The sequence below is a fragment of the Phocoena phocoena genome, chromosome 9 (genome assembly GCF_963924675.1).
Source record: "Phocoena phocoena chromosome 9, mPhoPho1.1, whole genome shotgun sequence".
Lineage (NCBI taxonomy): Eukaryota > Metazoa > Chordata > Mammalia > Artiodactyla > Phocoenidae > Phocoena > Phocoena phocoena.
In genome coordinates, this window is record NC_089227.1 from 1,952,458 (window position 1) to 2,240,815 (window position 288,358).

A 288,358-nucleotide genomic window follows, 5' to 3' on the forward strand; every position below is an offset into this window, starting at 1 on the left:
AATGTATTTCTATAATCCCTCTATTAGAGAGCTTCTATAAATGTTTTCTATAGATACAGATTAAAAATGCTGTGTTGTCAACTGTCCTCGCTGCGTACCTGCATTTCTTCTGCATTTCTGATTCCATCACGTGAGATTACTTGTGGTCGCTGATTCTCCTACGAATCTTGGAATAGTGCACCCATTAATGGATCGTAAGATAAGGGAACTGATTTTCCCTGAGATCCTCTCCAAATTCTATCTCATTACAGAGAGCTATATAGTGTCGATCCTTAGAAGATCCGGTCAAATTCACACAAATATAATATTTCCTCCTTGTAACTTACTGCTTTTAGTATCTCCATTCTCAGTCATTTGGGAGATGCAGGTACAAAGATGACTAATACATGCTTTTTCTGTTCATTCGAAGCTCCCACGTCGTGGGCCATTCATTGATGGATGCACGCAGATATTTCATTTTCACTTACTTGACTTTCTCTTCTAAACGTGACTTTACATCATGCCCCAAACTAAGGAACAGGATAGGCTGGATTATTCACATCATTGGTACCTCACGCAGAAGCACACAAATAGGGGAACCCCTGTTTCTCTGGAGGAGAGGTAAGGGAAACTGAACCCCTGAACAAGTCTATACCTGCAATCTACATGTGGCACGGACATCCCACCTCTCTAGCCCATGGACTTGTGGTTCTCCTGGGGCGATCCTGTCTCCTACATGGCAGGCATAGTCCAATCCTGAACGAGAGCCCTGTATTAGTCACTGTGCAAGAGCCCCATGAGAAAGCAGTTCTGTTGAATATATCAAAACAACAGCGCCGAAGGTCACGGGCAACGTTCCTGGAGTTACATGTCACTCCAAACCAACTCCACTTCTCTTCATTTGGATAAAAGAAGCCACTGCTAATCCCGCTGATCTGATCAGTGCAGGTTATAGAATATTTCCGCCTTTATCAATCACTTCAACACCTGACACACTGATGAAAAAGGTGGCCAGAGTTTTAATAGGTTTAGGGAGAAAAAGCAGAACTATGGTCACTATTTAATGCCTTTAAAGCTTTTCCCCCATACATTTATTGATTCCAAAATTTTGAATTAAGCATCTAAGTACAAATTATTGTGACCACAAGAAAAGGAATAAATCATGGTTTCCTGCCTCCATGGACTTTTGGCCTCTGGTGCAACACAAATAAGAAATCAATCACTGTGTATCGTGGTGAGAGCTGAACTAGAGGTCAGCAAAGGGTGGTCAAAGAGGCTTCATTCCATACAGAAGAAATCATTTAGTCATTAACGTTTGAATAATACCCAAGAAAAATGGATACTTTTGTCATCGCTAAAAAGTTGACCCATTGTGGACCTTAGTAACTGCAAAGCCACCACTAACTGAATCCTCAAGAAATTTACATATGCTTAATTTTTATCTTATCAAGAACACTTTGGGCCAAATGGGCTCTGCACACAGCTTTCCATGCAAATCCTCAGGGGAAGTACCACGTGGGGAAGTACCACGTAGATGCTCTCAGGTGTGATCAGCTTTCCAGAACTTACTTTTTGTATTAAAGGCTACTAGAAATCAGCCATCTCTCCATCATCCAAGGGAAGATTTTTATGAGCCAAGGTTATATCAAGGTATGATTTTTGTCAACAAATGGCCCCAGCCTCCTGGGGAGGTGGGTCAGCAGGGATGTCTCAGCACACAAGCAGCCTCTTCTCACCCCAGCGGACATGCTGCAACTAGACAGACCCCATCAAGGGGGCCCGGAGTCTCCCTGCTCCCCTTGGTGATGTCGCTCCTCCCAGCTGGGCAGCGAGCTTGGAAATCATGGTGATGGCTCCTCAAACGTGGTGAGAATTCCAGGAAACCTGGTATTTTGTTGCACAGAGAGCGTGAACCTGACACCATCCTGTGAAATTGTCTAAACTCGCATGACCCACCCTTGTCCCAGGCATGCTCCAGGCTGGAGCCCCAGGGCCATTATTACAGTAAAGTAACCCCTGCCCCTCCTCTTTCCACATAAGGACGATACATAACCAAACACAGGGCAGAACATGGATTAACAACACTGCATAGGCTTAATGTAGAATGATACAATTTGCATTGTTGTCCAAGAGAAACGTGATTCTCAGGTTCTTTATTTCATGCTGTTGATATTAGACTTTCACATCCATAAAGTATATCGGGGGAAATTTTGGTTTCCTCCTCTATTTCCATAGAACATTTTGCTGAGATTCCTAATGATGAAACTGCTCTAACAGAGGAAAGTATGGGTCCAAGTTATTGATTTCAAAATACGGTTTTGACATAGTACTGAAAAGGGAGGCTTAAAATTCTAGTGCAGAAGTGATTGGAGAGCCATCATTCTTAAAATTCAAATAGGCCTACTCCATGAGTACCTCATAAATGTTGCTGAATGGTTTACTCAAGTGAAAAAAAGGAAACCATGCTTACCAATGTATTGCATGAATTTATTTAAAATGTTTCAACCTATATCAATATCTGAAAACCTGAAGCTACTTGTATAAGCAATAGTGACTGGAATTTTCTAATCTGATGTTTTAGATTTTCAAATTAGATTCATTCTTTCAGCCACAGGCTCTTTCCTTGTTGGATGGATCCATCAGTACTTGTACATTTCACAGAAGCTCGTATCTCACTACTGAACACAACAAACGTTAGCCGCACCCTTCGCCACATGCCACAGTCTGCAGTACAGATGGAGACCTGAGTGTATGTTTGACCTCAAGGAATTTATATGCCTTGAAACTCACATTTGATTAGTTTCTTTTCAATCTTTTCATACCTTCAATGTCTTCATCTCCTGTGTGCAATAAAACATAAAGAGATGAATTCTTAAACGATTTAAAATTTGTGGCATCATAAATAACTTTAATAAACTCTTCTCTTCACTCCCCCAATGTAAGTGTTGTATGTGTACAATGTTAAAAAATGCCCCAAAAATTTCAGAGAATTCAGATGTTTTCGATTTTGTTTTTGTTTTGATTTTAAGCATTGAAACGGACTTCTTGATGTGTCCATTAGTTGAAACGTGAAAAATACACAGTTTCTAACAAGCATTATTCTAACATGCATCGATCATTTTAAACATCGATTACTGAAACATAGAGAAAACAAAAGTATAGACACAAGCCAAATTAGCAAATATTAACAACTCACTCTATTTGCTTTAATAGGCAAGAGAGCAAGTCTGCTTTTTATTAATTTTAAAAAGTCAGATGTAATTGTGTTGCATTGGAGGACACATCTGACTTTTTAGAATTAATAAAAAATTAACAAAGGTGACCTAGATGTCATCCCATTGGCACAGGGGACAGTTCCAGGCGTCCCAGTTAGTGGGCACCATTGGTGACAGCATATGGCTTCTCTGGCCAATATAATTTGCAACATAATGTTCTTACTAGACCTGCCCACTTACTATCACTCCGATGGCTGATGCAGTCATTTTTCCTGAATAATCTGGTTTAGAGCAAGCAATTCACTTATTCTAGAATAAATGCATTTTTACGGTTCGTACTTTTCACATTCCAGCTGCCACTCTTTATGGTTCCACAGTAGAACTGGTCCATGCTCCTCACTCCAAAGCAACCTCGCCAGTCTACGATTTTAGTTTCCTAAACACAGATTTCCATTTTGACTGAATGCTCCCAATCGCACACAGAACAGCCAGACTCCTCAGCATGGCAGGCTGGCATCTTTACATGTGGATCCTGGTCCACACCCTGACCTGGCCCTGCTGGCTCTCAGCACCTTAGGATCGGGCTGCCTCAGACTGGGCTCTGAACCTGCCTCTACCTCCCATCCCTGCCTTTTCAGCGCAGGGAGAGATGAGCCACTTTTCAGTATCAAACTCAAAGGCCATTACTTGTGAAAAGCTTCTTTAGTCCTAATTGGACAGTCATTTTATACCGTGCCATACTATTCATTTGGTATCTTATTTTAGCATGATTTATTTTTTCTATTTTTTGAAGTATAGTTGATTTACAATGTTGTGTTAATTTCTGCTGTACAGCAAAGTGACTCATATATATATATATATATATATATATATATGTTATTTTTCTAATATATTCCTTTCCATTATGGTTTATCACAGGATACTGAATACAGTTCCTTTGCTATACAGTAGGACCTTGTTGTTTATCCATCCTATATATAATAGTTTGTATCTGCTAATCCCAAACTCCAATCCATCCCTCCCCCACCCTTCCTCCCCCTTGGCAAGCACAAATCTCTTCTCTAGGTCCGTGAGTCTGATTCTGTTTCATAGATAAGTTCTTTAGTGTCATACTTTAGACTCCACATATAAGCAATATCATATGATATTTGTCTTTCTTTGTCTGACCTACTTCACTTAGTATGATAATCTCCAGGTCCATTCATGTTGCTGCAAATGGCACAATTTCATTCCTTTTTATGGCTGAGTAGTATTCCATTGTATATATGTACCACATCTTCTTCATCCATTCCTCTGTCAATGGACATTTAGATGGCTTCCATGTCTTGGCTGTTGTGAATAGTGTATTTTAGCATGATTTTGAAATATCGTACTTTGCTTTATAGTTCACTTTATTTTTGCTCTATTCTTTACTCTAAAATCTAATTCAGGCTATGGACCATTCCATCCCCAGAATATCATCCAGTACCTTTATGTTAAAGGTTTATTGACTTGTTGTCAATATATAAATTTAGTTATTTGCTGCCCTTGTTTAAGGCCAACACGTTTCTTGAAGAGCAACTCAAAGCTCCCATTACTATTTGCCTGCCCGGTGGTCTCTTGGTGTCTCAGTTGACTTGCAGACCTCAAAGGTCCAGGGCCAGGAACCTGAGGCCTACCCAGTCCCCAGTGTTGCAGAGTTTAGGGTGAGTAGCTATGAGACAGTCATTGGCCATTTATGATGCAAGTCAGGAAACAAATGGCTTTTGGTGTAAAATTTCTGATGCTAAATGTAATTTCTTATACTGAGGAGACACTGGTACTTACTGATGATAAAACAAGTCAAGTTCACAGTTTTGGTATTTCTTTACTGATTATTTCTAACTTTTGGAATATAAATCTCTTATCTTTGACTTTCTATCAGTGTTTTGAGTATTTCTGAATATTTTAATTTTTTTACATAACATAATTAAACACCTCAATAGGTATCTGATGAATTAATAAATCAATGAACTGAGTTATCAGTACAGAAATACAAGTTTCCATAGCTTGCTGGAAAAGTGTTACAAAGTGATGGTTGTCTATATTTCACCATGGTCAAACTGTGAAGAACCTGCTGCTCTAACCTAACACAGAAATGTGGAAATTAAGTACAAATGCCTAATTTTAAAAGTAATAAATTCCACTGAACATTAAGTGACACTGGACAGTCATGCTGGCCAAGAGCACTCAACCGGAGTTTCAATAACATTCAGAAAATGTAAATGAAAATGTGCCCCAACTGCTTGGCACATGGGCGTTTTATGGTCTAAGAACTATATTCTGTTTAACTCCTACCTGTTAAGTTCAGAGAAGCATATAAATCCAGTGGCTGCCACATTATTGAGACACAGAATTATCAAAAATAATCAAAGGAGGGACTTCCCTGGTGGAGCAGTGGTTAAGAATCTGACTGACAATGCAGGGGACACAGGTTTGAGCCCTGGTCCAGGAGTATCCCACATGCCAGGGAGCAACTAAGCCCGTGCACCACAACTACTGAGCCGGTACTCTAGAGCCCGCGAGCAACAACTACTGAGCCGGATGCCACAACTACTGAAGCCCATGTGCCTAGAGCTCATGCTCTACAACAAGAGAAGCCACTGCAATGAGAAGGCTGCACACTGCACCAAAGAGTAGCCCCGTCTCACTGCAACTAGAGAAAGCGCACGTGCAGCAACGAGGACCCAACACAGCCAATAAATAAATAAATAAATATTTAAAAATTCAAAGGATATACCTGCAGTCATTTTAGTACATTACTGACACAGTCTGATGAATAAAAACAATTGTAAATATTGACACCTAAGTTTTAAATTCATTTCAAAAAATACAAACATTTCCCAATTTTATTTAATAGTCAGTAACATTTAATGATTAATTTCCTATTTTTAAAAATTGCTGTAATTAATTTCAGGCCTATTGCCTTTCAGTATACTTTATGGGAATATTGGTTTTCCCATTTTCTTTATTTATTATACTTACATTATCAAATGAATACAATTCTATGTTTATTTCTACTTGATTTCAGGGATTATTTCCTTTGGAAGCATGTATTTCCTACAATTAAAATGAAAACGAGTGAAAAGTATCCAATAAGTAATGTCTTTCTATGAAATTATTAGCACCCTATATATAACAGAGTTACTTATTTTGTAGTTTGAAATAATCCACTATTAGGCAATCAATAAATGCATATTTTAAGCCAAGAGTTATGCAGTTTCCCCAGGCAGTAGTTAACATTATCTCCTTTTTTGCAGAAAGGTAAATGTAAGCTCAGAAAGTTCAGACATGAGTTCAAGTTTCATTCCATTGAATGACGGGCTTGAGTTAAGAACCAGACTGTGATGATAATCTCAATAGATGCAGGAAAAAGCTTTTGACAAAAGTCAACACACATTTATGATAAAAACTCTCCAGAAAGTAGGCATAGAGGGAACTTAACATAATAAAGGCCATATATGACAAACCCACAGCCAACATCATCCTCAATGGTGAAAACCTGAAACCAGTTCCACTAAGATCAGGAACAAGACAAGGTTGCTCACTCTCAACACTATCATTGAACATAGTTTTGGAAGTTTTAGCCACAGCAATCAGAGAAGAAAAAGAAATAAAAGGAATCCAAATCAGAAAAGAAGGAAAACTGTCACTGTTTGTAGATGACATGATACTATACATAGAGAATCCTAAAGAGGCTACCAGAAAACTAGTAGAGCTAATCAATGAATTTGGTAAAGTAGCAGGATACAAAGTTAATGCAGAGGTATTTCTTGCATTTCTATACACTAATGATGAAAAATCTGAAAGAGAAATTAAGATACCACTCCCATTTACCACTGCAAATAAAAGAATAAAACACCTAGGAATAAACCCACCTAAGGAGACAAAAGACCTGTATGCAGAAAACTTTAAGACACTGATGAAAGAAACTAAAGATAATACAAACATATGGAGAGATATACCATGTTCTTTGATTGGAAGAATCAACATTGTGAAAATGACTATACTACCCAAAGCAATCTACAGATTCAATGCAATCCCTATCAAACTACCAATGGCATTTTTCACAGAACTAGAACAAAAACATTCACAATTTGTATGGAAACACAAAAGACCCCGAATAGCAAAAGCAATCTTGAGAAAGAAAAACGGAGCTGGAGGAATCAGGCTCCCTGACTTCAGACTATACTACAAAGCTACAGAAATCAAGACACTATGGTACTGGCACAAAACCAGAAATATAGATTAATGGAACAGGATAGAAAGCCCAGAGATAAACCCATGCACATATGGTCACCTTATCTTTGATAAAGGAGGCAAGAATATAGAAAGGAGAAAAGACAGCCTCTTCAATAAGTGGTGCTGGGAAAAATGGACAGCTACATGTAAAAGAATGAAATTAGAACACTCCCTAACACCATACACAAAAATAAGCTCAAAATGGATTAAAGACCTAAATGTAAGGTCAGACACTATAAAACTCTGAGAGGAAAACATAGGCAGAACAATGTATGACATAAATCACAGCCAGATCCTTTTTGACCCACCTCCTAGAGAAATGGAAATAAAACCAAAAATAAACAAATGGGACCTAATGAAACTTAAAAGCTTTTGCAGAGCAAAAGAAACCATAGACAAGATGAAAAGACAACCCTCAGAATGGGAGAAAGTATTTGCAAATGAAGCAATTGACAAAGTATTAATCTCCAAAATATACAAGCAGCTCATGCAGCTCAATATCAAAAAAACAAACAACCCAATCCAAACATGGGCAGAAGACCTAGATAGACATTTCTTCAAAGAAGATCTACAGATTGCCAACAAACACATGAAAGGATGCTCAACATCACTAATCATTAGAGAAATGCAAATCAAAACTACAATGAGGGGACTTCCCTGGTGACTCAGTGGTTAAGAATCTGCCTTCCAATGCAGGGGACACGGGTTCGAGCCCTGGTCCAGGAAGATCCCACATGCCACGGAGCAACTAAGCCCATGCACCACAACTACTGAGGCTGTGCTCTAGAGCTTGCGAGCCACAACTACTGAGCCCACATGCTGCAACTACTGAAGCCTGCACTCCTAGAGCCCACGCTCCGCAACAGGAGAAGCTACTGCAATGAGAAGCCAGCACACTGCAACAAAGAGTAGCCCCCACTCACCGCAATTAGAGAAAGCCCACACACAGCAATGAGGACCCAACACAGCCAATAAATAAATTAATTTATTAATTAAAAAAAATCTACAATGATGTATCACCTCACACTGGTCAGAATGGCCTTCATCAAAAAATCTACAAACAATAAATGTTGGAGAGGGTGTGGAGAAACAGGAACCCTCTTGTACTGTTGGTGGGAATGTAAATTGATACAGCCACTATGGAGAACAGTATAGAGGTTCCTTAAGAAACTAAAAATAGAACTACCATACAACCCAGCAATCCCACTACTAGACATATACCCTGAAAAAACCATAACTCAATAAGAGTCATGTACCACAATGTTCATTAGAGCACTATTTACAATAGCCAGGACATGGAAGCAACCTAAGTGTCTATCGACAGATGAATGGATAAAGAAGATGTGGCACATACATACAATGGAATATTGCTCAGCCACAGAAAGAAAGGAAACTGAGTTATTTGTAGTGAGGTGGATGGACCTAGAGTCTGTCATGCAGAGTGAAGTAAGTCAGAAAGAGAAAAACAAATACTGTGTGCTAACACATATATATGGAATCCAAAAAAAAAAAAAAAAGGGTTCTGAAGAACCTAGGGGCAGACAGGAATAAAGACGCAGATATAGAAAATGGACTTGAGGACACGGGGAGAGGGAAGGGTAATCCGGGACGAAGTGAGAGAGTGGCATGGACATATATACATTACGAAATGTAAAATAGACAGCTAGTGGGAAGCAACCACATAGCACAGGGAGATCAGCTCAGTGCTTTGTGACCACCTAGATGGGTGTGATAGGGAGGGGGGGAAGGAGATGCAAGAGGGAGGAGATATGGGGATATATGTATAGGTATAGCTGATTCACTTTGTCATACAGCAGAAACTAACAACACAACATTGTAAAGCAATTATACTCCAATAGAGATTTAAAAAAAAAAAACAAAAACAAAAAACAGACTGTGCTTTATATCAGAGCCTAGGACTTTAAAGCAGAGCCTTCAGAAATTCGACAGGAATTTCCAAAATGCTCTTCCTCTCTAATCCACACAAATATAGGGAACGAACAGCCACAGAGTCCCCTAATTCTACTATGGCAATCTCGACAGTTGTGAGACTGAAAGGTAATTCCTCACAAAATATGACTCCCTATTCTAAATGTCTGTTGTATACTTTTGCTCCTAACCAAACTATATCTAGATCTCTTGTTAAAAGAGTATTCAAGCATCAGTAGTGGTTTTTATGTCTTTGTTTAGGTATGGTCCTTACATTGAAATTTATAAAATATGACCAAATATCAGGACCCACTTTCCTGAAACTAAATGAAGTAAGCTGCCATTTACTGTGTTCCGATTATATGACATGTACTATAATAGATATCTCAGATTCTCTCATCTGATTTCTTCCTTTTGTCAACTTTGCTGTCTCAATGTGGAAATTAAGACGTGGTAGATGACGTGTCTGAGTTTCAGTGATAGAACCAAGACCACGTCTGTCTGGTCCCATTTCCCTGCATGGGGCACAGTCAGGGCTGGAATGGGTGGTACCACCTGCATCAAGTGTTCTTCCGGAGGAGTATCAGCTGACCTCCTTTAACCAGTGATATCATGTTACAGATATTTCTTGAGTGTATCCTATAGGTCAAGTATGGTTTAGGCCTGGATGACCAAGAAAGGTATGGCCTTTGGGCCAATGGAACTCTTGGTCTAGGACACCTACAGAGTCCTTAAGTCAGCAAAAACAGGGATGACATTAAATTCCACTTTGAACTTTTGCATAAAGTCATTAACTTGTATCAGTATCATCATTTATAATTTAAAATAAAAAATCTCGCTACCTCCTGATATACAGTAGAGATTGAATTATGAGGTTAAGACTGTATGGAACCAATGACTTTCAAAAGGTATTAAGTGTCTTCTTGGGTTAGTTATACTCTGCACGCATTTTTTCATTTAATTCTCGTAAACTTCAGTTTAATTTAACTCACATAAATTAATTATAATCTTCACACATTATATTGGGTTGGCCAAAAGGTTCGTTCTTTTATTTCCATAAAATGGCTCTACTAGTGCTTAGTTGTCTTTAACTTCATTCGAAACAATTTTGTTAGATTGTATCTGACAACTATCATATCAGCGTGCATTTTAAAAAAGACAGCAAAATTGGCGAATTTTTGTGTAGCCATTTTAATATTGAAGATGGAAGATAAAAGGCAACAGTTTCAGCATATTATGCTTCATTATTTCAAGAAAGGTAAAAATGCAACTGAAATGCAAAGAAAGATTTGTGCAGTGTATGGAGAAGCTTCTGTGACTGATCGAATGTGTGAAAAGTGGTTTGCAAGGTTTCGTGCCAGAGATCTCTTGCTGGATGATGCTCCCCAGTGGGGTAGACTAGTTGAAGTTGATAGCGATCAAATCGAGACATGGAGAACAATCAACATTATACTACGCGGGAGACAGTCGACATACTCAGAATGTCCAAATCAAGCATTGAAAATCATCTGCACCTGCTTGGTTATGTTCATCACTTTGATGTTTGGGTTCCACATAAGTTAAGCGAAAACATCCATCTTGACTGTATTTCGGCTTATAATTCTCTACTTAAATGTAATGAAAATGTTCTGTTTTTAAAACAAATTGTGATGGGTGATGAAAAGTGGATACTGTACCATAATGTGGAACGGAAGAGATCGTGGGGCAAGCAAAATGAACCACCACCAACCACACCAAAGGCTGGCTCTTCATCCAAAGAAGGTGATGTTGTGTATATGGTGGGACTGGAAAGGAATCCTCTATTACGAGCTCCTTCCAGAAAACCAAACAATTAATTCCAACAAGTACTGCTCCCAATTAGACCAACTGAAAGTGGCACTCGACGAAGTGTCCGGAATTAGTCAACAGAAAACGCATACTCCTCCATCAGGATAACGCAAGACCGCATGTTTCTTTGATGAGCAGGCAAAAACTGTTGCAGCTTGGCTGGGAAGTTCTGATTCACCCGCTGTATTCAGACATTGCACCTTTGGATTTCCACTGATTTTGGTCTTTATAAAATTCTCTTAATGGAAAAAATGTCAATTCCTTGGAAGACTGTAAAAGGCACCTGGAACAGTTCTTTGCTCAAAAAGATAAAAAGTTTTGGGAAGATGGAATTATGAAGTTGCCTGAAAAACGGCAGGAGGTAGTGGAACAAAAAGGTAAATATGCTGTTCAATAAAGTTCTTGGTGAAAATGAAAAATGTGTCTTTTATTTTTACCTAGAAACTGAAGACACTTTTTTGCCAACCCAACATGGTACTAAATCTGTGATTTCAAAGCACATGCTATTCTCAAAACAAAACCAAAGACTGTCCCCAGTGCAAACAATTCCAGTGGCAGTGGGAGTGGTTGAGGGGGTGAGAAGGTCCCTCTGGGCAGCAGTCGGCAGACCCTGGCCAGGTCAGTCCAGCAGCTCCCACCCTCCCTGTTTTCTCTAGAAGAAAGCATTCCTACTTAAAAATAGGCATCAGTGCAATAAAGGAGCTTCATATAAAATATGATTTCCAATTGATCTTTTTGTAGGTTTGGATTAATTATGGTAAATCAATACCACAAAAATGTAGATCTTACAAAGAGCGACACTGAAGTAAGAATCAAAATTTGTCCTCTATTTATGTAAAAACTAAATGTCTTTAGAGAACAGACTGGTGGTGGCCAAGGGGGAGGGGGTTAGGGGAGGCATGGAGTGGGAGGCTGGGGTGAGCAGATGTAAGCTTTTAGATACAGGATGGATAAACAACAAGGTCCTACTGTATAGCACAAGGAACTCTATTCAGTATTACCTTATGAACCATAATGGAAAATAATATTAAAAAAGAATGTATATATATATATATATGTATAACTGAATCACTTTGCTGTACAGCGGTAATTAACACAACATTGTAAATCAACTATACTTCAATTAAAAAAAAGTGCCTTTAAAAGAAACATAATGGGCTTTTTTAGTACAATAAACAACATACCTACTCTTGAAAGGACAGATAATGTTATATACTAATAAGGGGGGAACGTAAAGGGAATGACTAATTTGGGTCTGGAACCGAAATGGAAAGGTTGAAATTTAGACTAATATAGATTTTAAAGTGTGTTAGAAACCTTTAAAATATCGAGGAATATGATTTAAAGGCTCAAAAATGACAGTATATAATGAATCCCTTTCTTAAAAAAATAAAGAAAATACATTTTAAAAAGTAGTCTTTGGGAGAGATCATTTCCCTCAATATCTTCCTCAGAACTATCTGTATTTTCCAGCTGGAAGCTTCTTCCCATACATGCGTGCATCTAAACACATGGTTAAACATTTACCCTCTGAATTCACCGAGATCTGAAGTACAAATGTAAATATAAGTAGGATCAGATTGAAACAAAACAAGCAAAAGACAAAAGCAGCAATGCATCACTGGGTAGGCATTTCTTTTGGATCAATACCATAAAAAAGACAGATCTTACAAATAGTGACACTGAAGTAAGAATCAAAGGTTGATGTCCGACATCAAAGAAAGACAGATGGAAGCTGTAAAAGGTGTGTGGAGCAGACTGAGAGAGATGCTACTCAGGACTCTGTCACTCTAATTTGTCTCTGTAAATTCATAAAGTCTGTTACTGTTTGCTCATAGCTTTAAGTATAAGCATGCATATATACACATATGTATTTAATTGTGTTATTTACTACTTATTTGAATTAATTAAAAAAATAAGTTTAGACACTGATTCCACAGACCCAGTATTTGAAAATGAAAAAAAAAAACCCAAATCAAATTATTTTAAATGGCGTCATTTACAAATATGTGTGATGATTTACAAGGTACCAGATGAGTATAAAACCATAGGTTCCTGTTCTCATCTTTAACAGACTGTTGCAGGGACTGTATTTACTACATTTATGAATTACACACAGTGTTCCTATAGACTGAGAGTGATGATGTATTTTTAAAGTCCTTTAGTGACAGCGAGTCTGCCTGTAAGTGTTCATGTCCCGTGCAAGTTTATCCGACAGCACTGACTTTATCTACCAAGTGTAACAATGAAGAATTCTCCGACCACCGTTTTTCCTGCTTATCTGACAGACAGAGAATATCATGCTCAGTGTTGAAGATACTTGGGGAATTCCCGTTGGGGAAAAGGAGACGAGGAAATTGATCTAAAGGGAATGCCCGTGATGCTTTTAGGAACAAGGGCTAGAACATGCTAGTTGGAGGGATGGATCTGGGACCAGCAGAGGATGGTAGGAGTGAAAAGGCATAGGCAAGTGGGTCCCATCCCTGGCCTAGGCCTTATTCCACATCCACAGAATCAAAATCACCAGAAACAAAGGCCAGAGCAGCCTTTGAACATTTATCCTTAATAGATGTTTGCAATCTCTTTGTTTTATGGCCACTGGAGGCTGGTTCTAACCCCAGCCCCACCACTTACTGAATGCTAACCAAGTCCATGCTACCTACCTCCAACTCTCACCCTGCTCATCAGTAAAACAGAGACTGCAGTGCCAACCCTTAAGGTAATTAAATGAGTTAATATTTGTAAAACACAGGCTAGAATAGATCATATTTATATGGCACAAGGTCCATATAAAAGTGTTCACTGCTGGGCTTCCCTGGTGGCGCAGTGGTTGGGAGTCCGCCTGCCGATGCAGGGGACCCGGGTTCGTGCCCCGGTCCGGGAAGAAAAAAAAAAAAAAAAAAAGTGTTCACCGCTTAACACATTGGAAATACGAGACTATTGAGATTAAGACATTTTGGAGAAAATACTTGGAAAGAATATGTCCAGTAAGGGGTTAATATCCAAAATATATAAAGAACTTATACAACTCCATATCAAACAAAGAAACAAAAAATCTGATTAAAAAAATGGGCAGAAGACCTGAATAGACATTTTTCCAAAGAAGACATCCAGAAGTCCAACAGTCACATGAAAAGATGCTCAGCATCACTAACTGTCAGGGACGTGACATTCAAAGGCACGGTGAGATATCACCTTACACCTGTCAGAATGGCTATTATGAAAAAGACAACGATTCAGTGTTGGTGATGATGTGGAAAAAAGGGAACCCTCGTGTGCTGCTGGTAGGAATGCCAATTGGTTCAGCCACCAGGGAAAACAGTATGGTGTTTCCTCAAAAAACTAAAAATAGAACTACTATATGATTCAGCAATCCCGCTCCTGGGTATCGATCCAAAGAAAATGAAAACACTAAATTTAAAAAATATATGCACCCTCATGTTCACTGAATTATTTACAATAGCCAAGATATGGACAGATGAATACATAAAGGAGATGAGAAATATATATATATATATATATATATATATATATTACTCAGACATAAGAAAGAATGAAATTTTGACATTTACAACGGCATGGATGGACCTAGAGGGTATTATGCTCAGTGAAATAAGTCAGAGAAAGACAAATAATAAGTGAGAGAAAGACAAGTACAGTATGTTTTCAATTATATTTGGAATTTAAATACCAAAATAAGTGAACAAACAAAACAGAAACAGACTCACAGAGAGCAACCTTGTGGGTACCAGAGGGGAGAGGGTTGAGGAGAGGGGCAGGATAGGTGAAGGGGATTAAGAGATACAAACTACCAGTTATGAAACTAATCAGTCACAGGGATGTAATTAATGTACAGCACAGGGAATATAGTCAATATTTTATAATAAAACTTTTTTTAAAGATTCTAATTAAGTAAAAGTGAATGTCTTAATTTAGGACTCATTTTTTCCCTATTCTATGCCTCTCAAATGTTTAAATTTAAAACATATAATATCTTAGACTTTATCCTATTTATATATGATATCTGCCAAGAAAATGTTTTATAATACTTTAATTATATGTGATGTTGAATTTATATGATTAGGTCCAATGTGTATGTATTGTTTCATGGGTATGTGGGTCGAGCTGATTCTTAAAGTAAACTATTTTTTAAGCTGGGTTTTGCACTTCCACACAGAGTTGCATTTAAAGGAATACTTTTGAAATAGTTCAGTCTTTTAAAGTAAATTAAACAAGAATAATATGTGTCATTAAAAAATACTCAAAATGCTATAAATATTTTGAATTATTTAAATATAATCCTTGAGGCTTATTTCAATATATACTATGACTTTCGCTTCTTATTAAAATAAAGGATGGACATTACACTGAAGTAGTATCTATAATATAAACTTGCCTCACGGTACAGACTGTGATGACAATACATTTTCATTGTGTTGCTTCTAAAATTAAATGTGGAACTTCCCTGGTGGCGCAGTGGTTAAGAACCCGCCTGCCGATGCAGGGGGCACGGGTTCGAGCCCTGGTCCAGGGAGATCCCACATGCTGCGGAGCAACTAAGCCCGTGTGCCACAACTACTGAGCCTGCACTCTAGGGCCCTTGAGCCACAACTACTGAGCCCGCGTGTCACAACTACTGAAGCCCGCGCGCCTAGAGCCCGTGCTCTACAACAAGAGAAGCCACCGCAATGAGAAGCCCACACTGCAATGGAGAGTAGCCCCCACTCACTGTAACTAGAGAAAGCCCATGCACAGCAACAAAGACCCAGTGCAGCCAGAATATATATATATAATTAAATGCAATGCTCATTAAACTATGTAACTAGAAATAGGGTCTAACAGTAAGTAAATACCTTAAGTGCAAACTTCCACTAGAGGTTCCTCCACCGTAGCATGGAGGAAGACTTCTTTAAAAATAAATAAAAACCAAAAATCTTCTTTTTAAAGCTAAGAACTTCACATTCCTGAATTGGCAGATTGGATAATTTAGAAAAACCTTCCTGCCAAAGGCAACAAAAGAAGATGGACAGAATGTATAATTCTTCTTTTGGTATCAAAAGAAACCATGGAATTCTGAAGACAGCTGAATAGCATAAATGTGCTGAAGGAAAATTAATGCCAACTTAGAATTTCATATAGAGAAACGGTACCCTACAGACTGTAGTATACATAAGTAGTTGCCTTATTAAGACGTAATATTTATTGATGCTTTTATCACTGTACAGGCAAAGCCATAGTACGATTTAACTCCATTTACCTCTTCCTTATGTATATCCATTATTTAAAATATTTTAATTCTACGTGTTTCATATCTGACAAGTCTTGACTATTACTTTTCTGATAGTCATTATTCATTTAGCTATATCCCTGTATCTGCTATTTTATTGGTTTTTTATTCCTTCTTTCATTTTCATTGAAAATCATATTTCTTCTGCCCGAAGAATACTTTTTGGTATCTCTTTTAGTGAATTTCTACTGGTGGTGATTTTTTTCAGTTTTCATTTGATTGAAAATATCTTTATGTTTTATGTCTTAAAACTATAAGGATATAAAATAGTAAAAAAATAAACATTAGATCTTGATAAGAATATATACTATAATTTATAGGGTAGTATTTTTATATGTAACTGGCAAAATGAATAGGAGACAAAATACTCAGAGACATTTTACCAACCTGAATAACTTAATTAACAAAGTTGACCTAGTGGACATGTACATAATTCTTCCTAAAAAAATTACAGAATACATATTTTTTTACAAGCACATGTGGAAAATTTATAAACAATGACTTTATGCTGAGCCATAAAGGAAGTCTCAACACATTGTAAAGAACTGACATCATCCAGATTGTAATTCCTGACAACAGTTCAATTAAACTATAAATCAGTAAGAGGAGCTAAGTAAAAAGCCTCCATATGTTGCAAATTAATAGAATTCCAAATATCCCCGGGGGACAAATGAGATGTCACAGTGAAAATTATAAATCTGATGGACTGACCAAGAACAAAAAGAAAGAAAAGGTACAAATAACAAATGTCAGGAATGGAAGAAGCAAAGTCACCTGAGACTTGGAAAATATTAAGATAATCAAATTATACTCCAGGAGACGTCTGGTTCTGCCAAAATACAGTAGTTCCCTTCCTCGAAGATTCTCCCTCTTTCTACTAAAAACCCTGGACATGACTCAAAAGAAACAAAAGAAGACTCTGGAAGTTGCAAAGAAGCAGGGGGCTGCCTGAGTTCCGTGGGATTTGGGGAAGACCTCTGCAGAGAGTTCCCTGTTTCCTTACTGTCTCCCCTAGAAAGCACACCCGCCAACAGCATAAACAAAAGTGCTCCAAGCAAGGCCAAAGGATGGGAAAAGGATGACCAAACAACAGAAGACTTCTCTGCCCATTCCTACCCTACCCTGGGCACACACCCACCCCTGGTTTCAGCAGACTGAAGGGGAGCTGGCCTCCCACTCGCCCTCCTCCTGCAGAAGCAGGTGGCACTGCTGCTCCCCTGCTGGGTGGTGGGGGTCCACTCCTGCACCGCCTATGCTATGGAGTGGTCCCACCCTTGGCTGGCTACTCTTCTGTGCAGGATTCCATGGCTGGGGCCAGGCTGGGAGTGGCACCCTGGGCAGTGGTGCTGACTACACAGTGGGTGGCTGTACATTCCTGAAAGGATGGACCATTGGAAGATGAATGTCATCAAGTCGCTACCCAGTTGCTGGTGTCCTTGAGGAGGGGGGCCATACCAGGGACTCAGAGGTGGCGTGAACTGGAAGAGTCTGGGAAAGCAGGGGTCCGTGCCATCGGGAGCACACGTAGCTCACCTCATTACCCTGGCCATTCTGTCCATGTGTCCGTGTGATGAAAGCTGGCCAGTGTCACCTGGCTGGGACATTTTACCCACTTGCTTGTTCAGGGCCTCTTCCAGGGTACAAGCTTCCTGCTGGATGTTAACATGAGATTCAACGTCCTCATACTTGTGCCTATGCCCCTCTGTCCGTCCACAGGTCCCTGCTCCAGACATTTTTGTATCCAATCTTCCAGGCTTTTTCCTTCTAGGCCCCTGGCTGCAGCCAGCCTGTGGACCACCGACCAGGAGCAGGTATAGAATGTCCCCTCTCCAGTCTTTCCGCAACCTCTGAAATGGGCAGCCGCTCATAAATTCTGGCTTGCACTCACTGACGGAGCCAGTGCACCCATAAATCAAGCTTGGGATCTTCCTCATCCTTGAGTTGGTTGAACTGATGTGAGCATGGGGAAGGGCCCTGATGCAATGGTTGTGGATAAGATGGGGGTTGGGACGCCAGCTCTTGCAGTGTACTTGGGCTCGCTGGTCCTGTCTGGACTCAGTCATCAATGGACCACTTCCAGGCAACAACGGACTGCTGCCAAGTCAGCCCAGATTCAGTGCCCAGTGGGCGGTTCTGGGTCCGTGATCACTTGTGCCTAGAGCTAGGCATTCCCTCAGGCTTTATTACTGCATTACTCTGTCTCTCTCTCCTCCCTTTAGTCCTGGCCTGCAGAGGAGACCCACCAATGAAGTGCTTAGTGATGCTGGTACCGCTCAGACCCTCACGTCCCTGATGGCCCTGTGAATGGTGTGCCCTCGAGCCCCCTTGTGGAACACAGTGCTCTGTTGGGGTTCTCAGCCTCATGTCAGTTATCGGTTCCTGCATCCCTACGTCTGCATTCCTTGCTCCATCACTTTCCCGGGGCTGCCCCAGCACTTCCACGCTGCTCAGTGTGGCCCATCACTTTCCCCAGGCCTCTAAGAGCACGCCCCCCACCCCCAGCAGTAAGTTTGCGCATAACCTAGGGTCTTTGCCAGGGGAACCCAAAAAAAGTGTCCTGCTCAGTGAACCCTTGCACAGTCCATTTCATATTCCAGTTCCTCTGACCAAACACCCTCACCCTCCAACCTCCTGCTTGCTGCCAGTGCAATGAATGGGGTCCTTCTGTAGCTAAAAAGGGGCCCTCTGGCTCGACCCATAGTCTTCAATCATCTGTTTCTCATTATTCCTTTTCAAAGCATCCATTTGACTTAACAGTATTCTGCCAACACAGTTGACCTTGCTGGCATCATTGTCCCCTCATCTTTCAAACCTTCACACCTGCAAGCACACGGCACACAGGTGAGCACCCTCTCTGCCCACTGTCCCTGAGCCCCACCTTACTGCCTGTGTTCTCCGACTACTCCCGGCTCCTGGCGTTCCTTGGGTTAGTTAGGATCTCCTGAGAAACAGTCACAAAAATAAGATTAGATGTGTAAGAGATTTATTTGGGAAAATGTGTGTGAGAGAAAAAGGGGAGAAAGAGAGAAGAGGCTGAGAGAGCCTGGGGTAAGATGTAGGTTGGACCCCTAGGAGGCAAGGAGGAAGGAGGGGAGGTCTTGGGTGGAGCTGGAGGCTGCAGCGTGGGTCCAAGACAGGGCAGGCCGGGTGATGGGCAGCCCTCAGGCCACAGTCGCCCATCAGGAAGCCCCAAGTATGCAGATAACGGGCCCGAGCTCTGAGCTCCATGGAGCTCAGTCACTGGGGGACACAGCCTGAAGGAAGCGCGGGGCCAGGGCAAACAGCAGGGGATCCAGAGCGCGGCCGTGGGTCCGTACGTCAGTCACCCCTTATGACAGAAGGTGGGGAAGGAGCGTTGTCACAGCTGTTACACCCGCATCCTGTGCCAGCACCAGCCCATCTATCCTGGGCATTGTGGTCTTCGGTTCACTCTGCCACGGGACACCGGGGTGCTCAGACTCGCCACGGAGGACCCCAGCCTTCCTGCCTGTCTCCACAGTGCTGGGGAAACCCAGTCTCCTCTGGAACACTAGAGTCAATCACTCTGACCTTACAGTCAGCTCCCTCTTACGCATTGATTCAAGAGTGTGAGATGCAAGTTCCAGCTCACAGCTTAACAGATGCATTCCTCCCTTGGTAAATACTGCCTCTAAACTAGCAGAGTCCACAACTGCAGAGACCAGAAGCTAATGTTTGCTAGCTGGTCTGTGGCGTAATCGTGAGAAGCCATTCCTGTCACCTACTCCCCAACACACACACGATTCGGAGACCCACGAGGGTCTTAACTACAGAAGTGACACTACCAGATACTACTGTCGTACAGGTAGGGACAGCTCTCCCACCATGCCCTTCTCCAGATAATCACTGTAATTCTATAGGAGTAAAATCAGTGAGGAGAGTGTGGCCATTGCTATTAGCTGGTGATTCAAAGCATAAGTCACACCCAGGAGGACATTACCTGAGCCTCCAGGTGATCCCTTCAGGCGGCACCAGAAGAGTCTTCACCAGACCAACCCACCATCCTGTCACTACAGATGTTTCAAGGTAATGGGGAGCAGGGTGAAACTAGTAAACTGTAAGAGCACAAGTCTACTGCCATGCTTCACTTTTGTAAAGTAAGTTCCCTGTTCAGTAGCAATGCTGTGAGGACCACAATCACAGCAATAACGGCATTTGCTAAATCTGCAGGTGGTGGTTTTGGCAGAAATACTGGAAAGCAAAGCTGCACCCAGTTCCAGTGTGAACAAAGCACGGCCCCTTTCAGGATGGCCTTGGTCCCATGCTGCTGGACCTGCCACCCAGGTGGTTGGCTGTCTCCCTGGTAAATGCTGCCGTAATGGGGGCTCCTTGTTGGACTCTCCTGTTGGAAGATCAGGCACTCAGAAGAGGCTGCAGCCAGGTTGTGTCTTGATATCAGGCAGAGCCTCCATCTTTGTCACCATGGCCACTTGGTTCATGGCAAGGAGAGGCGGACCACTGTCCAAAGAATGGTCATCTCGTGTATTGGATGGTCAAGGCTCTCTCAGCTGAGTTTCCCTTTAGTGTGCATTCCTCCATGCTCTGTGCTTATTCTGAGAGATGTAGTCACAAACATTTCCTTCTTGTCAACAAATTTCCAATCTTGTCCCACTAAACTTCTGCTTATTGCTTAAAAATCCATGCAGCTCCATGCTTCTAGTCAACTCTCATTTCTGACCAAGTGGAAAAACAAGGGCACTGCTCAAAGTTCCATCTCTTGAGAAGATTTCCCTTCACTGCTCTTAGGGGACTACCTGTGAGCGTGGCTATAACTGTCCACTTTTGGATGCTTCCAGTATATCATGTACCGTCAACTTCCCCAGGCCTTCAGGACCCGCCCGAGCCCTTCTCACGCACACCCATCCAGCACTCCCATGGCTGGTGGCGGGCGCAGCTCGTGCAGTGGCCTGCAACAGCTGCAGAGCCATCCCTTGCTCTGAGTCTCATTCAAAACTGGCAGCTTGCCAGGGTACTTAGTAAATTAGCAGGAGAAACAGATCAGTAGAAATTAATACTGACTCCAAAATCAAGAGAATTCCCCCGTTCGGCTTTGCACCTCTTTCTTGCTGGAAGAAGCCAGATGAAATTCTTCTACAGTCATGGAAGGAAATCAACATGGGCCAGATCACAAGACCCCTAGAAATGTCACCAAGGTGGCAGGATCCTGAAATCTTGTGGGGCTTGCATCCAACCTTCTGACACGTCTGCGTCTCACAAAGTTGTGTGAAGAATTTGGTAATTCCTGTTTAGCACTGCAGTGAGCACGGTGCCTTTAACACAGTGGGTCGGCCTGGTGCACTGTGGAATGGAAAGGTCAAGGATCTGCAGACAAGATGATGACAGAGCTGTAATTTGACACAGCCTTGCAGTAGGACAGTAGAAGTGTTATTATTGGCTGGCCAGCTGAAAACAAACTGCTTCTGGTGGACTTTACCTAAAAGTACAAAGATAAGAGCATTCACCAGATCAGCAGCTGTGGACCACGTATCAGGGACTGTTTTAATTTATTCTAGTAAATAAACAACAATTGTAAAGGGAGTTCAACTGCAATCCCACCTGATGGAGTTGGACGGTCATTCTCCAAGGTCCATCGTCTTCTGCCCAGGCCAGAGAGATGCGTGCATGGCGATGGGAGAGGAATCACTATCCTTCATCCTTCTAGTCTTTGAAAATGGCATTAATCTCCTAAATCCCTCCAGAAATGCAATGTTGCTTTTGGTTTATTATTTTCATAGGTGGGGACAGTTCTAGGGGCTCCACTAGGTCTTTCCAGCTCCAATAACTCCATAGTTCACGGAACCAACAAGAGGAATTCATCGAGCTGCTATTCCGACTATGTGTGCTGGAACTCAGAAGAGTCAATCAGTGGACCAGGGAGCCCACCCAGCCCATCGTGAGACAGACCTGATCCCACACTCCTTTACTGGTCCCCACCCTGAGCACGGTGGTATCGTGAGTTCCTGGGAGTAACATCAGTTGAGAGCCAGAGTCGAGTAATCTCCAAAATAGCTGGTATGTTTCATTCACTCTTATGCAGCCGCCCCAGCAAACGGCTGTGGGTCCCTTCTGGGAAGGCTGGAAGCTGTGCAGTACAACTCGTGGGTCACGTGGTGGGTCCTCCCTCAAGAGAGCCCGTGTGGGCTGCCTCTGCCCCAAGGTACACATACCTCTGAGTCTGTGAATTGACTCAGTTCTGGAAATTAGCTAAGAAGTCACAATTCTCAACTGCCATGGCTTAGTCAGGCTTCTTTGAAACAGGCCTGGAGCTCTGATAAACCAACCTGAATTTGAATCTCACAGACAGAACTGCCCTCCGCCTCCTTCCGTCTGGGGACACCGTGAGCAATGTGCCGAGACCCCCGTGGATCCAGTCGTTCTGATCGCTGCCTCAGCCCTGACGCCCACCACCTCTGGCCTCTGCATGGCACTTCTCCTGGATGCCATCAGCCCATGTGATTCACCAGGTCCATCTCAACTCCCGTCACTGGACCACAAAGCACTGCCAGTACAGAGACCTCAAGATGCCAGCACGCTCTTCACCAAGAACTCCTCTGAGCCCTGGAAGGGAGAGGCCTCTAGACCCATCAGGGGCCAGAAACAGGGGAGTCTGCATGGAAATCTCACATAAAACGTCCACTCCGGCATTCCAGCCTCCCTAAGCCTTCAGACGCCTTACTCAGCACAGCAAGTAATTCCAGGCTGTCCACTTTATTCCGTGTAAGCTACCCACCGCTGGGGTCAGAGTCCAGTCAATCAGATGAGCAAACTGTTAGTGCGATTCCCAGCTGCTCCAACTAGTACACTGAATCCAGGCTCTCTGGCAATGACACCCGTCTCAATACGTTCAGCCCCACCCAACACGGCATTCCTTCCACTCTGGCTCAGTACACTGAGGACCTATTCCCTATGCATCGGTTATACGCTTTCTATTGCTGTGTAACATATCACCATACGTTCACGGACGAGGACAACACCCGTTTTCATCCCAGTTTCTGGGGTATGGCTTAACTAGGTCCTCTGCCCGGGACAGAGCTGTAGGCAGGTGCTGGCTGGGCTGGGCTCCTTTCTGGAGGAGGGTGTCCTCATCTCAGCTCACATGGTTGTTGCCAGAATCCAATTCCTTGCAGTCTGAGAACTAAGGCACTGCCTTCCTGCCAGCTGACAGCCAGGGACTGCCCTCAGCTCTCTGAGCCCACTGCAGGTCCTTGCCACTTGGTCGTCTTACAGGTCCTCTCACGACATGGCAGCTGTTTCTGTGCCAGTGGAAGGATCTCTTGCTCCAGATCCAGCAAAAAGGAATTCAGTGACTCTCCCATCTTTGACATCTTCTGTCGTCTAAAATCAAGTCACGGGTTCTACATGCACTCGAGGGAAGAGGATTATACCAGACATAACTCACCAGGGGGTCCCAATCAGGTGTCTCCAACATCGCCTATGCATCTCCCCAGTAAGCGTCTGCTGTAAACTGGCTACTACAATTCTTCTGATACGTGTAGTAGGTAACACTTGCTAACCAAACACCCTGGGACTGCCAGGATTCAAGTTAAGGTCTAGGTTCAGAAGCAATGAAAGATGATAGTTTCGGGGAGGAAACAAGACAACTGTTTTAGGACAACCATTATGGGCTCTTCAGGCAAGGGGAAGTTCAGGCTCCTCAGGGGAGGAAGGGCTGCTCTTACTGAGAAACAAATCCCAGTAGAATGTTGGGATTAATGTGTTTGGCTTCACTGGGACTTTCACACGTCTTCACCTCAATTCCTTCCCAACCGGTGCCTGGCCTCTATCATGGGAAACATATTAGGTAGTGAGCTCCAGTAGATTTCTCATTCAATCCACCATTAGATTCCAATTTAAGTTTGTTTATCAAAAATCTGTGCGGCCACAGGAAAAGAGAGCTACTTCCATGGCAGTCATAGGAACTTTCTGGGTTTTTTTTTAAGCCCTGAACTCATCATTTTCTTTTACCAAATGCAGTTAGAAGCAACCAACTCATCTCGGTCCTTATACTTCACTGTCTTCATTAAAATGTACTCTTTCATCTGTGGCCTTCTCTTCCATAGGCACTTGGCCCTGAGTGATGAAGTGATCATTTAAATGATGTTTCCTCACTGAATGCCAGGAGTTGCCATCATCAGTGGAGGCCATCTTGTCTTTACATCTATAAAAGGACAGATCTGTGGAAACCGAGACCCCTGGGGAAGCTCACCCTCTGGACATCAGGCAGTGGGTGGCGTAACTGAGGTCACTGCTGGTCAATGCTGGCAGCAAGTCAGACACACAGCAGAGGAGAAGTGAGGGCCAGCTGGGGGCTTTGAGGGCACCTGTGCATCTTTTGTCACCAAGCTTAACCATGAGGACACAATACAACCTAACATAAGAGAACTGTCCTGCCCTTGGATACCCAAATCTGGGCAGCGACAGCTTATGAGTGTTCTGGGCCCCCGACTATGCAGAAAGTAGAACAGAATAGAGAAGGAAGATAACCACTGAGGTCAGAACCAGGGACCAATCAAAGAACTCACCCATATTTGACAGCAGGAAGATCTCACTATAACTTGCCCACCGGGATGGTGACTGGGATGTGTTCTCTTTACTCCCTTTTCTGAATGGGCATTTTAACCCAGTCACTCTCTTCCTTCTCACCCATTTTATATTGGTAGTTTGGAGGCACATCAACTCTAGACCATACGGACCCTGGACCTGATGCAGCCTTCCACACATCACCCATGATTTTGAACTTCAACCTGAATGCACTCACTGGGTGAGAGTTTGAACCTGTATTATGGGGGAGGGAGAGAAAATGAGCATGTGACACGCAGAGCTTGTTAATGTGAAGGGTGCGTATCGATGCAGACTCGTTAAAGGGATGCCCTGTGTCAGACAAAGACACCAGCCCACTCAACACCATCCCAAGTCCATGGCCACTTTTAACCCCTCTTCTCTATTAATGAGAATCAAAGATGAATATATCAATTTCCCACTTACGTGTCCTTGGGACAGTGTCCCCTTCAATGTGATGTAAAAGTCTTGTAGAGGGCTTTCATCTTCATCTTTTTTCTGAATAGAAGGTCAATCCGATGCCTAGATCCACAACAGCCACCTACAGCCATGAAGACAAAAGCCACATTAAGGAAGGTGGAGCAAAAAAGGACTGGTGGCCCAAGGTTAGGACAGCTCTATGGAGACATGGCACCAGCTCTAACCCGACCTTTGCTGGACTCAGAGACAGAATGGAAACCACTGCATCAGGGCTCTCTGTAACTGACACACATCTTCACCACTAATCAGCTTGTAAACTTGGGGAAGTCATACAATTATTGTGACTTGGTTTTCTCATATATGAAATGGGTAAAGAATTGGGTAAATAAACCATGAAAATATATGCAATCTTTTCACATAATAAGCACTCAGTAAACAACACTCGTTAGCACCAGCAGCAGAATAATTGTATGAGGAAAGCCCAACCTCACCAGTGCCGCAGAAAAATGAAAGTGTAGTACGGGAAACTATTTCCATCTGTCAAGGTAAATAATTTACAAAATGAATTCAGGGAATTCCATGGTGGTCCATCGGTTAGGCCTCCGCGCTTCCACTGCTAGGCCTGGGTTCAATCCGGGGTAGGGGAACTACGATCCCACAAGCTGTGTGGTGTGCCCACACCCAAAAAAAGAAAAAAGTTCAGAGAGGGTGCAGTGAAATTTATACTCTGATATATCACTGTTGGGACTATAAATTGATACAATTCTTAGGAAATAAATTTGGCAAATGGTCCTAAGGATTAGAAATATCCAAACCCTGTAATTCTACTTCTGGGTAGAGGGAAGACTTAAAAATACCACAGAGTATTAAGAAAGAAGATGTTAACTGTAATGCTACATAAGACAGCAAAAGTCTGGAAGCAGTAGAATGTCCAACAATTAGAAATGATTAACCATACTGCAGTAATTTTGCTGAAATGTATCATGTAATAATCATTCAAATTATGTTAGTGAGGTGTATAAGATGGTGTAGAAAATATATATTAAGGGAAATACTGACTGCATATATATGAATAAAACATATAACGTGAATAAAAAATCACACAAAAGTAGGAAATTTACCAAAATGTTAACAATGCTGATATCTGGGTTATGAAACTGTAAGTGGTATTTCCCCCCTACTTCTAATTTCTTCCATTTTACCTATTTCCTGTAATGAACGCTCTACCAATTAGGATGCTTTTAGCTGTAGGACACCTAACTTGCTTTAATGAAAGGAACCTTCCTATCTCACAGAACTGGGGAGTCCAGGGCAGGCTGGGATTCAGACACGATAAGGGTAGTGATTCAGCATCACCAAGTGCCAGCTCTTTCCATGTCTCCACTCAGGGTCCTCAGCACGGGCTTCATCCTCAGGGTGTTCACCTCACGGTTTCAACAAAGCGGCGGCCAAAAAATGTCATGTGCTGACTGGCGAAGAAGGATAGTTCTCTGGAGTAAACAAACTTGGTGCTCTGTTGGGAAGAAGGCGGGGGCGAATTGATACTGGAGAGTGAGCAACAATGTCTTCCCCAAATGGCTACTCTTGTCATTTGTCAAAGTATGTTTACTGCTTCCAAGATTTTCCAAAGTAATTCATTTCACTGTAGAAGACTTGGAAAACAGAGGGTATCAAAAAAAACCTCCCATAGGACCCTATCACATAGCATGACCACTATTAACATTTTGGTTCATTTGTTTTAAAACTCTAAACAATACTACATAACATTCTACCATATGGAAACAGCATAATTTATTTAACCATTTCATTCTTGCAGATAATTTCTGTTAATTCCATTTTCATTATTAGTACCTTTGGATGGAATATTTCACCTGATCTCTAATTTGCTTCCTTTGGATAGCATCCTTTAAGTGATATTACCGGACCAAACTTGTTAAGACTCTTTTTACATATTGCCAAATGAATACATATTACACACCTAATATGAGAAAAAAACCTAATTGATAAAATACAAAATGGGAACCATATTTCCCATAAGTTCACAGGTCAATGTAAATCCCAGATTGTGTAATTAAGAAAAAAAGGTTTTGTTAAAATTAAGGCATTATATAAATGTAAGATATTATTTTGATATAAACAAAAATAATGAACACCTGTAACTGTCTTATGACAACAATCACTCTTAGGGATTCGTTTATAGTTTTTATCATACATATTGCCAATTGCTTAAAACTACTTTCAACATTCCACAACCTATCTATTAATATAACAGAAGCAGCTTTTATCTTAGTTATTATTTATACTCACAGGACTTTAATAATCTATTAATTAGTTTAAAAATTATTAAGCACATAACTATGTGCTTTGAAGATGACTAGGAAACTAGGAATACACTAGTATAATTGAATGTGGAAGACAGACACACAACCAACTAAAATAAATGTGATATGTGGTAAAACAGAGCCAAGAACATTTCACTTTGAGAACCAAGAAAAAGAAGTAATTAACACTTCTCTTTCTTCTCCTAGCTCATCCTCTGCTTAAATTTCTACCAGCTGTTCTTTTTGCCTGGACTTTTAAATCTGACCTGTTCTGCCCCCTGGAATTTGTGTGGCCTCATTTCTGGTCTGCCTTCATAAGCTGAAAGTCCGTGACTGGCTCCTCTTTCTCCTGTCACTTGTCTCTTCTCATTCCAGATCACCCATCTCTTCTGACCTCCAGTGCCCGTCATCACCATGCCACCCCTGCCACTGCCTTCCCAGCTGACCAGCTAGGGGGCTAGTACTGGTCACGCCTCAGAAGGATGCATCAGAAACTAAATTCCTCTGGGCTTTTAAATAATAGGAAGAAAGTAATCCAAACTTAGGGAGTACAAAGGAAAGAATATGTACTCCAATGCATCTCATTATTAAATTAAGAAATTTGGAAAACTTTAGAAGCTTGCACTACTTTTACAGATGGAGACTTAATAGGTCTTTTACTAGTTACAGAAAGCATGTGCAAGAGGAACAATAACTCACCCAAACAGTAAAACGGCAAAAATACGTGACTTAATAGTGGAAAGACGGCTCTTGAATAACCTCTCAAAAATATATGAAAACAATTATGTCATGATTAGGAAAGTCTAAAGGGATTGTTAAAGAAAGATCAACAGGGCTAACAAAGAAATGTCATTTCCCTTCCCTCTCTTATTTGTGTGAGAATTCCAGAGTAATGTTTGTCCACAGGATGACGGAGAAGCTAATGTATTTACTGGACACTTTCAAAAAGCCATGCAGGGCCTTCCCTGGTGGCACAGTGGTTGAGAGTCCGCCTGCCGATGCAGGGGACACGGGTTCGTGCCCCCGTCCGGGAAGATCCCACATGCCGCGGAGCGGCTGGGCCCGTGAGCCATGGCCGCTGAGCCTGCACATCCGGAGCCTGTGCTCCGCAACGGGAGAGGCCACAACAGTGAGAGGCCCGCGTACCGCAAAAAAAAAAAAAAAAAAAAAAAAAGCCATGCAGAGCCTCGGTTTAAGTACATGCCTCTCCTGTCCAGTGTGCTGTACAGCTGTGCCCAGATCCAATCTGTGTGCATTTGCCATTTACATATGTTCACGTCTCCACAAAGGAAATATGAAGAGAAAAACAGGGAACGTTCCAAGAAAGTGTAAAGTGGATACGAATATAATTAAAACAGTAATTAGAAAACTGAGAAGCTACTAATTTTGTGATTTACTCATGTATTTTCCTGGTAATTAATATTTAAATTTTTGGAGTTTTTCATATTCAAACACAACATCCCAGGGTGGGAGAGTAAGTATTAGGCGGTCGCAGCAGTGGTATCTGTCACAGAACACTGTAATAGTGAAGGAAGTGAAAATGACTGCTTGATTCTCACCCCTAGAGGTGCTGCTGGGGAAGGAAACTGCTTAGTTTCTCTTTCTCTCTCCACATTGTGAAAGGTCAAATGTTAATTTAGGCACATACAACGATTACTCCATTCTAAAATGTCAAAAAGGTAATTTGAGGGACTTTCAACTGAAAAGTTTAAGATCACCATATTGAAGTATATTAAAAACTCATAGTGTGTTTGGGACTAGGTCTTAAACTAAAGTGGCTAAAAATTGCAATAATAAGACTTGCAGTGACTTTGAGCTATGAAAGGTCAAACTGGAAGGAATAGAATCCCATAAAATTAAAATCAAGGAATGAAACAAGCTGAAATTAAAATGATTGTGGAAGAATATGGTAGCCCGAGATTAGTCAACATATAATAACGATAGAATGGGCTATTTTTGAAAAATCATAAAAAAATCTTTTGGGCTAACCCAATATAGTACATTTGAAACTATTTTAAAAACAATGATCCAAGAAATATTTTGGACTCATATGTAGGTCTGGCACTAATGAATAAAGATTACTGGATGTACTGCATAGAAGGCATTTGGACATACCGTGTTTCAATTAAAATGATGACACCATATTTTGGTAATATCTAATATATTTAATTTTGGCATAATAGTGATTTATTATATAGTAACATTTCAAAAATAGACTTTTGTGTTTAACAAACCACCGAAGAGCTCAAAATAACGTCCTATAAGCATGCTTTTGCTCCAAACCCCAAGCTGCTATTGCACTGAAGGCAGTGAATCCCATCACGGGAGTTGTAAGAGCCAGGGCTGCAGATCACTGTGAATAAAGAATAAGTTAATGAGTAAAAGTCTCCTAATGCCACGTAAATTAATTTTCAAAGAAGGTTCTTTTTTTTCTTTTTAATTGTGGTAAAATGCACATAGCATAAAATTTGCCATTTTAACCATTTTTGAGTGTACAGCTCAGTAGTGTTAAATGTATGCAAATCACTGTACAACTAATCTCCAGAACTTCTGCATCTGGGAAAAACTGCAACTCTATACCCATGAACCATCTCCTCATTCCCCCTCTCCCAGCTCCTGGCAGCCACCATTCCACAATTTGTTTCTATGAGTTTGACTCCTCTAAATGCCTCATGTAAGTGAAAAGTTTTAAGTTTTCACTCTAATCCAGCTTAAACCAAGACTGTGACCTAAAATAGTTTTACTGACCACACGATGTTGACATCAGAAGGCTGACTGGGCCATCCTGTAAGTTACAGAAGCAGCCACAAGGGGTCAAGAACCAAATGTGACTACCAGATGGTCCATAGTAACCACGATTTAGATGTATAAAGATAGCCCCAAATATGGGAAGGACTTGCAGATCATTTCTAACAATCCTCTGATTTCAAATCCTATTTCTATCCTGGGCTAATGGTGTAATTCTGGAAAAATTACTTAGCCTAAAACGTAACTCAGTTTGGTCATCCCTAACATAAGGACAATGTATACCATGAATACGTCACCACTGCTCCCTCTGTGTGATAGAAAGTAAAGAAAGGCAGGAAGAAACCAAGGTCAAATACATTCTCTGCCATTGATTAACTTTGGGATCCTGGGCAAAGTAGCCAATTCTCTTAGTTCTAGTTTCCTTATTTGTAAAACAGGTACAGTAACAATCAAGTCATAGCATTGTGAGGACTGAAACCAGATGACTTAGATGAAAAGGCACCCAGCATGTGATGGGCACTCAATAAATGCTTAACCCTGTGCATTGCAGGGTTGCTGCCTCTACTCACCTCTTCCACTGGGGGTGGGGAGGGCATCAAGGTCATGGGATGCCATCAGCCCCTAATTGAGTTGGGGTCTCTGACTAACCTATTGCAGATGTGGTCAGCCAAGGGATCACAAAGATGTTAGTAACAGCACATCTAAGGCATGGGTATCATGGGCCATCAAAAAAGATTCTTTTTCTAGCACCATGATTTAATAATACATGTCACTGACTGAATCTGAGTCATATTATATTATTTACTTTCTTATTCTTTTTAAAATATATTTTTTCAAATTGGGAAATATCTTAACTATCACTCAGAAAAAGTATTTTCCATTCTAGGTTCCACAGAGCTCCTCAAGTTTTAACAGACATTTTATTTGGGAATTAATGTTCCAGATGGAAAAAAAATTGGTAAACAAAGTTAAATAGATTTATTTGCTGCAGTAATAAGAAGAGTGTCTAAAGTGAAAATGTATGTGGTAAAATTCTAATGACATAATATTTCTCAAAGGTGTGTGATCATGGTACACTTTCTCTCAAAACACACATTAATATTTCTTGATGCACAAATATGGAAAGATTTAGCAAATGTATTGAAAGTGTCAAATCATTACATATGGAGAAGAGAAACCTGCATGCAGTCTTTACACACAGACTTTATACATGACTGTTACAAACAGAACTGTTACTGGCATAAAATCATCTAAATTAAAGTTTAAATAAATAATGATATTCTAATAAATATTCTTATAATTTAAAAAACCTTCATAATATAGTACATGTTATACCACAGAGCCCTTATCTGTAGCACTCTCTCCTAGGATATATCCTGAAATATTTTGTTCTCTTTTAAGTGCAATTGAGGAAAAATGCTAAAATGTTATTTAAATTTAAAGTACAAAATTAGTGAACTTTTCTTCCAGGTCTGAGTCTCAGTGAGTAGAACATCTCCCAGCTACAGTTATGAGAGCAGCCTGATTGAAACTTGATTATTTTAATAAGAAGAGAAGGAAGCATTGGTGACTGATCAGTATTGACATATGAAGAAATAAGTAAATACAGGAAAATATCTTAATGAATTTTGGATAGGGAATAATTCCTTAAAAACGGAAGTGACTAGCCATAATAGAAAATAATTGATACATGTGGTATTAAAATTAAGAACTTAAAGTAACAATAGTAACAATAGTCAATCAAGAAAACTAGGAAATAGTTGCAGATTATATAACCAACAGAGGACTACCATTCAGAAAACACACACAATTCATGTAAATCAATGAGAAAAGGACAGAAAATAATAGGAAAAACTTAACCAAGGAGGCAAATTCTTGTGTACTGAAAACTACCAAAAATTGCTGAAAGAAATCAAAGACACAAATGGAAAGACGTCCCATGTTCATTTAATATTTAATATTGTTAAGATGTCAGTACTACTAACTATCCATGAAATCGCTATCTATGAAATCTCTAGATTCTATGAAAGCTCTATCAAAATCCCAGTGGTGGCATTTTCAGAGATAAAAAAATCCATCATAAAACTCATTTGAAATCTCAAGGGACTCAGAATAGCCAAAACAATTTTGTAAAAGAATAACAAAGTTGGACATCTCACACTTGCTGATTTAAGTACTACAAAGCTTCAGTAATTTCAGTGGTCTGGTACTGACATAAAGACAAAATTACAGACAAAAAAAAAATAGAAATAAACTCCCAAATAATTTTTAACAAGGATACCAAGATCATTCAATGAGGAAAGGACAGTCTTTTCAACAAATGTTTGAGCAAACTGGATATCCACTTGAAAATGAATGAGGTTGGACGCACCTTACACCATATATACAAAAATTAACTCAAAATGGATCAAAGACCTAAATATAAGAGCCAAAACCATGAAATTCTTGGAAGAAAACAGGAAAAAGCTTTACGACATTAGACTTTACAATGATTTTTTTATATGACACTGAAAGCATGAGGACAAAAGACAAATAATTAAATTGGACTACATCAAAATCGAAACTTTTTCTGCAAACTTGAACCAAGGAAAGGCCATGTGAGGACAAAATGAGAAGGTGGCCCATTATGCCATCTGCAAGCCAAGAGAGAACTCACCAGAAACGAATCACCAGCACCTTGAACTTGGGCTTCCAGCCTCCAGAATTGTGAAAAAAATTTTTGTTTAAGCCATCCAGTATATGGAATTTTGTTATGGCGGCCCACCCTAAAACAGTATTTATCCAAAAGAACTAAGAGTAGGGTCTTGAAGAGATATCTGCACACGCATGTTCAGTGCAGCACTATCCACAATAGCCAAGAGGTGGAAGCAACCCTATGTCCATTGACAGACGAATGGATAAAGAAAACGCGGCATACACATGTGGACGACGGAAATGCGGTACATTAGTGCTGGGCCACCTAATGTGATGTTAATGTGGGAATGTGAAATTATAAAGAGTACTGTGGAATGGTATGAAAATGTGTGATGGTCACGTACTACACATGTTGGAGGTGGGAATGTGATACATATACACACATATACACAACAGAATAGTATTTAGCCTGCAAAAGGAAGGAAATTCTGACACATATTACAATATAGATGCCAAGTGAAATAAGCCAATCACAAAAGGACAAATGCCACATGATCTCATTTACATGAGGTACCTAGAGTAGTCGTCAAATTTATAGGGACAGAAAGAAGAAGAGTGGTTGTCAGTGACTGAAAGGAGGGCAGAATGGGGAACTAGCGTTTAATAGGTACAGAAGTTCAGTTTGGGAAGATGAAAAAGTTCTGGAGATGGATGGTATTGACGCTTACACAACGTGAATGCGCTTAATGCCACTAATTTGTTCCTTTCAATATGCTTAAAAGGTTAAATCTTATATATATTTTACCATAATAAAAAATGTGATGCATTACATAATCATCAGATTGCAAATATTTAAAGTTTGTTTATGCCAAGAATTGGCATAGATGTAGACAGGATCTGTCCTACGTTGCGTTGTAAGTGTTTTCTAAATTTTTTGTATTAACCCAATCTGACATATTTTAATGAATTGCTCATCTTATGATCCAATATTAGCTAAAGACCTAGGATATACAAACAAAAATATTCACAACACCATTGTTTGTCATAGTAGAAAAACTGAGAAGTAGGAAGCAATTTCAACCAACAATAAAACAGATATATACTCCTTGACATATTCATAAAATAGAATATTATATAGAAAAGAAAAAATTTTTAAATTGTGTTATAACCACAAAAATGTGCATGAATCTCACAGATACAATTTGCAATACTGTGAATCTGTTAAAATAGCCTCTCATTGGACATATTCTCAGACTGGATTTTTACAAATCCAACTTTATGCTGCTAATGTAAAAATGTAAGTTTTAATCAAATTAATCTATACCTGCACTGCACTCATAAATAAAACCTCAACTACAGTTTTATTTTATATAACTTGACAAATCAATTTAAAATGGACAACTCCTAAAGAGAAAAAAGAAGGTGGTTTACCCTCTCTATACAACAAGACATTAATTACCACAAACAGTAAAACAAAAGAGAGGACCCTTTAAAAGACATATATTCGTGTGTATGTACATATATGTGTATATACATACAAATGTAGGTGTGTGTATATATGCACCATATATTATAAGTATATATATGTGTATGTATACACACACACACACACAGTATGTACCCTTATTTTATGGACCTGAGAGTAAAGAAACAAAATTTGAAATTAATAAAATAAATTATTAGAGAATTTTTTTCCTGGTTGTGAGGCAGGTAAAACTTTTATAAGAGAAAACAAATAGAGAAAATAAGCAATAAGACTTATACAATATTAAACAAAAAACAATGCACCAAAGACAATGTCCACAATGCTAAAATTCAAGTGGCCAAGAATTCTAATTCTAGCTTATATTGAATTAATCAATCTGCAGAAAACACTTAAAACATCAGGAAAGAGGAAACATACACTATCTGACAGCCTTGAAGAGGTAGCGAAGACAGGCAAATGGGTAAAAGTATTATTATATATTTCAGCAGTGGGTACTCACCACACTATGTGGTGCATGGGTGGCTAAAACTGAAGCAAAAATTATGTCTACTTGGTTACAAAAACTGAGAGGACAGACTTCTAGGCCACCAGAAGATAGAGAAAGTAATGGGAGAAATTCAAGGAAATAGGTAGAAACAGAAGCAAGAACTCTAAAATCTCATATAGACTCCATGCAGATCACTGGCTGATGTGAGACCTTCACATTAGTCAATGATATTGCAAGAAGTTCAAAACCAGAAAAAGAGGGCTTCCCTGGTGGCACAGTGGTTAAGAGTCCGCCTGCCGATGCAGGGGACACGGGTTCGTGCCCCGGTCCGGGAAGATCCCACATGCCGCGGAGCGGCTGGGCCCGTGAGCCATGGCTGCTGAGCCTGTGCGTCCGTAGCCTGTGCTCCACAACAGGAGAGGCCACAGCAGTGAGAGGTCCGTGTTAACGCAAAAAAAACCCAAAACCGTAAAGAGTTGGAAAGCTGAAAAAACTGAGAAGATGGTGCCTACAATGGGAAAGACAGTTTAGATTTTGAATCTAGCATATTATTAGACTAAATAATAAACACTCTTCAGAGCAAAAATAAGCCAGAAGACTCTACATAGCACTACCAATAAAGTTTAGCATATAATAAAAATTATTAGGTTTTCAAAGACACAGAAAACTAACTCATAGTCAAGAGAAATAAGAGTTTAAAAAAATGAATAGAGTAACATCAGCAAAGATACTGGCAGCTCCAAATGACAGTCCCAACTAAAGAAACATGAAAATAATCAAGCAAAAACTCTCAGAATTAACTTTGAAAGAACTCTAAAAAACAATCAACATATAGGAAATAGTAAAATGGCAGAAGTAAGTCCATTCTTATCAGTAATTATTTTAATGTAAATGGATTAAATTCTAGAATCAGAAGACAGAAACTGGCACAATGAATATTTATGATCCAACTATATGCAATCTGGAAGAGACTCACTTTAGACCAAATGAAACAATTAGGTTGAAAGTGAAAAAGTGGAAAAAGATATTCCATGGAAACTGTAATGAAAAAAGAGCTGGCACTAATTCAGATTAAACAGACTTTAAGTCAAAAACTGTTATAATAGAAAAAGGAAATTACATATTCCTAAAAGGATCAAATCACAAAGAAGATATAACAATTATAAAAATATACATACCAAACAACAGGTACAGAAAATATATAAAGCAAACACTGGCAGAACAGAGGGAGACATAGCTCTACAGCAATACTTGGAGATTTCATTACCTCTCTTCCAATAATGGATAGAGTTTCTAGACAGAGGATCAATAAGGAAATAGAGGACTTGACAACACTATAAACCAACTAAATTAACAGATGTATATAGAACACCTCACTCATAGCAACAGAACACCCATTTTTATCAAGTACACATGGAATATTTTCTAGGATAGACAATATTTTAGGACACAAGACAATTCTTCATAAATTTAAAAAGAATGATATCATACAAATCACAATAGAATGAAGCTACTGAAGAAATCAGTAACATAAGGACAAGTGGAATGTTCACAAATATGTGAAAATTAAACAACACATTCTTAAAAGGCCAAGAAGATAAAGAATATATCAAAAGGGAAATTGGAAAACATATTGAGATGTATTAGAATGAAAGCATAACACACCAAACCATATGAGATTAAGTGAAAGCAGAGGAACATTTATTAGTAGTAAATGCCTATACTGAAAAAAAAAAGAAAGATCTTAAATCAATAACATAACTTTACACCTGAAGGGATGAGAAAACAACAAACTAAATCTACAGATAGCAGAAGAAAGAAAAAATTTTTAAAGATTAAAGTGAATATTAATAACAGAGAGAATTTTAAAAATAGAGAAAAGCAAGGAAAACAGAAGTTGATTTTTATAAAGACTAAAAGGACTGACAAACCTTTAGGTAGATTGAGAATAAGAGAGAAGAGAGAAATTTTCAGAGTCAGAAACAAAGATGGAACATCACTACCAAACTTATAGAAATAAAAAGGATAAGTCCATTTTAAGAAAAATTATATGCCACCAAATTAGGTAAGCTAGAAAAAAAAAATGAAAAATACCTGGAAACCCACGTGTTGCAAAAACTGACTGAAGAAGAAATAGAAAATTGGAAGAAATCTATAACAAGTAAAGATATTGAGCTAGTAACTGAAAACCTCCAATAATGAAAATCTCAGGGTGAGATGGCTTCACTGGTGAATACTACCAAACAGTTAAAGAAGAATTAAACCTATTCTTCTCAAACTCTTTCAAAAACAGAAGAGGAGGAAACACTTACTAATCAATCTGTGATATTAGCATTGCCCTGACATCAAAGCCAGATAGAGTTATTACTAAGACAAGGAAATAAATGTCAATATCTCTAGAATGCAGATGCAAACATCCTTAACAAAATACTAACAAGCAACTTCCAGCACCATATTAAAGTATTATTCACCATAATGAAGTCGGATATATTCCAGGAACTGCAAAGGTGGCTAAATATATAAAAACCAATCAACGTAATATACCATACAAATAGAAGGGGGAAAGAAAACCTACATGATCATCTCAATTGATGCAGAGAAAGAATTTGACAAAATCCAAAATCTTCATCATAAAAACACTCAACAAACGGAACAAAATGAAAAACATTTCAATCTGATAAAGGGCTTTTATGAAAAACCCAAAGCTAACATCATCTTCAATAGTGAAATATTGAAAGTTTTCCCCCTAAGATCAAGAACAAGGCAAGGATGTCCTAAAGAAAGTTCTAGAGAGAGCAATTAGGCAAGAAAAAGAATAAAAGGCATCTGAATTATAAAAGAAAAAGTAAACTAATTGTAGATGACATGATTGTGTGTATGTATACACACACACACACACACACACACACACAGGGAGAGAGAGAGAGAAACCTGTGAATACACGTATACACATGGTACTAGAGCTAATAAAGGAATTCAGCAAAGTTGCAGGATACAAGATCAACACACAAAAAGTGGTTACGTCTATACACTAGCAGTGAAAAGTCCCAAAAGAAAATTAGAGAAGCAATTATATTTACATGATAATCCACAAAAAATCAATTTACAAAGATGTAAATTGAAGCAAGAAGGTTGAAGACTTGTAAAATTAAAATTATAAAACACTGCTGTAAGAAATAAAAGAAGACCTACATAAATGGAAACACATCCTACGTTGGAGAAGTGGAAGACAATATTATGAAGATGACAATACAATCCAAAGGAACCTACAGATCAATGTATCCTGTATCAAAATCCCTCAGGCTCGTGTTTTTTTTTAATAACATCTTTATTGGAGTATAATTGCTTTACAATGGTGTGTTAGTTTCTGCTTTATAACAAAGTGAATCAGTTATACATATACATATGTTCCCATATCTCTTCCCTCTTGAGTCTCCCTCCCTCCCACTCTTCCCTATCCCACCCCTCTAGGTGGTCACAAACCACCAAGCTGATCTCCCTGTGCTATGCGGCTGCTTCCCACTAGCTATCTATTTTACGTTTGGTTTTGAAAAGAGGGAATGATGATCCTCAAATTCACATGGAATTGCAAGGGGCCTAAAATATACAACATAGTTTTGAAAAATACAAACCTAGAGTACTCACACTTTTAAATTTCAAAACTCCCTACAAAGCTACTGTAATCAAAACAGTGTAGTACTAGAAAAAGAGAGAATGTACACTAATGGAATAGAACTGAGAGTCCAGAATAGCCACAGACATCAGTGGCAAACCGATTTTCAACAAGGATGACAAGACCACGCAAGGGGGAAAGAACAGTCTCTTCAGTGAAAAGTCCTGTGACCACCAGATAGCCACATGCCAAGAATATATTTGGACCCCTAACTCACACTGTTTTCTAGAACTTACCTCAAATTATCAATGACCTCTTTGAAAAAAAAGGGGTAAATTTTTCACAATTTTAGATTCCATAATGGTTTTTTAGAAATGACACCAAAAGCATCATCAATAAAAAAGAAAATAAACTGAACTTCATAAAAATATAAAACTGTGCACAAATGGACATTATTAAAAAGTGAAAAAACTCTCTGAGAATAGATAAACCTTTGCAAATCATACACGTGCTAAGGTCTGAGTATAAAGAATATGTAAATAGCCCTTAGAACTCAACAACAAAAAGAAAGAAAACCCAGTTTAAAAAATGAACAGAAGACTTGCCTAGACATTTTTCTGAAGATATACAAGTGGCCACCAAGTACAGGAAAAAATGCTCAACATCATTAGTCATTTGGGAAATGCAAGTCAATACTGAGACCCTACTTCACACACAAGGATAGCAATACTTTTTTAAAAGGAAAAGAACAAGTGTTGTTGAGATAGTTAACTTTGTATATTATTAGTAGCACTGTAAAATTGTGCAGGCTAAATAGTTTGAAAACTGCTCAAGAAAGGTAAACACAGGATTGCCTGTGTATAAAGTATAAACAAACAATGCAATATTATTCAACCATAAAAAGGAATGACATACTGATACATGCTACAATGTGGTTAAATCTTGAAACATTAGGCTAAGTGAAAGAAGCCAGAGAAAAAATCACACATATTGTATCTTTTCATTTGTATGAAGTATCCAGAATAGAGACAGAAAGCAGACTGGTAGTTGTCAGGGGCTGAAGGTAGAGAAAAATAGGGAGTAACCACTTAATAAGCACAGAGCTTCTTTTTGAGGTGATTAAAATGTTTGGGAACTAGGTAGAGGTGGTGGTTGCACAGCACCATATACTAAATGTCACTGAATTATCCACTTTAAAATGGCTTTATGTTATATGAATTTCAACTTAATTAAAAAATGAGTAGAGCTTCATGTGACCCCTGGGCCAATATAAATTGGTGTAACATATGTGTAATTGATAACCAAAAAGGGAGGACAGAGAGAATAGTGCAGAAAACAATAAATGACATATATGACCCAAAAGCCTTGAATTTAACAAAAGACATAAATGAATAATCCAAAAAACTCTGCAAACACCAACATGAAATGTACAAAACCTCCACCCCTACACACAACATAGTCAAACTGCTATAAACCCCCAGTAAAGATAATCTAAATGCTATGGACTAAAAATGATGACACATTAAATGCAGGGTGCGAGAGGGAAGAAGTATGAGTAGCAGCTCACTTCTCACTAGGAGCAATAACTGCTAGAAGGCAGTGGAATATTATTCAGTGCTAAAAAGAAATACTACTAAGTGAAGGAAGTCAATCTGAAAAGGCTACACACTGTATGATTCCAACAATATAAAATTCAGGAAAAGGCAAAACTATGGAGACAGTAAAAAGATCAGTGGCTTGGGGATAAAGAATAATGAGTAGGTGGAAAGCAGATAAATTTTAGGGTAGTGTAGCTACACTGTACGATACTATAATGTAAACATATGTCATTTGTCCAAAAAAACACAGAATGTACAACACCAAGAGTGAATCCTAATGTAAACCATGGACTTTGGGTGATAATGATATTTCATTCATTATAGATTCATCAATTACAACAAATGTATCACTCTGCTGAGGGATGTTGAGCGGTGGAGGTTAAGCATGAGGGGGTCCAGGGGACATATAGGAAAATCTCTGTACCTTACATTCAAATTTGCTTTGAACCCAAAACTGCCTAAAAAATAAAGTTTATTTAAAAAACATGAAAGGTAAAAAAAAAGACATTTGGTAATACAATTTAGAGACATTGTAGACAATAACCCTGCACTACAAGTAAGGCTAAAAGAAGTTCTTTAGCCTGAAGAGAACAGTGAACAGATAGAATAAAGGAAATGATTTACCATTTTGTCTGAAACAACCGAAACATAATAACCATAGAAAGACATGGAAAATGGTTTTCAAGAAACTGGACATCAAACCACAAGGGACAGTGATCCCAAAGGACATACAGGAAACAAAATATTGATATATGAGCTCTACAACTGTTGTAGATTATTGCTTTCAGTGAGTATCTAAATTATGGCAAAGGGAACTGTGGTGGAGCTGAGTTCTTCCCTGAACTGAAGAGACAAAGCTGAAGTCCAAGAAGACATTGAATGCAGCTAGTGTTCTTCCTGTGAACCAGAAAGGAGATACTGTGGAGACAGAGAACTCTGGAGATGAGTAGAACATCTCACTTGATTATATAACAGAAATCAGCATATGTGTCTGAGGAAGCTACCTGAATCTGGGGAAAGGACCATCAATTTTGATAACTTTAGAGGAAAGGGTGCTTGGCAATCACTCAGGCTAAGGAACAGTGTCTGTTCCCAATAACCAGAAAAGAAAATTCATATTCAAAAAGCACTGGGTGGAGCACTTAGGAAAGTAGTAGAAAATGATTAGCTTTAGACTGAATGCTGAAACAGAAACACCGATCAGATTAGAAAAGCAAGACATGAAATGATCAAATCGTTTTCAATAATGTATTAACTGCATGTGAAAAAAAGAAGACAAAATTCACAGGAATACGAAAATATGCAGTACCAAATAAGGTAAAATCACAATGTTTGGAATCTACAAAAAGATTACTAGGCATGAGAAAGAGGCAAGAAAACACATAATAAAGGGAATAATCAAACAATAAAACCAAACTAGAAAAAAGGAGATGAAATACTTGTATACTAAAAACTACAAAACATTGCTGAAAGAAACTACAGGAAACCTAAATAAATAGAAAGTCATTCTGTGGTCATGGTAGGAAGACTTAATATTAAGACGTCAACATTACCCAAAACAATCTAGATATTCAATGCAATCCCTATGAAAATTCCAACAGCTTTTTTTTTTAAAGAAATTGAAAAGCCATTCCTCAATTCATAGTAAATTGCAAATGGCCCTGAACAGCCAAAACACAATCTTGAAAAAGAAGAACAAAGCCAGAGGACTCATACTTCCCAATTTCAAAACATACTACAAAGCTCCAGTAATCAAAACAGACAGACCTACAGACCAATGGAACAGAAATAAACCTATTCATTTATTATCAACTGTTTCTTGATAAGGGTGCCAAGTTCATTCAATGTGAAAACAGTAGACTCTTCAACAAATGGTGCTGGGAAAACTGTATTTCCACAAGCAGAAAAACGAAGTTGGATCTCTACCTCACACTATATACTAATATTAACTATGACTTAAATAAAGAGCTAAAAATTCCTAGAAGAAAACATAGGGCTAAACCTTCATGTCTTTTGGTATGGCAACAAATGATTAGATATGGTAACAAAGTTAAAAAATGGATAAATTGGACTTCATCAAAATTTAAAATTTTGTGCATCAAAAGACATTATCAACAACTCTGTTAAATGGCTAAGCAGAAATGTTAACAGGGTCTATCTCTTTCTGGCACAAGATATAAGCACTAAGCATAAGAAAGCTGGAGTGATTATATTAATATCTAACAAAGTAGACTTCAATGCAAGGAATATTATCAGGAATAAAAAGGTGTATCATTACATAATGATGGAGAGTCAAGTCATCAGGAAAAGTAGCAATCCTAAATGCCTATTTACATAATTACTGAGTTGCAAAATACTTGGAAGACAATAAAGGAGAAATAGTGCAATCCACAATATCAGCTGGGAGCTTCAACATTTCACTCTTACAAACTGATTTAACAAGTGGAAACTAGAACAATAGAAATATAGAAGACAACTTCTACTTAAATGCCAGAATAAACTTATTATTCAAGAAGACATGGAACATTCATCAAGATGCGCCATATCCTGAACCTTAAAACACTTCTAAAAACAACTAAAAGATTCAAAGTAATATAGAGCATGCTTTCTAAACAGAAAAACTTTAGTTGGAAATCAACAATATAAAGATACACTGGAAGTGATTAGTTATATGGGAATTAAACAGAATACTATGAAATGAGCCCTGGGACAAATAAAATTACAAAGAAAATTAGAAAATATTTTGCACTGAGTGAAAACTTAAAAATAAATAATATTAGTAGGATGAAGGTAAAACAATGGTAGGGAAAAATGTATAGCCTTAAATACTTATGTAAGAAAAGAAAAAGATATAAAATCAATGAATTGATAGTATGCTGCTCCCTTAAGAAACTAAAGAAAGAATAGCACATTAAGTTTCAGATGAGGAAGAAAGCATTAAAAAATACATAAATAAAGAGCAGATATTAATGAAATAGAAATCAAATGAAAAATTCAATAAACTAAAATCTGGCTCCTTGAAGAGACTAATAAAACTGATAAACCTCCAGCTAGAGCTTGTAAAACAAAAATAAGATACAAAACAAAAATAATAATAAGAATGTCTGTTTTTATTTCTATTCAACACCGTACAGGAGGACCTAGTCACTGCAATAAAGTAAAAGAAAAAATGGCACAGATATCAGATGAAGAAGTAAAACTGTTATTTGCAGATTATATGTTTATTCTTGTAAAAAAATACAGGGTCTATAAAATAATTATGACATCTAATCACTGAATAAAACAGATATATGGGATCCAGGTTAATATTTAAAAGTCAATATGTTGTAGTAATTCAAAAACACAGAGCAAGCAAAGCAATTTTTTAAGGTAATATGGTAATAAAGCTTCATTAATCAAGACACTTCGGTATTGGTGAAATGATAAACATAAGGATGAATGGAGCAGAATTAAACCCACATGAATATATAGTCAGTTGAACTTTTGACAGAGGTACCAAGGAAAATTTAATGACAAAAGAGAAGTCTTCAACAAATGGTGCTGTACCACCAGGACAGGTTATCTGTATTGTAACAAATGATTATTGACCCTTACCTCATACCAAATAGAAATATTAACTCAATATCTATCATAGACTTAAATGCAAACCCAGAAGTACTAAACAAAAAGCACAGTAGAAAATCTTTGTGACCTTAGGGTAGGAAAATTTTTATTAGAACACAAAAACACATGAACCACAGAATTAAAAAAATTAATAAATTAGACTTCTTCAACGTTTTGCTTTGAAAACAAAAATGTAAGCCACAGTCTGGGAAAATATATTCACAGCATATATATAAGAAAAAAACCTTTTTGTCCATATTAAATTAAGAACTTACAACTCAATGAGACAAACAACCCACTTAAAAAATGGGAAAGATATTTAAACAGATACTGTGCAAAGGAATACCAATATCCAATAGAAAGTTGAAAATATCTTTTAAAAAGGAAAATTAAAATTAAAACCACAATGAGATACCACTACACATACACACATTGGAATGGCTAAAATTAAAAAAGAGTGACCATACTATGCTTTGGAAAGTATTTAGAACAACTGGAACTCCGCAACTTTGCTGGTAGAACATGAAAATTGTACAGCAGCTTTAAAAATAATTTGGCATTTTTTTTATAAAGTTAAACATACACTTACCGTATGACCCAGCAATCGCAATCATAGGTATTTTCCCAGAAGAACTGAAAACACATGTCCACCCAAAGACTTGTACAGGAATGTTCATAGCAGCTTTATTTGTAATGGCCTAAAACTGGAAACAACCCAGATGTCCATCGTCAGGTGAATGGATAAATAAAATGTGGTATATCCATACAATGGACTACTACTCAGCAATAAAGAGGAGCAAACTATTAATACATGAGATAATACTGACAAACCTCAAAATTATGCCGAGTGAAAGAATTCAGACAAAGATTATATACTGCATGATTCCATTTATTAAAAATTATTAAAATGCATGCAAATATATAGTGATGCAGAGCATATCTGCATTTGCTTGGGAATGGATATTGAGGGAGGACTGATTACAAAAACGCATAAGCAAAATTCAGGGTTACAGCAGAGATCTTCTTCTTGATTGTGGTGATAGTTTCATGGATGTATATGTGTCCAGGTCATTAAACTGTATAATTTCAACATGCGTACTTAATTGTATGTCATTGTTGAGCCCAAACAAAGCAAGTTGTAGAGGTTATTTAAGGCAAGACGCCATTTACTGATTATCATGCAAACCAATACTATATGTCATTGTTGATCGCCTCAATAAGAATTAAAAGTATAAAATGTGTGATTGGGGTAAAAAATATCCAATTCTGATAATGAATATATCTGAGCAGAAGAGGAAGACAATGGATTGTTGAGGCCTTCACAGGAAGCTTCAGCTGTGTCCTATTTAAATCACTTTAAATCTTAGGATACAAAGCAAGTGACAGAATATGAAATTTGTTTCGAATGGGTGATATGAACATACTTGTTTATAACATCATTTTCTATATTTCTAGATGTTTGAAATATAACATTATAAAGAAAAATTTTATTTCCAAAGAGCGATACTAAATCAAAGACAGACACACACATACACACACACATGCATCATTCCCTGAAAATCAAAACTAAACAAGCTTCAATGTACAGATAGCTTCAATGAGGTATTGAGGGAAAAATTATATAAATTTTACATAAACCATTCAGAAAAAGCAAGAAGAGGGAACGACTGCAATTCACTTTTAAAACAGCAAGTGCCCTAATAATAAAATTTTATAAATATTTACAAGAAAACTATAGACCAAAGTTCCTTATGGATATAGATATAAGAATCTTTAACTAAATGTTAGCATATAAACCTCAGTGATATGTAGAAATTATGAATGATGATCATATATAGTTTATATTAGAGGTCAGTTTATACAAAGTTGGTTTAACGTCTATGTATCGATCAATGCATCATAAAACATGATAAAAGATACAAAACATATGATCATCTCAATGGTGTATACAAGACATGACAAAATTCAATCTCTTTCATGATGAAAAATCAAAATAAATAGAGAATGGAAGGGAATGTCCTTCATCAACCCGATTAATGGCATCTCTTAAAAGCTGCCAGCTAGCATCACAGCTAACGGGGAAAGCCCGTGGGCCCTGACAGTTGGCACAGGAAAAGAATGCCAACTCTCACCACTTTCGGTGAGCACTTTTCTGAACATTCTAGCCAGACTAACAGGGGCAATAAGAAGAAATAAAGAGCATGGAAATGGGAAACAAAGCAGTGAAATTGTCTTTATTCCTATGTGAGATAATTAGGTATGAAGAAAATCCTAAAAATAAAAAATAAATTCTTAGAACTATAAGTTTTATCAAGGCCACACAATACAAGGTCAATGTTTCTAGAAGAAAATAGGAAGAATTCTTCATGAGTTTGGGATAAGCAGAAATTTCTTGGATGGACACAATATCTTTGGTTCTTAAGAAAAAAATTAAGAAACTTAGTTTTCTCAAAATTAAAACTTCTGTATTTGAAAGACACCATTAAGAAAGTAAAACGAATATATATGGACCTGTTTCCAGAATACATAAATAAACCTTGTAAGTCAATATTTAGAAGAATAATAACCAGAAAAAGGGTAGAGGAAATGATGTGAACAGTTTACAAAAGAACATATGTGAATGCTCACAGAGAACAAGAGAAGATATTTGATATCACTAGCTATAAAGTAAATACAAATTATATCACAAATAAAATAGCACTACACTGATTAAAATTTAAAAGTTGGACAATATCAAGACTGCAAGAATGTGAAACAACCAGATATCTCATACACTGCTTGGTGGACATGCAAAATCATACAACTACTTTGTAAAAGTTGGGAGTTTCTTAACAGTTAAAAATACTCTACCATATTATCCTAAAACTTAACTCTTATGCATTTACCCAAGAGAAATGAAAACATAGGTCCACAAAAAACTTACACAGAAATGTTCATACAAGCTCTATTCACAATATCCCAAAACTAGAAACAACCCAAATGCCTGTCAAAAACTGAAAACTGAATGTATAAATAAACAGTGGTAAATTTAATAAGTAGTTGTGATTGTGAAGTAGGATAAGGGGACAATTTGGGGAATGGAAATTTCTATATCTTCATAGGGTATTGGTTAAATGGATGAATACACTTGTCGAAACTCAGTGAATTGTACAATTAAAATGTGCACATTTAAAAATGAGTGTATTTATGACACCTTAATAAAGTTGATTAAAAAAGTTTTCCCATAAATACTGCATGATCTAAAATAGTCAAATTCACAGAGGCAGGAAGTAGAATGCTGGTTCCCAGGGGCTGGTGAGAGGGAGAAATGCAGAGATATTACAAAGCTTTAGTTATGCAGGTTGAATAAATTCTGGAGAACCAAGTAGAGCAATATGACTCTAATTAACAATATTACATTGCATACTTGAAATGTGGTAAAAGGGTAGATCTTAAATGATCTCACCATACACACACACACCCACACACACACACACACTACATATATATATATATATATATATATATATATATATGTAACTATGTGAGGTATGGAGCATGATGGATATGTGAATTAGCGTAATTGTGGTGATTATTTCACAATGCATACATATATCAAAACATCAAGTTGTATATCTTAGATACATACAACTTTGTCAATTATACCACAATGAAGATGAAAAACAGACAGAGAGATATAACACATTTATGAATATGAAGCAACCTTCTCCCCAAAACAATCCTATCAGGGTTACTGAAAACGAAAACTGACCAGCTGATTCTAAAATAAATAGGGGAATATAAGGACCTTGTGACAGACTGTATTTCCCAGAGATGGCTAACAATACATCTATCCCATTCTACACATTCTTACAATTGTGACCTTGTTGAGCAGTAGAATCCATCCGGGTCACCTCCTCTGTTCCTAAGTGGAACTTTGTATGACAGAAGTGACACCAGCTGACTTCTGAGGCTAGGTCATGGCTTTCTATTGTTGTCTTAGGACATGAGCTTTTAGATTCCACTGCCATACTGTAATGTAACAGTGCCCAGTGCTCACACAGGGCCAGTTAATGTGTATAATCCCATGAGTTAGTATGGAAACACTCAAGAATAATAGGCTTATGGCCAGAGTAAACAGAAAATGCTTGCCTCGATAGCAGAGAATGACTAGCCTAGACTGAACATTGGTTCAGCCAAATAAATTAAAAGTAAGACCAGGGCTTCCCTGGTGGCGCAGTGGTTGAGAGTCTGCCTGCCGATGCAGGGGAAGCGGGTTCGTGCCCCGGTCCAGGAGGATCCCACATGCAGCGGAGCAGCTGGGCCTGTGAGCCATGGTCTCTGAGCCTGCGTGTCCGGAGCCTGTGCTCCACAATGGGAGAGGCCGCAACAGGGAGAGGCCCGCGTACCGCAAAAAAAAAAAAAAAGTAAGACCAGAAATAACCAAACTGTTTCCAAACAATTTTTCTGTTTGGAAACTCAATAATGCAAACATATAAAAATACAAAAATATTCAACACCAAACAACAGAACATTCACAAATATCTGGCATTCAGTGAAAAATTACTTGGCATGAGGGAGACAAGACAATATGACTCACGATAAGAAAAAAAGTTAATTACAATCTACCCTGAATATGTGGAAAAGGACATTAAAACAATTAATGTAACAATATTCCCTATGCTCAAAACTTAGAAAGCCCAGAGATAAACCCATGCACCTATGGTCAACTAATCTATGACAAAGGAAGCAAGGATATACAATGGAGAAAAGACAGTCTCTTCAATAAGTGGTGCTCGGAAAACTGTACAGTTACATGTAAAAGAATGAAACTAGAACACTCCTTACACCATACACAAAAATAAACTCAAAATGGATTAGATACCTAAATGTAAGACCAGACACTATAAAACTCTTAGAGGAAAACATAGGAAGAACACTCTTTGACATAAACCACAGCAAGATCTTTTTTGATCCACCTCCTAGAGTGATGGAAATAAAAACAAAAATAAACAAATGGGACCTAATGAAACTTAAAAGCTTTTGCACAGCAAAGGAAACCATAAATAAGACGTAAAGACAACCCTCAAAATGGGAAAAAATATTTGCAAATGAATCAATGGGCAAAGGATTAATCTCCTAAATATATAAACAGCTCATTCAGCTCAATATTAAAGAAACAAACTACCCGATCCAAAAATGGGCACAAGACCTAAACAGACATTTCTCCAAAGAAGACATAGAGATGGCCAACATGCACATGAAAAGCTGCTCAACATCACTAATTATTAGAGAAATGCAAATCAAAACTACAATGAGGTATCACCTCACACCCGTTAGAATGGGCAGCATCAGAAAATCTACAAGCAACAAATGCTGGAGATGGTGTGGAGGAAAGGGAACCCTCTTGCACTGTTGGTGGGAACGTAAATTGATATAGCCACTATGGAGAACAAGTATGGAGGTTCCTTAAAAAACTAAAAATAGAATTACCATATGAACCAGCAATCCCACTACTGGGCATATACCCAGAGAAAACCGTAATTCAAAAAGACACATGCACACCAATGTTCACTGCAGCACTGTTTACAATAGCCAGATCATGGAAGCAACCTAAATGCCCATCGAAAGACAATGGATAAAGAAGATGTGGTACATATACACAACGGAATATTACTCAGCCATAAAAAGGAATGAAATTGAGTCATTTGTAGAGACATGGATGGATCCAGAGACTGTCATACAGAGGGAAGTAAGTCAGAAAGAGAAGAACAAATATCGTATATTAACGCATATATGTGGAACCCAGAAAAAGGGTACAGATGAACCAGTTTGCAGGGCAGAAATAGAGACACAGATGTAGAGAACAAACGTATGGACACCAAGCGGGGAAAGCGGTGGGGGGTGGGGGTGGGGGTGTGATGAATTGAGAGATTGGGGTTGACACGTATACACTGATGTGTATAAAATGGATGACTAATAAGAACCTGCTGTATAAAAAAGTAAATAAAATTTTTTTAAAAACCCAAAAACTCAGTAATGCAAAAATATAAAAATACAAAAATATTCAATGCCAAACAACAGAACATTCACAAATATCTAGCATTCAGTGAAAAATTACTTGGCATGAGGGAAACAAGACAATATAACTCATGATAAGAAAAAAAGTTAATTGCAAACTACCCTGAATAAGTGGAAAAGGACATTAAAACAATTAATGTAACAATATTCCCTATGTTCAAAACTTAAGATAACATATGGAAGATATAAAAAAAAACATTTCATTCAATCTTCTAGAGGTCAAAACCATGCTGTGTGTGATGAAAAACACTCTGGGTAGGATTACCGGTTGACGTGATATTGTAGAAGGAAAGATGACTAATCTTGAAGATACAGCCATAGAAACTACAGAGAATAAAACACACAGAAAACATTTTTAACGAAGAGATCAACAAAGAGCTGTGGCAAAATGTCAGTCAGGTTAATATGCTTTTAATTGGAATCCCTGGTGGAGAAGATGAGACTAATAGAAAAATTATTTGAATAAATAAGTAAAACTATTTTCCAAATTTGAGGAGCACTGAGTGTCCACAAATCCAAGAAAATGAAATATTCTTCAATAGCAAATTCACACCAGAAGAAATGTTAAATAAAATCCTTCAGTCCACACAAAGAGAACTGCAGGTGGAATTGGGTCTACACCAAGAATGAAGACTAATGGAAAGGATAATTAGATGGGTAAATACATGTGATTTTTTTCTTATCATTTACATCCCCATAAAAGATAAATGTTTAATAAACAGAACAATGTAGTGTGGGATCTGTGACACAGGTAAGCTTAACTGGGTGGATGTCAACAATAGTGCAAAGGTCAGGAGAGAAGAAATGGAAGTATAATATTTTAAGATGCTTATACTTCATATGAAGTGGTATAATATTAATTAAAGGTAGACTGTGATAAATTAATGATATACACCATAAGCCTAAAATTACCACTAGAAAGAAACACACAGAGCTCTACCTAATAGGTCAACAAGGCAGATAAATGGAAGCACAAACACTATTCAATTAATTTAATTGAATGTAGAAAAAATGGAAAAAAGGGAGCAAAAAATAAGTTGGGGAAATAGAAAACAGTGAGATGATACACTTGAACCTGACAATGTGAGTAGTTACATAAAATTGGGTTTAAAGATGCCAATTACAAGGCAGATATTGTCAGACTGGACTTAAAATGCAAGATCAAACTGTATGTTGCCTAAATAAATACATCTTAAATATGAAGATATAAATTTAAAGTAAGGGGCTAGCAAAAGGCATAGCATTTGTACTGGCCAGTTTTATGTGTCAGTTTGGCTAAGCAATACTAGTTATTCAATTAAACACTAATCTAGGCATTGTTGTGCAGGTTATTTTGTAGATAAGATTAACATTTACAATCAGCTGACTTTAAGAGGATAATCTGGTGGGACTGATTTAAACAGTTGAACGGCCTAAGACAAGAACTGAGGGTCCCTTGAATAAGAAATTCTGCCTGTGGACTTCAGCTTCAGACTGTGGCCAAGAGTTTTTTGTCTACCCTTCCTGAAGACCTGCCCTATAAATTTTGGAATTATCTAGTTAGCTATCACAATTACATGAGCCAATTTCTTGCAATTAATCTCTCAGTATACATATATCCTACTGATTCTTTTCTCTGGTGGAACCCTGACTGATAAACCATGATAATACTAATAAAAAGAAATCTGTAATTGGCAGTATTAATATTAGACAAAACAGAAGTCCGAGGAAAGATTATTACAAGGAACAAAAAATATCTCATAATGGTAGGGGCATGAATATAACCAGAAGGATATAGCATAAAAAAGTTTCAGTAAATTAAAAAGTATTCAAATCACACATATTCTCTCTGACAACTGAATTAAATTAGGTTTCAGTAACAGAAAGATCTCAGGGTTTCCCTGGTGGCGCAGTGGTTGAGAGTCCGCCTGTCAATGCAGGGGACATGGGTTCATGCCCCGGTCCGGGAAGATCCCACATGCCGTGGAGCGGCTGGGCCCGTGAGCCATGGCCATTAAGCCTGCGCATCCGGAGCAACAGGAGAGGCCACAACAGTGAGAGGCCCGCGTACCACAAAAAAAAAAAAGAAAGAAAGAAAGATCTCTGAAAATTCCCATAACATCTGGAAATTAAACACCACAATTCTAAATAACCAATTGCTTGAAGAAGAAATCCAAAGAGAAATGAACATTATGAAGTGAATGGAAATGAAAATACAATATGTCAAAATTTGTGAGGTGCCACTAAGGCTAGGGAGAAGTTTGTATCTTGACGGCCACAAATTATCAAAACGTTTCCCACTCCTCCTCAAAATAAAAACCTGAATAGCATATGTATTACAGAAATCGAATTTTTAGCACACACACACACACAAAAAAAACCCAAAAGACAAAAAACACTTCCCAACAAAGAAAACAAAATAAAAGGTGTACTCTGTCTTTGCCTTGCTGCTTATAGTAAAACGCAGGAGGAAAGAGATAAATTGATGATGGCACTGCTAAGCAAAAAGGAACTATCATCTGGTAATTAGAAACCTATCCAGATTTCAAAGAATGCTAAAATCAGGAAGTCCACTGTTAAAAAGCAAGATCTAGAGAGTAATGCTATGGCTGGATAAACTTTTGCTACCAAGACTATGTATGTGATTCATCGGTCCACTCAACCATCCTGGAAGAAACCTGGAATTGAGATATGGAATTGCAGAAAAGTTCTGTGCCTCCACAAGAGGTGTCACTCTTGACTAACGATGTGAATACCCATGACATACACAGGAGAACTGCAAGGTTTTTAAGAATGTTTTACAGCAGAAACACTGCTAACTTGGACTAAAGGGAACAGAGACAGGATCAAATTAAAGACAGTTTTTAGATTTCCAAAATTCTACAAGCAAGAAATGGGCTGGTAGAATTAATCATCTGCAAACATGCACTACCCTTGAATAAAAAAGGAATGACTCGGGGCTTCCCTGGTGGCGCAGTGGTTGGGAGTCCGCCTGCCGATGCAGGGGACGCGGGTTCGTGCCCCGGTCTGGGAGGATCCCGCGTGCCGCGGAGCGGCTGGGCCCGTGGGCCATGGCCGCTGGGCCTGCGCGTCCGGAGCCTGTCCTCCGCAGCGGGAGAGGCCACAGCAGTGAGAGGCCCGCGTAACGCATAAAAAAAAAAAAAAAAAAAAAAAAAAAAAAAAAAAGGAATGACTCCCATGGAAAAGTACTGGGTCCAGTGGTAGACCAAGTCAGACCCACAGGCCTGAAAGAGGGGATAATGGAACTTCCATGGACTAGAATGTAGTGCCTCTGTGGGCCCAGTGGGCAGAGGATTGAGCTATAGAGGACTATTCTCAAGACTAGAAATATACTGGAATTTTCCCTTCTAAATTTCAAACTTGCTTGGGACCAGTGACCCCTTTCTTTCTTCCAATTTCTCCCTTTATAATTATTAAATTATTAACTACCTGGACATGATTGATATTTATAAACTAATACACTCAACAACTACAGAATATACATTGTTTCCAATAAAATAACTATATATATGAATTAAATTAATAAGTAACATATTAAATCAGAACTCAATACAAAATGATACCTGAAAATCTCCAAATATTCACAATTTTTTTTGAGGAGGAAAAAAAGAAAAAAGGGAAAAGTGTCCTTTGGCAGTTGCATGGTGAAGTGAAAAATTAGCAAAGGGGAAAAAATTAAGATCCTGCAAGAAATAAAGAACTAAAATCTGGAGGGCACAGAATCCCTCTCCAATTACTGAAACAAATTAATAAATAAATCTACTAGCAGAAAAGGACTAGAAATTTTGTAAGACATCCCAAATACCTTAAAAATGAATATAAAAAGACAAACATATCTGCACAGAATTATTTCAAAAAATGAGAAAATTAGACCAAATTCACATCAACTGTGGAAAAGTTTCCTTCCAAAAAATAAAGCCCCAGCCCAGATGTTTTCACTGATTAATTCTATGACATTTTAAGTAAATCCTAATTTTTTAAAAAAACTAATTACTGTTTTTTTTTTCCCCCAGAATACATAGGAAGAGAGAACACTTGCCCAACTTGCTTTCTTAAGGCTGGCACACTCATAATACCAAACCTGAGAAAGAAATTATAACAAAATACATAATATAATAACACAGATCTTTAAAATATTAGCAAATTAAATCCAGCAGCATATAATAATGAAGTAGGATTTGTTCAAAGACAGAGATTTTGGTGACTACACACAACCGAGTGTAAAATAGTTTTACACTTTGCAAAAATAGTTTGGAAAAGTCTCAAAACAAAGGGACTACTAAAACCTTCAGTAAAAACCAAACAAAAGCAGCAAACTCTGGGGAAGGGGCAGAATATAATTTCTAGAGTCACCACATTATATTATTCCAATGCTCAACTTAAAAGAATAATAATAATTAAAAAAAGCTCAGAAAAACATGGCCCATTACAGGAACATAGTAAATTGACATATACAATGGAATATTGCTCAGCCATAAAAAGAAACGAAAGTGAGTTATTGGTAGTGAGGTGGATGGACCTAGAGTCTGTCATACAGAGTGAAGTAAGTCAGAAAGAGAAAGACAGAAACCAATCTTGAAGAAGCCCAGACATCAGGCTTATTAAAAAAAAGACTTTAAAATGACTATGTTAAATATGTTCAAAGAGCTAAAGATGTAAAAAGAACAAAGAACATAAGGAAAATGGTGTATGAAGAAAATGAAAATAACAATAAAAGACAGAAATCATAAAAAAGGAAAGAGAAATGTTGGAGCTGAAACAACAGTAAATAAAATTAACTAGAGGGGTTGAACTTCATATTTGAGGCTGCACAAGAAAAAGTGAATTTGAAAATAGGACAGTTGAAATTACAAAATCTAATTTGCAGAAAGAAAACTGGATGAAGAAAAGTAACTAGTGTCAAAGGGACTTGTGAGACACCAGTATGTACATTATGGGAATCCCAGAAGAAGAGAAAGAAAAATAAATAATGACCAAAAACTTGATGAAATACATGAATCGACAAATCCAAAAATACCAGTTCCAAGTAGGAAAAACTGAAAGAGACCCACACCAGCACACAGATTACAAGCAAACTGTTGAAGACAAAGGCATAGAAAAATATTGAAAGCAGCAAGACAGAAGTAATTCATCATTTACATAAGGCCCTACATAAGACGATCAGCTAATTTCTCAACAGAAACCTTGTAGGCCGGAAGTGAGTAGGAAGATACATTTAAAGTGCTGGGAAAAAAAAGTGTCAACGGAGAATTTTATATCCAGCAATAATATCCTTCAAAAAATTTTGGAGAAATTAAGCCATTCCAAGATAAAGAAAAGATGAGGGGGTTCATTACCACTAGATCTGTCCTAAAAGAAATGATAAAGGGAGTCCCTTCAAGGTACAAATGAAAGGATGCTAGACAGTAACTCAAAGTCAGACTTCATCTGACTTTATATCTTCATATAAAGATTTCTAGTAAAGGTAACACATAGTGAGTATAAATATCAGTATTATGGTAGTTTCAGGCTCTAACCACTATTTTTGTTTTCTACAGGATTTAAGAAACAAATGCATAAAAACAATTATAAATTATGTTATTGGGTACACAATATTAAAGATATAATTTAGAACATCAATAATTTAAGAGGGATGCAGAGTTGTAAAGGAGGAGAGTTTTTATATCTGAATGCAATTAAGTTGATAACCATTATAATTAGATTGTTATAATAGAATGTTATATTTCATTGCCACTGTAGCCACAGAGAAAAGAACTTTACTATATATACAAAGGAAATGAGAAGTGAATCAAAAAGTGTCATTATAAGAAATCAACTAAACAGAAAAGAATGCAGGAATGGAGGAAATAAGGAACAAAAAAGCTGTGAGAAATATAGAAAACAGATAGAAAAATGACAGAAGTCCTTCCTTATAAGTAATAACTTTAAATGTTAGTGGATTAACATCTCCAATCAAAAGACAGATATTGGCAGAATGGATTAAAAGAAAAAAAAACATGATGCAACTGTTAACTACAAGAGACCCATTTAGTTCTAAAACACAAATAGGCTGAAAGTGAAAGAACAGAAAAAGATCTTACATGCAAGGATTAATCGAAAGATTAATCAAAAGAAAGCTGGGGTGGCCATACTACTGTCAGACAAAATTAACTTCTGGACAAAAATTGTTATGAGAACATTACATATTAATGATGGACAATTCAGTTCATCAAGAAGAGATAACAATTATAAACATATGTGCACCTCACCTAGAAACAGAGTCTCAAAATATATAAAGCAAACATTGAAAGAACTGAAGGGAAATAGCTATAAAATATTAGTGACTTCAGTAACCCACCTTTAATGATAACCATACAAAAAAATTAATAAGGAAATAGAGAGCTTAAACAACACTATAAACCTATTAGACCTAAGAGACATACAGAGAAGCCTCCACAAGAATAGCTAAATACACTTTTTTATCAAGTGCACAGGGAACATTCTTCAGGACAGATCATATGTTATGTAACAAAAAAAGTCTCAATAAACTTTAAAAAAATTGAAATAATACGAAGTGTCTTTTATGATTACAATATAATAAAGCTAGAAACCAGTACATTAAAGAATACTGGAAAGTACACAAATATTTGGAAATCAAATAATATACTATTAAACAATTAATGAATCAATTGATAAACACAAGGGAAACAGATACTTGAGACAAATGAAAATGATAACACAATATGCTAAAGCTTATGGGATGCAGCAAAAGAAGTGCTAACTCTAAATACTTAGATCAAAAAATGGAGATTTCAAATTATTAAACTGACTTCACTTAAGGAAGTAGGAAAAGTGGGACAATCTGACCGCCAACAGAATGATGGAAATAATAAAGATTAAAACTGAGGTTAAAAAAAAATATATATATATATGTATGTATATAGGAAAGTAATAGAGAATATCAACAAAACCAAAAGCTGGTTTGTTGAAAACATCAAGAAAATTAACCACTTTAGCTACATTGGCAATGAATAAAAGAGAAAAGACTTAAAATACTAAAATAACAATATTAGTGAAAGCGGAGACATGACTACTGATTTTACACTAACAGCAATATAAAACTATACTATGAATAACTGTACACCAGTAAGTTGTATAACCTAAATGAAATGGACACATTTCTTTCTTTTTTGGGGGGTTAGGATTTTTATTTTTTCTTTGATTTTCTTTTTTGGGGGGGAGTATAGCTGCTGGACACATTTCTAGAAACACATAATCTACCAAAATGACACATAAAGAAATAGAAAATCTGAATAAATGTGAAACTAGTAAAACATTAAATCAGTAATCAAAAACCTCCTCATAGAGAAAACCTAGAACCAGATGGCTTCACTTGTGAATTCTACTAAAATTTAAAGAAGTAACACAAATTCTTTTCTCAAACTCATCCAAAAAGTCAGAGGAGTAGACACTTCCTAACTCATCCTATAAAGCCAAACAGATGAGACACTACAAGAAAATTAGGCCAATATCCCTTATGAATACTAATACAAAAATCCTCAACAAAATATAAGAACATCAAATTTAGCAACATATTTAGAGGATTGTAAACTGTGACCGAGTGGGTTTTACTCCCAGAATGCAAGGATGATTCAACATACAAAACCTTGATCAATAAAATATACCATATTAACAGAATGAAATGTGGGGGAAAAAACATATGCTCACCTCAATTTACATAGAAAAAACATTTTTTCAATGTCAATACCCTTTTATAATAACAATAATCAACTACGTATGGAAGAAAACTCTCTAAACATGTTAAAGGCCATATACAAAGAACTCACAGCTAACATCATATTCAACGATGAAAGACTGAAAGTTTCCTCCTTAAGATAAGAACAATACGAATGTCCACATTTGCCACTTACATTCAACATTATCAGAAGTTCTTGACAGCGTAATTTGGTAAGAAAAATAAATGAATACAATTGAAAAAGAATAAAATTATTTCTGTTCAAAGATGTCATGATCTTATATGCATAAAATCCTCAACACTCTAAAAACCCTACTAAATCTAATAAACAAATTCTGCAAAATCACACCATCTGAAACCAATATGCTAAAATAGTTGTATATCTATAAATTAGCAATGAATAATCCAACATGGAAAAGAATAAAACAATTCATTTGCTATAGCATATCAAATAAAATGTTTAGCAATAACTTTAACCAAGGAGGCAGAAGATCTATTCACTGAAAACTACAAAACATTGCTGACAGAAATTAAAGGAAATGTAAATTTGGAAAGACATCCTGTGTTCATGGAAGACTTAATATTAAGATAAAAATACTACCTAAAGCAATCTACAAATTCAATGCAATCCCTATCAAGATCCCAAATGTATTTTTTTCTTTTCAGAAATAGAAAACCTCATCCTAAAATCCACATGGAACTCCAGGATCCACGAATAACCAGAAAAATCTTGAAAAAGTAAGATTTGGAGCAATCACACTTTTTGATTTCAAAACTGATTACAAAGCTACAGTAATCAAAACCGTGTGATATTAGCATAAACACAGACATACAGACCAATGGAACAGAAGAGAGGTCCCAGAAACAAACCCTCGTGTACACGGTCAACTGATGTCCAACATGGAGGCTAAGACCATTCCATGGGTAAAGGATAGTCATCTCAACAAATGGTGCTAGAAAACTGAATATCCACATGCAAGTGAATAAAGTTGGAGCCTTATCATACATTATATACAAAAATCAACTCACAAAGTCCCCACCACCAAATACCACCACACTGGGGATTAGGTTTTGGCATATGAATTTACGGGGGGTACAAATATTCAGCCTATAGCAATAAGTTTGGTGAAAGTTAAAGAGGAATACTTTGTACTATTTTTCTGAAGTCCAACATTATATCAAAATAAGACGTTTAAAACAATCAATTACCTAGATATAAATCTAAGTGAAATATTTGTAAGACCTCTATAAGAACAATTATATTTGGGATGCATTTAAATGAAGACTTAATGGGATATATTTTAATGAAGAAGCACATGTGCGTGCACGTGCACGCACACACACACACACACACACATGTTCATGAATTGAAAGACTCAATACTGGTAGGATGACAATTCTCCCAAATAGCATTGTAGATTCAGTGAAGTGGCGATCATAATCCAACAGCCATTTTTATAGAACTTGACAAGCTGATCCAAAAGTTTGAATGGAGAGGCTATGGATCTCGTAAAATTGGGTTTGCCAAAAAAGTTCGCTTGGGTTTTTCTGTAAGATGTTACAGACAAGCCCGAATGAACTTTCTGGCCAACCCAATACAAAAGGACGTGCCTTATCAGAGACTGAGACTCATTAAAAGTTATAACTGTTTTTTTTTAATTGGAGTATAACCTTTTTACACTGTTGTGTTAGTTTCTACTAACATTGTTAGCACTTGTAGTACTAGCTAATGTAGTAGTACGCTGCTCTACTTCAGTTAGTACAATGCAGTGGATCAGCTGTATGGATGCCTGTATCCCCTCCCTCTTGGACCTCCCCCCACCGCCCTCCATCTCACCCACTAGGTCGTCACAGAGCACCGAGCTGCACTCCCTGCACTACACAGCTGGTTCCCACTAGCCATGTATTTTATACATGGCAGCGTATTTATGTCAAACCTAATCTCCCAATTCATCCCACCCTCTCCTTTCCCTCATGTCCACACGTCTTTTCTCTACACCTGTGTTTCTATTCCTGCCCTGCAAATAGGTTCATCTGTACCATTTTTCTAGATTCCACATATATGCATTAATATATAATATTTGTTTTTCTCTTTCTGACTTACTTCACTCTCTATGACAGAGTCTGGGTCCATCCACATCTCTACAAATGACCCAATTTAATTTCCTGTTATGTCTGAGTAATATTCCATTGTATATATGTACCACATCATCTTTATCCATTCATCTGTTGATGGGCATTCAGGTTGCTTCCATGACCTGGCTATTGTAAATAGTGCTGCAATGAACATTGGGGTGCATGTGACTTTTTGAATTACGATTTTCTCAGGGTATATGCCCAGTAGCGCCATTGCTGGGGATAGACGAACGTATCAGTGGAACAAGAGTATTCAGAAACGTATCTGCCTTTAGAGATACTTAAGTGTAGCACTGGATAAAGGATGAACTTCTCAATAAATCATACTGAGAAACTGGACGTTCTACATGAAATAAAATCAGACTACAACTTCACATAATATAAAACAATTCAACTGGGATTTCAGTATATACCACCTACTCATGTTTAAACATAAGAACCACTCTTTATTCTTCCCTTTCCTCCTGCTTTTACATTCCATAAACACTTTTTCTTGATTGTGTCTTAAATATACTAAATCTACTTTCTATTGCTGTGGCCAGTAATCAGCTCTGAAGCATGTCATCCTTAGTCATGCCTTTGTATGTGTTTTCTCTCTGCTAGGAAAACTCGGTACACAAATCTCTGTATAATCTTCTCCCACTTATCATGCAGGGCTCAACTCAAGAGTCACTTTTTAAAACAAATTTATTTATTTATTTATTCATTTATATTTGGCTGAGCCGGGTCCTAATTGCGGCATGTGGGATCCTTTAGTTGCAGCATGCAGGATCTATAGTTGTGGCATGAGGGATCTTTTAGTTGTGGCATGCAGGATCTGTAGCTGCAGCATGTGAAATCCTAGTCGTGGCATGAGGGATCTAGTTCCCTGGCCAGGGATCGAACCCAGGCCCCCTGCATTGGGAGCATGGGGCCTTAGCCACTGGACCACCAGGGAAGTCCCAGGAGTCACTTTCTGAGTGAAGTCATCCTTGACAATCCAATTGATGGATCCCCTAGTTTCACCCTAGACACTCTCCATGGTAGTCTCCAAATGAACCCCAAACCTGGTCCATCACCCACCCTTCTCTGCCCTGCTCCCTCTCTTGGAGCTAGCCTCTATGGACACCATCACCCAGGTTCCCTTCCTTTGCGTCTGGCCACAGGAAGGCTCCATGAGAGGACAGCAGGACAGGACATTTATCTTCCTCTTGCCTCCTGCCAGTTTTACGGAGTGGCTGCCTCACTGTGCGCCTACAGCTCAGCTGGTATCAGGCAGCCCTGTTTCCCCAGCTCTCACAGGCCACTGTCTCATTCTTCCCTCATCATTCTTCAAGCCTATGGATGGTAGCTGCTTCAAGATGCTGTAGTCCCAGGGCCTCAACATCCCTTATCCCTACCCAGACCTCTGACAGTGGCACTTTCATTCAATCCTACTCAAAATACTAGTGAGCAGACCTCCTGTTTACTGTTTAAATCCTGCCAGGTACACTAGGGTGCATCATATCACCTTGTTTAATGCTCGTTATTGTGCCTGTCATCATATGCAATGACTTTATTCACCTGTTTGTTTATAAGCTGCTTGACCAGACAAAATATAAACACCAGAGAAGCAACTTGTTCATGTCTCTCATCAATGTATCCCCAGTGCCAGACACATAGTAAGCATGCTATGTATTGCTGAATTCTAACACATTTCCTGGAGGAATAAAATATAAAAAATGACATCAGTGTTACAATAAAGGGTTAGTTGCTCAAGATAAGGAAGATTTGGCTTACAAAGGGTATAATAAGTTATCCTATGAAGCCAGGGTTTTATTATTGTAGGTTTTAAAATAATGAGGTGATTACACTTGGAATTTACAAGTATAATCGGAAGCAATGTGAGTTATGGACTGAAAAGGAGAAAAAGTAAAGGGATACCAGTTAGGAAAAGACTAATCATTCCAGGCACAAGAAAATGGAATCCAAATTAAGATGACTACAGTGGGGATGAAGACAAGCAGATGAATTTGGGTGAAAGATCTAAACAAGAATTTAACTGTAGGAAGGCAGTGGGGGAGAGAGAAGGGAATGAGCAGTTATAAAGTGCTATGGATGGTTGTCCAGTTAACAAGCTCTGTGTGGCAGGCAGATCTGTGAAATCTCCCAGATAAAGATGTCAGTCTAAGCAGAACACAGCAGGGTGAGAGATACAGTCTTTACATGGCTATAAAATTTTGCTTTTTAATTTTTGAAAAGTCATGCTCAGAATCAATTAGAGGACATTCAAAAATGTCTGCAGGGCTTCCCTGGTGGCACAGTGGTTGAGAGTCCGCCTGCCAATGCAGGGGACATGGGTTCGTGCCCCGGTCCGGGAGGATCCCATGTGCCGCGGTGCAGCTGGGCCCGTGAGCCATGGCCGCTGAGCCTGCGCCTCTGCAGCCTGTGCTCCGCAACGGGAGAGGCCACAACAGTGAGAGGCCCGCGTACCGCAAAAAAAAAAAAAAAATGTCTGTAGTTACACATACATTGTGAGAGAGGTTAAGATACTGTGAACGTTTTGAACTGTTAAAATAACACACCAAAAATGTGAAAACTCAAAATGCCCATTATTTAAGATTAGTACTCACATTTCTGCAAATTTATACAAGGAAATACTCAAAAAATAAAAGCTGGTTAAGTATTCTTGTAAATAACATTTACTATAATAATAAAAATAGGAAATAATCTAAATTCCAACATAAACAAAATGTTTAAACATAATTCCTACAATTAGTTGGCCATTTTTAACAAACAAAAGTAATAAGAAGACAGTAGAGTAATATGGAATGATATTTACAACTTAATGGTTAACAGAAAAAAAATTATAATTTCATTATTCCCACTGAACCATTTATTGATAGCTCTGTTAAAATTATAAATTTATGAAGACAAAAATCAGGTGATACTATACACAAATTATAAATTTGAAGTATTAGAGAAAGAAAGCACTTCTTATTTTTCCTTAGCATGCCTTTAGTGTTGTTAACAATGGTGTTCAAGCTTTAAGGGAAATTTTTAATTTTTTACCTTTTTATTATGAAATCTAACACATGGAAAAAATAAGACATAAATGTACAATATAATGAATGTTTGCATAGAAAACCTGTCTAGAAACAATTGAGGCCATAATGTAGAAATCTGCCACCCCTTAACACTCTGCCTATGTCCCACCCACTCACACTCCTTCCCCTCCACAAATCAGCACTAGTCTTCTTCTGTGTCATGGTGATAATTTCCTTGGATTGCACTATAGTTTTAGCTTTTAGCATTCACAAATAAATCTCTATAAACCAGAGTTTAGCTATGCCTAAATTACATGGATTCCATTGTCCTTAGCTCTTTTCCACAAGTTATATTTATAAAATATATTCATGTGGTTGTAATTCCCATTCACCAATTATAGCCATTCCATTGTATGAATACATCACTGTTTATTTGTACATTTTACTATGAATAGACATTTGGGTTGTCTCTAGTTTGGGACTATGAGAAAATATGCTGAGAGGAAATTTCCCTGAGAGTCAGATGCTAGATCATAGAGTATGTGCATCGTCATGTTTACAATAATGCCAAACTGCTGCCCAAGGGGCAAGATTTATACTCACTCAGGCAGTGCATGCTGCTCCGGGACTCCACATTTTTTTGAACACCTAGCGTATTGAGACTATTTATTTTTTGCCCACCTGATAGCTGCGTAGTAGGAGCTCATTTTGTTTTCAATTTACATTTCCCTGATTACAAAAAGGTTGAACATATTTTCATGGATCTATTGACCATTTGGAATCACTCTTTTGTGAATTACTTGTTAAAATCTTTTCCCATTTTTCAAAATTGTTTTGTCTTTTTAAAAAATGTTTTCTATGGGTTCTTTATATATCCTAGTCTTTTGTTGGTTATATCCATTATAAATAATTTTCCCATTCTGCAGATTATCTTTTCTCTCTTTGCAGTGTCTTTTGATAAACATAAGCACTCAATTTTTATGTAGACAAAAACGTTTTTTATTAAAGTTAGTGATTTTTGTGTGCTTTTCTGGAAATCTTTTTCTGATACTGAAGACACGATATTTTCTTGTTATATTCTAAAACATTTACAGTTCTTTATGTATATATGTCTGTAATACATCTGGAAGTGAATTTTTAGCTGGGTCCAATCTTAATTTTTTCTATATGGCTTTATATGCCAGTATTACCTGACAATTTTTGTTTTATGTATTTCAAACCTATGTTAAATCCTCACAGATTTAGAAATATTTTATTTTCACCTTTTCTTGTTAGACTTATCCTTTCATCATTACTTAATGCCTCTACTAGTGTAACTAGTAAGACTTCTTGCCTTAAAGTCTGCTTTGTTGACAGCACATTTTTTTGGTCCTTAGATGTAAAACTAAAACAAGAGTTCATGGTTGCATGTCTGAGCAGGATAAATTTTTAGTCTAAAATACCTTATTAAAAACAACTGTATCTACTGAACAATTCATTTTCACTGTAAAATTAAATGACAAAAGTACACTTTATTAATAAAATTATCTCAAGATGTTTAACCTGTAACCTAATTATTTCTAACTACGAACACAGACACTATATCACCATGAAAGAGCTCCTTGCTTAAGTTTCCTGGGACTCCCCAAAGCTTTGGATGTGCAACAGAAAACCTTACTTATAAAGAAAGCAACAGAAAACAACAGTGCTGCATAAACTATTAGTGAGCTATACATTCATCCACAACAGTCAATGAAAAACAGTCTGCTGCCTCATTAGGAGGAAAGGCGTCCTATCTAGGTATCACTTTATCAACACCAATACTCAAGAGACTCAAACTTTCATGCCCATCAAATCACCTAGGATGCTTATAAACGTAAATGTGTGGCTCCCACACTTTGGATATATTTTTGAGAAGGTCTTCAGGTAACTTTGAGACAGTGCCATAGTTTAAAGAGGAAGAAGAAGGAGGAGTGGGATATTATGTCAAAAAAAGAATGTTATTTGATGAGCTTAAATAGGAATAAAATAAAAAGGAAAGCAAAATACATAGTCTTACAGAAATAATAGAAACTACAGAAATTACACAGTAAAACATATTTTAGAATCTGTGTTTTAAAAAATTCTATCAGAAACAATATAAAATTCTAGCTGGTCTTTGGTTGTAGTATCTTTATAATTTATGAAATTATGAGGCATCTATAATTCACAAATTAGAACTTTTTCATTATTCGGTATCAAAATGATTGACAAAATGATGCATATAGTAAGCAATGATAATGTGTAAAGAAGTACTTTCAGTGAAAATCAATTTAAAATGCTAAATTAACTAGAAATGAGAAAAATAATACAGGTAGAAATGTTAAGTCTCTAGGTTTATAAGCAAACGATCTCTGTGATCTAGACATAAAGATTAAATGAGTAAAGATATCCAAAAAACAAGAAAACATCACCGTTTACTTTACCAACTGCTGAGAAAGTAAATAAACTTCCCTCACATAATAGACATGGTTATTCAATCTTTGCTGAACATAAACTTGGTGTGTCTTCATTTTGGAAGTTAAGTCACTTTACAAAGTATCTCATATGTTTTATGTGCTTCTATCTAGTATTCCATTTCACACTTGAATGGATAAGTTCATTTAATATGTTAATTTTGTCTTATAACTATTGCTATATTTTATAGTGCCTACCAATTTGGAGAATGATATAAATATTTTTTGGGTAGTATGTGCTCTTTAAATTTTTTAGAGTAATAGCCTTCTGTAATATAGACTGTATTAATCACTGTAAAAATTCTGTAAAAATGACTGTATATGATGGGGACCTGAAGGTCACATTATATTTAATGAGTTCTGTGCAAAAAAGGAGCTCAGTCTCGCTTAAGTAATCGAATAGAGATGATAACAGCATAAAGGTAATTCTAAATTAAAATATTTATTTACCATAAAACAACACAAAATGAGATACAGCAAATCATTACTTGATAAGTGTACTGAGCAATGATAATGATCCCATAAAATTCAAAAAATAAATGTTATTTCTCTCCTCTATGCAAAGATATGACTCATTGCCACATTAAATTTGAACTCTCCCACTCTGCTTTCAAAGCCTGTCATTCCCCACAGCTCTTCTGATACTAATCCTCTAGTCCCAGTCAAGCAAAATTCCCCCAGAAATCTGACACAGTCATGCCCTTGCTTGGGTGGTACTTGCTAAGCCTGTATCTTCAAAGTCTTACCTCAAGTCTCAAATCACTCAGAAAGCCTTTTTTTCAATTATATTAATCCTATATAGAGATTCATCCTATCTCTAACTTAGTTTGCTTTATATAATCTCCTTTCCGTTCTCTTCCCTGTAGTTTGGTGGTCTCTTGTTCTCTAATTGTTTCCTGGATGCATCTCTTGTATCTCTAAGCTCTGTGGGCCAAGACATATATTTAGGAGAGCAAAGCAGTATTTTAGGGGCAGAAAATATTTTGGAGATTTATACAACAGTTTCATTATATACTTCCCATGGTGTTTCTTGTCAGGAGTAAAAGAGTTGCTTAATGAACTTGATCAAATAGTACAGCATATAATAATGCTGAATGTTATAATTACATGGTAAAATTAGAGTACCTGAAAATTGGGTTTATCTGAACTTTTATACCTGCAAAAAAACTCCAATGATGAAATTATTATTCATAATAATTTCATTATGATGAAACCTATCATTTCAACTGAAAGAGCTATGTTTATTTCAAAATTCTTAGAATTAATGAGATGCAACTATTTAAATTTTTAAGTTTGTCTTAACGCTTTATTGACAGGCAATATAAATGCATTTAATAGACAGCTAAACTACTAAGTTTTGGTTTCACTGTTTGGCATTGCCAGGCTTTTCTTCATCATTTTCTGTGCTCTAGCGTGATATGCGTAATCACAGATTATCAAAACAGTCACAAGGTTGGCATTTGTAAGTGATTTATTTGTTAAATTTGTATTGTATTTCCTGACATAAATTTTCAGTACATTTTGTCAAATTTCATATCCTTAAACAAAACCAATATTATGAAAAAGTAAAGCAAAATCTAACCAAGTTAAATAAAGCAAAGCAAAAATAATATTTACTGTTCTACCATATGAAAAGGTTTTTAATCTAACATAAGATAGTAGAAAAGAGGGAAGAACAGAGAAGACTCAAACAATGGCACTAATGTAGTGATATTTATGTTAGAAAGTCTTTCAAGACTGAAGGTTAACTGGCTCACTCCACAGCTGCAGATGGAAATTCTGAGACTGTAAATCCACGTCCTCATCCTAAACAGCCTCTATAGACGGTCCTATAATGAGCACAAAGGTGGGGAAGCCAGATAGATGCTCAGATCCTTTAGTGCTAGGATCAACGGTCAGAAGGAACAACTGGTAATAAAGCAACTCATATACTTACTTTTAAAAAAAGTGAAAAAGTTACCTAATCCAGACTATACAAATGTAAACTCTTCAAAAATTGATTCTAAAAGAAATATATTTTGGCTGTTAAGTAACTCTAGGTGTCTCATAACTAGTATTTGTGCTTCCTCCCAGACAACTGCCTAACACCCCAACCCCTCTTTACTCTAGTAGTAAAACAAGGCCAGAATTAAGTTGGCCTTTTTCTTTTAAATCTTCAGATTGACATAGTCTTTTCAAACACACTATTTCAAACCTAAATGATTGATAGTAAAAATAAGTGATAGACATTCACTTAGGCATAATGAAGACAAGTGAATTTTCATACATATAAACCATAAAATCATAGTTCATTACATACCACAGCACTCAGGACATTTTGGGTGTTTCAGGATATTCATTCCATACCCTGGGAAGCAGCGATTAATCCAAACCATTTGGAGAGTACCTTCAATGTAGTATATCTCAGGCAACGGCTCTGCACGTCTGCCCAGAACTTCCACTTGTTGATTAAAAAATCTCTCTATGAGAATTTTAGCCTGAAATAGAAATAAAGTATGAAAAAATTATCACATAAATGTAATTTTAGAACAAATAAGGATGCTTATGTATTTAGAAGCAGGGGAAACAAATTCTCAAGGTCCTTATTTTTTCTTGAATTCATAGGATATAAATAACACCTGTAAAACTGAAAAGATATCACCTATAAACCTCAAATATTTCTAAAAGTACTTCCATATACAACACAAAGAAAATATTTCAATATATAACCAAACTTTTTGGTCCCTTTGGTTTTGAATAATATATGGATGGGCATAAGAGCAAAACAAGACAGCTCTTTGAAATTAAATGTACTTTCAGAAGGGTACTCTAACAATTAAATGTTCTTAAAGAAATGTACTTTAAGAATCTTTAAGAAGCATATCCTGAGACATCTGCTCCACCCTTTACATAAAGAAAAATTAGGTTTAAAGATGGCATACAGCACATGTTAGAACTTCTAGCTCTGTTTCAAAAATCAAATTTACAAAATAATTAAGGCATAATTCTGACCTATAATTAATTACCTTTTTACTTGTAGTAATTATTCTGGCTTGACTCCAAAAAGTAACAAGAGGCTTATACTTTTCAGTGGCTGGTAAGCCTTACCTGGTAAAGCATGAGGTATGGTCATGAGTTCACACCCTCTACAAGCTAGTTAGTTCTGCTCAGTTCTCCTGTGCTCACCTGCACCTCTCATGTAGTCAGAAACAGGGGTAAATGAAATCGTGCTCATCTATAACCACTAATGGTGCATCTCAATCTACTGACTTCTCCAGATACCTTACAAATTACATCCCTCTGATGAAAATTTCTATAAATAATTGTAAAAGTGTTTTTCAATATACTGCATTCAACTCATTCTATTACTGAATTACTATATTTTTACAGTCTACATGGTTTACTTGCACTTCTAATAAATTCTGTCAAATTTGCTGCTATTTACAATTTTGGTTAAGGAAGTGCTTATGAATTAATTAGCTACAAATCTGGTATCCAATTAAGTATATTTAAATGCAAGAGTATCAGGAGACATGATCATAATCACTTGGCTTCCTGACACCCTATGCAGGAAAAAGAAAGAAAAAAAAAAAAACAATGAAACTATACCTCACAAAATCTGACAAGAACAAAAATTATCATGTAAATCAGATTCTTCTTTCCTGTTTTCTTTCTAAGAAGGAGAATGAGAATAAATCTCTTATTTGATAAAAATGGAAAGAAGGCAAGAAATTATTTGAATCATTGACTAAATTTTTTTTTTAAATAATGAGTATGTTGATGGTTGACATGGGGTTAATTATTTGTACCAAAGAAAGTGTGAAACTGAAGAATTCTCTGAGTTGGGTAAAGATTAAAGATTGTAAAGTAAAAATTTTTGGACAAATTTGGATGACATAAGAACAAATCATAATTATAGAAATTCTTCATAGATTAATCACCTGAATCACCTTAATCACAAAGAATTAATACAACTGAATAAACATCAGATTGCCTGGCCCAAGCTACTCCTCCCTTCACCCACCCATCCCCAAATTTTATAGACTTATTAAGCATATATGAAAAGAATATGTTCTATAATTATTGGTTATTGATTACAAGACTAGAACAAGAAATCATTACCACTTCAACAATAAGCAGTTTGTAAACTATATAAACTTCTGCGTGGAGAAGCTGAACAGCTTACTTTAAATACCATAACCTGCTCAACAGATCATGCCACATTAGGTACCTTTAAAAAGGCAACTAGAAAGGCTTAATATGTGCTCTACATTAGTCCAGTAAGCAACGGGAGTCCTAGGATAGGCAAAAAATGGCATACATTATACACAACCAGAGTTGAATTGGAGCTCCAGTATCCATGAGGGGAGAATTCATTATGTACTAGGTATTATGGACAATACACTTTTAAGATGGAGTCTGTTGGAAACCTTTGGTTAACACCTATATTTGGGGAATCTCTTCGGAAAATGACTATAGTCATCAAATGGGGCTGGAATTAAAAAGCAAAAAACAAAACCCCAAAAAAACAAAAAAGGAGAGGCTTACAGTATCTTGGATGAAATGGAAAGAATTGTGAATTTGCATAGAAAAGACTAGTGATCTCAGTGCTCAGTGAGCAAATGAGAGGTAGGGTGTCCAGATCTTACAGGAAAATGTCCCAATGAAGAACTGTCAAAAAAGTTTAAAACAAAAACACAAAGTTGTCCCTCTCGTGGTAGGAACATCAGCATGGATGATGTACACTCACTCATATCAGTAAAACAGGCAGAGAACTATGAGATAAAGCTCAGTTTCAAAGCAGCGCCAAAGGGAAGAAGAAGAAAGTAAAGGGTTATATAATAGTTTGAATTCTATGAAAGTTGGAATCCACTGCTAAGAAGAATAATGAATCCCAGAACTTTAGAATAAAGAAAAATTTAACTTTGCAATGTAGTCTACTTCAGTCCTGAAGCAAAAGACAAAAGAATCAACTCTTCACTCAGCAATGTCACTGAAATGGTAGTTGCTCCACAAGAAATGAAACCTGTATTAGAAAACCAGAATTTTTAGAAGAAAGATTAAAGATAAATTATAATTTAGGTTTTGAAATTATTAGAGATTTAAACTGTCATATTAAAGTTCTTTAAAGTAGTATATTTCTAATTGAAAAAAGCAAGCAGATAAGATAGGAGTGAGAGGAGAGAAATGGCATTTAAAAATACAGAAAAAGATTTCACATTTCTAACCATTTGGTGCACTAGATAGTCTGAAAAATCACCCTGCTAAAAATCACCTAACTGAACATAACACAGCAGATATTGTGTACCTATATTTCAACAATAAGAGAGGAAGAAAAAAGTAGAAAGGAAAAAAGGAAGACAGGGAAAGACAGAAAGAAAGAGAGAAAGTTGCTAAAAATGAAAATTACAAACCTAATATTAGCTGAGTCCCTATTTCATTTCATGTCAATCTGAGTATTCCAGAGTGTTATAATTTAACAAACAAAAGAGCTAAGGAAAAAAGGCTTAAAGCTGTTAAAAACAAACAAAATAAACAACCAAGAAAGACTCTAAGTAAAACAGTGAAACAGGAAAAGAAATTCAATTACAAAAGGGAAATAACAAGAAAGACTCTCAATAGGGTAGGGAGGGGCAGCAGGAGGGGGTGATGGAGTGGAGGGATGGGGGAAAGCAAAACTCCTCAGTGAATTCCTACATGATGGTTTGCTTTCAAAGTGGGTGTGGGGTTTTGTTGTACTTTCTGTGTGGTACAAGATCCCCAAGTCAGAAATTAACATAAAAATTTGGCTTTGATTGAGACCAACCATGGAACATTAGGCAAAAGCAAACATAGTAACTTTACAGAAAAACACACACAACCTAAGCCAAAGGGGCTACATCTACTGATAAAGGACTGACAAACATGTCTTATCAGCCAGAATTATGAAGCAGAGGATGAACTAAGAAACAACAGTGGGGTCAACAAACTGCCAAATTAGACCATCAAGAAATTCAGATAATGGAGCTCCAGTGACCTAAAATAGCAAAAAATGATATGAAGTATCCTTAGAACACATGAAGACATAAAACTGGTATGAAAACACAGGAAAGGAAATTTATATCACAATAAAAGAGAAAGTATATTTGAAAAATTACCTACTTAAATTACAATTAATGAAGGCAGTAAAAAATGTAGTGAAATTAAAAACTCAGTGGACAGACTGAACATCAGATTAGGCCCTGCTGGAGCCAGAACAATTAAATGCAATAAATAATTGAAGAAATTACTCAGAATGGGCTTCCCCTGGTGGCACAGTGGTTGAGAGTCCGCCTGCCGATGCAGGGGACGTGGGTTCATGCCCCGGTCTGGGAAGATCCCACATGCCACTGAGCGGCTAGGCCTGTGAGCCATGGCTGCTGAGCTTGTGCGTCCAGAGCCTGTGCTCTGCGGTGGGAGAGGCCACAACAGTGAGAGGCCTGTGTACCGCAAAAAAAAAAAAAAAAAAAAAAAAATTACTCAGAATGAAGAACATATTTAAAAAAAGAAAAAAAAGTAAGAGAGAGGTGGAGAAATAAATGAGATAACCCGAAACATACTAAATGGGAGTTCAAGAGAAGCAAATGCAGCAACAGGTACTTTTCAAAGATGTTCTGGCAGAAAAAAATTTCCAGAACTGATCAAAGTAATGAATCCTCAGATTTCAGTGGAACAATAAATATAGGAAGACGGAAAAATACATAAGGAAAGACTAAGAGGCAAGAAGAAATCGTAAGCAAAGAAATGGATAAAACTGTGGGTAAATCTAAACAGACACTGACATTCTGAAACAATCTTAATAATAAGTGAAAAATTTAAAAAAAATACTAGAATACTAGAAAACAAAACCTTGAAAGATAAAAACAGGTCATAAGAGTTAAGGGTCTTTAAGGCTTTTGTACTTTTTTGGAAGGTACTATAAACTAAGTAAGTTTTGGTTCTGCTATGAAGAATATGTTAAAATTTGAAACAAATCCAGAAGAAGAGTGAAAAAAAATATAACAAGAAAAAAGTCTGTTAAAAAATAGTTTAATCAATCCAAAGAAGATAGGGAAGGAGCAAAACCAGAAGAATAGAAACCCAGGTTAAATGATATATAATAGAATGATAAAAACCCATCCACATAAAGTAGAAGTATGATTTGAAAACAATAAAGCAATGAACAAGACTATAAAACAGTATCATTCTTTAAAAGGCACAATCATCCAAAAGAAAGAATAAAAGGAAAAAGTTACAAGAGATGGGACAAATAGAAAAAAATGGAAAAATGGTGGATTTAAATCCAAATCTTTGATAATTAAATTAAATGTAATTGGTCTAAATTTTCTAATTAAGAGGCAGGGATTATTAACTTGATTTGTTAGCTGGATTGTTAACTATATCCAAAAGGAATGCTGTCAGCCACACGGCAGAATAGGAGATTCCAGTCTTCACTGCACAAAAACATTGATTTGACAACGATTCAGGGATGAAAATACTTTTTAAGAACTCCTGAATATAGTAGAAATGTTCCAGCACCACCATGGGCCACAAAACCCAAGATCAGACACACTGAAAATGCTAGGAGAAACTGTTTCACTTTGACTGCATCACCACTTTCCCAGGTCATCAAAACTCAGCACCCAGAGAGATCCCTCTAGACCACAACTTCCCTCAGGGGAAGGAAAATGCAACATGAAGGTTTGGCTTTCCCAAGCTTGGGGTCACTTCCCATGTGGACTCCTTCTGGAGGTCTACTTTTCTCTTACTGCACCTAGAACTCTGAGGAAATTAGCATGGCCGAATCATTTAGAGAAAGCTGAGAACAAAGAAAAGGGGTGGAAACTCATGGCACCTGGCACGTGTGCCCTGACAGCTGGCACACAGATCTAAGCAGGCGGTACGGAAGCCTGCAGCAAGTTAAACTCTGCAAAATTTGGTGAAGGTGCACAACCCTGAGACTGTTCCTTCAGGAGAGAGGAAGAGAGATGGAGCTTGCCACCCATGGCTCAGAATCAAGGGCACTACCCTGGGGAAAAGGGAAAGGTGACTCTTGGGGCATTTGGCATGACTCTGCAGACTACAGAGAGGGAGCAAACTCCAAGACATCCCCTTTAGGAGGGAGGGAGAGAAATGGAAGATGCATAAAAAGCCTTGGCATTTCAGGCACTGCCCTCAGGAAAAAGGAGTGGTTTGCTCTTAGCACTTGATGTGACTCTCATAACCTGACATGGCTCTGTAGGATTGAGAGAAGAAATAATTCTAAGACATCCACCCCAGGAAAAAGCAAGACTTGAGGAGGTGCAGCCATAAGAAAGGTATGAGAGACTCCTAGAAACTCTAGTCTGGTAAAGGTCACTCTCTCCTGAAGCCAGACCATAAAGATTGGAAGAGGAAACTTTTCTTTAAAAGCACAGGCACCAATTCCAGCATACCAGGATCACAAAGAATCAATAAAACATGACACCATAAAAGAACAACAACAAAAAAAGCTCCAATAACCAGCTACAAAGGCCAAAGTTAGGAAGATCTATGAATCACCTAAAAATAATTCAATATAATCTTAAAGAAACTCAGTAAACTACAAGAAAACACAGACAAAATCAAGAAAACAATGTGCACATGTGTGTGCGTGCGCACACACACACACACACACACATACACACAAAATCCAAGAAGTACAACAAAGAGATACAAACCATAAAAAAGAACCAAACAGAAATCCTATTCTGAAAAATACAGTGATTGGATTTAAAAATTCAATAGAGCTTCAAAGGTTGACTCAATCAAGCATAGAAAAGAATCAATGAATTAAAAGACAGATCATTTGAAATTGTCCAGTCAGAGAAACAAAAAGAAAAAAAGAGTGAAGAAATCCTATGAGGCTTATTTGATATCATTACCTAAATCAATACATGCACTATGGAGTTCCCTTAAGAAGAGAAAGAGAAAGGACTAGAAAGCTTATTTAAAGAAATAATACCAAAGAACTTTCTCAATCTTCAGAGGGAATGGGCATACAGATTCATAAACCTTAAAGAATACCAAATATGTTGTACTAAAGGGAACTACACCAAGAAACATTGTTATTAATTTGACAATATTCACAAAGACAGAACTACGAAAGTGGCTAGAGAAAAGCATCATCAAATAAAGGGTACCCCCCACACACAAATAATACTATCAGTGATTAGAAATCAGTGGATGTCTTGGCACAAACCTTTCAGGCTAGGAGAGTACATAATGACACATCCAAAGTGAAGAAACAAACAAACAAAACTATGAACCAGGAATACTATATCTGTCAAACTGTCCTTTGAAAATGAAGGAAAGATGAAGAGTTTCCCAGAAAAACAAAAACTGAAAGAGTTCAACACCATTAGAAGTCCCAGTATCTCAGTGCTCTGCCCAAGGGAGTGAACTGCCTTAGAAGCATTGCTAAAGAGAGTTCATCAAATGAAATGAAATGAAAGAACACTTAACAGCAACATTAAAAAGTATAAATCTCACAGCAAATACAGACTAATGTAATATTGTAAGGGTGATACATAAATGACATTTTAAACCAGTATAAAAGTTACAGACAAAAGTATCAAAACTATAAGTATAAAAATCTGTAATTAGATGTACAATATGAAAAATGTAACTTGTGACATCAATAACATACTGTGCAGAGGAGAGTATAAGTATAGACTTTCATATGCAATTCATATGCAATACAGACTTGCATATGAACTAAGTTATCAGCTTAAAGTAGACTGTTATAAGATTTATATATAAGCTTCATGATAACCAAAAAGAAAATATCTTTAAAGAAGAGAAAGGAATCAAAGTGTATCAATGCACAAAAAAGTCAAATAACAAAGGATGACAGCAACATTGGAAGAAAGGACTACAAAGATACTACAAACATACAGAAAATAATTAACGAAATAACAATAGTAGGCCCTTACCTATCAATAATAACTTTAAATGTAAATAGATTAAACTCCCCTGTGAAAAACATGGCATGGCTTAATGGACAAAACAAGATCATCCAAGTATATGCTGTCTACAAGAGATTAGCTGTAGATTTAAGGACACTTATAAGCTGAAAGTGAAATATGGAAAAAGATCCCATGCAGATGACAACCAAACGGAGCAAGGATGGATGTACATATACCCAAAAGAATCACCTTGAAATAATCAAAAACTGTAATAAGAAACAAAAAAGGTCATTATATAATGATTAAGGAATCAATTCAACAGGAAGATAGAACATATATATACACCCAACATCAGAGTATATAAGTATATAAAGCAAACACTGACAGAGCTGAAAGGAAGAATAGACATCAATACAATAATAGTAGGAGATTTCAATACTCCAATTTGAATAATGGATAGAATATTCAGACAGCAAATCAATAAGGAACTACCAGACTTGAACAACACAACAGACCAAATGAACTTAACAGATCCACAGAATGTTCCATGCAACAGCAGAAGAAAATGGATTCTTCTCAAGTGTATACAAACATTCTCTAGGGTGGGTCACAAAACATGTCTTTATGAATATAAAAATATTAAGCTCACACCAAGTATATCCTCCAACCACAATGAAGTGGACCAAGAAATCAATAACAGAAGGAAAATAAAACAATTCACAAATATGTGGAATTTAAACAACACATCCTGGGATCACTGAGTCAAAGAAGACAAGAAAATATCATGAGACAAACGTAAACAAAGACACAAAATACTAAAATTTATGAGATGCAAAAAAAGCAGTACTATGAGGTAAATTTATAGCAATAAAAGCCTACGTTAGAAAAAAAGAAAAATATCAAATAAACACCCAACTTTACACCTCAAGAAACTAGAAAAAGAAAGACAAATTAAACCCAAAGTTAGGTGAAGTAAAGAAGGAATAAACACTACAGCAGAAATAAATGAAGTAGAAAACACAAAAATAGAACAATGATGAAACTAAGAGCTGTTTTTTTTTAAAGATAAACTAAGAAGACAAACAATGAGCAAGACTAACAAAGAAAAAAGAGAGAAGACTTAAATAAAATCAGAAAACATAAAATAAGAAATGAAAGAAATTACAAATGATGCCACAGAAAGAGAAAAGATAATTATTTTCTTTCATAAATAATAATAAAGAACTATTATGAAAAACTATATGCCAACAAATTGAATAAGTTAGAACATATGGCAAATTCCTATAAACATACAAAATATAGAGGCTGAATTCAGAAATAAGAAAAAGACAGAAAACATGAACAGACCAATAATAAACAAGAAGACTGAATCAGTTATCAAAAACCTTCTAGCAAGGAAAGCTCCAGGACCAGATGTCAACATAGATGAATTCTACCATATATTTAAAGAAGAATTAATAACAGAACTTCTTAAACTTCATTCAAAAACAACAGTATAGGGAACACTTCCAAACTCATTTTGTGAGGCCAGTACCACTCTGATACCAAAACCAGACAAAGACACCAAAAGAAAAAAAATTTATAAGATAATATACCTGATTAACATACATACAAGAATCCTCAACTAAACACTAGCAAAACAAATTCAACAACGTATTAAAAGAATTATACACCATGACCAAGTGGGATGCATCTCTGGGATGCAAGGATGTTTCAACATACACAAATCAATCATTAACAGAATGAAAAATAAAAATCATATGATTATCACAATAGATGCAGAAAAGTATGATTTCACATCCATTCATAATGAAACTTCTCAATAAAGTCAGAATGTTAGGAACTTGCCAAAATATAATAATTAAGTCCATATAGAAAAATTCCACAGCTAGCAGCACATTCAAAAGTGAAAAACTGAAAACCTTTTCTCTAAGACCTGGGCAAAGAAAGGATGCCCAGTCTTGCTACTTCTATTCAATATAGTACTGAAAGTCCTAAAGAGAGTGATTAGAAAAGAAAAACAAATAAAAATCATCCAAATCTGAAACAAATAAGTAAAATCATCTGTTTTCAGATGAAATGTTCATATATGCAGAAAACCCTAAAGACTCCACAAAAACTCTTAGAATAAGCAAATTCAGTAAAGCTGCATGATACAAAATCAACATTAAAAACACCGTTGTATTTCTACACACTAGCAAGAAACTATCTAAAAAGGATATCAAGAAAATAATCCCATTTACATGAGTACAAGAATAAAAAAATACTTAGAAGTAAAATTAAGTAGGAAGATGAGAGATGTGTACATTAAAAACTAAAAAACATTGATGAGAGAATTTTTTTTTAAATAAATAAATGTAAAGATACCCTACATTAAGATGGAAGACTATTGTGAAAGTGTCCAGAATACCTGGAGGGATTTAGACATTGATTGAAATTTGCTTCCAAATCCCAATGGCATTTTTTCCAGAAACAGAAAATTAAAAAAAAAAAAACCCTAAAATTCATCTGGAACTACAAAATATCCCAGTCAAAGCAATTGTGAGCAAGATGAACAAAGCTGGAGTCATCACATGTCCTGATTTCAAATTACATTACAAAGCTATATTGATCAAAACCATATGGTACTGGCATAAAAACAGATATATTGTCCAGTGAAACAGAATGGAGTATCCAGAAATAAACCCACACATATACTGTCAACTGGTCTTACACAAGAGAGCCAAGAATACACAATGGGGAAAGGACAGTCTCTTCAATAAATGGTGTTGGGCAAACAATTTTTCCAGATGAAAAGAATGAAATCAGACCCTTCTAACTTACACAAAACTCAATTCAAAATATATTAAATATTTAAATGTAAGGCATGAAACTGTAAAATATCTGGAAGAAAATACAGAGAAAAAAGTCTGACACTGGCCTTAGCAATGAAAACTTGGATATAATACCAAAAAACACAGGCAACAAAGGCAAAAACAGACAAATGGGATTACCTCAAACTAAAAAGTTTCTGAACAGAAAAGGAAATGAACAAGAAAATAACAAGGCAACCTATGAAATGGGAGTGTATTTGTAAACTTTGTATCAGATAAAGGGTTAATTTCCAAAATATATAAGGAAAACATAAAACTCAATAGCAAAATAATAATAATAATAATCACATTATCTGAATTTTAAAATAGGCAAAGGAACTGAAGAGACATTTCTCCAAAGAAGACATACAAACAATCAGCAGGTATATGAGAAGATTCTTTTTTTTTTAATTTATTTTTTTAAACATCTTTATTGGGGTATAATTGCTTTACAATGGTGTGTTAGTTTCTGCTTTATAACAAAGTGAATCAGCTATACATATACATATGTTCCCATATGTCTTCCCTCTTGCGTCTCCCTCCCTCCCACTCTCCCCATCCCACCCCTCCAGGCTGTCACAAAGCACCGAGCTAATATCCCTGTGCCTTGCGGCTGCTTCCCCCTAGCTATCTACCTTACTACGTTTGTTAGTGTGGAGAAGATTCTTAACAGAACTAACCATCAGGGAGGTGCAATAAAAACTGCAATGCACTATCACATCACACATGTCAGAATGACAATTATCAGAAAAACAAAAGACATAAAGTGTTGGTAAGGATATATAGAAAAGGGAATCCTTATACTTTATTGGAATAAATGTAAATTGATGCAGCCACTATGGAAAACAGTATGGAAGGTCCACAAAAAATTAAAAATAGAATTACCATATGATTTAGCAATTCCATTTCTAGGTATATATCCAAAGTAACTGAAATCAGGATCTCAAAGAGATATCTACACTCCCATGTTCACTATTCACAGTAGCCAAGACAAAGAAGCAACCTAAAAGTCCATCTGTGGTTGAAAGGATATATAAAAAACTGTGGCCTATACATATAATGGAATTTAACACAGCCACAAAAAAGAAGGAATTCTAAGGACATAGTTGAACTCAACACCACCATGAATCACCTGTTATAACTGTCGTTTATCAAGAGAATACACACTCTCCTCAAGCTCAAATGTAACATTCACTGTGACAGACAATATACTCCACCACAGCACACACTTTAACAAATTAACAAGAACAGAAATTATACAATGTCTGCTCTCAGATCATAATGTAATTAAACAGAAATCAATGGAGATTAAACAACACACTTCTAACACATGGGTCAAAGAAGATATCTCAAGACAAATTAAAAAAAGTATTCTGAAAATTTTTAATTTCAACAAAATATTAACAAAATTTGTGGGGTATACTAAATAATAATTAAAATAGTACTCAGGGATTAAGAAACAGAATTAGAAAATAACATTGCCTTCTGTTCTCAATGCCGTAAAATTTAACTCCTATTTCAAAAGTAAAGGAAAAAAAAAATCCCTGGGATGAGAGGTAACCCCTATGGAAGTTTTTTATATGGAAATACCTGGTTATATATAAATAGATGATTTAAGCTACATTTCAGGAGGCTTAGTGAGTACAAATTAAGAAATCATCCCCCTGTCAATTTCACTAGGCAAAAGTAATGGATACTGACCTATAAATATGCATTACTTATGATTTTAACAGAAAATTTTCATAATCGTCAAATGTAAATTACATTTTATTCCAAACCTTTTAAAATATTATTTTTAACAAAATGTTCAGGGTCATTGAAGAGTAATCTGAAGTAGGGAAATCTGCCATAAATTTACTGAGCCTGAATAATATGTTAAGCATAATGTAAAAGAGAAAACTAAATTTAATTGCTGCTGGAAGTTACAGCCTAATTTTCACCCTAAGCATAGATACAAGATGCTGAGTATAAAGCAATGTGAAAACAGTTAATAAACAGTATAGATCAAATTTATTATTTAGGATTAATAACAGCAACATGGAGAGAATTCTTCAGGATTATTAGTCATAAATTAATTTGCAATAGCAAACAAGGCCCTATAAATGGGAAAATCCTATTTCCTAATACAATCAGTTACAAAATGCTAAATTTCAAAGCATTTCATAAAAATATTAACTCCACTAAATCCTTGTCATTTATTATTTGATGTTATTTGATGAAGTTTTATTTTTATTGTTGAATTCCCTAAGTGTGTATGTTGGGGGTGGTGGTGGTGTGTTCTATAAGTAGCTAAGATGCTTACTCACGCCCTGGGCATGTTCACCGCTTCCTCTTTTTTCTCACCTCACATAACGTACCTTAGATAGTCTTTTGGAAGATTCACAACTATGGTCTGCACATGGTTTGGGTCCTTTTTCAGTGTCTAGAGATGAAACTGAGAAAATATTTTATATTTATCATGGGTCTAAACTACTATATCACAATATTTAAATTGGCTTTTGAAATATAAAATAGATCATGTATCTAATATTTCTATTCCACTAAAAAATTAAGCAATTTTCCAAATGTTAAATCACTCTTTTCAGCCAAAAACCTAACATAAAAATGTATCTTATATAAATCAGGAAAACCTATTGCAGTGAACTTAAGAGTATGTGGCAACTGACATCATACAATTTTAAACAATGGAATTATTTTGCCTTTTATACCATATATATGTGTATGTATGTATAAATGTGTTTACTCATTCAATATTCTACTTAACTCTACCCATATAACATAGTGTCAGTCATTTGACTAACTCAATTCTTAATCTCTACAAAGAGATAAATGATTATAACAATACTGAAAAGAGAATGAGGTTGGACTACAGTAGTGGCCATGGTAACTAAAATGATGAACATAGTCATATATGCATGCATTGATGTACCTATTTATTCAATAAGTAATTATTGAGAGTCTATTACATACTAAGAGTTATCCTAAGAGTCTGAGACACATAAGTGATCAAAATCTACAAACTCCCTGACTCTCTGGAAATTATATTCTAAGGCAGAAAATGAGAATAAACAACAATACATAAAAACAATAAACAGTCATCATTACAGAAACATATTTTGTGATAAGGTGATAAGTACTAGAAAACAAAGAGCAAGGAAAGAATCCTATAACCTGCAAAACTGCCCTTCAAGAGTGAAAGAGAAATGAAGACTTTCCTAACTAAACAAGAGCTGAGGGAGTTTGTGACCACCTGACCTGCCCAGCAAGAACTGCTCAGGGAGGCCTGCAGGTGAAGTGAAAGGATACTAGGAGGTAACGTGAAGCTGCATGAAAAGAAATAAAGACCTTAACAAAGGTAAGCACACGGACGACAGAAGCTGCTGTTACTGTCAGATCGGATTGTAACAGCAATTTTTCTATATATGACTTAAGAGTCTAATATACTTACAAAAAAACAATTGGTCTAAAGGCTAGTATTACTGTAACTTTGGTTTGTAACTCCACACTTTGTTTTCTATATAAATTAAGAGACTAATTCATTTAAAATAATTATTAGTTTATATTTTGGGGCAGACAATTTATAAAGTAGCAAGTTTATGTCATCAGCAACTGAAAGAGGTGGGGATACAGCTGTTAAAGGAGAGTTTTCAAATGGTGTAGAAGTTAGGTTGGTATAAATTCAGATTAGAGTGTTATAAACTTAGGAATGTGAAATGTAATTCCTGTGGTAACAACAAAGAAAATAACTATAGAATATACACAAAAGGAAATGAAAAAGATTTCAACATTTAACTACAAAAAAGTCAACTACACAAAAAAGACTATAATGAAGGAAATGAGGAACAAAACTGCTATAAAGCATAAAGAAAACAAATAGCAAAATGACATAGGTAAATTCTGCATTATCAATAATCATTTTAAAAGTAAATGGATTGGGGACTTCCCTGGTGGCGCAGTAGTTAAGAATCCACCTGCCAAAGTAGGGGACATGGGTTCAAGCCCTGGCCCAGGAATATTCCACAGAGCAACTAAACCCGTGTGCCACAACTACTGAGCCTGCACTCTAGAGCCCATGAGCCACAACTACTGAAGCCCATGCTCCCTAGAGCCCATGCGCCACAACTACTGAGCCCGCATGCTCCAACTACTGAAGCCTGCAAGCCTAGAGCCCATGCTCCACAGCAAGAGAGGTCACCACAGTGAGAAGCCCACACACCCCAATGAGTAGTAGCCCCCACTCACCACAACTAGAGAAAGCCCACATGCAGCAATGAAGTCCCAACACAGCCAAAAATAAACAAATAAATAAGTGGATTAAATTCTCAAGTCAAAAGAGAGAGATTTGAGAATGAATAAAAAAAACATAATCATACTATGTACTGTCTACAGGAGACTCACTTTAGATACAAAAACAAAAATAGATTGCAAATGAAAGGATGGAAAAAGATATTCCATGCAAATAGTAACCAAAACAGAACAAGAGTTGTTATACTCATAAGAGATAAAATAGACTTAAAATCAAGAAAGGGTATAAGAGACAAAAAAGGACAATATATACTAATAAAAGGTTTAACACAGCAAGAATATGTAATGCAAATATAAACATTTACATACCTAATATCAGACCATGAAAATTTTTGAAGTAAAAACTAACAGCATTCAAAAGAGAAATATACATTTCTACAATAACATTTGGAGACTTCAATATCTCACAATAGTGGATAGAAGAGTCAGATAGAAGATAAGTAAGGAAATAGAGGTCTTAAACAAAACAGTCATAACCCAGGACTGGATGACTTCAGTGGTGAGTTCTAACAACAGTTAGAAGAATTAATACCAGTCCTCTCAAACACTTCCAAAAAGGTGAAGAGGAGGTAACACTTCTAAACTCATCCTCTGAGGCCAGCGTTACCCAGACACAAAAGCCAGACAAAGACACCATAAAACACTACAGTCCCATATCCCTAATCAACACTGATGAAAAACTCAACAAAATACTAACCAAACTCAGGGGCTTACTAACAGGACCATACACCATGCGCAAGTGGGGTTTATTGCCAGAATTCAGGGATGGGCCCACATACAACTATGCCATTTCATCTCAGTAACGCAAGTTGTAGCCAGTGCATTGTGGCAGGAAAGCGAGATAAGAGGCGTCCAAATTGGAAAAGAAGCAGGAAAATTACTTCTGTTCAGAGATGCTATGATCTCATATGCAGACAGTAAGATTCCACAAATAAAACTGTTAAGAACTAATAAATTCAGAAAGGTGCACAATACAAAGTCAATGCACAAATCAGCTACATTTCTATACACTACAATGAAAAGCCTGAAAAGAAAATTATGGGAACAATTCCATTTACAAAGGCATCAAAAAGAATAAAATACTGAGGAATTAACCATTAACTTAACCAATACTCAGGAATTAACTTACAATTATAACGTAACCATTGTTGAAAGAAATTAAAGAAGACATATAGAAATGCATGCAATGTTCATAGACTGGAAAAGGTACCATCGTTAAAATGTCAATACTACACAAAACAATCTATAGACTCAAAGCAATCAACATTAAAATCCCAACTACATTTTCTGCAAAACAGAAAAATCCACACTAAAATCTATGTGGAATCACAAGGGACTTTATATAAAGTCTTAAAAAAGAATAAAGCTAAAAATCATAATTCTTGATTTCAAAATTTACTACAAAGCTGCAGTAACCAAAACAGTGTGTTACTGGCATAAAGACAGAAATATTGACCAATGTAACAGACAGCCCAGAAATAAGCCCTCACATATATGGCCAAATGATTTTTGACAATGGTGTCAACACTATTCCATGGGGAAAGCACTGCCTTTTCAATAAATGGTGCTGGGAAAACTGGATATCCACATGCAAAAGGATGAATTTCGATTCTTACCTAACACCATACATGCAAATTAGCTCAAGATGGATCAAAAACCTAAATGTAAAAACTAAAACTACAAAATTCTTAGAGGAAAACTTATGGCAAAAGCTTCATTGGATTTGGCAATGATTTCTTGGATATGTCACCAAAGGTACAAGAAACAAAAGAAAAAAACAGACAAATGGACTTTATCAAAAAAAATTTTTAAAGTGTGCATCAAAACACAATAGCAATAGAGTTAAAAGGCAACCTACAGAATGTGAGAAAATATCTGCAACTCACATATCTGATAAGGGATAAATATACAGAATATGTAGAGAACTCCTAAAACTCAATACCAAAACAAGCAAACAACCAGATTAAAAAATGAACAAAAAAACAAAAGTGGGCAATGAGGGACTTCCCTGGTGGTCCAGTGGTTAAGACTCCATGCTCCCAGTGCAGCGGGCCTGGGTTCGATCCCTGGTCAGGGAACTAGATCGCACATGCTGCAACTAAGACCCGGCACAGCCAAATAAATAAATAAAATTTTTTAAAAAATGGGTAATGAATTTGACAAGGAATTTCTCCAAAGAAGATGTAGAAATGGCCAATAAGCTCAGGAAACGATGTTCAACATAACTAATTTTTAGAGAAATGCAAATCAAAACTATAATGAGACACTACCAAACACCCATTAGGATGGTTACTATGAAAACAAAAGAAAATAACTAGTGTTGGTGAGAATGTGGTGAATTGGAACTCTTGTACACTGTTGGTGGGAATGTAAAATGTTGTAACCACTGTGGAAAAATAGTAGCAGTTCCTCAAAAAAAAATAAATAAATAAAAACAGAATTACTATTATGATCTAGCAAATCCACCTTTGAGTATATACCCAAAAGAACTGAATGCAGGGTCTCAAAGAGACATGTGTACACCTATAAGCAGCATTATTCACAATAGTGTACTGAAAACAACACAAGTGGCCATCAATGCATTCACGGAGAAGCAAAATGTTGTATATACACAGAATGAAATATTATTAGTTCTTAAAAAGGAAGAAAATCCTGCCATATGTTACAACATGGATGAACCTTGAGGACATTTTGCTAAGAGAAATAAGCCAGAAACAAACAGAAAACTACTGTATGATTCCCCTTATATGAGATATTTAGATAAAATCACAGAGATAGAAAGTAGAAGGGTAGATACTAGGAGCTGTAGGGAAAAGAGCAACTTATTGTTTAGTAGAAACAGAATATCAGCTTCCCACGATGAAAGTGTTTTGGAGGTAAATGATGATAACAGTTAGACATGAATGTATTTAATGCCATGTAACTGTATACTTGAAATGGTTAAGATTAATTTTATGTATGTGTATTTTACCACAGTAAGAAAATGGAAAAAAATTAAAAATAAATGAATTAAATCAGACTTCTCCTCAGAAGCCATGCAAGCAAGAGAATAGTGTGAATGATTTTAAACACAGTATTGAAAGAAAAAAAAGTCACCAAACTAAAATACTGAATTCCGTGAAATTATTCTTCAAAACTGAAATAAAAACAAAGACTTTCTCAGAAAAACAAAAATTGAGAGAATCTGTCACCAGAAACCCAGACTTATAAGAAACATTAAAAGAAGTTCTTCATAAAGAAGGAAAACAATACGTGTCCACAACTTGGATCTAAATAAAGGAAGGGCACTAGAGAAGGAATAAAAGAAGGTAATAGTAAATCTGTTTTTCTTATTCTTAACTGATCTGACAATAGCTTGTTCAAAAGCTTATGGATGAGTAAAATAAATTACTGCAGTTTTATAAGGGAAGAGAGGGCAAATTTGGGAATTCTATTGTAAAGTACTTGTACTACCCATGAAATGGTACAGCATTATTTGAAAGTAGACTTGGATTAGTCATAAAAGTGTACTGCAAACTACAGGGCAAACACTTAAAGTAAAAAACAAATTATAACTGATATGTTAATAGAAACAAATTGAGTCATATAAATGCCTGATTAAAACCAGAGAAGGCAAAAAAGTGGAAGAGGAAAAAGAAACAAAGAAAAGGGGCAACAGAACAGTAACAAATATGGTAAATGTTAATCCAACTCCACCAATAATCATTTTTAAAGTCAATGGTTTAAATTCACCAATTAAAAGACAGAGACTGTCTGAATGAATTTTTTAAAGATCTAATTATTTCTCATCTACAAGAGACCCACTTTAAACATAAAGATACTGATAGACTAAAAGTAAAGGGGTGGAGAAAATCACACCATACTAATGTGAATCAAAAGAAAGCTGGAAAAGCAATATTAACTTTAGACAAAAGACAAACATCTAGACAAAGAATAAAAGAGAAATTAGAGGACATTACTATCTATCTTTCATAAATAAAAAGGATTATAAGAATATTATATACAATAGTATGCTAAAAATTAGATAACTTACATGAAATAGATGAAAACATAAATTATCTAAACTGACCCAAGAAGAAACACAAAATAGGAACAGTAATGTAACAAAGAGATCAAATCAGTAATCAATGATCTTCCAATAAAGAAAACCCTGGACCCAATGGCTTCAGTGGTGAACTCTAACAAACATTAACTATTAAAAGAAATCTTTCTCCATCACTTTCAAAAGAATAGAAGAGGAAGGGACACTTCTTAAAACTCATTTCATGAAGCCAGTAGTATGCTGATACCAAGGGCAGACAATAACATCACGAGAAAAGAAAACTCTGGGCTAATATCAATTTGAATGCAAATACTCTCAATAACAGAAGTACAAAATTATTCCAGCAGCATACTAAATATATATATATATACCCTGACCAAGTGGGATATATTGCAGGGGTGCAAGCGTGGTTCACCATGTGGAAATCAAAAATTACAATGCACAAAATTCATAGAAGGGAAAAAAAAAACATGATCATCTCATTTGATACAAAAGAAACATTTGACAAAAGCTAACACCCTTTCATGATTAAAAAAAAACACACTCAATAAACTAGGAATTGAAAGTAACTGCTTCACCCTGATAAAGAGCTTTTATGAAAAATCCACACAGCCAATATCAAATTCAATAGTGAAACACTTAAACTTTTCCCCTAGGATCAAGAACAATTCAAGGATGTCCACTTTTGCCATTTCTACTAAACAATATATTGACATTCTAGCAAGAGCAATTTGGCACAAAATAGATAGAGAAGAGATAAAAGTTATCCAAATTGGAAAGAAATAAGTAAAACTATTGTTATCCTTAGGTGACATAATCTTCCATATAGAAAATACTAAAAATTCCAAGCACCATAAAATAACTCTTCATTAATTAAACCAAGATGTAAGATACACAAAAAAATCAATGAATTTCTACATACTAGCGATGAACAATATGAAAAAGAAAATTATTGTACTTACAATAGCATCAAAAACAATAACATATGTAGTAATTACTTTATCAAGAGGTGTTAAGACTTACACACTGAAAAGTATAAAGCACTGCTGATAGATAAAGAAGTCTGCTGTGTTCTAAATATTTTATGCCCCGCCCCAGTTCTTATGTTGAAATGCTAATGCACAATGTGGTAGTATTAGGAGGTGGGGTCTTTAGGAAGTGCTTAGGTCATGAAAATAGAGCCTTTATGAATGAGATTGGTGCTCTTACAAAAGAGGCTCCAGAGAAACCCCTAGCTGCTTCTGCTATGTGAGGACATAATGAAAAGTCTGTAACCCTTAAGAGGGCCCTCACCAAACATGGTGGCACTGTGACCTCAGAATTACAGCTTCCAGAAATGTGAGAAATAAATTTCCATTGTTTATAAGCTACGCAGTCTATGGTATTAGTTACAGCAGCCCAACAGACTAAGACAAAGTCCTAAATAAAGGGAGAGCTATCCTGTGTTCATGGGTTGGAAGACAATATTGTTCAGGAGGTAACATTAGAGACATTACAGATTCAATGCAAACCCCCATGGCCTTTTTCAACAGGAATGAAAAAGCAGGTGCAAAAAACATATGGGATTGCAACTGACTTCAAATAGCCGAAACAATGTTGAAAAGGGGAGAACAAAATTTAAGGACTCCCACTTCCCAATTTCAAATATTACTACAAACAAAGCTACTATCAAAACCTTATGATCAAAACGTTGTGGACTACCATAAGAATAGGCATACAGAGCAATGAAATAGAATTAACAGCCCAGAAATAAATTCACATATCTGTGGCTAAGTAAGTTTCAACAAGAGTACCATGACAATTCAAAGAGAAAAGAACAGTCTCTTCAAAATTGGTGTTGGGATAATCGTACATCCACATTCAAAAGTATGAGGTTGGATCCATATTTCACAGCATATACAAAAATTAACTCAAAATGAATCTGAGACCTAAATGTAGGTGGTAAACTTAAAAATTCTTAGAAAAAAGCAAAATGAGTACACATCAAGCAAAGAGATCTCAAATAAAAAATGTAACATTATACCTCAAGGAGTAAGAAAAAGAAAATCATGCTAATCCCAACATTAGCAGAAGAAAGGAAATAATACATTAGAGCAGAAATAAATGAAATAGGAAAAAATACAAATGGTTAACAAAACCAAAACTTGGTTTTTTGAAAAGATAAAACTGACAACCTTTAGCTATAATAAGAAAAAAAGAGGATCCAAATACATGAAATTATAAATTAAAGAAGAGACATTGCTCTGATACCCAGAAATACAAAGGAGCCAAAGAGACTACTATGAATAACTATATACCAAAAATTGGACAACTGAGAAGAAACTGATAAATTCCTAGAAACATGCAACCTACCAAGACTGGAATCATAAAGAAGTAGAAAATTTGAACAGATCAATAGTGACTAAGGAGATAGAATCATTAACCAAAAATTTCCCCCCAGCTCCACAAAAAAGCCCAGAACCAGATGGCTTCACTGATTAATTCTACCAAATATTTAAAGAACTAATGTCAATCTTTTTCAAACTTCAAAAAAACTGAAGAGGAGGTAACATGCTCAAACCATTTTACAAGGCCTGATACCAAAGCCAGATAAGGACACTAATCAAAAAGAAAACTATAGGCCAATATTCCTGATGAATATAGATGGAAAAATCCTCAACAAAATACTGGCAAACCAAAATGAACAGCACATTAAAACTATCAAACAACATGAGTAAGTGGGATTCAGCTCTGAGATGCAAGGATGGTTCAACATATGCAAATCAACAAATGTGATTTATCACATTAACAGAATGAAAAATAAAAACCACATGGTCATCTCAATGTATGCAAAAATGTATCTGACAAAATTCAACTTCCATTCAAAATAAAACTCTCAACAAATTAGGTACAGAATGAATCTACCTTAATATAATAATGGACATGTATGACAAGTCCACAGCTAACATCATACTCAATATGAAAGGTTGAAAGATTTTCCTCTAAGATCAGGAACAAGGAAAGGATGCCCACTCTCACCACCCCTATATAACATAGTACCGGAAGTCCTAGCCAGAGCAGTCCGGCAAGACAAAGAAATAAAAGACACCTGAATCAAACAAGGAGAAGTGAAACTATCTCTGTCTGCATATGATGTAATTTTACATAGAGAAAATCCTAAGGATTTCAGCAAAAAACTGTTAGACTTAATAAATGAATTTAGTTAAGTTTCAGGATACAAAGAAACATGCAAAAATTGGTATAATTTCTATATAATAACAAATTATCTGAAAAGAAATAAAGAAACAATCTTATTTACAATACTATCAAAACCAAAAAAATACATAGGAGTAAATTTAAACAAGGAGGTAAAAGGTCTGTACACCGAAAATTACAAGACAGTGATGAAAGAAACTGAAGAAGACACAAATAAATGGAGATGCCTCATGTTCATGAATTGAATGAAATTAATATTGTTAAAATATCCATACAACCCAAAGTAACCTACGGATTCAACGTAATCTTTACTAAGATTCCAATGTATTTTTTTACAGAAATAGAAAAAAAATCCTAAAATTTGTATGGAATCACAAAAGACCCTGAATAAGTTATCAATGCAGTTCTAAGAAAGAACGAAGCTGGAAGTATTACACTTCTAATTTCAAATTATATTACAAAGGTATAGTAGTCAAAACAATATGGTACTGGCATAAAAACAAACACATAGTCCTATGGAATAGAACTGAAAATCCAGGAAATAAACCTATGCATGTAAGGTCAACTATATTTGACAAGAAAGCCAAGAATACTCAGTTGAGAACAGACAGTCTCCCCAATAAATGATACTGGGAAAACTGGACATTCACATGCAAAAGAATGAAACTAGACTCCTATCTCATGCCACACACAAAAATTAACTCAAAATGGATTAAAGACTTAAATGTAAAACTTAAACCATAAAACTCCTAGGAGAAAACACAGGGAAAAGCTGGTGCTGGCAATGACTTTATGACTATGACACCAAAGCACAAGCAATGAAAACGAAAGTAAACAAATGGGACTACATACAACTAAAAAAGCTTCTTCACAGCAAAAGAAACAATCAACAAACTGAAAAGACAACCTAGAGAATGGTATAAAGTATTTGATAACCACATAAATTTGATAAGACAATAATATCCTAAATATATAAGGAACTCATACAATTCAAAAACAAAAAACAAAGAGCCCAATTAAAAATTGAAAAGGACCTGAATAGACTTTTTTTTCTTAGAAAGTATTCAAATGGCCAACAGGTAAATGAAAAGGTGCTCAACATCACAAATCATCACGAAATGAAAATCAAAACCATGAGATATCACCCACATCTGTTAGAATGATGATTATCCAAAAGACAAGAGATGAGTGATAGCAAGGATGTGGAAAAAAGGTAACCTTTATGCACCTTTAGTGGGAATATGAATTGGTACAGCTACTATGGAAAATAGCAGGGAGGTTCCTCAAAAGGTTAAAAAAAAAAAAAAAAAAAAATAGAACTACCATATGATCCAGCAATTCCACTTCTGGATATACATCTGAAGGAAATGAAAATGAAATCACTATCTCTTAGAGATATCTGTACCCACGTGTTCAATGTGGCACCATTTACCATAGGTAAGACATAGAAACAACCTAAGTATCCATCAACAGATGAACAGATAAAGAAAATATGCTACACACACACACACACACACACACACACACACAGGAATATTATTCAGCCATAAAAATGAAGGAGATTCTGCCATGTGTAACAACACAGATAAAACTTGAGGGCATTTTGTTAAGTGAAACAAGTCAGAGAAAGACAAATACTGTATGACCTTACTTATATGTGGAATCTACAAAAACTGAACTCAGAAAAGGAGAACAGATTGATGATTGCCAGGGGCATGGATTGGGGGTGAGGGAAATGAATGAAGGAAGACAAAGGGTACAAATAAATTCAGGATGTAACGCAGAGCTTGGTGAATATAGTTAATAATACTGTATTGTATATATCTGAAAGTTGCTAGAAGAGTAGATTTTAAAAGTTCTTACTGCAGAAATAAATAAATTAAAACTATGTGAGAAGATCTATGTGTTTAACCTTATTATGGTAAACATTTTGCAATATATAGATACATCAAATCCTTATGTTGTACACTTTGAACTAACATAGTGTTATATGTCAATTATATATCAATAAAGCTAGGGAAAAAAATCAAAATTGGGCAAAGGACTTGAATGGACTTTTCTCCAAAAAAATATATGAATGGTCAATAAGCACATGAAAAGATGCTCAACATCATGAGTCATTAGAGAAATGCAAATTAAGCCCACAGTGAACTAATTTCTATTGAAAATCATCTCTTTCCTTTTATGGGTTCAAGTACACTTTCAGCTTTTCTCAAGACTATTAAATGCCTATTAATAGCACCTATTCAATACACCAGGTACAATGACACCATAACTCTCATGAATGCTAACAGTGGGTCTTTGATGAGCTAAAGAAAGACTCAGACTATCCTTCATAATTTGCCTTAGGGGCTGGAGAACAACTCTCAAAATTTTTTCTGGAGAGAAGAAGTAAGGAAGATAAAAGATAGTGAAAATGGGGTTGAACACCTCTTATTCTTTTCTCTGAAAGCTTCGCACCTCTCACTTGTATCTAAACATTCAATCCTAGATGGCCAAGAAAGAGAGGGGGAATATCAGAGAAATGGGTAAGTGTAAACAAACACTGACAGTAAAGGAATCAAGGACAGAGGGTAAAGAAGAAAGAAAGGAAACAGCAACATACCATTTGAGATGAAAAGTGGAGGGGGTCCTCTTGCTACTGGGACCCATTAAGAACACATGCATGGGTATTCCTAAATGCTCATTCATAAACGGGCCCTTTATAAATCTAAAGTCTTCAGATATTCAGTCCAATTCTTGGTTTTCCAGAATATACTGGGCTTTTGCTCTGCATTGTTAGGAAAAGCAACCTAAGCTGTCAGAACAGTCCCTCTGGTCTAAAGTGTTAACCTAGCTTATTATATAATTACATGCTTTTACAAATTAAATCTTTGTAGCTAAATATCATGATAGATATTCCTCATACTAAATTCCATTCTATAGTAAATTATCATAGCAATGTTTAAGTTATTTGGGAACCCAAACTTTTCATTAAGTACATGAATCAGCAGAAATGTATTTGGGGGCTGCTATAAGATCTAAGAAGTGAAAGTAAAGAATATGAAACATTCAGATCTATAGCATTTACATTCTAAAAATGCCACTAGTAACTCAGGTCTCTAAGATTAGTTTTGCAGTCTAACTTTGTTTTCTTTAAAGAATTGCATATACTTACCTGAAAATGTAAAAAACAATTCATTTTGCAAACCAGCTCTTTGCATTTTAACATGATGGCATTCAGACTTCAGTAAGAAAACTTGACATGAAAGGTCAAGAACCAATTTGCTTAAAATCTCAAGAAGTTTCTTCTCAAAAGAAACATTATAGATAGTATTACAGGGAGCTGCATGATATCGAGCTGTGAACTGGTAATAATAATGTGGCTCACGATAAGCTGCAAAAAATTAAACAGAGAACAATACAGCAATGGTTATTTAAGCAATTCAAATATATTTCAGCTATTCAAGAGAAATCATTATTTGGAATACATCTGACCCTTGAACAACGCAGGGTTAGAGTTAGGAACACCAACCACACCCCCAGTTGAAAATACATGTATAATTTATAGTCAGCCCTCCTCACCCACATTCCTCTGAATCCAGGGTTCTGCAATGTGTGGATGTGGATCGTGTGGTACTGCAGTATTTGCTACTGAAAACATCCATGTATAATGGACCCACACAGTTCAAACCCATGTTGTTCAAAGGTGAACTGTATATGTTTCTATATACAGCCATATATAAGTATTTTTTTAATTTAACAAGCACTTATCTAGCAGCTACTAAGTGACAAATGCTGTTATAGGCACTTTAAAAATAGAAACTCATTTAAATCTCCTAAGATTATTAAAGATTGGTATAATCTTCACATCCAGCATGTATTGAGGGAAACTATGTCACATGCCTAATGCCTGTGCAATCAAAACTGAGACTCTAGCTGAGGAGCCTAGCCCAGAGTCTGTGCCCTTAACCACCATGTCATGCTGCCTCAAACTCAGGTATGAGACTTCCCTAAGTTTAAATATTCATCTTAGGGAACGAGGGGAAGATGACAGAAGAGTAAGACGCGGAGATCACCTTCCTCCCCACAGATACACCAGAAATACATCTACACGTGGAACAACTCCTACAGAACACCTACTGAACGCTGGCAGAAGGCCTCAGACCTCCCAAAAGGCAAGAAACTCCCCACGTACCTGGGTAGGGCAAAAGAAAAAAGAAAAAACAGAGACAAAAGAATAGGGATGGAACCCGCACCAGTGGGAGCGAGCTGTGAAGGAGGAAAGGTTTCCACACACTAGGAAGCCCCTTTGTGCGTGGAGACTGCGGGTGGCGGAGGGGGAAAGCTTCGGAGCCACGGGGGAGAGAGCAGCCACAGGGGTGTGGAGGGCAAAGTGGAGAGATTCCAGCACAGAGGATCGGTGCCCACCGGCACTCACCAGCCTGAGAGGCTTGTCTGCTCACCGTCGGGGCGGGTGGGGCTGGGAGCAGAGGCTGGGGCTTCAGTCTGAGCGCAGGGAGAGGACTGGGGTTGGCGGCGTGAACACAGCCTGCAGGGAGTTAGTGTGCCACGGCTGGCCGGGAGGGAATCCGGGGAAAAGTCTGGACCTGCTGAAGAGGCAAAAGACTTTTCTTCCCTCTTTGTTTCTTGGTGCGCGAGGAGAGGGGATTAAGAGCGCTGCTTAAAGGAGCTCTAGAGACGGGCGAGAGCCATGGCTAAAAGCGCGGACCCCAGAGACGGGCGTGAGACAATAAGGCTGCTGCTGCTGCCACCAAGAAGCCTGTGTGTGAGCACAGGTCGCTATCCACACCCCACTTCTGGGGAGCCTGTGCAGCCTGCCACTGCCAGGGTCCCATGATCCAGGGACAACTTCCCGGGGAGAATGTACAGTATGCTTCAGGCTGGTGCAACATCACGCCGGCCTCTGACGCCACAGGCTTGTCCCGCACTCCGTGCCCCTCCCTCCCCCCGGCCTGAGTGAGCCTGAGCCCCCGATTCAGCGGCTCCTTTAACCCCGTCCTGTCTGAGCGAAGAACAGATGCCCTCCAGCGACCTACATGCAGAGGCGGGGCCAAATCCAAAGCTGAACCCCAGGAGCTGTGCAAACAAAGAGAAAGGGAAATCTCTCCCAGAAGCCTCAGAAACAGTGGATTAAAGCTCCACAATCAACTGGATGTACCTGCATCTGTGGAATACCTGAATAGACAACGAATCATCCCAAATTGAGGAGGTGGACTGTGAGAGCAAGATTTATGATATTTTCCTCTTTTTGTAAGTGTGTATGTGTATGCTTCTGTGTGAGATTTTGTCTGTATAGCTTTGCTTCCACCATTTGTCCTAGGGTTCTATCCGTCCGTATTTTTTTTTCTTAATAATTATATTTTATTTTAATAACATTATTTTATTTTACTTTATCATCTTTCTTTCTTTCCTTCCTTCCCTCCTTTAGACAATGAATCATTCCAAATTGAGGAGGTGGACTGTGAGAGCAACATTTATGATTTTTTCCCCTTTTCCTCTTTTTGTGACTGTATGTGTATGCTTCTGTGTGAGATTTTGTCTGTATAGCTTTGCTTCCACCATTTGTTCTAGGGTTCTATCTGCCCATTTTTTTTTTCTTAATAGTTATTTTTTGTTTTAATAACTTTATTGTATTTTATCTTATTTTATTTTATTTTACTCTATCTTCTTTCTTTTTCTTTTCCTTCCTTCCTTCCCTTCTTCCTTCCTTCCTCCCTCCCTCCTTTCTTTCTTTCTTTCTTTCTTACAACTTCTACTAATTCTTTCTTTCTACTTTTTCTTCCTTTTATTCTGAGCCGTGTGGATGAAAGGCATTTGGTGTTGCAGAGTCAGTGCTGTGCCTCTGAGATGGCAGAGCCAACTTCAGGACACTGGTCCACAAGAGACCTCCTAGCTCCACATAATATAAAATGGCAAAAATCTCCCAGAGATCTCCATCTCAACACAGCACCCAGCTTCACTCAATGACCAGCAAGCTACAGTGCTGGACACCCTATGCCAAACAACTGGCAAGACAGGAACACAACCCCATCCGTTAGCAGAGAGGCTGCCTAAAATCATAAGTCCACAGACACCCCAAAACACACCACCAGATGTGGATCTGCCAACCAGAAAGACAAGATCCAGCCTCATCCACCAGAACACAGGCACTAGTCCCCTCCACCAGGAAGCCTATATAACCCACTGAACCAACCTTAGCCACTGGGGAAAGACACCAAAAACAATGGGAACTATGAACCTGCAGCCTGCAAAAAGGAGAACCCAAACACAGTAAGATAAGCAAAATGAGAGACAGAAAAACACACAGCAGACGAAGGAGCAAGATAAAAACCCACCAGACCTAACAAATGAAGAGGAAATAGGCAGTCTACCTGAAAAAGAATTCAGAAAAATATTAGTAAAGATGATCCAAAATCTTGGAAATAGAATAGACAAAATGCAAGAAACATTTAACAAAGACCTAGAAGAACTAAAGATGAAACAAACAACGATGAGTAACACAATAAACGAAATGAAAAATACTCTAGATGGGATCAATAGCAGAATAACTGAGGCAGAAGAACGGGTAAGTGACCTGGAAGATAAAATAGTGGAAATAACTACTGCAGAGCAGAATAAAGAAAAAAGAATGAAAAGAACTGAGGACAGTCTCAGAGACATCTGGGACAACATTAAATGCACCAACATTCGAATTATAGGGGTTCCAGAAGAAGAAAAGAAAAAGAAAGGGACTGAGAAAATATTTGAAGAGACTATAGCTGAAAACTTCCCTAATATGGGAAAGGAAATAGTTAATCAAGTCCAGGAAGCACAGAGAGTCCCATACAGGATAAATCCAAGGAGAAATATGCCAGGACACATATTAATCAAACTGTCAAAAATTAAGCACAAAGAAAACATATCAATAGAAGCAAAGGAAAAACAACAAATAACACACAGGGAATCCCCATAAGTTTAACAGCTGATCTTTCAGCAGAAACTCTGCAAGCCAGAAGGGACTGGCAGGACATATTTAAAGCGAAGAAGAAAAACCTGCAACCAAGATTACTCTACCCAGCAAGGATCTCATTCAGATTTGATGGAGAAATTAAAATCTTTACAGACAAGCAAAAGCTAAGAGAGTGCAGCACCACCAAACCAGCTTTACAACAAATGCTAAAGGAACTTCTCTAGATAAGAAAGGCAAGAGAAGGAAACGACCTATAATAACGAACCCAAATCAATATAGAAAATGGGAATAGGAACATACATATCGATAATTACCTTAAATGTAAATGGACTAAATGCTCCCACCAAAAGACACAGATTGGCTGAATGGATACATAAACAAGACCCATATATATGCTGTCTACAAGAGACCTACTTCAGACCTAGAAACACATACAGACTGAAAGTAAGGGAATGGAAAAAGATATTCCATGCAAATGGAAACCAAAAGAAAGCTGGAGTAGCAATTCTCGTATCAGACAAAATAGACTTTAAAATAAAGACTATTAGAAGAGACAAAGGACACTACATAATGATCAAGGGATCAATCCAAGAAGAAGATATAACAATTGTAAATATTTATGCACCCAACATAGGAGCACCTCAATACATAAGGCAAATACTAACAGCCATAAAAGGGGTAATTGACAGTAACACATTCATAGTAGGGGACTTTAACACCCCACTTTCACCCATGGACAGATCATCCAAAATGAAAATAAATAAGGAAACACAAGCTTTAAATAATACATTAAACAAGATGGACTTAATTGATATTTATAGGACATTCCATCCAAAAACAACAGAATACACATTTTTCTCAAGTGTTCCTGGAACATTCTCCAGGATAGTTCATATCTTGGGTCACAAATCAAGCCTTGGTAAATTTCAGAAAAATGAAATTGTATCAAGTATCTTTTCCGAACACAATGCTATGAAACTATATATATCAATTACAGGAAAAGGTCTGTAAAAAATGCAAACACAGGGAGGCTAAACAATACACTACTTAATAACGAAGTGATCACTGAAGAAATGAAAGAGGAAATCCAAAAATACGTACAAACAACTGACAATGGAGACACGACGAGCCAAAACCTATGGGATGCAGCAAAAGCAGTTCTAAGAGGGAAGTTTATAGCACTACAATCCTACCTTAAGAAACAGGACACATCTCGAATACACAACCTAACCTTGCACCTAAAGCAATTAGAGAAAGAAGAACAAAAAATATCCAATGTTAGCAGAAGGAAAGAAATCATAAAAATCAGATCAGAAATAAATGAAAAGGAAATGAAGGAAACGATAGCAAAGATCAATAAAACTAAAAGCTGGTTCTTTGAGAAGATAAACAGAATTGATAAACCATTAGCCAGACTCATCAAGAAAAAAAGGGAGAAGACTCAAACCAATAGAATTAGAAATGAAAAGGAGAAGTAACAACTGACACTGCAGAAATACAAAAGATCAGGAGAGATTACTACAAGCAACTCTATGCCAATAAAATGGACAACCTGGAAGAAATGGACAAATTCTTAGAAATGCACAACCTGCCAAGACTGAATCAGGAAGAAATAGATAATATGAACAGACCAATCACAAGCACTGAAATTGAGACTGTGATTAAAAATCTTCCAACAAACAGAAGCCCAGGACAAGATGGCTTCACAGGCGAATTCTATCAAACATTTACAGAAGAGCTAACACCTATCCTTCTCAAACTCTTCCCAAATATAGCAGAGGGAGGAACACTCCCAAACTCATTCTACGAGGCCACCATCACCTTGATACCAAAACCAGACAAGGATGTCACAAAGAAAACTACAGGCTAATATCACTGATGAACAGATGCAAAAATCTTCAACAAAATACTAGCAAACAGAATCCAACAGCACAGTAAAAGGATCATACACCATGATCAAGTGGGTTTTATTCCAGGAATGCAAGGATTCTTCAATATACGCAAATCAATCAATGTGATATACCATATTAACAAATGAAGAAGAAAAGCCATATGATCATCTCAATAGATGCAGAGAAAGCTTTAGACAAAATTCAACACCCATTTATGACAAAAACCCTGCAGAAAGTAGGCATAGAGGGAACTTTCCTCAACATAATAAAGCCCATATATGACAAACCCACAGCCAACATCGTCCTCATGGTGAAAAACTGAAAGCATTTCCACTAACATCAGGAACAACACAAGGTTGCCCACTCTCACCACTCTTATTCAACATAGCTTTGGAAGTTTTAGCCACAGCAATCAGAGAAGAAAGGAAATAAAAGGAATCCAAATCAGAAAAGAAGAAGTAAAGTTGTCACTTTTTGCAGATGACATGATACTATACATAGAGAATCCTAAAGATGCTACCAGAAAACTACTAGAGCTAATCAATGTATCTGGTAAAGGAGCAGGATACAAAATTAATGCACAGAAATCTCTGGCATTCCTATACACTGATGATGAAAAATCTGAACGTGAAATGAAGAAAACACTCCCATTTACCACTGCAACAAAAACAATAAAATATCTAGGAATAAACCTACTTAAGGAGACAAAAGACCTGTATGCAGAAAATTGTAAGACATTGATGAAAGAAACTGAAGATGATACAAATAGATAGAGAGATATACCATGTTCTTGGATTGGAAGAATCAACATTGTGAAAATGACTATACTACCCAAAGCCATGTACAGATTCAATGCAATCCCTATCAAACTACCACTGGCATTTTTCACGGAACTAGAACAAAAAATATCACAATTTGTATGGAAACACAAAAGACCCAGAATATCCAAAGCAATCTTGAGAACAAAAAACGGAGCTGGAGGAATCAGGCTCTCTGACTTCAGACTATACTACAAAGCTACAGTAATCAAGACAGTATAGTATTGGCACAAAAACAGAAAGGTAGATCAATGGAACAGGATAGAAAGCCCAGAGATAAACCCACGCACATATGGTCACCTTATCTTTGATAAAGGAGGCAGGAATGTACAGTGGAGAAAGGACAGCCTCTTCAATAAGTGGTGCTGGGAAAACTGGACAGGTACATGTAGAAGTATGAGATTAGATCACTCCCTAACACCATACACAAAAATAAGCTCAAAATGGATTAAAGACCTACATGTAAGGCCAGAAACTATCAAACTCTTAGAGGAAAACATAGGCAGAACACTCTACGACATAAATAACAGCAAGATCCTTTTTGACCCACCTCCTAGAGAAATGGAAATAATAACAAAAATAAACAAATGGGACCTAATGAAACTTCAAAGCTTTTGCACAGCAAAGGAAACCATAAACAAGACCAAAAGATAACCCTCAGAAAGGGAGAAAATATTTGTAAATGAAGCAACTGACAAAGGATTAATCTCCAAAATTTATAAGCAGATCTTGCAGCTCAATAACAAAAAAAACAAACAACCCAATCCAAAAATGGGCGGAAGACCTAAATAGACATTTCTCCAAAGAAGATATACAGATTGCCAACAAACACATGAAAGAATGCTCAACATCATTAATCATTAGAGAAATGCAAATCAAAACCACAATGAGATGTCATCTCACACCAGTCAGAATGGCCATCATCAAAAAATCTAGAAACAATAAATGCTGGAGAGGGTGTGGAGAAAAGGGAACACTCTTGCAGTGCTGGTGGGAATGTGAATTGGTACAGCCACTATGGAGAACAGTATGGAGGTTCCTTAAAAAATTACAAACAGGGCTTCCCTGGTGGCGCAGTGGTTGGGAGTCCTCCTGCCGGTGCGGGGGGCACGGGTTCATGCCCCGGTCTGGGAGGATCCCGCATGCCGCGGAGCGGCTGGGCCCGTGGGCCATGGCCGCTGGGCCTGCGCGTCCGGAGCCTGTGCTCTGCAGTGGGAGAGGCCGCAGGAGTGAGAGGCCTGCGTACCACAAAAAAAAAAAAAAAAAACTACAAACAGAACTACCATAGCACCCTGCAATCCCACTACTGGGCATATACCCTGAGAAAACCATAATTCAAAAAGAGTCATGTACCAAAATGTTCATTGCAGCTCTATTTACAATAGCCCAGAGATGGAAACAACCTAAGTGTCCATCATTGGATGCATGGATAAAGAAGATGTGGCACATATATACAATGGAATATTACTCAGCCATAAAAAGAAACAAAATTGAGCTATTTGTAATGAGGTGGATAGACCCAGAGTATGTCATACAGAGTGAAGTAAGTCAGAAAGAGAAAGACAAATACCGTATGCTAACACATATATATGGAATTAAAAAAAAGTGTCATGAAGAACCTAGGGGTAAAACAGGAATAAAGACACAGACCTACTAGAGAATGGACTTGAGGATATGGGGAGGGGGAAGGGTAAGCTGTGACAAAGCGAGAGAGTGGCATGGACATATATACACTACCAAACATAAGGTAGATAGCTAGTGGGAAGCAGCCGCATGGCACAGGGAGATCAGCTCCGTGCTTTGTGACCACCTGGAGGGGTGGGATAGGGAGGGTGGGAGGGAGGGAGACGCAAGAGGGAAGAGATATGGGAACATATGTATATGTATAACTGATTCACTTTGTTATAAAGCAGAAACTAACACACCACATTGTAAAGCAATTATACTCCAATAAAGATGTAAATAAATAAATATTCATCTTAGAAGAAAAGAGTGTCATATAATTGCCAACAATAGGCAAAAAAAAACTATGTTTCTAACATATCTAAAAGCTTTATTGAGTTCAGTTACAACACCTGAAACTGAGAATAGGGTTTTTTTTTCTATCCGTTTCAAAATCTCACTGAAATGGCACAAGAAATATAAAAATGATAAATCCATGGTACTAGAAATCAGAAAAGTTTACCTTCTGAGACAGGGAGCTCTGTTGCTACTTTTGTTAATCAAGGGGCCTGCTGAGGAGACACTCTCCACTCGCACTAAAGTGATAGCCACCACCGTTCACTTTCCTATCTGCTCATTTAAGCCAAAATTGAGTGCACAGACCAAGCTACTATAAGCCTTTGTATTCAAGGTTGAGACCAGACAGCTTCTAATTCATTTACAAACATGAATGAAAACCACAGATTCTCCTAACCAAATCTGGGGAGTTCCAAAATCACTAAAGGAAAGCATGAAGGGGTTTCCCTGGTGGCACAGTGGTTGAGAATCTGCCTGCCAGTGCAAGGGACACGGGTTCAAGTTCTGGTCTGGGAAGATCCCACATGCTGCAGAGCAACTAGGCCCGTGAGCCACAACTACTGAGCCTGCCCATCTGGATCCTGTGCCCCACAACAAGAGAGCCCGTGACAGTGAAAGGCCCGCACACCGTGATGAAGAGTGGCCCCCGCTTGCCGCAACTAGAGAAAGCCCTCGCACAGAAACGAAGACCCAACACAGCCAAAAAATAAATAAATAATTAAAAAAGAAAAGCATGAAAATGAAAAAGCAAGGGAAAATAACATAAAAGAAAATTAATGTAGGAAGCATTTAGAAATAAGTTTTTAAAATTCTAACTAGTAAGGATAGAAAGTATATCCATAAAACTATTATAAAGCTATTGTAGAAGAGAAGTGATGCTAAATACGAAAAGCATCCTGGAAAAAATTTTTAAATACAAATACAGAAAATTTAAAAATTAATTGAAGTAATAAATGAAAACAAGGTTAAAAATATGTTTGGAGATGAAGTAATGAAATTCTCACATAGCATAGATCAAAATTAGAAACAAAATGACAAGAGCAAAAGAAGAGAAAAGGAAGAGAGATCCCAGATAGCCTATGTTAAAGTGAAGGAGTTCCAGGAGAGAACAGAGCAGACAAAGGAGAAGTTAATCAGGGGACAAACAGGGAAAACACTCTGTAAGCTGAAGAACGATTTGTGTCATCACACCAAAAAGGTCCATGAAACTGTGAATAAGAAAACTGAAAAACAATGTCACATTGAGACATAAATCTTAAAAACCTATCAATATCATGCATTTACTGACACATATATTCCCATATGATAAATGACTGATTTATATTGATTATATCATGATTTATCACATCAAAGCTGTGTGATGTGATACATACAAGAACCATGTTGAAGAGTGAACCTTATCAGATGGACCTGGAAGCTGCAGCAAGGCTCCCAGCAAGGACTGCAGACAGAGCAAGCACTCCTCTGGTTCATGGGCTAACAAAGAACTCCTTTTTCCTTCCAGAAATCCGGCATGTATCATGCTATTACATTTGATAGAAAGAAATCTGAATATAAGCCACAATATCTTCAAAATGCCCTCAAAAACTCTATCAAAAGTGTCCTTTTCTGAAGACAGCTTCTTATCTCTGGGAGAAGTACACATTTACACACACAGCAACTCAGGATCCGCTTGTAAATGAGTTATTAACAAGTTGTATAAAAGAGAACACAGCAGGCTGGAGGCTGCCTACAGGATTGGCCCTTGGCTGGTAAGTATTTCCCTAAACGGACAGGCATTGCTCCCCATGTGATAAAACTGTTTCCCCACCTGAGGAACTGAACCCTGCACCTCTGGGAGTTTGGGACTTCTGTCGTTGTCAGGCAGAGGGAGCCTTCAGGACTAGCTCCCAATCAGCGCCTGGGTGCTAAGTCGGCACAGGGGTTACTGGATTTTTACCACTAAGGAAAGGAGGGGGCTCAATGCAACCTCACACAGGAAGGATAGCACAGCAGTCCTGTACGTGGATTTCACCTGGCTCTGGCCGTGACTTTCCCCCTGCCATTCCTACTGTGTGTCCCTCACCTTAGCCTTGAGTACAACTCTGCTGAGGCCAGCAAGTCCTTGCAGGGAATCCCTGCAACAGTTTAAAAAATAAAATCCTCATAGGAAAATCAGAAGCTTTCAAAGAAAAAAGACATATACGGCTCTAGAAAAATGGGAATGATAAAAAAAAATGACATAAACATCTACAGGAGTTCTCAAAAGTTTTGGTCTCCGGATCTCTTTACATTCTTAAAAATCACTAAGGACCACCAAAGAACTTTTTTGTAGGATATAGCTACCACTATTTATGATACAAAAAATTCAAACTGAAAAGCTTTTAAAATGTTTATTAATTCATTTTAAAATGATAGAAACTCATCAGGCAGTAACATAAAAAAAAACTTTTAGGTACAATAACACTTTTAGGTACAACTTTTAGGTACACTTTTAGGTACAATAACACTTTTCAAAGAGAATCAGTGAGAACAGTAGTATTGTTTTATATTTTGCAAAGCTCTTTAAGGTCTGCTTAATAGAAGTCAGCTGGATTCTTACACTTACTTGTGCATTCAATGACATATGGTGTGTTGGTTTATTGCCTCATAGAGATATGTAGTTGGTTAGAAAGAAACATTTTAACAGCTTTTTTGCGTAATTGTGGATGACTGTTCCACAGTAGCTTACCCACTTCAACTATAAATCTCAACACAGTTAAAACAGTAAATAATATCATTGTATAATTACAAAAACAGTTTTCACCTTACTGACCCCTTGAAAGGGACTCAGGGACTCCAAGGAGTCCATAGATTACTATTTGAAAACTACTGATCTATACTCAGAGTTAGAGTATTTGAACTTACTGGAAGTTGGCAAGAACACAATAACTTAGTAAAACAGGTAAAAAATATGAATAGAAAATCTCAAAAGGAATAATAAACACAGAAAAAGATGCTCAGAGATGCTAGTACTAAGGAAAATGCAATCACCACGGTGGCATAACATTTTATACCCCTATACAAATAAGAGAGCAATAACACCTATTTTTGTGAGGGATATGGGTACGAACAAGTTTTCATACACATTATGAAAATTAAAAAATAAAAGAAAGAAATATATATCTCAAAATATTAAAGAAAGTAATAAATTAAGAATAGGAAATTATAGAACAAAAACCGGTACATATGACTAAAGAACAAGTGGAGATTTTAAAGAAAAAGATCCAATTGGAAATACTGGGGATGGAAAGTATAGTCATTGAAATAGAAAAACGGCACCAAAGTTAAAACAGAAAGTGAACAGACTAGCTAAACTTGCAGACTTCACACTGCTGAAGACAGGTTTGATAAATTGGACAATGGTACCTTAAACACATTTAAAGATGTGTATATATGGAAGACAAGTGAAAAGATATGGATGATAAATTAAGGAGCCCTAACAAATGTTTAATTGGTATTCCAGAAATAAATAGTTAAGAGGAAAGGTTTTTAGAGATCATGAAGGAGTCAACGAAATCCAAGCTAGATGGAAACTCCACTCCAGACTGGGGCAGACAAGGGCACAAGGCTCCCTCTCCCCAAGAAGGGACAGGAGGTCAGCCTTTCTCATGCAGACCAGAGCTACCTGGTGCTAAAGGGAAGTTGTGGGTGAGTACAGCTGAGAGGTGAAGGCTCCCTCCTTCCACCTCCCCACTTTGTGAGATGGAGGCTCTAACCTGGCTGCAGCAATTCTGAAAACAATGGGAGCCCCTCAGCCTTGTCCAGCTCGTCATGTGAAGTGTCCACACAGAAGAAACATGCTGTGGAGACCCGGGGCTGCTGCTGCTACCCCCTCCAACAGATGCTAAGTTCCTAAAGCAGTGTGTCACTCACAGAGAAGCACACCACTGTCCCCAGCCCCAGCTCCAGAGCAGTGGCTCAGAGAATCTGCCGGGGATGAGCAGCAGGCTGAGAAGAGAGAGCTCAGAACCTCTTCTCAAAGGAACTGACGTCCTTGTGATAAACTGTGGGGAAGCGCAAACCTCAGGGCACTTTCAAAAACACTGGCAATATGGGGAAAGACAACTGGGAGAAGGCGAAACTGTAGGCAGCCTAGTTTGTCAGACAGCAACAGAGGAGGTGTCAGCGGGAAGGAGCTATCCTGAGGTCAGAACAAATCTCAAAACAGACCTGGGGAACCCAAACTGAACTGGATCGGTTTTAGAGGAATTTGTGCCTCAGGGCATTGTTGAAAACAACAGATACATGAAACCTCTATGGGTACACCCAAAGTGCACCTTCCTAGGACAGACTTTGGAGGCCTCACACTATGGTGGTAGCGGGAGTGAACCTCACTGAAATAATCTAGCCAGTTGCTAAACAAATAAACAGGATAAAATTATGACAAATCTGGAGGGTGGGGGAAGGAAATGGACCAGTACCCAGAGTTGCTACAATACATTATCTAAAAAGTCCAGTTTCCAAACAAATTTATGAGACATGCAACGAAACAGGAAAGTATGACCTATACACTGGAAAAAACTAGGAAGCAGAAATTGCCTGTTTAAGAGTGACCAGATGTGGTCACTTTTAGAGATAAATATTAAAAACTAAAGACTTCAAAGCATTCATATAAATGTGTTAAAATAACAAAAGAAAATCATGATTAATGAAGGGAGGTATTTTAATAATGTCACATCAAATAGAAACTATCTATAAAAAATTATAAAAAAAAGAATCAAGTGGAAATTCTGTAGGTAAAAAGGAAAAACACTGAAAGGAAAAACACAATAAGAAGCTCAACAGTAGATCTGACCTGACAGAATAAATAAATAAAGATTTTCAGACTGTTAAAAAGAAAACCACAGGCCCAAAATTGTGTCACATGTGCTAAACCCCAAGATACTAAAACTACAGTTAATATCTAATCTAATGGCAGTTTCAACCTCTCCCACAAATGTAATCCTAATCAACCAGTCTGGAATTTTCTAGTCTAACAGTAAAGTAATCTATCACACAGGCCTCCTCCAGTCCCCAGAGGAAGAAGAAGCAACCTGCATGATAAAACCAAAACCTCTGCCACTCCCTTCCCCACACCCTCAAGAAAAGAGGGCCTAGTCTAAAAATAATCCTTTCTTTTCTTTTGCTAATAGCATACAACCCCTCAGAGCCACCTTCTAGTTGCTAGATGGGATGCTCCCCGATTCATGAATTACCTAATAAAGCTAATTAGATCTTCAGATTTTCTTGAATTTTGTTTTTTAACAAGACTGAAAGAACATAACCTCAGTCAATAATCTGAATCCACACAAAAAAACAAAGCACTCCAGTAAATCATGTAATTATATAGACAGAATAAGTGCATATTTCTTCGACTTTCTTTCCTCTTTACTGATTTAAAAAGCAATTGTATAAAAGAATTTGTATATGATGTATCACTGGGACCAAACATAAATATATATTTTCCAATAGGAGCACAATGGATGTGGGTGGGAGCAAAGCTGTACTAGACTAAGGAAATGACTACAGATGGAAACTTGAAAAAAAGCAAACAATTAAAGAAAATAAAAAATGATAAACAAGAAGGCTAATGTAACAAAATCTATAAATATACACTTGCTCTCCTAATTTCAGCTTCTCTAAACTACATAAAGTTACACAAAATAATAATTATAAAATGTATTGTTAGTTTTGTAACATTCACAGGTGTAATATGTATAATATTAATACCACAAAAAGCATGGAAAAGGAATAGATCTACATAAGACTAAGGTTTCTCTATCTCACCAGAATTAAGTTTGTAAAGATGTCAAGCTGATTCTGATAGGTTAAGATATATGCGGTAACTTCTAGAGCAATCAATAAGGAAATGATCCAAAAATATATAGTAAAAAATCATTAAAGTAATTAAAATGCTACATTAGAAAATATTCACTTGGGCTTCCCTGGTGACGCAGTGGTTGAGAGTCCGCCTGCCGATGCAGGGGACTCGGGTTCGTGCCCCGGTCTGGGAGGATCCCACGTGCCGCGGAGCGGCTGGGCCCGTGAGCCATGGCCGCTGAGCCTGCGCGTCCGGAGCCTGTGCTCCGTAAGTGGGAGAGGCCACAACAGTGAGAGGCCTGTGTACCGCAAAAAAAAAAAAAAAAAAGAAAATATTCACTTAATTCACAAGACAATGAGAAATAGAAGAACACATGAGACAGGGAAATATAAAATAAAAAGATAGAGTATATCCACTTATATAAATAATAATATTAAATGTGAATGGATTAAATTATCTAATCAAAAGGCAGAGACTATGAAACTGGATTTAAAAAGCAATGAACTATTTAGTGTCTACATGAGACACATTTTACATGCAAAGATACAAATAGACTGAAAGTGATGGGGTGCAAAATAATACATCCTGTATACAGCAATCACAAGAAAATAGGAATGGCTATTCAATTATCAGGCAAAGTAAACTTTAAAACAAACAAAAAATGCTACTATAGCTAAAGGGTAACATTTTTTTATAATAAAAAAAGACAACCTATCAGGAAGAGAGAACAATTATAAACATACACACACCTAAGAACAAAGCACCAAAATGAAGTAAAAACTGACAGAAATGATAAAGGAAATAATTATTTTGATTATATGATGATTATATCATTAAATAATGATAAAAACAATTCAAAATATTGCTTGGAGACTTCCAATAATGAATGAAACAACTAGGCAGAAGATCAACAAGGAAACAGAATACTTGAATAATGCTGAAACCAAATATACCTAAAAGACATCTACATACCTCTCCACCTGGCAGCAGTAGAATATACATTCTCAAGTGCTCTGGCACATTCGCAAGGATGGAGACTATTTTAAGCCACAAATCACAATAAATTTTAAAGGACTGAAATAATACAAAGTATTTTCTCTGATCACAATGTAATAAAATTAGAGTAACAGAAAAATTTGAAAAACTCACAAATGTGTGGAAATTGAACAACATAATTCTAAGTAACCAATGTGTCAAAGAAGAATCAAAAGAGAAGTTAGAAGAAAAACTTCATATAAATTGAAAAAAAAAACATAACCTATGGAATGCAGCTAAAGCAGTACATTGTGGGAAATTAAATATACAAAATTATATATATATAAAATATAATATGATCTCTAATCAATAATTGAAACTTTTACCTTATGACACTAGGGAAGAAAGAGAAAACTAACCTTAAATCAAGCAGAGGGAAAGAAATAATAAAAATTAAAGCAGAGATAAATGACATAGAAAATAGAAAAACAATAGAATCAATGACACAAAAACATAGTTATTTGAAGATATCAACAAAATTTATAAATCTTTAGCTAGAGTGATCAAGAAAAAAAGAGAGGACTCAAATTAACAAATCATCAATAAAAAAGGAGGCCGTATTATTGACCTTACAGAAATAAAAAGAATTACAAAAGGATACGATAAAAACCTGTATGCCAATAAATTAGATAACTTAGATGAAATAGAAAAATCTCTAAAAGACATACACTACTGAAACTGACTCAAGAAAAAATAGACTATATGAATAGAGCTATACCAAGCAAAGAGATTAAATTAGTAATCAGAAAAAACAACTACCCAGGAAGAAAAACCCAAGCTCAGATGTTTTCACTCATGAATTCTACCAAACATTTAAAGAAACATTAACAATCCTTAATGAACTCTTCCAAAGTCAGAAGAGAAAGAAAAAATTCCCAAGTCATACTCAGTATTATCATGAAAGCAAACCCAGGTAAAAATGATATCACAAGAAAACAGAACTACAGACCAATATCTCATATGAATATAGATACAAAAATTCTCAACAACATTCCAGCAAAATGAATCTATCAGTATATTGAAAGCATTATACATCATGACCAAGTGGGATTTTATCCCAGGAACCAAGCTTGGTTCAACACTTGAAAATCAATGAATGCAATATACCATATCAATAAAACAGAAAATAAAAAATATACAATTATCTCAATTAATGAAGGAGAAACACTTGACAAAATCCAACATCCTTTCACAATAAAAAATTAAAAATCAACAAACTTGGAATGGAAGGAAACTTCCTCAACCTAATAAAAGGCATCTATGTAAAATCCAATCTAACACCACATTTAATAGTAAAAGACTTGATGAGTCCCCCTAATATTACAAAGAAGGCAAGGATATCTGCTCTCACCATTCTTATTCAACAGAGTACCAGAAGCCCTAGTGTCCCCAATAAAAAAAGAAAAATAAGAGGCATACGATTGAAAAGACAGAAACAAAACTGTCCCTATGTGCATATGACATGACAGTCTCACAAAGAATCTACAAACATTTTTTTTAAATTCTAGATCAAGACACAAACAATAAACCACTTTTTGTTTACAGTAAGTCTCGTTTTGTTGTGCTCCACATTATTGTGCTTAGCAGATATTGCATTTTTTACAAATTGAAGGTTTGTGGCAACCCTGCGTTAAGCAAGTCTATCAGTGCCATTTTTTTCTGCAGCATTTGCTCACTTTGTGTCTTTGTATCATATTTCGGTATTTTCACAGAATTATAAGTCGAACTTGAATATGTGACTGAATTGCTGCAATCTCATGATAAAACTTGAATAAATGGGGAGTTGCTTCTTATGGATGAGCAAAGAAAGTGTTTTTTTTCTTATTTTTTATAAATCGGTTTTCTATATATTAGCAATAAACCTGTGGAATCCAAAATTTGAAATCTAACATCATTTACAATTGTGCAAAAAAAGCCCAAAATAACATACTTAGGTATACACTTAAGAAAGCATGTATATAGAGATGAAAGAGGAAATTCCCTGGCGTCCAGTGGTTAGCACTTCCACTGCAGGGGGCACAGGTTCGATCCCTGGTCAGGGAACTAAGATCTCACATGCCTCACGGCATGGCCAAAAAGAAAAAAACAGAGAGATCGCAAACATCCCCCAAATTTATCTATAGATTGAATGCAATTCCCACCAAAATTCCAGCAGATACACTGTAGATACGTATAGGATTATTCTAAAATATATAAGGAAAGGGGTGGGCCCTAAAAAAGAAAAATATTTTGATAAAGAATAGTGGAAGGAATCACACTACCTGGTACTGAGGGTTTCTATAGTTACAGTGATCCACACAGTGACACTGGCAGAGGAACAAACCCCATAGATCAATGGAAGAAATTAGAAAACCCAGAAACAGACCCACACAAATATTCTCAACTTACTGTTGACAAAGGTACAAAAACACTTCAAGAAATCATGCTGGAGCAATTGGATATCCTAATGAAAATTATTAAACCTCACACCTTACACAAAAATTAACTGAAACTGCATCATGTTAAGCAAAACTATCACAAAAAAGGAGAAAATCTTTGCCTATGGCTAGGCAAAGAATTCTTAGACTTGACAACAAAAGCATGACTAATTAGCAAATCTGATAAATCAGACTTCATTGAATTGAAAACTCTGGCTCTGTAAAAATACTGAAAACTATAAGACATCAAGAAAAGAAATCGAAGAAGAAAGAAATAAGTGGAAAGACATTCTGTGCTCATGGATTGGAAGAATTAATATTGTTAAAATATTAAATACTACACAAAGCAATCTACAGCTCCAATGCAATCACTATCAAAATTCCAATGGCATTTTTCACAGAAATAAAACTCTCAGAAATTTGTATGGAACCACAAAAGACCACAAATAGCCAAAGCAATCTTGAGAAAAAAGAACAAAGCTGGAGGCATCATGCTCCCTGATTTCAAGCTATATTACAAAGCTACAGTAATTAACACAATGTGGTATTGGCATACAACCAGACACACAGATCAATGTAACAGACAGAGAGCCCGGAAATAAACCCATACAGAAATGCTCAATTAATTTAAAACAAAGGAGCCAAAAATATACAATGGGGAATAGACAGTCTCTTCAGTAAATGGTGTTGGGAAAACTGGCCAGCCACATTCAAAAGAATGTAACCACTGTCTTACACCATGCGCAAAAATCAACTCAAAATTGATTAAAGACTTGAATGTAAGACCCGAAACCATAAAACTTCTAGCAGAAAATACAGGCAGTAAGCTCTTTGACTTACTGTCTTAGAGATAAATTTTTTAATCCAACACCAAAAGTAAAAGCAACAAAAGCAAAACTTTTGTTCACAGCCCACGCAAATAGCAAAACTCAAAAAACGTCATCAATGACCAAAAAATAAACATTAAAGCCATGAAATACCATTATTAGACTATTACACTGGCAACAATTCAAGATACAGTATACTAAGGGCATTTTAGGTAATGAGATTCTCGTGTACTGTGGCGGGGATACAAACTGTACACTCTTTGCAGGGCAACTAGCAGAATTATCAAAATAACACTGTGAAAACCCTGTAGAAGATACTGCCTTACAGAATCACCTCAGCAAAATACTAACAACATCTATAATACAAGAATACTAGTGTGTGTGTTTACACACAGATCGATGAGCAACGGACTCATACACAGAGACGCACAGAGGGACTCAGGGAAGAAGAGACTGAAGGACTTATTTCAAGGTTCCACGCACTGCTGTTTGAGGCAGGGAAAATCTGAAACACACGAAACGATCATCAACTGAGGAATGTGCAAGCAAAATCTGGAATACCATGTGGCATTGGAAAGACTAAAGTGGATCCTTAGAGTGAAACAGAATGACTTAAATGATTTTTTTAAGCACAAAAATAGTAGGTCTCCAAAATCAGTTTATTAAATGATGTGTCATCCTGCTGCCACTGGTATAGCAGTGGGGCACAGTAGGTATCAAGAGAGATAAAAATACTCTAGAACGAGAACCCCTAGATTGAAATCTGAGTCCCACAGTCTAACGATAATTGCAGTACCTACTGTACGGGTTTGTTGTGAGAATTAAATAAGTTGAATATAAATAAAGCACTTCAAAAAAAAAAGCCTTGCAGGGCTTCCCTGGTGGTGCAGTGGTTGGGAGTCCGCCTGCCGGTGCAGGGGATGCAGGTTCATGTCCCGGTCTGGGAGGATCCCACATGCCACGGAGCGGCTGGGCCCGTAAGCCATGGCCGCTGAGCCTGTGCGTCCGGAGCCTGTGCTCCGCAGCGGGAGGGGCCACAAAGGTGAGAGGCCCGCGTACCGCAAAAAAAAAAAAAAAAAGCCTTGTGAAAATAAGCAATATATGTGTTTTGCTGTTATTATTATAATTACACGTAAAAACACAGCATAAATGCTTGGTAAATATTAGCTATCATTTTCATTACTATAAACCAGCATTCATTTTAGGCACTGTTACACTTGTTAGCTTATGTGAATATACCCTTATGAGAGATTTCAAAGTATATTTGTTATAAACTATATAAACTATACTAAATAACACATATCATATTTTACAGGAAAAACTATGTAACAAAAATGAAGCGTGACTGATTACAAAGTTTAAACAAATTATTTGCCTAACAAAGTTAATATAATTTCTCATGAAAATTATGTCTTTCTTTGGATATATGGAACACCGTTTTTTAGTGTATAAAAATGATCAGGGAACCATTAATAATTCTGCCATTTGTTCTACATCCCAGCTGTGAAAACAATGCTGCATGAGCTTCCTATTGCTTCCAATGGTATATTAACTTCTTAAGCCACAAACCTCATGGCTTAAAATAACACAAATGTATTATCTCACAGTTGTGGAGATCAGACGTCCAAAGTGAGTCTTGCAAGGCTGGAATCAAGGTACATTCGCTCTGGAAGTACCAGGCTCCAGAGATCTGCCACCTCCTTGGCTTGTGGCACCTACCCCACCCTCTCCTTTCACTGCCACGTCTCCTTTTTCTGCCTTTGGGGCTGTCCTGCCTTCCTCTTTAAGGACCCCTGTGACTGCACTGGGCCCACGCTAGTAATTCAGGAGAGTCTACCCTTCTCAAGATCTTAATTACACCTGCAAAACCTGCTACTGTAGGGTAACATATTCAGAAGCTCTGGAGGTGAGACACGGACAGCCTGGAGGACCCTGACTCTGTCTCCATGCGTGGGTCCCAGCCGTGAGACGGAACTTTCACTCAGGCTATTCTCCTGGCCACTCCATGACCAACTCACCTCTCCAGTCTCAGACCTCAACAGATCAAGCTACTTTTGGACAGGGATTTTAATACAGTGGCAATTCATGTTCCCGGTCACGGGGATGGCAGTGCACCATCAAGAGGATACTCGGAATTTAAAAGCAGTACGGAGTACAATATCATGCTCATTCTCTGAAAACACGATTTCCATACCACCCTGTTTTTATGCACTGTCTTAAATTGATCTGTACATGTCAATATTCCCCTGAAGAAAAATGATCTTCCCTTACCACTAACCCCTTACAAAGCACTTCACAAAATATAGGCAGGCAGACATTTTTCTTTAATTAAGAGAGACTAAACACAACAAAATCCCTTTAAAACAAACCTGTTAAAATACGTAAATATGTGTAAACATTAAGAAATGTTAAAATACAATCAAAATCCCTTCTTACCATATACAACATATTTCAGTTGGAGATTTTTAACGACTTCTTCCACAGTAGGTTTATACTCCAGAAAACACGTGTAAACCCCACTCATGCTCTCCTCGAAGTTCTGGAATACAAGGCTTCCTGTGGAGGTCACTTGTGCAGTGCTGTTTCCTAATAGAGGAATAAGATACAGTGATCAGTAGCTTAAATTACATGAGATTGAGATAAAATAACGAAACAGTTTCTTAACAGAGAAAAACCATCCAAATTTACCTACAGAATCACTGAAGGAGTCAGGGACAAAGTCATTGTGTCTGGTGGTTCTTGACAGTGGGTGCCAGGATGAACTTAGTGTTAGAATTTCACTAACCAGAGTTCATCAAGTGTGTGGCTGCCTAAGTGGTAAGAGACTAACACACGTACACAATGTGCCCCTCATCTGCTTGTCGCACTGAGATGGCATGATCAGTACTCATATACATATAATATAGCATATACTTATACGTACTATCAAGTAATTATATTTGTATATATGCATATAAATACTTTATTGATGAGTTATGCTCTCATTAAGCATAAAAAAATGTATATGAAAGGGATAAAAACAGTGCGTCCAGAACAAAGCCTAACTCAATATAATCACGAACACCTAGGGATTTGTTGTCATTACACAAGGTACTTGGCAAAATTTGGATTACAGCCGTGAGGGTTGCAGAAGAAAGAAAACAGGAGACTGGATCACTTGACACCCGAAGTCGCACAATCAGAACTGCAGGGCTGGGAGTCAGAACTTGGACGTAAGGTCCCTTGTCACTTCAGCATCACTTAAGTACCACACTGGGAGAGAGCCATGTTGTGTAATGGGAAAGAAGTCTGATTTAGAGGATTAGGACTTGGCTTTTAGGTGTGCCTTTCTTTCTCATAAACTGTGTAACTGGGGATAATCACTTAATCTTTCTGAAGTCTAGCTCCTTCATTTGCACAACAAAGAATCATAATATATGATAATATATCTCATTGAATCATTTTTGAATAACAATACAAGGAATGTTAAAGTACTTGAAAAAGCTATAAATCATTAAGCAATTAAAAATGGTTACTCTCAAAGTTCATAACCACGGGTTTGCACTAGAAAAAATTATTAGATATTAAAACTCACTCAATAATTTAATAAACTATTCATTAGAATTGAAAATATTATCTTAATAAATACTCATCTTTTTCTATTTTAAGAAAATAATTTATTGCCTATAACTGTCAAGTTGAAATTTATTTTGAAGAAATTTATTGCTTCAAAATAAGATAAAAGATGAATGTTCTTAGTGAAGAAATTTTCATTATTCATTTTTTCACTAAAAATGTGTTGAGTTTCTAGCACATGCAAAGCCCTGTTTCAGATACTGAAGGAGAAATGAATAGATGGATATACCCACCCTCAAGGGATTTACATAGAGCATTATGCCTTGAGAACTCCCATTTCTATACCTTGGATGAAGCTAAAAAATGTGATATAAATTTAGAATACATTTCTATTGTACTGCCTATTTCTTCATGAATATCTTTTGATGAAAGAGTACATATTTATCATAACATGTTGTCTCTTTTTTAGAACAGATTAAGAGGTTTTCAAGCATCTGCTATACATATATTTCAGCAGACACAAACAGATACATCATAGTAATATGATAAAAGGTGCCCACAAACTGTAAAGAAATTTTAGAATATCATGTCAGCAATGAAGCCATGCATTCCCTGGCAAAAATTTGAAATAAAATTTCCCAAACCAGAAGCATTAATAAGTGTATTAATATATATTTGAATGCCTACTACAATGTTAAATATTATGACAGCCAGAAAATCTAGTATCATACAATTTGTAAGAAAACACTCTCTGGCTACCTTCTTATTTAAAAAAATTTAAAAGTAGCACACTTTGAAAAGATACCCAGATGATTGCATAGCCAAGAGAAGAACCCACTTAACAAATACCACTTAACAAACAGACTTTTACAAAACTAAGTTTAAATGGGAATTTCAGGATGCCAAGGCATATCACTATATACTATATAAGAACTCATACAACAGCAGACAGTCAATAAATAATTAAACTGAAGTCAGGACTTCTTTCTCTAGAACTCAGCTTGATTATCTAAAAATTCAGAGTTGGATTAGATTTCTAGAAGCACGTGCCTCAGAGCTCTAAAATTACATGGCAAAATTTAAGCACCATTTCATTACAATTTATTTTTAAAAACAGGTTTATACTTTTGGTTTCTGCTCAGATATGGAGAGTGACTATAAGAGCAACAACATCACACAACAATAAGGAAAAAGACAGACAAACTGTCAACCAACAAATTTTCTTGAACCCATCAAACAAATGAGGCAGGTAGGGCAACCAGTAACCCTGAAAACCAGGAATGAACAGGGCCTGCAGGCAGAACCTAGACCTAAGCATTTGCTTCAATGGTCTAAGAACATCTGGCTAAAAGTTTTCAATAAATTGCTAAAAGCCAAGTGTTGTCCCGTGTGAGCATGTGAAGCCTCTGAGGACCACAGATGGGGGCAGGGGGAGTGCAGAGGCAGTTGCACCCTCTTACAGGCTTTTTACCTTCATGAAAATCTTTGGGTGTTCAAAGGAAGATCAGGGGAACCCTGAGCAAGATTCCCACAGGGCACTGGCTAGAGGAGGGGGCCGGCGCAGGGTACTGGCTAGAGGAGGGGGCCGGCAGCCCTGCCAAAACTCCACCCTTGCCCATTTCCCCTACCTCCTGGTGAGGAGCAATGCTTTAACCGACAAGGGAGAAGAAACAAAAATGGTCACTGAGGGCACTGTGGAAACATGTTACCACTAGAGAAGGAAACAGGAAGAAAAAAACCTCACTCTTGAGGAAGTCAGCAAGAAGTACTAGGCCAACACTAAAGCCGGCAGACAGGCTGAAGCACTTCTAAAGGCCACACCCACAAGATCCAGTGACACCACACCTGCCAAAGACTAATGCTGAATCAGAACACTAGAGACTGCCCCTCTCTCCCAACTGCCCATCACTAATAAGAGTCTAGCAAAAATGCAGTGAAATCAAGCTAGGAAAGCTGCAAGAAAGATTCTCTCTAGAGAAAGCAAAAAAGGAGAAACCAAAGCCAAAGATGAGACAATGGAGAAAAATAAGTTTTCAGTAACCACAGCAATAACCAATATCAAAGCCAGACAATTCCTGACTAGTTTAACACAAACTCCCAATATTAAAGGCTTAATAATATTTTAAAAAGTGTTCATCTCAAAGATAAAAAATAATTATCTCAATATTTACTATCTTATTCAAGATGTTCTTAAAAAATTAAGAAGCATACAGAAGGGTAAGAAATGGCACATTTCCAAAATACCAGGCAATGACACAGATGTCAGAAGTATCAGACAGTTAGTTTAAAATAACTATGAATAATGTATTAAATAATTTAATGGAAAATGTAGAAAGCATGCAAGATCAGATAGGTGATTTCAGCAGAGTCTGAAACCATAAGAAATAATCAAATGGAAATGTTAGAACTAAAACCAAACCAAAAAAATAAAAAAAGAACACAGTAACACAGATGAAGTCTTCCTTCAATGAGCTCATAAAGAGGCTTGACACAGCTAAGAAAAGAACCAATGACTTGAAGACAGATCAAAAGAAATTTACCCGAAAAGAAAGAGCAACGACAACAAAAGCAAAACAACACCAAGAAGAATGAATCCAAGAGCTATGGAACAATTTCAAACAGTTACATAAGGGTGACAGAAATCTGAGAAGGAGCAGAGAGATAGGATGAAGCAGAAGAAATACTGGAAGATATAATGGCCGACAATTTTCAAAAATTACTGGCAAACCAAAACTACAGATCCAAGAAGCTTATAGAACACCAAGCAGAATAATACAAATAACCAAAAAAAAAAATGCATTTAGTATTCAAATTACTGAAAGTGAAACGGAAAGAAAAAATCTTGAAATTAATCAGAAAAATATGGCACACTGCCTACAGAGGGATAAGGACTATTTTATAGCAGCCTTCTCACGAGAAACTACGCAAGCAAAAAGCATACAGAATGCCATCTTTGGAATGTTGAAAGAAAAAAACTGCCAATCCAGAATTCTACAACCAGCAAAAGAAATAGATAAGCAAACTTTACCCAAAGCAAACAGAAAGGAAATAATAAAGTCAGAAATCAATGAAACTGAAAACAGAAAAATACCAGAGAAAAATAACTCAAAAGCTGGTCCCTTGAAATGACTGATAAAATTGTTAACCCTGTAGCCAAGAGAGACCAAAATGAAAGAGAAAAGACACATCCAATACCAGGAGTGAACGAGAGCATATCATAGAGATCCTGCATATATCAAAAAGATAACAAGAAACTATCATAAACTATGCACATAAATTTGACAAGTTGAAAAAAATCTAAGTTGGACAAATTCCTTAAAAGACACAAACTACAAAAAGTCACAAAACGGTGAGAAGGGAAAATCCTAGTCCTACCTCATTTAGGTTATTATCTGTGAACTCTGAAGCCAGACTTCAAAGGCACTTGACTTCAGGAAAGTACCTTGTTCTCTCAATGCCTCTGTCCACATATAAAAGGGAGAAAATGACTGTACTTACTGCAAAGAGCTGTTGTGAAACTTAAATGATTAGTATATGTAAACTGCTTAGAACAGAATCTGCTACATGATAAAAGTATACGTGTTGATTATTTTTATAAAATTCGGAACAAAAACACTAAAGTAAAAATATGCTTGCAGAATATATCCATACATGTATATCTATATTTTTATATATTTAAATATGTGCATTTACTATGTGTATGAATACACACATACATAGATATATGTATGTATTTGTGCATGTGTATTCGTACACATAGTAAATGCATAAAGAAAAGCTAAGGAATAATATTGTAAAAGTTCAGGATAATGTTTACCTAAGAGGGGCTGGGGACAGAAGAATGGGATTTTTCAACATTAGAAGGTTCAACAGTCATGATAATGGTATATCTTGGCTTCTATAGCAAGCTCAAGGATGTCTGTTTTATTACGCTTCATAACTTACATATCTGTTATACAGATTTGTATTTATCAGATGCTTCATAATAAAAATATTAAGGTAGAGTAAGATATAATCTATGATCTCATTTTTTAAAAAACATAAGAAGGATGCAGTTACAGGGTAAAGCTCAACGTGTGTGTGTGTGTGTGTGTGTGTGTGTGTGTGTGTGTGTGTGCGCGCAGTTATACAGGTTTGTGTGAACATTTAAAAAAGTGGGAAAGTCCACACACCAAAAAGAGCTAATTCATCAGAATGGTATTAGGGTTGAAGTAAGAGATACAGGGCTTGCTGCAATAAATGCTTTACCTTCGTAAACCAAAAATGTTGGAAGAGAGACAGAAGAGGGTGGCAGTGGGGGTGAGAGGAAGAGAGCCTAGCAAGTCTAAGACTTGGCCTCCACACTGTACAACCATCTAAACAACCTGGATGCTTCTCTCCAAAGGGAGGCGCAAGTACATAACTACATGTTTCTTTGGTTCAACTGTAGGGGAACTATCTTTGGAATATCCATAAAAAGATAACAAAAGTACAGTGTAGTTTAACCTAGAGTCCAAAAAGCTTCTCTGTTTTTCAAGCTTTAATAGAATTAGACATTTTCCACGTCTCTGCAATTACAGTGATAGTACTGAGCTTTAAAGCTGGCAGACAGCGAACTATGACGTGACACTGCACTGAAAACACAACTGTAATCATGCTGTCAGAATACCAGAACTTTCTGAGAATAGTCTTTATAAATACAAAGCCCTTGCATCTATATGATTTTATCCTTACCTGGAAACAGCTACGTTTTTGAACATCTGTTTTCCATTATGAAAGTGAGTAATATAAAATGTCACTTCTAGTTAAAGGATTCAAAATTCACTTACACAGTATACTTTGCAATACAAGCTGCAAGATCTGGCCTGGCATCTCAGAGAAGAGCATGTTTCACATCTCAATTTTCAAATCAAAGGGGTAACAAATTACAACACAACAAATCAATACTTAAATGCTTCTATTTTGAACTCACAGAGTTTTAATAATGAACGTAAAATATATTTAATATACATGCTTGTGTTATATTATTTGCTATTAGAAAGCAATAAAAATAAAAATTGATTTTATTTTCAATATTGGATACCTTTACTCCTGGCCCCCTTTGCTGATTTATATTAACTGCCTAGCCTCTCAGGACCTCTGTCCCTGACCTCTGCTGACCCCCTCCTACACTCTAGTACTGCAGCCAGGCAGAGGTCACGCTGCTCTGCGTACCTCCTGCAAAGCTGGGCACAATGGCAGCCACCAGGTAGTCACTCATCTAGAGCCGAGTAATTCACTTTGGAGACACACCAGCTAACCTAAAGAGTGAAGTAACTCTTTAAACCTTGAGCTATTTCAGAATCAACATAAATATTACGGCAATGTACAACTTAGATTGTTCAACTATATAAAATATGAATTAAAACATATTAAAAAATAAATATTTCTTATGAATGTTTCTTCAGCGAGTCTTTGTATGAATATACTGCTTTCCTCCATCCAGGTCTACAAAATAAACCTGTAGGTTTTCACCCACAAGCACTGTCTCAAAACACCAATAAGGGAAAAAAAGGAGAAGAAGGAAGGAAGGAACGGAGGGAAGGAGGGAGGAAGGGAGGGAGGGAAGGAAAAGAGAGAGAAAGAAAACATGGTGAATAGAGCAATAAAGAAAAACTTGCACAGAAGGTATGCAAAAGGTACTTCCTTGAACAGATATTTAGGATGAAAATTCATTATCCGAATTTTCAGCAAGGCTGAAAACAAAAACAGCTAAGCTAATTGATATTTTTTAAACTACACTGCAAAAACAAATCAGCTTTTAGCAAATGAGATATCAGAATACAAGTAAGATGGGCATTTCAAAATAACAAAATAAGAAGTTGAATGGAGAAAATGTTGACCAAATCAATCATACCAATAGTAATCTCTATGTGGTAAAATGTACCTTCATGAGAATAAGACCTTGTTTTCTCAAAAATCTGAAAACTGTAAGGTTACTATCCAGATGTAGCTCAAGTCCATCTTCTCCTCTGGATGAGTGCCCAAGTACTAAACTTCCTCTTTTGTGAGCACAGCATCAGTAACATATTATTACACAGCTGCCACCAAACCACGCAGTATATTTAAGAGCATGTTTTTCATACTAAAATACTGAATGCTAAATTTAGTCAGTTTTTCAAAATGGATATTAATATTTAGGTTAAATTCAAATATAATCCATACTGTCTGGTCAGGATTTTAATCAGAGTGAAATATAAGATAAAAAATATAAAATCGTAACTACTAATAAAGTCTCAAGTTGTCCCTATGTGGGGCTGTATAAAACAAACAAATCCAGAATTTTAAACCTAGAGCTCAAAGTGCTCATTTGTATTTTTAACAAAAGCCAGAATCATATTTGCTTCTTCATACATACTTTGCTAATAAAAGTCTAACTGAGGTAACCAAAATGATTTTATGAATTTTACAATAAAAAAGGAAATTTTTTTGAAATATGGACGCTTAGAGAATTCTCCAGTTTAATCATCCAGTGTGTCTCTATCTCAAATTAAGATCTGGAAAAAATGGTCATGCCATCTACATTGTTAGATTCTAACTCCAAAAAGAAATTGCAAGAAAAAGAAGTGAGCTAATACATGAGCGTATATGAGATACAAATATTCTTTTTGCTCTGAGTACATTTCATACATATTTTTAATTATAACAACTGAAACAGAAGCCCACCTGAAATGATTTTTCCTTTCGGCCCATGCCACTGGAATGATGGGTCTATGAGTTCAGAATTCCGCAGTCGTTGGGTTACACATAACATGTGTGGACTCTTTTGATGGAGCATAACATATACTTTCACTGAAAATAAATATTAAAATGTTCCAATAATATTTTATGTTCGTTCACGATCTATAATGGCTTACATTTTTGTAGTCTGGGTTACATGTTTTCAGAAGTTTTCTTTGGATTATTGCTATTGCTTGGTAAGAACTAAATTTCATTGCATTCCATATAACTAACTTTCAAAAACATACACTTAATTTATTTGCGTGTGCGAGTGTATCTTAATCTCAGCATTATGCATTAGTCTTTTTATTCAGAGTTTATATACCAACTTACTTTGTTGTCATAAAATTATTTTAATTACAAAGTATTAAGATAATTCTATATCCATACTTCATCTGTTTTGCAAAGACACCAAACCTGAAAGAAACTGACAAGATAAATTTGTTTAGATTATGGAACAATACATTACTCACAATGATGTAACACAGTGTACTGAATTTTAAAATTGTAATGTGATTAAAAAATTCACAAATATGTGCTTTGATTGATTTTAATTATTAAGCATTTTTCCCACTTTGCTTTAAAATTTAGAGCACTGCTCATTAAACAAGCAAAAATAGTATTCTCTAGGAGATACAAAAGGAACACACTAAAGATTCAATTGTTTTGCACTTACTCATAAGAAAGCTTTTAGAAAAGCTTCTAGAAACTCCTCAGTAATCCCATGGCAACACTTCACTAATCAACCATATACTAAGATTTTTGTGTTCCAGTAAAATAAAAATTGTTTCTATGAGAATCAAAATTCTCCTTAACTTTAAAGAAACTGTCTCTAAACTTTAACCATACAACATCATGTTTATTGAATGTAGCTTTTAGATTGCTACCCTTACTTAGGTTAAGAAACTTCCCCTCAATTCTTGGTAATTTGTTTTCCTGGGACACTTGCACCTATATTCATAAATGTAACTCTATATAATTTTCTTACGTTATCCTTTGTCTTTTTCCAATTTCAGTACAAATTTGTTATTTAGTGTTTCGCACTACTAAGTTAGGCATCTAAGATTATAATAGCCACATAAAATGAATTAGACAGATTTCCTTCCATAAATTTTCTCTAAAGAATGTGTAAAGTGTTTTTGTCCTTGGAAACTATATAGCCTTATAGGTACTTATTTTTTGGCAAGGGAGGAAGTAGCAAAACAAATTTCTGATTAACAATCTGGAGAATTTAATTATTAGTTTACTAAGTAATTTAATCAAGTCTGTTTTAGAAACTTATATTTTAGTAGAGTTATTCACTGTAAGTTTATTATATAAAATTATTCAGAATACTAAATTCTGATTTTTAAATCTCACCATATCTTAATTTATTCATAATATTTTTGTACTTTCATTATTCTCTTGTGAAACAATTACCAAAACTCTGTCTACTAATTGCTCCAAAGACAGCTTTTGGTTCCATTCAATCTATTATTCTTCTCTGGTCTCTTTCATTAATTTCTCCTCTTATTTTATTTCCTACTCACCTCAGTTTAAACGTTTCTTCTTTTTTCTACTTTTAAGGAATGCTTATAGTATTAACGTGCCATTCCTCAGCACGACTTACTGGCTCTTTTATAAGGACACCAGTCGTATTGGATTTGGGTCTACCCTAATGACCTCATTTTTAACTTGATTACTTCTATAAAGATGCTGTCTCCAAATAAGTTCACTTTCTGGGGAACTGAGGATTAGGACTCAAACGTATGATTTTAGCGAGAAGGATGATTCAGTCCATCACACTGAGATTCAGTTGTTTTCCTTAACTGAAATGTTAATTCATTTTAAGGATAAATTTAAGCACATCCAATAAAAAGGGAAGTTAGTTATATATGACTTTTATAATTTAGGTTTAAAAGCTGTAGTTTTAAAACAAAAGCTGTGATAAAAGTTGTGATATCAGTGTAAATGGCAGAGTAAAGAACTCCAAAAATCATCCCCTTGATAAAGGTAATAAGAAAATGGCATATTGTTAGAATCAACATTTTAAGAACTCTGGAAATTAATCAAAGACTTACAGCACCCAGGAAAAATGTACTCAGGAAAAACAACTGAATCTCGGTGTCATGGCCTGAATTATGCTTCTCCCTAAAGTCATATGGTTAAGTTCTAATTCCCAGTTCCCCAGAAAGTGAACTTATTTGGAGATAGAGTTTTTATAGAAGTAACCAAGTTAACATGAGGGCATCAGGGTAGGCCTAAATCCAATATGACTGGTGTCCTTATAAAAAGGGGAAATTTGGACACACAGACAAACACAGAGGAAAACAATGTGAAGAGATACAGGGAGAAGATGGCCATCTCCAAGCCAAGGAAGGAGAACTGGAACAGGTCCTTGCCCTACTGCCCTCAGAAGGACCCACCCAAGCCTCCATGATTGGACTTCTATCCTCCAAAACTGTGAGACAACACATTTCTGTTGTTTAAGCTGCCAGGTCTGTGGTAATTTTTTACCATACCCCTAGCAAATACACCTGGTAAAAACAGTGAGCTTGTAGCACTTTAAGTTGCTGTATTCCCATCAGAACCAGCAGCCTGGTAGCCACTAGAGGGGCAGATGGGGTTAGATGGACTTCAGTGCCTCCTTCCCAGAGAATTGTCATTATTTCACCTTTCTGGCAGTGTTCTGGAAGACACCATGCACAAAGCTATCTTTACACGACCTAGCTTGGAGCACACCCACTGTAAAAAGCCTTTTCCCCAAGAGTCTTTGTCAAAAACAACTAGAGCTTGCCACTTAACTTTGTAAATGCCTGAAGCAGTGGGAGTAAACATCAGCTTAACCAAAAGCTTAAGAGGAAACGCTGGGTAATGACATGTCAATGGGAGCTTTGAAAACTTCAGACACGTTCCTAGGAAAATAGAAGGGCATGTGCATGCACAGAGTAGGCCACGTGGCCAAGACTGGGCATGCTCAGTAAAGAATGAGAGGCCTTAAAGTTCTCACCTCTGGCTGAAATTGAGCCTCTGTACAGCAGAAAGTGAAGGATATGGTGGAGCTGTCAACTGCCTGGCTAAATGTTTAAGGTAAGCCACGACAAGCTCACAAGGATTCTCAGAAAATATTAGGAGACTAACTGGTTCAGGTGTTTAATGAAATCTCTGTTGAACCATTAGCCTAACTAAGCTAACTAAGCAAAGACTTCAGTGGCCACACATGACAAGGAATACAGAATTTAAAGAGAATTAGTTCAGAAAAGTCACTAAACAAATGCTACAGGAATACCTCATTCTACTGTACTTTGCTTTACTGTACCTCACAGATTTTGCATTTTTTACCATCAGTGGTTTGTAGCAATCCTGAGTTTCAGATGATGGTTAGCATTTTTAGCAATAAAGTATTTTTTAATTAAGGTACATATATTGGTTTTTAACCAAATGCTATTGCACACTTAATAGACTGCAGTATAATGTAAACATAACTTTTATAGGCACTGGGAAACCAAAAAATTCATGTGCCTTACTTTATTGTGATACTCACTTTATTGTGATGGCCTGTAACTGAACCTGCAATATCTCTGAGTATGCCTGTACAACAAAAAGCAACTACATAAATACCTAGAAAGGGGGAAGAATCTGATTTCCAGAGTACTACATAATATTCCCTTCAAACTCCAGTTTTCAACCAAAAATATGAGTCATGCAAAAAACCAAGAAAGTATAGTCACAGGCAGCAAAAAAAGCAACCAATAGAAACTGTCCCTGAGGAAAGTCAAATTTTGGAATTACTGGACAAAGACTTCAAATCAGTTATTTTAAATATGATCAAAGAACATCATGCCTAAAGGACTAAAAAAGTATGAAAACGATATCTCTCCATATAGAAACTATCAATAAAGGGATAGAAATTATAAAAAAAGATCCAAAGAGAAATTCCAGATTAAAAAGTACAATAACAAATGAAAATTCACAGTTAAAAATCAATAGCAGATCTCAACAGACAGAAGAAAGAATCAGCAAACTTTACGTTACATCAATGTGGGATTTATCCAATCTGAGAAAAAAAAAAATAGAAAGATACGTGAAGATAAATCAACAGTACTCAGAGACCTTTGGGAAACCATCAGGCATGCCAGTATATGCATAAAACTCCCATGGAAGAGTGGAGAGAAAGAGCCAGAAAGAATATTTGAAGGAATAATAGCAAAAACTTCCCAAAATTGATGAAAAACATAAATCCACACATCAAACAAGCCCAATGAACTCAAACTAGGGTACATTCAAAGAGATCCACACCTTAGGCACATCATAATCAACTGTGAAAACCCAGAAACAAAGAATCTTGAAAGCAGCAAGACAGAAGCAACTCATTACATAATATGGTCTTCAATAAAATTAGCTTACTTCTCATCAGAAACCATAATGAAATAGAAAGTCTGAATAGACCTAAAACAAGTAAAGTGATTGAATAATAAAAAAACTTCCCACAAGGAAAAGCTCAGCACCAGTTGAATTCACTTGTGAATACTACCAAACAAGTAGAATTAACAATACTTCACAAACGTCCAAAAAAATAGAAGAGGAGGGAACACACTCCAACTCATTTTATGAAGCCACTATTGCCCTAAAACCAAAATCAGACAAAGACTACACGAGAAATCTACAGACCACTTTTCCTTATGAATATGTACATGATAATCTTCAAAATACTAGCAACCAAATCCAGCAACATGAAAAAGGATTATACATCATAATCAACTCAGATTCATTCCAGAAATGCAAGGCTAGTTCAAAATACAAAAATCAATCAATGTAATACCTTATCATATCAATAGAATAATGGACAAAACCCACTGATCCTCTCAATATACACAGAAAAATCATTTGACAAAATCCAATACCCTTTCACAATAAAAGCACTCAACAAACTCGGAACAGAAGGAACTCTCTTAATCTGATAAAGGGCATCTACAAAAATTCACAGCTAACTTAATAGCAAAAACTGAAATCTTTCCCAGGCCCCCAAGGTCAGGAACAAAACAAAGATATCTGTTAACATCAGTATTGAACTGGAGGTTCTACCTGGAGCAACTAGCAAGGAAAAATAGGCAGATTGTAAAAGAAGAAATAAAACTACCTCCATTTGCAGATGACATGATATTATATACAGGAAATTTTAAGGAATAATTCCCCCTATCCCCCATTTAAAAAATTAGAGCTATAAATGATTCGGCAAGATGACAGGATACAATACCCATCTGCAAATCTCAACTGTATTTCTATACAGTAGCAATGAGCAATCCAAACATTAAATTGATAAAAACATTCTATTTACAGTAGCATCAAAAAGAATAAAATATTTAGGGATACATTTAACAAAAGTAGTACAAGAAGACTCATACACTGAAAACTGTAAAGCATCACTGAAGGAATAAAGAACACCTAAATAAATGAAAAGACATTCCATGTTTATGAATTGCAAGACTGTAGAGTGTTAAGGTGGTAATACTCCCAAGATTGATCAACAGATTCAATGCAATCCCTATAAAAATCCCAATGGGCTTTTATTCCAAAAATTGCCAAAGCTGATTCTAGAATAACACAAAATTTCAAAGGACCCAGAATAGCCAAAACAATCTTGAAAAAGAGCAAATGTGAAGTACTCACACTTGATAATTTCAAAACTTATTATAAAGCAACAGCAATCAAGACAGTGTGGTACTAGCGTAAGGAAAGACATATATATCAAAGGAATAGAATTTAGAGTCCATAAAAAAAAAAACTCATTCATCTATGGCAAACTGCTCTTCAACAAGAGCACCGAGACATTCAATAGAGAAGGAAAAGTTTCTTAAACAAATGATGCTGGAACAAGTGGATATCCACATGCAAAAGAATGAATTTTGATCCCTACTGTATACCATACGCAAAAATTAATTCAAAATGGATCAAAGATCTAAATATAAGCACTAAAACTATGAAATTCTTTCAAGAAAATGTAGGAGTAACACTTTGTGGCTGCTGATTAAGCAATCACTTCTGATACATGACTCCTAAAGCACCAGTACAAAAGAAAAAATAGAAATCAGACTTTATCAGAGTTTAAAATGTGTGCTTTAAAGAACACTATCAAGAAATGAAAGCACAATCCATAGATTAGAAGAAAATATTTGCAAATCCAACATCTGATAAGGGTCTAGTATCCAGAACATATTTAAAAAAAAAAAAAAACTCTTCCATCTCAGTAATATAAAAGACAGCCAAATTAAAAATTGGGTAAAGGACTTGAACAGGCATTTCTGTAAAGAAGACATCCAAATGGTCAATAAACATATGAAAAGAGGTACCACATCACTAGCCATTAGGGAAATGCAAATAAAAAGCACAATGAGAATCCACTTCACATACACTAGGATGGCTAAAATTTTAAAAGATGGACAATAATAAATGTTAATATGGATGTTGGGAAATTTGAATCCTCAAATTTCTGGTGTCAAAGTACAATAGTTCAGGTTCTTTGAAAAATTGTTTGGCAGTTCCTCAAAATGTTAAACATAGAGTCACCATATATCCCAGCAATTTTACTCCTAGGTATACTGAAAACATATGTTCACACAGAAACTTGTCCAGAAATGTTCATAACAGCACTTTTCAAAATAGCTAAAAAGTGGAAACTTCCTAAATATCCATCAATTGATGGATACACAATTGTAGTATATCCATTCAATGGAATATTATTCAGCCATAAAAATGAATGATACATTCTGTAACATAAATGAACCTTGAAAACATCATACAAAGTGAAAGAAGCCACACACAAAACACCACATAGTATATGATTCCACTTATATGAAATGTCCGGAATGGACAAATTTATGGAGACAGAAAATAGATTAGTGGTTTCCAGGGGCTGGAGTGTGATTGCTTAATGGGTACAATGTTTCCTTTTAGAGTGATGAAAATGTTATGGAATTACACAGTGCTGATGGTTTCAGAACCTGGTCAATATACTAAAAACTACTCGAATGTATACTTTACAGGAGGAATTTTAAAGCATGTGAATTTACCTCAATTAAAAAATATATAAAGAGTTGTAGATGCTATGCCTCACGTTACTACTGCAAAATCTTATTAACCCAAAATCTTTATGATATACAGATCCCATTTAAAAAATGTTTTAGCATAAGAACTGCATATGTGGACTTCCCTGGTGGCGTAGTGCTTGGGAGTCTGCCTGCCAATGCAGGGATCCCTGGTCCAGGAAGATCCCACATGCCACGGAGCAACTAAGCCTGTGTGCCACAACTACTGAGCCTGCGCTCTAGAAGCCACAACTACTGAGCCCGTGTGCCACAACTACTGAAGGCCGTGTGCCTAGAGCCCGTGCTCCACAAGGGAAGCCACCATAATGAAAAGCCCATGCACCACAACAAAGAGTAGCCCCTTCTCACCCCAACTAGAGAAAGCCCACGTGCAGCAACGAAGACCCAATGGAGCCAAAAATTAATTAATTAATGTTTTAAAAAAGTGCTTTAAAAAAAAAGAACTGCATACATTTAATATTATGTTTAATTATTATACAATAACAAGCAAAAACACTGTAGACAACTTTAATTAGATAGCTTTTAGAAATAATTATTTTTTGCATACTTAAGAAGTTACAGCAAACAGAATTAAACTATATGAATCTAACTCTGTGGAAACAACTTTAATCCATATCCATAGAGGAATAGGGCCATAGGAAACTAGGATAAGTGGGGAACACTAGCCTTTTGCAAAAGATTGATAAAATTTAAACAACTGCCAATTACTTTCTTACAATTACTGAAAATCTATTTATTAATACCTGGAAAATTTGGTGATCCCACTATTTTCATTGAATCTTGGGTCAAGTGAATACCTCTTGGTAATTGAGCCAAATATCCCACTATCAAAAACAAAAAGAACAGCATTAATCAACAATCTGGCTCATTACAAATTTCAAGACATTCGAATAGGATAGTATCGCAGTATATTTGATGTTTGTTGAAGGGGAGCCATAAATCAATATCCTCTGATACCTGGTATCTCTGTTCCAGCTCTATTCCCTTCATACGCTCCAATGAAATTAACATACCCACCGCTTTCCCTATTATGTCTCACCTTCAGATTTTTCTACATCCACTTAGAATACTCTCAACAAGTCCAAATCCCCACCCTTCAAGACACAAATCACAAGTCCCTCCTCCCTCAAACCTTCTGTTTGTCCTCATTTCTTACCTCTTTAGTACGTCATCAGCAACACTCACTCTACATTGCATTACAGCTCTTCATGCACAGACATAATTTTCCTTATTTGACTATAAGCTCAATAGTAGGATCAGTGTTTATGTCAACTTATCGAGAATCGATATCTTTTGACTGCCTTCATCCAATTCCCCTCAATCCCGCCTCTGGTAACCACAAATCTGATCTCTTTTGCCATGAGTTTGTTTGTTTTTGAAATATAATTGTCCCACAACACTTTGTTAGTTCCTGTTATACAACATAGTGCTTTGATGTTTCTATACATTTTGAAATGATCACCACGGTTAGTCTAGTTATGATAAGTCATCATATAAAGACATTACATTGCTATTGACTATATTCCCCACACTGTACATTTCAAACTTGTGACTCATTTATTTTGCAACTGGAAGTTTGTACCGCTTAGTCTCCCTCACCTACTTCTGTCCCCTTTGGCAAACACCTGCTTGTTCTCTATCTATAACTCTGTTTATGTTGTGATATGTTCGTTCATTTGTTTTTTTAGATTCTACATACAAGTGAAATCATGTGGCACTTGTCCTTCTCTTATTTCACTTAGCATAGCACCCTCTAGGTCCATCCTTGTTATCACAAATGACAAGATTTCATCATTATTTTATGGCTGAGTAGGAGTCCACTGTATGTACCTATTATCTTCATTATCCATTCATCTATTGATGGGCACTCAGGTTGCTCCCATATCTTGGCTACTGTAAATAGTGCTACAATGAACACAGGGATGCATATATCTTTTCTAATTAGTGTTTTTGTTTTCTTCAGATAAATCCTAGGAGTGATATTGTTGGATCATATGGTAGCTCTATTTTTAATTTTTTGAGGACCCTCCATACTGTTCTCCATGGTGGCTGCGTCAATTTACATTCCCACCACCAGTGCAGGAGGGTTCCCTTTTCTCCACAGCCTATCCAGCACTTGTTATTTGTTGCCTTTTTGATAATAGCTATTCTAACAGGTATGAGAATGGTATCTCATTGTGGTTCAGACTTGCATTTCCCTGATGATTAGTGATGCTGAGCATCTTTTTCACATGCCTATTGGCCATCTGTATGTCTTCCCTTGGAAAAAGGTCTATTCAGATCCTCTGTCCATTTTTTAACTAGACTGTTGTTTTTTGATGTTGAGTTGTTTGTATATTTTGGATATTAACCCTTATAGGATATATTCTTTGCAAATATCTTCTCCCATTCAGTAGGTGGCAGTCAAAACGTACAAATTTCTAGTATTAAGATAAGTACATACTTGGCATGTAATAAACCATATGATAACATAAATTATTATGATAAACAAATGATTAGTATAATTAACACTGCTGTATGTTACATATGCATTGTTAAGAGTTAATCCTAAGAGCTCTCAACACAGGAAAAAAAATTTTTTCTATTTCTTTAATTTTCTACCCATATAAGATGATGGACATCCCCTCAACTTATTGTGATAATCACTTCATGATGTAAGTCAAATCCTTACGTTGTACACCTTATAATTATACAGTGCTGTATGTCACTTATACTTCAATAAAACTGGAAGAAAAAAGTATGTTCCTTAAACCTGGAGGACACAGGGATGGGAAGCAGAAGAGGAAGTTAGGGCCAGACTGGGGAGCTCTTTGTAAGCCATCCTTTGACTCTGCAAAAACCAGCAAGCAAAAAAAAGATTTAATCAAGAAAAAAATAACCTGTCAAGCACTGTACCTTGCACATAGCAAATATTAAATAATAATTGTTAAATATGATATATTCTGATGTTGTTCAGTCCTCGCTGAACAAGTGAATGTTGATGGACACATGAGTGTGCACAGACAAGTGGCAGGAGCAGCACAAAAAATGCAACAAAGCTTAGACCCAAATCTTCTTTGCTGTTAACAGAGAGGAGGTACAGAACCAAGAAGAGTATGCTATTCAAAGTCAGATGACCTGGATTTAAATCCCAACTTCCACTAACGAGTCTTAAGAAAGTCAATTAAAACTCCAGGAGCTTCAGTTTTCTCATCTGCAAAATGAGACTAAATTCCAGATTTAGAGTTTTTGTAGGAACTGAATGGACTATCGTATAAACTATAAAACGCAACATAAATGTTGCTTCACTATTCATACCTTACATATTAAGATACTGCGTCCTTAGTCTACTTCTTATATCCTCAGGCCTGATCTTGTTCTTGGATCAAAAGACAACACACACACACACACACACACACACACACACACACACACACACGAGTCGTACCTAGCATAAGATCATGGGCCGTGGTCAAGAAGCATCCTTCTCCTACGGGGTAATTAACAGCTATCAGCTAGTCTCTACTTAAACTAGAATGACCTTTGGACTTTGGCATATTTTGTAATGTCTCTTCACTCCATTTCTTTCCATTCTCCTCCTATCCCCTGTCTACCTCCGCAGCCCTTCCTCATTCATATTCTTGGAGGGCTTCTTTTTTCATTGCCCCTTTTCTGCACAAATTGTATTTTAAACAAACCTCTTTTGTGCTTTCTATGATTCAGTTCTGGGAGATACTTTATTTCTAAAAAGTCTAAAACTTGAACGCAAAATAACTTTATTTCTAAAAAGTCTAAAACTTGAACGCAAAATAACGCAGCCAAAACCTTTCTAGTTAAATGATGACCGTTGAATTAAGCACTCCCTTCGGTATCTTAACTCTATTTTGAAAACATGAGAAAGTATTTCGGATCTCTGAATCAAAAGGAGGAAAAAAACGGCGGCAGCAGAATATCAAAACTTTAAGTTACCAGTCTTTCCTGTACTTTATAGCTAAAACCAACAGATGGAGCTCCAGGACCACGGGAAATGAGAAAGCGGCGGGATGTCTACTCATTTCAAAATACACTGAAATCCTGAGACCCGTACGTCGTGGAAAGCTGGCAAAGGACCCGGGGGCTGATAAGGGGCTTGTTAACAGCCAATTTAATCTCAAGCCTTGAGCTGTGGGTGTTTGAATTACCTCGCCCGTCTATACGACATCAATGTGCCCAGTCCTGCCATTAAATTCAAGAGCGGGACCAGTGATACAGGCTTTCCCATCAGCGGACGCACGTGACACACAGAAACCTCCGGGAGCTGCGGTCCGGAGCCGCCTTCCGCCGCCTCACCTGACGGGGGCGCCCGCAGCACCAGCGCGGAGAACACCAGGACCACCACGGCCCGGGAGAGCGGGAAGCCCGCGGCCCGGGACCGCCGCCAGCCCCGCCGCGCTCGGCAGGGGGCCGAGGCCTCCATCCACCCGCCGCCGCCGCCGCCGCCGCCGTCGCCAGCCGACACAGCGTAGAAGGTCGTTAGGCAGCTCGCGCCCACCCGCCAGCCAGCGGACCGGAAGCGGGGCCGGAAAAAGGGCCACCACTTCCGGCACGGCGGGGGCGGGGCTGGGCGGGTAGTGGAGGCCTGGGGGGCGCGAAGTCTCCCGCCGTCAGGACCCCGCCGTCAGGACCCCGCCGTCAGGACCCCGCCGTCGCGCAGGCAACCCGGAAAGCATAGGCGACCTGTGGAAAGTTGGGGAGCCGCAGAAGAGTCGCGGGCAGAGGGACGGGCTGGCCGAGTCTGAGTGTTGAGGCCAACTCTGGACCACAGGGCGAGGGTCACGGGAGTGAAGGCTGGTCCAGCCCGAGAGGGCTGCCTCTCTCTCCCGACGTCGGCTGCTGACTACCTACGGATTTATGGGACGCAACTGGGCGATGGATGCAAGGTCCAGCCACCAGGAATGGAAGTGGGCCTTGAGCCCCAGGAAGAGGCTGGGCGGGAAAAACGAGGCAACAGCCTTAGATGGAATGGACCGCTCAGCCCGAAAGATGGTCTTTTATCACCTGAGTTCAGAAAGATGCATAAAACCACCCGTCTGCCTACATGGGCGTTTATAGCCAGAACGTGTTAGAATACTCTGCGTTTCTGCGGTGGGAAGGATTCACTTCATGTGAAGGGAGCTACGTACGATACGAGTAAATCTTACCCAGGTGGTACAAGTACATAGGACAATGAAGTTTAAGCAACAGAAGACAGAATGCCCAATAACCCTGTGTAATCAGAAGAAATGAGTGGTCCAGGTGGTCCAAAAGCCATCACTGGGTGTCCTTCTCTCCAGACGAGGGTTTTCGAACTGACAGCCTGAGCACCCACCTGAGTCCACCTTCCCGCTTGTTCGGTGGCGTATCTCGCACATCAATGCCTTCAGATGTATCTTGTTTGTGCCACAGAGAGCATCACCCCTTGCTGTCTTTCAGCTGGCCTGCTTTACCAACTATGTCTTCACAGCTAGAATCGTGTCTGTTTTGCCACCATGTTAACCTCAACTCCTGGGATAGTTCCTGGTATAAAGTAAGCATTCAAATAACCCGTTTATTTATTTATTTATTTATTTATTTTTTGCGGTACGCGGGCCTCTCACTGTTGTGGCCTCTCCCGTTGCGGAGCACAGGCTCCGGATGCGCAGGCTCAGCGGCCATGGCTCACGGGCCCAGCCGCTCCGCAGCATGTGGGATCTTCCCGGACCGGGGCACGAACCCGCGTCCCCTGCATCGGCAGGCGGACACTCAACCACTGCGCCACCAGGGAAGCCCCCGTTTATTTTTAAAAAAGAAAAGAACAGAAAACATCTAGCAGAAAGGAAGGAGAGTTCATTTTGGACCAGGACCAGGATGAAGACATTTCTTAAGGATTACGTAAATATCCAAAGAAGTCCTTGGTTCTTATTAACAAAGGAAATTGAAATTTCTGCTTATTTCTTGAGTTTTCTGGCTATCTTTATGCATGTGCTAATTGGTAAAATGTATCCAGTACAGTTTATTCTACTGAGTAGATTTACTTCTTTAGGAATCCTTTCTAATCTGTATAAAGTCTTGACTTGAGTACAGCCTGTTCAGGCATGTCTTAGTAAAGAGACCTGCATGATTTAGACCCAGGCAGCATTTTGGTCAAGGTCTTGCACTTCCTTTGAGCACACCTAGTAAACAAATTTTACTGAGTAGTGCCCAATAAATCACTGTACTTGTCTGGATATATATTCTGCTAAAATTCCTTTTAATTTTTATAAACAAGTCAACCTGTACAACATGATTTTTACCAAATGAACTTTGGACTGTGGACTTATAGAGAATAAAGGGCAGAGAGGACTGTTCAGACCATGCTAAATCTTGAAATCTCTGTTTTCTGTAATTCAGTCCCTCCTGCCTTGGTCTGCAGTGTAAATTCCTAATATTCAACCTGAGAATAAGAAGTAATATTGGAGATCTTAGTTAATGTATGGTGTGATTCTAAAGATGGAAAGCTGATTGCTGAAAATCAAAAAGAAAGTGGGTCTGTTATTCGTATTTGCACTTTTAACTCCAGTAGGGATGGTGTTAGCTTTTGTGCCCAAATTCTACTGTCTGGAATTCCTTTGATAGCAGTTTTCGTGCAAGACCAAGTTACCTAGTTGAAATGAGCTTTTAAATGAACAGTATATTGATGATGTCTTTTTTGCATTGAGCTAATAGCTGCTACTTACTGTAGTTTCCTGAAATGAGATTAAGAACTTCATTGCTCTTACTCTGCCATCATGGTAGCAAAAAGGTAGGTAAGCATAATGTAGGGCACGTAAAAGATGAACCTGTACCTTGACTATAAATTGCAAGTTACTTTCCTTAAAAATTAGATACATTGATTTAACTGTAATGTAATACATGTTCATTTTTTGCACTGCATTTAAATTTACAATTTATATAGGCAGTGTGTTTTGTACTTTTTTATATCTATCAGGTAAATACTTAAAGTATATCAGAGATATGTTTTAAAAAATATATTGCCTCTTCATTAACTGCTTTATTTATACCCTTTACTGAATCTCATTTACCCATAAAGTATCAACTTATGGAAAAATTAAAAAATGAGCACAGTTTTCCTGAGCATTGCTGAGGAAACTGTCATGGAGATTTTACTGACAAGTCTGTTTTTGTTTTTCCTAAGAATTAAATTATGATGTATCTAATAAATGGTCCAATGTGTTAGAGTTCTAGCTGTTGCCAAGCAACATGGGCTCTGTTTCGTTTAGTTTTTTCTGTTCTGATCCCTTACTTCCTTTGATGGAGAAAAAATATTTACCTTAAAACTTTTTTAAAAGAAGAAACTCTATTGACATTGAGAAAGCCAAATCAATAACTATGTTAGGTTAACCAATCGTCAGTGGTTAGAAATATAAGAGTTTTATAAAGAGAAAGACTTCAGAAGCAATTAATATACAGTCACCCACAATTTTAAAGAGAAAGGCCGTATATATGGATTCACAGCACACACCTGGAAAGATAAGTATCTCTGAAGGATCCTTCCTTTCAAGAACAAAGGCTGTTGAGAATATAGATTACCCACACTATCATGCTCTCTTACGAAAACTGAACATGCCTTTTGTGAAAGGAGTTGAGGACAGACATGACTGTAACAGAATTGAAAAGAAAGGCAACCCTACTTTTCTTAAATTTCACCCTTATCCCCCTTCAGTCCTGCCAGACTATCATTTACACTATCCTTATCCCACACCGTATGGGCCAGATTATCCATTATTTCCACTTCGGGATGATGTACCCTTAGGTGACACCTGTTCAGGGTTTGTGAGTCCTGGTGGTGATGCTTACTTAAAGCCTGGCATTGGCAGAACCATACCAAGCTTGGTAGATTTCAGTGATGTGAAACCTCAACATCGAGTTCCCAGGCCAGACACAGGATTTCAGACGACATTAAAAAGGAAAAAAATGTTACTAGAAGAACTAAAACAAGACAGGAGATGGAATTCCAGGGCAGTACCAGACATTTCCATCAGAGCAAGACTTGGAGGTAAATGAAGTGACATGGGCTTTGTAATTTTTAAACACACAAATGAGAGAGAAGAGCATGGATCTAAGATTTAGCAGTTCATTTGACATAAAATTGTAAAAGACCAAATAAGGAATTCTTATTTTTAAATTATGGATTGTAAGGAAAAAGTAATAAGAATGATAAGCCTTTTTTAAACCTGTTTGTAAAAAAATAGTTGGTTTTCAAAAAATATTCATCAGTATGTGGCCAACACAAAGTATATGTCATATAATTTATTCTAAACACACAGATAACCTAATTTTGCCACAAAGGAATTTATATTTAACTTTGATAATTGTGTATCATGCCTCCTTATCTGTCTCTGTCCTTTGAAAAAATTAACTTGCTGATGATTATCAAAGAGTTAGGTTACAGGAGCTGAAATGCAATGCGAAAGTAGTTGAAAGTAAATTTTGGGGTCTTGTAAGAACAGGAGCTGAAGAGAGGCAACCCCTGCATAAATAACTCCACCACATTCCTGGAGGCAGAATTTGATGAACACTCACTGACTGCTGCACCTTTTGGTTTCTCTGTAAGAACTCCCAGAGGGTGTCACAAGCCTGGCCCAGAAGTGGTGAGGAACTTCCAGAAGAAATCCACGGGCAGTGTTCCTGTATGGAATGTGCCTCGTAGGCAGGGAGTGAAAAGAGATTAACGTGTTTGAGCATGTGGGAAAAGCAAAGACCAAGTGCTATAGCAAGAGATGCTGAGCTTGCTCTAGCCTTAAGAGGCTGCGCCCTCTTCACCACTCCTCTGCAGTGCCCCGTCACAGACCAGAAGCCTAGGGAGGCTGTGTGGAGGAACAGTGACATCATTGTTTTTGGAGCAGTGGAAGCTCATGGTTCCTGCCACTCCTCCATGAAGAGAGGCCATAGGCACTTGGGACTAGGAAGGGAGTACGAATCAGGGCAAAGGTAGTAGAAATGCAAAGCCCCACAAAATAATGGTCCCAAGCCACACTCTCCAGATACCCACTCTTGAACAAGAAAAGAACAATTTGATGAGAGATAAGCAAGGGATAAGAACTATGCTTTTAATGTGCACTCCAGTTGTGGCCTCAGCGGGTAGGCTTAGGGAAATTCCTTAGTTTGGAATGTTCACGTAAATATATAAATGAGGTCCAATAACATTTTAAGAATAATTATTTTATAATCCATTTGAAATACCATCTAGGGAAATAAGGTATTACTGAGAATCAAATGCAATTCACATTGAAGGAACCATTGATGAGTTCAGGCCAGTCTTACAGCCATAGTACAGTTTTCACTGATTCTGAACTAGTGACCAATTGTCTGATCTGTCCAGAAAGGAGCTTGAGCTCAATCTTTTGTTAATGTTTCAATGTACACTAATAGTCATTTTCAAGAACTCTTCTTTAAAGGAATCGAAGTCATTTTTCACTGTAGTCCTATTTTAGACAAGTATGACACTTAGCTTGTAAGCAGAAAATCCCAACCTAGTGTAATTTTTAAGAACAATATTGATTTGTTTCTGTAAGTTTTCCTAAGAGTGAACTGTCAAAGCATTCCAACAAATTAGAGGTGAAGAAGCTAACTTATGACTGAGATAGGGATAACAGACATTGCACCAACAGTTCAGAACCAAATATAGAGCTCATCTAGCCTCTATTTCACTGCCTAGATCAGTACAGCAGAATGCAGAAGATAGGCTCTAGAGTGAGACTGTCTGTACTCTATTCCTGGCAGGAAACTTACTTGCACCATGACCCAGGACTCGTTGCTAATCTCTATGCCTGTGTATCCTTACTTATAAAATTCAGATACTAGTTATAATTTACAATAGCGAGGGCTATTTACCGTTATTCATGTAAAAATATCTGACAAAGGAATGAACCAATAACATTTGTTAGATGTTGTAAAGTTAAACAAAGTCATGTTAAGTTAAAGTCCAGAATTTTCAGTTCCTTCATACATAAATTGTCTTATAAAATTGTAGGAATTGAATGAATTAAGATGGGTAAAATACTTAGCAAAATTCGTGGAACCTGGTAAAGCATTTAATTAGTAGTAGGTGTTATGAGCTATTAACAGTTTCAAAGAACAATACTTGAAGTTCAGGGATTGATTTCAATATAATTTGGCCTATGCTTTCAGTGATTCTGGAAATAATCATTAATTATAAATAAATATTTGCAGTTTTTAGCAAACCTAAATATACATAATTTCTCATACATTCTGATAAAGAAGGATATCTTCTCAGAATTAATTATATCACACACCATTATGCTTTTCAGTGGACTTTCATAAATATCAAAACAAGATCCTGAAAGATTATATCACTGATTTTTTGTCCTATTTCAACCTTATCTAGACATTTAACGGTGGTCAGTTGTTTTTTGTTCCTAGTTCCATCCTGTCATGGGAGCCACACCCTCATGGCCTCATCTGAACCTAATTACCCAAAGGCCCCACCTCCAAATACCATCATATTGGGGTAGGGGCTACAGCATATGAATTTTGGGGTACACACCCTCAGTAACAACCATCTTAACCATTTTTAAGTGTGTAATTCATTGGTGTTAAACACATTATTTTGCAGCCATCACCACTGTCCGTCTCCATAACTCCTTCCATCTTACCAAACTGAAATGCTATATCCATCAAATACTAACTACCTTTCCCTCCTTCCTCTCAACCCCTAGCAATCATTTTACTTTCTTTCTCTATGAATTTGACCACTTTAGCTACCTCGTATGAGCAAAATCATACAGTATTTGTCTTTTTGTGACTGGCTTGTTTCACTTAGCATAGTGTCCTCATGGACAGCAGTGTTCTTGCTGTAGCATATGTCAGAATTCCTTCCTTTTTAAGGCTGAATAATTTTCCATTTTATGTATATACCACGTTTTGTTTATCCTTTCATCCATCAATGGACACTTGGGTTGCTTCACCTTTTGGCTATTGTGATTAATGCTGCTATGAACGTGGGTGTACAGATATCTCTTCAAGATCCCATTTCTGTTCTTTGGGGTATATACGGAAAGGTGGAATTGCTCAATGGTAATTCTGTGTTTAATGTTTTGAGGAACCAGCTATTGTTTTCCACAGTGGCTAATCCATTTTACATTGCCACACACTGTATTAACGCACAATTACAATTCCTTACATTCAAGGAATAAACCCCACTTGGTCATGGTGTATAATCCTTTCAAATGTGTGTTAAATTCTGTTTTCTAGTATTTGAGGATTTTCGCATCAGTATTCATCAGGATATCGGTCCATTTCTTCTTGTGTCTTTGTCTGGCTTTGGTATCAGTTGGCCTTATGGAATGAATTTGGAAGTGTTCTCTTCAATTTCTTTGGAAGAGCTTGAAGTGGATTAGTGTTAATTCTTTTTTAAATATTTTGTAGAATTTACCAGTGAAGCCATCTGATCTGGAGCTTTTCTTCATTGGGAGTTTTGATTACTGATTCAATCTCCTTATTAGTTATAGGTCTGTTCATATTTTCTGTTTCTTCATGATTCAGTCTTGGTAGGCTATGTGGTTTTAGGAATTTGTCCATTTCATGTAGGTTATATAATCGTTTGGTGTACAACTGTTCATAATACTTTCTTATAATCCTTTTTTATTTCTGTAAAATTGTTGGTTCTAAACCTCAGGAGTTCCCCAGGTGAGATCCAAAACTGGCCTCTGTACTCACAGGGCAAGGAGAAAGAGGCAGACTCTCCAGACGGGTAGGTGGCAGGTTTAATTACCAAGGAAACTTACTTATGCTTGTCTTAGGTGCCTTAAGATGAGTAGATCTCTGCACCCACCCTCCAGAATCTTCAAGTTTATGTAGAGGACTTAACAGGGTTCAGTCACGTATACTGTCCAGATGGTCTCAATGAAGCGTTACTCTCTCAAGGCTGTGTTCCTGAAACAGCTCCTCCTGTGGGAACAGTGGGCAGAACATACATTCATTTCAAGGACAGAGGAGGGGGTAGGAGCCTCTGATTGCCTGAGTTCAGCTCATGGCTCAGTGGGTGGTCACGTCCTCTCAATGACCTCCAGCAAAAATCAGTTGTAATGGCCCTTCTTTCATTTGTGATTTTAGTTATTTGAGCCTTCTTTCTTTTTCTCTGAGTCAGTCTAGCTAAATGTTTGTCAATTTTGTTGATCTTTTCAAGAACCAACTCTTGCTTTCATTGATTTTCCCTATTGTTTTTCTATTCTCTCTTTTGTGTCTTTCTGACCTAATCTTTATTATTTTCTTTTTTCTGCTAGCTTTGGGTTTAGTTTGTTCTTTTTCTAGTTTTTTAAGGTGTAAATTTAGGTGGTTGATTTGAGATATTTCTTCTTTAATACAAGCATTTATACCTATGAGTTTTCCTCTTAGCACTACTTTTGCTGAACCCCATTACTTATGTTTTTGTTTTCATTTGTCTCAAGATAATTTCTAATTTACCATGTTATTTCTTCTTTAACCCAATGGTTATTTAGGGGTGTGGTGTTTAATTTTCATATATCAGTTTTTAATTTTATTCCAGTCTATTGATTTCTAGTTTCATTCCATTGTGTTCAGAAAGTATTAATATATTTTACATGCTTTCAGTCCTTTTAAGTTTACTAAGACTTGCTTTGTCACCTACAATATAGCCTAGAGAATGTTCTAAGTGCACCTGAGAAAAATGTGTATTCCGCTTGGGTATTCTGTTGGTTTGAGTGTTCTGTAAATGTCTGTTAGGTCAAATTGTTGTTTAAGTCCTCTACTTCCTTGCTGATCTTTGTCTGGTTGTTCTATTCATTATTGAAAGTAGGGTACTAAAGTCTTCAACTGCTATTGTAGGGCCGTTTCTCTCTTCAATTCTGTCAATATTTGTATCATGTATTTTGAAGGTTGGATGTTTGGTTCATATAAATAAAATAGAGAATAGAAAAACAGCAGAAAAAATAACCTAAACCTAAAGTTGGTTCTTTGAAAATATCAACATAATTAACCTACCTTTTGCTTTATTGAGAAAGAAAACTCAGGGAAGACCACTCACAAAGGGTATTTCAGATGTTAAAAAAAAAACCTATCTGCAACCATTAGAGGAGAGACAACACATGAATAAAAAAAAATACATAGAATAGTCCTTGAATCTTTCTTCTAAGGTTTTGGCTTCATTAAAAGCACCTTGTTATGGAAATATTTTATAATAAAAATAATAAGGCCTATGGGAAAATAGTGTTCATGGTAGATTCCTCCAAACTCATACAGTTTCATGGGTTACACACAAAACCCATTCACTGTAAAAATACGATCACAGTTTTAAACATGTTAAATCTCTAATAAATGAGGAAATACTTTTGTCAAGGAAATAATACAGTGCTTTCCTTGACAAAACACTTGATATTTGTTTGGTGGCATGAAAGCAATGAAGTGAGACTGTGGGTTATGAAGGAGAGGTGTGTAATAGCTGTTCCCAAAAGTGGCTTTTGGCAGCTCACCCCTTCCTGCATGTGCCTGCCACTTTTCCTACCATAAAATGAGGTCTGTTTCCTTCTCACATTGACTCTGGGCTTGGACATATGAGTGGCTTTAGCCAATAAGATATTAGCAAGCATGATGCAAGTGGAGGCCTGGTAAGTACTTGCACATTGAGATTGGTCATTTAGGGATTGTTCCCCTGGAGTTTCAGTCACTATTTTGTGAGAGACCCAACCTAGATCCAGAGGGGAAGAAAAATAAGGCATTGGTCATCAGGCCCAGCTGAGCTCCCAGCTAGCAGTCAATACCAACTTGCCAGCCACGTGAGTGAGGTCATTTTGAACTAGCTATTGGAGCTATGCCTTATGACAGAACAATTCAGAGGCCCAGTAGATGATGAATGGTTGTTTTAAGCTGCTTGGTGTGAGGTTATTTTGCAGCACTAGTTACTGAAACAAGGTAGAAGAAAGGATGTCATCATACTTAGATGTAAGTGTAGTGCCCCTGAGGTATATAGTTGTAATTCATTGCCCTGTTTACTTCTACTCTGGCTTAAAGTCAAAATTTTAGTTTTCTTGTTTTTCTACTTTCCTTTTTATTTTTTTCTAAGTAACTGCTAGAATGGCTACAAATCAGAGGATACCAAAAAGCACCATATTGCTGCTGATGGCATGAGAATCTACTGGAGGGTTTTCTTTGGCCAGCTGAGTCACAGACAGAATTATCCTTCTTCTCAAAACTGAAAAGATCGTGGAATTCAGCACGGCCTCTCTCACGCTGCCTTGGCCTCTTGCCTTCGCTTCTGTATTAGTTTTCTCTCGCTGCTATTACAAACTGCCACAAACTTAGCACCTTTAAACAAAGGCCATTTATTACTGACAAGTTTGTGGGTCAAAAACCTGAGCGGGCTTAACTCTGTTCTCTATTTGAGATCCAACCGCCAAAGTCAAGGTGTGCTCTTTGTTCATATCTGGAGGGTCTGGGGAGAAATCTACTTTGGGGCTCATTCTAACTGTGCAGAATACAGTCCCTGACATCTGAGGCGCCCGTTTCCTTGCTCTCTGGCAGCAGGGGATGCACTCTGCTCCTGGAGTCTCCTCACATGGCCTGCTCCATCTTTACAGTCAGCAGTGCTGTGTCAAGGCCTTCTCACATGCTACTCTCTCTCACTTACCTTCAGAATCCACAGAGGGTCCCCCATTCTCCAGCCCTTCATTGCCACTTCTGAGTTTGCAGGTTCTGTCCTGCTTGGTCAAATATTGACTGAATCAGCATCATCATTATGAAGATGATGTTACTACGTTACTACTATAGGTACTAATAATGTTACAACTACTAACTGATACTGTTATAAACTGCATGCCAGAAATTTGCCAATTCCATTAAATACATTAATGGTAGTTTTTACAACCCTGACAGCAATCATTAAAGGTAAGAAAAATAAGACTCAGGGGGGTCAAATAATTCACGAGGTCACAGTGGTACCTTAGCCAGGAAGTATATACATTATTAAGCCGCAAGTATTGCTGTAGGCTCTTATGGAGCTTCACCAGATTGCTATCCATGGTGACCAGGGTGCTCCTGTGTTATCCCAAATCCCTGTCACAATTCATCTCACCTATGCTTAGATATCTCTGTACTGTCCAGCTAGCTCCCAGTTTTAACATTTTAGTTCATCTTTTGCTGAGTTAGATTAACTCATGGGGCAAAGCTAAAAAGTGGAGGACCAAGTTAGAAGAACCCATGCGGTAGGAAAAGGATCTCTGTGGTACAACCGTTATCTTCACCTACACTAGTCCCCTGTCCAAACCAGAGTAATTTGCCAAAGTTATCAGTCTCTCTTATTAAGACTTACCGAGGAGGATAGGTCCAAGGCTTTCATGTCCTGACATTGGCCTACCTCTTTTGTTCATCTTCCACCATTCCCTGGCTGCCATTTCAAGACGTAGCTATACCCAACCTTCAGTAAGAGTTGTGATGCTGCTCTCACAGGGTAAGCCTACCATTGTGCATACTGTTCCCGCATCTGGAATGACTCTTCTTCCTCCACTTCCCCCTTGTTATCCAAGTCATACTCAATTGTCAAGATGAGGTCAGGTCTTATCTTCAGGAAGATGTTCCTAACTCCCTACAATCTGGCTGGATTAGATGTCCCTCCTCTGCACTCCCGCAGCACTCAGAGCTCAACAGTGATCACAGTCACCACATTGTACTGAAATTATCTACTTACATGTCTGTCTTTTCCATTTGTTCATGAGCACCTCAAAACCAGGAAACCTGTTTTCCATCTTTATACATTCATCTGCTTTCATTTGTGGTGAGGTAAATATTTGTTGAAGGCAGCTTTTATATTTGCCCATCTCTTATCATTAGGTTGAATTATCTACATAGTAAACTCCTTTGTGTCACCACCATCCCCAACCTGTCTGTGTGCACATGCACAGATTAATAGTGCCCAAGAGATCTCTTCCAATAATAAATAACAAATAATTGTACACTATTTAATTAATCTAACTCATAAATTCCAGAGCGCTTCTGTTCTCACTGCTGAGAAAAGTTGTTAGATAATCCATGGAAAAATCAATACCACACAGTTTAGCTTTCTAGTAGGACGTATTTCTGGTGGAAGAAGAAATTCCTATTGCATTGTGTACATTTGTATTTCTTACGTATGTACCCAAAGCACATACATTTTTGTTTTCAGGTTGGACAAGCCCACTGAGAGTTACTGCCTTAAAACCTCATCATGAAGAATACTCAGTAAATCACCTATATACATTTGATGAGAAAGCAACATGTACCGTAAGGTTTTCTTACTGCATAGCATTATGTAGTATTTGTAATCAATTTATTTCCTTGTCTGTATTTGATATTTTATGCCCTGTAAAAAATAGCTATGCATACTGAGTGAAGTAAGTCAGATAGAGAAAGAGAAATATCATATGATATTGCTTATATGCAGAATCTAAAAAAAAATGATACAAATGAACTTATTTACAAAACAGAAACAGACTCACAGACTTAGAGAACAAACTTATGGTTACCAGAGGGGAAGTGTGGGGGGTGGGAAGAATAGTTAGGAAGTTTGGGATTGACGTGTACACACTGCTATGTTTAAAATAGATAACCAATAAGGACCTACTGTATAGCACAGGGAACTCTGCTCAGTATTATGTTACAACCTAAATGGGAAAAGATTTTGATAAAGAATAGGTACATGTATATGTATAACTGAATCACTTTGCTGTACATCTGAAGCTGACACAACATTGCCAATCAACTATACTCCAAATATAAAATAAAAAGTTTAAAAAAAATAGCTACCATTTATAAAGTACTCCTTATGGGCCAGGCACTATGTAGAAGTTCACAGTTATTGTATATTATGCATGTCTGTGCATCCCTACAACAGAACAGTACTATGGAAGAAGAATGAGTAGTAGATGATGGTAGTGCCCCACACAGGCCCCTCTACTGGCAAGTGCACCCTCCCCAGTGGCAGTAGGCAATAGCCACTAAATGTCTGCCAGCTGCCAGCTGGACACTGCACCCTCCCACATTGACCACTCAGGCTTTGGCCAATGACTGACTTCCTTGAAGAAACAGAATAAAGCTAGATTTCAGCTGAAACCACATTCCCACTGGTGTGTTTTCCTTGTCGTATCCTACACTTCACCTAGAGCACTCCCACCATGTATTAATTGAACAAAACTTGTGTTTGAGTCCCTGCTTCTGGACAAGACAGTGTTGTTGTCCCCATCTTGTGTGAGAGATCTGAAGTCCTGTGATGTTTAGCAACTGACTTTTGACCACAAACTTTAAACCGGGATGTGCGTCTGAATCATCCTATATGGATTAACAGATTCCAAACCCGTGGCATTTAAGTTACTTGAAGACTCCCCAAGGAATACATAGATATGACAAGGGATTGAAAAAAAAAAACAGCTTTACTGAGGTATGTTTTACACACCATAAAGTTTGCCCATTTAAAGTGTTCAATTCAGTGGGGTTTTTTTCTTCATTCTTTTAGGATATTCACTGAGTTGTACAACCATTGCCACAATCTAATTTTAGAACTCTTTCATCACTCCAAAAAGAAACCCATGCCTATTAGCAGTAAAGATACGGATGCTTTCAAGGAGTCAGCTTCCATTTCTGTTACTCTTGTATGTACTCCTTCCTAAAGTTGATCTGCCTGATGAATTACCTGTACTTAGAGATACAGATTGATTTCTTCTTTTCCCTCTTTCCCCACCTCTCCCTTTGCCTTTTCTAATTTTACCACAAAAAGGAATGGAGCATACCTCCCACAAATCATGTCCTAGGGTATATGGCCATGGAATAAAAAGGTCATTCAAAATAAATGTCAACAATGCCTCCTCTACTCAAGATGCCATCCACCCATGCCAGGGCTTCATGTCTTTCTTTGTCTATGCATTTTTCTCTATAAGAAAATTAAAGCATTAGAAATGAGGGAGATGTGACCTGTTTTGAGCTATTCTAAATTCAGATAAAAGGCAGAATTTGTTTACAAGGGTAAAGAAAATTTGTTATTTTCACTTATTCCATCTCCAGACTCTTCAAAGAGTCTATTGCTCCTTCTGGTAAGTCCTGTGAAAGCAAATGAAAGGGAACATTATAAGAAATTGAAGGCATTAATGCCTTTTTTTTGTCCATCTAAGGCTGCAAATTTATGGCAAGGCTACATACTTTACTTAGCTATATATTGTAGAATTAGAATTCTGAAGTCTGTGCTTGTCCTGCAAAAGCTTATAGAGCATACTTATTTAAATTTAAAATAAGCTTAGACTTTTATGACAAAATCTTGATATTTTACTACCAGTAGTGGGAGCTAAGTAACATGGGACAGTACTTCCAATGGAAAAACAACTGGATTAACATTTTTTTAATATCAAAAAGCTAATAAGGTGGAGAGAAATTACTGGGCCAGTGAGAGGGTAGAAACTCTAAAATATAAGCTATCACTTAGGGTCACTTCAGCCTTACAGCAATTTGCTGTTCTGGAAAGGGAAACTAAACTTTAACTGAACTTTTCCTAGCCTCGTGGGTATAAAACACCAAACATTAGAATTGGTCTTTGAAAACCACCCACTACACCTGAAGGCTTTCACCTTAGAAGTAAGGGTAGATCAATAGTAAAAAGCCTTGAACAGACTATAGCTGCTTCACAATAAAAGAGAAAAACAAGTCTTGAACTGGTATTAAGGTGATCCTAGATTGCTATCATTCCCAGAATCCAGACATACAAATAAAACTTCTTTGGAGGATGATAGTATATTAATTACTAAGCCTCAAATTATTTCTGTCAATAACTTTTAAAATATAATGTTTAACACATAATCAACAGTAACCAAATGCATAAAGAGAAAGGACACTGTGAATGAGAATCAGCAGAAATGAGAGAAAACAAAGAGAGACAAAAATTGATTCTAGACGTTGGAAATATGCATAAAATGTTCAAAAAGAAAAAAGATTAAGCTCGAAATTTTTGTAAATAAGTTAGAAATTAGAAAATGCAAAATTAGAAAAATGAGAAAAATGTAGTACCAGAACTGAAAAATACAGTAAGCAAAGAATAAGGTAGATGGGTGCTGTAGCAGATTAGACACAGTGAAAGAGAGGAAAATACTCTTGATGATGCACAAATTTACAAAAAGATGGAAAATACCAAAGGGAGAGTAAAAATCATAGAGGATACAGTGAAAAAGAAAAACATATGTTTATTTGGAATTCTAGATGTGTAAGAGAATAGGAGAGAAGCAACATGTGAAGACACAATTATCATATCCACTGCTGTTTATTTATGGAGTTCCCTGCGGCATCCCCTCACATATTCTGCTGTACATTAAGGATTAATTATCAGTAAGCCAATCATGACAGCAGCAGCAGCAGCTGCTGGTGTCAGCCCCAGCACCAACAAAAATGGCAGCAAGAGTCTCAAAAGACAGACAAAGCACAGAAGACACAAAAATGGAAAGAAGGAAATTTTTTTTTAACTTTTTTTTTTTTTTTGGTACGCGGGCCTTTCACCGCTGTGGCCCCTCCCGCTGCGGAGCACAGGCTCCGGACACGCAGGCTCAGCGGCCACGGCTCACGGGCCCAGCCGCTCTGAGACACGTGGGATCCTCCTGGACCGGGGCACGAACCCGCGTCCCCTGCATCGGCAGGCGGACTCTCAACCACTGCGCCACCAGGGAAGCCCAAGAAGGAAATTTTTGCAAGTTATTTCTTCACATTGTTTATGGTAATTGCATTGTTTAGAATCTGGGCATCAGTTGTTATCTTTTGTTAGGTCTTATTGAACATGAAATTCTAGGAAATTGAAACATGATATTGTTGGTGATGGAGGATCTTAATGTGAATGATGCTAAAGTATCAGGACATAAAGAGAGATCTCCTTCAATGTTATTAGTCTTGTCAGAAGAAACTAGGAAATATCTAGATTTATTCGTAGAGGTTCCCATTGAATCAGATTCCAAGAGCACTAGAGATGAAGTCAAAGATCAAATTTAATCACTTCTTTATGAAACAGTACACACAAAACATTCAGAGAACAGAGATAGAAGATGTACCAGCAGAAGAATAGCTACTAGAAAATGAATATTTATTAGGAAATTATGTAGATGATAAATTTGAGGACCTGGAAACTAAAACATTTCATAAAGAAATTGAAGCTACACAACATAGCAGTGGCAGCTTACAAGACTAATCAGGAAGTGGAAGAGAAAAATCCAGATTCCAATGAGAGACTGTGCCATGATACCAATGACATGATAAACCAAGATGATGATGAACAATAATATGAACCACCAGAAAATGGGGAGACATAAATTCAGACCCTGCTAGGAAATATTTAGTTACCTTCTTGAAGCAGAGCAATAGGAAATGACAGATTGCAGAATCTTTGCCCGTAAAACTAGAGGAGGGCCAATCTTATCCACACATCACTCACCAACTTTATCAATACATTGCCCACAGGAAACAGGTAATTGTGACAAATCTTGTAAATTGCTGAAAAGCTCACAATCTAAAACATTTTAAATGAATTGTAGTCAATTGTAATTTAGAATACTTTTTAGAAATAAACAATTGATGTGATTTTGCATTTCTACATGCCTCATTTTTGACAGCAGATCCATTGGTTTTATTTGCTTGTTTGCTCCATCTCTCACACAGCTCTTATTCTTACCCATGTTTATGTGTAATCTTCAGAAAAGATGTAGAAATTATATTGATGTAGCAGAAATTGTTTTGTCAAAGATTTCATATTTGTTAGTAGTGCATAACACTAACAATGTTAGGTTTATTTGGGTGACCTCTATGCTAAACATGGATTTTTATCTGCAAAGGCACTGAAATATTTGCTAATGACTCAGGCTGATAGGAATCATCATAAACTGTGTGCCAATCAACAGGACAACGGGATACTGGGGAATATAGTACATATAGATATACTGGAACTAGATATAGTAGAATAAAACAGCACAATTAACAACTCAACCTAATAGACATACAAAAATAAATCTTTTTGCAAGGACCATTTACAAAAATTACCACATACTATGCCATAAAACAAGTCTAAAAATATTTCAAATGTTTTAAGTCATACAAAGTATATTCTTTGCCCACAAGACTATTATGACAGGTCAAAACACCTTAGAAAATCATGCATTTGGAAATATAAAAATGTATTTATGAATGAGTGATGGGCCAAAGAAGAAATCATAAAGGAAACTAGAAAATATCTTGAACTGAATAATAAAATGTTGTACAACACAAGGAATATAGCCAATATCTTACAATAACTATAAATGGAGTATAACCTTTAAAACTTATGAATCACTATATTGTACAGCTGTAGATTATATAATGTTGTACATCAACTGTACTTCAATTTAAAAAATAAAATCGATCATGGGAGGAGTGCGCCTCCAGGGAAGGAAAGGCCAGAAGTGATTCCGCCATAGTTGGGACCAGCCTGGAGCCAGTGAGGGTCCCTGACTGAAGACCCAGCAGGCCAGCTTTGAAGAAAACCTAGAGAGAGGGCAAATTACAAATCATCCCCAGACTACAGGAGATACAGACATGGCAGAAGGGACTTGGATCAGGTCAGAAGCCAATTTCCCTGTGGTACCTAAGTGGATCCTGATGAATTTACCCTTGCAAGTGAAAAAGATGACATTACATACAAAACTGGAAGTGCACGAGTAAGAAGAGATTGAATAATAACTCATACATGCCTTTTGGGGCATTTAAGCACTGAGAAAACCCTCTGTGACCCAGAGACTCACAAAGCGAGAGGAGTTGTCATTCTTCACGGTCTTGGCATTGCCAAAGGCCTCCAGCAGGGGATTGGCATTGATGATTTGATCTTCCAGAGTTCCCTGCAAAGACAAGAGCAGTCCTCACATCTGGGCTTCCTGAGCACTCTGACAGTCTTGATTCGGACACACCAATCAGACCCACCTGCACTTTGCCACTTTCATCCTTCTTCTCTCCAGTAACTGCAATTGTTGCAAAGTACTGGATGACACGCTCCTCTGTGTTCACAGTCTTTCCTGCTCCAGATTCTCCACTGTCAAACAGAAACCAAATAATAGATCAGAACTACAGCTTACATTGTCAATATCTAAGACAATCACCACAAACCAGAGAAGAAGAAAAAAGTCACTTATGTGGTCAGGATGGACTGGTTCTCATGATCTGTGAAAAAGAAATCAAGACCATCAGTTTTTAAAAATAGTACACATCCAATATGAAGATTATCGACTCTGTTCAGATTAAACATAGTTTATTCTTTTTAACATTTTGAAGATGTTGCCTGTGATCTTGATTTTGTGTGTTGATCCCAGATAGTACTTGCCTCTTGCAGTAAAATTTGTGAAAATGAGAGGCAAAGAATCATCTGTTTCTTCTTAAAGTATTATTAATTTTAAAATTTATGGGAAATTTCAAACATATACAAAGGTAGAGGACATAATGTAAAGAGCTCCTATGTACCCATCATACAGTTTCAGCAGTTATTATTTGGCCAGTTTATATAATCTATACTCCAATCCTAAACTCACTCAGTTATTTTAAAGAAAATTCCAGGCATCATATAATTTCATCTGTAACTATTTCAGTAAGAATCATACAATTCTGAAGTTTCATTTAACAGATGAAGAAACAAACCCAGAGAGAAATAAGTGATTTTCTAATACTTACATAGCTTGTCAAGATATTTAGGTCAATAGCTTATATATTTTTCTGCTACCTGGCCTCCTCCAGGTTCTTCATATTAATTTGACTACTGCTAATTCTAAAAAAGGAAGAGATCTGGAATTGTAACTGTTGGTGCTCATTTACTTTTAGTTTCCTTGTATACACACTTCTAAGGGATAAAAACAAAAATTATCACTAAAAATAATAAAATAAAAAAATAAAATAGAATTATTGTAGCAACGTGTGGGAATGCAACTATAACAGTGCCTGGAGGAAAATATATAATCTTTTTTTTAATAATCTTAAATGAATATGTTATAACAGAAGAAAACCTGAAAATTTAAGAACTAAGCAAGCATCCGTCTCAAAATGAGAAAAAATAATAGTTTTTTAAGCTGAATGGAGGATATAATAAAGATAAAATGAGAAATAAGAAAAGAGAAAACAAACATATTTTAAAAGAACACCAAAGCCACAAGTTGGTTCATTGATAAACAATTGATAAATATCTGCCAATGTCAATCAAGAAGAACAAAAATATATAACTTTGGGGAAGCCAAATATAATGCTGACCTCATAAAACTGTGCATCCCCACATAGCCTCAAAAACAGTGCAGAACACGACAAATGACAGTATACAAAAACCTTACCATCACCATAACTAGAAGGCAGAGAAATTCTAAATTTCAAATTACTGCAAGTTCAAAAGAAAAGAAAACAGAAAATCCTAACAAGTCATGTCTCAACATCTCAACAGAAACCCTTTTTTTGGTAAATAAGGACAGCTTTGGAAAAATTACATGGTAGACAAAAGCCAGCTTAAAATTGGTCAAAACCGTGGATAAATAGACAAAGTCTAGGACTAAAAATATAGATAATGTCAAAGTCTAAGTCTACAGAGAAGGAGTTAAAAGAACATGTGATTTGAGATGGCAGTTTCTGAAAGGAATTGATTATGTAGGAGAAGAAGGTTAAAAGAAAAAAAAAGAAGGAAAAGAGGAAAATTTAAGATCCTGAAAGGCAAAAAGAATTATTTAATTGGAGATTTTACAACCCCTCTGGTAACAGTCAACTAAGATAAGGAGAAAACTTTATTAAAGAAACTGTACTTTGCTACACTGACAGAAGAGGGTACCACTGAACTACAAATATTAAACCACACAAAATTCACAGAATTAATTAAAGAAAACTGTAATAAGACAGAAAACAAGAATCAAAATACCTTAGTGAAGAATATTCCTCCCCAAATCAACTTTAAAAAATATTGTAATATAACACTCTGAAGTTTGTTATATATTTTCAGGCAAGCATTTGAGAATATGAAAATTGCCTGCATAAAGAAATTCAAAGATTTACAAATAAAATTTTAGGTGAAACAAGTGAAAGAAAATTCATTTCAAAATTAAGACCTAATTTCTAATTACATTATGCCCAAGGAAACTAAAATTAAATAAGATTTAATTAAAATAAAAATTTAATGGGGGACTTTGAAGAAAGGCAGGAAGACATCCAAGAGAAGAAGAATGAAGAATTAGTTAAAAATATCTGAGTGAAAATGGTTGAAAAGGAAGATAAGCAAAGATAAGCAAAGAAGAAAGAATATATGTATAATTGGAGTCCCTGAAAAAAAACTAAATGATAGAATGGAAATAATATGTTAAACCAGGGTCTCTCAACTTTGGCGCAATGACATTTTGGGCTGGATAATTCTTTGTTGTGGGAGAGATTTTGTGCAGTGTAGGATGATTAGCAGCATTCCTGGCTTCTCTCCACTAAACACCAGTAGCACCTTTCTTGATGAATGAAAATCCATTCTTTTTTTTTTTTTTTTTTCCGGTACACGGGCCTCTCACTGTTGTGGCCTCTCCCATTGTGGAGCACACGCGCTGGACGCTCAGGCTCAGCGGCCATGGCTCACAGGCCCAGCCGCTCCGCGGCATGTGGGATTTTCCCAGACCAGGGCACGAACCCATGTCCCCTGCATCGGCAGGCGGACTCTCAACCACTGCGCCACCAGGGAAGCCCTGAAAATCCATTCTTAAAATGCTAGAAAATGGGCAGCAAAGGAAAACAACAATAGTACAAAGTGAGAAAAAAGATAACAGAAGAAATTAATGAAGTACAGGAGATGGAGTAACATGCACTCAACTATCCTGCCTTAATAATGTAGAAAACTGAACAAATTTTGAGAAATAATGGCTTCCAGACACTAGACAAGAGGCAGTGAAGTACTAAGCTCTCTGAGGAAGGAAGAAGAACATTGTGAACTCCACAATCATACTGGCTTACTACCCGGAGACAGTTTCTAAACCACAGTCCAGGGAAGGGAAATCCATACAAAGCTTCACACTTCCATGCAGTTGAGGAGACAGAGATTGGTGTTCTGGGGGTGAGGGGCAAGTCAAGCATAATTTGCAGAGTAGGATACCAGGGAGGAGGGAGCTACAGCAAGGGGGCTCTGGAGATCTGGGAGAGAGAATGAGCAGATCCTTGAGCAATGATCTGTGCCTCCTTAAGGGGAAAATACCAAAGCTGAGGAAACACCTATTGTAAAGAACTGACATGATCATTTTCTGAAGCTCAAACAGGCAGGGGATGTCCATGTCCCCACAAAGTAGAAGGAAGAAACTTTTTAGTTCATGGGATGTCAGGTGGACGCTTCAGAAGGATGTCACCTCTGAAGTCAGGCTTAGTTAGCCTTACTCTAAAGCTTCCTCTGGACTTTAATAAACAAAGCTTAAAAGCAACCCTCAAAAGCACCCAACTGATTTCAAGTACTGAACTTTGTGCTGAAACAGAATCTAACACTATTTAAGTATCAAAATAAGTTCTAGTAACCAATAAACTAACATCCAAAATAAGCAAAACTCAATTAAAAATTGATTTTTATGCAAAGGAGAAGAAAAATATTACCCATAGTCAGGAGCAAAAGTAAGTCAGTAATGCCAGACACAGAAGTGACAGACATGAAGAAACAAGCAGACAGGGATATGTTCAAGCAGCTATTACAAATGTGTTCCCTACATTCAGGATGTAGAGGAGACCACACTATGATGATGTGGAAAATGGGCCATACAAACAAGACTCAGAAGGACTTCTAGAGAAAAACACCATGTCTAAAATGAAAGATAAATGGATAGCTTCAAGAACAGATTAGACACTGCAGAATAAAAGGTCAGTGAAATTAAAGACATAGCAGTAGAAACTCGAACATGAAATACAGAGAGAAAATTAACAAATAAAGCATCAGTCAGCTGTGGGACAGTGTCGAGCAGTCTAACATACATGTAGTTGGAATTCCAGGGTAAAAAGGAAAGTGGGAAAAAAATATTTTGGGAAATAATGGCCCAAATTGTTCCTAACTGAAGAAAATTATGAATCTTCACATCCCAAAAATTCAGCAAATGCCAAGCTGAGTAAAGATAAATAAAACCATGCACATCAACCACACTGTGGAAAAACAGTGATAAAGAGAAAATCCTAAAATAGTTAGAGAAAAAATATTATGTACAGAGGAACACATGTAAAAATGACAGTAGGTTTCTTGTCAGAATCTGTGCAAGCCAGAATAAAATGAAAACACATTTTAAATTTTTAGAAAATCAACTATGAATACTTTAACCAGAAATAACACATTTCAAAAATAAAGTCAAAACACACAAGGACATTTTCAGAAAAACCAAGCTGAGAAAATTCATTGCTAACAGACATAAAGGAAGTTCTTTAGATAGAAAAAACTAAAGTATATGGAAATTTGAATTTCCACAATGAAATGGATTTGAGATCAACAGAAATGGTAAACATGTGGGTAAAAATAAAATACTATGTTTTGTTTTGAAGTTAAAGTATACTGACTGTTAAAGAAACAACCATTACAGGGCTTCCCTGGTGGCGCAGTGGTTGAGAGTCTGCCTGCCAATGCAGGGGACACGGGTTTGTGCCCCGGTCTGGGAAGATCCCACATGCCGCGAAGCGGCTGGGCCCGTGAGCCATGGCCGCTGAGCCTGCGCTACTGGAGCCTGCGCATCCAGAGCCTGCGCGTCCGGAGCCTGTGCTCCACAATGGGAGAGGCCACAACAGTGAGAGGCCTGCGTACAGCAAAAAAAAAAAAAAGAAAAAAAAAAAGAAAAGAAAGAAACAACCATTACAAGTAGTTAGAGGTTATAGCATATGTAGGAGTAAACTGTATAACAGTAACCCAGGGAATGTCAGGATGAAATGTCAGGGGATATGCTGTTGTAATTTTTACACCATTTGTGAAATGGTGTAATATACTGTAAACCCTAGAATTAAAGACATGTATTGTAAATCCTAGAGTGACCATGATAAAAGAAAGAAAGAGAGAGAGACACACACAGAAAGGAAGGAAGGAAGGAAAGAGAGAAAGAAAGAAAGCTAATAGGCAGAGATAAAATTAAATTGTAAAGAGGAAAAAAATTACCTTAACTAATCCAAAACAAAGTAATGCAAAAGGAAAAGGAGGTGAAACAAATAGTAAATAAAGCTAGATTTTAAAGCTAGATTTAAACCAAATTATGTCAATTGTTATATTGACTCTAACTATATATAATTAAATTTAAAGTCAGCAATTTTTATGTTGGATTAAAAAAATTAATACCCAACTATATTCTGGCTACAAGAAAACCATGTTAAATAGAAATAGATAAAAGTTTAAGATGGGAAAATATATACTGCACAAAAAAGAGTTAAAGAAAACAGAAATATCTGTAATAATATCAAACGAAGTAGATTTCAGAACAAGAAATTTTACCAGATAGATATTCCATGATGATAAAGAAGGTCAATTTATAAAATGACCTAATAACACAACTCAAATACATGAAGCAAAAACTGATGGAACTGAAAAGCAGATCCACAATCACTATCAGAGATTTAAACACTCCATTCTTAGTAACTGATAGAAAAGGTAGACAGAAAAAAAAAGTGAAGATAAAGAAGATATAAAAAGAAGATATAAAAAAACATTATTGACTGACTTGACCTACTTGGTATAGTCCACACAACAATAGCAGAATAGGAATTCTTGTCAATTCACACAGAGGGTTCACTAAGGTAGATTGTATTCTGGGACATAAAATAAATCAATAAATTAAGAGAATTGAAATTATACACAGAATACGCTCTGATTGCAAATGAATTAAAGTAGAAATCAGTAATGAAAGGTATCAGGTAAAGACTGAAGATGCACACACATGTTTAGGGTCTAGCAATATAGCACGTGGTTACTAAAGTTAAGTCATGATAAAGTTAAGTCTACCCCAGAAATGTAAAATTTGCTTAACTTTAGGAAATTGGTAAACATAACTAACTGTATCACAGTAGAAAAGTCATATACTCATCTAAACATAGGCAAAAAAAGAAAAAAGTTTGATGAAAAGAACTGAAAATTATCCTCAAATTAACAATAGATATCTATGAAAAGGTAAATCAAACAATATTTGAACTCTACACATTGGAGTTCCTAGCCAGCCAAATCAAAGAAACATAAAAATAGTATAAAACTTAGAAAGTGTTAAACAAATCTATTATTCTTGATAATATGATTATGCATGTTAAAAATCCAATTAAATCTGCAGTTAACTTACTGAAATTAAAAAATGAGTGTAATAAGTTTTCTAGAAATAAATATTATTATAAAATCATTAATTGTATTCTAAATATCAGTGAGAAGCAGAACATTTTTTAAGTTTAAGCTATCATTTAAAATTGCATCAAAATTATTAACTATTGAGTAATAAATCTAACAAAACATATTCAAGAACCCTGTGGCAAAACTAGTACATGTATTGAGAGAAATTTTAAAATACCCAAATAGATAGAGAAATATACTATTATCTGGATTGGAAGGCTCAACATTTAAAGTTTTTTTAGACCTTTCTAAGTTGATTTACAGTTTCAATGTAATTTCAATCAATATCCTATCTGTGTATTTGTGGAAATTGAAAATTTCTTTATAAAATGGATGCAGAAACCAAAGAATCAGAAATAACCAAGACTATTCTTAGGAAGAAGGGAAAAATCAATATTCATTTGTAATAAAAACTCTCAACAAATTACATTTATGAGGGGACTTCCTCAACCTGATATTTAAGGCATCTGTGATGAACTAAGGCTAAAGTAATGATGAAAGACAATTTTCTTTCTCTAAAATCAGGAACAAGACAAAAATGCCTGCTCTTACCACTTTTATTTTCCATCCAATGGAGGTAATGGCTATTGCAGCAGGGTAAGGAAGAGAGGTAGAAGTCATAAATATTGGAAAGGAAGAAACAAATCTATCTTTACATAGAGATGACCTAATATTTATAAAAATCCTCAGGAATCTTCAAAACAACTACTAAAAGTAATAGCTGAATTTATTAAAGGCATAAGTTTATAGTTAATATACAAAAACCAATTGTATTTGTGCATATCAGAAAGCAACAATTGGAAAATGAAAATTCAAAAGATTCTGTTTACAATAGGGCCAAAATCAACATAGAATTTAGTGAAACACATGCACATTTTCTTCACTGACAACTAGAGTACATTGATGAATGAAATCAATTAAAGAAGACCTAAATAAATGGAAAGCAAACCAGGTTTATGGACTGAAAGACTTATTATTGTTAATATGTTAATGCTTCCCCAGTTGATCTATAGATACTTTCAATGCAAACTCCATCAAAATCTTAAGAGACACTTTTGAAGAAATTGGCAAGCTGATTATAAAATCAATATAAAACGGAAACCTAAAATAACTAAATCAATTTTGAATAAGAAGAATAAACTTGGAGGATTTATGCCACCTGATTTCAAGTCTTACTATAAAGTTACAATAATCAGTACCAAAGGGAAAATGATAGATACAGATTAACGGAACATAAAAGAGAGTCCAGAAGTGGAGCCGCCTAATATATTGCCATTTGATTTTTTTAATGTGCCAAGGCATTTTAGTGAAGAAAGGGAAGTCTTAATATATTACTAAAACAACTGGATATCCTATGGGGAAAAAAATCAAGTTTTACTATATTAACATATACAAAAAATTAACCTTAAAATGGATAATAGGGCTCAATATAAAATTAAGATTGTAAAATTTTTTTAATATTTAGATTTTCAAAATGCATTGTTAAGAAAATGAAACAGCAAGCTACACAATGGGAAAATATTCACAATCACATATACAAAGGATTTGTATCTATAATGTATAAAAACCTCTTAAAATCAGTCAATAACAAGACGAACAACCCAAGTGAAAAATGAACAAAAGATCTGAACAGACACTTCACAAAAAAAATAAGAATGGCTAAAAAATACATGAAAAGATGTTCAACATGCTGAGTCATTAGTGAAAAACAGTATATCCCCACAATGGCTAAAATTTAAAAGACTGAAATTCCAGGTGATGACAAGGATCCAGGACACTGGAACTCTCACACACTGCTGGTGGGATTGTGATACATTACAGATACTTTGGAAATTCTTTAACACTGTTTAGAAGTTAAACACACACTTATCAAGTGTCCCAGCCATTCTACTCCTAGATATTTACCCAAGACAAATTTAAATGTACGTCCACACAATGACTTGAACATAAATATTCAAAGCAGCTTTATTCATAATTGCCAAAATGTGGAAACAAATGTTCACATGCATGTGAAAGTATGAACAAATTGTGGCATAGTCATACAATGGAATAGTATTCAGCAATAAAAATCTACTGATACATGCAACAACATGAATGAATCTCAAAATCATTATACTGAATGAAAGTAGCCAGAAACAAAATATTACATACCAACTGATTCTATTTAAACAAACCTCTAAAAATGCAAACCAATATAGAGTGACAAAAAGCAGATCATTTTTGCCCTGGCCTGGGAACAGGGGGAGATATGGACGCAAAGGGGCATGAGAAATACTTCTGCAAAATATAAATGCTCTGGATCTTGTCTGTTGTGTTTTCATGGATATACACAGCTATAATATCTCATCAAATTGTATGCATTTATCGAATTTAGTTCCTTGCAGTATATTATACCTCAATACAGTTTATTTTTTTAATAAAGGATATGATAAACAACTTTATGCCAGTCAATCTGACAACTTAGCTAAGATGAGAAAATTCCTTGAAAACACAACAAAACTGACATAATAAGAAAGTCTGAGGAGCCCTATACCTATTAAATAGCTTAATTGATTATCAAAACACTTTCTACAGAAAAAACTCCAGGGCTAGGTAGTTTTACTAATGAGCAAGTTCAGATATTTAAGGAAGAAATAATATCATTTTACCCAAATAATATATTTGAGGACAAAAGAATCCTGTCATCACAATATGAAAAAGATATCACAACAAAAATTAGTCTGATATGAACAGACAAAAAAATCCTTAGCAAAATTTTACTAAATTGAATTTAGTAATATATAAAAAGGATGATACATCACAACTAAGTGGGGATTATTCCAGGATTGCAAGATTTGTTTAGCATTCAAAAATCAGTGACTGTAATTTACTATATATGTTCTCAAACCACCACAGAGTTAAATTAAAAATAAATAGCTATAAGATGTCTAGGAAAACATCAAATATTTTTAAATTAAACACCACAATTCTAAATAATCCATGGGTCAAAGAAGAAATCACAGGAGAAATTAGAAAATGTTTTAAACTGAATGATAAATTTGAAAATGAAACATATCAAATTTTGTATAAAGGAATTAAAACTCTGCTAAGAAGAAAAAAATAGTCTTTTGTGTATATATTAGAAAACAATATATGTTTCATTTTCTTAACAAGAAAGTTCTAAAATTAATTAAATACATTTCAGTCTTAAAAAAATTATTAAGCCAAAAATAAGAAATGAGTAGAATAGCATATATTTGTAAGTTTTAATTTAATTAGTAGGAGTACACACACACACACACACACACACACACACACACACACACACACACACACAATGTAAATTTCCAAGACAATAGAGGAACGTAGGAAAGCATTAAATCTGGTGGATCCAAGACGTGCTTTGAAAGAAGAAAAATGCAGAATAAGAGAAAAAGAAAGCATGGTGAATATAAAACATTAGCAATTTTCATTTACATCTAATCTTTTTTAACTTATTATTCACCACTTCTAGGATGATGGAGAACCACTTTTACAATCAAACAAGAAATATAATGCAAAAGACTCATTTTACAAGTCCTCTACACAAAAGTAAGCATTTTTCTCCAGTAGAATTTGATTTTAAAATGTATTTCTTTTTTCTTTGATAACACATCTCCTTTGTGTCCACAATATCCTGGATCCTGTGAGGAATTCAAAGACTATCAGACACAATTCTTTACTTACTTACATTGATTGCTAAAATAAACAGTTGAAGGAAGAAAACCTATATTTAATAGAAAAATAAAACCAAAACAGAAAGGAAAGGCTCAGAGAGAGAGGACGAGATAAGGATGTCCAGCATCTTAGAAAATGAAAGCAGAGAAGTTTGAAGGAGAACTTTTTTACTCAGTTGAAAATCATATAGAGTATCTGTTATGTGTCCATGCCCTAGGCTGTGAGATTCACCAGTGAATGAAAGAGTCCTCCAGTGAGCACTCACTCCAAAGGGAGACGGACAATAAGCCACAAACGTAATAAGTAAATAGATCATATCTTAGAAGGTGATGAGTCAATGAAAAAATAAGAGAGAAAAAATAGAACAGGATAAGAATATCAAGAGTGTCCTGTGTGGAGTAACAGGCTTCCAGAATAACTAGGAGGCCTGGGTAGGCCTCCTTGAGCGATGAGATTTGAGCAGGAACTTGGAAGTGAGTGATGTGCAGATATCTGGATTGACTACTTCCCAGTCAAAGGGAACGTAGAGCAAAAGCCCTGTCAGAAGTGTGATTGAGGTGTCAAGGAAGAGCAAAGGCCAGGAGTCTACAGTGCAGTAAGAGAGGGGTAGCAAAAGAAGAGGTCAGGGAGTACCCAGGAACCAGATCTTGCTGGGCACTTGCAGAGACTGTAAACAGTAGGGTGTTAGCAGTGAAGTGGCCAGATCAGACTTGTGTATCAAAGTAGTCATGGTGGCTGCTGGGTTCAAAGTGGACCGGGTGAGGGAAGAAGCTGGGAGACCAGGCAGAAGGTTGCTGCTGTCATCTAGGTCAGAGATAATGGCATTTTGGAGGAGCGTGGTAGGAAGTTGTAACAGTTGCTGGCCTCTGGATACATTTTGAGAGCAGAGTCAACACAGTTTCCAGACTGGAGATTGTGAGTCTGAAAGAAAGAGGCATGGAGAATGATTCCAAGGTTTAGGGCTCTGCAGCTGGATGGACTGAAGCCATCACTTATCAAGATGAAGGCCGGTGGAGCAGGTTTGGAGGGAAAGATCAGAGGTCAGTTTTAGATGTGCTGAATATAAAGATGCTCATTAGACATCCATGTGGATGCGTCAAGTAGGCAACGGGGTCTGTGGGTCTGCAGTCTGGAGGAGAGGTCTGGGCTGGAGGAGCAAGTCTGGGTGTCATGGCTTATGGGCGGTGATGTCAAGCCCCAGCACTGGATGAGCCAGAGGAGAACAGAGCTTGAGTCCTGGCATCTGTACATCAAGAAAGAGGAGAAAAAGCGGGGTGGTGCCAGCACAAGGGACTGAGAGGAGGGAACCAATGGGGGGTTGGGGGGAGGAAATGCAGAGACCTAGTGCTTGGGTGGCAAACTAAGAAAGTGCTTTAGGGGGCAGGGGAGTGAACATCATGTGAATGTTACTGACTCCTCAGTGGCAGGTAATCAAGATCAGAGGTCTAACTTCGACCATCAGGGGCTGAGTGACCTTAAGCAAACAAATTCAGTTTTCTAAGCCATAGCTTATTTATTTGTAAATTAATGTTCTTCTTGCCCTGCTGCAAAGCTCAAATGAATTTCTTTTCGGTAAAGTGTAAGATGTATGTATATACGTGTATGCATTCGTTTTCTATTGCTGTGTAACAGATTACCACAATATGGCAGCTTTACATCATGCCCATGTAGTAGCTCACGTTTGCATAAGACAGAAGTGCTGGCAAGTGCCCGCTGAGTTCAATGCTCAGGGTTCTCAGGCTGGAATCAAGATGTCAGCAGCGGCTGAGTCCCAGTCTCCCAGGATCATTCGGATTGTTGGCAGAATTCAGCTCAGCGCAGCTCTAGGACTCACAGGATTTGTTTAAGGATGACTGAAGTGTGTCTGCTGCTGTTTTCTTGCTTCTTTTTAGGGGTCACCTGTTTAGGTCAGAACCACTTAGGATAATCTGCCTTTTATTTTATTTTTTTGATTAACTCAAATTCAACTGATTAGGGACCTTAATTATCTATGCACAATCCCTTTTTGCCACATAAAGTTGCCATATAAACTATCATAGGCGTGATACCCTACCATATACATTTGCTCTGCCCACACTTGAGGGGAGGTGACTACATACAGTATGTACGCCAGGGGCAGGAATCTTCGGGGGCAATTTAGAATTCTTCCTACCACAGAATATGCTATTGTTAAGAACTATGCCAACTGAATATGTATTTTTCATAAAATGTCATTATTTAATAATTTCATAGGGCTTATGAAATGGTTCCTTGGGACAAGATGCTACCACCAAAACTTGATCCAGAAGAAACAACAGTGGAAAAAGCTGCTGACCCTATCTCACAGTGTTTTACACTGAAAAGATATGAAGGATTGCCAGCAATAACTCAGGTCAGTGATCACCTCTCATAATGAAGGTTTTTAATACATCAAAGTACACAAAACTAAAAAGGAAATCAATTATATTGAAATACAGTTCTAAACATGGACTCCTAAGAGGTTTGTGAACTACAGGTTAAGAAGCCCACAGTATCTTGAAAAACTTCAGCTTTTACAGAGAAAAATGATAATTAGAGAGGAAAAATACAGTTTTAATATAAAATCTCAGCACAGGATTTGTGCACAGAAATTAAAACCAATTAAAGGACCAAAAATGTGTCTGGATTCCTATAACTATTTTTAAGGATCTCTCAACTCCTTTAAAATCTTTTTGTACCTTGTGAAAATTGGTCTTTTATTACATATTGTTTAGTGTTGAATTATACTTGTATCCAAAGTCCTTCCTGGCGAGATGTTGGTCTAAGATGAGGGCTCTGGGTGGGGGAGACTAGCCTGGGGCTGTGGAGCATGGGCTAAGGGGGAGCCAAGAAAGCACAGTCTTGGGATGAAAATCCAAACCAGACCTTTCACAAGGGCTTCAGCCCAAAGGAGGTGGCTAACGAGGCAGATTCCAGCTGTGAGAAGACAAACTGACCCTGAGGGTCTGCGAGCAGAGCAGAGACCAGGAGTAGCTCTGGAGCAACCCCGGGAGTGACTAAGGGTGCTCAGGGAGTGCTTTCCATTGGGTGACTGGGGCTCTTGCCTGTGATACGAGAGGACTGAAGCTTGTATACTAGAAATTACAGTAACTTAGAACATATATACTAGAGATTACAGTAATTGGAACTTAAATACTAGAAATTACACTAACTTGGTTAAATACTTGTCATTCGTTTTGATGGTGATTTTAGATGGTTGGTGGACTATGGGACAGATTTCAAACAAGATCTTTCTTGGCACCAGTCAAACCAGTCAATTTGTAAGTTTTATCTCCTAATGTTCTCATCAGTAGACCTTTTGCCATCACATATTTATCATAAGACTCAGAGGCTCTAGTCCATGGGTGAGGGGCATGTTCTCCGGAGAGCATCCCAGAGGCCCTCAGACATCGTCCCTGTGGCTGGAAAGAGAACACAAATCCCAGTTCAGTCACTCAGTGTTGCCAGCTTTCTCTTGTTTTCTCTTAACCCTTCTTAAAATTTAGACTACCAAATATACCACAACCATTTAAAAATAAAGAGTGTTTTATATGTCACTTGATATGAAGAATTATAATGTTGTAAAATGCATGGACTTCAAGGGATTATGAATTATTTTCTATCAACTTTTGTATCATATAGTTATTTTGAGTTCTATTAATGCTAGAAACAATGATTTATTACTAATCTTTCCACATAGGTAATTTTGTGCATTTAGTCTAAAAAGTTTGGTGTTTCTGTCTTTGAAAATGTCACTATTTTGTCTCTTTTTTCTTCTTTTGACCCACAATACAGCCATCATCTCTGTTTTTATTTTTTAAATTTATCTTTGAATAATTCCTATATAAAAATGTAAAATAAAAATATGATATAATCTGCGTGTCTACTTCCCAACTATAAAAACAAACCGTTACTAACACCACAGACGCCCCTACGTACTTCTCTCTAAGCACATGTGCCTTCCTAAGGGATCACCATTATTCCAGCTGTGAAGTTTCACATTTTCATGCACCCTTAAAACATATGTGTTATTCTTAACCAAGATGTGGAATTGTGCTCCATGTTTACAAGTGGTAAGTAAGTGTTCCATGTTTACAAGTGGTAAGTAAGTGTTCCATGTTTATAAGTGGTAAGTAAGTGTTCCATGTTTATAAGTGGTAAGTAAGTGTTCCATGTTTATAAGTGGTAAGTAAGTGTTCCATGTTTATAAGTGGTAAGTAAGTGTTCCATGTTTATAAGTGGTAAGTAAGTGTTCCATGTTTATAAGTGGTAAGTAAGTGTTCCATGTTTATAAGTGGTAAGTAAGTGTTCCATGTTTATAAGTGGTAAGTAAGTGCTCCATGTTTACAAGTGGTAAGTAAGTGTTCCATGTTTATAAGTGGTATCAAACATATATTCATACAACTTAACATTTTTGTTCAGTTCTGTGTTTGTGAGACTCATGCTGGCATCTCTAGGTGTTCATTTTCTCTGACACATAGTCTTCCATTGAATCGTTATACCACAATTTATTCATCCATTCTCATAACTTAATTTTTTGTCTTATTTCTGTTGGAGCTGGAAACAGTATCCCCATACCTTTATAAAGTATAAAGCTATTTCTGGGTTTTATATAGACATCCTTACATGTACAGTTGCTACATCAAGAGGTGTAAACTTCTTTATGTTCTAAATACTGCTACGTTATTCTCCAAATGAGTTTTACCCATTATGGACCAACCATCAGCAATGCTTGAATTCCCACTACTGCACTTTGTGGCCAGCATTTGGAATTTTCAAATTAGAAAAATTCTAATTTTAGAAGCAGGAAATTGTACTTCATTATCATTTTAACATTTACCTGGTTACTAAGAACCATTTTTTTGGTAAGTTGTAACTTACTGCATGTTCACATGTATAACTTACTTGTTCATATATTTTGTCTTTTACTGATTGATTATACAACTTTTTAAGTCTATTATTCTAGATTAAAATCCTTTATTGGTAATATGCATATCTCCTTCTAGGCTGTGACTTTTCTATTTTATAGTGCCCTTTGCTGAGCTGAAGTTCAAAATTTTAATATAACTGAATTCATCAATATTTACCTCCATACCTTGTTATATTTGTGGAATTTTTAATACATCTTTCCCTATCCAGAAGTGAAAAAGATATTATCCTTCATCTACTTTTTTTCCTAAACATAATTAAAGTTTTGCTTTTCATATTTATCTTTTTAAAACATTTGAAGTCAATTCTCACTTATGATCTGAGCCAGGGACCCGTTTCTCAGCATGGCTCGGCAGTTGTTCTGTCCCAGTTTAGTGAGTGGACTACTGAGCAGACTAATGAGTGATTTGTAGCCTGCAACCCATTAGTGGAGAGTCACAACCAGCATTTTGTGAAAATTAAATAGAATAGAAAACATAAGAATGAATCACATGGAACTTTAAACAGATATGTGTATTTTGCAACAAATACTGTGGCTGGTTGTGAAGAATAGTGTGAGACAGACAGATAATGCATAAGAAGAATGCATGCGTCCACAGTGAGATAATCCCATCTTTTGTTCCCTGGAGTTTCATATGATGTTCTGGTTTGATGATGGTCAATTTGTTCATCACCTCAATGGGAGGGTTTTTAATCTTGTACATTTAATTTTATATTTACCTAATCCATCATTAATTGCAAAGCAAAGTATGGGAGATTTTAGGCCTTAGTCAGCAAAATTAATAAGTTATTAATAAATTTAAGTTGTGGAAAAATAATATCAAAGGTGACATTTTCCAAATCTTTAACAATTGTATGTAGCACTTCAATAAAACCAGCATAAATTGCCCTTTAAAGAAGGATTTTTTTGGAGGACCTTCAAGATGGCAGAGGAGTAAGACTTCCTCCCCACAAATACATCAGAAATATATCTACATGTGGGACAACTCCTACAGAACACCTACTGAATGCTGGCAGAAGACCTCAGACTTCCCAAAAGGCAAGAAACTCCCCACATACCTTTTTTCTTTTGCCCTACCATGTACCTGGATAGGACAAAAGAAAAAAGAAAAAACAGAGACAAAAGAATAGGGATGGGACCCGCACCACTGGGAAGGAGCTGTGAAGGAGGAAAAGCTTCCACACACTAGGAAGCCCCTTCACTGGTGGAGAGAGAGGGTGGGCAGCAGGGGGAAGCTTTGGAGCCATGGAGGAGAGTGCAGCAACAGGGGTGCGGAGGGCAAAGTGGAGAGACTCCCGCACAGAGGATCGCTGCTGACCAGCACTCACCAGCCTGAGAGGCTTGTCTGCTCACCCGCTGGGGCAGGTGGGGGCTGGGAGCTGAGGCTCGAGCTTCAGAAGTCGAACCCCGGGGAGAGGACTGGGTTTGGCTGCGTGAACACAGCCTGAAGGGGGATAGTGCACCACAGCTAGCCAGGAGGAAGTCTGGGGAAAAGTCTGGAACTGCCTAAGAGTCAAGAGACAATTTTTTCAGGGTGCATGAGGAGAGGGGATTCAGAACACCACCTAAATGAGCTCCAGAGACAGGCACGAACCACGGCTATCAGTGCAGACACCAGAGACAGGCATGAAACGCTAAGACCGCTGCTACAGCCACCAAGAAGCCTGAGTGCAAGCACAGGTCACTATCCACATCTCCCCTCCCGGGAGCCTGTGCAGCCCACCACTGCCAGGGTCCCATAATCCAGGGACAATTTCCCCCGAAGAACACACGGCATGCCTCAGGCTGTTGCAATGTCACGCTGGCCTCTGCCACCGCAGGCTCGCCCTGCATTACGTACCCATCCCTCCCCCTGGCCTGAGTGAGCCAGATCCCCCTAATCAGCCACTCCTTTAACCCCCTCCTGTCTGGGCAAAGAAAAGATGCCAGAGGGCAACCTACATGCAGAGGAGGGGCCAAATCCAAAGCTGAACCCCAAGAGCTGTGCGAACAAAGAAGGAAAGGGAAATCTCTCCCAGCAGCCTCAGGGGCAGCTGATTAAATCTCCACAATCGACTTGAGGTATGCTGCATCTGTGGAATACCTGAATAGACAATGAATCATCCCAAAATTGAGGTGGTAGACTTTGGGAGCGACTGTACACTTGGGGTTTGCTGTGTGCGACTCTTTTCTTTCTGGCTTTTATGTTTATCTCAGTATAGTTCTTAGCGCTTGTTATCATTGGTGGATTTGTTTATTGGTTTGGTTGCTCTCTTTGTTTTTTTAATTACTTTTCAAATTTTTTATTATTTTTTTAATAATTTTTTTTATATTTTATTTTAATTATTTTATTATTTTTTCTTTCTCTCTTTTTTTTTCTCCCTTTTCTTCTGAGCTGTGTGGCTGACAGGGTCTTGGTGATCTGGCTGGCTATCAGGCCTGAGCCTCTGAGGTGGGAGAGCCGAGTTCAGGACATTGGACCACCAGAGACCTCCCAGCCCCATGTAATATCAATCAGTGAGAGTTCTCACAGAGATCTCCATCTCAATGCTAAGAACAGCTCCACTCAATCACCAGCAAGCTCCAGTGCTGGACACCCCATGCCAAACAAGTAGCAAGATAGGAACACAACCCCATCCATTAGCATAGAGGGTGCCTAAAATCATAATAAATTCACAGACACCCCAAAACACACTACTGAACACAGTTCTTCCCACCAGAAAGACAAGATCCAGCCTCATCCATCAGAACACAGGAACCAGTCCCCTCCACCAGGAAGCCTACACAGCCCACTGAACCAACCTCACCCACTGGGGGTGGACACCAAAAACAATGGGAACTATGAACCTGAAGCCTGCAAAAAGGAGACCCCAACCACAGTAAGTTAAGCAAAATGAGAAGACAGGGAAATACACAGCAGATAAAGGAGCAAAGTAAAAACCCACAAGACCAAACAAATGAAGAGGAAATAGGCAGTCTACCTGAAAAAGAATTCAGAGTGATGATGGTAAAGATATTCCAAAATCCTGGAAATAGAATGGAGAAAATACAAGAAACGTTTAACAAGGACCTAGAAGAACCAAACAGCAAACAAATAATTATGAAAAACACAATAAATGAAATTAAAAATTCTCTAGAAGGAATCAATAGCAGAATAACTGAGGCAGAAGAACCGATAAGTGACCTGGAAGATAAAATGGTGGAAATAACTACCTCAGCAGAATAAAGAAAAAAGAATGAAAATCATTGAAGACAGTCTCAGAGACCTCTGGGACAACATTAAACACACCAACATTCCAATTATAGGGTCCCAGAAGAACAATAGAAAAAGAAAGACACTGAGAAAATATTTGAAGGAATTGTAGTTGAAAGCTTCCCTAATATGGGAAAGGAAATAGTCTGTCAAGTCCAGTAAGCACAGAGAGTCCCATACAGGATAAATCCAAAGAGAAACATGACAAAACACACATTAATCAAACTATCAAAAATTAAATACACAGAAAAAATATTAAAAGCAGCAAGGGAAAAACAGCAAATAACATACAAGGGAATCACCATAAGGTTAACAGCTGATCTTTCAGCAGAAACTCTGCAAGCCAGAAGGGAGTGGCAGGACATGCTTAAAGTGATGAGAGGGGAAAACCTACAACCAAGATTACTCTACCCAGCAAGGATCTCATTCAGATTTGACAGAGAAATTACAACCTTTAAAGACAATTCTCTTTACAGTAAAGAGAATTCAGCACCACCAAACCAGGTTTACAACAAATTCTAAGGGAACTTCTCTAGGCAGGAAACACAAGAGAAGGAAAAGACCTACAAAAACAAACCCAAAACAATCAAAAAAATGGTAAAAGGAACATACATATCGATAATTATCTTAAATGTAAATGGATTAAATGCTCCAAATAAAAGACACAGATTGGCAGAATGGATACAAAAACAAGACCCGTATATATGCTGTCTACAAGAGACCCACTTCAGACCTAGGGACACATACAGACCAAAAGTGAGGGGATGGAAAAAGATATTCCATGCACGTGGAAATCAAAAGAAATCTGGAGTAGCAATACTTATATCAGACAAAATAGACTTTAAAATAAAGACTATTACAAGAGACAAAGAAGGACACTACATAATGATCAAGCGATCAATCCAAGAAGAAGATATAACAATTGTAAATATTTATGCACCCAACATAGGAGAACCTCAATACATAAGCCAAATGCTAACAGCTGTAAAAGGGGAAATCAATAGTAACACAATAATAGTAGGAGACTTTAACACCCTACTTTCACCAGTGGACAGATCGTCCAAAATGAAAATAAATAAGGAAACACAAGCTTTAAATGACACATTAAACAAGATGGACTTAATTGATATTTATAGGACATTCCATTCAAAATCAACAGAATACACTTTCTTCTCAAATGCTCATGGAACATTCTGAAGGATAGATCATATCTTATGTCACAAATCAAGCCTTGGTAAATTTAAGAAAATGAAAATTTATCAAGTACCTTTTCTTACCACAACACTATGAGACTAGATATCAATTACAGGAAAAAAACTGTAAAAAGTACAAACACATGGGGAGCTAAACAATACAGTACTAAATAAACAAGAGATCACTGAGGAAATCAAAGAGGAAATAAAAGAATACCTAGAAGCAACTGGCAATCAGAACACAGCAACCCAAAACCTATGGGATGCAGCAAAAGCAGCACTAAGAGGGAAGTTTATAGCAATACAATCCTCCCTCAAGAAACAAGAAACATCTCAAATAAACAACCTAACCTTACACCTAACGTAATCAGAGAAAGAAAGAAAAAAAAAAAAAAACCCAAAGTTAGCAGTAGGAAAGAAATCATAAAGATCAGATCAGAAAGATATGAAAAACAAATGAAGGAAACAATAGTAAAGATCAATAAAACTAAAAGTGGTTCTTTGAGAAGATAAACAAAATTGATAAACCATTAGCCAGACTTATCAAGAAAAAAGGGAGAAGACTCAAATCAATAGAATTAGAAATGAAAAAGGAGAAGTAACAACTGACACTGCAGAAGTACAGGGAACATGAGAGATTACTACAAGCAACTCTAAACCAATAAAATGGACAACCTGGAAGAAATGGACAAATTCTTAGAAAAACACAACATTCCAAGACTGAACCAGGAAGAAATACAAAATATGAACCAACCAATCACAAGCACTGTAATTGAGGCTATGATTTAAAATCTTCCAACAAACAAAAGCCCAAGACCAGATGGCTTCACAGGTGAATTCTATCAAACATTTAGAGAAGAGCTAACACCTATCCTTCTCAAACTCCTCCCAAAAATAGCAGAGGGAGGAACACTCCCCAGCTCATTCTACGAGGCCACCATCACCCTGATACCAAAACTAGAAAAAGAGGTCACAAAAAAAGAAAACTACAGGCCAGTAATACTGATGAACATAAATGCAAAAGTCCTCAACAAAATACTAGCAAACAGAATCCAACAGCACATTAAAAGGATCATACACCATGATCAAGTGGAGTTTATCCCAGGAATGCAAGGATTCTTCAATATATACCCAAATCAGTCAACGTGATACACCATATTAACAAATTGAAGGAGAAAAACCATATGATCATCTCAACAGATGCAGAAAAAGCTTTTGACAAAATTCAACACCCGGGTTTCCCTGGTGGTGCAGTGGTTGAGAGTCTGCCTGCCAATGCAGGGGACATGGGTTCGTACCCCGGTCCAGGAATATCCCACATGCCGTGGAGCAGCTAGGCCTGTGAGCCATGGCCACTGAGCCTGCACGTCTGGAGCCTGTGCTCCGCAACAGGAGAGGCCACAGCAGTGAGAGGCCCACATACCACAAAAAAAAAAAAAAAAAATTCAACACCCATTAATAATAAAACTCTCCAGAAAGTAGGCATAGAGGGAAATTACCTCAACATAATAAAGGCCATATATGACAAACCCACAGCCAACATTGCTCTCAATGGTGAACAATTGAAACCATTTCTGCTAAGATCAGGAAAAAGACAAGGCTGTCCATTCTCACCTCTGTTATTCAACTTAAATTTGGAAGTTTTAGCCACAGCAATCAGAGGAGAAAAAGAAATAAAAGGAATCCAAGTTGGAAAAGGAGAAGAAAACTGTCACTGTTTGCAGATAACATGTTACTATACATACAGAATCCTAAAGATGGTACCAGACAACTACCAGAGTTAATCAATGAATTTGGTAAAGTTGTAGGATACAAAATTAATGCACAGAAATCTCTTGCATTCCTATACACTAATGATGAAAAATCTGAAAGAGAAATTAGGAAATACTCCTATTTACCATTGCAACAAAAAGAATAAAATACCTAGGAATAAACCTGCCTAAGGAGAAAAAAGACCTCTATGCAGAAAACTATAAGACACTAAAGAAAGAAATTAAAGATGATACAAACAGATGGAAAGCTATAGCACGTTCTTGGATTGGAAGACTCAACATTGTGAAAATGACTTTACTACCCAAAACAATCTATAGATTCAATGCAATCCCTATCAAACTACCAATGCCATTTTTCACAGAACTAGAACAAAAAAGTTCACAATTTGTATGGAAAGACAAAAGACTCTGAATAGCCAAAACAATCTTGAGAAAGAAAACCGAGCTGGAGGAATCAGGCTCCCTGACTTCAGACTATACTACAAAGATACAGTAATCAAGACAGTATGATACTGGCACAAAAACAGAAATATAGATCAATGAAACAGGATAGAAAGCTCAGAGATAAACCCATGCACACATGATCACCTTATCTTTGATAGAGGAGGCAAGAATATACAATGGAGAAAAGACAGCCTCTTCCATAAGTGGTGCTGGCAATACTGGACAGCTGCATGTAAAAGAATGAAAGCAGAACACTCCCTAACACCATAAACAAACATGAACTCAAAATGGATTAACAACCTTAATGTAAGGCCAGACACTATAAAACTCTTAGAAGAAAACATAGGCAGAACACTGTATGACATAAATCACAGCAAGATCCTTTTTGACTCACCTCCTAGAGTATGGGAAATTTAAACAAACAAATGGGACCTAATGAAACTTAAAAGCTTTTGCACAGCAAAAGAAACCATAAACAAGACGAAATGACAACCCTCAGAATGGGAGAAAATATTTGCAAATGAAGCAACTGACAAAGGATTAATCTCCAAATTATACAGGCAGTTCATGCAGCTCAATAACAAAAAAACAAAGAACCCAATCTAAAAATGGGCAGAAGACCTCAATAGACATTTCTACAAAGAAGACATACAGATTGCCAACAAACACATGAAAGGATGCTCAACATCACTAATCATTAGAGAAATGCAAATCAAAACTACAATGAGGTATCACCTCACACCGGTCAGAATGGCCATCATCAAAAAATCTGCATACAATAAATGCTGGAGAGGGTGTGGAGTAAAGGGAACCCTCTTGCACTGTTCGTGGGAATGTAAATTGACACAGCCACTCTGGAGAACAGTATGGAGTTTCCTTAAAAAACTAAAAGTACAACTACCATACTACCCAGCAATCCCACTACTGGGCATGTACCCTGAGAAAACCATAATTCAAAAAGAGACCTGTACCACAATGTTCATTGCAGCACTATTTACAATAGCCAGGACATGGAAGCAACCTAAGTGTCCATCGACAGATGAATGGACAAAGAAGATGTGGCACATATATACAACGTAATATTACTCAGCCATAAAAAGAAATGAAATTGAGTTATTAGTTGTGAGGTGGATGTACCTAGAATCTCTCATACAGAGTGAAGTAAGTCAGAAACAGAAAAACAAATATCATATGCTAACACATATATATGGAATCTTAAATAAAAAATGTTCTAAGGAAGCTAGGAGCAGCAGATGTAGAGAATGGACTTGAGGACACAGGGAGGGGGAAGGGTATGCTGGGACGAAGTGAGACAGTAGCACTGACATATATACACTACCAAATGTAAAATAGATAGCTAGTGGGAAGCAGCTGGGAGCACAGGGAGATCAGCTCAGTGCTTTGTGACCACCTAGAGGGGTGGGAGGGAGGGAGATACCAGAGGGAGGGGATATGGGGATATATGTATAGGTATAGCTGATTCACTTTGTCATACAGCAGAAACTAATACAACATTGTAAAGCAATTATACTCCAATAAAGATGTTAAAAATAGAAGGATTTTTTTTAATATTTAGAATAAAAAAGTGTAGTGAAGTGGAAATACGCAAAATCATAATCAAGTTTAAATGCTGAATCTGGAATTGCAAATAATGACAGTATTGAGAAAAATATTGAGTCATGTCAGCATACTGATTTTATTGAGCCATATTCTAAAAACAGTATTTAAAGTTTTGATAAAGATTATTTAAAAGTTGGTTTAACCAAAGGTATAAAACACCCCAATAAAAATAATAGATTCCAATGTATAAATTGAATGGTAATAACTTTAATCAAAGATTAAAACATCCAAAATATAAGTTCCTCATGGGCCCAGGTTCAATCTCTGGTTGAGGAACTAAGATTCCACAAGCCACGTGTCACAGCCAAAAAAAGAAAAACAACTTTATTAGCATCTTTCTATTTACATGTCATGTGGTAAAATAGCAAATAGCTCACCCAGTTTCTATGCATCCATTGCATTTATTGTTTTAATGATGAATCATCTACTGAACTAAAAGCTGTAAGTCCTAGTCAGTTCTGCCATATCTCAGAACTCCTGAGGGATCCACTTACCTTGGAGCCTTCCTCTAGTAAATGCTGCTCCCATTAGCAAGAAAAACCTATATGTGAATGCTCATAACAGCTCTAATCATAATCTTCAAAACCTAGAAACAACCAAGATTGCTTTCGACAGGTGGATGGAAACACATGTATTGGATAAAGATACTAGAGTAGAGCTACACAATGGAATACTTTCAGCAATGAAAAAGATCAAATGCAGCACACAACAATATGGATGAATCTAAAAAGCATTTTGCTCAATGATTCCTTTTTTTTTTTTTTTTTTTTTTTGGCGGTACACAGGCCTCTCACTGTTGTGGCCTCTCCCGTCGCGGAGCACAGGTTCCGGACGCGCAGGCTCAGCGGCCATGGCTCACGGGACCAGCCGCTCCGCGGCACGTGGGATCCTCCCGGACCGGAGCACGAATCCGCGTCCCCTGCATCGGCAGGAGGACTCCCAACCACTGCGCCACCAGGGGAGCCCTGCATGATTCCTTTTATATGACATTCTAGAAAAGGAAAAACTACAAGGGTGGGAGTAGATCAGTGGCTACCAGGATTTGGGGGAGGGGGACAGCGTTCAAGACAAAGAGCCTGTAAACAAGCATTAGGATGATGGAACAGTTCTATATGGTTCTGTGGTGCTGGCCACGTATTTCTCAAACCCATAGAACTGTATGTACACCATGGAGAACAAACTGTACTGAAGGCAAAGTAAAAAATAGAGAAAGAGAGAGAAATGTATACCAGGATGGTGGGAAAATCCAGGATGGAATTCAGAAGGTAACAAGTGAATCTGTATTACAAACAAATGACATAACTACATTTAAGTGGATGGGGGGAAACAGGAGTGATCCTAAATTTGGACCTTCATAAACTGGGAAGCAGTATTTTGACACAGAACTGTAAGGCTAATGACAAAAAGAACTGTATGGAAGTACCATCTGTACTCTACTCGGTAAATGTGTTTCTCACCAAGAAACAGGTTGGCAATTCTAAACTTCTTACATGTATACTCCACGTAAGAACATGCAGTGTGACTTGTGCCTTTTTGTCACATTTTGTTACATGTGACAAAAAGTAAATCTTTGGCAGATGGCGAGAGGCAGGTCTCACGCTGTCAGAGAAGGCTGAGGGTGTGCCCTGTGGTGCTGATTGGACTTGGGGGCCTCCACGAACTCACGTTTACGTTGTGCTTCACAGATTCTGTGTTTTTTACAAATGGAAGGTTTGTGGCAACCCTGCCTCGAGCAAGTTTATCGGGGCCGTTTTCCCAACAGCGTTTGCTCACTTTGCATCTCTGTGTCACAGTTTCGTCATTCTCACAATATTTCAAACTTTTTCATTATTATTATATTTGTAATGGTGGTCTGTGATCAGTGATCTTTAATGTTACTAGTGCCACAAGATTTCAGCTTGCTGAAGACTTAGATTATGGTTAGCATTTTTTAGCAGTAAAGTATTTTTAAATTAAGGTATGGACATTTTTAGACATAATGCCATTGTACACTTAATAGACTACAGTTTAGTATAAACGTAATTTTTATATGCACTGGGAAATCAAAAAATTTGTGTTACTCGCTTTACTGTGGTATTCACTTTTATTGCCGTGATCTGGAACCGAACCCATAATATCGCTGAGGTATCCCTTTATATATATATATATATATATATATATATATATATATATATATATATATATATGCAGAAAGTAAATACAGAAATATATGTAGATATATGGATACACACAAGTTCAAATACACCGAGATATTCCTAGCTCTGTCCGCTGGGAGTGCTTAGAAGCAGGCACACACAAGCAGCCAGAAGCATGTCTAGCTCCAAAATGTTGGTTTAAAATGCCACTCTCCAATAAAAGACATTGTGAGATCCTTGGGAAAATGGCTGATTCTAGGGTTGGAGCAGGGAAAGTACACAATAAACCCAAGCTCCTCTAAGCGCCCTAAGTTATTGCAATCTTGTGTACGTCACTGAACTCCTTTGGGCCACAGTCGCTTCCTCTCCACCATGGAGACTTACACTAAATGGTCAGTAAGAGCCAGTCAAATGTGGACCTTCTGTGTGTCTAAGAAAACGAGAGGTCAGCTTTGCCAAATATGACATGTCTAACCATTGAGGACAAAAACAGCAAAGAAAAACCCAGGAGAAGAGGCTTTGGAGCTAAATCGTAAGAGTCAACAAGGACTTACGTGTCCTTGGCTGTTTGGAGTCAATTTGTTCTGTGCTTGATTTTCATCACTTTAAAAACTACATCTTTAAATCTTTTCTGCTTAAAATTGCCAACTTTTGGAAGCCCATTCCTATGGGATATCTCTGAAGACTTTTTTTAATAGAAACACTGTAATTGTGTGATGTTTATTAATGTCGATAACTCAGCTGCCCATGCTTTCTCTTTTTCTAAGCGTGAGTCCAAGTTCCAGAAGCAAATACATTCCTCTCTATACGTAAGTAATGTTTCTTAATGTTTTAAAAATTACTAGATTTACATCTAAATTGTAGTTGCTTTCAGCTCACTCGTGTTTGTAATTCACTTTTTGAAACAGCTCACGCTTTCTAACAGATTTCTAATGTTTTCCTAGCATGCTGCCTGTCAGGCATTTCATCAAAAATGCGTTAAAGATTTTAATAAGAGAAAGAAAGGGGGAGCAGTATCTTTGGTGTTCCCAAATTGGTTATTTTATGAAATAAAATACCTTGGTTGCTACTAATACTGGGTGTTGTCAACAAGAAAGACTTTTACACTTGATGTGGAAGCTACAATGTGCTCGCCAGAGCTAAGGGCAGGAAATGCGATCTCTTGCTTTTCTATTTAAATTTGGCTCTCCGTGGGTGGCACAGATGTGTGTCACCGCCCTTTGGGGTCTTCTCTGCTTTATATTGGAGAAAAAACTTGTGCTTTAGTCAGCTTGGGCTGCTGTCACAACATAGCACAGACTGGGTGGCTTGTAAACAACAGACGTTTATTTCCCACAGTTCTGGAGGCTGGAAGGTAGGGACGGCCAAGGGGTCACAGACTTGTGTCCACGTATGGTTCAGGGGCAAGGAGCTCGTGGTGTCCCTTTTATAAGAACACTAATGACCCAAGTACCTCCCACCTCCTGATACCATCACCTTTGGATGTTACGAATTCAACGTATGAATTTTGGGGGGACATAAACATTCCGATCACATGACCTTGAAACAAAGTAAATCCAAGAAAACAGAGGAATCTGGGCCTTTCATCTCTACCCTCCCCCCTCATTACTCCAGCCTCTCCTACCCCACAGTAGAATTGACTCACCTTCCTACCAGTGGCCCCAGAAGTGCCTGCAGGACACCCTCTCACTGCCGTGGACTAATTGGACCTCCTGGCAGGCCCCGAAGGCACATCGCCAGTTGTCCACAATCCCAGGCACCTGCCCCATTTCTGTCCCCACAGGAGGCCCCTCAGCTATGAAGACACCCATCTCTGCCTTGCCCCGGCTGCCTCCAAGCTCCAGGGAGGAGTTGGCTCAGGGCTGCAGAAGCAGCTGCTTCATTGCTCAAAAACACAAACCAGCTGTTGCTCTCACTCTAAAAAAGAGAAAGTCTCCTTACTTTATTTTTTTTAAGGCAAATTGTTCCATCACCGTGGTTAATTTTTTGCATTTTGATCTATTTTGGCAAGATTTCCTTTGCAAGTTAGGATATGTTCATCTATGTTTTCTGTTTCATTTCATCCTAACAGTGGTTGCGTGCATTCTACAAATGCTGATGATGTTGACGACCCCTGTGGAGACATCACGTCTCTCGCCAAGCCTCGCAGCTCTGAAATTCTTTATACGAGCTCAAGTTGGTGAGTTCCGCTTATGATTATTCCCCTCACTTTATTATTCAGGAGGAAACATGGTCATGGGCTTTGCAATGAATGGAGCAATTAAAAAACGGCCCTGGATAAACAACAAGGTCCTACTGTACAGCACAGGGAACTATATTCAATCTCCCAGGATAAACCATAATGGAAAAGAATCTGAAAAAGAATGTGTATGTGTATAACTGAGTCACTTTGCTGTACAGCAGAAATTAACACAACATTGTAAATCAACTCGACTTCAATAAAATTAAAAAAAAACCAGCCTGGTGCTCCTCACAGCTTAAGAGGAAAGATACCTGAAAGATACCTGAAAGATACCTGAAAGAAAGGTACCTGAAAGGACCGTAGTTTCTCACAAAGGAGGTTATAGTTTTGAGCACTGACCAACCTGGGTGCCTACATATATATGCAATATATCTTTACACGCTATGTCTTATGAGTATATTATATATATATAATATGTACAAAAAGTATGTATATATTCACTTTCACCAGTGGAACAACTGAGCCTCAGAAATTACTTCCCTAGGATTCACCGGATACACTACAGGAAGCTGACATTCTGTGTCTTTTTTTTTTTTTAATTTTTACTGGAGTATAATTGATTTGCAATGTTGTTAGTTTCAGGTGTACAGCAAAGTGAATCAGTTATACATGCACACATATCCACTCTTTTTTAGATTCTTTTCCCATATAGGTCATTACAGAGTATTGAGTAGAGTTCCCTGTGCTCTACAGCAGGTTCTTATTAGTTATCTACTTTATGTATAGTAGTGTGTATGCATCAATCCCAGTCTCCCAAGTTATCCCTCCCCCCCTTACCCCCTGGTAACCATAAGTTTGTTTTCTATGTCTGTGGGTCTATTTCTGTTTTGTAAATAAGTTAATGTCTACCCTTTTTTTGGATTCCACATATAAGTGATATCATATGGTATGTCTTTGTCTGACTTACTTCACTTAGTGTGATAATATCTAGGTCCATCCATGTTGCTGAAAAGGGCATTATTTCATTCCTTTTTATGGTTGAGTAATATTCCGTGGTATATACGTACCACATCTTCTTCATTACGCCACTGAGCTCCTACACATCATGGCTGTTACCCCATCAGTTTCTGTGGTGACTGAAAACCTTGCAGGAGGTATCCTGCAAGCCTATAGTGTGAATCACGACAGTATGTTAAATGTTAGCTGCTTTCTATTTTTTTTAAACATCAGTTGTGTCCATGAGACAAAATAGCTAAATTTCACATTGGCTGTCCTTCAGACCTATTCTACACCCTATAATAATTTTGAATTTTCCTGTGTTATATATTCTGACTCTAATTCTTTTGACTAGTTGGCCAAACTAAAATATGTTTCAAAACTAAATTTGGTTTTAAAATATATTTCTGTAACTTATTGCATTGAAGAATTAAATGAGTTGATCTATTTCAACCAAAAACAAAAAAGAAAGAAAAAAGAGGAGAGAATACATAAAATATTCCATGTACTGTGACAAAGACTTAGCCCTCACGTAGCTTGCAAACCTGCAGGGCCGGTGAGCTCTGCTCACCAACAATGATAATATAGAGCAGCGTGGAGTGAGTTTCCTGAGCAGTGAGCTTAGTGCTTTTGATCTCAGTTGTACAGAGAAGTCACTTTCACCCACGAGACTTGAAGGCTATGATGTTTTAGCTGAGTCCTGAGGAAGGGTTCGTTGGTTATGATTCTTCCATAATTTCTGCAAGGAAGTTATTGCTATTAAACGTGGCAATTCTAAAAAATTTTCAAGAAAGAATATGAGGATAAACCCAACTGAAAATATCCTACTGGCATAAAATTTTATTTCTCCTTTGAAATGTACATCTGAATTTTGGAATGTTTTATGAAACATTCTTGCTAAAGAATGAAATGTATTCTTCTGGGTCATTCTTCAAGGATAGTAAAGAGCAGTCTGGCAGCATTTTAAAAATTTGATGTAGAACATACCATTTAACTTAAGTAAATTTGGGAGCATGCCATTCCACCTCATCTTGCTGTTAATTAGTGTTTTTAAGGAAAGGAAATTGAATGGATTATGTGAAAGAATTGGACATTAACTGTACTTCCCCAAATTGGCCACTAGAGGGCCTCCGAGGTTGCAAAGTTTCTTTGGATAAGGTTTCATTTTTTAACAGAATCTTAACCTTTTAACACAAAGAAAGGTTTTCCATTTTTATTATGAAGTATTGATACAAAATGTATAGTGTCATATGTAACATATAAAGCAAAATAACAAGGAAATGCCTGTGCATCCCGGGCCTAGCTAAGGACATAGTACTGTATCTTTTAAGCCACCTGTATATTCCTCCCAACCTCATCTCCTTGGTCTCCTTCCCCAACCCAGAAGTCATCACATCAGACTTTGTGCTTATCCTTTGCTTCCTTTGCTTGATAGTTTGGCTACATATACTTGAATCTCTAAACAAAATGTTATGTCCTTTCCACAGTACCACACTGAGCAAAGTATAGAAGAATGCATACAACATGACATCGTTTGCATAAGGTCCAAAACCCAGAAACACATCAACTTACTTTGTGCCCAGTAGAGTACCATCCTATTCAAAAGCAAATATGACTCTTCCTTTGTTTCCTCATCTTAAACTTTCTTAAAGGGAAATACGTTTATGAGATCATCTTTAAGGTTCTCATAACCCGTGACAATTAGGACAGGAGCTGTACTTGCCCCGACTCCTTCAGTGGAAGCCGCATTGCAGACAGAGTCAAGGCTACTGCCTCTTGGGTTCAGGTGGTTGGAATCACCAATTTCCCCAAAGGGTAAATGTTTTCAAATTTTCCTCATTCGTTTATTTTGTATTCTGGCCACCATCTCATTCGACATGCCCAATGTATTGGTGGTGATTATACTAATAGTTATTTTTTGGGTTTTTTTTTTTTGCGGTACACGGGCCTCTCACTGTTGTGGCCTCTCCTGTTGCGGAGCACAGGCTCCGGATGCACAGGCCCAGAGGCCATGGTTCACGGGCCCAGCCGCTTCGCAGCATGTGGGATCTTCCCGGACCAGGGCACGAACCCGTGTCCCCTGCATCGGCAGGCGGACTCTCAACCACTGCGCCACCAGGGAAGCCCTATACTAATAGTTTTAAAAATAACTTTTAAAGTTGTAGAACTGAATCTGATCATTATAGAAAAAAGTACAGGAAAAATTAATAACAATAAAAACATAACTTTTACACAGAAACATAGGCATTATTAATATTTTGACATATTTCCATCTGTCATCCTGAATCTCGTATTTGTATATTTATATAGCTATGATCATACTACATATATAGTTTTTACTACCTTAACATTGCAACATCATCATGCGTACATGTTATTATGAACTCATCATGATTTTTTATTGGTGTAGCTGTACTGTCATTGACTAGTTCACTTAGGTTACATACGTAAATTCTTTCCATCTTTTGCTACGATAAATAATGCTGTCAAACACTCTTTAAGTGAATCTTCTTCTAATTTGGAGTTATCTACTTAAGGGAGACTCCTTGAAATGGATTATGAGGTCAAAATATATAAACATTTTTAAGCATGTTACAAAATCCTTTCCTGGAAGTATTATAAAAATTTACAGTAGAACCAGAGTTTATGTGCAATGTGTATGCACGCACACCTTCAATGCTAGCCTTAAAGCTCACCAAATAGCATATTCTTTTCCTTCCAAATGTGTTTATTATAAAAACAATTCAAATATGTTTGGCAAAAGTGGAATACCTCTTTCGTTTTCAGGGCCAGTGTTGAAAAGTGATACATGTTTTAGACTTTACCGCCAAACGTGCATGAATTTCTGCCTGTAGGTAGCTGCATGCCGCTGTATGTGCACGCGAGTGTGGGGCGGTGTTGGGTTGACAGGTGCAATGGACGTTTTCCCAGGCTCTATGCAGGGCTTTGAAAATCTTTTTTAATGGCTGCGTGATATTCCACTACAAGCTGTATCATAGTTTACGTAGGCCAAGTAGTTCCTAAAATCTTTCCTATTGTTAAAAAAATACAGCAGTAGACATCCTCCACATATATCTTTGCACAGTTTTATGCATCCATTTCTATAGAACAAATCCTTAAGAGCAGAATTGTTGCATGAGTTTTCTCATTAAAATTAATAAAATATTTTCTGATTTGGTAGTGATGGGCCAGTTATTAAAAGATATTTAGTTAAGGAACTCAAGACATTAATTCAGTTTCCACTGAGGTTCCTAACTTCTAACTTGGGCCTAGTTTAGGAACTAGAATCCACGATATCCATTGGCTTCAACAGTTCTTGAAGCTCAGGCACTGAGTAGAAATTACACACACACACACAAAAGGTAAAAAGTCAATCCTCACTCATAATCTGTGTCAAGCAAACAAGGTGAGACTAACGTGAGGAGCCCCCCCATTTTTTTCCCAATCTGTTTTTTCAGCCTACTCTTAAATACTAGAGCCATATTCTTTGCAAGAGCTTATTATAAAATGAGATGGAAGAGAAGTTTGTTTTCAGTTAGTAATTATTTTGTGGCCCACATTGTTTGGAAATGCCTAGCATTCAGGACTCATCAGTGCGAAGTGTCTGACTATAGAATGATGTGTAACAGCACATCTGTGCAGACTCGGGATCCAAAAGCATGGAACCTTGCCCTTTCCTAAGAAAAGGGAGAGTGTTTTTCTTTTGCCGTGGACCACGTGGGCTCTCACGTATGTGCATCTCAGCTGGTCCAGCCCCTCCCTTTACCAACGAGGAGGACGCTGGGGCTCGAGCAGGAGAGAGGCACGTCCAGGTGACAGAGCAGAGGCTGCGCCCTCCGACCCCATACCCGGTGCTTTCCAGACGCTGTTTGCCGTTTGGTTTCCCAAACCAGCCTGACGCCTCCACCGTTCTGTCTTCCACTAAATCATAATCTTTTATTTCAGGACTTCACCCAGTTTCGTATTCACTGTGCCTTTACCTCTGCTGTCTCTCTGATGAAGCATTTGCAAATCATGAGTAGTTGTCCAAAGTGACCTCCAGGCACCCCTGGGCCAAGGCCTGAGATGGAAGAAGGGGCCGCCCTGCCCGTCCCCGGGTGCACTGCACCTTTAACAAAATCTGACCACAAGGCAGGTTCAAGACGGGCTATGAATAGCAGTTCCTTACACTAGCCCACACTTCTGCCTTTTCTGAGAACTTTCACATCGACTCTCTCATTTGTTTTTCAAAGCAGTGTGATGAAGCCAGAGGTGCGGGAATAAGTTCTCTCCCCACTTTACAGATGGGGAGGTTGAAGCAGAGTAAATTATGTAAGAGCCCCAGGTACTCATTCCATGAGCGGTTAAGGAGAACAGCCCCTCAGTCCCCAGGGCAGCCTCTGGCCAGTGAGCGCTTCCTGGGCGTCAGCCCTGCTCTGATGGGGCTGTCGGCTCCTTTCTGTGTCCCCTCCCGGATGCCAGAGGGGAAGGTTCCCTGAGAACAGAGGGAGAAGAACATCCTCTAGAGTGTGGTGACGGTAGGAGTGACACTAATTCCTGAGCAGGTCCTGGGGATCTTACCACATCTTACTGCATTCAGGGAGGCACAGCCCAGCGGCCAGCGTGACTCTGGTCTTATCTAGATTTCTCACAGAACGGTCAGCAAAACCAGTCACAGTTCCCAGACCCTCCTTCCCCTCAGCCTTCCCAGGCCTGCCAGCTTCTCTGTCCACACGTGCACTAGGCCAGCACTTGGCCCAGCTAACCCGGCCCCCTGCCCCTGCAAGGGAGCTGCACATCCCCCCACCCCTGACTTAGGCAGAGGTGGCTCAGAAAGCTCCCATCCCGTGTCCAGGATCACAGGGCTGGCGGGGGCAGCCCTGAAGGCCGATGCCAGCCCTGGGACAGTCTGAGCCCGCGCCTCCCTCTGCGTCCCTCTCCCACCGTCCGGCTCTTCCTGTGCCTCAGCGATCCTTGCCCCACCTGGATTCTGTAAACCTCTAGTCGTGCATTTAACAACTTTACTGCTTAGTGTGAAAGCTGTCAGGCGTCAGGCCTGTTTGAGTTCTTCTCGATCTGTACTTGACACAGAATAGCTCTCAATGAACGAGGGCCCAAGTGGCTTGAACGTGCACTACGCCCACGCCCTGAACGACGCCGACCACCCCGACCCAGCACAGCTCTCCCGGCGCGGCTGGCAGTCTGGGTGTCAGGGCCTTCTGGGTCGGGTCAGTCCCGCCACCTGCCAGCTCGGTTGTCTCTGGGCACATGACTTGGACTTCTTCTGAGGCCCCAGTGCTTGCATCTATGAAATGGGCATGATACCAGGACCAGCGACCCAGAGTGTTGGGAGATTAAACCAGTCAACTCACGTTAAGTGTCATGAAGGGCGCACACTCAGTGAGGATTCGTCAGGCCTGTGGTACAGGGAGAGAACGTGTGCACACTGGAATTCTAATCCACGTATGCATGACCTATAGTCTACATATAACATGGTTTTCTCCATGTTTTCCTTATGTTCTATTTAGCTTTTCATTACACACCATCTGGCTCCCTCGTTCTAACTGATTTACCGAAGTTCCTTATATTTCTCAAGTTATTTAATTTCTATTTTATTATGCTTTGCTGAGCAAAACCAATTAGCTGTAAACTTAGGCAAAAATTTATTCAAACTTACCCATTAGTGAACCAACTCTAGGCTTATTGTGGGAACTGGGCACCAAAGAAGGTGCCCAAAACACTATGGAGCAAAGGCAAACATGAAGACTTCGCTTATCTTTAAATGGTTTCCTGTTTCTCTCGCTTTCCTTAAATGGGGGAGTGGGTTTGAACGTACAACTGCTCTGGAAATTCTCTTAGAGCCTGTACATTTCCGTGTCTCTAATATCTTTGTTTCTTCCATCTGAAAAACCGTGTCACCCATCAGCCGCAGGTCTGCAGTGTCCCCCAGAGACTGTTCTCCTCTTGATATAAGATCAACATGTTGCACTGAAGACGGAAAAAAGTCCCCCTGTGATGTCCCTGCCAAAGGGTTAAATGGAATAGCTTTTAGAAGCAGCGTGGGTGAGGACTTTCGTTTTCAAATATGTGACAGTTTATTATGCAACCGAATTCATTTCTCAGGCCTAAGCATCTTATCTTTAATTCAGTCCATTCGTGCATGGGTGTTATTTTTAGATATGACGTAATATAATATCATTATTATAACGTAATGTATAATACCGTTTAACATCAATAACCTGTATGCCACAAGGCACATATAGTGGGGTGATGTTTCATATCAAGCCCTTCTTGTGATTGACACGTCACTTGCTTCCACCTTTGACTTCTTAACTGCTCTGATGGAAGGTTATGACTTCAGAGGCATTTTCATCCTGCAGGTGTTTTAAGGGCAGTGGAAAAAACCTCTCACGCAGAGGAAGGGGATTTCCTTTGTAACATGCATGGAAGCTTTAATGAATGTTTGGGGAAAGACACAACACATGAATGATTTTGCCCCATTTTTTGTTACCTCTGTGACATACAGCTGCAATTCTTTAAGAAAATTCCAGGAAACCCTGAAGGGCCCTGCCTAGAATTGGACAGCAGTGGTTTACTCACCCAGGTCCCTGCAACAAGCCCGAAACAGAGACTTCCAAACCTGGCTGCCCACGGGAGTTATCTGGAGAGATTAAAAACCCCAATTCCCGGGTTACACGGCTTGCCAATTAAATCCGAATGTCTGGGGGTAGGAGTAAGGCATCAGTACCTTTTAAAAATCCCCGTGAGTCGTCAGGACGCAGCAGCGTTAGGAAACCACTGTCTGTCTTCACCTCTCTCGGGCTGCCTGTCCTGGACGAACTGCATTCCTCGCCTGCCAGGCTCCTATTTTGTACAGTTCTTATTTCTTTAAAATCTTACATGCTCGATTAATTGAGCACCTACTAAGTGCTAAAGACTTGCCAGTTGCTTTCACCTTCACTGAATCCCTTTGACCCCCAGGGCGCTGGGAGGCCACGTGCACCCTCGGGCTGCAGCTGGCAGAGACAAGGGCAGGGCAGGCCTGGCTCCCTGATTTTCCTGGCCTCACAAGATCCACTAACTTGCACGGCTTACTCTTCTGTTGCCCTTGATGTGCTTGCCCTTCACTTTGTCTGCATCGGGGTCCCCTGCTTTATTGCCTGCAAGCCAGCAAGTCGTAGGCTGATGCGCTTGGAAGAGACACAGGATTTTACTGGGGCAATTCCTACCTGATACGTCATTTCCCGTAATGTGCTGATGCCAGGGGCACATCATCAGTGCCCAGAAGGACGCCAGAGGACCTGCCTGCCCACAGACACAAGTAGAATCTGGCCTCCCTCCTGCTCATGCCCTTGAGCTTGGTACTGTCGCCCCTCTCGTAGCTGAGGCCCAGATTTGAGACCCTGCCCCTGAGCCCACCCCGTTCATTGCCCCGCCCTCCACTGTCTTCCTGTCCCTGACTCTGTACGCAGCACCCTCCCTTAAGCTCCGTATTTCGAAAATTCCTCCTGCGGTCAGTGCTGCTTGGAGGTTTCCTTGGCTTATTGGATGTGTGGAAAGCATGGGACGAAACCAGGAGACCCTCAGAGGAGCCGTCCCTCTGCCTTCCAGGGGGGCTCGGTCCTTGCTGCTGTTTGCCTTGCGTCTGGGCCTCCATCGAGGATAAGGACCCTCGCCAGAGGAATGTCACGCTCCCGAGGAGGGGCCCTGGAGTGGCCGGGGCAAGCTGAGCCCTGGCCATGGCAGCAAGAGGACCCTGAGAGCTGAACTTCACAGAGATGGGTGTTATTGGAGGGAGCCTTGTGATTTGCAGAAAGCGTGTGCTTGCTCTTTGAAAATAGTCTCAACCTCACATGTTTCCTCGCACTTGAGGGTGAGGCTGCATGTCTTAAGCGGCACTGGGACTGGGCCCACCTCTTCCTCAGGAAATAATCCATGGAAAGGGTTTTATATGCTGTAAAAATGGCAAAAACAATACTTATTATTCACACTTCTCTGAATTACCCACTAAAATATTTCTTTTGGATGTTTGCTCGCCGTTCTAGAGAGGGATTTTATACCCACACTGAAAAACCCTGCCAGACCTTCTTGTGTTTTTCTTTTACTCTCTCTCTCTCTGGAGGGGAAAAGGACCAGGGAAGCAGAGGAGTAAGTGGAATTGAGTTAAATTTGTGCAATTTCAGGAAATTATATGAAATCAGTACTTTAACGGTGGCAAGACATAAATATTATTTAAAAATCACAGCTGTGGGCTTCCCTGGTGGCACAGTGGTTGAGAGTCCGCCTGCTGATGCAGGGGACGCGGGTTCATGTCCCGGTCCGGGAAGATCCCACATGCCGCGGAGTGGCTGGGCCCGTGAGCCATGGCCGCTGAGCCTGCGCGTCCAGAGCCTGTGCTCCGCAACGGGAGAGGCCACAGCCGTGAGAGGCCCATGTATCAAAAAAAAAAAAAAATCACAGTTGTGACTGATATTGGAATTGGTGTCACAGAGCTCCGTGTGGGACCCAGGTCCACTCTTTGGTAAGGAAAACCTGTCCTCCTTCATTAGAAAACAGAGCTCACACACCAGTCAGAATGGCCATCATCAAAAAATCTAGAAACAATAAATGCTGGAGAGGGTGTGGAGAAAAGGGGACACTCTTGCACTGCTGGTGGGAATGTGAATTGGTTCAGCCACTATGGAGAACAGTATGGAGGTTCCTTAAAAAACTACAAATAGAATTACCATATGACCCAGCAATCCCACTACTGGGCATATACCCTGAGAAAACCAAAATTCAAAAAGAGTCATGTACCAAAATGTTCATTGCAGCTCTATTTACAATAGCCCGGAGATGGAAAGAACCTAAGCGCCCATCATCGGACGAATGGATAAAGAAGATGTGGCACATATACACAATGGAATATTACTCAGCCTTAAAAAGAAATGAAATTGAGCTATTTGTAATGAGATGGATAGACCTAGAGTCTGTCATACAGAGTGAAGTAAGTCAGAAAGAAAAAGACAAATACCGTATGCTAACACATATATATGGAATTTAAGGGGAAAAAATGTCATGAAGAACCTAGGGATAAGACAGGAATAGAGGCGCAGACCTACTGGAGAACGGACTTGAGGATATGGGGAGGGGGAAGGGTGAGTTTTGACAGGGCGAGAGAGAGTCATGGACATATACACACTAACAAACGTAGTAAGGTAGATAGCTAGGGGGAAGCAGCCGCAAGGCACAGGGATATTAGCTCGGGGCTTTGGGACAGCCTGGAGGGGTGGGATGGGGAGAGTGGGAGGGAGGGAGACGCAAGAGGGAAGACACATGGGAGCATACGTATATGTATAGCTGATTCACTTTGTTATAAAGCAGAAACTAACACACCATTGTAAAGCAATTATACCCCAATAAAGATGTTAAAAAAAAAAAAAAAAAAGAAAGAAAACAGAGCTCAACTGTGAATCATGTATGTAAAACACATGCAAATTGAAACAGTAGAAAAACATGGGCCTGAAGTAAGTTTCTTTAGTCCTAGAGCAGGGCTGTCATCTGCACATCTCTGGCCCCTGCCCACACGCTTTCCTGTCTGGCAGCCAGATTTCCAGACCTGACGTGGGACAAAACCTTTAGACTGCGTCCTCCTTTGTGCTTTCATAGTTGGGTGCTGGTGACCGTGACTATTTCACAGATTGTTATTTTCCTTTCCTTTCTTGCCCTCTTTCCTTTAGCTCTGCAAATATTCCAGGATACACTGGTAAGGTTCATTTCACAGCCACCCATCCAGCAAATTCTCATCATCCATCAACGACCCCCTCGCCCGATTCAGGAGTGCACCAGTAAGTATGAGTCCTATTACTCAGTGCGCTCAGATACGTGGTGGGGAGGTGTCCTAATGATGATTAGCCCATTAAGGAGCCATTCAGTACTAAGAGTAAATTTACGTTGTTTAAAAAATAGGGTGTCGAGTCCAAAAAGACAGAAGAGTCCATTCCCCACTGTTGCTGCTCAAAGGAGCATACTGAGATATTTCATGCATCTTAGGTGGATGGTATCTTTGCCTCTTGGGCTCAGCGCTGCATACACATCACCCTTCTGCATTGTCCCCAGAACACGCATGGAACACGCTGCACGGGACACGTCTTCACTTCTTGTGACTAGCCACCTTACTTTTCACGAAAGACAACATTCGGTTGGAAGCCATATATATTTCTAAACTCTGTTTTGCAAATTGAAAACAGGAGACATCTGATGGGGGTTTAGCGCAGACCCTGTGTGTTGAAGCTGCCAGTGAGAAACAACGCATTATTGCTCATCACACCTCAAATTTGAAAGCATCTTATGGATGTCCTGGCCTTGCAAATAAGATAACACAGCTCTGAAGATGCAAATGCGGGGTCCAGAGGCTGGCCCCGTGCCAGTAAATACGCTCTCGTGGTGGGTCGGGGGGTGTGCATCTGGGAGGGGGACCGATGCAGCCCCCCGCCTCCATTGGTGCCTTTTCTCCTTTTTGGTGGAGAATCCACTCATTCCTGAAACATTCTTTGAGCACCCACCCTGGGCCAGGCACTGCTGAAGGCTCTGTGCTCACCGGGTTGAGCGGGAAAGCTCCAGGCTCTCAGGAACCTACGTTCTGGCGTGAAAGACAGAAGCAAAGAGGCATACAAGTATCTGAAGACATGAATTAAAACGATTTTGGACAGAGACACATGCTGTGCAGAAGAAAAGGCAGGGTGACGTCGGAGAGGGAGCCTGGGCAGGGACCCAGGAAGCCGGGCGGTCAGGGGGGCTGGTGGGTGCTGACCTGCAGGCAGAGTCCGAGCTCCTGCCCTGAGGGGCTTCCTGATCATCCCGAGAGGCAGGATTTGGCGGGGCCTCGTGGACCTCGGCCCGTGGTTCATACATCAGTTCGCTAGTCATACACTCATGTGCGTGTGGTTCATTCAACAAATGTTGTGTCAACACATGTTTACAGTGCCAGGAATTCACAAGAGTTAGACCCAGTTTGCAAGGAGCTCCCAGTCTAGCGGTGGGCGAGGGATAAACAGTTACCCTGGAGGATGCCCAGTGTCTTCATAGTGACGGTCACTTAACAGCTGAGGGCTTCTGGGACGCTGCCCTGTAAGGACTGACTGGTCTCATCAACCCTGTGACCGTGTGAGGAAGGTCTCTTGTGTTCCCATTTGACAGGTAAGGAAACTGAGGCTCCAGGCCAGCAGGGCATCTGTGTGGGTACAGCGAAGACTTCACGAAGGGAGGAGGTGGTCCACGCCGTGATTCTCGGGGCAGTGGGCTTCGTCTCACAGATACTCGAGGGCAGGCCTCTGCCTGCCCCAGGCAGCCCTCATCGTGCAGCCGTGGGGTCTTAGGGAGGCAGCTCTCAGGTCACTGCCCGCCTCAGTGTGAACTGTGTGTAGAGAGCCGCGTGGTAAGGGCAGTGACCACAAGGCGACGGGGCGCATCGTCAACTGAGCTTAGCTCGGACAGTTTGCCAACTGGCTGGCATCTCTGGGCCACCCGGTGGGAAACATTTTCAAGAAGGTCATTGGCTTTCTAGGCTGGTGTTTTGCATTCAGTCCGTTTTCTCTCAAGACACATTGTCAAACATCACACAAATCCCAAAGGAAGGGCTGGTAGAAATTTAGACACAGTGTTTTACTTCCTCTGAAGGACCTAAAGAGGCAACGTGAAAATTAAATGCATCCTTATATCTGTCATTTAGACTTATTGCCCAGAAAAGCCAGGGTAACGCCCTGCGTCTGGGCAATTCACGATCGAGGAGAGAGCAAACTCGAGGATGCTTTTTCTGGCAAATGCAGCCGGCTCTCACCCGTCGCCGTTTCTGTCCACAGCCCATCCTCTCACCCCAAATCTCTCAGACCTCGTCCCCGACAGCCTTGTGGTCTGGCGTGTTTCTGCAGCCACGTGAGCTAGCGGTCCAAAGTCCCTAATATATTTCAGAGGAATCTTTATTCCTACGTGGGAAACTAGCCTCCACTGTTACTACTCCTGTTCCTACTGTGGTCACTGTTGCTACTTGAGAAAAGAGCCTGAGTCTTTAGGCCGTTTGGGGTAATGGCCACGGCAGCAGACTCAGGCTGGTTGCTGACCCCTGGCAGCCCCACACTCACCCCACACATACTGCACACACGGCTGTCACCTGCTGTCCCAGAGTGGGGCCCAAGGACCCGTGGAGCAGTCTTCTCTGGGGCTCTCATTCTCAGGGTGCACACCGGCTCTGGAAACACGGACAGTGTCACCCACTGTGTGACACGAAATGACAGACTCGTGTTGGGCTGGGAGCCCGATCACCCCTGCGCCCCCCAAACAAGGGCTCCTGATGTGGCAGCGGGGCTCTGTGGTGAGAAGGCACAGGGGGGCGTGTAGATTTTTAACAGCACTCTGCTGACACAGGCCGGCGGCCTGCAGCAGGGCGGCCAGTGGTCTGCACCTGTCCTGGCCCCTGTGATCAGAAAAAGTCAGGTCTTTGAGGTTCTCCATGGTGAAGTAGTGCCTCTGCTTTTTTGTGACACTACACTTAATGTGTTTTTGTTGTTTTCTCTTCGCTAAAAGCTTCCAGCGGCCGTGAGAGTCTGAGTCTCTGTTGAGTATCATCACGAGCCCTTAGTAAGCTGACGGCCTCCAGGCGCTCTTTGTTTCTCCCACTGTTCCTGAGAAGCCGCCTGCCCAGGGCCTGCCCTGACGGCTTCCCCTCGCGGCTCTCCTTCCGTGGAAAGCTGGCTCCACCCCGTGGTGGCAGCAGCCCTCCACCTTCCCCATCAGAGGGCTGCCCTGCTGCTCCCCAGGCCCCCCGCCTACCTGCTCCGGTGGACCGCCACCCCCGTGTCCTCCCCCCACTTCAGAATCGCTACTCCCACCACTACTCCTGTTTCCTTTCCTCCCAGAAAGGCAAGCTCCCACTTGCCTCAAAGGTTCTTCCTTCCCTGTGAGTTCCAGCTCCCCTTCAGCCCTGTGCCCTCGCTGCTGGCTGGCCAGGCCCAGGGCCTCCCTACATCAGACCTTCGCCTCGAGCAGCCAGCCTGCCCTCCCTCGCAGCTCCACGCCGCCCCCAGCCCTCTCCCTCCTCCAGCTCATGGCTCTCCTCTTACAGTCACATGAAGAGCTCCCACAGGGCAAGAATGGCGCACTTGCGGTGGAGTTTGTGGCCGATGGGCTGCAGTGGTGGTTGAGTGGGGTTGAGTGGCTTAGGCCTTGAATGTCAATGCCAAGGGAGGGAGGGCCGTGCGGTCCCCATAACACATGCTGAGGGTGGTGTGCAGGACACCAGCAGTGCCCTAGGATGGGTACTGCTGAGAGGAGATGCAAAGGAGCAGGGAAGGGATGATGGGACAGGGGTTCAAGGCGGGGAGACGGGGGTGCAGGAGATGGGTCAGAGGGATGCTGTGAGTCTCCAGGTCTGAAGGTAGGGCGTCCACTCCTGTTTGCATCACAGCTCAGTGTTTCCTGTGCATCCCTCACACCAGAATTCAACCTTCACAGAAGGAGGAGTTCTCATTTCAACAGCCTTTTTTCACAACATCAGAAAAAACTATTGTCACTTCACGATAATCGCAGTGTAAAAACAGGGTGCTTGAGATTCATTTGCCGTGTCCTCTATAACTTCTGCCACATACGAGCATCGCGGTGTGTGTGTGTGTGATTCAAGTAGCAGCAGATTCATGGGAGACCCGCTACAGGCTGTGTGCAGTTGTTCAAGAGAGATGGCATGACCCAGGTCCATGCTGACGTGGACACCTCTGGACACAAAAGGTGTTCGGAAAGCATCATTTACATACACAGTATTCTACATTTTCACGGTTATTTCCTTTCTTTTAATTCTCACCAGAAACTTGGTAGGGCATCATTTCCATTGGAGAGATGAGCAGACTAAGGTGTGGGTTGAGAGCATCGTGAGGGAGCCACCAGGTTACCCCACCTGCAGGGTGAGGCCAGCGCTCAGCCCTGCACGTGGCCCGTCCCGCCTCTGCCCTTGTCTCCCTCTCCCCGTCCACGTGCTCCATGCCCTCCCACCTTCCTGTCTCCCTGAACTCCAACCTTTGCACCAGCTGGCCTTTACCGTGACCCTCCGGATTCCTCCCTGACATAGACACTGGGTGGATGTCCTTCCCCAACCCAGAAAGGTGACCTTGCCTCTGGGTGCCCTCACACCCTGAGCCCACCCCCACGGAGGCTTTGTGTGGTGGCCCTGGGTTATTCAGCTGCCTCTCTGCAGCCTCACCTGCTTTTGTCTGTATTTTCTGTATTCTTAGCATCTACTCTAATTCTAGGCACAAAGTAGGTTTTCAATCAATGAAACTGATGGCAATATAATGCATAGAATGCAATCAATGAACTGAATGCAAATAAATGAAATAAAGGAAACAATACACACAAGGACTAACCATTTTCTTTCTGTTCTGTGCTTCTCCTCTCTCTCTCCCTGCCCCCCCGCACCCCGACGTGTATATCATTAGTTGGAGGATAGATGAGGTTATATGCTTTTATTTTATGTGTCTTTTTTCCCCTCCATTCTCTTACAGCACCTTACGGAGAGAAATGGCAGTTGACCTCTTCCGTCACCAGGGGCCACTGTCTAGAATGGTCACAACTGTGAAACCCTACAACCCCTTCAATAAGAAGGAAAAGGAAACTGTAGGCTACTGAAAGGGACCTGCCCTGAGTGACACCTGAGTCTTGGGGAGGCACCATGCACAGTACAATGGGGAAATAAAAGAAATCAAATAAAGCATGTTCCCAGTGTGTCTGTACAGGTTGGACAAGGTTTGGTGGTGCCACCATTCCAGGATGGCAGCCAAGGTCTTCTGGAAGCCCCCAGCTGCAGAGGTGTTATTTTAGAATATTCCTCTTTAGAGTTGGAATGCCAGGCTACCTAGAGGTCTGGGGTTCATGTGGGGAATTCTAACTGTGAAGCCTAGATCACAGATTTTATGATCACAGATTACCCAGTCCAAGGCCCGTATGCTGTCGGTGAGAAAACTGAATATGAAGAGAGAGAGGGGCATTCTTTTCACACAGAGTGTATCACATGGGGACAGCGCCTGTGATACAGAAGATAGAAGCCGGATTTTGCCTGGCTCCAGTGTTTCTCTTCCTGAGAGACAAGAGCACCCCAGGCTCCATGAGGGTCTGAGGCAGGAGTGCCCCCACATAACCACATTAGGGTCAGCGTGTGGCCTGGCTGGGCCGTGACCAAGTGGAGCTCCAGCTCCAGAACCTCTCAGGCATGGATGCAGGCTGTGTGGGATCCCTCTATCCTCCCACACGTGGTTATATTTGTATCCACACGTCTGTAGATCCCATTAGCTTGCATAAAACTTAGCACATTTTTTTCTTTCTTTTTTTGCGTTACATGGGCCTCTCACTGCTGTGGCCTCTCCCATTGTGGAGCACAGGCTCCAGACGTGCAGGCTCAGCGGCCATGGCTCACGGGCCCAGCCGCTCCATGGCATGTGGGATCTTCCTGGACCGAGGCACGAACCCGTGTCCCCTGCATCGGCAGGCGGGCTCTCAACCACTGCGCCACCAGGGAAGCCCAATCTTAGCACATTTGATCCACAGCCCCACAGCAGGCATTTTTCAAATCTCTTGCTATTTTATGAATAAGCAGACTGAGACTAGGAGAAGGGAAATACTGATCAAAGGTCACACGCTCATAACTAGCAGAAATAGAACAAGAACCCAGGCTTTCCAGATTTAGAACCTTGGCCACTCCATTTCTCAGCACACCAAATAACCTTCCCTGAGTTATTAAAAAACAAACAGAGACAGAATGACCTCTCCTTCTCCCAAGAGATTCAGAATGAGCTAGGGATCCCACAGAACTCCAAACAGATGTGTGAATCATCTGGGGTAGTTTGGCCCTGCTTTCCCATCAGAAGGGCAGAATCACCTGTTTTGGCTTGGGAATCATCTGTTGCCTGAGCTGACACCTCTACAGACCTAGACGCTGACTGCAGACCCTCCCTGCACACTGCTTTTCTGCCAGGATGCACAGGACGGCAGGCGTCCACCCTCCATCCCTCCTGCGGAGCTGACTTGCCTTCACAGAAAAGGAATGGCTTCACCTGAACCCGATCGTGCTGTGTAATTATTTTCAGAAAGAGCAATTCTATCAAAAAATCGGACTACAACAAAAATCTTCATCTCTGCAAGATTCTCACCCAAACACAGATGGGAAGGATGAGCCCTGTCCAGGGGGTAGATGAATTCAGAGACCTGAGATCACATTTGCGATAAACATCCCCGGCAGGTCACTTTGTCAAGAGGAGTTGTTGCTCCAAATCCGAGCCACCTGTTTATCATTCTGGGCCTTTCTATGGCAGGGCACCAGCAGCACCCGATCCTAACACCCTGCAGCCTGTGATAACTGTTTCCATCCTCCACGGTGCAGATCCCTGGGCACCCATCAGAGCACCGAGCACCTCCAAAGCTGCTTCTAGAAGGATGCTGGCTTGGTCCGCAGCATCCCCGGACCACATCCAGAAAAGAGATGGCAGCTCTTCATTTTCACAACAACTGGCTCAGACTTTTCACCTGTGAAGCTCAAATGCAAACCCTGCTCACCACAGATCCAGAGTCCAAGGCCAACATAGCAACACCAGTGTCCGTGGCCCTTACCTCCAAGTGCAAGTTGTATGACTTGGGTTTCCATGGTCAGCAGTTCAACTGAAAACCATAAAAATCAAGGAAGATAGCTTCAGGGATTTGCATCTGCTCTCCAGGTTCTGAATTCTGGTCTTGGATTACTCTGACGCTTGCCCGCCGCTGCTGTCCCCAAGCCCAGTCCTCCCTACAGTGTTACTGCCTCAGCTTTCATTTACCACCAGGGATGACGCAGACACAGAGAACCTCTGCAGCTTTTGTAAAACATAGGTGGAAGAGAGTGCCGGAAATTATTAAAGAGTTCACTTGGAAGAGAAAATGCACACGAATGAGCTTATTCTAGCAAATAAATATATTGCAATGTAATATTGTAAAAACATTACACAAATGTAACACTATAAAAAATATGACAGTCACGGGAGAGCAGAAGAGAGAATCTAGAAATGGACAGATAAATAAATCATTTTAAACCCCTGAGCCCAGGACAGATTTTTTTCAATAGATGATATAGTGACAACTATTTGGAAACAAAACAGAAAGGAAGATCCAGGTCTCACCCATAGAACAAAAGAAAACTGCTCCTGGAATACAGCTTTAAATGGATAATTTACAGCCTTCGACAGGTGACCTCGAAATACAGGAGAACTGGTTTATAACATGTGGATAATGGGAAATTTTTTCCAAAGAGGCCGCTGAAGCCAGAAATCATGAAGAAAAAAATAAACTTTTAATATTAAAAAATACCGCCAAAAAATTTTAAGACAAACCTGTTGGGAAAATATGTCAGACAGAAGATTCATATCCTCATTCTAAAAACAGCCAATGATAAAAAAATATATATATATATTATACCAATAGAAATAAGACAAGGGATATTAACAAATATATTCAAAGCAAGAAATATAAGTGGCCAATAAATAAATGTTGGGGTGTTAGAGAAATAACAGTAGTATTTCCCTTTTCACCCATGGTCGGCGCTCGTGGGAAGAGGTCCGTACCTTTACCTTCCACTAGTCGGTCTAGACATTGCTAACACCTTTCCAGAGGGCATTTGGCAAAATGTTTCAAGAGCTTTTCCAAGTGGCATAAGTTCAGACTTAGCAATTTCACTTTTAGGGTTTTGTCAAGCAAATAATTTCACCAGTGAGCAAATATGTTTTACAAAGGAGTTGAAGGTACAGCATTTCATGACTGAGAAATTAGAAACAACTCAATGCTCAACAAGAGAAAATTTAATAAGCTGCTGTCCATGAATATACGAAAATACAATACATGCATTAAAAGATGATGGGGCTCTCTATGTATTTATTATCACGGAAAGATATACATGCAATTATTGGTAAGTGCAAAAAGCAGAATTTACAACAGTATATTTAATTATCTTAATTTTATATATGAACATATAGAATAATGTGGGAAAATGTAAAAAAAAAGTTAATAGTTTTAACAATGTGTGAGTTCAGGAGTTGCGGGTCCTCGTCCGGCGTTCACGCTGGCGAACCAACAGGAGCCGTAGAAAATGTAAAAAACACGTTGATTGTGCCAAGGAGGCTACAGACAATAGCGATGTGCTCATCTCTCAGCTCACACACGTACACAGATTATATGGGGATATATGTATATGTACAGCTGATTCACTTTGTTATAAAGCAGAAACTAACACACACAGTATAAAGCAATTATACTCCAATTAAGATGTTAAAAAAATAAAATAAAAGGAAATCCTTAGGGCTTCCCTGGTGGCGCAGTGGTTGAGAGTCCACCTGCCGATGCAGGGGACACGGGTTCGTGCCCCGGTCCGGGAAGATCCCACATGCTGCGAAGCGGCTGGGCCCGTGAGCCATGGCCTCTGGGCCTGTGCAGCCGGAGCCTGTGCTCCGCAACGGGAGAGGCCACAGCAGTGAGAGGCCCGCGTACCACAGATAAATAAATAAATAAATGAATAAATCCTTAGTGTTGTAAATTGAGCCATCTTTCTTCAAAAAACTACGCTGCATTTTTCAAAGTAAAAATATTTCCTGTGTTAAGATAGGTGTACTTGTATATACGCATACACACAAATACACTTAATGGATCATCCAGTGGAACTAATTTTATATCTTTGCCATAAAAGACCTTGGTTTACCCAAATTAATGCTGTTCTGGAAAATGGGAATACATTATATTGGCTTTGGGGAAGGGTGGTAACAACTGCGAATCCGTAAGAGTACTGGGCATCCAGTAGGCGCACAATATCTTTTTTATAAACTTTTGTGAAAAGGCGATATCTGGACGCCCTGATCTTTGGTGTTTTTTTCTGACTTTGAGTCACAGTCGGTCCTTCTGTGTTCTATCCAAATGGTTCACACACTGCACTGTGGTTTTATTTGTTGTGCTGGTATTTTCTTATTATGGTTGGTTTTGACAATTGCTGTCATCAAGGCAGTTCCCATCTCACCCCCCACAATGTAGGTTCCTCACACCCCGGTGCAAAGTGACATGCAAGGCCACTCCCGCAGCATTCACGCTGATGGTGCACAGGAAGGGCACCGCCCTCACAGGGCACCCGCCCAGCGTGGGTTTCAGGCAAACCTCACTGCTGCAAGCCTGGAAACTGTAATGCAAACAGCTTTACAGCCTTGCATTCCCACTTTGGAAATAAAGTGCTAACGTGTTGCACAAATCAGTTTTTCCAGCGCTGGCTGACCGCTTTTATGTGTCTTCTGTGGGCAGGGCCAGGAGGTAGCAGGCAGAGCAGACTTGGCAACGTGCCCTGGTTTGGGGTGGGGGGTGTTGGTGGGAAGGAGGGCAGGCAGGTGCGGGTCCCAGGGGGCTGTTGGGTGTTGGTGGGGAGACCCCTGGGGATCTGTGCAGAGGATAGGGCAAGTCGGGCCCACCCAGTGCCAAACACAGCCCTGGGCTCCCAGGCAGGATGTGAGTGTCAGGGCAGGTCTGGGGGGCGGCGGGGGGCAGGGTTGATGTGCACTATTGAAGCAGAGTCTAGAAGAAACCCACTCAGATAGCTGGATGGGGAGACCTGAACAGCAACCCCGTGGTCTAATATCGGTAGATCTGATATTTCAAACCCATCTCAGCAGCATTTCACGGTTTAGGGACACCCTCTCTATCCTCAACTAGTTTCCCAGGAGGACAAATGTAACAGCAAGTCGTCCCTGAGAGGGTCACTGAAAGTCACAGTGTTTTGAGCAGGGTGTCCTGGGGTGGGGGGAAACCCTTACTGAGATGTCTGCAAGCCCACTGCAGACTCTAGTCCAACACGGAAACTAGACCAAGACCCCAAGGTCACCGTTATTTTGGACACTGCAGTGGAGGACCCTGGATTCTAGAGACATTGTGGCCGTTGGGTTCCCTCCACTCCTGTGACTTGGGTTCCACTTACAGGGATTCACGTCCCCCTCAGCTGAGCTCTGCTGGTGGCATGGACACAGTGGCTCAACCGCCTGGACCCACCAGTAAGGAGGTTCACGCAAACTAAATCCAGGTCTCAAGGGCAGGTTCAGCCCTAGGAGGTGCTGACGGCCGTGACCAACACTGATGCAGAAGGAGGGGCTTGTGGCTGCGCCCTGGGGGCACAGCTGCCAGTACACTCTGACCCACGTCTTCTCTCCCACGTATTCTGTCATCCAGGTACTGATCAAATCTGTAATCCTTTAAAAACTCAAGTAAATTCCCTAAGATGTAACATGGAACTGGTGTATAAAGCACTGCGGCACATCAAAAGATGGATGGATCTGAATCATGCCTGCAAAATATTGGAATCTATCTATCATCTATCTATATCTATCTATCATCCATCTATCTCTTGATCTATCTATCTGTCTGATAACATCTGTCTATAATTATTCTATTTGAACTTTTCAAGTCCCCTTGAGTTTCTTTTCCCTTTGGGAAAAGAGCTCTCTCTCCTAATTTGTTTATCAAACTAAGGTCAGTAATATGCACTTTAGGTTATCGGTGTTCTTGCTTTTGCTATTTAAAAGAATATGTCTCAACTGCCATCTTGTAAAGGTCACAGATATCTTAATGTACTTCTAAAACCAGGGGACCAAAAGGCTCAGCTTTCAACACATGTTAAAGTGGGGTGATGCAAATTGCAGAAAATCAGTGGCCTGTGTCTCTCTAAGAATTATTTAATGATGAACTTACCAGCTGAAAAATAAAAGGGTCTCTCTAGAGTCAGCAGGGAAATTCACAAGGGGCTTTCAAAGAGACCTTTTGAAAACAGCAGGAGGACAGGGAAGTAGGTCCACATGCCCTGAATGATCGAGACCTGACCCAAGGCACTGTGGGGACAGAGCAAACCAGGTCCCCAGAGGGACGTGTGTGTCTTTGAGTCAGTGTGTCTGTGTGCAGAGGAAGGCCCTGCAGGGTGCACGGCGGGATGGTGGTTGTTGGGATGTTCCTGAGGGGCCTTCTGGTGGAAAACACCCCGCTACGTGTGATTCCTTTCAGCAGACTCAGATGGGGCTCCTGGTCGCCCAAGGAGGTCTGGCCACTGCCTGTTTGGAGCACAGAACATTGGAGGTGCCCTCTGGCCTCTGTAGTTGGAGGCAGGGGTCTTCAGAGGCCGATGAGGGAGGCTCTGCCTGGCCTGCGAGTGGCACAGCCGGGTGCCAGGCTGCCCCTCAAGAGGAGCCCCTGGGGCTCAGGGGTGGAGGCCACCATGCCGGGGAGGTGACAGCACCTGATATTTCTGCAAAGCTCAGGGACTTTTGCAGAACGTGTACCCTATTCTGCTTAAAAGATGAGGTTAGTGAAGGTGGGGTACAGTGTTTGTGTTGGCTGCAGTTTGTTCACTGTTCCTTTGAATTCTTCATTGTTTGCCCTTCTGGGTGCCTGGAGTGGGCACCTGAGAGAAGGTGTTTTTCTTCAGAAAGCCTCAACCCGCTTCAGTCACAGTGGCCACACCCTTTCCTTCCCCACAGGCCCCACCAAGAGGTAACACTTTGTATCAGAAGCACCTCTTGTGAGCGCCTTTTCACTTCCTGCCTGAGAAGAAAGCAGTGGGTCTGAACTGGAGGGGGTCCAGGAGAAACAGGAGGACAGAGCTTCCCTGGGGTCCAGAGCAGGGCTGGGGACCCCAGATTTCCAACTCAGCTCCTCCTGGGGCCCCTGAATGTGAGAGCAGGGCATTTGCTTCCTCTAGGTCAAAGTTTTCTCCTAAATCTGAATGCTGATTTTTCTAACTTTCTAAATTGACACGGGTATCCCGTGAAGACCTATCCCCTTGGGAAGGGGCAGTGGGCTCCATGAGCCCCTTCCTCACAGCTGACTCACTGGCCCAGGTCAAAGTCTGCATTTCCCCAGGGCAGGCAGGGTGGGTGGGGGGGAGTGGTAAGACTGCGCAGCACCTGCCTTGATTTGTCGTAAGAAATTTATGTCCTCAGTACTCACAGTTCTTATTAGGAAAATGCTGGCTGGTTGAGGGTGTTAACGGAGAGAACATATGTAAGTAGTTGGTGCATTAGCGACGTTCAATAATATTAACTATTATTATTATTATTAAAAATAACGCTCCTCTGAAACAGACCTTGGCTTCCCTTCTTGGAGTGGATGCAGTGTTCACGTAACAACCAGCCCTTCTCCCACCACTAACCATGTCCTGTGTTCTCCGACCCTGCTCGGTCTCTGCAATCCCAGCGAGCTGGTGAGTCCACGACTCACCACGTGCTGAAGCCGGAAGCTGAGAGTCACCTGACATCCAGTTTGGATCCTACTTTCTCTCGCTTTTGCTACAGCTCTCAAATAAGTTCTCTTATTTCTGTCTGCTAATATTGCCTTACTTAGGTTTTGTACGTATTGTAATATATTAGAGCAATTATCTCATTGTCTTGATAGGATCTGTTTACGTATTTTCCTTTTCCATTCCTTGAAGTCTGGAGTTGTGTTTTATTTATCTAGGTATCAACCAGGTCCTATACCTAGCCAGGTGCTTATTAGATACTTTAAAATATCTGTGTAATAGTGGATGGATAGATGGATGGATGGAAGCATGGATGGATGCAGGATGGATGGATGGATAGATGAATGATGGATAGTTGGGTGGATGGATACATGGATGGATGGATGGATGGGTGGGTGGGTGGATGCTGAATGGGTGGACAGATGGATGGATGGATGGATGGATGGACGGATGGGTGGATAAATGATAGATAGTTGGGTGATGGATACATGGATGGATGGATGAGCACATGGATGCATGGACACATGGATGTATGGTCAGGCACACGGATGGATGGATGGGTAATTCTTCATCCCGGACTCTGAGAAGTCCCCTCAGCAGAAAATGAGTTTGAACCCTCAACTCATAAAACTGAATGTCAGGAATTCCCTGTGCTTTTTCTTCTCTAGCTGTATCCCCACTCACTCCCTCCTTCTGTTTGCTGTGTTTCCTCCCTCAGACCACTTCCCTTCATCTTGTGCTAAGGTCAACATGCCTCCTATTCTTGTCTTCCGCTTCCTTCTGCTCTCCCAGTCTCCACCTCATTGCTCACAGTTTGAATCTGCAGCTCTGTCTGCATTCCCATTGGCCAGCGCACGGAGGAGCATCTAATCTCGGCTTAGTGCCGAGAAGAAGTATCTGCATTTCTCCTTTCCCAGCCAGGGGAACCTGAGCTTCAGAAATCACATGCTAACTCGTGTGTGTGTGTGTGCAAATCTGCACACCCTTTTACCGGGAGAGCATCTGGGACACAGAACATGTTAAATTCTTCTACTTTAGTGTAAGAATCTTCATTAACAATAAGACCATATATCACTAAGGGCTAAATTACATGGTGCAGACTGTACACATGTTAGAGCCTCAGAGAAAAGAAAGAAACTTTCAGGTCAGGGAAATTGGCACTGACATTTAAGATGTGGAACTGGAGTTAAAACTTGAATGAAAATAGAAAGGGATCTCGAAAGTCAATTTTTAAAGATTCTTTTAATCCAGTACAATCTCACTAATTTGGACGCGATCATCAGGCTTCTTAAATAATTTTATTATGCTTTCTCTGAATTTGGCCAGTGAAGATGTAAAGGACACTATAAAAGGAATGCTGAACGTGGATTGGAGACCTCATCTCAATTTACTTTTCTTTTTCTTTTTTTTTGCAGTACACGGGCCTCTCACTGTTGTGGCCTCTCCCGTCGCAGAGCACAGGCTCCGGACACGCAGGCTCAGCGGCCATGGCTCACGGGCGCAGCCGCTCCGCGGCACGTGGGATCTTCCCGGACCGGGGCACGAACCCGCATCCCCTGCATCAGCAGGCGGACTCTCAACCACTGTGCCACCAGGGAAGCCCCTCATCTCAATTTAAGTAAGAGGGGAGGAGCAGACAGAAGAGAAGGGAAGCAAAAGAGCGAAAGCACTGCTAGCCCCCATGAGCCGGGTCAAAGTAATATTTCATTTAATCACCCCAAATACGCTACAGGGTGGGTACTATTTCTCGCATGTTACCGATGAGAAATTGAATTCAGACTCATACCCAAGGCTATACCTGGCTTCATGGCAGAATGAGAAATTTAGCTGGTGTCTGGCTTCCTCAAAACTCTTGGCCTCTGTAGATCTGCTCCTTCCAACCCCCTCAGACAACTGATATTCTGATTGCAGCTTATCACAAATTATATTTAATCAAGTACCACTCATTCTAATTGCTATTAAAGGAGAAGAAACTATTTCTTTGAAAATACCTGTAATTCAGGTTTTACCTGCCAGATGGAACTGCCAAATTCCTTCAAAAAAGCAACATCGGACTCTACGTGAATGTTCCATTCCAGTAAAAATGACTGTCCTCAGCCTGCTTCTCTGGGCATGAGATCCATCTGCCTGGATGTAGACACATCCACAATCTTTTTTTGTATCAAGCTCCATGTACATCTCAGCCTTTAGCACGGATCTGAGTATGCTGGGCCAGCTGCTCTGGTTCCTCACTTAAGGAACCTCAGAGTAGGGGTCTCCCTCCAGCACGCTAGGTTCTGGGGGTTATGGAATGTGGTCCAGCTGCAGGGATAAACAGCGTGAGGTGAGGCAAGGCCCCAGGTGCAGTAGGTATAGCTAGGGAGCTCTTAGAGAGGAATGGAAAACAGATGATTCTTCCTGGGGTCCATGACCCTAGGACCTCATTAAAGGGAGGGGAGGGGAGACCCTTCTAGGCAACAGGGGAGCCAGAGCAGAGGAGGAAAGTACATGGCACACTGGAGAGATCTGAGCTGACTTCCTCCATCGTGTGGGCTGGCGGGTCTCAAACATTTGATCTCAGGGCTCCTCGACACTCTTAAAAATGATGAAAGTCACCAAGGGCATTTGCTCATCTGGATTATGTCATTCATATTTACTGTATTAGAAATTAAAACTGATCAATTTTAAAATTTTTATTAATTCATTTTAAAACCATAATAACAAAGCCATTACGTGTTAACACAAACTACTTTTTATGAAAAATAACTATATTTTGCAAAACAAAAAATTAAATGAGCCTCATCGTTTTAATTTTTGCAGATCTCTTTGGTGTCCGGCTTACTGGAAGACAGCTGGACTCTGTGTCTGCTTCTGTGTTGCAATCTGTGGCAACAGGTGTTTTTGAAGTATATAAAAAAAAAGTGAAGCCTCACATAGATCGTTGATAAGGAGAGGCATGTCTTAACAGACTTTTTAGACAATTGGAGCTATTCTTCTTTGATTCTATATTAAAAATCAACAAGAGGTAGTTTCTTCAAGTTTCGTTGCAATATGGAAATTGAACCATGTTCGTGGTTCGTGGCTGAGGTCCACTCCCCAGAATTTCTGTTCCAGTATGTTTCCGGTAAGGACAGGCAATGGAGAGCTTCCCCTTAGAGTTAGGGTGGGAAGGGAGGCAATGGGGTTCTGCAGCACTGTCTACTGGTCCATCAAATACGAAGAGTGGAGGCTCATTCCACCAGCCTCCCTTCCTTCTGGGCCAGGTGTGTGTGTGTGTGTGGTTACTGGAGAAGGGCCCTGGCTTCCCCAGGACCCCCCACCACTAAGAGCAGAGGCAGCAAGAACAGACACAGCCCCCCTTGTGTCCTCGTGAGGCTCCAGCCCCACCTGTAGGTTCCAGCCTGCTCACAACCATTCTTTCTAATGGCCTGCTGGCAGGCTTGGGGCTCCAGCCTCAGATGGAGGGCAGCCTGGTGCAGGCTGCTCAGCCAGCCCCCTTCTGTACTGAGTTCATTGAAAATGGACTGTGTGTGTGTGTGTGTGTGTGTGTGTGTGTGTGCGCGTGTGTACATATACATCTGTATATATACAAACACATACACCCACGCATATACTTATATGCCACTGGTTCTGGTTTGTGAACTGAACAAAAATAAACAACCTAAAAGTTGAGAATTATGTATTATTTGGCAGACAAAACTGAGGACTTAAGCCTGGGACGTAGCCTCTCAGATGGCTCTGAGGGACTGCTCCAAACAGGTAAGGGGAACCCAGGATATTCAGGAGTTTTTGCAACAAAGACCAGGTAGTCAGGACATCAAAAGATTACTGTTAATGAAAGAAAACCAGACATCTCAAGTGAAGGAATTGAGTGCTTTTCTATGTGTGGGAAGATGCCAGAGTCTGGGCTCACTGAAAGCATCCCTTTGATGTGCACCTCAGCTACCTGGGGCCAGCACGCTGCTTTTCTCCATCCTGGATCCCCTCAGGGTACAGAGTTTGGAGCCGCTGTAGTGGCTGAGAGCTTGGCAGTGGGCAGCCTGTTTGTCTCCATCCTGAGTCCCCTCGGGTCACTGTTGGGGCAGCTCTCATGTGATGGCTTGATGGCTGCAGAATCATTTGTTTACTGATACGGCAGCAACACTTTTCATTCACAAGGCCTTCATCATCCCATGTTTGATATTTCTGTAACAGTCTCCAGTGTTTTGTCTCACCCTCCCTCCCTCATTCTATCCTTTTCAAATCGATCTTCCTCAGTGTTGTCCTAGGACAGCTCAAAACACACATCTGTTTATTTCAACTTTTTCCTAAGAGTCCTTCTACCTTCAGAACAAATCCCAAAAAACCCCAGAAAGAATCCTCAGCCGTTAGCAGGGTTTCCCAGGTCTTACACAGCATGGACCCTACCTTTCTTTCCAAGACCATCTTCTGCTAGCCTCCACCCATCCCACGTGGCCATCACGAGGTGGCCAGTTTTGTTTTACACGTTTCTTACAAACTCTCTTGCCTTTGCCTGGAAGGTCTGCATTTCCCACCAACTCCCTCACCCCAAACGTAAACACTAGATAATAACATTCCAGTGGGAGTTAATTACTAACACCCAGGGGAAATTAATTACTCCTTCATCATTTTATGGCACTTTGTACATATATCTATTTACTTGTAAACTGTTTCATAATTGTTTATCTATATGACTGTTTGTCCTATAATGCCAGCAACTATGTCTTGTAAGGGTAGAAACATTGCCTAGAGTATACTGAGAACTCAACAGATGTTGGAAGAAGTAAACTGAGGTTCATGTCTGTGAAAGACCACGTATCCATTCACACCTCCACCGTCTTATCTAACATGACTCCTAAGATGTTGAGGATAAGAGGGGAAAATTGCAAACTCATTCACTTTGATTTCTCACTATTTTAGGAAACACTTACTAAAAACCTACCATCGCCCAGGAAAAAAAAGTGCCCTGTATTCTGCATGTAGATACACATGAGACTTGGCCTATACTGTGGCTAAAAAGAATTCCGCCCTAGGACCACACGTGCAGGCGTGTGGAGAAGACTTTGCCTGGAGTGGAAGACAACTGTGGACTGATTCACCTGCGAAGTTTGTACCGGAAAGAACTCAGGAAGGTGCGAACAGTAGAGACGGGCTTCCTGCTAGTAGAGAGGCATCCTGCAGGGTGGTTGTGAAATCCCTCAGGTAGTGGGTTTCTGCTGAAACTTATTTAGAATAAAATAGAGGAAATTTACTTCTGAGTCTGTCAGAGAGAGCTGGTCAGGTAGGAGAGGAAGCAGTCAAGGTATAAAGCATTTGGCTCTGATGCCGTCCACTGATGGTGAAATTTGACTGGATGACTGGATCCAGCTGTATTCCTCAATTTCTACTACCCCAAGTGTCCTTTTCTCACATCCAGGTCATTGGCTGGTTCAGGTGGGAGAATTTGCCACGAAACCTTCTCATATTCCTTCCCTATGAAGCTGATTTTCTGCTATTTTAACTCAAATAAAATGTTCCCATCTGTTCATTAGCTGGAAACCTACTCCCTTGATTTCATGTGCCGGGCAAGATCCCTTCCTAACATCCCAATTGTTCCTGAGTTCATTTTGAAGCCCAGTTTGTGCTTTTCTGCCATCAACTTGACTTACAGAAGAGTTGGGTACTTTGTGTGAATGGCCATCCTGTCAAAATGTTTTTTTTCAGACAATTAAAGTATTAAAACTAAGGTAAAGAGCCCATAATTATTTAGGCAGAAGTATTTGATATAATAATCATACTTTTTTTTTTTTTTACGATGGCCTTGGAAATTCTTAAATCTTGTCATTTGGTCTGTAAGGAGCTGCAGGAGCAGAAATGACACAGGAAAGGTGCTGGGGACAGTGGCCTCTGCTTTTGATCAGCTGCATGGTGTCATCAAGCAGGTCACGTGGCAACCTTGGGTCCCAGGCGTTCCCCTGTGAATTAAAGGGTAGATTTCAAGGATTTCTAAGTTCTTGCCCACCTCACCCTTCAGGATGTCATGAGTAGCTAGGACCTTCTGACAGTATAGGCTAGCTATGAAGTACCTATAAGGACTGTATGGGCTACTTCAGGTGCTCGCTGGGTTTATATGGCCACTTAGATCTCTGGGTCCTCTTTGGATTTTTCACTTGCTTCCCAAACAGAATCACAGAGGCAGGGTTCGCACAGAGTGCATTGATTACAAAGCTGGTCCATGCAGTTTTGCTAACCTGGGACTTCAGTTCCCATGTTCTTGGGGTGTAGGTCACAATCTTAAGGGTCTTGGGTGCCTAAGCCTCATCCAATACCATCCCTGGGTGGGGAGTTGTGGGGGTGGGATGGCAGAGAGAAGAGTGACCAAAGAGCAGTCCATTAGCTCCTGTTAGGGTAGCTCAAGTTGTTCTCAAGATCCCGACCAGGCCTGGAGCCCAGGCCGTCCAGTCAGAGTGTGGTGTTTGGTGGACTTCAGAGGCCCTGTTACTCCAGGCCCATCTGCCCTTGGTGCAGACCAGACCTCTGATCCCAGTCTGCCTCCGCCATCTTTCCTGGGGATCAAGGCTGGTCCAAGGACTTGTCATCGATGGCACAGGGTTCATGGGGTGCGTAGCAGTCAGGATATGACCACATCACCGGTCCTGATGTGCTCCTACTTCTTTTCAGTTCCCAACTCTCAGTCTTCTTCCTGTTTAGGTCCTGCTCCAATGCTTTGAGCAATATGTATTAATTCTCTCCAGTTTCTAGAACCTTGGCTTGGATTTACTGGGTCTCATCACCCATTGCAGACCTCCTGGGAGACGGGACTGTCCCTAGTGCCCCAAACTCGTCAATGGTGGTGGGAGCATTCAACCGGCAGAGAGGCCAGTGAAGGAGCAGAATTCTGGTCTAAGGGCAAGGCATTCACGTAATTAGACTGAGGTACAAACTCAACGCGTATCATCCCTGTAGAGATTTGTACTCAGTGGAGAATCATTTGCTAGGTTAGGTGTTGGTGGACTGAAATATGGCAGGATGAGATTGTCTTTGTCTTTCAGGATGTCCTTCTCAGCTTTAACCTTCCCTTCCCTTTTTGTTAACTTGTTAACAAAATTAAAAACTTGTTAGCATAAAACTTATGCTATGAGAGAAGCTGGATCCTTGCCTTACATCATATTAAAAATTTCCTCAAAATGGATCGAGCACCTATATATAAGATCCAAAACGAGAAAACTTTTAGAAGAAAACACAGAGGAAATGCTTCATGATGTTGGATTTGGCAATGACTTCTTGAATTTAACACCAAAATCATAGTCAACAGAAATAAAACTGGCTAAGTCGGACTAGGACAACACTAAAAGCTCCTGTACCTCAAAAGACATGGTCCACAGAGCGGAAAGGCAACCTATAGAATAAGAAACGATATCTGCAAATTACAAATCTGACGAGAGGTTAATATCCAGATTATAAAAGTAACTCTTACAGCTTAACAACAAAAGAATAAATAACTCAATTAGAAAATGAACAAAGGACTTGAATAGACATTTCTCCAAATTAGATGCACAAATTGTCAACAAGCACATGAAAACATGCTCAATGTCACTAACCCTTAGGGAAATACAAATCAAAACCACAGTGAGATGTTACCACACACCCATTTGGATGACTCATGTCAAAAAAAAAGGAAAAGAAAAAGCAAATGCCAAGGGTTGGTGAGGGTGTTGGGAAATTAGGACTCTTGTGCACTGTGGGTAAGAATGTAAATTGGTGCAGTCACTATGGAAAACAGTATGGAGGTTCCTCAAAAAATTAAAAATGTGATTCAGCAATTCTGCTTCTGGTATAAATCCAGAATAGAAAATGGGTCTTGGAGAGATACTTGCATGCCCATGTTTGTGTCAAGACTGTTCACAATGACCAAAAAGTGGAAGCAACCCAAGCGTCTACCCAAGGATGAATGGAGAACAGAACGAGGTCTGTACATAGAATCAAATGTTATTCAGCCTTAAAAAGGAGGCAAATTCTGACACATGCTACAACGTGAATGGACCTTGAGGACATTGTGTGCAGTGAAAGAAGCCAGCCCCCCGACACACACAGAGACACACACACACAACAAATACCCTGTGATTCCATTATAGGAGCTGTGTAGAGAAGACAAATTCACAGATACAGAAAGTCGAATGGTGGTTGCCAGGAGCTGGGTGGGGCAGGGAAGAAGGGGATTGTTTAATGGGAACAGAGTGTCACTTTTGCAAGGTGAAAAAGTTCTGGTGATTGCCCAACAATGGGAAGATACTTAACCCGAACTGCATGCTTAAAAATGGTTACGATGGTACATTTTGTTATCTGTATTCTAACACAATAAAAAAAATTTTTTAAACCTTATGCTGTGAGAAATGACCAATATTGACAACAGGAAGAAAGAAGGGTGAAGTCTAAGAGAAAGGAATCAGCAGGTGCGCCAAGAAGCCCAGTTTGGAGGGAAAGCAGCTTACTCGATCTAATTGGTGCATAAATATTTCACACCATCCCATGGATACCTTGTGTATCCTTGATCACCTGAGAGTAAGGTGATATTCTTGGGTGTTGGTTTATACCAGGACAGGCTTGCAGATCACCGTGGGCATAAACAGAGAATAAGCATATGCCCTGGGCTTCCCTGGTGGCGCAGTGGTTGAGAGTCCGCCTGCCGATGAAGGGAACACGAGTTCGTGCCCCGGTCCGGGAAGATCCCAGCATGCCGCAGAGCGGCTGGGTCCACGAGACATGGCCGCTGAGCCTGCGCGTCCGGAGCCTGTGCTCCGCAACGGGAGAGGCCACAGCAGTGAGAGGCCCGCGTACCGCAAAAAAAACCAAAAACACATATGTCCTGTGCCTTTCGGTAGCTAACTACCGGGGGAGACAGACTCGTATCCAATTAGCTGGCGCTATAATTTCATCGGTGCTCTTAGGGAAATATAAAGAAAGTGTCATGAAAGCAGCTCCTTTTCCCTGAGCATATCAGAGAAACCATCGAGGAAACGTGGCCTTCAGGGTCTTTCGGATTAAGGAAGGAACTGACCGTGTGCAGGGTCCAGGCGACAGCACAATAGCCTACTCCACGTGGCTGGAGCAGGCTCTGGAAACCGAGGAGCCTTGACAGCTGTTGAGGACAGAGGCTACAGGACAGGAGAGGCTGGCAGCAGTGACCGTCTGAGCCGGACAGGCCTGGCCTCACTGCCAGACACCACCCCTGCCACCGGCCGCCCAAGAAAGGCTGACCTGTCCTCAGCGTTCCCCTCGTGAGGTGCCATGCACATCCCTGATAAATGCGGTGTATTTGGGCATAACCCAGATTCTCAAGGGCATTCAACTGGAGGAAAACTGAGGTTTCACAGTGAGATTTCATTTTCCCTAGTTTTCACTCAAGACTGGACAATTCCAATTCCCCACACCTGTCATTCAGCCATCGTTTTAACTACTATCTGTCAGCGTTTGCATTAGGTCCTGGGAATACAATGAAAACCAAAGCACGTCCCCTGCCCTCACAGAGTGGGAGAGAACAGGAATAGGGACACACAGTTTGCCATGAAGCCAGGAGAAGCATGGTTGTTGTCAGAAGTCACACTCGGGTTGGTGCGTGCCCAGCACATGCCAGCCCAGCACTGCCTGGATGCCCCCGTAAACCGGAGAGGTCGTGCTGCCGTGAGAAATCCCATTTTACAGATCAGAAAACCGAGACCTGGAGAAGTTCAGTAATTCAGGGGGAAATGGTGCGAAGCCCAGAGCAGAGCGGCGGTGGGACCAGCGGTCTGTCATCTCAGAGGGGCCAGGGCGTCCTTTGAAATGAACGGGCAAAAGGACAAGCCCAGACCAAGACACGGCTGGGGCTGGTGGCAGGGACAGTACCTTGGAGATGGGAGATAACTGGTCCAGGGCCTTGAACTCCAAACCATGTGTTTTTCATTATGCCCGTAGATCGGGCAGCTTTCCTTGGGCTTCCATGGGGATTCTGCTTTTGCTTTAGACTTAGAGGTCATTAAACGATGTGTTGGCCATGATAGCCGTGCAGTTATATACCCTGAGCACCTTCACACATGGCTGGACTTTGCACCAGCAGATTAACAACCTGGCTGCCACGATGCCATCAGAGAGCTCAGCCCTGAACCAAAGGCTGTTTCTGTCTGAGTCAGCTTCTGAGCGATCCAGACCAGAGAGCTCGGGTCTGGGGGCAGCGTGAGCCCCAGAGGCACCCGCCGGCCACTGCAGACCCTGTGGGTTCCAGCTCAGAACAGCCACTTGGACCCCAGGGATGCCGGGGTCAAAGGCAAAGCGCACACGGGGCCCAGCAGTGCGGCATTTGTCAGGCTTTCCAGGGAAGGAATCCTGTCAACTTTGCCAAGTTCCTCCTCTCTCCAGACACTTCCATCAGAAATGCGTTTTTGTGTATAATAAATTGCTTCTCCTTGGCGAAAAATCATTTCTCGCTGTTATCTCTGTGATCGGTAACTTCTGGTGTCCTTTAATGGACTTGCCTTGATTATACGGCTCAGTCATTAAAGGCTTAGTCCCCGGCACAATGGTATCTTGTGTAGAGTGATCCGTGAGAGCTTTTGAGAGGCTTACCAGCCGCGGCCTTAATTTTACTCATTCGTCTTAAGTTTTTGTAATCATTTTTTGTAAAGAGGGTATAGTGTCAGGCTTGCTTCCCTGCCTCTGACAGATCCAATCTAGCAGATAATTACCATAAGGAAATTGATGCTTTAGTGTGCGGGAGAGAATTTAATTCACTCAGACACCCTACAGCACAATGCATTCCACAAGATATGAGGACTTAAGTTTTTAAGAAATTAAATTTTACTATTAACATGATTACTTATGTTGAACATCATTAACTAGCTTTTTTAACTGTTTGAAATAATTACGAGCTCACTTGCTGTGTCTCAAATCCAGAGGCTGCATTAAATATGGGATAAGGATCCATGAAATGAAAAGAAAATCCCGTCCTCTTTTCTTTCTCTCCAGTCTTCCAAAATCTGCTCTTTAACACCCACGGAGGAGGGCTGAGAATATGCTCTCTTTGAAAAATATATATTCTTTTCTGCATGAAGTTTTAATGCATACTTTAATAGAAGTATTACAGTAACAGGTCTGGCCTGGGGCAAGGTTATTAGTGTAAAGGGTTGGAAGAAACAGAAAAGCACTTGGGGATGGAGTGACCATGGTTATTCACGCACTTTGCAGAGCAAGGGTGTACTGCAGACATGAACCACTTACAGTATTTCCTGTTTTTCTTTTCTTTTTTTTTTTTATTTTTGAGACCTGAAGAAAACAACCACAACAATCCCGAAGTGTGAGCTCAGGACCACCAGAAAGTCAAGACACAAAGACAGGACGTAAAACAACCTCCTTGGCATAGGCCGGTGAGAAGCAGTGTCCCAGGCCCTGAGGAGAGGCCTGGGTAGAGAATTTCTTTTCACTGAGTCTAAACCTTTTTTAACTAGATTCCCAAGAGTTCCTCAATCCTTTCCTAAACGTGAAGTGAAACACTTGACAGGAAATTTCTGGACAAAGCCAGCCCAGAAGTTCCCTTTATCCAGCACCTCTGCCCGCTCACATTTCCTCTCAGGAGAAACTTTCAGAGAAGCCTGTCCTGCGCTGTGTCCCAGACAGACCCTGTGACCGTTTGGGTAACAGCAGGGGATTGCCCAAGGGTCCCAACCGAAAAGTCCCCCTGCCCCTGGGCTGAGCAACCTGGGCAGCCTCTGTGATGGTCCTGCCGTAGCGGCTTCTGGGATGCACACTTGCGGCCCCAGCTGTCTCGGCGGCATCCCTCCCGGGTTTCCGGGTGGATGTGTAGGTTCCAGATACATCGATTCCTGGAAATGAAGATGTTTCACCAGGACTATCAGGGCCCCCGAGATGGAGGGCTGTTCCACAAGCCGGGAAAATGAGTGCCAAGGTTTAAAGGTCATATTCATCAGATATGAGAATGGTGCGTCTGTCCTTACCTCTCCCTGCTAATTGCTCCATCATTTGAAACCTTAAATATCACTTTATTTAACAACATATTTGCACTCTGTGTCTGTATTTTTAAGCTATAAGAGACAAAAGGGGAAGCAAAAATGCAGGCAATACAAAACTGTAACACAGTGGTCTCTGTCTGAAATAGTCAAGTGGTAAGGGAGGTCTGGGGTCAGATCGCACCAGCCACGTTATCCCATTCATCTTTTACAGCCATTCCAAGAAGTATATCTATATATAGCCTATACATATAGTTAGAAAATATGAGAAAATTGGGACTTAGGTTACATGTGTCCAAACATATACAGCTGCCAATGCAACTAGTAATACTAGCTAATAATTTCAGACACCTCACTCTGTGCCAAGCATGGTTCTAAGCATCTCACTTATAGTGACAGCCTTTACACACACACACACACACACACACACACACACACACGGCACTACCATCACTCCCTTTTACAGTTGGGGAAACCTGCATGCAGAGAGTTAAGGAACACACTCAGGGCACCAGTTAACAAGTGGCCAAGCTGGGATTTGAACCCAAGGTCACTAATGGGAGTCCGTGATCTTAACCGTGAGGCTATGCTTAGGGGAAAGCCCAGATCCATCTCCACGGCACCGTAGGCCATGTCAGCCGTCGCATCACTATTAATAATCAGAGTTCTACCATTTCTTCTCTCCCTCCACCAGCCAGCATTTCTTCCCAGACGTTCACTGACACCTGTTCCCTGCCGGACGGCCAGGCAGGGAGGACGCCGGCTGAAAACGCTCACCCCTCTGCATCTGCACAGAGACATGTGCGTCACATGAACGCACAGTGAAACGTTTGGCCTCTCAGATGACTGTGTTTGTCGTGGAGAATGTGACTGAGGCCCCCAAGGCCAGGCGGCTCCTAATCCGGCTCCCCGCCGCGCCCTCCCCTGCCCTGACCGCACACGCTTCCTCTTTCCCCCGGGGCAGCTCTTCCCAGAGTGCAGGCTCCTGACTCCTGCCCCGTGGAAATGCACATCGCCAGGCAGTGGAGGTTCACCAGTTCGTGGCTGGATTCAGTCTGGAGGCTGGCCTGCCGCCCTTGAATTCCCTAGTTGTCTGGAAAGCTCCGTTCTGCGCTCTGAGTCACCATAGCATCCAGGGAGGGCAGACTGCCGTTCCTGACCTGAATCTTCAGCAGCTGGTCTGGCTCCCCAGCTGTGCGGAGGCATGTCCGCTGATGCACGTCTCCTCTGCCGGGATCCACCCTGAAGGAGGGGCTGAGCCCGTGGAGGGGGCCTCAGGGATGCACCAGGCAGGAACCAGACGCAAGTGACTTGCACTCGTGCTCAAAAAAATGTCTCAGGGCAGCACAAAAGCCATCCCCGTGATGTAACAGGTACATCAGGAGAAAGGGAGGGCTGGAGAAAGGGCTTCATTTAGGACCCAGGTTTGCCCACCCCACTCCACCACCCCATCACCTGTGGCTTCCGAAATGTTCCATCGTGGGACTTGGTGGGCAGCAAATGGAAGCCATCTCTAAGTTCAGAATTGCCAGTGAAAAGTTTTTAGGAATTTAGGAGCTAACAAGGCTCCAGAAGCTTCCAGCAGGTGATAACCAGGGCCCACCCGGACTGACATGACAACACTTCCTTCTCTCATCGGGCTCATTCACGGATGACCACTTCCATGACACTAAGTTCCAGAAGGCGAAGGGTCCTGTCTCGTCCATCACTCTGGCCCTAGCGCCCGGCACAGACCCTGGCACGCGGTGGAGCTGAGTGACTGTGGAAACATTACTGTTTGGGGGGTTTCTTGTTGATCAGTTTTCCACCCTTGTTGCTCGTCCTATGACCCGTGGAACTTTCTCTTTTTATTGAACTATAGTTGATTTACAATGTCATGTTAGTTTCAGGTGTACAGCAAAGTGATTCAGTTATACACATACATATATGCATTCCGTTTCAGATTATTTTCCCGTGTAGGTTATTACAGAGTATTGAGCAGAATTCCCTGTGCTCTACAGTAGGTCATATTTGGTTTATCTATTTTATATATACTAGTGTGTATCTATTAATCCTATACTCCTAATTTATCCCTCCCCCGACCTTTCCCCTTTGGCAACCACAAGTCTGTTCTCTATGTCTGTGAGTCTCTTTTCATTTTGGAAATAAATTCATTTGTGTCCTATTTTAGATTCCACATGTAAGCGATATCATATTGTATTTGTCTTTCTCTGTCTGACGTACTTCACTTAGTATGATAATCTCTAGGTCCATCTGTGTTGCTGCAAATGGCATTATTTCATTTTTAATGGCTGAGTAGTATTCCATCGTATATGAATACCACATCTTCTTCATCCATTCATATGCTGATGGACACTTAGGTTGCTTCCATGTCCTGGCTATTGTAAATAATGCTGCTATGAACATAGGGGTGCAAGTATCTTTTCAAATTAGAGTTTTGTCTGAATATATGCCAGGGAATGAAATCACTGGATCATATGGCAACTCTATTTTTAGTTTTTTGAGGACCCTCCATACTGTTCTCCACAGTGGCTGCACCAACTTACATTCCCACCATCAGTGTAGGAGGGTTCCCTTTTCTCCACACCCTCTCCAGCATTTGTTATTTGTGGAATTTTTGACGATGGCCATTCTGACCAGTGTTGGGTGGTACTTCATTGTGGTTTTGAACCTGTGGAACTTTTTAGGGACTCAACTTACTGAATCAGAAGCTAAGAAGGTGTGGTCTGGAACAGATGTATCTGCTGAAATTTCTGAGGAAACCGATACTCACAGATTTTAACCCCAAGCACCCAGCTAGTAACCGCCAGGGCTGGTCTGCTATCCCAGGTCTGTTGCCTGCCAGCTTGCTGCCTGTACATCCTCGCACACCTGACTCCACTCGTCCCCTCAGTCCTCAGACTCTGACAGGTCCTGGTGCAGGACCGTCAGTGGGCACTGTCCACGGAGAGCTGGCCCCAGGTTGACACACACCTCAACAAACCGAAAACTTCTGTCACAGAGGAACTTCCTTTTCGGTTGGGGGAGGGGGGTTGTGTTAATTCTTAAAATTGGTTTGCATTTCACAGTCAGAGATACGATCCATGCACTATAAATCGTAATCTTTTCCACTCATTAAAAAATAGATGGTTTGTCTTCCTTTGGGCTCATTTTGTCCTTTTCTAGAGGGGAAGCCTGGATTGCAGTCTTGGGGGAACTTGGCCAACCTCCACCGCATTCGCTACCAAGCCCAACTTTACGAGGGACCCCCGTCCCCTCCCGCGCCTCCCGTGGACTCTGATCTAGTAGCACACGGTCACATTTAGAGTCAAAGAGACCAGAAGAAATAGAGCTTCACACCTCATGCTTCTGTGGCCCTCCAGCTCCGAGGCGGGGATTTCGACTCTTCTTAACTCTGAGCTATGCTAACTAACCTTCTTCAGACAAAGTCCCTTTCTTGCCTAAGTGGGTCCCTTTCTATTGCTTGCCACACAGACCGTGACACCCAGTTACCACCACCCCCAGGCACTCGCCCACTTTCTGACCAAATACTGATGCTTCTACCCATGAAACAGCTTCAGAGTCCCCATCCTGCCCCACCTGGACCCTCGCAGCAGCCCCACGCTCGGGGCACAGCCCTGGTCCCCACGTGCAGGTGCACGGCCTGCAGCTCCCCCCACCCATCCCACACACAGCCACGTGGTCGTCCTAACCCGGGCACCGGATGGCCCTACCTCAGGGGCCCCCGCCTTCTTTAAGGGCTCCCCATCAACAGCTGGACAGAACCCCTGGCTTTGCAGAGCCACAAGGCCCTCTGTGACCTGCCCCTGCCTCCTGTTCGCCACTTCCTCTTCTCTCCCTGTGTCCCTGCCCCACCCGTCAGCAGGAAGTTTGCTTCAGTAACACTGCATGGGTTTCCCAAAACATGAGATGACCTTGACCTCTGGGCTTCGGCGCGTGCTATTTCTTCATCTGGGAAGAGCCCGCTCTTCTTGTTCACTTGGCAAGTTCTCGCTCAAGCTTGGAGATTCTGTCTGTCCTCCCTCCACGGTGGAGCCTTGTGGGGTGGTCGAAAGCTCGTGCTCTGCGGCCAGGCTAAAGAGACGTGCGTCCCGATCCTGTCACCTGATGGCCACATCACCTCGAGGAGGTCATTTTTACCTCTCTAGACCTCGGTGTCCCCACACGTAAAACGCTCCTTCATAGGGTTCACTGTGAGGGTTGATCCAGACTGAGCAGGTTGACACCTGGCACAGAGGCTCAGGAAAGCTAAGCATTGCCGTCACAGTCAGCACCTTGAGCCACTGTATTGTTTACACCTGATTTCTGCACTAAACTGTAGACAGCTCCTTCCTATCAGAGGCAAGGTCTTTCCTGTACACGTACACAGTGTTCAGAGCCCTGGCACGTAACATGCTCTGGGTAAGTGTGTTGGTTCGATGCCCAGCTGCAGCGAGGCTTCGCTGATGCCGGGAGGTTTTGAATGCACTTCTCATCTTGATAAACCAGAAAAAGAAGACCCCCACGGGGAGAGTGTGAGGCACCCACTTATCATGGTCTTTGCTGTCAGTAGAGACCTGCGAAAACACCGTCAACGGAAGACAAGCCCAGACATTTTAGTTCTCAGTAATGCTTTGGAAGATTTGCCCTTGAGAGTTGAGGGCAGAGGTGGGACCCACCACATCCCCGACGACTGAGGAAACACCGGGGAGTCCGTCCAGGGCAATGGTCACGGTGGTGGGCTTTGGGCCCTGGGGTGAAGGGTGCCTGAGGCAAAGGGAACTGAAAAGAGCAGAGGTTTATGACAGAACAGAGCCGGCTGAAATCACTTTTCTTCTTCTGGAAATGTGTGGCGCGTCCTAATTAGCAGTTTGGGCCAAAGCGTCAGATGAAATTTCAGCTCCATCCCTTAATAGGCACCTTACCCGTGAACTTGGGGACTTTTTAGCATCTTCAAACCTCCGTGTCCTCGTACATAAAGTGGAACAGTAATACGTACGCCATGGGGCTGCTGGGAAGATTGCTGTTCTAATGCATAAGAAAGATTTTGTGGCGTTCCTGTCCTATCCAGAAAGTGCAAACGATGATGGATTATGCATCCTAAGAGACTTTCTGTAGCTTAATATATATTCTAGATCCAATGGGGATCTCCAAGCGGCTTGGGAAAAGAAAACAAATATAACTTTTGGAGAACAGCTGCAAAGATTATAATCTACATGAGAAACAGAAACTATTTCTTGAGTCCTTATTCTGTTCCAGGCAGGATGCTAGGCACCACATGTTTTGTCTCATTTCCTCAACATCCAAGGGTTACACACCAGAGTATTTGCAAGGCTCCTTCTTCTTCCAGAAATTCTCAGGATGGAGACCCCAGACTGTGCATCCAATCAGAGCAGACGAGCATCTGTATTTGAACATCTCTGTACATTGATCAGCAATAACGGGGTTAATGATGCTCTTAGGCAAAGAGTCTCAATTATGTTTCAACATTAACACCCATTAAGATGAATGACAATGCATTATAAGTAGTGTTTCCATTTGAAATTGAAATTGTATCAATTAGCCTTTAAACTAGCCCAAATAAATTCCGTTTGGTAGCTCAAAAATGATTCAAATGCCATGATTTGGAATAAGAGGTTTTTAAAAAGATTTTTATTCTCTTCTAAAGATTCATACTAATAATCATCATCTCCGTGTCTATGATCTCTTAAGAGAGAACAGGAACAGGGACCAGCCACTGGTAAATCATCCCAGCTGATGAGGGGTGAGCACAATTATAAGAACGGTGATTTCCCAAAGGGGAAAAGAGACACAGAGGAACGAGGTCTCTTCACACTGCTGCCGGTGGGGAGAAGTCTTAAAAACTGGGAAGAAGGGGGTCCAGATATTTAATGGGTCCTGTGATGCCACAGACTCTCAAAGACGGCCTGGCTCCAGCCTCCAGTGGGTCCTCCACCCCAGCCATCACATAGCAGGGCTGTGGCTCAGAATCTAGAAGGATATTCCCCTTCTCAGTTCCCATCTGGCTCTCCTACAGCTTCCCCTTTGATGACGCGCACACCTGCCTCCTATCTGAGTGTAGGCACCACTGAAGGCATCGGCCCAACTCTGCTCGTCTCTCCAGCGCCCCCATCTCCCTTTACCTGGCAGACGCGTGCTAACAACACATGCCCAGGTAAACAAACACCCATCCTTTTAGACAGTGGACCAGCTCATTGATGTGTACACACGTTTGCTGTTTGCCTCTTGATGAAACTCCCAAACTATTTCTCTGCCAAAGTTCGGACTAGACCTTCCCCCTCTGCATTCATGGCCAGAGGTGGACATGGGCAAGATGCAGCGAACATCCAGGGCTGCTGCCTGACCGTCATGGGGCCAGGTGTAGGGCGGGGCTGGCACCGGGTCAAAGGGTCCCAGAGAGAAAGCGCTCAAGAAACACCAGCCCTTGCCCCCTGTGTGCTGCAAGGTTACGGTGCCCATGGGTTCCTGCGGTCGGGAGTCCAGCTTCTCCTTCTGGTGCTGGGGCAGCTGGAGGAGAGGGGCAATGCCCTTCCTTGTCTTCTTTGTGGCTGCCTTCAGCACAGCTCACCTGACCCAGAGCGCAGCTGGGCAGCGGGACCAACACAGCCATACGCAGAGGCGCCCACGTGTCCTGGCCACGTGCTGAGCCCAGGGTGTCCTGCTGGTGATGTCATCACATCACCCTCCTGCAGCACTCAGTCACCAGGCTGGCCACCCTGCTGAGGGTGACACTAAATTCCTCTCTGTGGGCCCAGAGCCCTGGGTGACCAGCAGCGTTTGAGGACAGACGTGCCATTCTGCTCCCTTGGTCGACGTGTCCTGCCCCCTTCTACACATACACACACACACACACACACACACACACACACACACAGACACACGCACACACATACACACATATTTTTTTGAGAATGTTGACTACAAAGTTTTTATTAGAGATTAACAAGCCAGAGTGTCATGGTTGAAGTATTACCGCATAAGGCACTGAACGACCATGTCCCGTCTGACAGGAGCTGGTTCTGTTTCCTGAAATTTTTTAAAAATTAAAGTAAAGTTGATTTACAATGTTTCAGGTGTACAGCAGAGTGGTTCAGTTATTTGAATATATATATATATATATTCTTTTTCAGATCCTTTTCCCTTGTAGGTTATTACAGTATATTGAGTAGAGCTCCCTGTGCTGTACAGTAGGTCCTTGTGGGTTATCTGTCTTATATATAGTAGTGTGTATCTGTTAATCCCAAACTCCTAATTTATCCCTCCCTCCCCCTATAGTAACCATAAGCTTGTTTTCTATGTCTGTGAGTCTATTTCTCTTTTGTAAATAAGCTCATTTGTATCATATTTTTAGATTTCACATGTAAGTGATATCATGTGATATTTGTCTTTCTCTGTCTGACTTACTTCACTTCGTCTGATCATCTCCAGGTCCATCCATGTTGCTGCAAATGTCATTACTTCATTCTTTTTTATGGCTGAGTAATAGTCCATTGCATACATGTACCACATCTTTTTTATCCATACACACATTTTTGCATGTGGCTCCCAGGGTCTCAGATCTCCACAGCCACCATTAGGGAAGGACACCCCATCTAAGCTGTCGTGTTTTCTTCCCTGGAAGGTGCTGGGAGGTGGCCATGGAACACAATTTGTCTCCATGTTGTGAAACTCTTTACACTTTTGTAAAACTGTCCAACATTTGAACCTCCACAAGTCCTTTGCTTCTCAAATGAGTTATGGAAGATTAAACAGTCCTAAGCAACTTGCTTTTCAGGACGGGACTGAGTCTTGCTTTAAGACAGTTGCGGCCTTTCTCCCTGGACCTCTCGTCTCTCTCGGGAGCCTGGGTGCTAGGCTGGACTCTCAGATCTAACGTGCCCTGGTTTGTCCTCGAGCATGTTTTTAAACTGAAGTATAGCTGATTTACAATATTATAGTAGTTTCAGGTACACAACGTAGTGATTCAATATTTTTATAGACTATACTCCATGTAAAGTCATTGCAAAACAATGGCTACATTTGCCTGTGTTGTACAATACATCCTTGTTGCTTATCTATTTTATACATAGTAGTTTGTACCTCTTAATCCCATACTCATAATGTGTCCCTCTCCCTTCTCCTTTGGTAACTATGTTTGTTTTCTATGTCTGTGACTCTCTTTCTGTTTTTAATCTTTGAAAGCCTTGTTTACCTTGTCTGTAAAATGGGTGCAGTCATTATACCCATCTGGAAAATAAGATGATCCAGGAAAATGGAAGTCCCCAACAAATGTAAGTGAATATTTTATGACAATGATGGTTGCATCAGTCCCATGGCCATGGTAGCTATAGCCCAGAGGCAGCCATACCTGGATAATGGGTTAGAACCGGAGAACCCTGTGCCCACACAGTTACCGGTTATATGACCTGAACAAATAACTTCTTCCCCAAAATGAGGGGTAATGTCCCTCAAATGTCTTCCATCCCCCTCTCTCTCCAAAGGCGAGGTGGAATTGGGTCTTATCAGGTTGGCTGTTAGCTGCATGCGTCTGGGTAAGACTCCACCTCCGTGGGCCCAGGTTTGTTTATAAAGTAGGGTCAGTGATTCCCTCACAGTCAGGGCTGCTGTGGACCTAACACACTCTCTGGCACGAAGCAGACTCTCAGGAAAGAGACATGATACACCAACTGGGAGTGCCCACAAAATCAGTCGTGAAACCTGTGAAACGTCTTCATGGCTCTATTTGTTCTGGGATGACATAAATATAAGACCTCTGGTCCAGAAGCAAAATGGAAAGAAAGAAGAACTCTAAGTGCCCCCTCTTGGCAGGAGAGACCTAAGCCCCTACTATCCCTCTTCCCAGGCCCCCACCCCTGCCATTGCAAAGCGCAAGGGTGGCTTAATGGACCTCATGCTGGGGAACCCGGATGAAATTTCATTTGCAGAGAAGGTTCAGTAATGTCCAGGAAAGTACATGCATATGCATCCACATTGTATCATCACGTGAACTTGTAGAAAGCCGAAGCGGTTAGTAAAAGCGGCATAGACATACAGACACTACCAAACGTAAAATAGATAGCTAGTGGGAAGCAGCCGCATAGCACAGGGAGATCAGCTCGGTGCTTTGTGACCACCTAGAGGGGTGAGATAGGGAGGGTGGGAGGGAGACACAAGAGGGAGGGGATATGGGGATATATGTATATGTATAGCTGATTCACTTTGTTATACAGAAGAAAGTAACACAACGTTGTAAAGCAATTATACTCCAATAAAGATGTTAAAAAAAAAAAAAAAAGCAAAGAACTCTGGAATTGTCCTTCCCCACTTAACAGCTGTGTAGCCCTTCAGGGCCTCTGTTTCCTCCTTGGTAAATGGCACTCTCAGCAAGGACTAGCTCATGGAACTCCAGAAGGATCCGGTGAGATGGTGTATGCAGAGGTACTTTGTAAACTGTAAAGCCCTGTGCAAATGTGACACGGTGTTACTGGTCCAACCAGGAAAAGACTCTTGGAGATTTCCTGGGCTAGTTGCCCTTAGCCGTCCTAGAGCCAGGTGGAAACTACCCTCTTTTGTAAATTTTATATCTAGCTGATTAACGATGTTGCGGAAGGTACCCTCCTGTAGAACAGAGGTCCCTGATTGTGTGCCCACGCCCCTGACGGATACGCGCAGGCTCTGACTCCCGCCTGTAAGCAAGGCTGTGTCCACACGTGGTGGGTCCAGGCTCCCATCCCTCGGCCGCCTGCCTTTTCCTCCCGCTGCCACCCTGAAGCCGGCTGTCCCCTGGGGCTGCTGACGGCTCGGCCTCAGCTGTACACAGGACCTCTGTCTTCCACCCCTCTTCTCGGATGTAGATGCTGCAATCGGGCCCAACTAGTGGTGTGAGGAGTGAGGGCACCAGAGGTACCCACTGCTCCCAGGGAGTGGAGCCAGAGGACAGACGCCCCTCCTCTGTGACTCTAGGGGCAGTTCTGCGGTGCGTCCCACAGCCCCCGAAGGGCCCTGGCCGGGTGGGGTCCAGCACCCCAACAGGGCCTTTATCTCCTCTCCTTAACCCCACCCCTAATCCTGGGGACCACTTCCTGCACACCAGCCCTTGCTTCCTTGTCCTTTCTTCCAGAAACCCAGGCCTCACCTCTTAGCCAGTGGGCTGCCCCCAAAGATGATCTGGCAGCCCTCCCTCCTTTTCATGGCACCGCTGGGTCCCCATGAGCTTAATAGGGCCAGGGTTTGATGGAGCTTCCAAACGACTCGCTGAGTACACAGGCTCAGCAAGGACCAGAATTTGGCCGAAGATATTCCAGCCTTGTCTCCACGGTGGAGGCTGTGGTCTGGCAGAAAGAGCAAAGCTTAGGAGCTAGAAAGTGAGGCTGGGAAACCAGCTCCATCAGTGACTTCTGGGTGAATCTGGGCAGGACACGTAAAGCTCCCTAAGCCTCACTGGCCCCACCTATGAAGTTGGGGGCAATAACCCCACCTCACTACACGCCCGGTGACGGTTACACTAGATGATGGGGCAGAGCTGTCACCTGAAGATCGGTGACTCTGATGGTGGTGATGGGCATCGATGTGCTGCCTGGTGCTTTCTGAGTTTGCGTTCTCCATATAAGGAAGGAGAGACTCTCTCTCTACGTACTCCTTTTCCCTTGATATTTTAAGGCAGTAATAAAAAATTCTGACTCCTTTTACCATTCTTGCTGAATTTCTCTCTTCTCCTCTCTTCCCCCGAGCCTTAATTGACCCTTTATTACTCTCTCGCTCGTTCGTTTTCCATTTCCAATATAGTTCCAGGCGGGTAACTCTAAAGCTACCGCGTGGACCTGTCTAACCATAAATACAACTTGACAAACTATTTCCAAGCAGCCGGTAACACGAGAAGGGAGGCCACAGTCGCTGCTCGTCTCATTGAGCCTCACACCTCCTTTCCACACACACGGCAGACCCCAGGGAAATGATATGATTTTCCTTAGACTTCAGACGATAAAAACTGATCCTCAACCTGGGCACCGACTTTCAGACCTGCCTCTTCTCTCTGCTGCTAGAAAAGTCACGGCCATTATGAGACGGTTGCTGCAGGCCCAGGACAAAGAACCCGGCAACCCACGTCTGCACACAGTGTCGTTTGCACCCAGAGATGAATGGGGACTTGGTTTCTCATTAACGGGCCACCGAGCTGAATGGGGGAGGGGGTGTCATCAGGGGAAAGAGATGCAGGCATACCGTTTAAATAATTTTTATTGGAGTAGAGTTGATTTACAAGGCTGTGTTAGTTTGAGGTGTACAGCAAAGTGAATCAGTTAGACATGTACACACATCCACTCTTTTTTAGATTGTTTTCCCGTATAGGCCATTACGGAGTACTGAGTAGAGTTCCCTGTGCTCTACAGCAGGTCCTCATTAGTTATCTGTTTTATGTATAGTAGTGTGTATGCATCCATCCCAGTCTCCCAAGTTATCCCTCGCCCCTCTCCCCCTTAGTAACCATAAGTTTGTTTTCTACGTCTGTGATTCTATTTCTGTTTTGTAAATAAGTTCATTTGTTCCATTTTTTTAAGAGGCCACATACGTAGAATCTACGTAACGAGAGTATTGAATCCTCGCTTACAATTTTAGCATACCCACAGATGATTCCTTCACGTGATATATAGGAAATGTAAGGCTATTGACGTTCCATCACTCTTCCTATAGGTTGTGAGTGACAAGGATCCATTAGGTGTGTCTGAAGAAGCCAAGCTATGTTTACCTCCCGGAGTAGAAAACACTTTTCCTTCTTGCTATCTGTAGGTGACCTGCTTCGTCAGCGTGGGGTACAAATTCAATCACATTTTTTTCTTATTAGTTGTTTGAGCCTTCACCTGCCCTTATTAGCAAAAATGTCTGTATTTCCCTTCTGAGGCTGAGGTGGTCCAAGGAAACAGCTCTGAGTCCACTTCCAGGCAGAGGGCCGGAGCAGGGGACACCCGGCCAGGTCTGCTCAGCTGTCACCACTTCCTGCTGGGCACCCGTTCTGCCGGTCTGACGGCCACCGTCCGCTCTGCACTGGTGCCTGGGCTGCCCCAGGCACTGGCCATGGGGCTGCCCTGCCTGGAACCTGGGGTCGCCCCCCGTGTGGATCCGCCTCATCCAGGATGGCTCGCCTTCACCCCCAGTCACAGGGCAGCCATCCAAGCAGCTGGCCTGGCTGTGCCCAGTCCCAGCTCGGCCCCTGACCTCCTGCTGAGCTGGGTCCTTTGCTGGAGGAGGAACTTAGTCAAAACCCCATCGGAGGGGCCTGGGGTCCTCATCCCTTCCCTTCCGAAGGCTTTGGGCTCTTTACCTAAATTGGTCCACCCCCTTTCCCCGGGGCTCTGAAACCCTATGGAGGGGATGGTGTCTCAAGTCAAATAAAAAGTCACTCTGTCTTCTGCCTTCTGAGAGATTTTGCTCCAATGTCTCCTGTTTAACAGATATCCTTTCCAAGGTGGATTTCTGTTTCTGCCGCACAAAACTGTGGTTGAGGTAATTGAGTAAATAAAGTTTAAAAACCGGGTATTTATTGTTTAAACACTAGTACCTCTGACATGTAAGAGAAAGGTTAGCTTTGCTGAGTCTCTTGCTGGCTCCCCCAGGCCTCTCCAACTCTAGCCAACTCTGTTGTCATCCCACACTGTTACTGTGATGTTCCTGGCGTCACCCTAGATGGGGTCCCGTGAACTTCACCTGCGCGGAGGGGCACTCGCCCTGCTTCCCTGACCACCCTTCACTGCTTGTGGTCTTGTGGGGCGAAACCCTAAATATGACCCTTCATTTGTTCAGTGTGTCACATGGAAGCCAGGCTGCGGCATGGGGCTCATCAGGGAATGAGGAAAGACACAGAGCAGGGGCAGGGGGTGGGGATGGGACCGCAGCCTGGTCATGACTGTCCTTCCCCAGCATCTAGACTGTCAAAATGCCCAAACCGCTCAGAGAGCAGCCTCCAGCCTCAGGAAACGGGACATCACATGGTAGTCCACGCTTTAGCCAAAGGGTCAGAGACAAATCCTGTGAAGGGGAACAATTTCTCCCACTGCCCAGGAGCACCCTCCCCTTTTCCCCACAGCTACCGAAATCATCTCCATTCTTCTAACACCTGTTCAAATGCCAAATCCCAGAAAAAGCTTCCACCGATTTCCACAGCTTGGGCCGTAGTTACTGGAACAGCGAGGCATCTCGCACTCCATCATCTCGGGATGTGTAACAGACACCGAAGACTGGGGCCTAAACAACAAGCACTCATTTCTCCTGGTTCCGGATGCTGGACGTCCAAGGTCAGGGTGCCAGAAGATTTCACGTCTGCTGGGGAGCTGCTTCCTGGTTCGTGGATGGCTGTCTTCTTCTTGTGCCCTCACGTGGCAGGACAAGAGCTAGAGAGCTCCCTGGGGCCTCTTTGTAAGGGTGCTAATCCCATCATGGGGGCTCCACCCTCGTGACCTAATTACCTCCCAAAGGCCCCACCTCCTAACACTGCTACATCACGAGGTTAGGATTTCAATACATGAATCCTGGAAGGGGCTGGGAATGAACATTCAGCCCATAACACACACCAAATGCGTCACACAGATAGCACAGCTAGAGCCCAAAGAGACAATGACAAGTGTTGGCGAGGATGGAGGGAAGCTGGAGCCACCATTCACCACTAGTGGGAAGGCGAAGTGGTGCAGCCACTTTGGAAAACAGTCTGGCAGCTCCTCAAATGGTTCAGCACAGAGCTGTGATGTGACCCAGAAACTACTCCAGGCACTGAGCCCAGAGAAATGAAAATGTGTGTCCCACCAAAGCCGGTACACGGACATTCATAGCAGCACTATTCACAATAGCCCAAAAGTGTAAACCACTCACACGTCCATCAGCTGAGGACTGGATAAACAAACTATGGGAAATCAATACAATGGAATATTGTTTGGCAATAAAAGAGATGAAGTGGCAATGCAGGCACGACGAGGAGGAACCTCAAAAACCTGATGCTAAGTGAAAGAAGCCAGACACGAAAGTCCACATGTTATAGGATTCTTTTTTTTTTTGCGGTACGCGGGCCTCTCATCGCTGCGGCCCCTCCCGCTGCGGAGCACAGGCCCCGGACACACAGGCTCAGCGGCCATGGCTCACGGGCGCAGTTGCTCCGCGGCATGTGGGATCTTCCCGGACCGGGGCACGATCCCGTGTCCCCTGCATCAGCAGGTGGACTCTCAACCACTGCGCCATCAGGGAAGCCCTATATGGTTCTATTTTTATTAAACGTGCAGAATAGGCAAATCTATAGAGACATAAAATAGATTATTGGTTGCCAGGAGCTCGAGGAGGAGAGCTGGGGTGGGAGGATATGGTCATTACTAAGGTTCAAAGTTTCTTTTGGGGGTAATGAAATATTTTTAACTTTGATCATGGTGATAGTTTCACATTTCTGTGAATACACTAAAAAAAAAAACCAACCTGTGCAATTTCAACAGGTGAATTCTCAGGTATGGGATGGTATCTCAGTAGAACCGCTACAAATTGAAGTACAGAAGAAAAGAAAAAGAGAAGCATGATACTTATTTATGGCCTGAGCAACAGCGCAGATCTGTTTATTGAGACAGGAAGACCCATTTAATTGCATTGAGAGCTAAGAGCTCAGCCATGACCCTGATAAGATGGAGAAACACACTTGCACAGATGTGCCAAGTGTATGGTTGGAGGTGAGAGTCTGGATTTTCAGGGAGAGGCCTGACCAGCAGAAACAGAATTGGGGTAATAAGCATCGACATGGTGCTTGAATCCACAGAGCTGAAGAGGTTCAGGTGAGGGCAGGTGAAGAAGAGAGCGGTCTGGACCAGAGCCATTGGGCCCACCAATGTTTCAACACCAAGCAGAGAGACTGGAAAGGAGGCTGAGATAAGAGGTAGAGCATGGGCTAAGGGTCCCCAGAGGCCTGCAGGAGAAGCAGATGTAAGAAGGAAACGGTGCTGAATACTGTCAAGAGGTCAAATTAACTAAGATCTAAATGTGCCCTTTGGGTTGGGCCTGTAGTTCCTCGGTGGCCGGCAAGAGCCGTAGCGGGTAGAGGGCTGGCTGGAAGGGCTGGAACAGAGAGCGCAAAGCACAGCAGTGCTGGGTGATCGGGAACCACCCTGCAGGGAGCATCGCTGGACAGCTGAGAGGAGAAGGGCCCAGGGGCAGGAGGGGGATAGGAGACCAAGAGTGGGACTTTTTTTCTTCTTCTTTTAAGATGTGAGGTCCTAAAACATGCATGTGTGTGCATGTCCATGATTTAACAGAAGGGAAGTCTTGGGGCAGGATTTCTTCTTTCTTCCTCAGGGGATCTCAGTCTTTGCTCTGAAGACCTTCAACTAATTAGACAAGACCCACCCACATATGGAGTGCAATCTGCTTTACTCAAGATTTAAATGTTAATCTCACCTAAACAAACAAACAAACAAACAAATAACCTTCACAGCAGCATCCACAGTGGTTGTTTGGCCAAAAGCTGCCTAAGGAGCCTAACCAAGCTGACACATAAAATTAACCATCACACCACGTGAAGATGTAGACACTCAGTCTGAGTGATTAACGTGGGTGGACCTGTCAGTTGGCTGAGGCCATGCTGCTAATATTTAATACAAGGTATCCAACCTCAGACAACCTCCAGGGCCCTGGCTGGCCCTTCCCCTTTCCCTGGGGTCTTCGGCTGCAAACCTCCACCTCTCTGCTCTCAGGGCTCCCCTTGGGCCTCAGGGGGATCTCTGTGTTTCTGGTTCACATCGATCTTCACAGGACGTGCTCTTAAGCTTGCTTATTCACCAGCATTATGTGTGAAGAGACCTTAGACTTAGGACACCTGGACATTCAATCTACAATAAATTTCCTCTAGAACTGCATCAAAATGGGAGAATGTAAGTGTCACCTGACCACCCCTGCCTTTCCCATCATCCTCCCAGCCAGGGCCAGGGAAGCCCTACCCTTCAAGCAACCCCCTGTGGAGCCCTCACTTCCCCAGATCCATCCTGATGGGGGCTGTCAGCTCCTGTCACCCCTCCAGGTTTCTGGAAGTCTCCAGCCTGCTTACGATGAGATCACTGTCAGAGCTTATCCCTTTTAGCCTCAAATCACAGCTAAACGTGAGACTGTCATCTCTAATGACTCTCCCCAGGTTTGAGGCCAACATAGGGGATTATGGTGTAGAAAGGAGAACTTGAAGCCATGTCAGCTGGCCCCGCTCCTGGCATCACTCAGCCTCATCAACCTGCAGCCCCTCCTGATTCCAGTGGAGCTGGCATGTCACTGGGCCTCCCCCTTCTTCCTCAGTATGCCCCCCAAACTCCAGCTCCATCTTTGCTCCCATCCACAGTCACAGAACAAGGTGGGGGGAACAGATGCTTTCTGGTCATCATCCCTGTCACTTGGGCAGAAAAGCTCTCTGCCTCCAGGAAAATAGATGCTTCTCACTACACGTGGATTGTCTTCTTCAGAAGCAACTATACAACAGAAAAGAGCATCAAATTGCTCTGCACCCAAGAACAGAGGATGAACCTCCCCCCACCCCAGACTGATTCAGACCCCAGAGACTGATCCCCACGTGAAAATAGCTTATTTGTCTCTGGCCCAGTCAGATGACAAGGCCTGTGGGCTGTGCTCTGTGAACACAGGAGAAGCTGGGACCTGGGAACCAGGCGGCAGGAAGCTCGTAGCCAGGGCAGGAGGAAGGGAAGCTCCCAGGGGCCTGGCCCCCGTGAGTCACACATCAAGCCAGACCCAGGTAGGTGATGGAGCCGAGTCGCTCTGACTCACCGCCACCTCCCCGCCCCCGTGGGCACAGGGCTCCTCCTACCCTGTTGGGTGGGCGTATGGAAATGGGCCATGACTAACGGGGGGCTGCCACCAGCCTGGGTGCCGAGTTGTCCAGAGATAAGTGATGTTCTGATCCTAATTTCTTTTCGAGCTCAAAATGTTGCTGGATGTGTAAATGCAGTTTGAAAACCTTACACGTAATTTCCAAGTTACTGAGAACATATTTGAATCACAGATTAAGAAAGCAAGATGGCAAGCGTCTCTTGTGTCTTTACAATAACGAGTAACTGGACTCACAGACACAGAAAACAAACCTACGGTTATGGGGGGAGGTGAGGGATGGATAAACTGGGAGATGGGGATTGGCATATACACACTGCTGTATACAAAATAGATAACTAATAAGGACTTACTGTGTAGCACAGGGAACTCTACTCAATATTCTGTACTGACCTAAATGGGAAAAGAATCTAATAAAGATTAGATATATGCATATATATAACTGACTCACTTTGCTGTACACCCAAAACTAACACAACGTTGTAAATCAAATATATTCCAATTAAAAAAAATCTTTTCCCTATTTCCTTTTTCAAAGGAAGAGAATTGGATGACTCTGCCATGGAAGACAGTTCATAATTATTAAAACGGATTTTAAGGAGGAAAAAATGGGCTGGAATTTTCTCTCCCGATCTTCCACTCTTAATGAGCAGCTATGAGCAAATGTAATTACAAGTTTGCCACCGGTAAAGCTATGTCTGTAGGACATCGTTTTCCAGGATAAAATGATGAATGCCCTTCCTATAAACTAATGATGAAAAATCTGAAAGTGAAATCAAGAAAACACTCCCATTTACCATTGCAACAAAAAGAATAAAATATCTAGGAATAAACCTACCTAAGGAGACAAAAGACCTGTATGCAGAAAATTTTAAGACACTGATGAAAGAAATGAAAGATGATACAAATAGATGGAGAGATATACCATGTTCTTGGATTGGAAGAATCAACATTGTGAAAATGACTATACTACCCAAAGCAATCTATAGATTCAATGCAATCCCTATCAAACTACCAGTGGCATTTTTCACAGAACTAGAACAAAAAATTTCGCAATTTGTATGGAAACACAAAAGAACCCGATTAGCCAAAGCAATCTTGAGAACGAAAAATGGAGCTGGAGAAATCATGCTCCCTGACTTCAGACTATACTACAAAGCTACAGTAATCAAGACAGTATGGTACTGGCACAAAAACAGAAAGATAGATCAATGGAACAGGATAGAAAGCCCAGAGATAAACCCACGCACATATGGTCACCTTATCTTTGATAAAGGTGGCAGGAATGTACAGTGGAGAAAGGACAGCCTCTTCAATAAGTGGTGCTGGGAAAACTGGACAGATACATGTAAAAGTATGAGATTAGATCACTCCCTAACACCATACACAAAAATAAGATCAAAATGGATTAAAGACCTAAATGTAAGGCCAGAAACTATCAAACTCTTAGAGGAAAACATAGGCAGAACGCTCTGTGACATAAATCACAGCAAGATCCTTTCTGACCCACCTCCTAGAGAAATGGAAATAAAAACAAAAATAAACAAATGGGACCTAATGAAACTTCAAAGCTTTTGCACAGCAAAGGAAACCATAAACTAGACCAAAAGACAACCCTCAGAATGGGAGCAAATATTTGCAAATGAAGCAACTGACAAAGAATTAATCTCCAAAATTTACAAGCAGCTCATGCAGCTCAATAACAAAAAAACAAACAACCCAATCCAAAAATGGGCAGAAGACATTTCTCCAAAGAAGATATACAGGCTGCCAACAAACACATGAAAGAATGTTCAACATCATTAATCATTAGAGAAATGCAAATCAAAACTACAATGAGATATCATCTCACACCAGTCAGAATGGCCATCATCAAAAAATCTAGAAACAATAAATGCTGGAGGGGGTTTGGAGAAAAGGGAACATTCTTGCACTTCTGGTGGGAATGTGAATTGGTACAGCCACTATGGAGAACAGTATGGAGGTTCCTTAAAAAACTACAAATAGAACTACCATATGACCCAGCAATCCCACTACTGGGCATATACCCTGAGAAAACCATAATTCAAAAAGAGTCATGTACCAAAATGTTCGTAGCAGCTCTATTTACAATAGCCTGGAGATGGAAACAACCTAAGTGTCCATCATCGGATGAATGGATAAAGAAGATGTGGCACATATATACAGTGGAATATTACTCAGCCATAAAAGGAAACAAAACTGAGCTATTTGTAATGAGGTGGATGGACCTAGAGTCTGTCATACAGAGTGAAGTAAGTCAGAAAGAGAAAGACAAATACCGTATGCTAACACATATATATGGAATTTAAGAAAAAAAAATTGTCATGAAGAACCTAGGGTTAAGACAGGAACAAAGACGCAGCCATACTAGAGAATGGACTTGAGGATATGGGGAGGGGGAAGGGGAAGCTGTGACAAAGTGAGAGAGTGGCATGGACATATATACGCTACCAAACGTAAAATAGATAGCTAGTGGGAAGCAGCCACATAGCACAGGGAGATCAACTCGGTGCTTTGTGACCACCTGGAGGGGTGGGATAGGGAGGGTGGGAGGGAGGGAGATGCAAGAGGGAAGAGATATGGGGACATATGTATAACTGATTCACTTTGTTATAGAGCAGAAACTTACACTCCACTGTAAAGCAATTATACTCCAATAAAGATGTAAAAAATAAAATGATGAATGCCCTGTTCAAGTCTGTTAATTGCCAGCCATCTCTTCACAATGGACATCAAGTGGAAAGACAGTAGTATGGGTCCTGATCCTTCTTTGCTCAACTGTCTGTTCTAAACGGGCAGGAACCCACCTGTGATTCGCTGAACATGGTAAACATGCACAAAGTTTGATTACGCAAATGAATGAGTAGTGGCTGATTTTACACTGGGTGATGTGCACTTTTTTGCTTCTGTTTCATGAAGGAATGTCAAGCTCGATTTCTCAAGGACCGTAAGGTCTTCAGTCTGGCCCGCTGCGAGTGTGCTGTAGGAACCCCCACCTTAGCCAGAGGGAGCCCCTCCTCACTCTGTATGGCCCACTTCTCTCTTCCATCCTTTGCCTCCCCTGTTCCCCCAGCCCCGAATCTCAACCATTCGAACCTTAATCTCTAAAGGTCACTCATTTTCTGCTTCAAGTTCACATTTTCTTTCCCCTGAGATTTGCATAGACATTTTCCTTTTCTTGTTTGGGCTGTAACTCATGTCATCCTCCACTGAACTCCCAAATGTGTCATCACCGTGCTGGGCATTTTGTGCACGTGACTTCTTTCAGGTGAAATGAGACATGTGGGCAGCTCACGGGGGTGTACATGCGGAAGCTGTGGGGCATGTGCTGGGGGAATTGGAGAGAGAGCGGGAGATCCTGTGGGTCTCTGATGGACCCTTTGGGCAGGGCCTCAAAATGTTGGAAGGATGCGGACCTGTGAGGTAACAGCATGAGGCAAGGGAGCGGGGGGTGGGGGGGCGGCCTGTCCAGGTGTGGAGAGCAGCAGGTGTGGCCACAGGAGGAGAGGAGAGAAGCCCATGGGGGCCGGAGTTTGAACGTAAAGCCACATGGATGCTTTCTGCTGGATGGGGGAATTTCAGTGTTCACCTCCTAGAGTAAGAGGTCCAATCTTTCTTTTGAAACACAGGGGTAATGAGAAAAGTGTCATTTGTGGAACCACGTGTGTTCAGGTTTGTTGACTGTTTATTAGCTGAGGGATGTTGGATAAATTCACTCACCTTATTTGCACCCCCAGGTCTTCCGGGTCTTCTGGGGTGAGATGGAGGTAGGAACACGCATTTCACGGGGTGACATGCGCGTGAAATGGGACGGCACAGACTGGTGCCAACAGGATGCCCAGTAAATCTCTCTGCCCAGCCTGGCCTCTGTCCCCAGGCTGTGTTGCCTGATACCGAATTGCAGTGAAGAAAGAATGCGCGGTTTAGCCCAGATAAGCCAGTATAGGGTGACCAGATGTCACTTTTGAGGTTTTTTAACTGAGTGGAACTTTTGATGCAGGAAAACAAGGTAAAAATTTCCCAAGGGGTTTCTACAAGATTTCCAGCACTTCCTAAATTAGCCCCAACCAGTAAAACCACGAGCAAAGACCTCCTGGCAGGGCCCGCATGGCCATTTCCAGTCCCAACCGAAAGCAGGAAGCCTTGAGACAAGTCATAACTCAACTCTTCAGTTGGCTTCCAAAATTATCCACGCACAGATCCCCGGGCATTTACGCCAAAGATCAGGAGGTATTCTGATTTTATCTGTTCCAGGTGATCGACTCGTTTTTGACCAAACCAATTGCAGATTCACTTCTAGCTACTGGAAATATTTTTACATCTTCCTCATTACTGACACACACTAAGCACGGATCTCTCCCCAATGAGCAGTTCCCTGCAGCTGGCAGGAGCCCCTCTAAGCCGGAGCTCGTGTGCTGTGAACCTGGGAAGGGGATGAAAGAAAACCCTGCCCTTTGGATTCAGATACCCTGAGTGCCATTCCCTGCCTCGTCACTTATTCGCTGGGTGACCTTAAACAAACTGTTTAAATTTGCTGTCTTGGCTTCCTATTCTATAAAACAAAGAAGCTCCACATCCATTGGGACGACTACTATCAAAAAAAGAAAGTGTTGGCAAGGAGGTGGAGGATGTAGAGAGATTGGAAACTTTTCATTGCTGGCGGGGATGTAAAATGGTGCAGCCACTGTGGGAAACAGTACGGCAGTTCCTCAGAAAATTGAACAGACAATCAATCAGGACTAACCATGCCTGAATATACTCTCCAAAGAATTGGAAGGACTGTCTCAAAAATTATTTGTACACCATGTTCATAGCAGCATTATTCACGATAGCCAAAAGGTAGAAACAACCCAAGTGACGGATGAATAGATAAACAAATGTGGTATGCATGTATGTATACATATATACACACACAACAAAATATATTCAGCCTTAAAAAGGAAGGAAATGCTGACACATGCTACAACATGGATGGACTTTGAGGACGTTATGCTCAGCGAAGTCTGTTGCAAAAAGACAAATACTGTAAGGTTACATCATATGAAGCACTTAGTGAAATTCATAGAGACAGAAAGGAGAATTGGGGGTGCCAGGGGCTGTGGGAAGGATAAGGGATGGGGCATCGGTGTTTCATGGGGACAAAGTTTCAGTGTCGATGAAAGTCCTGGAGACAACGGTGGTGATGGTTGCACAACACTGTGAATGTACTTAATGCCACGGAAATGCACATAGTAGGGAGGTTCATTAAAAACCAGAAATAGAGCCACCATATGATTCTGTAATCCCGCTCCTGGGCACATATCCATAGAAAACTATAATTCAAAAAGATACAGGCACCCCCATGTTCATAGCAGCACTATTTACAGTAGCCAAGACACGGAAACAACCTAAACGTCCATCAACAGAAGAATGGGTAAGAAGATGTGGTACATATAGACAATGGAATGCTACTCAGCCATAAAAAAGAACGAAATAATGCCATTTGCAGCAACATGGACGGACCTGGAGATTATCATGCTAAGTGACGTAAGTCAGAAAGAGAAAGGCAAATACCATAGGATATCGTTTATATGTGGGATCTAAAAATAAAGTACAGATGAACTTATTTATGAAACAGATTCACAGACATAGGAAACAAACTTATGGTTACCAAAGGGGAAGGGTGGAGAAGGGATAAATTAGGAGTTGGGATTACCAGATACACACTACTATATATAAAATAGATAAACTACAAGCTCCTACTGTATAGCACAGGGAACTATACTCAATATTTTGTAATAACCCATAAGGGAAAAGAATCTGAAAAAACTGTATAACTGAATCACTCTCCTATAATCCTGAAACAAACATGACACTATAAATCAACTATACTTCAAAATAATAAAAGAATTTTTAAAAATGTTAAATAGTAATTTCATGTTATATGTATGTTAACACAACATTTTTAAATGGAGAAGCTCCTTTTTTCATGAACGGTGTTTAGTCATTACGGTTCTTCTTTATCAGAAATCCTGTCCTAATTCACGCTTAGATTCCAGGCAAAGCACACACATCCGTACAGGTGGTCGCAGGACGTGCTGCCTGCTGACTTGGCAGATTTCAGCGCATGGAAAGCTCTGGCTCTGTCTTTAGGGCAAGGACCTTCCCCGGCAGGTGTTCGGCTGTAGTGATCCAGTGCCCGATGGTCCTTAGAGCCTCTGGACACCTGGACATGGAGTTTTCTGGCTTCTCTGTGAGGAAAACTGAGACCTGGAGCCCAGATGGTGATGCCAGGACAGGCTGGCCTCCTCCCTTTTCCTCAGCTATATTCCTGTATTGTGCTATTCTCTCTCTCATTCTTCTTCTGCTCTTCTTGGTTTTACATGAATGATTCTCCCTCCTGCAATTCTTTGATCAAAGATCAACAAGCCGGGTGGGAATGTCTCCATCTTTATCAAATAGATTTAGTTAAGGGCTTCCCTGGTGGCGCAGTGGTTGAGAGTCCGCCTGCCAATGCAGGGGACACGGGTTCGTGCCCCGGTCCGGGAAGATCCCACATGCCGCGGAGCGGCTGGGCCCGTGAGCCATGGCTGCTGAGCCTGCGTGTCCGGAGCCTGTGCTCCGCAACGGGAGAGGCCACAGCAGTGAGAGGCCCGCGTACCACAAAACAAAAACAAAAACAAAAACAAAAACAAACCAATAGATTTAGTTAAGATGGAGGGAGTAGAACGACTGGGTAGCCGTGGTGCCAACGGAGGAAAGGGCTGTCCCGGGAGAGGAAACACCCTTTTGAGTAATGACTTGAGATTATAGAACTGCCAGAGCACTGATCCTAAGGCAGTGCCTCCGTCTCTCTTTGGAAAATGTTAATTAAATCCTTCTGAGACTGGCAGAGAGTAATAGACGTTTAGAAAATTGTGGACATGTTTCGTTATGTCACTTTGGGGAACGGGACGAAATCAAGTGACATATGTTTTCTTTGAATTATCAGATAATTCCTCCACTCCTGTTCATCTTCCATGAGGCTTTTCATTTTCTACCTTCTTAGGAAGGCTTTGCATGGTAACTCTGCAGAGTCACAAGCCATTATGCCATTTGTTTCTGGGGCAGAGATGATCCAGCTTCCTGCAAGTACTTTGGAACATGGTTGCCAGTATTTCCCTCCTCTGAAGGGGTGGGCATGGCTGTGCCACTGATGCTGTAAGGACCCTGGGGTCAGTGTGAACCCCAGTGACCCCCTCCTGCATTCCCACCTGTGTCGTCTTTTCCCCCCTTGCAGCGGGCAGGCGTGCTTGTGTGATCCACAGCATAAAGTAAAGGTTTGGGGCTTCTGAGGTTAAGGTATGGAAGGTTCTGACTTCCCTCCCTCACTCCTTCTGCCCTCTGCCTCCCCGACCCTGTGATGGATCGAATCCTCCCGCCACTAGCCTCGTGCTTAGACGTGGATGCTTCAGCCTCTTCCAATGACTGCATCCCTGGCCAACAGATTCACTGCAATTTTAAACCTCCCTCAGATTTCTTTAAGTTGCTAAATTTGGGGCAACGTTTTACCCAGCAGCAGATGAGTAATACCAGCACCTTCAGCGTTTTCTGCCCTCGCATCTCAGGTTGTGCCATTTCTTGCAGAAGAACAGCAGTGTGGGTCTCGATTATGAGAGTTTTGGACTCACAGCAGTTTTTAGTTCCCATTCAGTAAAGCCAATAGGAACCCAAGCCCATCCCTTTTGCTCTGGCGTCCTGGAGGTTCCTGTTGCTTCCCTTGGCTCCCCAGTGGCCTCTGTCCTGTGACCAGATGAGTTGAGATTGTGCTACAGACCCACATGGGAGCCTCTGTTTCCAGCACCTGACATGCTGTCTGACCCCATCTCCGTGGTTTTGACAGGTGCGTGAAACGGGGCGAGCGTGACCTGTGGGCCACGTAGACGTGATGCAAACATTAGTTCTGCCACTTAATGGCTTTGCGCCATCTCTGGGAGGCTGTTTCCTTATCTGTAAAATGGACAAATAAGAACCTTGCAGGGTCATCATGAGGCTGCAACAAGGTGATGCAGGGAGTCTCCGGGGTGAAGGACGTGGTGTTGTGATTTACTGATGCATAACCAACTACCCCCAAACTCAGTGGCTTCAAACACCGATGAGTAAGATCCCTGAGGGCCGCGAGGATAGGCTGCAGCTCTGGCCGACTGGCCTCAGTTCATCCACGCAGCTCCATTCAGCTTCAAGGTCAGCGGGGCTGAGGTCACATGTCGGGCAGTTGATCTTGGCCTCTGTTCTTCTCATGTGACCGCTCAGCCTCCAGAAGACAACACAGGTGTCCCTACTCGGTGGTCTCAGGGCAGAGTTTCAAGAGATCAAAGCAAAACCAGTGGATATCCCAAGGTTTAGACCCTGAACTTGCAAAATCCCATTTCCATTCATTTTTTAATCAATTATACCAATACAAGTCACAGCTCCAGATGGCAGGGGTGGGAAATCCACACCAGTTCTGGATGGAAGAGCACAAAATCACATTGTCACGGGACACACGTGCACTTTGGAAGGAATCTCTGCCCGTATTCTGCAAGCTGCCACGAACGTGTAGGAATCTGTATCTGTAAGATTCGTTGCCTTCACGGTTCCCAGAGCAGCCATTAGAATAAAGTTCTGGAGCCTGGATGACCTCAGTTTTCTTCCCCACTTGGAAGAGTTCTCTTCCAACTGGCCTCAGGACAGTTACTCAGCCCGTCTAAGTTTTACTTTCTTTATCTGCATTTTTTTTCTTCATGCCTCCACTTTCTTCAACCCTTGTACTTTCACCTTTAATGCTATTGTCACACTTGGTCTTCAAAAGTTAAAACAGAAGAGACAGGAATGGTGATGCCCTCAAACACTTCCTGAACCTCGGGCGCAGGTCCCCACAAGTGTCCCCCTCAGCCTCAGCAGGGCCCCGTGTGCGCAGTCCCCTCCGAACCACATGTGATCGCTCCAGGGGCACCACCTGCCTAGACCCAAGGGAGCAGGGTGACGAACTTCTTTCCATCTTTCGTTTCCTCAGTCTCAATCTGTAGCATCATTCCTGCTGCTTTTATGGCAAGGGGGGAAATGTCCATCAAGGAGAAGCAAGTCCGGATACAAGAACCAGAGCGACAGAATACGAGAGCAAAACAGGTCTTATCGCCTGTTTCTGTTGTATCTCACTTCCTAACGCTCAAGAGAAGAAAATGACCCGTTCATTATCCCTGGACCTGAGCAATCCAGAAGCACCCTCCTCTCCTCCCTGGGATGAGGGAGGTGGATGGAAAACTCAGGAGGACCTGGGAGCATTCCTGTGCTGGAGGCCACCTCCCAAGGATGGGGCAGAGCACCTTTTCATTCATTCAACAAACATGGAGCACCTATGGCAGCCCAGATGCTGCTTTATGTACAGACACCCTTGTCCGGGAGGAGCCCCCCAACTCCGCTTTTACCATCCTCTCAAGGAGCATCGGACAGCCTGCCTTGAGATGCATGTAGCTGTCTGCTCATCTCCCGCAGGACAGAGCCCACCCAGGGCTCACTGTGCCTTCTCCCCCAGTGTCCCCAGGGAGCGCGCAGGGGACCCCAGCCTAGCACCCCCCTGCTCCAGCTCACAGCTTATTTCAGATCCTCAAAGAGGTCCCTCTCCCTCCTGCCCTGGAGACTTTGAGCCCCTTTGCCTTCTGTCGGGGGGTGTTCCTCTCCCCCTCGTGACCGAGCTGACTCTCCTCCATCCTTCAGCTCTCTGGACAGAGGCCCCTTCCTCAGGGGAGCCTGGGAGAGCCCAGGCCAGGTGAGTTCCTTTGCTCTCCTGTCATGTGTGAGGTAGCGTTCTCCGAGTAAGGGCACACTCACCATGTGATATTTTGGTTACCCCTCACCTCTGTCTTTGAGAACAGAAACTGTGGAGGTTTCATTTCAGTGTCTTATCCTTGCCCCTGGCATGGTCCTTGGCAGTGGACTCTCAATTATTATCTGATGAATAAATGAACGAACCTCCCTTGGTGGTCTTCAGAGATAACCCCTGAGCCTGCAGGTGACCAAGCAGGGTCCCAGGCCAAGCCCGCACCTGGGAGCAGGGTCCTTCCCAAGAGGGCGGGCGCACTTTCATTTCCTCCTCTTTCACGTCCTCAACCTGGAGCCTCGTGTCTTCACCTCTGTTCTGAGAGTCCTTCCTGTTATTTCTCCAAGAAAGACTGGGAGATACTCCTGTCAGCCTTCTGCTGGCCACTCAGGCACCCCAAACCCCAGACCCAGGCCCCATCCATGCCTTGTTACAATTCAGAGACAGAGAAGACGGAAAAGGCTTAGCATAACACACAATGCTAAGTCGGGATTCTTGGGCATCTTCAAAGGCCACCCGGTCGCGAGGCGCTGGTGAGGACACAAGAGCATCAGGAAAGCTGTGTCAGAGGCAGGAGTGTGTGCGGGTAAAGAGGCATCCCCGCCCAGCAGACACACAGACACAGCTTCCCACTGGCTGCTCGTCTGGACAGCCTGCCCAGGCTGCCGGCACGGCTTGGCTCTTAGCGGAACTTGATCCTATGTTCGAGGGGCCAGGTCATCGCTGCAAGGACCAGAGGACCAGGACACACAGTTACCATCCGCTGGGTTACTGGTCCCGGTGAGGAGATGCTGACGGAACCCCAGAGGGGAGCAGCTGGTGGTCAGATCTTCCTTGTTTCATGAACGATTAGAGTCACAAGGAAACGTAAACCAGCCAGAGTGTGGCTGGTCGGGCCTGGCATCTTTTTTTTTTTTCTTTTTAACATTTTTATTGGAGTATAATTGCTTTACAATGGTGTGTTAGTTTCTGCTTTATAACAAAGTGAATCAGTTTTACATATACATATGTTCCCATATCTCCTCCCTCTTGTGTCTCCCTCCCTCCCACCCTCCCTGTCCCACCCGCTAGGTGGTCACAAAGCACCGAGCTGATCTCCCTGTGCTATGCGGCTGCTTCCCACTAGCTATCTATTTTACGTTTGGTAGTGTATATATGTCCATGCCACTCTCTCACTTTGTCCCAGCTTCCCATTCCCCTTCCCCGTGTCCTCAAGTCCATTTTCTAGTAGGTCTGTGTCTTTATTCCCATCCTGCCTGCCCCTAGGTTCTTCATGACCTTTTTTTTTTTTTTTTTTAGATTCCATATATATGTGTTAGCATACGGTATTTCTTTTTCTCTTTCTGACTTACTTCATTCTGTATGACAGACTCTAGGTCCATCCACCTCACTACAAATAACTCAATTTCGTTCCTTTTTATGGCTGAGCAATATTCCATTGTATATATGTGCCACATCTTCTTTATCCATTCATCTGTTGATGGACACTTAGGTTGCTTCCATGTCCTGGCTATTGTAAATACTGGGCATATACCCTGAGAAAACCAGAATTCAAAACGAGTCATGTACCAAAGGGCCTGGCATCTTAACAGACATTTTTAAATGGCTCTGTTTTGGCCTAAGTGCAATCAGTGCTGCCAAAGGCCTGGAGCTGAGCTCAGGGCAGCCCACACTGCCACTCCTGGAGGTCTCTAGGCACAGACAGCCCGACAGGTGCTGCTGGCGCCTTGAAATCCAGGCTGCTCCTCCCACGGGAGCTGTCTTTGTGAGAAGTGCATGTCTGGGTCACAGTGGGAAGTGGGAGAGAAAAAAGTACAGGAAGGAAATCCTCTCTCTCTCCCGCTAGAGGAATCCTTCCTTCCCTAGGACTGGGGAAGGATCTGGAATTGCACCAACCTAAAGATCAGAAATGCCTTTCGTAGCAGAACCTGCAGGTGGGGTACCTGGCCAGCAGGTGGCAGTAGTGATGGGTCCTGGCACCCACCAATCAGAACGGGCTCCCAGCTCTGGGTGAGAAACAGGCCAACTCTGTGGGTGACACCCCTGTCTCCCAGTCAGCTGGGCAACAATTCAGCCTTTTCTCTCTCTCTCGGGCAGGGGCTGTCACTCTGCCACCTCAGCTCCCGGTACCGCGTTTGGGGTGCAGGACCCACCCTGCAGTCGGCTAGGCCGGGGGTCTGCAGGGGCTGCCCTCTGCCCTCCCCCAGGCTGGGGGGGCAGGTGGTGAGGTGATTCCAGGGGGAGGAGCGGCCTGTTCCCGAAGCCAAGGGGCGGGGTCCTGCAGCCTGAGGTTGTGCAGGTGGGAAGGGGGACGTCTAATAAAACGCGGTGCGGGGGCAGCTGAGTCCTTCCCTCGCGGGGCCGGGCAACAGCAGAGTCCACCTGTGTAACCGGTCACCTGGGCTGGGAATCCCTCCTGGAATGAGCACCTGCACCACGACTTCAGGTGGGGAGGGCACAGCAGAGGGGGTGGGCCTGGGGGAGTCCGCCCACCCTCCCAGCCCCCAGGTCTAAGCCGCAGTCCCTGCAGGCCCCACAGCGTCCTCTGTCATCTCTCTTCCCTCACATCAGCGTCACTGGCATCACCGCATAACTTGTCTGTCTGTCCCCTGGATGACGCTGGGCACTCTGGAAACTGCTAGAAAGATGCTTCTGTACTGGCGTCTCCATGTGTCTCCGTGTCCACACACGGCGGGTGCTCAGGAGGTGGTGCAGCGTCGGGCGAGGGACAGAGTGGTCCCGTGCAGGCGGGGGTGATGGTGCCCCCCCGGTGGCTGCACCGAGGCGGAAGGCATGAGGGGAGAGGGGGAGCCCTCCTGTACACCTTGCAGGCGGCCCCATGGCTTGTTTTGCACACAATGGTCGGGAGGACGTCCAGAGCTAAGGAGGGAGGCCTGGGCACAAGCCCGGGGGGCTCAGGGGAAGCCGATGTTGGAAAAGTGATGTGTTGGTTGTCACCTCAAACTCAGCCACTCAGCTGAGTGGGCTAAGGGCTGGGGTACAGGTGGGGGCCCAGGGACCACGTCTCCCATGGGGAGCTCAGCCTACAGCCAGAGAAGCAGGTAGTGATAAAGTCAACGCAGTTATTTCCCCCTCCAGTGGACCCTGGTAGAGGTTGGGGGGGGGGGCGGCGGTGGCCAGGGTATCCTCCTTGAGGAAGGGATTTGAATAAGACCTGAGCCTTGGAGCCCCCATTCCAGTCACGAGGGGAGCAGCGGGGCTGGGGAGGATACGCAGCCAGCAGGCACCTCCAGGGGGACGTCCAGGCCAGGAAAGGAGGCGGGTCTTCCTCTGAGAACGAGGAAGGGGTCTGTAGGTGGGGCTGACAGAGTCCAGTGGTGGGTACAGCCGTCTCTCTGGTCTCTGTGAGAAAAAAGATTAGAGGGAAAGCATGCTCCCTGGACCAGGGAGATGGGGCAGGAGTTTGCAGACAGGGTAAGGAGAAGCGTGTAGGTGCGGGATGTGGTCAGAAGTGAAGGTGAAGCTGTGAAAACCTGCTGATGGGGCAGGTGTGTCAGGGCAGAGAAAGGGGGACAGTGAAAAGGGAGCTGGATGAAATGCCCTTGAAAGATTGACTGTGTGACGTTGAGGCCACGCGGCTAGAGACGGTGGTGTGACGTCGCGAGGTTTCTGGCGAAAGCCACCTTTCAGTTGATGGAGGATTGAGTGGGAGTACCGATGCTCACTTGGGTACCAAATGATGGATGCGATGATGGATGCTCACTTGAGGACCCAATAATGGATGGGAGGTTGGACGTTCACTTGGGTACCGAATAATGGGTGAGGACTTGGATGCTCACTTAGGGGCTACCTGGCGCCTCTCCTGCTGGTGCCCATGGCAGGCCCACACTGCCTGGCCATTGGTCCTGCCCTTGGTCCTCATCACAGACCCACACTCCTCCCCTGGCTGGCCTCTCGGTCCAGTTCATTTGCCATAAGAAGCCCTGCTTTCCCCTTTGCCCGCCGCCTTTCTCCAGCTTGCCTGTGTTCTCTTGTTTCTTTATGTTCTTAGCACTGATTTGAGCGAGGCCTCCCGCCCCTTTATTAGCTGCAAAGGGCATCCACATGTCCGGAGTGCTTTCTGACGAGAGCAGATGGAATGAGGCCACAACTGAAACCATAGAATGGTCTTGTCGGATCAGAAATTGTTCTCTCTTCTTTCTTCAAGAAGAGAGACGTGGCATGAAGGACAGAAGCCACTTCTGTTAAGAGACCCCAGACTTTCATCATGGTACCGTACCATGGCTGAGGTGTCCCACTTCGACGGACGATGGACAGAACTTATTTTATGTTTCTCTGAAGAAACCGTCCTCTTCAAGTGTGAGGGTCTATTTTTCAGGAATAAAATATTTTCAAACATTTTCACAGAACCTCAGAAAGGCTTTAAAACAGAAAACTAAGGTGGCTTCCTGCCAAGGGGAGAAAATAAATCCATAAAGCCAGATCTTTGTTTTCGTCACAAAAAATTTTTTTTCAAAAGCATAATAGGTTGTTGCTTTTTTAGATGTCAGCACTAATTTGAGTATTATAAACGAATAGGCAGGTATTTCTCAAATGAGAAAACTGAAGTGTTTGTCCAAGAGCACACGGCTTTCCAAGGGTGGATTTCAGGCTGGGGGGCGGGTATTTCCCACCCGACACATGTGACAGCCAGCATGGAATCTCGAATCAGACAGAAGAGCCACAGGGCAATGGGCACATTCACACCGCCTGCTGGAAAGAATGTTTTCCTTCAGAAGACATAGATTTTGAAAATCTTTACTGCAAAGTCTGATGGCTGTAACTTTATGTCTTTCAGGACTCAAACAGAAGCATCCCTTTGCTGGGAAAGTCACGGCCACATGTGGGACCCCCAGCGCCGTGTGCCTGGCTGGGGTTAGCAGGTCACTGGACCCACCGGGGATGCCACAGAATCTCCTGTCCCTCCCTGCCCTGTCCCTGCCCGGAGTCTGCTGGCTGGACTTTCTCCTCTGTGGTTCCTTCGAGCGTAACTCAGACAATTCCACACCTTAGCGCCCCCTGCCACCCCTACAGACCCTACCGACTCTTTCCCTTTCCAGAAGGAGGTCGGAGATGGAGGAGACTCCGACACAGCCAGCCCACTCGTGCTCCTTCAGATTCAGACGTGAGGCCTGGGATGCAACCTGAGTCGCGGCCTGGGTGCTGCCCTCTTGTTAACGCGAGACGCTACCAAAAATACCTCCATCTGTCACACTGGACATCGAAGTAGCAGGGAAATGAAATGATTCTCCAGAGAGCAGAGGAGGTTGGTCCGGAGGCCTTGTCTGCATTCCAGCAGCTCTGCTGGGAGGAGCATCGCAGTCTGTACTTACAGGGCTCTTGCTCTGGGCAGTTACCTTATTTCTCTTCCACGGTGCCCTGTGAAATAAATACTGTCTGGGTAATGCTTTCACAGGTGGAAACCAACATCCAGAGAAGTTACTTGCCCTAAGTCACACAGAACACGCTGGAGCTGGGGTCAGGGGCTTTGGGCCTCCAGACCACCTATTCCTAACCTTGTCCTTCTGCTGAACCATGTGGAATGCTCCCTGAACCCCTGCTAGGCATTGCACCAGCCACTGGGTCACCGAGTTAGCAGGTGGCGTCCATGGCTTTCGCCGGACTCACCCACCAGCGAGTGATTTCACTGGGTCAAATGGGAGTGTGTGCAAACCGACCAGGGAACTTGGCAAATCTCTCCTTATCTGGGCGGTCTCTGCTGTGCAATAACCGTGTGCCCAGCACAGGCCCGGAGGACAATCGATGGCTTCGCTGAGCAGCCCTGTGCAACCGGCTGCATCCAGAGCCCTCTTATTCAAGACCACTGCCGAGGGCGGAGTGTGAGAGCTGGAAGGCTGTGGGGCCTCGGCCTGGGCACGGGAGGCACTGGATGGAGACAGAAGTTCCCCTCTCTTCCTGCTGCCCTCACGGGTGGGCCGGGCATGGTCAGCCCTGGGCCTCGGTTTCTCCTCTTTAACGTGTCATGATAAATGCCTGACTATCCCCCTTCATAAGGCAGTATCAAATGAGCGGAGGTTACTCAACAGATGCAAAAGGATGGAATTTTACTCGTACCAGCGTGTCTGTCTGTCTCTCTGGGTCACAACTACAAAGTGTGGGGCATCACAGCCCTGGGGGGCCAGAGCCAGGTGCCCGCTGCCCGCGGGCATCAGGGTCACCTCCCACCTCTTCATCTTCTCAGTTTCGTTTCGCGCCATCCATCCCTTTTGTCCCCCTGAGGCCACTTGTAATCTCGTATCTTGTGTCCTTAGAAAGGGTGAGCACGTATTATAATAAATACCTCTTGAGACTTAGGTTTCGAGTATTGGTAGCATCTTTCTGGTGAAAGGAAAATGACAATACCCACATCACAGGGTGCGGTGGAGAACCAGTAACACTGTGGATCGAAAAAACAGATTGTAAAGGAGCAGACGCATTGATGAATTGTACGAATTACATTTAGCCACAAAAGTCTTTAAAAGTTGATCTGTTTGCTATTTTTTAGGTGCTAGCCATGTTTTGGGGAATCGACACAGTTTAAGAGTTTTTAATATAAAAATCTCTATTTCATAGTATTAAATCTCTATCTCACAGTATTAAATCATGACTTGCTTTAATGTTTATCAAAGAAAACTGCAAACATAAACTGCGATGTCTGATTAAGGATGAGTCGAATCGATACAACGAATAATTACGACGGCGCAGCTTCTGTGAGTGACATAAGGGGTACCCATCAGGTATGTGGGATGAAAAAGCAGTGAGCTCTCTGCCAGGTGGCAGGGGGGACTTGAATGTGCTCATTCCCTCCACACCCCACGTGTCTGCCTGTATCGTGTAGTCGTGAGGGCTCTCGGCTAGTACAGTCAAATGTGTACCCGTGGGCTGAAAAACACCACGCCGTCCTTTCTTTCATTCATTCGTGTGATAGCCGTCACTGAATACCTGACAAGTGGCAAACACCGTGCTTGATACTGAAGGTTTTCGTAAATGACTCAGCACAGGTCCTGCACTCACAGCCTGTCTGACGTGGAAAGCTGGGTCTCTACGCGGCCACAGCAATCACATTGATGCGCATGGCAGCCCCTAAGAGGGAGGGGAGCCACTGAGATCAGAGCCGGGTCATTTTTCCTGCTTTCCTCTTCCAGGGTCCTCACTGGCAGGAGCCTTCACTCTGGGGCAGGCGCGGCCCAAGGCAACTACACGAAAGGAGAGACGTGAGGTCAGCCAGGTGTGTTCTGACCCCATTCAGAGGTCCCGCAGCTGAGCACAGAAGCTGGCTGGCGCCAGGAAGCGTCCACTGATGCACACGTTCTGGGCTCCGAGGGACTGTAAGACCCGTCACCTGCCCTCCCAGGGCCTGGGTCGCCTCCCAGGCTGTGGAAAGTTGAGCCGGGCCAACAAGGCCATTTGCCACCCTTAGGGTAAATGCCCAGGGCCCAGCAGTCAGCAGTGCCTGTCCCTGCCTTCCTGTGTCCCCTCTTCACCCAGGCCGGCCCTCCTGCTGCCCTGTCGTTGGTCCTGCATCGTAGGATACTCCAGGCCACAGTTCACACTGGACGCATTTTCACATTCTTGGTCCTGGTTAGGTTGCATTTGGGCTGCGGGAGGAGAGGCTGGCAGAGGTGACCAGGTCAGGGAGACCCGGCTCCGTCTCTGAGTCCACGATGTATTGGGTGAGGGACGCAGATGCACCAGGAGGTGGTACCAGTAAAATGAGGAAACGTGCTGATGGGCGTCCGGCATCGGGGGACTGGGCTGAAGAGCTGGGCGGAGAGGTCGGGGTGGAGACTTTGGTGGGGGCCCCCCACTCAGAGGGAGGTCGAGGCAGGGGGATCCCCGTGCCCTTCCAAGGGGGTCAGACGGGCCAGACCAGGGCGCAGGGTGACGATGCCAGGCCCCCCACCCCCGGCAGATAGGACCGAGGTAGGCAAGTGTCTCAGGTGAGCCCCCTGCTAAGTCCTTCCAGCCTCAGTGCAGCTGCTTCCCTGGGTGCTGAGCGCAGGAGGGCCTCTGTGCGGCCATTGGACAGGCTCAGGCCACCAGGGCTCGGCCGGGCCGGGACTCCGGGCCAGACTGGAGGCAGCAGCAAGATGCACAGGGTGGCGGGCGAAGGGCAGGGGAGGGGAGGGGGCGCCGGGCAGGCAGAGGACTGGAAGAATCTGTCTGGCGGGTGGGGGGACAAGTTCTGCACTGGGCTCCCCTCCCCCTCCTTCCTCCCCCCCCATCCCCCGCTCCTGGGTTCCAGAACAGCACTTATCTCTAAATCAGGCACGCACGCGGCCAGGATGCGTATCTTCAGGGGGCCTCCAGAGACTTGGAAACCACATCCGTACCTTGGCTTCTACACGAGAGGAACTGCCCCGTGCTGGAGAGCCCCTGGGCTCCACCAGCTGCCTCTGCTTCCTCCCAGCAGCCTCCACTCTGCCCGCTGGGATGGGGTCTCCTCCCCGCTGGAGAGCGCGGCCGGCTGCTATTCTCGGCTTTTCCACATGTGCATGCTCTGCCCTCGCATCCCTGCTCCCCTGCACTCAGAGCCCACACACACTCAGCACCCCCCTCCGCACGCACACACACAACAGCACTGGTCCTGTCCCGGCCCTGTGGTCACACAGCGTATGGTGGCGCTCGGGGCAGGAAGGTGCTTGAAAACGGGCCTTGGCCCCAGCCGCGGTGTTGGCGGGGAGGTGCTGGCTTCATCTGGGCCGGGGTGGGGGGATGGGGGCAACTCCCCAGGCCCCTCCCACTGAATCTTGCTCCCGTCCGTCCCCCTTCCCAGCACGCACTTCTGTGGATCCCTCACAGGAGCTGCCTTTGCTTTGCTGGCATTGAGCCCAGAAGGGACAGGAGCGTGAGGTCAGATCCCAGGGTCTGGGGGGATGCGGCCTCCGTTTCCCCATTTGTAAAGCAGGGAGCAGTACGAGGCTTGGCAGGTGAGATTCTGAAATGATCGGTTTGCCTGGCTCAGAGCTGCCCTTCCATCAACACCAGTCACTTTCATTGCCTGGGCTGGGGGAGGGGACGCAGCTGCTCACCTGTGACCTTCAGGAGGCAGGTGAGGCCCATCCCACCGAGGCCTAAGGTTCCCCGGGGGAAGGAGGCCCACAAATCACAGGCAGGCCGGGCGCAGCAGCTTGGAAGTGGAGTCCACGAGGGAAGACGCTTACGTCTGGAGGGAGCGTGCTGTTGAGTGGGCAGATGGCTGCAGGGCTCATCACACTGTTTTTGCAGGGACCGTCCAGGCTCCTGTGCTAGTGGGCCGGCTGCCCGGTGTCTGCAAGGCAGCAGCCACTGCTCTCCCGGAGAGTCCTGGTGGCGGGGCAGAGCAACAGAGAATCGCCCGTGGACCTGCTCCCAGACCTGGCCTGGGGGTGTCTGGCTTCCTCCCTCAGGCCTCGGCTGCCCCTGGGAAGCTGGAGAACCCCACCGTTCCCAGAGCAGCGTGGAGAGGTCCCCCAGATCTCCCAGGCGCTCAGCTCACGCTGGGCGTGGATTGGTAGCTGTAGCTGGGAAGGTCCTCACAGCAGAGTCACATCTGCAGCAAAGACGGGACAAGAGAGGGTCTGCTGGCTGCAGGCTGGCCTTGCCCAGCACGGCTCTTCTGAATGTGTGTCTCTCTCCCCCTTATCTTTTTCTCTTAAGGCCTGTCCTTTCCTAGATGTCAGGAGTCACACACGTCCCCCTATCTTTCCCTGTGGTTCCCCAGTTTTCCCACCTGCGCCTCTGAGATAATCTGTAGAAGGTGTAGCACAGCAACAGGCGCAGAGCAGCCGGTCAAACAACACCTGTCAGCCCAGCCCCTCTGTCCCTCCATGACCTCATGAGGCTCAACACCGGTCCGGACCTCTTGGGGCCTTCAGATCAACAGTCAAAGTGAAGGGATGTGAATGTGTATCATTTAATTTACAAAACTGCAACCAAGTTCTGTGTGACCCAAAACTCAAGAATTCGCTCATCTGGATGAGGTCTGCCCGGCAGTATGGACAGATGGATGTCCCTTCAGCACTCAGCAGCAGACTCAGTTCCCAGAGCAGGATGGCGAAGTCAGACGTCCGTCTGGGTCTGGATGCTGCGGGGTCCAGGGGTGGAGGACGAGACGCACGGTGTGCCGGCTGCCAGCTCTGCAGGGTCGGGGGTGCCAGCAGGAGGGGGGACACGCAGCTGAGTGTCCTGGGGCTCATGGCCCTGCTTCAGGATTGAGGCTCCATCCTGATCCTACAGGTTCCGCCTGGGGGAGCCTCGCTCAGCAGGGTTCAAACTAGGGAAGACAGAGTTCGATTTGGACCCAAAGGCAGAGCAAGGATCCGGGAGAAGAAACTGGAGCCGAGTGGAGCAGCTCGGGGTCATTTCAAAGCCCCATGTGAGGAGTCCTGGGTCCTCAGGGACCACTGCTCGCCTCCCCGCTTTCCAGGTGTCCCTGCCAAGCCCCCCTTCAACCACAGGTGAGAGTTAGGGACCCACACGTCCGAACGCAGCATCAGTTTGGAGGTGGAGTCAACAGAGTCTTGGGGTGGCTCGATTTAAGAATATTCTGCCCCTGCGGTGAAGAGCTAAGAACGCGGGTCCACAGAGAAAGAGAAGTCACTGGTGAGCGGCTGTGTGTGCATGTGTGCGAGAGGGAGAGAGAGGGGGGAGCGCCAAAACACCTTCTTATCGGTTCAGAGAGAGGCGTCTGTGTACGTGTCATAAACTTTCTTGTGTCACCTCCGCTCCCCAGAGGCGACCTTTGGTTCTGGCCATCAACCCGCCCACCTAACATTCCCCCAACAGCCCTTCCTCAAGCAGTGTTCTCACTACCATCTCAGGCATCATGGGAGAGTGTGCAGGCCTCGCATCCAGAAACCGCGGGTCCCCACCCCGGCTCAGCCAAAGATGCTCTGAGTGACACTGGGCAAAAAAAACCACTTCCCACTTTGGCCCAAGCTTCCCCTTTTCCGACATGAGGGTTGGGCATGGATCACACCTCGGGCCCGATTCAGCCCTTAGGTCCCCACAGCTCTGTACTAAAGAGCCCAGGCCTGAGCTCTGACTTCTTGGGGTTGGTTGCCACTTGGAGTTTTCACTCGGTCCATATTTACCATGCTTCGGGGCCCTTTGATTTGGGGCCAGATCACAGCTTTTTCCAAGCATGGGTAACACACCCGGCCCCCTGGGCTGTGCGTTGCATAATCCCAGAAGTCACCCGTTTCATAGGCCCCTCTGTGAATGGTAGCTCCACTGGGTGTCCTAGTGGCCTCACTTCCATGTCCCCACTATGCACTTCACTTGACAACAGCCATGAGAGCAGAGGAAGGGCTAGCTGGATGTGCAAGGTCAGGGTTCATCCAGTACCACCCACCTAATGGGGTGGGTCAGGACCCTTGTCCCCACTTATCTCCTGACTTTACAGTCATGGACTTTCCATTCTGGACACCCGTGTTCTGAAGCTGCAGAAGCCAGAGGTGGTCTCCAGTGGTCTGTGACACCAGCTGGCGTGGATTCTATAAGAGTGGTCACTCAAGATGGAGACCTCGTGGGAATCTGGCCTTACAGGAATGCTGCCTCTCTGATATGCTGGGGAAATCATTCATTGTGCCGAATTTCTCACCGGAAATCCTACCACCCATTAGTTGGCGGATATCCAGGAAAACAAGCGAGAGATTATGGTTAAACGGTCCCGAGCATTTCAGGGAACTGAGTGAAAACATTTTTACAGAGTTCTCTCTATTCGTGTTGCCTGTTTGAAGCCCGAGTCCATTAAGACTCGAATGCAATCAATCCCCTGCGACTTCCTCGGGCCATCAGAGCACACGGCATTTCAGAAGCGCAGAAACGCACAAGCCGGCTTGGATCCGTTAAGTTGCTTTCCTATCTGAGCGGACATTGTGGGGATATCTGACCAGTGCTTTATTGGTAACAATAAGAACAACTGGGCAAATCTCTTTGCTCATTTCACCGATTGATATTAGAGACAATGTTTAAATGCCCGAGAGAAGAACCGTCTGTGAAGATGAATTGGGAGGGCTATGATGCAAACTCCCTTATCGAGGTTGCATTGTACGCTTGGCATCTATTTCATTATCTCCCATTTCCTACTTATAATGTAATGACCAGCCTTTTCCTGTTGCCCAAGGGTAGCAATTTCCACTTTAGACAACACATTTCTTACATATGCTTTGGTAATCGTGGACACCTTAATGATTTCCCCTTGTTCTCTATACAAGAGTGTCCTGCCCTTCTTTTGAGCAGAAATGCCAGACTCTCTTCTCTTCTTTGCAGGCAGGAAACCAGTGGCCAAAGCTCTAATCAACAATCTGAGATTGCACAGCTCTCATGGCCTTGAAATTGGAGTCGTCTTTAAAGGCTAGAAAGGAGTCATTCTGAGGGTGCCATCGGGTCACCCAGCTTTTGGGAAAATGTGGGCCAGCAACCAACTTCTCAGAGGGACGGACCACCAGGAGGAGGGAACATGCTCCTGAAATAAACAGGAACCTCATTCAGTTTAGAAACAAGACTTTCTCACTATATCCAAACAGCAGCTTTGCTAGGGTGAAAGAAAGGTATTACCTGCCCTCCTTGGATGATGCCACCAAGGTGAGGTATCTCTTCACAGTGTCCATAGGTGGTGAGAGTCTAAGCCAGGTGTGCTCAGAACTCCCAGGCCCAGGAAGAGCCCAGGTGTCCGGAGCTGTGATCCAGGAGCCAGAGGAAGGGTGAGCGCCAGCTGAGAAAGGGAGCTGTGACCAAACCAAGGGGATAGTTGGAGGCTGAGAAGACTGAATGTTTTTGAAAAAGCTCTCAAAACAGCTGTCCCATGTCCTGCTTGTGGGATCATCCAGGTAGAGAAGCCAGAGATTGGCTGGACTTAGATGGGCCTGAAAGGAAAGGGTTAGGTTGGAAGAGGAGGATTGAAGGTGACAGATACTGTGCAAGTCACTGAGCACTCATGCCCTCCATCCTCACAGGAGCCTGGGAAGCAAGGAGAATTCCCACTCTATAGACATACAACTAGGCTCAGAAAGGTGAAGGAATTTTCCCAAGGTCATGAAGCTGACAATGGAGGAAACCGAGATAACTACTCAGGAGAGGGAAGCTTCAAAGTCCACGGTTTTACCACTAGGGATTCATCACTCAAGGTCCACAGACCAGCAGCCCCTGGATCACTGGAATGCTTGTTAGGAATGTAGACCCCTGAGCCCAGCCTCAAACCTTAGCATCAGAGTCTGCATTCTATCGAGATTCTCAGGTGACGAACCTGCCTTCCTGTGGTTTGTCCTCTAGTCCTTTAGGGTCAAGTCTCAGCATCCAAGCCAGGTGGTGGCATGTTCCCAGGTCAGGAAGGGGCTGTGGAATTTCTGGAGAAGGAGTCCTATGAGGCAGAATAAGCAATGCCACCCTGAGAAATTAATGTCCTAATGTGATAATAAAATGCAGACAGAAAGTGATGATAAAGTGAGAGTTCATGAAAGACAGCAAGGTCAGTAGATGTTGCCTCTGTCATGGATTTTGAGTTTACAAGCTCTTTGTCCATCTCTGCATCCAACCATTCATCCAAATTATTGAGGATAAAACGTCTTGTAAGGATACAGATTAGGTCATGACATTAACTTATTTTGGTCAGTACAGAGGAGTTAAAGTAGCATGTCTTCAGACTTAAGCCGAGCTTCCAAGTTTAAATTATCAGAATTCTCCCCTAATGGAGATGACCACACTGCAGTAGTCTTCAGGAGATGGGGTGTCTCTTAAATCAAAGAGAGAGCAAGACCATGCAGAAATCAAATGAAGAGGCAGTGGTCCAACCCATGGTAGTACCATGCCTGAGGAAAGGGTACCAGTACAAGGCAGATGGTTTAGAAAAGAGAGAAGGAGGACGATGTGAGTGAGTGTTTGCCAACAGTGCCCAAAGAAGAAGGACTGGGCAGATATTAGCATTTAAGAGACCTAAGTGGTACCAGGAATTGTCCTGTGGGTTTTCCCAGGGTCCTCAAACGTCATCCATTATCCTGTGCCCTTAATCATATCCTGATGGTTATGGATTTGGAAGTGGTGCCATGCGTAGCACGTATGAGCATCACTAGAAAGGAATACAGTTGACCCTTGAACAACACAGGGGGTAGGGGGTTCGGCTACATTTTCCATGTAGCCAGAAATCCCCATATAACTTTACAGTTGACTCTCTGTACCCACAGTCCTGCACCTGTAGATTCAGCCAACCACAGATCACGTGGCACTGTAGTATTTATCAGGAAACATTCGTGTGTAAGTGGACCCGTGCAGTTCAAACCCATGTTGTTCAAGGGTCAACAGTACTTCATGTTGGAAGTTAACAAGACCCCTGACTGAGATGTGCCCCTTGGATACTCTTGTCCACCTTCCCCTACCCAGACAGTATCCTCAGCCTCGTGGGTTCCTCTAACTCTTGTTTGCTTGCCCTGGCTGGCAGACTAAGCACTCCCTAGACCCACCTCTGTACCTCCCTACATGGCTGAAGATGGAGTTCCTTCTATAAAATTCACCTAATTTCAAGATAGAGGTGCTCAAAGGAGACACCAGAGTGAAGGAGGTGAATTAGTGACAATTTCACATAGAAAAGTTTAACACACGTCATGAAGATGAATTAGGAAAGGGGTAGAAGAGTACCTCCAAATAGAGGAAGTGGGGTAACACTGGCAGGGACTAGGCAATCACCAAGCTCAGCAGGAAATGGAAAGGAGACTAGTTTGTGGGGAGGCACCCGGATGGAAAGCAGGGAGGGGTGTGGCTGCCTGGAGTCGTGAGGCTCTCCCTGGGAGCTTGGGGCCCTTCCCTCCATGGGAGGAGTAGTGGAGGAACACTTTTAGTTCTGTGCTGAAGTACCAGCAATGAACAATCATTTGTAGCTTATAAGAAGAAAATTAAACAGCCAAGGTTAAGATCTCAGACCTCAAATCTATGTCAGAACTATTATGCAAATGCAAAACAACCTAAGATGAGGAATTGATTTCCACGCAATTTCACTTTTTAACCCAGTGCAACAATTTCAACTACAGACTTAAGCCAACCAGATCATCTCTGTGAACCATCTCATAATTCCCACTAAATGTTCAAAAGTAGAATTACATTTAATCATATATACACAGAGATACATATACACAAGTATATATAATACATATATGTATGTGTATATACAGACACCATTTGTTAGGGAGAAATTAAGTGACTAATGTCATGTGGTTACAACCTCAAAAATGTTTGCAGTACTACAGTGTTGCTTCCCAGTCACTAACTCCAGATAATGTAGTGATTAGAAGGAATCCTAACGTTACTGGAATCTGACTTCAGCCAAACACAATGAGACAGGCTCATGTTGTTTTTAATAGGATTTTACTAGATAATACCTCAAATATAAAGAAACAAAGGGGTTGGAAAAAGTCCTGCACAGATACAAAGCCTAGTTCCACTCTCTCTAGGCAATTCAAAAATTAACTATATAAATGGGGTTAAATGGATTAAGAAAGCCTTAATGTAAGTGTCAAAGATAGAGATAAAATGCAATATACCCTTTCTTGTACATTCTGCAGTGTCTTGTCATTTGAAGAAATTTCCCTGGTTGGTTAGGATCTTTGGAACATTTGTAATCTGCCCCTGCTCCTTACCTTCCATAAATTCTAAAATCCCTATTGTCACGAGAAAAAGAAAACAGACCAATATCTTCTATAAATATAGATGCTGGGACTTCCCTTGTGGTCCAGTGGTTAAGACTTCACCTTCCAATGCAGGGGGTACTGGTTCGATCCCTGGTGGGGGAGCTAAGATCCCACATGTCTCGTGGCCAAAAAGCCAAAAAACATAAAACAGAAGCAATATTGTAACAAATTCAATAAAGACTTTAAGAATGGTCCACATCAAAAAAAAATCTGAAAAAAATAAATATAGATGCAAAAACTGTCAACAAAATATCAGCAAACAAAATCTAGCAGCATATTAAATGAATTATAAAACGTGTATAAACACGAAGTAAGATTTACCCTGGGAATTCAAGTTGGCTTAATATCTGAAAATCAATTAATGTAATACAACATATCAATTAAAAAAAAGAAAAAAAACTGTATGATCAGCTAAATTGATGCAGAAAAGTCATTTGCAGAAAAATCCCCTTCCTGATCTTAAAAAACACGCAAAAAACTAAGAATAACCGGTGCAATCATCTACTAGGGCTGCCATAACAAAATATCATGAACTGGGTGACAAACAATAGAAATGTATTTTTCACAGTTCTTGAGACGAGAAGTCCAAGATAAAGTTATCATCAGAGCTGGTTTCTGGTGAGACCTCTTTTTCTAGCTTGCAGATAGTGGCTTTCTTGCTGCATCCTCACATGACCTTTCCTCTGTGTGTGCATGAAGAGAGAGAGAGAGAGAGAGAGAGAATAATGGTGTCTCTCCTCTTCTTATAAGAACATGAGTCCTATAAAATTAGGACCCCACACTTATGGCTTCATTTAAACCTAGTATCTCCTTAAAGGCCCTATCTCCAAATGCAGTCTCCTTGAGAGTCGTTATGGCTTCAACGTATGAATTTAGGATGGACACAATTCAGTCCATAACAAGTGGGAATGCCTTGAACCTGATAAAAGGTATCTATGAGAAACCCACAACTAACACTTTTTCCCTGATATCAGGAACAGGACAAGGGTTTCAACTTTTACTGCTTTTATTCATCATCGTACTGGAGGTTCTAGCTACAGCAATCATGTAAGAAAAGGAAATAAAACACATTCACATTCTAAAGGAAGAAGTAAGACTATCTTTATTTGCAGGTGTTATGATTTTGTATATAGCATATCCTAAAGACGCCACAAAAAAGTATTGAGCTAAGAAATGAGTCCAGCAAGTTTGCAGGAAACAATATCATTATGTAAAAATCAGTCGTAAGCTATCAACGAACAATGCAAAAATGAAATTAGAAGAACAATTTCATTTACGATAGCATCCAAAGAATAACATACTTAAGAATAAGTTTAACCAAGGAGGGGCAACACTTGTACACTGAAAACTACAAAACACTGCTGAAAGAAATTAAGGAGACATACATAAATGGAAAGACATACCATGTTAATGGATTGGAGAGTTTAATATTATTGACATGGTAACACTTCCCAAAGTGATCTACAGATTAAATGCAATCCCTATCAAAATCCCAACAGTCTTTTTTACAGAAATGGAAAAGTCATTCCTAAATTCCATATACAATTGCAAGAAACCTTGAATGCCAAAACAATCTTGATAACATTTGGAGCATTCATACTTCTAATCTTCAAAGCTTACTGCAAATCTACCACTTCAGTGGTATTGGCATAAGGGTAGACATAGAGATCAATGGATAGAATTGCGAGTCCAGAAATCAAGTTATATATCTATGGTTAGCTGAGTTTTGATTAGGGTGCCAAAACCATTCAATCAATAAAGAACTGTCTTTCACAAGTGGTATCGGTACAATTGGATATCCAATATGCAAAAGAATGAAATTGTAGCCTTACCTCACAAAATATGCAAATATTAACTCAAAATTTATCAATGATCTAAATATAAGGACTAAAACATTACAACTATTTGTAGAAAACATAGGAGTAAATATTCATGGCCAAGGATTTGGCCGATTTCTTAGATATGACACCAAAAGCACAAGCAACAAACAGACACATTGGATTTCATCAAAAAGTTAAAAACTTTCGTGCGTCAAAGGATACTATCAAAAGAAGTGTTTGCTTATCATTTCCAACTTCTCTACTTTTTAAACATCTAAAGATATTTAGATATTCTGATTAAGCCTAACCAGGGATTTCAACTTTTATGCTAGGTAAGTTAAAGAAATAAATTATTTCACTTTGTAATGGCTGTTTACTCTTGCTGCAGCGTTAGGCTAGTTTTCTAAGAATTTGGAACATGTTACATCATTGGAACTACTTCATGGTGAGAAATATTTATTTTGTTGGAAATGTGTGAGTTTAGAGAATTAGATGGGAATTATGGGAGGAAAAAAAAGAGGGAAAAAACACTCACAGAATGGGAGAAAATATTTACATCTTATATCTGATGAGGGTCTGTTACCTAAATTACATAAAGAACTCTTACAACGTAACAGCAAAAAGGCAAACACCCCAATTTAAACATGCACAAAGGATTTGAATAGACATTTCTCCAAAGATGATATACAAAGGGCCAACAAGCACATGAAAAGATGCTCAATATCATTAGTCATCAGGGAAACTGAATTCTAAGCCACAAGGAGGTAGTACTTCACACTCACCGGGACGGTCGTAATAGAAAAAGTGGAAAATAACAAGCGTCAGTGAGGATATGGAAAAATTGGAAACTCATACACTGTTGGTGGGAATGTAAAATGGTATAATTGCTGTGGAAAACAGTTTGGCTGCCCCTCGATAACTTAAACATAGAATTATCATATGACCCAGTAATTCCACTCCTAAGTATATACCCCCCAGAATTTAAAACACGTGGGAAAACAAAACCTATATATGAATATTCATAGCAGCACTATTCATGATAGCCAAACAGTGGAAATAACCCAAATGTCCACCAACTGTTGAGTAGATAAATAAAATATGGCCTCTCCACACAGCAGGGAATAGGAGTGATTTTCTTAATGGGTACAGGTTTCCATCTGGGGTGACCAAAAATTTCTGAACTAAAGGGTAGTGATGGTTGCAAAGTATTTTTTATACGCTACTATTTTTAAAAAGTGTTATAACCAACATTGTGTCATGCTTTCAACTTCACAAGATGTTTGCACATGACAAATATTTTGGAACTCAAGGAAGTAGTATCATTGTCATTTTATAAAAGAAAAAAGACACAAGGGCAGGGTCTCCCTTAGGCCCTAAACCTCTGCCTGAAACTGGGCTCCCTTTTCTTTATCTGTTCAATGGGTTAATGACAATACCTAACCCAGAGTATTAGTATGAGAATTAAAATACACAGCACATGTAAAACACTCAGCACAGTCACCGGCAGGCGAAGATCCCTCGAAACTATATGCTGTTACAAAAATCCACGCATGTGTTGGTGTATGTTAGTCAATACATGGCTTTAAGAAAAGAGTTGAAAACCATGATAAAAATAATGGCTTGAGGCTTCCCTGGTGGCGCAGTGGTTGAGAGTCCGCCTGCCGATGCAGGGGACACAGGTTCGCGCCCCAGTCCGGGAAGATCCCACATGCCGCAGAGCGGCTGGGCCCGTAAGCCATGGCCGCTGAGCCCGTGCATCCAGAGCCTGTGCTCCGCAACGGGAGAGGCCACAACAGTGAGAGGCCCGTGTACCGCAAAAAAAAAAAAAAAAAAAAAAAAATAATGGCTTGAGCCTCTGATGCAATGAACTTACAAACACAGAATTTCTCCCTAAAACAGATTTCTAGGAACAGTGTCATCAGCATTAAAAAAAAAAAAAGAATTAGAAAGAAGCTGCCTTCCATGGTCCAAGACTCTCAAAAGGATGTGTGCTCAAGGAGACTCGAGTAATGCTCAGAAACACTCAGGGATCCAGCTCGGGTTGGAATTTTCAAAGAATATGCACAAGGTGGAAAGAACACACAATCCAGGCCCAAAATACGGGCTGACGCTCAGTCGTCAGAATGCAGTGAGACTTCTGGAAAACTGACTACAGCAAAGATCACTCTTTAGGCTCTGTTCAGGGGAAGAGATGTGAAGGAGGAGTGGCCAGGGCTGCTGGTGGAAAGTGTGGGGAATTCCTGACAAAAGGAAAATGAAGCCCAAGATGAATGGGGAAATGAGAGCCACAGGCTGTGCTGAATCAGTTCAAGGCCAAGAAAATTACATCCCAGGCAATGGTGTGAACTTCAAGTAAGCTGACTCGGTAATAATGCAGACAGACCCGGGATCAGATTCCTGTTCCGCCTGTTTCACTTTGGGCTCATCTTTTTCTCTCCGTCAGCTCCATCTGTTCATCTACGTGATGAGAATGGTAGTATTAGGTTGAAACATATAAAAAAGTCAATACTGGACCTTTTTTACTTCCAAAATTGACAATTTAATACAATTCAAACTAATACCTGATTTGCATATGTGTTAAGGATGATGAGATTAGATAACATATCATTTCACTAGGGTTGGTTCACAGTACAGGTTAGCTCTGGTTCACCTATAATGGAAGATGTGCCAGACAGCTGGACGTGGGAAAGTACCAGAAAACATCCTGATTTTACACAACTAGAATATTCATACTTTAAAAATTTGAAGATGCTAAATAAATCACTTATATTTCCTAATAACAATAATGTCATAATGCTCAGGGCACTTTTTTTTTTAACCACTGTCTTATTTTGATTCTTATGATAATCTTTTGAGCTGTATGGTTAATATCCGTCCCCTCACCACACCTCCAGAAATTGAGACAGTCCATACGTGATAGAGACGAGACTCCCAGCAGAGGGTTTAATTTCAAATCCAGGGCTCCTTTCACTACACCGTACCCCCTTCTATATTTGCAAGCAAAAGCTCCCAGAAATGGCTCTTCAGCTCTAAAGCAAAGCAATCCCTTGGCCTTGAGGTTCTCCATCCCGGAGTCCTTGGAAGAGGGAGGTCTGGTTAACCGGGTGGGTGAAGCTGGGATTCTCCTTTCTCTCTTAAGTGGGTGGTAAGTACCAAACATTTTCTGTTTGGAACTAAGTTTTCCAATCTGGGGGTGATTCTTTCAGGACAGCTAACCCATCTGAGCTGCTATTAATACAGAGGAACCTTTGCGTCATTATCTAGTGGAGGGAACCAGGATTTGGGTTTCAAGCTAAGAGTTCTTAGAATTAAATTTTCTATTTTCAACTAAAGGTCACCTTCCCCATTTTGTTCGTTCTATTATAGATTGCAACACGTCCTGACTGACTCGGTTTAAAAATTGGGAGAGAGGAGGAAAAGTTCACGTATTTATTTATTTGACCACTCAGTTTGCAGGATCTTAGGTCCCAGACCAGGGATTGAACCCTCACCCTCGGAGCTGAACCTAACCATTGGACCACCGGGCAATTCCCAAATTCACGTGTTTGAGTATGCAAACTGGGCAGTGAGGGTAAGTGCGGAGTAAGTACAGTTAGCATCAAAATCAAGCTATCTTTCTTGCCTTGCTGCTTGTCTGAAATAATCTCATTACAATTCACATGCAGAAGAGTAAGCATCTTGGTGCACAGCCCGTTGTGTCCCCGCCCCCCTGCCCCACAATGAGTGAGGCTGTTGCGAATGTCGCCGGTGTCATGGGATCCCTTTCCAAACACCTCGAACTTCCCTGGAGGGCCTGGAGCTCTGCTCTCCATCACATGCCTGCTTCAGTGAATGAGAGACAGGACAGCACGCACTTCACCAGTTCTCTTTGGCGAGGGCTAATTGTTGGAAACTTCTTCAATTTATTCACATCAAAGAAGAAAATAACAAAATGCCACACACAAATGCCGCCTTTAAGGTGTTATCCCCTCCTCATCCAGTCTCATCTCCAGCGAGGACCCAGTATTGTATTTTAATCTGCATTTGTAGTTAAAGAGAATTTCATCCTTATCTTGTTAAATATAGTTCATTTTAAATTTCCACTAAAATCGCTCTTCTTGTTAAAACGAGAAAAGCAATACAAACCCTTTCCAGTTAAGTGTTCCTCTTTTCTCTAGATCTTCAGCAGTATTTTAGGGTTTAAAGGAAGCAAGTCTCGTCCTAAAATGTAAATATAGATCTCCCATTGGCTCCAGACATGGCTTTGCCTTGTGGCTGAATTTTGCAAACAGAGAGGAACAGAATGGCCATTCTGCATTACTCAAGTTCTCAAATTACTCTGTTAAATGTTCAATCATTCATATTCATAGTCGAGACAGGGCTTACCATGAGGGAAATGTACTCTACTTTCTATTTTCTTCATTCCAGGATGCCGTTGAGTATAAACCTACCATAGATTTAATCACATCTGTAAGCATTCAAGGTGAGGAAATATTCATTTCCTACATGTTAATGTTTCTGATTTAGAATGCAGTGTATGATCAAAATATACACATTAGTCACATACAGATCATAAAATGTATCCCAATGTGAGGAATGTGAAGATATGAGAAAACACACATCTTAGCTTTGAGAAATTTAATGTTTATTTTCATGTTTTCTTCTCTTGTTTATTTGGTATTGCTCCTTACCTCATCCCAGTCTGTGTTATAGATTAAACAGCAAAAATTCTATGCTTTCCAGTTGGTGAAAATTTCAAATATAAATTGGACTTCTGAAATACGGACCAGGCATCCCAGGAGTTGATAAATGGGAGAAGCCTGAGGATAAGTAAGGATGATGAAAAAGAGTGACTTATTTAAGAAGACTATTTGGGAAGAATGTCAGTTCTATCCAGGGTCCACTGTGAGAGTAGTCAGAGTAGTTTTTGTTTGTTTGTTTGTTTGTTTATAAAGCTTAAGAGTCAGGAGTCACCTCTGGGGAAAACTTTTCAACATAAAAGAGGATTGATAAAGTGACTGTGGGAAAAAAATCCAATTATCCTGAAGTCACCTGGTTGCAAAAGTAATTTGTACTGAAAGCTGAGAAGTCTTTACTTGGACCCCAGCAATAAAGGACCCAGGATGGAAGGAAACGAATTACTTTGCTTTGGAGAGATATCAAAGGCAACTAAAAGAAAAATTATTGGGTTTATTTGGGCAAGTCTCTATTCAATGAATTATTTGTGTATGTATAAATAATCTACTGGGACCATAAGATACTTAAGATATGTCAGGATTGTTCTGAGCATTTTCTAATATGTTTCCTTGTCTCCAAACTCTATTTAATGCATCCTTTTAGGGAAACTTCATTGCAAGTTGGATGACTGGATATTTTAGAGGTCAGGCTGCTCATCAATCCCAAACACAGCACTCCCTCCTCTGTTAAAGAAATAAGATAGTGATTACAAATAAGAACGGAAACATTCAGGAACCAAATTTACCTTGAAGATAGCAATCTCAGAAAAGAGCTAAGCCTGCAATTAGAGTGACCCACCACCAACCTGGCAGTGGTTCTTAAGCAGAAATCTATACCCCATCAGTGTGGAGCACATGCCTAGGGCATAGCAACAGGCAACATGATTCAATAATCCAAATCTCTTTATTTTTAAATTTATTTATTTATTTATTTTGGGCTGCGTTGGGTCTTCATTGCTGCATACAGGCTTTCTCTAGTTGCGGAGAGTGGGTGCTACACTTTGTTGCAGTGCGCAGGCTTCTCATTGCGGTGGCTTCTCTTGTTGTGGAGTAGGGGCTCTAGGCGCATGGGCTTCAGTAGTTGTGGCACGCAGGCTCAGTAGTTGTGGCTCGTGGGCTCTAGAGCGCAGGCTCAGTAGTTGTGATGCATGGGCTTAGTTGCTCCGCTGCGTGTGGGGTCTTCCCAGACCAGCGCTCGAACCCGTGTCCCCTGCATTGGCAGGCGGATTCTTAACCACTGCACCACCAGGGAAGTCCCTCAAATCTCTTTATTTTTAAAAAGCTCCTCAGGAAATTTTTCCTAGATGAAAAATTATAACCCATGCTCTTTATAAGTACTTGAAAAAAATATATATTTTAAAAATCACCTGTAATATCACCTCTCAGACATTGTCATATTTTGTATTCCCTTGCAGTCTTTTTCCTTTGTGCATGTATTTTCATAAATAAGACATGTGTGTGTGCATTCATACATGTCAACATGTATATGTGTATCTCCATATATACACATACACACATTATATATACATTCCTTATTTTACACCCAATGCTTAGCACAGTCCTTGGCACATAGTAGGTTAATATAAATATCAGTTAAAATAATTAATCACTGAATACTTTGGTAGATTTAAAACACAGCAAAGAAAAAAACAAAGAGAGAAAGAATCTGCTCAAGGGTGAAAAATAAGCAACAGATTCTCTTTTGCCCCTTGTGACATCAGACGTAAGCTATTTTTCTATAGGTCTTTACCTTCATTGTGCTTCTTAAAGAGAGATGAACTCAAGGGGGAAAAAATGTGCAGTTATAGGTTTGGAGGGTGGTCATCGGTTTTTGAACATACAAATTAATCACACATCTTCTCTACATGGGAAGTAAATGCTGACTTTATTGAACAGAAGGGCAAGAACATTAGACTCAGGTAATAACACCCAGGTTAGAGAACGTGGCTCAGGGCATGAGTCCTAAACTGGGCTTCCTAGTTCCTCTTGCATGAACTCTGAAGGTGAGTGGTTGACAAAGCATCTTGGTGATTGGAGATCAGCCTTGAGATCAAAACTTCCAGAGGTCAGACCGTAATTCTCTGTGTAGGAGGGGCTGGACGGTCAAGGAAGAGACAATAAACCTCTCCTCAGACAGAAACCAGATGGTTGGGAAGACACACCTCATTTCTTTTCTCTGTTATGCTGCCTCTGCCACCCGTGCTGCCCTAATCAGATATGACCACTTACATAAGCTTTTCTCTTACGTCCAGTAAGAAAGTTCTAGGATCTTCTTGTTCTGTTCTGTGTACTTATTATAACATAGTTTACAATTTTGGCTGAGGTTGTCCCTGTCAATGGGATCTTCTACAGATATTTTTCCAGTTATTTACTGCTAGTATTAATTAAAGAAATTCCTTTGTGTCTGCCCCATTTACCAAACTCTCTTATTGGTTGTAATAGTTTTTGCACTTAATATTCTCATATTTTCTAGATATACATTATGTCGTCTGCAAATAATGAAAATTTTGTCTACTCTCCAATATTTGAATTCATTATTTCTGTTTTATTCCTTGCTTTATTGACTACAAATTCTAGTATAATGTTAAATAATGGGTACATTTATCTTACTCTGTTAATTAGGTCATTTCTTTTTTTCTTTTTTTTCTGTTGTGATTTTTTTTTATTGGAGTATAATTGCTTTACAATGGTATGTTAGTTTCTGCTTTATAACAAAATGAATCAGCTCTACATATACATATGTTCCCATATCTCTTCCGTCTTGCTTCTCCCTCCCTCCCACCCTCCTTATCCCACCCCTCTAGGCGGTCACAAAGCACCGAGCTGATCTCCCTGTGCTATGCAGCTGCTTCCCACTAGCTAGCTACCTTACGTTTGGTAGTGTATATATGTCCATGCCACTCTCTCGCTTTGTCACAGTTTACCCTTCCCCCTCCCCATATCCTCAAGTCCATTCTCCAGTAAGTCTGTGTCTTTATTCCTGTTTTGCCCCTAGGTTCTTCATGACATTTTTTTTCTTAAATTCCATATATATGTGTTAGCATACGGTATTTGTCTCTCTCTTTCTGACTTACTTCACTCTGTATGACAGACTCTAGGTCCATCCACCTCGTTACAAATAGCTCAATTTCGTTTCTTTTTGTGGTGGAGTAATATTCCATTGTATATATGTGCCACATCTTCTTTATCCATTCATCCAATGATGGACACTTAGGTTGTTTCCATCTCCGGGCTATTGTAAGTAGAGCTGCAATGAACATTTTGGTACATGATTCTTTTTGAATTATGGTTTTCTCAGGGTGTATGCCCAGTAGTGGGATTGCTTGGTCATATGGTAGTTCTATTTGTAGTTTTTTTTAGGAACCTCCATACTGATCTCCATAGTGGCTGTATCAATTTACATTCCCACCAACAGTGTAAGAGGGTTCCCTTTTCTCCACACCCTCTCCAGCATTTATTGTTTCTAGATATTTTGATGATGGCCATTCTGACTGGTGTGAGGTGACATCTCATTGTAGTTTTGATTTGCATTTCTCTAATGATTAATGATGTTGAGCATTCTTTCATGTGTTTGTTGGCAATCTGTATATCTTCTTTGGAGAAATGCCTATTTAGGTCTTCTGCCCATTTTTGGATTGGGTTGTTTGTTTTTTTGTTATTAAGCTGCATGAGCTGCTTATAAATTTTGGAGATTAATCTTTTGTCAGTTGCTTCATTTGCAAATATTTTCTCCCATTCTAATGGATCCCTCCTAAGTAAGATATTGGCTGCTGCCATGTTATATATATATATTGCATGTTAAAAACCAGTTTGTAAACAAGTTCTGTGAATTTGGGGTATATTTTGTTCAAAATCAGCTGGAGATCTCTAATAAAAATATTCAACAAGTGGAGAGCTAAGAATCTTCAGCATTTCTGTTTTAACAAAAGGAATTCTCGGAAATTAAACTGAAACCACCTAAGGACCTATGCAGTTACTGTATCCAGATCAAAGTTGCAAAAAAGGGACTGAACAAATTAAATGAGAACTCAAGTGATATACTAGATTTAATGGTGAATATCTACAATTGCGTTTTGGATTATCTAGATGTGTAGAAACACTATTTCAATAGAGCTCTTATTTCTTTATTTTGTATAAATTCATATTCTATACCAGAATAGCACAGAAGCCTCAATGTGTGCCATCTATGCTCAAAAGAATCATGAAAAAAAGATGATTTATGTTATGAGCTTTGTCTTATAAATGTTTGTCAAAGGGAGGTACTAATGACTAAAGGCAAAAAGATGATGCCTATGAAAATATTTACACTTACACACATTTTAACACAAAAATATTAGAATATTCCCCATTTATCAGCTTTTACTCTGAACTACCAGAAATCTCAGCACCTCTGCAGAAATTTTTGTGAATTAAAAGTAAGTTCTAAAGAGAAAAATCCATGAAGAGTGTCAACAGTTTAAAGTATATTAACCATAAAATGCATCCGTGAAAAATATTTTAAACAAGTTTATTTTTTAAAGCCAGTAAGAAAATATTTTATAAGCGTTTTGCAGGAAGGCAAGTTGTTATAATCTAAGAGGATTATTTTAGAATGTTTAGAAACAAACTAAATAAATACCAACAGCACTGATAGTAGTAAAACACTAAGATGACTTTGTCCTACACGGTCTCTGAATATCATTTCATATGGGTAGCTTACAAATTTGGTTTTGGGTCACAGCTACCAAACCTGAAGAAATAGTTGTTCCAGACTTTAAAATAAAATAGCCCCATTCATTTTGTGAGGTTAGTGTATTCTTGGTTCCCAAACGAAATAAGGTCCATGCAAACAAGCAAAGAAAAATCTATAGTTCCATTTCACTTACGAATCTAGATGCAAAAACCTTAAATAAAATATGGGTAACTAAATCCAATAGTATGTTTAAAATATTGTCATAAAATGCTAGGAACATAAGTATAGTTCAATATAAGAAAATCTATAGTGTAATCTGCCATGTTAATGTGTTAAGGATAAATACATTATGACTATTTAAATAAATGGAGAAATAGTAACCTTTATTCATTAGTAATTCCCTTTGAAAAACATTTAAAGACAAAACTCCTGGCATAAATCATTTTTTTTCATGATTCTTTTGAACTGAGATGGCACACATTGAGAATTCTGTGCTATTCTGGTATAGAATATGGATTTATAAATAAATGGAGAAATAGTTACCTTGAGATACATGACAGAACTTCATCGTATATGCCAACAATTTATAGTAAATATTTACTTGATGAAAAAAATGTTGATGCATTCTATTTAAACCAGAGCCAGAGGTAATAATCACCATTACCATTTGACCTAGTGTTGCTGTAGGATTGGGAAGGAAAACATGAAACTATGCTTACTTGCATGTGACATGATTACCAATGAAGAAAAAGCATCAGGTAAACTTTTAAAACTAATAAGAGTTTTCAGCAACTTTGTTGTACACAAGCTTGATCTACAAAACTCAGTAGCATTTCCAAACACTAGCAAAAATCAATGACCTCTATTGTCAGTTATCATTGTTCACAGCAGTTGTTTTCTACAAATTCAGCATGAGGACTGAGGTGGCAAATGCAGAACCATCCTTTCTAGAGGAAATACAGTTTTAAGTCCCTATGAACTTCTGGTTACAATAATTTTATCAACTGACCAATACATACCTGATTTTTTGTGCCCTTCTGTTTAAAGACACCTTACTTAATATATACATTGTTGATTCATTAACACTGAACACATGGCCAAGTTATGCCTGAACAGTGCTGATCGAATAAACACACACATTTTCTCCATAAGCCAAGTTCTTTCTTTAGTTATTGAATTGAGGGTAAACATTATTTTTATTTCAAGAAATCTTACATTGAGGTTAACAGTAAAGAAACTTTTTGTAAGCCACTCCCACCACTCAAACAACTAGCACTGACAAATAACACAAGGTCCTTAAATTCATTTTCTTTCAACACTTAAATAAACCATTGATGATCCATATCCTTTGCACTTATATACTGAAAGATATTAACAACTATATTCATGATCCTTTCATTAAAAGATTCAGAAAACTGAGCAAAAGGTATTTTCGATATCTATCAAACTGTAGAATGAAGCCATAAGAGAAACACCAGTCTCTTGTTTTAAAATTGTAAGGAATCCAGATTTTTAATATAGCTGGAACACTGTCTGCTGTAATTGGAGCTAATTTCTCCACATCTATCAGAAATTATTCTTTGAAAAAATGTAAAAGATTCAACAATATCTATGCCACAAATTCAATTTTTTTAGATTGTGAATTGACAGTATTTCTAAATATATTTGGAAGTTCTTCGGGCTAAAGCATACCAAAAGTATTAGTTGAGTGGCATTTCAAAGCAGATGACACATCTACAGCTTTTCAAATGTTGAATCAATTGGTCTTTGATATTCTTAGAAAAGTATTGTATTTTGTGGGCAATTATCTGATGGCTTAACTGCAGGTTTTCACTTATAGTAAAATATCTTCTTTAGTCTTTCCTTTGTAACTTTCTAACAAAATTTCTATAACTTAATAATTTCTTTTACCACCTTCCTATCTAAAAATTCTTTCTTTTCTGTGTACGAATTTAAGCCATTCTATAGATGGCAAAAGTTATAAGCCCAGTTTCTATTAAAGATCATATAAAATTTTTGTGTTGGTCATTTAATTCTCATTTCAAGTGATTAAGTTTTATCAATTATTTTTTGTTGGCAATTTTGTATTTGCTGTAAATGCCTCTTAATATTACCCTCTTTCTTATGTTTAAATTTTACTCTTTTTTTGCTGTGTTAGAGCAATTTGTAAATGCCATTTATCATAAACTTTTTTTATGTACATCTCTCCATTTTTTATTGATTTTTGTTATATACATCTACATCTCCACTTGTTTCTGCATCAGTAGTATGGCTTCATTTTAAACACAAAATTTTGGTAATACTTATTTTTAGACTAGGAAGATATTAAATACATTGACTAAATAATAATAATTTTAAAATGTATTTAATAATTACAATTTACACAAGTATCACTCTAACTCTTCCTGTTTTCATAATATGTTCAATAAATACACTATGATGTTACACCAGTGTATAGAATAAAATCATTTTAACTAAACGAATTGGGTGACACCAATTAGATTGGTAATATGTTTACGTGCAACAATAGAAATGATGCATGTGCCCAACAAACACACCACAATAACACAATAATAGCTTATATAATGTAATAGTTACATGCATGCCTATCAGGACAATTAGTTATGTGTGATGGAAAATAACGCTTTTTCAGATTTTACATTTAAATTAATTGAAACCAAATAAAATTAAAATTCAGTTCCTCAGTGCACTGGTCACCTTTCAAGTGTACAATAGCAAATCTAGCAGAGTTCTACGTGAATCAAAGATTCCAGTATGAAAGACAAAACTTTAAAATTAATTATGAAAAATGTAAGACCATACCTTAGTGATCCTGAAGAATGACAGAAGTATAGAACTTAAGTAAAATGAAAACCAACAACCTGTTATTAGATCATACTAAAATTATTTCTGTTTAATGACAAAAACCATGGACAAAGTTCATAGATAACAAAATTTGAAAGCAAGATAGGGTCAAGCATTAGTAGAAATGTGAGGTATAAATCCCTTCCTACAATACTGGTAGAAATATAGATTGATTTTAATTGCTACAGAGAGCAATCTAGTACTATTAGTCAAAGGACATATAATGGCTCCTCAGTGACAACCCAGCAGTCCTCAAGGGCTCACATATGACGATGCTTCTTGCAGCATCCCTGTGTTGTGGGGAGCTGGGAGCCACAGGGAATCTGTCCTAGAATAGTGGATAGGAAAATATGGTAGACATCTTCCATGGAGAATTATTTAATAGTGAGAAGAAACAAATTAGACGTATACAATAAGACATAGAAAAACCTTTAAAAAATAGTGCTTAGTGAAAAAAAAGAGTAATAAACAGCATGAGATTATATTTTGATACCATGGGAATCAATTAAAAATACATGCATACAAGATACCAATATACATTTTGAAAGAACACTCCCAAAATATATACTAAACACATCAGAATTATTGTCTGTAGGATAAGAACAATGGCAATGACGTGGACGAATGATTACAATGTGTCATAAAGTTGGGAGTACGATTAATTTAATTTTCTATTTTCGAGGTCCAATAAAATTGTTCCAAAGTACACAGTATGACAGAATGACCTGAGATATCTTTTCACACACACAAAATTTAGTATAAAACATTTTTAAGAATATATTTTTTGCACTGCTCAGAGGCAATGAAGTTGAGAAAAGAAACCACAGATGTAAGCAAGCACTCAACCTCTTTTTCCCAGAAGCATCAGTGGAATACTATTGAAGTCGGCTTTCTGACTTGATTTCCACTCACGAAGCACAAGGACAAGAGTTAAATAAGTACTCTCCCAAGCTGGGGAAACAAAGAGATGCCTACTTAAAGTCAAAAGCCAGAAGGGTAGGGTAATTTAGAAACAAACCTACAAAGAGACAAAGGGGAAAGTCGCCCACCTTGGCTTTGGCACCATATAAAAGGGAACAAATTGTCCTTTGAGATTTCATCATCTCTACTGACTTTCACGTGCATTTTCAACTCAAATTCCAGCTGTCTCTATGGTTTGAAAAATCTAAAGCCAGAAATTCAAGTGGTCCCAGGTTAGTAATATTCAAAATTTCCTGGGAGGAAAGACAAATCCTTTCCAGGAAACCCAATTTTCATTCAGTTCTCAAAGAATTCCTACAAATAAATTTCAAAGGAACATCATAAAATATAAAAGGAAATAGGGTACGATGAGTAAAAACTAGTGGACAATAAAATATGACCAGGCATATTGGGAAAAGAAGGAAGCATATCAAATTTCTGAAATTTTTATAGTACTGAAAATTGAAATACAATAGTCATCAGATTAGATACAGCTGAAGACAGAATTATTTATCTGAAAATTAAATCTGAAGATATTATCGAGACTGCCACACAGAAAGAAAATGAGATGTTAAATATGAAATGGATTGACATGAAGTGTAGATTGTGATGGTTTAACACAGATTTGTTTAGAGTCTAATAAGAGAGAGATGGAGCAATGTCTTTATTAGCAATTGCTGACAATATTCTAGAATTGATTATAGGACTCTCTCTTGAGATTTAGGTAGCCCACGGAATCTAAAAAAAAAAAAATTCATACCTAGATTCAAAATGTTGATGTTTCACAACACCAATGATAAAGACCTAAAAATTAGGCAGAAAAATACAAAAACCTAAAAAAATAAATGGCAATTACACTGACAGCTGCCTTGGCAACAATGGAAGCCAAAAGATACCATTGGAGTGTTGGCAAGAGAGAACTGCCGATCTAGAATTGTACATATAATGAAACTCCCTTTAAAGAACAAGAGGAAAATAGAAAATTTTCTCAGATAAACAAAAACTGATCTATAAATACTCATTAAAGAAAATTCTAAAGGAAGTACTTCAAAAAGAAGAAATATAAACTCGGACAATTTGACCTGCAAGAAGGAATAACAAGCAAATATATTTGTTACTGTGACAGGTAAATCTAAATAACCATTAACTATATGGTAAAACAACATTTAACATTAGTGCTTAGGTAAAAGTAGAATTAATCTAAAATAATTGAACCGAAAAAACAAAATCATATTTATCTTAGACCTTTGCGATGTTTATGAGGAAGACAGATAACTTGGTGAACTGCATACTTTATTCATTATCCCTTTTAAAATATCTAAGATAATCGTTAACAAATAGTGACCCTTGAACAACAGGGGTTTGAACTGTTGGGTCCACTTATATGTGGATATTTTTTCCTAATAAACAGCTAAACTCTCTATTCGTGGTTCCACATCCATGGATTCAAACAACTGGGGATCACAAACTTAACACACAAGCTGTGGTTGGTTGACTTCCTGGATGCAGAACCTGCAGATATAGAGGGCCAACCATGGGATTGCCAACAGTTATAAAGAGCACTGTTGAAGAGAACAAGTGGAGGGATGTGCCTGACCACATATCAAGGCATATTTTAAACAATATGATTAAGACACACTTCATTGGTGCAGAGATAAACAAATAGACTTACGGTACGGAAGAAGAGACTCAGAGGCAGACTTACACAAACTTAGAAACCTGATTATGATGGAGCTGGTGGTGGAGACGGAGGGAAAATGGTGCAGAAAACAACTGCTTTCATATGGGGAGGAAAATGAACTAATACCCCTAACTCACATAATATACTAAAGTCATTTTAAGGTAAACTTATGACATATACCTTAAAAGAAAAACTATTAAACTTTAAGAAAACAATGCAGCTGGCCATTACCTAGAAAAAAGAAGACTTCATAAAGATGTTAAAAGCACATTCCATTAAGGAAAGCTTTGGCCAATTCATCTTAAAATTAAGGTACAGGTAAGATGTGAAAAGACAATACATATTGAATTAAGATATTTTCACACATCACAAATATTTTTTCCTAAAACATGTGAGTATACTCCCAATATAAAAATAACAAAAATGACAAATGATCTAGTAGAGAAGTGGGCAAATTATTTCGATGGGCACTTTGTATGAGAGAAAAATATGTGAAAACATGTTCAGTCTCATTAATAAACAAGGGAATTCCGATCAAAACTACAGTAATGTTAGTTTTATCACTAGATTGGCAAAGAGTTTGAAACCTGACAGCATCAAGAGTCAACAAGCATTGTGGAATGAGGCATTTCCAGCGTTTTCCACGACTGAAAAGCAGGAGGGCAGCTGTGTACCTACCCCGTGTTAGAGGGGGTGAACCTGGGTGTGTGGAGGCAAGGCCAGCAATGGAGTGAAGGGACCAGTGGTTCCAAGCAAAACCAGTCACGCTGACTATAATTTCAATGTCTTTATTTAGTGGACCTGAAGTTTATTCAGTACCTGAAATCGTAATGACCAAAATAAACCGACTAACAGTACCACGAAATCACAGAAATGCACAAACCAGCTGCCACCCCTTTTTGCTGACATAGGGGGAGAATTTATTTTATGGTATTACCATATTTATTTATTTGCAGTATTACCATATTGCCCCTAATATAATTGTTTCAAAAATCACTAAACTAACGATAATGAGAGAAGCTAGTACTTATCAAATGCTTTATTATGATCTGCACATCACAGACAAGTTTATAAAATATTATTATGGGTAATATGTAAAAATGTATGCTAGGTTTTATTTTTTAGGGTTTTTGTTTGTTTTGTTTTGTTTTGTTTTTCACATTCTCCATGAAGCAATGGGCTCAAGATAAAAATAAAGCACCATTGATAAAGATAATCAAGGCTTTGTGGTTTTGTTCAACAAAATTCCATGGGCCCTTCTGATCTTTAATATCCAGTGTCCTCTTGGCAAATCTGCCTCACTTCTCTGGGTGACAATTTCTCAACTGGTTAAAGAAAAGAGTGGTAAATTGGCAACTAAGTCTTGCCAGTGCTGAAATTCTAAAATTCTAGGATATGTATGACTGAGTTGCTGTGCTGTACACCTGAAACTAACATGATATTGTAAATCAACTATACTTCAATAAACTAAATAAATAAATAATAAGTAGATAAAATAAATAAAATTCTAGGAATCACCATTGATTAGTGGTAAGATGGCAAGTCTTCACAGCTACCTGCTGAACTTTACAATTCTAACTACATTAGAGAAGGGGTATAGTCTGCCATTTTCCCTCTGGCATTAGTTCTACGTCCATTCTTGCTTAAGCAACTCTGAGTCAAGCACTAGTGGTGCAAGTTCTAGGGCTTTGGAGTCAGACAGCACTGGATCTCCCTCTCAAGCTAGCGACAATAATTCTCTTAGCCTCAGATCTATTTTCTATCTATTATCTAGAAAGTGTAGATAATATCCTTCCAGCAGACTCGTTGCAGGGATTAAGCACATAATGTCTCTCAAATGTCCAGCCAGTTCTTGGAACAGAGAAGCCCTCAGTGTGTCCCTTGCTGCCCTGATAAGCACAGAGAACAAAGGGGCATCATCCAGAGAACAGGACAAGGAGCATCGCATCTGAGCAGGGAGCACATCACCCCACCGCTGGCGGCTCTGCATTTGGCCCTCACTCCCTCTCCCTTCCTGTCCTCTGGGTCCTCCAGCTGGTTGACATGTCACCAACCTCACCGCTGCTCCCCAGACTTGGATGCACATCTCTGCCCCTGGGCACCGACCTCCGTGGAATGCCATTAGACACCTGTCACCCTCACCCTTGCTGGCGTGGTCCCCAAACCTCCCACAAATGTCACGAGCACAGCCAGACACCAAGCAGGCCCTTCCCAACCTTCTCTTGCTCACGGCCTCGCGACCCCAGGCTCTCTGCATCACTCTGCCTGCCCAGGACAAGCTTGCCCGAGGCAGTACAAGGGCTCTGGACCTTCATGCATCAGAATTTTCTTCCCTGAATGATTTAGGAAGGAACATGGCCCAGGTTTTGTCATTATATCCAGTTGTCTAAGCTTCCACCTCGTTATCTGCCATGTGCTCCTTACCCTGTTACCCTTCAGTTTCTGGGCGACCATCCCCCCAGCTGCTCTTGCCGCTCTCCAGCTGCCCTATTCATTGAGCACGGCTCCCTGGGTTCTGATCTGACAGCCTTGAACTTGTTTTATTAACTGTGTGTCTGCATCCTCTTCATTTAATCCTCTGCTAAGCTGCAGGAATGATGTTTCCTAAAATGCAATCTAGACCACGACACTTCTTTCCCTAAAATCCTAAAACAGCAAAAATACAATCATTGGGTCCTTTGTGATACGCCTCTAGCTTCAGCTCCCATTCTTCAAATGTATCTTACATTCCAAACATATTGACCTATACACAGTTTTCCAAATTGGCCATGTCCTTTCTTTCTGAAAATCATGGTTTTGGGGAAACAATCTCAAATTTAGAGGCAAGTCTCAAGTACACTAGTAAAAAGCCTCTCCCTTGCAACGGCATTTGATACTAAGTTGCTGACGTGATGTTTAATCAACCTTCAAATGTTTTAGAGTATATTTTCTACAGACAAAGAAATTATCCTATAAATCTTCTATAACACCGTCAAAATGGGAAATCAACATTGATACACTATCATTCAATCTACAAACGCTATGCAAATTTTATGAACTGGCCCCCAAATACATGACTCTGAACTCGATCTGTTGGTCCTAAAGGGTGTTATATTTAGTTCTAATTTCATTTTAGTCTCTTTCAACCTGGAAGAGTTACTCAGCGTTTTCTTGACTTTCATGTTCTTAATGTGTTTGAAGAGCATGGGTCCATTGTTTCAGGAATTTCTGCCAATATGTGTTTGCCAGGAATCTCCTCATGACTCGTGTGCTGTGGACATTCTATCATGTGGAACATATTTTTATTTGTCCCATAACTGGTGATATTAACTTTGTTTGATTAAGTTGGTATCTGCTAGTTTCTCCACTGCAAAATCATTGTTTTCCCCGTTCAAATTAACAAACATTTTACGGTACCTACTTTGAAACTATGTAAATATCCCATGCCTCAACAAAGTTATAGTTTATTAATGCATTTATTATGCATATCTATATAAACTCATGGTTTCCTATTTCATTCAATGAACTGCAATCCATTACTATCCTTATTTATTTTGAGTCTCAAGTTCTTCCAGACTTGGACAGTGGGAACCTCTCCACGTCAGCATATGTGTCCTTTTGATAGGTTCCCCTTCAAATTAACTATGTCATCGTGGTCTGACATGACAAAATGTTGCAGGCTCATGTCATATTTTCTCTGCTCCAGCCCTGGAATCAACCATTCCTTCAAGGAGCCCCAGCTCCATTTGGTGGAAAATGGTGTTGGAAATCAAGAACTGGGCCTACGTGTGCTCACTGCTTCAACCCTTCTCGGTGGATCAAGCTGGAGAGTATCTGTGTACATCACAGATAATATATGCGTAGATCAACATCTATCTATAAAACCATGAATTCACATGGATAATTCCAAATTCAATGCAGAAGCATAGTTTGCAGCCTCCATACAGGTAACACCCTTCTCCAACATTAAGAACCCCACTCTTGTTATTTTTATGTGATTCGTCTCCCTGGAAGTAATCCATCTCCAATCATTGCCTTCCCCTGTGTTGATGCCTCTCTAAACCCAACTGGGCTCAGACACCCCTAGCTGGGCTACATGGTGCAAACTGGGACCTTACTACAAGCTAAAAGCCAAAAAAGTAAGGTTGCCCCATATTCTTTTCTTCTTCCTAGTATCAACTCCACTGGAGAACCTGCAGCTTGTATTTTGTGTTTTGTCTGGAGTTTTTAGTTGGCCTCTGGGAGGTTTGGTACAGAGCTTACCCAGCCATAGTGGAAGCTGCCATAGGTTGATTTGCCTTGTTGTGTTCTGTTTTGTATATGTGGGTTTTCTTTAAGAGATTAAGAAAGGATCCTTCTATTCCCAGTTTCCTAAGAATTTTTATCCTGAATGAGTATTGAATTTTATCACATGCTTTTCCTTCATTTGTGGAGGTAATCATAAGATGTTTCTCCTTAATCTGTAAATGTGGTAAATGATACTGGTTTATGTTCAAACGCTAAACAAAATTTGACGTTCTGAATTAAAGCCAATTTAGTTGTGATAAATTGTTCTTTATTTTATTGCTGAATTCCGTTAATATTTTGAGGGGAGTTTTGCATCTGTGTTCATGAGAAAGGTTTAGCTGCTCATTTTCCTTTATTGTGATATTCTTTCTAGATTTTGTATCAAGATCATGTTGGCACTGTAAAGATGAGTTGAAAGGTTTTTAGTTTTCTACTATCTGGAAGAATTCACCAAAGAAGACAATTGGATGAGATTTCTTTGTTGGAAGGATTTCATAACAGATTCAAATTCTTCAGTAGATGTAGGATTATTCAAACGTTTTATTTCCTGTTGTGGCAGTTTTGAAAAGCTGTATTTTTCTAGGGATTTCATCCTTTTGTCTGAATTTGCAAATTTATTAACATAAAGCTTTTAATAAAATTTTTATATTAGCTTTTCTGTGCATAGTTTCTGTAGTAATGTCCACGTTTGAATCCTTAATATTGGTAAGATATGTTCTGTCTGTCAGGGATTTACCAATTTGATTGGCTTTTTCAAAGAAGTAACTGTCAAGCTCTCCCTGTTTCCTTATATCCAAGGTGTAAATCTTATATATTTCATTTTTAAATCCAGTCTGACGATCGTGGTCTTTTTATTTGGAACATTTTCCATTTTTCTTTTCCTAACTACTTTTATATGTAGGTTTGAATCAAACATTTTACAATTGATTTTCTACTTCTAGCACCTGTTCTCTGCTTCATTTTTCTCCTTCCATTCTTCATGTGGGCTTGATTCAACTGTTTTTAAAAATGCTTTCTCTTCTTTCTCTATTTATTTGATAGTTTTACAGTCTTTTATTGTTCTTCAGCAGTTACCCTAGATATCACAACACGCTTCCTTGGCTTATTTATAAGTATTTTACCACTTCCTAAGCAATATTAGAGTTCCCTTCCTGCCTTTTGGCGTATTGTTTTCATGCTGGGGGGAGGGGGGTAGCTAAACTTTTAAATTTTGAGGTAACTATAGATTCATATGCAGGTGCAAGAAATAATACAGAGAGCTCTGTGTACCCTGACCCTCGTTTCCCTTACGGCAACATCTTGCAAAACTATGCATAACCGCCACAGTACAGGCATTGACACAGTGCACTGATCTTATTCAGAGTCCCTGGTTTACTTATACTTGTGTGTGAGTGTGTGTGTGTGTGTGTGTAGTTCTATCAATTTTATCACACGTGTAGGTCTACTGGCAAGAGTCAGGACACAGAAGACTTCCATCGCCACAAGAATCCTTCATGCTGAATTTTTGTAACACCTCCCACCCCATACTGCTGCCCACCCCACCCACACCTAACCCCTGGTGACACTAATCTGTTCTCCATTTTATTAATTTTGTTATTCTGATTTTTTTACTCTGTTTTTGAGTGCATTTCTTTGTATGGTGTTCTTACTGGCGGTGGCTCTGGGTGTGACAAGACACACGTGGGACATACCGTCTGCTCACCGTCACATTTTACAATGTTGACTGAAGTGTGGAAACCCCACTCCCACTTGTGTCCCTTTACTGTCCCCACTTTTAAGTACCATCGTCTTGAGTATCAGGTGTTGTTATAGTTTTTGTTTCCATTATCAAATATCATTATAAAGCTCAATGAGAATGGTCTCTTGTATGTACTGGTATTTCTGTTTTTTCTTGTTCCTCCTTCATTCCTAATGCTCCAAAATTTCTTCTTTTCTCATTGCTTTTCTGCTGGAAGAACTTCCTTTAGCCATTTGTTAAGGGTAGGTCTTTACGTGAGTAGTTCTTTTTAGTTTTTCTTCCCTTGGTAATGTCTTTATTTCCCCTTCATTCCTGAAAGATCATTTCCCTAAATATAAAACTTACAGTTAACAGTTATTTCTTTCAGCATCTGAAAAAGTGGTCTCCCATCTGCCTTCCAGGGATCCAGGTGAGAAACTTACTATCGTCCCAATTGATGTCCCCTCCAGTGGATGTGTTGTTTCTTTCTGCTGCTTTCAAGATTTTTATTTTGTCTTTAGTTTTCCCAAGTTTAACTATGATGTGCCTTAGCACGGATTTCTTGGAGTTTACCCTATTTGTGATTCATTTGAGTTCTTGAATCTATAGGCTTAAGTCTCCCTCCAAATTTGGATGTTTTCAGCTCCCAATTTCTTTAGATCCCAAGTTTTCAGCAACCCTTCTTTTTTCAGATTTGCTCTCTTTCTCCTTTCCTTCTTGGACTCCGGTGAGGGATGAATCATTTGTTATTGTTCCTCAAGCCTCTGCAGCTCTGTTCACTTATAGTTTAGCACACAGGTCCTGGCCTATATTTGTGGACGACAGTTCCAATGACAATGTCATTTTCAGAGACTTTGAAGTGTTATTTCTTCTGGTTTATCTGGTTCTGTTGGGAATTCCTTTGATCCCTGCCAATGCTACCAGAGGGCACAAGGGGAGTTCCCTCCAGCCAGGCTACCTGATGCCTCGAGGTGGGGGAAAGGATTCTCCAGTCCATGGGATCCTCCTTATTGCCCCCCCTCCAATTCAGCCACAAGTAACCCTTGACCAGCCCCAGAGGCTTCTTTGTTCCCACTGATCTTCCCCCCACCCAGAGGTTTCAGGCAGCTTTGAAATTAGGTTGTTTTGTTTTCCCTCTAAATACTCCTAAAATTTTTCTTAGTATTTGGGTCTCAGGGTTTTTTTTTTTTATATATATATATACTATTTTGGCTTCTTTCAGCTCATTGAATCTGGGGGCTGATGCCTTTTATCACATTTGAAAATTCTTGGCCATTACCTCTTTTTTTTTTTTTCATTATCTCTTTAAATAATGATTTTGCTCCACTATTTATCCTCTCCTGGAAATCTAATTACATATATGTGTGACATTTTCATCATGTCCCAAATGTCTCTGAGGTTCTTGTCTATATTTTTTACTCCTTTTCCGCCTGGCTACCTTCTTCCAGCTCATCATCACTCCATCTATGCCTATTTGCTATTAAAGGCATCTCAATAGTTTCAATTATTATATTTTACATTTTAAAGATTTTCCTTGACTCCTCATTTCCTAGTTCTCTGTTATTCTCCTTCTTGTTATTTAATTCCTTGAGCATATTAATTACAATTAAATTAAAATCAGTGGGGCTTCCCTGGTGGCGCAGTGGTTGAGAGTCCGCCTGCCGATGCAGGGGACACAGGTTCGTGCCCCGGTCCGGGGAGATCCCACATGCCGTGGAGCTGCTGGGCCCATGAGCCATGGCCGCTGAGCCTGCGTGTCCGGAGCCTGTGCTCCGCAACAGGAGAGGCCACAAGAGTGAAAGGTCCGCATAACGCAAAAAAAAAAAAAAAAAAAAATTAAGCTCAGTGTCTGATAACTCCAATTCCTGGATTTCCTGTGATTTTGATTTCTCTATATGCTATCCCTACTGCTTTTTGGTCATTTGGTCTTGACTCCAATTACTGGATATTCCTAGTAATTTTGTGTTGTCCGCTGGACATCGTATATGAAAAATCTTACAGGCCATTTATGGCTCTAAATACTTTTATATCCCTCTAGGTAGGATTTATTTTTGTTACTGGCAGGCACTTAATGTAGCAGCAGGTCAACTTAATCCCACGAAGGACAGAGTTGTTTCAATCTTTGTGATGCTGATCTGTTTCTGGTTTTGCCCCTGAGAGTCCCAAATAAAATCCTTGACTTAGCAGGGTCTGACTTCTTTCATGGTTTCTGAACCGCAATTTTGGTCGCTTCTGCCCCATAAGACTAGAGGAAGCTCTCCTCCACCTCTTAATATAGAGTCCACCTATCTGCAATTCCCTTATTTTAAAAAATTTGAAGCTTTAAGTCTCTCTCTGCTCTCCTGATAGGTCTCCAATGCTTTCTTTCTTTCTTTTTTTTTAATCCAGCACTTCTAGTTTTAATAGGTGGAAGTTTGTTCATAATAAACTATTGACCATTATCTGAAGAAATTTATCTCTTTACCATACATTTTAATACCTGATTGTATTGGGTTGGCCAAAAAGTTCGCTCTGTTTTTTCCAGAATTAATAGTATTACTTTACACAATCTTGGCTCTTTTTTTTTTAATTTTATAACCGGCTTTACCTATTAGTGCTATCACATAAACTTTAGTATAATTATTTCAGCTTCCTAGAATAATTTTATAGCACTTTGGGCTGAGATTTGTCAAAAACTGATATGTTTACTATTTTCAGTTTTTCCACTCAGAAATATGGCATAACTTACTATTAAATTTTTCTGTTAGACCTCTCAATAATGTTTCTCTTATATGTTCTGCACATCTTTATTAGTATTATTAACAGATTATTTATCTGTATTGTGCTCTTATGAATAGAACTTTATTGCTAATTATATTAACTAGTTATTGCTGGCAACCAAGCCTGCTTTATATTTGGTAAGTGGGTTAAGGGTTATAGTTACTTGTTATGAATTGTTTTCAATGTAGAATTTCTTAAAGACATTAATATTCTAATCTTAATCAATATATATGATGTTGATTTAATGTGTAGCTTTCCCAAGGTTATTTGTTCTGGAAAAGATTTATTTTTAACATACCAATTAAGATTAATATCTCATTGAACTTGTGGTCTATAAACACTATTCAGAAAATGTTTCAACAGATCCTTAAAATGATTTATATTCATGGTTTAAACCATTAACAAATGAAATCCCCACCTTGCAAATTTTTAATATGTTTTATATATATATACACACACATATATGACACATTTATTCTATTGCCTTACATTTTAGCTCTTTATAAACTTTTGATATTAGGTTTAGTCAAGATTATGAATTATGTTCACTTTGTTTCCAGGCTATGGAAATGCAAGGTGCCATGAATATAGCACATGAACCTTTACACCCACTTGTGCACCCAAGGCAGACATCACAGATTGATTATAGAAAATACCTCTACTTCATCACAGAATTCTTTCCCTTTGAGTCAAGATGTGGCTTTAGACACTTTTACAATATTGTTTTCTAGGCAGTTATAGAAACAGGTCAGAACTGATATACAGAATAAAATTTGTGCTGTCCTAGCAATAATGTTTGTCACTTAGATGACATATTGAATTATTTTATTTTATGTCTCATAAATAGCATTAAGATTTGGATTTAATTTTAAACTAATTTTATAATAATTAAATTTAATTTTCACCTTTAGTCCTTTGATATCTTTACTTTCTCATTCTTGATTTCTTTCAGTTTAGTTTTTGGTTGGCTGAAGCAAATTTTTATGTTATTATTTAAAGAAGGTTTACAAATGGTATTTTTTCTTTGACTATTTGGAAAGGTCTTTTTATAGCTTCACAGCTTAATAAAAATTTGGTGGCACATCACATTCTTGGGTCATATCATTTGCACTAAAATTCTGTAGACACTGCTTCTGCCTTTTTTTTCCTCATAATACTGTTACAGAGGAAAGCCAAGAGATTAAGTATATTTATTAAACATTTGTGGGTGCTCCATCTCTTCCTTTTTATTCTTTTTTTTTCTGGATATTTATAAGAATGTGTGTTTTTGCTGTTACCTTTGTAGTTCAAAAATATTGCCAGGGTAAGTCTGATGAATTTAATTGTATTAATTTTCCTTGTATATCAGTTCACTCCTTTATTAGTTCAGTAGAATTTTAATCTGCTCTGACTTTATTTGTTCCTTCTACTCTAACTGCTTTATTTCCTCCCTCTAAAACACCAGCAACACTTGGTCAGCTTTCTGTCTCTGTCCTTCATAGTCCCCATCTTCTCGTCCATCTTCTTCATCGTTTTCCCTCTGTCCTCAGAAAGCTAGTAGAATTTCTCTCAGTTTTCACTTCACGTATTGATTTAATTTTCAACTGTGTGAGACCTGCTCTTTACACATATAACCAATTTATAAATGTGCAAATTTAATTGGGTATAAAATTCAGTAAGGCTTAAACCCAGCTTTAAAGATAGTGATAGAAATATATGTAAAGAGATATAAATTATTTTTTAAAGGACCAGATAGAAATTTTGGTCTGAATTATTATCAGAAGTTAATAATAACTTAAATAAAATTTTTTCCTTTCTGCAACGGAAGATTTGAGATGGCAGAGAAAAGATGCAGTAACCTTCAAGATAGAGTAATAGAAATTATTCAATATGAATAACAAAAATTGAACAAAAATGAACAAAGACTCAGAGACCTATGGTACAATATCAAGTGTATTGATTTATAGGTAATGAGAGCCCTAGAAGAATCAGAGAGGGGAGCATAAAAAGAAATTGAAAAAATTAATGGCTAAAAACATCCAAAATTTGATGAAAAACTATCTACAAATCCAAGAAGTTTAATAAACCCAACTTGGATAAACACTAAGAGATGCACACTTAGACACAACTTAGTTAATTTTTTTAAAAGACAAAGATGAAGGGAAAATCTTGAAAGCATCACAAGAAAAAAGACCCACGGGCAAGAGACAGACAATACAATTAATGCTGTCTTCTCATCAGAAACAAGGAAGGCTAGAAGGACATATTCAGAATGCTAAAAGGAAAACTGTCAACTAAAGATTATACATTTAGTAAAACTCCTCCTCAAAAATGAAAGAGAAATAAAAATATTCCCAGCTAAAACAGACTGAGAAAATGTGTTGGCAGCAGATCTGCCTTTCAAGAACTACTAAAAGAAGTCTTTCTGGGCTTCCCTGGTGTCACAGTGGTTAAGAATCCACCTGCCAATGCAGGGGACACAGGTTCCAGCGCACAGGTTCCAGTCCAGTTTCCATGGGACACAGGATCCAGGAAGATCCCACATGCCACAGAGCAACTAAACCCATGCGCCACAACTACTTGAGCCTGTGCTCTAAAGAGCATGAGCCACAACTACTGAAGCCCATGCGCCTATAGCCCATGCTCCAAAGCAAGAGAAGCCACCGCAATGAGAAGCCCGCAGACTGCAACGATGAGTAGTCCCCGCTCGCTGCAACTAGAGAAAGCACCCCCACAGCAACGAAGACCCAATGCAGCCAAAAATAAATAAAAATAAATAAAATAATTAAAAAAGAAAAGAAATCTTTCCAGCTGAAAGGAAGTAGCACCAAAAGGTAACTCAGGTCCACAGGATGAAATATTGAGCGGTGGAAATAGTAAATATGTGGATAAATATAAAACACTTTATATTTTTTCTTATTACTTTTCTTAACTTCTTTAAAAGACATAAGGTAGTGTAAAGCAAAAATTTATAATACTACATTCTTAAATTAATAACCTATGTAGACATGATCTATATATCAATAATAGCTCAAAAGAGGGGTGAGGGAAAGGAGATGTATTGGAGCAAAGTTTTTATCTGAAGTGAATTGTGATAAGATGTATAATGCAATCCCTAGTGTAACTATTAAGAAAATAAAAATTTTAAATATGGTAAAACAAATTAGAGAAATTAAAATAGTGCACTAAAAATATTTATCTAACATAAAAAAAGCAGTAAAAGAGGAATAGAAGAACAAAAAAAAAAAAGACCTGAGACAAGTAGAAAACAAATTTTAAAAACTGACAGCCATATATCCATCTATATCAGCAATTACATTAAAAGTAAATGAAAAAAAATCCCATTCAAAAGGTACAGATTGTCAGGCAATATAAAAGCAAATTCAATTACATGCTATCTACAGAAAATACACTTTAGATTCAAAGACACAAATAGGTTGAAAGCAAAAGGATAAGAAAAGATTTATAACAATAATCATAAGAGATATGGAGTAGAATACTATTAGCAGATAAAACAGATTGTAAGAGAAAAGTATATTTTTAGAGACACAGAGAGATATTTCATAATGATAAAAGGGTCAATACATCAGGAAGATATAACAATTATAAATGTATATGCACTTAATAACAGAGCCAAAAAATACATGAAGCAAAACTGACAGAATTGAAAGGAGAAATTCATCAACAATAGCTGGAAATTTCAACGAATCCCACTCAATAATTGATAAAGATAGTCAGAAAATTAGCAAGAATAAAAGATTTGGACAAAGCTCTCCACCAAGTCTACCTAACAGAGATTTGTAGAACACTCCACTCATGGGCTACAAAGTACATATTCTTTTTCAAATACACAAGAAATATTCTCCAGGATAACCATATCCTGGGCCACAAAACAACCTTAATACATTTAGAAGTTTGAAATTATATAAAATATGTTCTCTGACCACAACTGATTTTAATAAGGAATCCACAGCAGAAAGAAATCTGGGAAAAGCTCAAATATTTGGAACTTAAACAACACACTTCTAAATAACAAGTGGGTTAAAGAAAAAAACTTACAAGGGAAATTTTAAAATATTCTAAATTGAATGAAAATGAAAACACAGATATCAAAATTTATGAGCATAGCTCAAGCAGTGCTCACAGGGAAATTTACATCTTCAGCATCTATATGAGAGAAAAATGTCTCAGATCAATACCCCAAGCTTCCAGCTTAAGAAACTAGAAAAAGAAAAACAAACTAACCCTCAAGCAAGCAGAAGGCAGAGCACATGCACAAGTTACACTGGGCATTGGGCACTGTCATGAAATATAGGATGGAAAACAGATCAGAGATCAGGACCCTTTTTCTTCAAAGGGCCAGAGCGTAAATAGCTTAGGCTTTTAAAGCTTTAGGATCTGTGGATAAAGTACTCAACTCTGTAGTTGTAACATGAAAGTAGCCATAGACAGCTATTTTAAAAATGCAAAAACAATTTTTGGCTTAGAGTAGAATATAAATTAGGCATTGGACCAAATTTTGTCAATGGCCACAGTCTACACATCTCTATATAGATGACAGAAGAGTCAGAAAGAAAGGAGAGAGAGAGAGAGAAAGATGAGGGAGGGAGGGAGGAAGAAGAAAGAAAGAAAGAAAGAAAGAAAGAAAGAAAGAAAGAAAGAAAGAAAGAAAGAAAGGAAGGAAGGAAGGAAGGAAGGAAAGAAAGAAAAAAGAAAGGAAGAGAGAGATAGAGATTGAAGGAGGGAGGGAGGGAGAGAGAGTGGGGGAGAGAGAAAGAAAGAAAGAAAGAAAGAAAAAAAGAAAGGAAGGAAGGAAGAAAGAAGAAAGGAAGGAAGGAAAGAAAGAAAAAAGAAAGGAAGAGAGAGATGGAGAGAGGAAGGGAGAGAGAGTGGAGAGAGAGAAAGAAAGAAAGAAAGAAAGAAGAAGAAAGGAAAAGAAAGAGAGAAGGATGGAAGGAGAGAGAGAGAAAGAAAGAAAGAAAGAAAGGGAGAGAAAGAGAAAGAAAGGAAGGAAGGAAGAAAGAAAGAAAGGAAGGAAGGAAGGAAGGAAGGAAATGAAGTCACTGTAAGCACTGAGCCCCATTGAGGAATGGATTATATCTTCTCAGTTCTGTGCCCCCAGTCAGTGAAAACATGAGATAGCAGAGTTTAGGAGAAGTGGGGCATCTTGTAGAGTCCCTAGGATGAAAAAGGAGAAGCAGCTGGCGTATCAGTAGTAACAGTTTCTAGAAATGTGATTATTTCGTTTTGGTAAATCCTAGATGGAAAGAACAAAAGATGCGATCAAACAGGTAGTAAATGCCTATTATACATACATTATTTCATCTTCACAAGACACTTCATTTCATAAATATTTACTAAAGCTGAGGTCCAGAGAATTTCAGTTACTTGCCCAAGATGCCATAAATAGAGTCCAAAACAGGAATGGAAGAGCTTTGTAGCCCCAAAGTTCAACTTTTTTTCGTGAAACTGAGACAGGCTGGGACCTGGGACCTGGGACCTTTTGTTGCAGTGCTTGCACCTGGACAGTATCTCCTCAAGCAAGAAAATACAAAGAAACTATAAGGAACTAAAAATAATTATGCATGTGCAGTTGGGGCAAATTATGGAGAACAAGGTACAAAAGACCAAGACCCAGCTGCTACTTCTGAAGAACCAGGAGCAAAAACAGGGTGTTAGGAGCCAAAGCAGGGCACTGCACATGCCCCCAGCACTCAACACCGCCAAAGGGGTGGGCAAAACACCTAAGCCACCCCTCTGGCCCGACCCCTGGACACACCCCTACCCTCACCCCATGTAAGGAACAACCTTGCCCCTCCTCGGGGATGGAACAAGGGAACCTACTTGTTCTTGCTCCCCACTACTGAAGCAGGGGCCCCAGTAACGTTTTGCCTGAATTTCTTGTCTGGCCACGTACCAATTTCTATTGATTGGGGAAGGCCAAGAACCCTGGTTTGTATCAAAACCAGCCTTCCTTGCCTTGCTGGCCGTGATGCCATAGTTTGCTGTTTCCACTGCTCTTCTTAGGACTTCTCTTTCATTATTAATACAGGGAGATCACAACCTCCTCTTAGGAAACCATAAGTCCGGATTCTAGCAATGGCTCACTTCCAGCAGGTCTTCTTAGCTGTCATTCAACATGACTGGGCCTCCAATTTTCCCAGCTGTGTAATGGTCATAATGCTTCTGCCTATCTTAGTGGGTGACTAGGGAGAAGCTCAAGGAAGACAATGCAAAGCAAAAATGCTCTGAAAAGGATAAAACATTATCCAAATGATGGCAGAACTTTTAATCATCTTTAATTGGCTTTGGCTTTACTACTTTTTTTCCAGATATGGACACACCTTTGGGAATCAATCACTGTGCTCTACAGATGTGTGCAAGTTCTTTCTCCATCTGTTGCATGACTCTATGTGGCCCTTGTTTCTGAGCAGGCCTCAGTGTGTGAGAGATCTCTATCTGTGGGTGTTCAGATATCTAGGACGCCTTGTTCTGTTGCTAAGTCAAAATTTTACTGATTGGATTTTAACTTTTTTTCCCCTCTAGTAGCTTCTTCTGGACAATATTTATTTTCCTGGAAAACTGAGTATAAAATGAGAGTACTCACCACCTCCTCCTAAATCATAGCATCATAGGAGGTTAAAAATTCCCACAAGAAGAAGACATTGTGACTCTCTCTGGTTTGGAATCTGAGGAAACTCAGAATACTTAAACTTTTAGGCTAGATAAGCATCAAGAAGCTGTACACTTATCTGGAAACTTTGAACTTTCAGTACCTATTTGGGTAGGAAATCTCATGAGATTAAGTTTTGTTGCCCAATTTCCGGAACTTCCTGGTTTTGAACAGGCCAGAAATTCTTTGAAAAAAGGAAAAAGAAAAGCCACTGTGGTGCCCAGCTGCTTCTGCCCAGGAGTAGAGTGGAAAGAACCAGAGGGAAGTGTTCAGTGACCACCCTGACAAAACCTCCCTCATAGCTACCTTGGCACTGGCCAGATTCTGAATGA

At 40.1% G+C, this 288,358-nt stretch overlaps 2 protein-coding genes across 2 annotated transcripts; one reads left to right on the top strand and one right to left on the bottom strand.

The window, feature by feature from the left end:
- Window positions 1-29,959: 29,959 nt before the first annotated feature.
- ZPBP (zona pellucida binding protein) lies at window positions 29,960-133,292 on the bottom strand. The gene is made up of 8 exons (XM_065884128.1): window positions 133,158-133,292; window positions 129,593-129,673; window positions 121,711-121,836; window positions 113,908-114,057; window positions 92,848-93,066; window positions 80,506-80,582; window positions 67,694-67,871; window positions 29,960-30,168 (listed from the first exon to the last, which is right to left on the bottom strand). The coding sequence occupies exons 1-8, from the start codon at window positions 133,282-133,284 to the stop codon at window positions 30,074-30,076; spliced, it is 1,053 nt and encodes a 350-aa protein (XP_065740200.1). The 5' UTR covers window positions 133,285-133,292; the 3' UTR covers window positions 29,960-30,073.
- A 444-nt stretch (window positions 133,293-133,736) lies between these two features.
- Window positions 133,737-193,998, top strand: SPMIP7 (sperm microtubule inner protein 7). The gene is made up of 10 exons (XM_065884336.1): window positions 133,737-133,853; window positions 136,293-136,860; window positions 145,000-145,097; window positions 160,664-160,740; window positions 163,099-163,237; window positions 164,077-164,144; window positions 176,957-176,998; window positions 178,261-178,368; window positions 189,066-189,173; window positions 193,875-193,998. The coding sequence occupies exons 1-10, from the start codon at window positions 133,737-133,739 to the stop codon at window positions 193,996-193,998; spliced, it is 1,449 nt and encodes a 482-aa protein (XP_065740408.1).
- The last annotated feature ends 94,360 nt before the right edge of the window (window positions 193,999-288,358 follow it).

What these genes read in the sequence shown, in the direction of transcription:
- ZPBP (XM_065884128.1), bottom strand. Translation starts at nt 133,284, where the DNA reads ATGGAGGCCTCGGCCCCCTGCCGAGCGCGGCGGGGCTGGCGGCGGTCC. An exon ending in GCTGCGGGCGCCCCCGTCAG is followed by an intron (nt 129,674 to 133,157) that starts GTGAGGCGGCGG and finishes TGTTTTTGATAG; the next exon opens with TGGGATATTTGGCTCAATTA. An exon ending in AAAATGTCCTGAGTGCTGTG is followed by an intron (nt 30,169 to 67,693) that starts GTATGTAATGAA and finishes CTTTATTCACAG; the next exon opens with TGATCTGCAGCCCTGGCTCT.
- SPMIP7 (XM_065884336.1), top strand. Translation starts at nt 133,737, where the DNA reads ATGGATGCAAGGTCCAGCCACCAGGAATGGAAGTGGGCCTTGAGCCCC. An exon ending in GATTGCCAGCAATAACTCAG is followed by an intron (nt 163,238 to 164,076) that starts GTCAGTGATCAC and finishes TGGTGATTTTAG; the next exon opens with ATGGTTGGTGGACTATGGGA. An exon ending in CCCGATTCAGGAGTGCACCA is followed by an intron (nt 189,174 to 193,874) that starts GTAAGTATGAGT and finishes ATTCTCTTACAG; the next exon opens with CACCTTACGGAGAGAAATGG.